This window comes from Cavia porcellus, unplaced genomic scaffold, assembly GCF_034190915.1.
Source record: "Cavia porcellus strain 051 isolate PalLab524CR breed Dunkin Hartley unplaced genomic scaffold, mCavPor4.1 scaffold_5, whole genome shotgun sequence".
In the NCBI taxonomy this organism is placed as follows: Eukaryota; Metazoa; Chordata; class Mammalia; order Rodentia; family Caviidae; genus Cavia; species Cavia porcellus.
In genome coordinates this window covers 46,242,866-46,495,425 of record NW_026947488.1, presented here as the reverse complement: position 1 = coordinate 46,495,425, position 252,560 = coordinate 46,242,866, and the positions used below count along the sequence as shown (strand labels likewise).

The following is a 252,560-nucleotide window of genomic DNA, read 5'->3' as shown; positions in this document are numbered from 1 at the left end:
GAGGAGGAAGAGTCCATCATGCCCACACCTTACCAGTGTCTTTCTGGCCCTCTGTCTCATCCATCTACTTAGGGTAGATCACATCCTTGACCCTATGCAGCAATTATAGCATCACACACTCTAGACCTAGCCACGTTTGAAAAAGCCCCACCTACGACCACATGAAGCCTTCAGGGACCACCTAAACATGAGCTGTAACGCTGACCAAGAAAAAAGAAAGAGACAGTTTACCAGAATCAATAAGGAAAGAAAATATATCAAAGCTAACCCTGAAGAAATAAAAAACTTTGTAAGGAAATATTATTTAAAAAGGCAGCAACCTGCTGCCTCCAACAAATTGGACAATTTAAGTGGAATTCACAGAAAGACAGAAGTTACAAAAAGTAATTCAAAAGGCAACAAAAGGATCCTTGGCAACCTACTCAGGACCTAGTTTTCTTTCCCCAACAAATAAATTCTGCTTTAAAAAAAAAAAACCACAAATCTGGTAAGGGTGCTAACCTGAAAATTAGCAAACATTCCTTTATTGAAAAATCCCAGGATGAAAAGACTTCACTGGTGAATTTTATCGACCATTTAAGAATTAGTTCTTGTTGACCCTTCACAAACTCTTTCAGAAAACAGGCAAGAGCACTTTAAAAATCATTCTATGAGGCTAATATTATATCAGCATAAAACCAGACAAAGATATCACAAGAAACGATATCTACAAACCAATACGCCTTGGAAATATACAGGAGATATTCTATAATATTAGCAAATCAAGTCAAAGAACATATCGGATCATAAATCACAGTGAAGTGACATTTGTCCTGGGAAGACAAGGTTGGTTTAATGCCTGAAAAACAATGTAATGTACCATTTAAGTAGCATGAAGGGGAGGAAACACTGCTAGATCATCTCGATAGACAGAAAATATTTGACAAAACTCTGATTAAACTAGGAGATCTAAGAAAGCAAGTAAACCAAAAGCCAGAACTATAGTTAATATCACACTTACAGTGATGCACAATGCTTTTTCCCTAACAGGAGCAAAGAGGATGTCAGGTTTGTGGCTGTGTCTATGCAATAGTAGACTGCAGGTTATAGTTAATGCACTAAAGTAAAATGTATGAGTGAAGGGCCAAAGAAACAAACAAGGAAAACTAAATGCACCCTGTCTGGAAGGTGTGCAAATATATTTAGAAATACGTTGTATGTAGAATAAATATCCACAAAAACACAAACCTCCCTGGACCAATAAGTACGTCCACCAAAGTGGCAGGATACAAGATCAATAAACCAAAGCAAGTCAATGTAGAATTACTTACATCACGGCAATGAATAACCCAACAGTAAGTTAAGAAAATAGCCATGTTTATACCAAATATAATAGTATCTTCAGGGACAATTTTGTTAGGAAGAATTTAAAGCATGAAATTCAATACTTGTATACTAAAATAATTTAAGAATTGATGAAAGAACAGTAAAAAGGTATAAATAAGAAGATGTACGGAATCATTTAATATGGCTAAGATAACAATCCTCACTGAATTGATCTGTAAATCAACATAATCCCTATTTTTTCTTAAAAATACAGCAAGTAAAATTGTATATGGAAGTGCATAGGACTCAAGCAAGCAGAAGAATTTTGGAAAAACAGTTGAAGAAAGCAGATTTTCTTTTCTTTTCTTTTCTTTTTCTTTCTTTCTTTTTTTTTTTTGTCTTTGTCCTTTTTATCGGTACCGGGGATCGAACTCACAACTGCCTGCTTGCAAGGCAAGGAGCTTATGCTGCTGAGCTAAATCCCCAGCCCCTAGAAAGTAGATTTTCTAAGTTGGAACTTAAAATAACAAGACTAGTTATGATTTGGACTACAGTAAGTGTAAGTAACACTTACTGTGGTTTTTTTGTGACTGAAGTACTTGACTTAGCATCATGTCCTCAAGGTCCATCTGTATGACAGTACATGTCAGAATTTCCTTGTTTAAAGGCTTACTAATGTTCCTCTGTGCATGTAGATGCCATCATACTCATGCCTTCAATTTGTGTGAGCGCTCAAGTTGCTGCCACATTTCAGCTGTTATGAAATATGCTGCTGCGAAAGAGGGGTTGAAGTATCTCTTCGAGACCCTTCTTTTAATGCTTTTGAGTATATGCCCAGCAGTGATGATACTCAAAAAATTACCAAAAAAAATGGTAATTCTGTATCATTTGGCAGTTCTGTAATTCTGTTTTTAACAAGGAACATTGTTCTGTTTTCCTCAGAAGCTGTACTGTTTCACATTCCCACCACTGGGGTACAAGGGTTCGGTTTCTCCACATCTTCACTAACGTTGGTTATTTTCCTTTCCTTTCCTATTTCTGATTCTTTTTAGGACAGTAGCCATGGTCATGGGCACAGATGATACATTTTGTATTTTCATTTCCATGAATCGTAATGTTGATCTTGTTCTCGCGTGCCTATTGGTCACTGGTGTATCATCTTGGCATAAATACCTCTTCAAGTCCCTTGGCCATGTTAAACTGAGTTGTTTGATTTCTGTTGTCAAATTCTGAAGTTTATGTTCTGAATATTAATCCCTCTCCTGATACATGATTTGCAAATATTTTCATTTCATGACTTGCTTGCTTTCTATGTTAATAGTATCTTTCAACGCACAATTCTTCAGTATTTTTATGAAGTCTGATTTCTTATTTGTTTATTTCTTTTGTTTATTTGATTGCTTTGTTTATTTCTTGTCCATGATTTTGGTGTTATATCCAAAAAATCTTGGTGTTATATCCAAACACAATGTTATAAAGCTTTTGCCCCATTTTTTTCTGAGCATTTCATACTTTTGAGTCCTGGTTTTTGGTCTTTTGTCTTCTTGAGTTAAATTTTTATACAGTGCTTGTAGGGGTCAATGTCATTTTAGTCCTGAAGACTTTTATGTGAGTGCTTATAGTGGCATTATGCAAAATAGCCCCAAGGGGAAACAATCATAGTGCCATCAACTACTGGATAGATAAACATAGTGTACTCATACAATGGAATATTATTCCGCAAAAAAATCAACTGTGGTACACACTAGGTCACAGATAAACTTTTAAAAATCATTATGCTAAACTTAAGAAGCCAGAGGCAAAAGAATATGTTTATATATATATATATATATATATACATACACACACATATGATTACATATATGTTATGATTACTACTATACACATATGATTAAGATTACTACTATATAATAATAACAGCCTAATCTATATATTACTATATATATGTGTGTGAAAACAAACACATGCATACATAAAATATGATTCTTTTGGTATGAAAGTCTCAGTAAAGGGAAATCCCTAGGAACAGAAAGCTGATTAGTGGTTGTCTATAGAGTGGCCACAGATGAGTACAAGAAATCTTTCCAGGACATGGAAATATTCTAGCAGTGGGTGGTAGCAATGACTAGACAATTCCAAAAGTGTACTAAAATTTCCTGTATGTAAATTAGGCCTCATTAAAACTATTAAAACTGTTACAAATTATATATATGATTGACTATCAAAACTGTTAAAACTATATATATGATTCTAGGGTAAATCATTCAGTAAACAGGCAAGCAAGCTAGATACAAGAAGCACACACATGACACCAAAATTTAAAATCACACACACACACACACACACACACCCCATGCATATCAGCCTTGCCTGGAACCTCAATATTGATATCATGTCACAGAAGCAAGGCTACTTTTGTTGAGTAAAAATGAACACAAGTGCCCTGTCCTTTGAAAAAGTTGGCTGAGGCCATGTACTGCGTGTTCCTGACAGTTTGTAAGCTCCTGCAGGGCCCTGCTTTCTCTAATTACTTTCTATCACCTTCTTATGCATCCCCCCTGCCCCCCAGCAATACACAAACAGTCTGAGCTCAGTCCCACACCTTGAAAGAGCCTGTTGCCCCTCCCAGTGGGGGGAGAACTGCATGTAATCCTCTCTCAATCTAAATTCTTGTGGGAGGAGAAGGAAGGCACAGAGCCATGTATCTGATCAGGTCTGAGTCTCAAGCAGGGGCCAGCAGAGACCATTCTGGTCTGTAACTACAATTGTCACACATTCTTACTCCACAAGGGGCTTTCAGAGGTCACCTGGCTGAGTTCATGCTTCCCAGCTGGTGACCACCTGTCTTAGTGACTCTAACACTTTGCACTGAAGAGAGTAAAAATGTGTGCTCTTACTTTGGCTCGAGGCAACTTTTAAAGATTTAAAGGTCCCTGGGTTCTTTGGGTAAGAATTTCTCACTGTAAATAGAAAAGACTCTTATCATTACCAAAATATTCTGAAAGCAATGCTATTCCTGCATTTGACCCCATTTCATATCTATACACAAGATAACTGTGCACTGATGCCTTCCTATCTAATGGTTTCAAGGTTTTCAAAAGACCAGAACATGGTAAATAAAGGAGAGAGTACAGATGGAATTTCTCCATAGCTCACAACGAGGCTGAGCAAAATCACCAAGTGAAAGAATCCTAGAAAATCTTCATTGTCCGCACTGTTCTCCTCCCCAGTTCCTCAAAGACCTTAGGCTTAAAGACCCCAGGGGACTGGCAGGTGTAGATTTCCATGGAAACCAACCCTAAAAGAATGAAAACTCCAAGAGAGAATTATGTGAAGTGCCCTCACTTCTGTGCAATTTCCTTGCCAACAGTTTTCGAGGTCAACCTGGCTTATTTCATGAAATTAGAGGTCCTGCTGTCAGGATTTCCCCAGGCAAAGGGTTTGCTCAGCTCCATTGCTTGGAAACCCACAGACTGGTTCATTCCTGCTTCTTGAAGAACAGCCTTTAGTATGCTGCCTGACTTTCAAACGCTTTTTATTCCAGCTTCCTCCTAATTAACCAGAGCCATGCTCCTTTTTCTTTTTTTTTCTTCCCTCATTCATATTTAGAATGTACTTACTTTCTTTAAAATGTTTAAAATTAAGATATCATTTAGTATGATATTATAAGATACTCAAATTCATTCAAAATATTTTTAAAATCATGCTTTTCTATATAGATTATCCAGTACGTGTAGTTAAAAATTCTAACAGTACAAAAAGTAAAAAAGGGAAAAATTTTACAAGTCCCTTTCCACAGAGGCAAAATAAGTAAATGTCTTAGGACTCAGGGTGTTTCTTCCGATGAATTTCCCCGACATCCCATTTATACTTGGACAAGGTAGAAAAATGGGCCTTACCTTAACCCATTGGAAGTCTCTTGCACCTTGCATTTGAAATTTTATAAAAATATGCTTAGGCCAGGGATTTAGCTCAGCAGTACAAGTACCTGCCTAGCAAGTGCAAAGTTGTGAGTTCGATCCCTGATACCAATATATATATATATATATATATATATATATATATATATATATATAACATAGAAAGTTTTCTTCTGCAGCTCACAGACTCACATCCTATAGCTGAGCAGTGCCTCTCACATTTGGGAGCCCTGCAGACTCACCCACTGGTCTCAGTACCCCTTGGGTGATCAGGCACATGATTTGTTAGGTCTGGGGTCTTAGATGTTGCCTCAGTTGCCAGTTCTAGGATGTGGCTGGTGCTACCACTACCTTATAAGCAGTGCTGTAACTGAGCTCTCCAGGAAGAAGTAGAGAGCCAGCTATGTACCTGTAATACGCCATATGAGTGCACATGCTACTTTTAACCAGTCCTACACTCGAGATTGTGAAGCTCTAGTGTAACCCTACAATAACCTTATACAGTATCGTGAGAACAGCCGCCTCTTATGTTTATTTACCATGTGCTGAGCATTCCTGACTATCCTCACAGCACGCCTGTCCTGAAAGTATTCATCTGCCTTTTAGGCAGAGGAGAAAACTGTCTCAGAGATGGAAAGCAATGTGAATGAGCCTTCCAGCCAATAGGGATGGAGGTTGGAGATCGAAGCAAATTCTTCTGATTCCAGAGCCCACGTTGTTTCCAGAGTGTTTTTCTATGCAGAACTACAGGATAGGAGGAGAACTGAGGATGACACACACCTAAAAACATGAGTAATAGCTGTGATAATTGTAATTTGGAAATCAGAGGAGAAAAATTGGGGTCCCAAAATCTGCAATCTAGTCTCACATAGGCAGCATAAAAAAACTGTTTTAAATGCACCGGTCTTTGCTTTAGTGGACATCTGACATTTTTAGGAATGTCAGCGACTTGTCATTCTTAACAGCATTTTTAACAAAGTGCAATATTTCATTTCATACTAACCACTATAAATTATGCAACTACTCATGGGAGTGCTAATCTATTCTTCAAAGTCCAGCCACCCAAAAGCCGCAGCCTCGCCTTGCCGACCCTGGATTGAGTTATCTGCACTCTTCATTCAGCTTCCTGCCTCTTCCCAGTGGTTGTCAGGAGCAGTCATTTTACAGAGCAGTTTTGCAAATTTTCCTACCCTGATTTTATTTTAATCTCCAAGTGTAGACATTCTTGTGCAGACTTTTTTCTACCGTGTATAGACTCAGAGAGACATTCACCTGTCAAGAATATGTATCATTATGAAGAATTAGCCAGAATTTTTGTTCTTATTTTTTAAGGGGAGGAGGATAGGGCAAAACCATTTGTCCTTTCCCATATCCTACTCCATGATACTGGTACACTGCTAACTATAATTTACAGCCTCTGAAATGTGTTCTTCTTATGTTAAACAAAGTTGAGATTCAGATTGTGCTACACTAGCTGACTTTCATGTCTTTCCTAAGGGGAGAGAATTATTTCCAGTTTTTTTTACACTGGAGCTAAATTCCACTGTGAACACACTGCATATCAGCCAGGCCCCAGGGAAGAGCTGCCCCCACAAACTGCATATTTCACACCATAACCATGTTATCTGATTTTATAATTAACAGTAAAGTTATACAGGAAAAGCTACCTTGTTAACCTTTCCCTGTATTTAAAGCTCGTTTCACGAGGAGCCACTTGCCTCTTCACTGCCATCCTAAGTAGGGCTGTGTGGCTGAGTGTTACCAGATCTGGCAATGAAAGATGGGGACATGGCTCCTCACATGCCCACCGTGGGGAACATTAAAGGAGCCAGGGGAGCCTTAACTCTTGTGTTTCCTGACTTCTATGGGTTTCATTTGCAATTTCAACATTCCAATAGTATTTCTCTTCCTCCACTCATTCTCTATTTGTAAAGTTCTCTTTCTCAACAACCCCACCTCTCGTCTAAACCCAGGTGATGGCTATTGAGTCATCATACCCAATCCCCCCACCCTGAGTTGTGCAATGAGTATACAGTGTACTCATGGCATCACAGATGGGCTTGAGGAGTGTGGAAAGGCTTCTGAACTGTAGCTGACTCACTGACAGAGAATCAGCAAGGGCAAGATGTGTTATAAGAAATCTCACGTGGACCTCACAGATTTTAATCATTTTCCAAAAACAGAAGCGGCTTCTGCTGGCCCATATTCATAAGTTTATATTTAAAGTAAAAATAGAAAATGATACAAGCAAACAATGAAATAATAAACCAAGCCATTGGTTGTCTCTTACACCAGCCCTAAAGAGTATAGGATGTATGTATGTATGTGTGTGTATGATGTAGTTGTGATTTTTACAAAAGATGCAAATGTAAAAATTGACTAAACCCAACCAAAACAAGCTATTTTTTTAAAAATGAGCTGGAGGGGCTGGGGATTTAGCTCAGCGGCATAAGCACCTGCCTTGCAAGCAGGTAGTCGTGAGTTCGGTCCGCGGTACCGATAGAAAGGAAAAAGACAAAAAACAAACAAAATAAAAATGAGTTGGGTCTAACATACCCATAGTGGTGAAATGGGCAGTGAGGGGGAGATCCAACACATTTGTTTTTGCCTTTCGAAGGCTTACTTATTTTAGTTTTAATATTAAGCATCTCAAATGTTAACCAACTCCTGTTTAACTGCATTCTGTGATGATTTCTCATTTTAAAAGAAAGAGTATTATGACCTCAAGTTGTATAATTTAATTATCTTTTTAAGTTGAAAATCAGTTCTGTGTGTCAAATGTAAACTCTGCAATTTAAAAGATTTTGTTCCTCGGACAAAAAAACAACTGACTGACAGACTTTATTACCTATTTAAAGGAATCACAGTATTATATGATTTATTGCCTAAAAGTCATGTGATTTCCTTTCAATATATTTTTGGGTAAAAATTGGAATTTTTAAATGATGAGAATTTTGTATAAAAAAACACTATGATCAATAATATTAGCCAGGCGAGGCATATTTATATAAATTTGAACATTCCACGAGACCTGTTATAATGGGTGGTGCTTTATTCACCTTTATTTTTTAAAACAACATCTAATATTTCACAATCATTATGTTTTTATTAGGCTCTTTAAAAACAATTGACCACATTTTGGAAATTTTAAAAATTCATATTTCTAAAATATTTACACTCATTTTCTTTTTGTCCCAGATTAATTTTCCCATCCTCTATGATAATATGGAAGATAATAGAATAAATTTCAAAGAAATTTGAAATTTAAATTAATAAACGTGATGAAATAAGCATTTCTTTCTTTGGGTGGGTGGATAGATACATACATCTATGCTTTTCCCTAACAAAAGTGCTTTGAGATTGGATTTCTCCTGTCTTCTCTTACCAGAAGAATTGGAGGCCAGGTCCCTCATGAGGGTGGGATTAACTAAGGTGTTGGAGCCCAAGTTCGGGGTGAGGCTGCTGACCAGGGTGCTGAGAAGGGAACTTCTTACAGGTGCAGCTGCCTGCCCAGTCTATGCAACCATGGAGACAGACAGAGCTTTGCACAGACCCTGCTGTTCCTCCTACTGGGGAGACTGGTAAGGGACCCAGCAGGCAGGGATCTGGGAAGTTGCCTTGCTAAATGAAACAGTAATTTAAAGAAGTTTGATTTATCGTGGTGCATTGCAAGACTTTCCTGTAGGATATATTTGTTGATATTTTGTATTTGACCATGTCAATAACAAAGATGCTTAAAATTGTACTTAGGTCAAGCCTTTCCATAATAATGAGTTGTCTTTCATGGGACTAGAGAGAAGCTCAGTGAAGTATTTTCTTTGGTCCAGTTCTTTTGCTGTAATAAACACTCCATTGATAACCATGATATATCTAGGATGCATAATTTGGCCAATGCATTTTTAATACTTTTACTTTAAAGCTAATCAGTCCCAAATCATAGTGAATGAAACCAGGTAAGACTGTTTTTCACTTAGTGTGAAGCCTGTAGGGAGGTAGTCCAAGGATGAACGGAAGTTCCCTAACCTCCCTAAGGTTGCAAGCTTGTATCTACTTTTTCTTTTATCATTATTGTCTCTCAGAATTCCATCAGAACTGAAATATGGGTGCTACAGCACCTACTGTGCCTCATCCAGTCTGTAGGTAGATATCAGAAATGAGGGGGAAAACTTTTGTGCCAGTTCAGAAGGGCCTTTAGGAGAACTCACCTAGATGTCCCACGCAACAAGTTCTCTTCCATCTTACCACTTACCACGATATTTTAGATAAGCTGATAAGTGCTGCTTGTAGCTGACCCCAATAGCACAGGGATAGTCAGAAAAGAGGAATTGGAAAATTGGGGAGGAGACTGGGAACTCTTACCACAAATATTTGGATCTGAGGGAAATGTAGCCATACAGTGTAGACTCCTAGGAAAGACCATTCCAGACGATGCTGGATGGATTGTCCTTCAGAAAATCAAAGTAGCCAGACACATTCCTTATCAGTGTTTTTCAAAACAGAAATGGAAAGAGAGAAGGAAAGAGCAAGCAACTGCTGCAGTTGTGGTGGAGTGAACACCATGGTGGCTGGGATTGTTCACGCCTTCAGTGCCCCCTTGTGCCCAACACACTGTGGCAGGGTAATGCAGGTAAGAAGCAGCTTGTGGAAAAGTTCCCTCTGCTCAGCTATAGGGAGCAATGTGTGGTCTTGGCTACTGGAAAAGCAAAATTAAGATTCTATCTATCTATCCATCTATCTGTCTATCTATCTGTCATCTATGTGTTATAGATATTAGAACAAAAATTAACACTACTGGAGCTTGTCTTTATCAAGATAAGTGATTCTTCTGTTAAAAGAATGTCTCATATATTTAAATCAGGAGTTGTTTCTTAATCTATGCACGGTATTTTTTGTTGTCTGTTGATTTCTCTTTAATCTATCAAATTATCTTTACTTATATGAACTCAAAGCAAAGAAGATGCAAGGTTCTTTTTTGTTTGCTTCGTTCTAATTTTCCATAACTGACTGAAATGCAAAAGAACCTATGTTACAAAACCAGCAGCATGGTCATCCAAGAATGGATAAATGTGTAGTTGACATAGAGCGCCCACAGCTTCCTAATGAAGAGATGCCCACCAAGCATGATGACCTGGTTTCTGCCCCAAGTGGTTCCAATGATGCAGTACGGACAGCTGCAATCATCGGTATAGACAGCCTTGCCCAGTTTTTTCAGAGGAAGACTCCGAAGTCACAGAGCAGAACTGAATCCTCTCAAAATCTCATAGGCCTGAGCAGAAATGAGAACCAAGGACTCATGTAAGCTGTACCCAGGTGCCACTACTCAAGGAGACCCTGGGAGGTGCCTGCTGGCTGGAGAGCGTGGTTCCTCCCGCTGTGCTGGGTCGGGAGCTCAGGGTCCCTGATCACACGTCTGCTGCACTCCCCAGCTCCTGCCTTGTAGCCTACTTTTCTTCTCTAACATGGAGACTTAACCAGTTGAACCCTCCTGTGGAAGAAAATAGACCATGGCTGAGCAGTGGCAACAGGGTACTGAAAATGTTTCTTCCTCTTGAAATAAACGTTTGTCCATATAAACTACAGTAGACTAGTAATTTACCACAGGGGGAGAGGAATGAGAATTTCGGGGATTTATGTTCAGTAAAAGGTCCTAAAAGTTGAAGAAAACCCTGAAACTCTAGTTTTATTGATGCCCATTAACATGTGTACTTCAAGCAAGAGTATGTGCTCTTAAAATCTACCCTTTCAATACTTTATAAAGTTATGTAGTGAAGTTATAAGGACGTAAGTTGAAAACGAACACTTTCCCTTGAAAAATGTATTTTAGCAGCACCGAGAACCTGTAAAGAGGGTAATGAGACTCAGAGCTTCACCTAACAATTTAGTAGATGAACAGAGGGGCTGCCTGGCCCAGGGCTATATTACCAAAGAAGACAGAGGAAGAGAGGTGATGAGCTGCTAAATAATGTACCCTACAAGCTGCCCGGAAATTCTTGTTTCGGATAAGAATTTTTACCTTCCCTGATAATCTGACCATGTTGAACAGTGGGATAAAATTTAAAATTAGGTAACAATTGTGGTTGTGGTTAAAAATCTAAATACAAATGAGTTATCTTTGCTTGTTCATATTTATTTTAACCAGATGAAAAGTAGGACAATCCAACCCAGCTATGTCTCCCTTCACATCTCATCTGATAGTTCTCTCAGCTGAGTTGTAATTTCATGACATTTCTGCACAATCACTGGACTGAAATCTCTACAAACTGTGAGCTAAATAAGCCTTTTCCTCCTTACCTAGTGGACATTGAGTATTTTGTCTACTCAGCAATGGGAAAAGTAACTAATGTAATCTTTGTTTCTATTTTATGTCAGCAACTATTGTGGTGAACCAGCTTGGCTCTCTGGTTGGTTGACTTACTCATCTTCAGATCTCTATTAAACTCTTTTTATGCCAAGATTACCACAAAAAATACACACTTTTCTCCTTGAGAAATTCAGATTCAATCTAGGGGAGCAAAATTAATGTTTCAAGCATCCCAAGCTGTGACATTCTTAACCCTGCAGATATTCTTAACCCTGCAGATATTCAAGTGGGTGACAAACTCCTTTGGTAGCACAAAGGTAGCAAAGGAATGGACAGTTATACTACAGTTTTATTTGCAGGAGTTTATGCCTTAAAATATTTTTTCTTGGTTTTTAATGATAACACACATTAAGTGGACAATGTGGTAAAATAAATTCAATTTTTTTTCACAATACATTTTAAAATTGTCTTCTCAGATATAAAAACTAATTAAAAGTGACAATCAGGGGACATTCTAAGTTAGAAAATGTTAATATGTTACTTCCTTAAATTAACTCTATTATTAGACTATTAAAACTTTGGAAAAACTGCTTGATTCAGTAGAACACTTTATGGATCATTACAGAATGTGGGTAATGGTTCCTTATTTATTAAACTGGGCATCACATAAGAATTATTGTGCCTACAACAGTCTTGTTGCTTTGTTTTCATTTACCTAATAGTAACAATTTATTGTATTTGAATCTTTTAATCGAGAAACTCCAATGCACTTTACAAGCACTAGTTAATGCCCCTGTCTCAGCGCAGTAGGTAAGCGTTAGCCCTATTTTGTGAATGAAGAACTTGAAGCAGAGAATAAAATGACTTTCTCAGGGCCACCCAGGCAGCTGTGGGGAGGCCTGGTGGGGCAGCCATCCTTGGCTGTGGGCCCCGTTCATCTCTTTGGTTCTCAAGCAAGAGGCAGGTGCTTGCACTACATTAGGTGGACCAAGAGGAAGGACAAGGAGAAAACCTGGAAGCCCTGTGATGTTCATTCCTTTACTTCCGAGATGCATCAACTGAGTCTCAGATAATGGTGTGATTGTCCCATCCACCTCATCCAGCCCTTCATTTAACGATACTCCTTGAGGACACAAGCATGGCAGGAATGGGCAAATTCTGAAAACACATTAGGCAAAATAGATGTCTCTGTTCTTAAGAAGCTATACCTGCCAGAGGAAGATGGTCAATAAAGAAATAGACAAATGCTTTGCATACTGTGTGTGAGGTTGTAATTAATGCTTTGGGGTTTTGTTGTTGTTTGTTTTGGTAAACCTCAAACAAAAGAGAGGCAAGGATGACAATAGAGAGGAGGGATGGTCTGCAGCTTTACAAGTGGTGGGCATCAACGTCTCACTGAAAATGTGCCCTTTGATGGAGGTGTGTGATGAGGGTCGAAGCCCAGCACAGAAGTAGCACCCACCCTAACCCTGAAGCTGAAGAGCATTTGGCTTCTTGCAAGGAGAGCAAAGAGGGAAATTTACAGAGAAAAGCCAGAAAAAAAGGAAGGGGCTGAGACCAGAGTGCAAAGGAAATGGTATTTCAGAGAACATCATTTGCCAACTATATAAGCTTCAGTGTTTACCCCAAATCACAGGCCGAGCCCTGAGAAGATCTGATGTAATGTGTCTTACATTTTAAATAGGGTCAATCTGTGGCTGTGACGTGGACAAGCATCAAGGACCACACAGTAGAATTATGAAATTAGGGCAAAGAGTTCAGGGACAACAGACTGGACGGAAATAGAATTTTCACCAAGGCCAATGGCAGGGAATAAGAAAAATTGTCACAAAATGGGTAACTGTAGCATTAAACCCCAGGTTCAAGGTATGGACCCGTTTCCCTCCCACCCTAGGTATTTAGTAAATTTTAGAAGATTTAAAAATTTTCCCTTTTGGTGAATAAATGCACTGATCCTAATTTCCTGCAATGTGTGTTGCGGTTTCTTTTCTCATGTTGTTTTTCTCACAGTTACAAGATGGCTGCTTCAGCTCCAGGCATTATGTCCTCACAGGAAATTCACTTTCAGAAAGGTCATGGCAGGAGCAAAAGATGCTCTGCTATTAGGTTTTGTCTACTTTCTTAGAAGGGCAGATCAGCAGACATACTCATCTCTCAGTGGTTGGTATAGGGCCACACAAAACTTCCAAGCTCTTTTGCTACATTGATGAAAGAGGAAGAATTACTTTGCCTGGCATGAAGCAATTATGAGTCTGCTCTTGTAAATAGGAGGAGACTTGCCTCCTCCTGAAAACAAACTCAGGATTCCTTTAGCAAGTAGCAAATATGTGGGGGCAGAGGGTGGGGTAAGAGTTGAGCAGGGAGTGTCAGATGCATGAGGGTCTGCCTTCAGATAGGGTTGCTTGGGTTGGCTTTTCTCGACTTGATGTTTAAGCCATGATCTGAATTTACCAAATGAACTCAGCTTTGCAGGTCGGAGGAACATGAATACATCCCTAGAGATAAGGCTGAGCGATGGGTGAGAATGAAGGGGGAGGATGTGGGCGATGCTTAAGTAAGGTGGGGATGTCGTTGGAGATTTTAAATATAAGAATAGTAATGTTTTATGTTTTCATATGGCGCTGAGTGGTTAGTATATGGGAAGAGGAGGGGCAGAGAGATGTATCAGGAGGCTATTGGAGGCATCTAGGCAGTAGAGGGTGAGGCTTGAGCTCAGGTGACATGGCAGCTGGCCTCCACATTTGCCCCCAGTGGCTGCCTCCTCCCAGTACTGTATTGGAATCTCTCCCTGTGGTAGGTTCTCTCTGCCTTCACCAGGGTCACCCAGTGCCACCGTGGCAGGTACAGCTCTGTTGTTTCTGAGATGAAGTTCCCCATAGCTATGACTTTCAGCGCAGGCACAGATTTTCTGGGATTTGAGATTTTAGCGGTTCATGTGGCAAAAACTGAAGCCTCCGCCCAACAGCCAGCAAGCAGCCAAGCTACCTGCCAACAACGGCTTAAGGGCCAGGTTTAGATCATGTCCCTACTCAGATGAAGATGGCCGAGATGACCGCAGCTCCAGCTGACAATGAAGTGTGACCTCCAGGTGGAACCACCCAGAAAGATCTCTTCTGAATCTTGATCCTCAGGGGCTGTGTAAGAAAAGAAGCCCCTGCTGATGAAGGCGCTGTGTTTTGGAGTAATTTATGGTGCATCCATAGATGTCGAATGCACAGTTAGCAGTTGGAGACTGGAGAACGAGAGAATTTCAGCAAATCTGATACCTATGAATTTAGTGTTCAAAGACAGTCCCCCAATTTTTCACTGGAGCATCTGTGGGCTAGCAGCACCATCTCCCAAGAAGAGGAGATTTAGTTAGGAAAGTTGATATGGTGGGGTGGGAATCATCTGAGTTTCACATCAGGCCATTTGAGGTTTCAGATGCTGGTAATTAGTGACTGGGAAATTGGCTATGAGTTTAGAATTATGAGGAGAAATCAAAAGTGGAGAAGTAGACTTAATAATTTGTGGATGCAACCTCCCAGAGGAGAGCGTACGGACAAGAGACAAGTTCCGGAGTGTGGCCTAGGGCTACTGTACGTTGCAGTTCTCTCTGTACTCATGGACCAGGGAAGGGAAAATGAGTATCTATATTAAAACACAGCTCTTACAAATCAAAACTCAAAATAGGAACGCATGTAAGTGTTAACTTGTCCATACTGGCCTTATTCAACATTAGGACATTACTGCTAGAGAAACCTTTTAAAGTTCTTTATGGTGTAGCATTTGTGCACTGTGGGTGTGTGTTAAGACTGCGACTGGGGTTCTTACCTTCTGAACTTCCTGTCGCTCAGGAGATTTTCATTTGAAACCTTCCGATTGTAGGACCATAAACTTACAAGTTCAACATGGACAGCTCTGCACAGAGGCTTCTGGCTTCCAGTGGAAACATACCGTGTTCTTGGCTGTTTATGACTCTGAAGGAATCTAAGGGAATGTATTTCCATTTCATATTCTGTAGCAAATTACAACTCGGTATGGGCCTTTTAAAAAGTGATTTGCTTTACTTCAAACAACTTGCTTACCCGCATTTTTCCAGGCCTCTTGGCCTGTGTACTTCTGAGGGCTCTTTTATAAGTGATGCAGTGTGCCCCACCTTGTCAGCCGTGGGTCCTTGAAACAGGCACAGAAGCATGCTTAGGAAAACTAAAAGCAATCTGCTATTTGAGGTCAGGCTCCATCCCACTGAAAATGCAATCTTCCAGATAGACAGTTAACTTCTAACTTCGCACCTCCCTGTAGCCCTGAGAGTGCGTGACCAACGCTCCATACAAAGATCCTGCAAAGTAATGGAATCTCTACTCTGAATCCTTTGTCTTGGCAGAATAACAGGACTGACACATGCAGAGCTTCTTGAAGTGTGAGTGAAATCCTCCCTCTTTGATTTGTGGACTGTTTGTTCCTTATCTCAGGGAAGACTGAATCTCCAGGGAACAAAGATGTGTGATGTGGATTTAAGCTCGCATCTGTGTTTCCATTAAGAATGTCACCCCGCCTCGTGCCCCGTAGGTCAATCATGAAATATTACCAGCAGATGGCAACAGTGAGTACAACAGATTGGGAAACCCTGGGCGCAGACCTGCAGATAAGCAGGAAGGGGGGAGGTGTGTGGTGTATCCAGTGTATGCAGAGGCAGATTACAGCTGTGTAGTGAAAAAGAACTGTACTTCACCGCTCTGTGCTGCTTCTTCGAAAGCTCATGTTCTTTCTCCCCCATGGGTCAACGCTATTAAGCAGAGGGTGGCCCTTATAACAGCCTGTAGGTCCTTCTTTCTATATCTAGGAAAGGGTGATTGGCTCCGTTCATTAAAAAGCTCTCAATTTTCTGACTTGCCTGCCCCTATGGGCCTTTTAAAACAACCTTGAAAGCAAGTGACAAAGGATAATTTATTACTTTGAAGACTTAGCAAGAACCAACTCCTTCGAATCCATTAAGCGGGGTGTCGGAAACCCAGGAAGGTTGTCTGTGTGACATGCGAGGCTCACGGTCCTGTGGGGGTTTCAAGCTGGCACAATAGCGGTCAGAGGGAGTCACTGGTCTGATGTCATCTGGCTAAGGAGACACTTTGCGTTGCCAATCCTGTCTCAGAGAAAGGGGACAGGTCCCTGGCAGTGGCTTTCATGTGGGTTCTGAGTCATGTCACTGCCGATGGGACACAGCAGAGTAGATGTATTAGAGCTTGTCACCTGCACAGACGGAGACTCTGGGTCTCTTTCAGGTCCAGGGCACATCTTGCCAGGGGATGCTGATCCCTGGAAAAGCAACCCACAAATAAGCAAGGAGGGTCTGCTTTGGTCTCCATGACCAGCAATTTAAGAAGTCTTTTGGGTGGCAGCTGTCCCACTGCTGCTCCAAAGGGGACTGAGTACAAAGATTTGAGGTCACACTTGCAGGCTCAGCCTTAGGGAGACGGCTCTAAAAATAATCCCTTTGGGGTTCACCAACAGAGAACACATGGGCATCTTAGAGAAACCCCCTGCTTCCTCCTGCACAGAATCAGAATTGGTCACAGTCTTCCAGCTGCGGCAGCCACCCATGGGGTCCGTGTGTACTTCACCCCTAAGACCAACAGCTCGTCACACTGTTAGACCATGGCAAACGGGGCCTATGTCACTATTAAAAAATGGGGCAGTTGAGCACCGACTGGCCTATCTATAACTGACATTGAATTCTGGCAAGTCACACAATTTTGGCATTTCCACATACTCATCTGCCAAACGGGGCAGTGGTCTTGCTTCTGAGATCCCCTTTGGAGTGTATAATAAATATAATTAGTCCCGATCTTTGCTTATGCACATACTAGTTGCCAGCCCATGTGGCTTAGCTGTTTACCCATATAAGTTTCAAGAAAATCAAGGTCTTGCTCTGCTGGTCCCTCAAGGCCCCTGTCTCCTTCACCTTACCTCTGAACTCATTTCTTCCTGTTCTCCTTTCTGGCAGTCATGTCCCCACCCTGGCCTCTCGGCTGGAGCCCGAGGTTGCAGTCGAAGTTCCACCTTCCTGTTCCCTCTGTCTCTACCTCTCCTGCTCCAGGTCTGCACTCAGTGAAATTTCCTCTCCTCTCCCAACCTTTGCCCAAATGCTAGCTTCTTGGTTGGGACACACTTTTTAAAACTGCCACTTGCCTGCCACCCAGACCCTTCACATTAGGGAGAACCCACTTCTGGTTCAACTCTTTCTGAATTTCAAGGCAGGTTCCTATTTATTGAGATTACCATTTACCTTCTCCAACTGAATGTTAATTCCTTAAATATAGGGATCTTTGTCCAATTTCAGTTTGTTTGTTTCTAATAGTGCATCCCAAATACCTTCAAGTGCCTGACATACAAAAAGGCATTTAATTAATGCTTGGTAGGTGAGTGGGAGCAATAGTCCTTTTAGGCACAAACACTCACGTCTATGCTCACCAACTTACATACCTACATGAAGGGCATAGATTTATTTTAGATCTTGATAAGGTTTGTTAACAACCTATTGTGTATTCATATAATACAAGTGACACACTTGGAAATGCTGGAATATACATTCCAGTGAATCTGCTAACATTATTTTTCTGGGACCATTTTGATAGAAGAAAATACCTTTTACTACAGAAGAGGTACACCTCATTATGCAGGCATTTGTGACAAAGCGTACTCTTTTCTAAGATAAAATAACTGAGATGCTCATTGGGGATGAAAGATCAGAGCCCGGTGATGTTTTAAGGGAAAGCTTTTGTGCTTTAGAGGCTACTAATGTATTACAAATAAACACCCTGCTAGACCTAGTGGAAAGAATAGATAAGGATCATTTATAATTAATGCTGTTTGCTTGCAGTCAGGTAGTTGTAAATGTGTTTGAAAACAATTTGTTCTCTTAAGTAAATTTAAATACCCCCCCACCTCCACCCTTGTTTACCTCACAAACTTGCTTAATCAATCTATTTTCTGTAGATAACAGAAAAGGAAACTGCAGAGACAAAGACAAAGTGGTCGTCCAATTAAATTATAAGGAATGTTAATTAGTGAGGGTTCTTCCTTGAAAAAGTTGCTCTATGATATAAATACCAGGTGATGTGCTTTGAGAGTTGCTTATTCTTCCTTAACCCTCGTGTAGCATTCAGAAAATGAGTGACAAAAATGTGCCTTTGTTCACATTGCAAAGCAATGTTGGTGATGGCCATGAGGATGACTTTCTGCTCTCTGCAGTTCACCTGAGCCTTGGTTTAGTGTTCAGCCTGGGCTGCTGTTGCATCAAGGAAAGCTCCCTGCTTTTGTGGGGTGTTTTGTACCTTCTCGTGTGGGCAGGAAGAGATATGGGTCCTTCTCACCCTCTGCAACAACCTCAGGGTGGCCTCTGCCATCCGCCAACCCCCCCTGTACGATGTGGAGGGCACTTTTTCCCCAAACAAGAAATTGCATGATTGTAGTCCTAGAAGTTAGAAAATTTGTCCTCACATGCAGCTGAAAGTTGAACCTGAGGGAGCGGCCTCCATGGTCACAGATCTGCTGCACTACATAGCGAGGTCCTGGCCACCTTGCTTCCCCTAGACATCAAGATTCTTTCTCTAAGAGGCTGTGAGTGATACTGGTATGTAGCTCTTCCTTCCTCAGGCAATTAAGACTATTTCTTGACAGATGTGAATGAAAGTGAGTATTCATACATACACACACAAGCACACAGAGAGCTCATGTCATGTGTAAGAGATGGATCACTTTTTAAATGTGATTTTGTAATTTTTGATTTTCAGGAAGAAATCTTTAATTGATAAGAAAAGCAAAGGAAAAAGAATAATTTATTTTTCTGAGGATGTTTTGACTAAGAGGTGTAAGGCATCTGAAATGAATGAGACACAATTGTTTCATGGCATAGTCTTTGCAAGGCAGCCTGTGACTACTGGAATCCTCTTTGGGGTGGGGGTTGAGTTTAGATGTTTTAATAGTCATCTGTGGCCCTCTGAACACCTGAGGTGCTGGTCTGGTCTCTTCTGTTATTCCAGGAGATATAATACTGACATGCAGATCTCTGGATAATCTGTCCAAATATTAGGCAAGTCTAATAAAGAATCAGATCTAAGTCTTTGGTGCTACATGAACAGCAGTGAGAGAAGGTAAATACACACATCTACACAGAAGAACTGCTTTGCATAATTAATGATGATTTCATACTTTTCTTGTGGTTCCTTAGCTTTTCCTATTCAATCAAAACTAAGGGAATGCTGAGGAAGTTTGCCAACCTTGGTAAGGCTTTGGATCCTAATTTGATCTCTAAATGCTGGGTTATTTTGAGAAACAGCTGAACACATAGCAGCTGTGAGTCTAAGAGTCAGTTTAAGTTTATGATAAGTGTAAGAATCATAACTAGCCAGGTTGTGTATTTTTCTCTAAATGCAGAAGCATCCAGGAAATTTAAATGGTGTATTGAGCAGGGTAAAAGATTCATGAATGAAAATTACCTTCGTCTTAGAACTAAATAAAGTGACGGCTAATATCAAAGAGATTCTTGTAGTGGGTGGAATTGTTATTTAACACAATGATAATTTTCAAAACCACATTTTTTGGCTTTCCTTCTACAATAGCTTTCGTGTACTTGGGGAAGGGATGGATGTGGGAGAAGAACCCCTGAACTTCAGGAAATATTGAACTGATTTTATAGAGCTGCTCAGGGTAGCTGGGAGGAATGGGATTGTAAACTAATGATTATTCACAGCTGTGATTTGAATTCCTGGCCCTTGAAAATTTTGACTTCCTTACTGAGCTCAGAGTTTGCATTTTGCCACCTATCCACATAACTTCAAAGTTTAGAGAGTACAAAAAGTTACTTTCAAATCTTATAAAATGTGTTGGGCCCTTTACAGGGAAAAGCAATGAGGTAGAATATGGTCACAAAGTGCTATCATTAGGAATAACTAGCACGAACAAATATTGTGCTCTGAGATGAAATTTTAATGTGCAGTGGCTTAATTATACGGCTAAATAGAAGCTGTCACTGAATTTATATTAACCTTTTTATGTTAAATATATAGAAGTATTACATCTCAAAGAGATTATGCTGCATATTGACTGAATATTTCCATATTTGCCTGGTTTAGGATCAAGAAATTGATGTTTATGAACATTGTAAAATGTGCCACACTATCACAAAAACTGTAACAATACATTTTTAAAAAATGTTTTCCATTGCTTGATGGTCTCTGATGGTTTGACCAAAGGCATTTATTAAGTGAAAGAGGAGGTACACAGGACATCTTTGGTGGGGTAATTCCCTCATTTTCCTGTTCTGTGCCATTTTAAAATAACCTGTATGATTTCCCTGCACTTTCAAATAATATATACCCTATTATGGAAAACATGTGAATTTGTAAAAAAGTATGAGAAAAGAAAAACACCAGCTTAAAAATCACTATTATTAACAATTTAATATGGTCTCCTGGTTTTACTTCTAGCACTGAATTTTACATGATCGAGAGCATTCTGTGTTTGATTTTTAACTTTGCATTGTATCACATACTATGAGCTTCACATATTATTCTGCATATTATTACTACTTCCTGAATATATTTTGTAAAATTCTAGCAGAGTGGATAATTTGTTGCATACATTACCACAGTATCAGGAATTGAACTCAGGACCTTTTCAGGCAAGTGTTGTGCTACTGAGCTATATCCCTGACCCAAAATCCATGAAACTTAAAAACCAAAGTTTCATTTATTAGTAAGCACTATTATAAGAATATTAAGTGTTCAGCAAATGCTCTTGTTTGATTTCCCAGCATTCTTGTGAAGATGGCCTAAAACTATCATTCTGCCTTCTTTTTGTACTGAGGGCTTTGTAACATTTGGATTTTCAAACTTTAATCATTTTACATAGTAGGTTGATACACAGTTTCAAATACACCTTTGTATTTTATTTTTTCTGGTACTAGAAATTGAACCAGGGCTTTTATACTGAGGTACAATCCTAGTCTTTTAAATTGTTTAAAATTTTGAGACAGGGTCTTGTTAAATTGCTAAGTTACCTAGGGTGGCCTTAAACATGTAATCCTCCTGCCTCAGACTCCCAGAGTGATGCGATCAGATGCATATACTACCATACCTGGTTTCAAATTTGCTTGTAAGAATTTACTTAACAAGAATTTAAAATGTAATGATACTATTGAGTGGCATAATAATTCAACTTCAGATTTGGAGTAACAACAACAAAAAAAGATAGCAATGCTGAGTTCCCACTTGAAAATTTTATGGTATCTTTTATGGTGAAAGCTCGACACCTTGAAAGCACTAGAGCCATCTATCTCTATCTTATTCAGACCATTTTGCAGAAGATTAAAGTCCCTATGTCTCAGTTTACCCGGCTTAGCCTGTAGTCCTGTGTAATAGCAATTTCATTATTCTCCAGATACAGATACTCTGGTTTCAATGGTAAGTTATGGTTATCCTAGCAGTGAGGGAATTGACTCCTAAGTTGAAAGGCTTACAAAGGTACTCCAGATAGTCCAAGGTAGCTCAAGGTAAAGCAAAGATGTACACGACAAACTTCCAAACCAGAGTTAAATTAGCTTTACTATTGCCAGCCATGATTATAGATTAATTGAATGAATGCAAAATCCCCTCGATTTTGACTAAGCCTTGTAAAGTTCTCAAAGGTCAGCTTGCACTGGAAGCACAGGAGGGTCTGGGCCTCCTCTCAGAATTTCTTATTTTGAAGGTCAAGGTGGGACTGAGACTGTGGATATCCAACAAGCTTCTGAGGGATGCCGGGGCTGTTTGCTTAGGGAATTTTCTATGAACTTCTGACCGGCATGCTGCTAAAGCAACCTCTGCAAGCTAGAGTGGCGGGGCCCCTTCCTCAGCTGTCAAAGTTCTTAATATATAATTTATTTCATATGCACCAGAACTTTTACACAGCAAAAAGAAAAAAAATCCCACAGGGATGGAATGGAAAATTAATTTGAAGTATAATTCACAGAAGAGGATCAGTGCTACAGGATTGGGTGGGTTAGTTTTTCACGAAGGATTCAGGGCCTATCTTTGAAAGCTACCCAGGCAGGGGGCTCTGAGAAAAGGGAGAGTTTGCTTCCATGTTTGTGTTTGAGGACCTTCTACGCAAAGAGACCCTGAACTATGGACATTGTTTGGAAGTGCTGGAAACTCACACTTGAGAAAGACCGAGAGCTTCCTACAAGCACCCTGGAGGTGCTTGCCTGCAGTGGTGATTGCAGAAGGAAGGAACTGAGCCACTGGCTTGGAGCGGGGGACGTAAAGCCTACATTTGGAGGAATAAATAACCGGAATTAAAATGGGAACTAAGCATCCTACAAGAAAACAGGTAGGCCAGCAGGTGTAGAATCCACTTGACATGTTTCTCAGGAGGACTTTGTTGCCACTATTGCTTAGTAAGTCATGGGTTAGGGGGTCTGGATGATAGGAATGAAATGCATTGAAAAGCAGCACTAAAATAAGATTCACCAGAAATTCCCAAGGCAGTTGGAGTTAATGAGGAGAATTTCCGTGGTGTGTGCTTTCAAATGAGTTTATCAAGACTGATTCTATCTCGCTGCTAAGGAAGGGGCCTTGAATTCTAATCCCCTGACCATTTTCTTGCTAAATAAATATTAAACACAGAATTTCGTAGGGGTGCATAGAACCACCTGTGCAACTGTAGCGATGGTGAGTCAGTGTTTTAAGTGACTGCAACTCTCACAGCCAGCGCTGGGCTGCTGAGAACACAGCGCCTTGCCCTGCCCGGAGCCAGCCCTGCTCTCCTGCTCTCTGGCCACTCGGTGCACCTGCAGTTTAGAGTCAACAAGAATTGCCAACCCCGGGTGATAAGCTCCATATAAATAATTAATGACATGGAACTAATTACTCCTGCATTAGGCCACCTGCACCCTCAAAGCGTGAGAGGCCCAGGTGTGAAAATTGCAGGGACAGCTCATTGTGAGCTGTGTTTCATCAAGGAAACCCTGTAGAGGAGGCCCTGGCTGCTTGCTGCTCTGTTTTCTGTTGGGGTTCAGCAAGTCCCACACGGGTGGCACTGGCTGCCTTTGTAACTATCTTACAAGGCGAGCATTCGACAAGGTAACTCTGAAACCAAGCCCTCCCTCGGAGGCCACCAGAAGGCAACAGGGATTAGGTGCAATTAGAGGAAAAAAGAGCCTGAAAGATACAGTTGGAAATTTCCCCTGGAGTGATGCGGAACCTGTTGCCTAACCACTGGTCTGAGGGCCACATTAAGGGGTGAGGGCACTTCTGGGTCATTATTCAAGTAGTTTCAAGCAGGATTTTAGTTTATACTCATGTGAAATAAGCTATTTATCTCTGTGAAGCATCATAGAGGTGCTTCTTTTGATGGGGATTTTTATTTCGTTGCCTTGGTGGCAGTGGTGTCATGTATTTGTGTGTGTGTGTTTGTGTGTGTGTGTGTGTGTGTGTGTTTGTGTGTGTGTGTGTGTGTGTGTGATAGACCAGACTGAGATCTTAAAGACTCCTTTGAAGGAAAGCCACTGCAGGGTGCTGGGGTGCACCTGACTTCCGTGGCCACAGAGATTCTCAGGCTCCCCAAGAGTCCTCAGCATTGTTTTGTGTTGGCTCTGGAAAAAAGGAGAAAGGAACAAGATGAGACCACAGAAGCCACTATCCCAGCTCCTTCAGATTCGCTCTCTGCTTTCAGTACACAAGCTCAGTCCTGCGCTGACACTCCTTCAGTGTGAGTCTGTTACCCATGAGAAGGCCGGTGTCCTGGTTTGGAGGTGAGCGGGGGAAAAAAACATTTGGCCACTGAATGAAACATTATGAAGTGATAGAATTGAGGATTGTAAGTGTTCTTGGAAAAAGCTCCACCTGGATTTGTCCAACTCACTTTTCTTCTACCATTTTCTGCTTACCGATCTCACACAATTCGTTTCCAGAGCCTCGGTTTCCTGCTCTGTAACATATGAATGATAATAATTCTTCTATATCATTGGGTTGGCTGAGTGATTAGACAGAAGAATGCACATAGTAGGCTTAACTTTGTACCTGGTCTAGAGTAACCATCCAGTCAATGATGATTTTTATTACTGTGTAAGTTGGACTATCAGACCATGTTTCTCCAACTCTACATATTTCAAGCTATTTCTGAATCCTCACCTACAACTTCTGAGGCTTAAGAACAAATTGTTCCTTAAATTCCTTAACAAAACCTGAAAGCATCTTGGTGCGTGAAAGCAATAGGCAGAGAGAGAGAGACAGAGACAGAGACAGAGACAGAGACAGAGAAGGGAGATAGAATTAAAGCAGCGATGGGTATTTAATTGACCTTTGGCACTGGAAGCATTATCTTACCGAACCTCTGAGTGACACCTGGAACCACAAATGACCTGTCTCATCCTTTCGAAGGGGATTCTTGAATGATAGATTAGCAACAGGAAGCATCCTGACAGCGGCTCCTGTTCTCATGCTGGCCAATGTCTAGTTATGACAGAAATATATTTACACTGGATAAAGACCTTGAGGAATTGTCAGGAGTTTTTCTTGTCTGTCTGGGGGACTCCTATACCACGCGGAAACAGGAAACGGGAAGTAAAATGCTGTAGTCTTCTGGTAAGCATGCTCTGCTCTATCAGACTTTATTTCTGAACCAAAGTCAGGAGATAGATTGTCTGACAAAGTCAATTTCAGTAGCTTCCATTACTAGTGTTGAAATTTCCAAGACCTTTTCACTATTTTATGGGATTTATAAGAAAGAGATTTGTAAGAGACTGATGTTAACTCAAAAAGAATCAAAAATTCAACTTCTGAATACAAAATTGAAATTTGTTACGCTTTTTAAAAGATAAATTCAGCTGACATGTAACTTCATAATCAAACATCAATGTATGATCTAGATGCCTTAACTTATTTATTTAGCAACACACACGAAATACCCAGGGGTTATAAATTAATAGTAAGAGTGGAAAGAGCTGATTGAAATCCTCTCTGAACTCACCATCCACAATGGGGCATACTTGGCGATAAGTTCACTAATTACAAAGTTCTGAGCAAGTAAGCCTACACACAAGAGTGATGGGAAGATGGTGATTTCTGCTTGCGGAGCCAGCCACAGTGCCATTTGGGTGGTAAAGAGAGCCATGCTTGGAAAAAGTCTGTGGGTTCTGACATCTTCAGTGAGAACAAAGAAACAGTGATACTCAGGCTGAGAGTGGGAAGAATATTCTAGAAAGAATGAGTACTTTGGTCTGGGGTCCAAAGTCCACTGTTAATTTAAAAAATTCCTTTAGGCTGTCTTTTCCCCAAATATGTTTGTGAATCAATAATTGTAACAAAAAAAAAAAAAAACTCCCGTGTCAGCACACATGTTTCTACTTAGGGCTCACGAAACCTGTTCACTCAAAACTAAGAAAAATGATGGACAGCAACTGTGGAATTGTGGTGAAACTGTCCTGTGGAAGGTCACTCATGATAGTTTTTAAAAAGACATTCATTCTGGAGGCCACTCCGAGTTATCAGGATGTTTTGAGGAGCCATTGTGTTGGAAATGCCAAGAGCAGGGTGTCTCAAGAGACCTTGGAGAAAAACATTTGTGAATCATTTACATGGAAGAGACAATCAAATGAGAAGGGCCAGAGAGGACCTGAATTTAAAACACTTGTGGCTGATTGCTAGGTAATCTAATGATTAAATGCTTGACCTGCAGAGGGAATGGATTAACTGGAATCCTGCTTCCCTCACTTCCTCACCTTCTAACTGGCATAACTTTCCAGTGTTCCTCCTGTTTAAAATAGAGATCTGAACAGCCCCCTTGTTATAGAGCTGCCTAAACAAATCTGGCCTCTACACGCTTTATTTATTTAATGTATATAATCAGAACATTATTGGAGGCAAGAAAGCCTAGTTATCCTCACCGAGCTGCCCTTGACTTTTGTGAGTGTCAATATATCAGGCAGAGATTAAAATTAGCACAAAATGGTGAGTAGGTTTGGGCCCTCTGTTCCCTTCTGTCATGGGTGATTTATGGACGTTCTAGTAGTGAAAGATGGAGAGATTTAAAAAAGGAAGAAAATGATAGCTGCGACATCCTGAAGCAGGTAGAAAGTATTACAGGGAGTGTGGTGTGCAGCGGGAAAGTGAGAAGCTGGCAGGAGGAGACCGGGCTGTGTGTATTCACTACACTGCTTATTTTGGAAAATATGTGGAAAATTACATGCAGAGTTTGAAAATGACTGTCCCAGCTATGATTCACTTAAGTCACTCTCGGCTGCATCGACCCTGGCATTTTTTCAGAGGTCATGTTTACACATAATTTATAAAGCTCTAACATGTGGTTGAAAGTTTCTCTGGCGTATTTAGAAATGTCTGGGAGGGCAGTTCTCACCACTTCGCTCTGCCTGCCTTCGATTTCTGCCTATGTTTTAATTCAGTAAGTATTTATTGTGGTTTGGACAAAGGAGAGCTCTGGTTTTGTGTGCTGTCAGCTGCAAAACTGGGACCCTCAGGAGAGTTTAGTCCTTGTGCCTGCCACCTGGTTCTCACCCAACTGCTTTTAAGTGATGGCAAGGTCCCTGTGCTGGGGCTGTGGCCTCTGTGCCTGTCAGTGCGTCATTCATCTGGTCTCTCACACTGGTCTGGGTTGTAGCTGGGGAGAAGATTTTACAAATTTTTTAAATGAAAATCAACAGGTGAGGTGCACGATGGATGCAGTGTGATCTGGCTTCTCCTTTTCCCTTGTGATCTAAAGGAAGGTGACTTCACCCAAAGGGCTTGTCTCATTCCTGGAGAGGTCCAGCTGCACACACTGTTGTCCTCACAGTGGGACTCTACCTAATGTGTTGCTTTTGGAGTTGATTAGAATAATTTCATTCCTCTTTGGTATCAAGAGAAATGAGTTTAGAGGATAACGCATTTTCACATCTCGCCTTTCTTTCTTGCTTATTTTTAAACAAGGTAAACCCACTCAATTCCTTCAACAGTTTCTCCTGTGACATGGTCAGCACCATTTTGAATTTCCTTTTTAATATTTGAAGACTATCCAATCAGTCATTAGTAGTGTAGTATTATGTCTACAGGATTATTTTGATAGGTAGACCAGGCTTTTGCAGAGATGTGTATGAGCTTAATTTTTACATTTTTTTTTCCTCTGAAAGTGAATCTTTTGATGTGAAAAACTGATAGTGTCAGTGGCTGGACCAGTTTCCTAAGGAAAATGCCCTTGGACCTGCCTGATTTCAACAGATTACCTCTCTGCTTTCCAGAGAGATTTCTGGTGATCACATGAGATTTGGATATGTTTCAGAGTATTAAAAAGAGTTTCTACCTCTTGGAAGGAAGCATTTTGTGTCATTATATCATCTCCAGAAATATTAAAGTGTCATCCTTTGTTTATTCACACATTTGGTCATTAAATATTTACTGAATGATATTTAAATATTACATGACTCAGGCTCCAAGCTGTAAAACAGCAGCCCTGTCTCTACATCTCTCCAGGGGCTCTCTGGGCCTCACGGGCCCTGCCCTTCCCTTCCTACAGTCCCCTCTGCTGTCAGTGCTGCATGTGTGCTGTTCCATTCAAGTCTGGAGGAACACCTAGGACAAGGGGCTCTCACTTTCCCTTGAAAACTGAGTTAACCGAAAGTCAGAGTGGCAAAATTATTTGTCCTCTGTCCCAGTCCCCTCACTAGACTCTGCACACCAAATGAGAAGTCACCAAAACCACTTTGGGATGAGCCAGCTATTCATTAGTTGGAGATCAAAGGTGACGTGAGAAGCAGGTTTACACATTGCAATTGAATTATTTTTCATATCGTTGAGTGGTGTGTTCCTTTCCATGGCTTTAGAGGCCATTTATGGGGTTTGCTGTAAAACTCTCAGAGAGGCCATTGGTAAGCTTCCTGATGCCTCTGAGATAACAGTACCTATTTTGTGATTTAGCCATAAATTTATCTGTAGGACTTTCTCTAGCTACCTCACTTTAAGAACAAAGATAAAAATCTAGTGGGAAACATCAAAAGTCCTGAGCAGCCATTGGATGGTATAAGACCTATATCTGACTTTTAATAAAAAGAATTCTGCAAATTTAAGAAATGGTTAATGCTATTTATATATTATCCTTAAGAGGGAAAGAATTTAAATAATTTTAGGAACATGGCTAACATGTAGTTTTTAATGATGCAAAACAGTGGAATTCTTCCTGTATGTGGAATCATTGCTAATATGGAAAAATATCAAATACGTAAGTTGTTATCATGATTTATTCAGCAAAGTAAAAAAAAATGCTGTATCTGAAATTGAAGGTTAATTTTGGAAAGAAACAGCTACTGCTACTGATGGCAGAGGGTGGTTTTTTTTTTTGTTATTGTTGTTATTTTTGTTATTTTAAGTGATCTTGTCAAGTAAAAATAATTTTTAAAGTGTAAGCCCCCAGGTGCTTCCTCAGCCCTTTGAAGCTGTGATTTAGGCTTGCAGCTATGTAATGCAGGTCTTTTACCTCTGTTTCATTACCACCTTAAACCCCTTCATTAAGCATATTACTTAGTGGTATAGAAATTCTCAAACAAATGCCACTAAAATGAAAAACAAATCAAAACAAAACAAAAAACAATCGAGCATTGCTAACTCTCTGCAGCCTTTCATATAACAAAATTTTAGAATTGTAAACTAGGTTAAACCTGGGCATTTATGGTAGTGAGAGAATTTGGACTGTGTCCAAGTTATCTGAAGCCTAATACTGTTATCCACCTGGGCTAGGCAGGACTCAGGTAGGGGGTCTTGAGCTAATTAGTCACTTCTTGCCAGAGGCCAGGGATTAAATCATGTTTCCTGGAAACAGTATAATTCTGTAGATCTGTTTTCAAAGTCTTGTGCCTTTCAATAGTGTCATCAATCTCCAATTGTCTGGCATATTTCTGCTAGTATCTCAGCGCCCCAGAATGAAAGGAGGAGCAGCAGAAGAGACTAGAAGTGCAGAGAAGGCTTAAGGCAAAAGGGGTTAACAGGTAAGTTAGAAGTTGAAAGGTCAAACCAGTGGGGGTGGGGACTGAGAAACATAGAAGAATATGCCTAGAGGAAAGGGTATTTGAAACTCAAAATTCACAAATGGAATGATCCTGAAATCTAAACTGTGAATGTAGATTAACAAAAAACAGCGGAAAGCTTAGTCCTTGGGTTTGGGCAAACAGAGCAGCCTAGGTATCTGATAATGGGTTGGCTGCATGGATCTTGCCAGTGGGTGAGACTCAGGTAATTTATGAAGACCGTGACCTTGGTCCCGATGTCTTCAGTGGAGGTGTTCTAGGAGCCTGTAGGTAAAAAGCCCTATGCAGAGGCAGGGAATGGTGGTGTCCGGAGTCAGGGGCTTTGTGGAATGGTGGTTTTGTAGGTTTGTGGAAGGCAGTGGACCAGAATTTCTGCACAGGTCTTGGAGCACTGGGAGGCTAAACAAGTCTTCCTTTGAGAAAGCAGGGTTGAACTTGGAGAAGCCAAGTTTCTTACTACATAAGCCACTTCAGATCTGTTTTCCAAGTGTAGACTTCTTGCTGTCCGTCCTTGTCTGCAGCAGAGTGGTCAACTGGGCAAGCTGCAAATGCAGGGATTGGATTGCTGGGTTTTAACACCCTGTTTGAGAATCAGCAGCCCGAATGGCAAGCCTCATCCTTCCCCATAAAGTCCTGCAGCTGTGAATTCCCAAGTTAATTATATGTTGGGTAATGAGGACTTGCTTTTATCTGTACTAAATTTTAGTTTTAAGCTTTATTAATGGGCTTTCATTTTGGCACTTGTGGGAAAGGGTCAGTGAAGAGGCCTATTAAATTTTCTCTTGGGTTTTTATATATCTTCCTTCCTTCCAAGGAAAATAATAAAAATTTACTTCCTGTCTTCCCTTGGCACATTCTCTTCATCTATTTCAACTCAGACATCTCCTCTTCCAAGCCCAAACACCCAAATGTGACTCCTACTACTTTTTGAGCATCTCTGTGCCTTGGTTCACTTGCATATAAAGTGATGCAAATACTGTTTTTCACCTCAGAGCATTGCTGTGAGGTTTAAGTAAGGTGACATTTGCAAAGCATTAAGAACAGTGCCTTGTAATATTGAAGTCCTGGGAAAGTGTTTGCTAAATAAAACCACTACTTTAGTAACACTTGGCCATAAAAACATGCCAGGAACTTGGCTACAGAGAAAGTAGAATAAAAGCAATTAACTGGTGTCCTCCTTGAAGAATTAACGTTTTCCTTTGCACGGAGCTCCCCATCGTGGCTCTGCAGACTTGTGTACCCACTGGAATCCTGGGAACAGTTACAGCCTCAGAGCCACGTCCTGGCTTCCTCTGCTGTCTTCACCAGAGCCGTCTGGCACTTGCACCCACTGCAGAAAATGGGAGTGAGGCGTGTGGGGAGTGTAGCTCAGTCTCTGTAGATTAGAAGCCACCTCCTGCCTGCAGAGCTGCACCAACCCTCCCAAGGCTGGTAGATGGGCCATTAGAGAGCCTTCCCCAAACTTAATTGTCAGCCCACTTCCTAACCAAACCTCTAACTCAATTAGCACTTATTTGACTGTCTAAATCTTTGGCTTGAAGCACCCTGCCAGTTAGGGTGGGATCTTTTGGTATGAAAGACACCCTTTTCCTGGGAACTCAGCCCGGACAAACCAATTCATTTCACACTTCTTTCTAACCACCTACAAATGGGAAGCCAATCTTCTTCTTTCCCCTCTTGGGAGTGCAGCCAGCAGGCGGGATAGACTTCTTCTCCTTGTCTCTCCAGTTATCTGGTCTTGTCATACATCTACTAGCTTTGCAGTAACACTTTTTCTTCCAATAAGCATTTCATTGAGAGACTTTCCTTACTTTCTGGCAGCTCCCTGGGAAAGGGGTGGGGGGCAACATTTCTGAAGATGACGTTTTTATCCCTCTTAACACCATTTTATAACTTGAGCGTTAAAGATTGTTGAGCAAACACGAACAGCCTTCGGTTCTGTACTAATGTTTTATGACTGGTGAATTCAGTGACCTTCTACTTGGGCTTTGATCTTAATTATTTTAAATATCATAGGGTCTGATTCACAAGGCAGTAACGGCAGGTCATTATTCCTGGCATGATTAGTCTAGGTTAGAAATTAGCTTTGAGGCCCCCGGCACTATGCTCTAATACTTTCTGAAATGGAACACCTGTGTAATGGCTGCACAATCGCTTGGTTAAATCAATCTCTAATTTAATGAGCTCTGACTTCACATTTTTGTTGTGATTTTTAGGAGTTAAACATATATGCCTAGTTTTGAATTTGCCATGTTGCACAATTTTATGCATACTCAACTAGTTTGTCGTAGTGTCACTAGTAAGTGTAAGAAGTGTTTGCATGGATAAGCACCTGTGAATTGAAAAAGTAGTGTTCTTTAAAACAGAAAATGTAGTCTGTAAGAAGGTCACAATAGAAACCTAACTATATAAAATCTAACTTCTATATAATCTAACTATATAGTATAGTACTCTTAACTATATATCAATGTAGGTGCCAAGATATAAATTTAGTGGTACCTCATTTATGGCTGCTTTTGTTTGCAAACAGTTTGGTTCACAGACAGAAGTGTTTGGCAAATTTTTGTTTTTGTTTACAACCCCTGCATCAGGCGACTGTCTTTCCAATGCAAACACAAAATGGTCATCTTTTCCAGAATCATGGAACAAATTAGGTTCGTGAACCAAGGTACACTGTACTTATGATTTATCCCTAGGAAATTTGCATGAAGTCACAGTGAATATGAAATTTTAGTATCCACTCCAAAGATGTAAGATTCTAACCAGCCAATTACTGCTCATTTCCTGTCTCATTCTCTGACCTTTGGACCATCAGTCATCACCCGGAGCCTAGAAATGCAGACTCTCAGCCCCACGCAGGCCTACTCACCTAGAATCTGTGTTATAGCAAAATCTTCAGGTGACTTGCAGGGAAACCAAAGTATGAGAAACAAACTTAGTTCATTCTCCTCATGTTAATGTTGAACTCGGCACCTGTTGTTGGGATTTGAGGCAAAATTCCCAGAGAGATCAAAACAAGCAATAATGACAAACATTTAATATTAGCAGAAAATCCTGATTCCTCTCATTGCTTTCCAAGCGCGCTCCACTACCGTTTCCCAACGCCTATCACTTCTTGCTTAGAGTACTGCAAAAGCTTGTTGAGTGGTCATTCTCCTTCCCTAGGGCCCCGTGCTTCACCATCTACTTGCACTACTCACTTGTAATCTGTTCTCTACACCACAGAGTGATTCCTCTAAACCTTAAGTTAGATCCATCCATTGCTCCTTAAAACCTGGGTTTGGTTCTCCATGTTACTCTTAGTACCAACACAAATAGATTGTTACACAAGGATATTGTTTGCAGAAGCAATGAGGGCCAATGATGTTCCCTCAATCATGTGAAATGTCCCCGGGGTGAGTGGATACCAGGCATCTACCAGATGAGTGCTTCCCTGGTCCTATATGAATACAGTTACCTCTCATCTTTGCAAGGCTCGGAAATGCTGAGTTGATGTTGCTGAGGTGGAGTCACTGAACAAGGGAAGGGGTCGCAACTGGCCTTTCTCTTCTTCTCAGAGTCCTGGGAAGTCAAGCTCGCAGAAAGGGGAGGGGGTTACTGAAAGACATTGGAGGGATGGTACCTGGTTTGGGGATCCCCTGGAAAGATGGGGGAAACGGTGTTCCTCTGATAAAATTAAATTCTTTCTTATGCTCCTGCTTGCTGTATATTTCTACTTTCTTTTTCTCTCCTTCATGTACCCTTGAGAACTAGAGTATTGTGTGACTTGCTTACTACAGTCAAATAACAAGTCTCTACATTCTTCTTTCTTTCTGCCCTTCCTTCCTCTCTTTCTTCTGTCTCTCTGTCTCTCTCTCTGTCTCTCTCTGTAATGAGGGCTGACCCCAGGACCTTTGCACTTTCTACATCACCAGCTCCTTTTATTTTTCTAAATTTTGATACAGGATCTTGCTAAGCCACTAATTTGGGCAAGCTGGGTTCAAATTTGTGATTCTATTGTCTCAGCCTCTAAGAATGCTGGGATTACCGATGTGTACAACCACACGAGAATATTCCATTTGCTAATTTCAAAGCTAGTTTGAGTTGTTATTGTGCATACTTTTAAAGTATATCCCTTGTCCCTAAAAATTCAATTTTTTTTTAGCAATCGATGGATCTCAAAAGAGAAATAAACAAAACAAAACAAAAACCCCCAAAAATCTCAGTCTTGAATGTTCAACTGCATTTGAACAAATTTGACTCAATTCATACAGGGAAACACTACTCTCTGACTAAAATCCTTTTGCAAACCAAAGTTTTGGCTTTCATTTGAGCAGTTTTGTGAAACTCACCTGAATGTTGTGGAGACTGTCTTGAATATTGTATTGCTATGGATGGCAACAGTAAGGTCTCCCATCCCACACCCTCTAGGATTCTACACTCCTCCATTGGCACTAGAAAGTAAAGCCTGGGTCCTCTCCCCTTGAAACAGGCTGAGCCAATGAAACTGTCTTCATAGATAAAATACAATGCAAGCAGACACTCTCTGACTCCTGAGGCCAGGTCAGAAAAATACGGTGTATTTCAAGCCGTCTCAGATGTTCGTGCCGTGGAGAAGCCCGAGCTGCCCATGGTGAGGCCACACTGACAAGAGCAATGGCCCCCAGGCTGCAGCCCAGCTCAGCTCCCAGCCAGCACCAGCACTAACTCAAACCTGCAGTGTGAGTGGGCCGCTTCCAAGACAGTTCCTCCTACGCGCACCCGGCTCCGGGAGCAGAGATGAACAGCAAAGTGCATGGATCAGCAGCAAAGTAAATATCTGTTCTTTTGAGCTCCTGCATCTCCGGATAACTTGTCATGCAAGAGCAGACAACCCAGACAGTTTTTTATATTAGAAATTCACTTCAATATTTTAGCTAGAGAAGTTGAAAATGACCTGATTATGCAACCCACTTATTTTTAAATTAAAACTACCCATAATTATGAGCTTTTGTGAGGCATTTACTTTATGTAGGACTATTATTTGAATGCAAACTTTCCATAACTCTACCTGGACTTCGGTTTCAATTTCAGACAGCTTATCCTGTGGGTAAATGGTGCGCTGCAGGTCTCAGACCTGTTTCAGAATCCTAGGAGCCTGATGGGTGACCGACATCTGGGGAAGTTTCACATCAGGAATGAGGACAGCAAGCACAGTTTCAGGGGCAGCCACAGTCACCATCAGGACACTATTAGCTTTGTCCAACAACTGCAGTGCCGTAAATGAGACATGACATAAAAGGCAGCAAGTCTCCAGAGAGGGAGAAGAAAGCCACAAGGACCGAGACCTCCTCAAGGATGGCTCCAAAGGGAAACGTAGCATAATAAGAGCCATGTGACTGACGTCAGTAGGAATCCCTGGGCATCTCAGTGACAGCCACTGCTAGCAAAGGCCACCCGTGAAGGCCTTTATCTAGTGTCTGCCATTCAGGCTCTGTGAGAGAGGCCAGCCAGAGCCACTCAGGCAGCATTCCCAACCCAGAACTGTGCTGGGGACCTGCAAAAGACACAGAACAGGCTTTCCTCCAGGGAGAGAGGCTGGAGTGTGTGTTGTTGTCATATTCATTTAATAATAGCTTTCTTCTCGGGCTTCAAAAAGCAAAAACAATAAAGCAAATAGGTGCATAGCAAGAATAGCTATCTTCTAAGCATTTTGCAAAGCCGTGACCACTAGTTTTCCTTAATGCTCTGCTAACGCAACAGCTCATCACTCAATCACTAATTTGTTTGTCCTTTGCAAACTGTGAAGTCTCATCTTCATGATAGATTCTCAGAAACTATGAAGAGGCCTTTCCTTGAGTAAACGACCTTTTGCCCTTCGCAGGGTGGAGGGAGTGGGAAGTGCAAGAGGCAGGTGAACTGCAGGCTGGGTGACTTGGTGATTGCCCAAGAAGAGCCAGGGAGAAGCTCTGCACACATTCAGGAAATGCTCGGACCTCTTCAAAACAATTTGGCACCATATTTCTCCTGTAAAAAAAAGTGAAAAAAAATTCCGTAGGTGTGTTTATTTGTTGTGTATCCAGGAGTCAGGACAATGCCCGGCATATAGTAAAGATTCAACAGTATGTATGGAAGAAATGAACACACACAAGCCCTGAAGCTTCCTTTTGTTCTGAGATTCAGCTTTTTTTTTTTTGTCTTTTTCATTTTTATCGGTACCGGGGATTGAACTCATGACCGCCTGCTTGCAAGGCAGGTGCTTATGCCACTGAGCTAAATCCCCAGCGCCTGAGATTCAGCTTTTGCAAACATTTTGCAAAGCATCTCTGGCCTCTCTTTAAATCATTAGTGAGTGCAGAAAAGTACTACAAATCTTATGAAAAGAGGGTGTCGTTTCACATGCTTGGAATCCCAGTACTTTGAGAATCAGTATTGAAAGTTTAACTCCATCCTGGGCAACTTAGCAACTTATCAAGACCCTTTCTCAAAATTACACAAAAACGTGAAAAAAGAACTGGGGATGTGACACACACACCCTCATTGATAATACTTGGGAAGAGTAAATTTTTTGGACCATTTTACATTAATTTTCTCGCCAAATGCAGTGGAATGAAGGTAAGCATCATAAGCAACACAGATTAGAAAAACTAATGGTTATTTTAGGATCCTTAGCATTCCATGGAGCAGGCTGCTGCTTCTTGCTTCAGATGTCTGAAGTGTGGAGCTCTCCTTGTTCCTTAAATAAAGAAAAACAGAAGTTAAGTCACCAGAGAAGATGTGTGGACAGGCCAGGTTACAGATTCCCAAAGGCAGGGAAACCTGACTCTCGCTTTAATAAGCACACGGTTGACCTCGGTGACATCCACTTACACTTTTACTTTCTCATCTGCGGTCCGGGAGATGAATTTCCTTTCTTCCCTAGTAGATATACCGTGAAATTCCAAGCAAGCATGCTCAGCTTCTCAGAATAACGAGCATGTATAAAATGAAGCACAGCATCCAGTGATTCTTTTGTATGCTACAAATATTTGTGAATATTTATGTCATTTTCTTACATGAAATGGTCATGGCCTTAGGGAAAAAAGTGTTTGTTTAGCAAGCCCGTTTCTTCCAGGACCAGGAAGATTCAGATGTATGGGAGCTGATCTTGTGCCTTATACTATGTTCCTTCTGAAGACTGTGGATTTCAGGTACAGCTGGTTCTACAGTTCTTTAAATTTCCCACAGGTGCAACCTGGCTCCTCATAGTGGGAATATATCAGCTTACCTTTAGTTTACTCTCCCTCATTCCTTATTTCATTTTTCCAAGATCATTTCCACATATGAGATCGCCACTTCAGCTACCACATGCAAGTCCACATCTTATGGTTTACTCTGGGGCTCAAATCAAGAAAATCTGTCATATACAAGACCACCTAGGTGAAACTTTCTTAGGAACCACAGGGGCAGTTGTGTGCCAGTTAGCTGGGTTTCCCAAAGAAAGATCCATGATGTTCCGTGTTGCCCATTCCCTCTGTGGCTAGTTTCATCTACCAACAGGCTGTCACTAAACATGGTGGGAATTCACCTGCAGTGTCAGCCATCCCCAAAGAGCATGCTCCAGCACATCCCTACCTGTGCCTGGTTGATACAATTCTCATACATAGCCGACTGCCAAGAAGTTCATAAGAGCCTGAATGCTGTTTCTGGCAGATATGCATTGTAAGGTACAGGGCTTTATTTATTTTAAATAGTACATATTTTATGAAGTTAATTTTGAATATAAGTCACTGAGATTTGAACTGCCTTTGTGCAATCATGTTGTATAAAGTAGTTGCCATATCCCCAGAGGGTGATAGGTGACACAGTCATTGAAATCACTTGAAGAGAGTTTGGTAAAAGAGCTACTTACAAACAAGGACAAGGTATAAGAGGAAACACAGACTGGAAGGGGCCTGCTATTTCTCTGTTACTGATCCTAAGCCAGGTGGGATAAAGGTGTTTATCAGACCCAAGGAAAGAGAAAACTATATGGAAAAGACATGAATTTAAGGTTTATATAAGACATAGTCCACCACCCCCCCCCAAAAAAAAGTGGAGTTTGCAAATGACACAGCCAATAGTGACTCTTCTGAAGGTTGTAAGGAAGACTCACACCCAAAAGTTCTCTCCCCCTTCCTTCCATTCTCTTACTTGGGTAACCCTTGGTAAAACCCCTCGGCCTTCCAAAAGCTTCTGTCTGATTCTCACCGAACCTGCACACTCTCGTGAGCGTCAGAGGATTCACTAAATTGTGATACACTTGTATTCTCAACCAACGGAATCATGGAAGCCATAAAGAATGACATTACAATAAAGTTACGTGGCACTCTGAGAGAGTAGTAACATTTGTGCGGTTAGGATAGCCAGAGGAAGTAGAAACCAATGTAGTGCTAATCTGTTTGCTGGGAAAGCTGGGCTTTAACTAATGAAAGTACCACAATCGGAGTTGGAAGAGCTGGCTCATCTTGAGAAAAGTGGAAAGTTATGAGACAAGTATGCCAGGGAATTTTCTGAAGGAAATCCAAAGGAAAGGTGTCTAGACAATATGAAGGAAGGGCTGGACAACACTATCGTCTGCTGGTGACACATGTAACTCTCTGTAAAGCTAGCAACTCAAAGCAGTTACCATAGACACTCCTGGAATGGAACAACCAGGATTCTTAGCAAAGCTTTCTTTCCAGTGTATTAAACTGCTTGGAGATTTCTTTGATTTTATTTTTAATTCTTGACTGCTGACCCATCCATGTGGGAAGACCTCAGTTTAAGAATATGGGCCTGGGACCAGTATTTTACCTGACCTAGATTTTGACCTCATTTTCCTTTTCAATCCTTGGGCAACAGATTTTTGGAGAAACTAGAAAGTCTGAAAATTGGATTTTGATCTTCAGCATTTCTTTCTGTTAGTAGAATTTGAGGTAGGGTCAGAGAACAGAAGAGTTGCTTTAAAGAATAATTTCTGGAAAGATATTCAAATAAATGAACAGTGTTAATGATCCTTAACTCACAGTCACTAGATTCTGGCAGTGAAATTTCCATTCAGACTTCAGTGAATGTTGCTTATAGGATTTAACAATTCTCTGCAGCTTACACGGCGTGATCCAGCCTGTCTTTCAGCAGACCTGGGATAGAGTTCGAATGAGTGGTGTTATGTAGACTGTAACTGAAGTGCACTTTTATAAAAAAAAAAGAAGAAGAAACAAAGAGGATGATGATGTGCTAAACTAAAAAGAGAAATGGAATTTAAAAGGATGCATTTTTGTTAAGATGAAGGAAAGACCAACGTAAACTGACTTCACCAATATGGGGTTGTAGTACTTGATTTCTCATCTAGAAAGTTGTGAGCTTCAAGCTTGGTTTGCAGCATTTATTGCATTGTGTTTGTACTCCTGATATAAAAAAGTGACCATTGCACCAAACCCACGCCCTACATAATCCGCAGAATAAGAATCCCTGTTTCAGAATCCTCTGGTGATTCTAATAATGTCTCATACCCTTCTTTGAGTAAGTTTTGCGGTTAGAGCAACCAAAGGGACACATCTGCATCACCCCTGAGTCTGTGCCTCCCAGAACTGTCCTAGGAAGAAAGGTGTGGCATTGATGGCAGAGAGATCATCATGGTATTCAAGAATGAGTGTGGGAGGAAGGAGGAAAAGTGCAGAGTGTGACAATAAAGAGGCCAATTCTACTCTGCAGAGTGTTTGTAGGACACTGTATAGGTCAATTTTCTCCTCCCTGGGCCAAAATACCTGACAGCTACAGTTTAAAGGAGGAGAGGGAGGCTTATGTGGCTCACTAAATTAGCGAAGAGTTTAGTCCATGCTCAGCTGACTTCAAGGCAGAAGAGCATGGTGGAGGGGCATCTGCTCAACACATGGCAAGCAGGAGAGAGAAGAGAGAGAGAGAGCCTCTCTAAAGTCGTGTACCATGGATCCACCTAGAAGCAGCCCCATCTCCTAACAGCACCCCTGTCTAAGAACTCATCAATGGGTCAATCCACTGATGCATTCAGGGCCCCTGTGTTCTAGTCACCTTTGAAAAACCTGACCTCTGAACACTTGAGGACTTGGGGGGACATTGTGGGTCTAAACTATAACAAATACCAAAAAAAAAAAAATCAGTACCAATGACATAAAGTCGTATCAAACAAGACAATTTTTAGTGCCATCACCTATGCATTCTCATATATGTTGGTTTATTTGTCTTCGTTTGTTTCAACTGTAAGATTTGAATAATAATATTAAGAAGAGTTTTACTGATGGTTACCAAAGGAAAGCAACATATCTAAAGTTCTTTTATGGAATTTGGCATAAAATAATCACAAAACAAATACTGGGATTAGTAGTCAAAATGCTAACTTATTGCTATTATTTTCAGTATATTTTATGCACTGTGAAAGTGATAGTTACTGTATTTTAGAGTTGCTTTGATAATTATAAAAGTTAGTGTCTTAAAAGGATTTTAAATAAGTAGTTAGAGAATTAATTTTAGAATTAATAATATATTTTATTTTAATATTATAGAACATATAATTAGTATCTATCTATTATATTTTATTAATTTTCCATTTCACATAATTCTAAGGTGCTAATTTGAAGAAGAGTACTCTCTTAAATATTTAAATTTGATAATTGTAGCTTATAAGGTTTGTCTTATTAGTATATGGCTTTGTACCACAGTCATTGCCAAAGACCAGTAAGTAAAAAGTGTTTTCCTAATGGTTATGATTCACTATTATTATTTGTTAACAGTTATTAATAAAAGGTTAATTCTTCATGTATATTCATTGGTTTACAATGCTGTATAGTTTCCCCCTTTTGGCATCTAGCACACAATGTGCAATGGTCTCACCTTTGAATGAACAATATCCAGGTGGCTGCAATAGGATTCAGGAATGATTGGATCCATAGTAATGCCTTGCTTGGTTTTGGTTTCAGTTGTGTACTAAAGACTTACCTTCTTCAACCTTCTTTTTATAAACCATCTTTATAAATTCATGGATCTGGGCAATGAGTGAGACAGAAACTCTACATTGTGACAGCGTTCAACATAGTTGTATTTCAAAGAGTCTTGTCTGGAAACACTAGGAACTGTGATTTATTTCCCACATTATAGTTACTTTTCCACACTCACATCTGCAATTTCACATTTGTACTTTATGATTGCTCCTCTCCAACATTTTTTGCATACTTTCTATGGCTTCATTGTTTTCTTAATTTAGAAGACTATATTATGATCAATGATTAATTTCAGTACTATGAGCCATGGGATCTTTCCTTTAATATGCATGTCTTTTTTCATGACTTATCTGTGTTCTTGTCTAAATCCTAATCACTGTAATATATCCCAAAACATGTAAACCTTTGCATAAGTTTCAAAAACACTTTACAGTGATTTGACCAAGTAAATACTTACTTAGGGTTTCAGAATTCTTAAAAATATTTTACCTGCTCAATTAACTTTCAATGAGGAGACATGATTGTGCTACTAGATAATATATAATAGTTTCTAACTTATATTTAATGATTAAGTAAATGTTAAGAAATGCATATAATTCTTATTAAATACTACTTCCTATCATCTTTACATATTGACATTTATCAGCTGACAGACTTGCTTTTTAATAAGCAATCACCACTGCTTGAACATTCTTTGCTGGCACCTTTGCAGGGTAATCACTCCTGCTCAGTCCTCGGGACACACCCACACATGCACACTTGTTCTTGTATGGTGCAGATGAGGTAAAAATGATTTTATATTTAAGACCCATGATCAAGAGCCCTAGTATTTGCTGGAATTTGTTTACCAATGCAGGAAAACTTGGACACTAGGAAGTAACTAATTGTGTTATCAAAAAGCTTAAAATTCTCTGCAAAGATTGTATTTTAGAGTGAGTCATACCTTAAAAGACATCAAAGTCCAATGATATAATGATATTGTTGCAAAAAGAAAAAAAAAAACCAACACAAAGCAAAACCAAATCAACACAGCACAAGACCAAACAGCCAGCCTAGGGCTGATGAAATGTTGGCTCCTGGGAACGCAAGGGCTTTCTCTCAAGGAAGCAATATAACCAACCACAATTATTTACAACAGGAAGAAATGGAACAATAGAAAAGACACTGCTGGAGCTCAATTATTTAGCAGGACTAGTTTTTTTCATTAAAAAGAAAAGCATCTGTGAAAAACCTCCAGAGACGCCACATTGAATATGAGGGAATCTGATGAAAAGTGCCTTTCATTCTTGATTTTATTTCAGGAAAAATAGAGCGACATAATAAAGAAAGAAAAAAGTTTTAAATAATGAAATAATTAAGATTGAAATAAAAGTGTATAGAGCAGATCATAATTACACATTACATAATACACAATTTCATATGCTTGAAACTAGAGTTGTCTCCTTTAAGAAGTGTAGATATAGTTACAAATGTCTCCTGCTTGGAGAATACCTGACTTGTCTTTACAGTGGCTGGCAGTGAGCATTTAGCACCAGGCCTCCTACACTATTGGCTCATGGGAAGATGAATCACGACTGATGAGTCTGCCCTGCTCAGTACCATTGTAGAGAAGCTAATGTGCCTTGTGGTATTTTGTATGCACAGAGTGCTATCAAATGACCAATTTATAAATACGAAGACGTTTGAGCTCTAGCATTAAGTTCTTAAAGAGTGGGTTTGTAGAAATAATATGTTCTTTGTTCCAACTGCCAATGAGCTGATCAGAAAGACCACTGGAGAGTCCCATGTGATGTGTCAGGTCCCACCGCTCAGATCACAGTTTCTTTCCTCAGTAAAATGAGGGGCTGAAGCAAAGTATCTTTAAAATGCCTTTCTATTCCAAGTTATTCATTGATAGCATATACACATATGCATATATATACATGTACATATATATTATAAGGAATACATATATACAGAGTTGGCCAAAAATATATACAGACCCCAGCAGTTTGTTGTAGTAATAAATGTCTGGAAGCTAATGGCCTTTTAGCACCTCTTGTAATTGTAGAGGCCAAAGGTAACTTGTATTAATCTTATGGTGTCTCAATAAATTTAGTATTAAATTATTTATGTTTTTCCTTTCCTGATGTATACATTTTTTGGCAGACTATATTTCTTCATATATGTTTCTCTATATATTCTTATATATATGCTATACTTTCTTACTACGTAAACTACTCTTATAGGAATTTCACTTTTGATTTTTTTCTTCTTAGAACATTTTTAAGGATTTTCCACCAAATTTTCTTCATCCTGTCTCTCAGCACACTGCCTATATGTATAATGTTTCTACTTATTTATATTTTCACTTCTTTGTGTATTTCTCCCATTAGAAAATAATTTCTAGGAGATCAGAACAGCAGCTGTCAGATCTCACACTTTCATAAGGGACATTTATAGGTACATAATTAATATCTGGTGAATAAATAAATAAAATAGTTTATTACTTGCAGTGTTCTAGAAAGATTTATTAAGGTTAATCTTATGTCTTCCCCAAATTTTGAAGTCTGAGCACATTAAATTATAATATCCTTTTTGATTAATAAAAGAAATACATATTTATAGTAAACACGAGAAATTAAACTTCCCTATAAAGTTTAGTAGGTTGAATACTTAAACATAAAAAATAAAAATACCAAAGTAATGTATTAAGTAAAAGATAAACCTAAAGATAAAATTGTAAGTAAAAGATAAACCTAATGCAAAATAATGATAGTTTGAAAAAAGAGATCAAAAAGCAACTACAAGAAAATTCTAAAATACAAATCAAACTTGTTAATACTGTCAAAATTCAAGACAAAAACACGTATAAGTTAAAACAGAATAGTAGATAATATAATTAACTGTGGATGCAATAAACAGAAACTTATTTTTAGTTAAGAATCCAGATACATGTACACAAATACATGTATGTGTATATAGACATATGTAATTAGAATGAAAAAATAGAAAACCTGCAATTGTAAGGAGACATTTGCACAGACTTCTCTCAAACCTGTCAAACATGCAAAAAATTATTATGTTTATAAAATATTAAACAATAAAAAGCTTGATCTTAACCTGACTCTCTAATTTGGCTGTTGCTTCTCTGTTATGCTTTTCCCTTAAATTAACTTTATTGAAATATTCTTACAATCAAATGCATTGGTCTCAATTTTACTGTTTAATGTACAATGACAAATACATATACCTAAAACTGCCCCAAAGAAGATTAGAGCATTTCCATATCCACAGAGTTCTCTGATGACCACTGATCTAACTTCTATTACTAAAAATTTGTTTTCCCTGTTCTTGGAGTTTATTTAAATGAAATACTATGCCATAACTTTTTTCAGTCTGTGTCCTTTCAGAAAACACAGTTTTTGAATAATGAAGGAAATACATATCTACAATAATGCAAGAAAATTATGTCACATGTATCTGTACTTCATTTCTTTTTTTTATGGCTAAGTAGAAATGTGTTGATTTACCACAGTCTGTTTCTTCTTTCACGTGTTGACCGACATTTGGATTTCTTCCAGGTCTTGAGTATTATGAGTAATTTTTCTATGAACATGTAAATACAAGCCTTTTTCTGTAGACAGATGCTTTTATCTTTTCTGGGTTAAATACTTGGGGGGGTGGCATTACTAGATCACATGGTAAGTGTAAGTTTAACATTATAAGAACCTGCCAAACTGTTTTGCAAAAGGCTTGCATTATTTTACATTCTAGCCAGGGGTATATGAGAATTCCAGTTATTCTACATTCTTGCCAACACCTTTAAAATCATTGCAGTGGATGTGAAGTGCTATTTTATTGGAGTTTTAAGTTTTATTTCACTGATGGTGGATGATTTTGGTGATGTTTTCATATGCTCACTCATTCAAGGTTTGTATCAAAAGATTTAAGTGTTTTGGCCTGTCATCTGATTGGTGTTTCTTTTTCTTATTAAAAAATGTCATGTTTTTATTCTGGATATGTCTATGGCAGGCAGAATGACCACCAAATATCTCCACAGCCTGATCTCTGGATTCTGTGTGCATGTTACAGTGTAAGGCCAAAGACATTTGCGGATATAAGGAAGTTTAGGGACTTCTGAAACAGAAAGATTATCTAGGTGGACCTAACCTGATCACTTAAGTTCTTAAAAGCAGAGAACTTTCTTTGGTTGAAAGTAGAAGAGAAGCAAAAGTCAGAAAGAGCTGAAGCATGAAAAAGATTCAATATACCATTGCTAAATTACAGATAGAGGGAACAAAGTGACAGAGAATATGGGAGTTGAAAGATGCTCCTCACTGCCAGCCAGTGTGGTAATGAAGACTTGAGCCTAAAAGCCTCAAGAAACTAAGACCTGTCAGCAACCTGAATGAGCTTGGAAACGGATTCTCTCTGAGAGTTTCCAGCTGAGAGCCCAGGGTGGCTGCCACCTTGAGTTTGGTTGGAAGAGGCACAGAGCAGAGCAACTGATCCAGCCCATGTGGACTTCCAGTCTATCGAGCTGTGAGATGGTACATTCACGCTGCTTTAAGTCACTAAACTTCTGGTATTACAGAGTACCAAAAGAAAACAAGTCAAAGGCCTTTGCCAAGTCTGTCCATTGTGAATATTTTCTCCCAACCTGTGGCTTAACTTTTCCCTCTTCTTCATATCTTTTGATGAGCGTGAAGTTTAGTATACCATTTTTTTCTTGCACTGATGATGTTCCCTGTCTGTTCTAGGGAATTTAGCTGTTATATGAGGTCTTCTCTTCCACGAGATTCAGACACTTTCAAAGTTGTTAAAGATTCTCTCTCAAAATACAGAATTTTTGAGAAAAATAAAAATGTATCAGATCATTGATAATCCTGGGACCCTAAGCATCATGCATATTTATGGGCCAAATGCTCTATTTATACACAGAATAATTATTTATTTCATTACATTTATTTCAGTTTATTTTTCTGTAATGATTTTCTTTCTTCTCTTACAATTTTATAATGGATTATTCCAATTCTACCAGAAAAACTGTCTTAAGTGTTTTTTTCTCAGTTCCTACTTACTGGATCTTACCATGGTGCACAGTAGTCTCCTGGAAGTGTGATATATCTAATCTTCAAGATAACCCTGCAAGATAGGTATTACTGACACTATTTTTAAAGATCAAAGAGAAGTGTAGCTTGGTATTTAAAGAAAAACATAAAAATCCTAAAAAATCTATTGTTTTGGGTTTTCCATCTTTAAACAATAATCTTTATTAGGATTTTAATCTCTATCCATACAATTATACTCAGAATAGAACTTTACCAGTTTTTACTCTTTCAATAATATGACACTGATTTTTAAAATTTTTGAATTCTGAGATCTTTGTTTCAATGTTAAAGCACAAAAAATTATAGGAAAAACATTCCTGAAGAGGAGAATATTGGCATGCCTCTAAGGTACATCCTTCTTGGATGTGTAGAAAAATAATAAGTGAGCAGTAGAGAAGTCAGTTAATATCTTCACACAATGATTAAAAGTCATATCATAATTATGAGACAAATGGGTATTGTTTATCCCCAGGTATAAAAGGTAATTTTTCTCATAGAAAGATTAGATATCATATTCCCCGCTGGGCAAGCATAACCCTGAATCTTAATATGGGCAAAAACATCAGACACCTGTCAATACGAACACTGAATTTTAAAAAGGACAATATTCTTTAAAAAATGTCAGTGTCGCAAAAGACAAAAAATCGGGGGGTGGAGCCAGAATAGAGCAAACCAGACTCGCAGTCAGCTCATACTAGTTTGTGAGAGCCAGTTGTGCACATCTCTTTCCAACAGTGCGCTCCATTGTATCATTTTGGTGGCTTGGAACTGGCTATGGTTGGTGTCTTTCTGATCATGGAAACAAAAAATGTTACAAAGAGAACCCTGGTGGTTCAACATGGACCAGCACACCACTGGGGATCTGACAACAAGAATAGTGTGTAATCCTGGACTGAATCCTGAGGAAGACACAAAAAAGATGCTCTCCTAGAGCAGGTGGCCCTATAGAGTTTAGATGGCGGGAAAGGAAGAAATACTGAATTTATAAAAATTGATAACACGCTATGGTTTTGGAAGAATATTTTTTTACCTTTAGTAAATTCATATGAAATGTTTAGGAGTAGTGGGCCTCAGTATATGCAATTTATACTCACATATTTACAAGTGGGACAAAATCTTTATAGTATGTAACCTGGGTAGAGATCATATGAATAGTTGTTATTGTTGTTGTTGTTGTTGGGTTTGTTGTTGTTTTGTTTTGTTTTGCTTATGCCACCAAGCCTGGCTTCAAATTTTCTACAAGCTTAAACTTATTTTTAAGTGAAAGTTTTAAAATATTCTTAAAAGATGAAAGAGAAGTCTCTGTATGAGTGCTTTTTAAAATCAAAAGGTCGGCTCTCATGTTTTATATCACGGCGTTTCAAGGGTGAAGAAATCGTTCTCTTGACACAGAAGAAACTTTGATACCTGAAACTTTTGCCTTCTTTGGTAAATTCTGTATTTTGCCAGGTTTAGGAATGCATGAGATACGTTGCCTGGTTGCTGTGGCTTTTGTAAATCTCTAACACCTGGATCAAGGATGGCGCAAGTAGCCCACCTGCCTTGGTCAAATATTGCTACATGAAACTCAATCCCCTGTAATTCATTCTCTTGAAATCTTTATAAAGAAGTTGCAAGGGAAATGCATGGATAATTACTGTTTATGCTTGAGGACCAGATTTACCCCTTCCATTGAGTATGAAGGAGATGGTAATGAGCGTCTTTTGTGGTCCTGCCAGTTAACAGAAGATAGCACTTTCAAGCCCAAGTCTGCTTCAATTTCTTCTCATTGAACAGGATTTGAACAAGGTTAGCAGGAGCATTTTATATTTGTTTTATTTTGTAAAAGCATTGTGTGCAAATGCTTAAAAAATTAAACTCCATAGATAGATACAAGATAAGAAATAACATTTCCTAACCTTCACCTCATGGTCACTATAATTTATTTCTTATATACTTCTGGGGAAGGGAAAAAATATATGTGCATATATACATGCCTATATATATGTACTCTTTAAAAGTATAAGAATAATTCTTTACATAGTAACATACTTTTCTATAATAACAGATCTTATCACTTCCCTCCCGTAATAAACTTAAGACATCTTTCTAGTAGGTGGAACCACGTACACTTACCACTTTGTCAATTTGATCTAATACCTCAGAACACAGATGTGATTTATTTTTTGGGACTTGCTATAGAGCCCTCTTACAAATATACATAGAAATCTATCTAGTTAGTTCTACATTGTTGGACATTCAGTCTGTTTAGAATTTTTGTTATATATAATGATAAACACATACATATTCTTGGGGTACTTTTGTCAATTTATTTGTATACTAAATTCTTGGTGGGAAAGTCTCTAGATTGAAGATGATATACATTTCTAATCTTGTCTTTACCAATTTAACCCTCAAAATTTCTACATGGTTCCCCAGTGATGCACTGTTGATACTTCAGTGCTGTTACAACTTTTTAATTTTTGCCAATGCAGGGGAAAATTGTATTTTATCTTATTTTATTTTATTTTATATTTGTCTGTTCCAGGGATTAAGCTTATGACCTCGTGTTTCTCGGGCAGGGTGCTGAGCTGCTGAACTATATCCTTGGCCCCAACAAATTTTATTTCTTTATTTTGATGGACATTTTAAACATAAAAGTTTTCCAGCTTCTTTTTACAAATTTATTTTCTTTCCTGTAGTTTTTCTTCTACAAAATTATCTTTTTTAATTTTTAAAAGATTTTGGATTCATCCTCATTGATTTGTGGATGTAACCGTTCAAATTTGCTCTTTGTCATGTTTTAAAGCACTGAATGAGAGTGGAGAGTTAACATGTTAAAAGTAATTTTTAACCTGTCACAGCTTGCACATAGGAGGTTCTTTTTTGTCCTTTTCTGCAATTAGATTTTGTTCACTTTTTCATTGCTATCAGATTTAACATGTTTTCGGGGCTGGGGATTTAGCTCAGCAGCACAGACACCTACCTGGTGAGCATGAGGTCATGAGTTCGATCTTTGTTATGAAAAAAAAGTTTAAGAGTTAACTTAACTTCTTAACTTCTATATTGTATCTGACCTTTCCTGGGGCAACCCGTTAGGGGACCCCTTTTATCTATCTTCAGATAGAAGCTTTCTTTCCTCAATAAATATATTCTACTCTAAAAAAGTAAAAATAAAAATAAAAGAATGAACTTTCCTACTTGCAAAACTGCTAAAAATTCATCCCTATTTTGTTTTTAATAATTCTAGGTTTCTCTATTTGCTTTCAAAGAAACACACACATCAACATTTTTCAAGGTAAGTTCTGACTATAAATATTTTGTGTTAGACCCAGACTACACCACCTGAATTTGATTTCAAAAATAGCATAACTTCAATAATTCTACTTGCTATAACATAGTTATGTCATGGTCTACATTAATTAGATATCACTCAAAATTATTTGTACATGTTCACCCAATTCCTTCCTGTTTCCTTCCTCCAAAGCAACTTTCCAATCACTTCATTTTCTAGAACATCACACTCCAGAGTGGGAAATGCTAGAATCCTCTTTGTCGATGATCATTGTGTATTCTGGTTCACAACAATGTGTTCTGAAAGCTGGGTTTCCCCTAGACATTCCAGACTTGAAGAAATGAGACCTTGCTCACCCTGGAAGCTGGCCATAAAAGTGACTTAAAATTACAGGTTAAAGAAGGGGAGAGATCCTTTTCCTAATTTAGGTTTCCATTTGAAGAACGGTCCAGGTACTGCTTTACACCCCCCCCCCCCCAAAAAAAAATCCTCAGGTAACCAGATCTTTCCTGGGAGAAGAAAAAATTAAGGCAACAAAGTAGAGGGTTTGGGTTGTTGTTTTTGTGAGTTTTCTGTTTGTTTGCTGGCTCGCTTTTTCCAGGAGTTCATTGCCCTAAGCCGGCCAGCTTTCATTTAAGGAAAGGTTCGTGGGCGTCTTGTGGCCTGCGCTCCACATGCCTCTGCACTATGTCTATGACTTGCAAAAACAACCTTGTGGGATACTAATTCAGTCTTTGGTTTCTTTTTCATATCAAATACTGCCAACTTGGCCTTAAATGTGTGCCAGATGGGCGATGGTTTTATGATGTGATACCGTTAGGAAGTCTGGGTTGAGTATAGCTGGATGTGAGCTGGCTCCTGCACTTGGAGCTGTTCCTGTCGCTGATCACTGCAGCACAAGCTTGGGCGCTGAACAGTTTTGCTGGGCACTTTGGCGAACAGTGCCTGGCGGGGGATATTGGTGAATCCCTAGTCTCAGCGGCAAGTTCCCTGGCTTGTCCTCTCTGCTACCATGGCTGTGTTTCTGAACCCTGTGAGGACTGGCAGTGCCCTCGCTGGGGGAGGGATGCACCATCCTACAGCACATACTGTCATGAGTAGCTAGGACAGTGACCTCCCCAGATGCTCAGCTAGAGCCCTTGGTGCCTTTCCAAGTAAGAGTAATTGCAATCATATTGTGAGAGAATAATGCATAATCGTTCCTCAGAAACTGAAACACTTGTCGAATTTAAGGCAAAAATACAAGGAGATACTCAGTTAAACAAATTTAAGAAGTAAGAAATTTAGGAGAAAATGAATATTTGAGCTGAAATGGGCTAGTTAGTGCCTGAAATATGGGGCTACTTTTTTCTGACTTTATACACACATTTATGAAAGGCATTGTTTAAACATTTGAAGCGCACCCTATACACACATTGCATATATGTACTTTGCTGTAGCTTGCATAAACATTTGAAACAATGGTTATTCTTTCTTTCTTTGTTAAAAATAGTTGTATACTTAGACATTTAATCAATGTTATGAATCAATGAATTCTGAATATTTTAAATCTTGAAAGATAACCTATTTGAAGGTTGTATTAGTCACTTGGGAGGCTTGAATACTTTATGTCTTAAAGCTGTTTGCTTATTCTACTAGTTCTCCTGGTGAATTAAGTTATAACAATATTTAGGAATGCTGATAGCCATAAATATGGATCTAGGAATATTTTAGAAGTTGATAATGTGTTGGACATTATTTCTTCAATTTATTCAATGCAGAGCAGTGAAAGAGGCCTCTAAGTGGAATCAAAATGGTGTCCCCAAGACCAATTTGTTTTCCAGATGTGGCAGGCAGTAACTCCCATTTCCTGTAATAGGGTCAAAACCTCAAGCTAACAGCCTATCTTCTCCCACACCTCAGTGGCTCCAAAAAGATTTATAACCTTGCTCAAAACTTTAGTAAGTGGTGTAAAGAGAGCATGCACTTATACCTTTCTTCTAGAGACAAAGGCAGTGATCCATTGTCTTCATTTCCCGCTTTGTATCTAGGAACATCTTCTACGGAAGAGCTGCCTGCTACAGATTCTCCCAGGAAGGGTGTGTGCTCTATCTGCATTAATAGGGGCTACAAGCGTACCTCACCAGGTGTGCTTACTATGGTCCCTGAAACTTAGTTGGTTTTATGAAAGAACTGAATTTAAAATTTTATTTTAATCAATTTAATTTAAATAGGTATATGTGGCTAGTAGCTGATGACAGTGACTAGACTACAGCTCAAATAATTTTCTCGGTGAAGACGAACTTGGAAAAAAAATGTCACCAGCCACATTTCCTAAGTAACAGCACAGATCTAAAAAAGAATAAATAAGTAAAACTGAGTAGATGTTTGAATTTCCCCAAATTTAATTTAGGCAAGATTTCCTAGGCCCTTACTTCCTCCTAAAAGATTTAAGGATTGTATAAAAATGGAGCATCCATAGCATATTCTAAAATGCTCACACAAAAATGCACAATTTGATCATTAAGTCTGTAATTTAGATTTCTTGGGTTTTCTTCTCTGAAATATATTTATGCGTATCTGCTGGATGTAAGTATGGAGTTTACCATAAACTCTCTTATTATATGTCTTATATGGCAAGATTTATAGGGGAGACTTTTTTTCTTTCTATGATTTAGTGCTTTGACCTCATCTTCTTCCCAATGAGGGAGTTGGGGGTAGTGCATGGAATAACTCTCAGAAAAATATTCTATGATTGGCTTTGCCTCACAGCTTTGAGAAAAGCACAGTGTTTATTTCTGTGTGATCTGTGATGACTGATGCCATCCCAACCAATAATCACCCAAAGTAAAATTTCCTATTTCCAAAGGAGTAATTTTTAAATACGTAACCTGGTAGTCACAAAGATGCAATGTCTTAATGAAGAAACACAACATCATAAAAGGGGACACAAAGGCATAGAGGGTAGGAAATATTAAACTCCTGGGATCAAGGAGAAATACAGTAAACCCAGCGTGTCTTCCTGAACACAGATTTCATTCCCAGGGTATAGGACTTATTTTGAGAAAAGGAAAAAAGAATACCACAATCTGTGGAGCAATTTCCTGAAGGTGCCCCTGGATCTTGTGATAGTGAAATAGCTAATGAGAAATCACAAAATGATTTAGGCAGAAGATTTGTAGATCTAATTTGCATTTCAGATAAATTATACCAAAGTCGAGCGTGTGCTGGATTTGTGAAGGGAAGAACAGTTGGGGCTGTGGTGGTCATTTCAGATGATAAAGATCTGGCTGGAGTGGGGGAAGGTTGGGGTGCAGTCACTAAAAAGGAGAGGAGTGAACTGAAAAATGCTTATAGGTCAAAGTCAGCAGGACCTGGAGCTGGCAGGTACAATGGGAGACAGAGGGGTGGGGAGACAAACAGGGCTCGTGTTCCTGGCTGGCTGACACACCAGACTTTGGTGCCAATAATTGCCACTGTGACCTCTGGGGGGGTAAACCAGATGGTGGGAAGGATAATGAACGTGAAGAGTCCTTGGGATGTGGCCACAGGAAACTATCCCGGAGGCATGGAGAAGTATAAACTGGGGTTGGAGGTGATGATAGGAAGGAAAGAGAGGTTTAAGAATAATCAATACTGTGCCAGGTCGGCCCTGGAGGGTGGTGACCAACTAAAGTCATAAATATATAAAAGAGGTCAAAGTAAAAAGACGCCCAGGAGGAAGAAGAGGAATGGAAGGAGGACAAGTCATGCCATGGCATGGAAAGGGAAGAGGCTGTTTCCAGGGGGTCACCCTGGTAAGCACATTGTCCCGGGGGCATATTGTTCCACATGATGGACACCTACTTCTCCGTCTGTACACCACGCTCCATGCAAAATTCCTGCATATTCTGCCACTCACCCTTCAAATCCTAGTCTGCAGGAGAAGTTCCACTGCCCACCCGGCCAAGCCTCAGGAGCTGCTTCTCCATTATTTCCTTGTTGCTCTAATTCCAGCTTCTGCCACTGCTGGGCTGTACTTCTCTTACAGTGCTGGACTGAGCTGCACTAAGGACTTCACGTTTTTGCATCTCTCTCTATCTACTTGCTTCGTAGTGGCCTCCTGTATGGGCTTCGCTATGTGTCATATTTTGACAAGTGGAATAACAGGAAGGTTGATTTCAGCAGAGGCTAGAGAGTGCTTGTGTCTTTTGATTGTTGGACTCCTGTTACTATGGGCAGACATGTCTGAGCTAACCTGTTGGAGGGAGGGAAGATATTTGCCACAGAATCAAATCATCCTAAAGTCAGACTGTAGTTTAGGCACATAGCTAATTCCTGGGCAATGCTCTGGAGCGGTTTTCTTCACATCGAGAACCGATACAACCCGTTGTCCTGCCTTACACACCTCTTCACCTCCAGAGCAGCAGCTTAGCCTTCCGAGGGTCAATGTCCCACAAATTTAACTTGAACAGAACGCAAGAAGAGACAGAATGAAATTCCCAACATACTGGTGGAACTGAAAAAAGCAAAGCAGAGATGGAATGAATGTATTGTGAAGCAGTTTTCCCCTCTGCTCTCTTTCCATCAAATATCACGAGTGCGCCCCAACTTTCCCTCGAATTCTTACCTCTGAGGCCCCGGGAGCAGGGGTGGCTGTGGGAACTCCAGCATGCGCAGTGTGGTTTGCAATCCACAGAGCAGGCAGCATGGCTTCCTCCTTGGCCGGCTGCCCCACCGGGGTGAGCAGAGCAGCCACGCCAAAGTGACAGCCGCAGTGTGGGAGCCCAGCTCTGCTGCCATAAATTACCCAAGGGCAGGAAGGAGCAGCGAGACTCAGCGGTTTCAACTACCTAGTAGTTCATTTTTGTTCTTGTTTTTCAGTTAGCAATCTGTAAAATTTATTGCAAAATTAAGCTCTCTGCTCCAGAGTCAATAATATTCCTGGTGCCAGGTGGTGTAATAATTCACAGGAAGGGCAGAAGTTGGAGGGAATGAGACTGATTTAGGAAGTAGACTTCCAAGGCCTATTTGCTGCTGCCTGCTCCCTGCTGCTAAAGGTCAGGTAAGTAGAGGGCTAAGGTTACAGCCTCATAATATCCTTGGAGGGCTAGAATTTCTGTTGGGTTTGAAATTTAAAACAAAAACTATTTCTTTTGCATGATGGATTTCTTGTATCCTTCCCACCTCTGTTTCCATTTTAGCATAAAAATAGAAACATTCAATTTCATATCTTGTTTCTGGCAGTGTAAGGAAGAGGTCCTGCAGAAAACTTGGCTTTTTGCAAGATTCCTATAGTGCTTCCTAATGTCCTAACATCAGTCTCTCTCAAGTGGAGGCCCGTGAGAGCCCTCTAAGCCAGGTTCTTCGTTTACACATTCGAATTCCCAGTCTCAGTGTACTTGAGGAAACTTTAGGTCCTGCCTGGATTCGACCTGAGTCTAAATGCATCTGAGGCCTCGGGCACGTGTCAGTTTCTCCACTTCACTTTCTGCCCCTGAAATGACTTCAACTTATCACTTTTACCACTCTCTGTTATGTATCATACCTTTAAAAAATGTGTCTCCTCACCTGCTATTATTTCTTAAGGAGTCTTAATCTTGAGTGTCTGGTTGTCTAAAAGGACCATCAGTTGCTTTTTTTTTTTCTCCCAGCTGCAAAGGATAAGTCATCACCACCAATTTACTTATGTTTAATTGTCCTTAGAAATTAACTCCTTGAAGTATGATGACTGAACTGCTGTGCTGACATGGCTATTGCCATGGTCTCTGTTTTAGAAATGCCTACAAAAATCATCATTGCAGTCCAGGTTGCAAATCTAATATTTCTTGGGGATCATTAAGCACTTGGAAATTACTCTCTACAGGTAAAGTATGTATGGATTTCTTATTCAGCATCATCAACTGTTGTCTTTAGAAAATATGTCTTAGAAAATATGGAATTCCATTTCTTATTTAAATACTTCTCAGTTTTTAAAAAAAATTCATTTTAAAGTTGTTGCTTGCAATTTGGGACTGGCGGAAAAGCTCAGATTAGAAGGAATTGCTTTGATGTTTTCAAAGTCAAGAAAGAATTTTACACCTCCCCAGTAGCCCTTGACTGCAGGTAAAGAATGTATCTCTCCAGAGAAAGGTACCAATTACAACTAATTGTTCACAATCTGATTGATGCATGGGAACTCTTAGAGTTTCTAATTGAATTTGTTATTGCCTTCATAGAATGAAAATTTAGCTTAGTTGCACGGTGTAGATTGGAGTACCTGCTTCATTCTGCATCTGACCAAAAGGCTAAAGTCAGTATGTTAACCTATAGGGGCTATGTAAATTCTCCTTGCCGCAGAATTCCTGCCCTCTTCCCTTGTAAATTCCTGGTGGCTCAGAGGAGCTGGTTCTCTGTGGGAGGAATGTAATCTTCTCTACAGACCTGATGCTTTTCCCAAGCTATTTGCGTGGGGTGGGGGGAGGAATTTAGGAACTGGAGCATTTTGAAGCTTTGTAATCTGACCTGAGACTAGGCTAGAGGAGCCCGACATCAGGCTGCACCAAGACCTTGAAACTCAGCCCAAATTGATTAAAACTCAAGAGTCTGTGAGTCTTTTCAAGTATACTAATTGTGTTAAGTTGTGGATAGAAACCACGAAGAACTGGCACTTTGAAAGTCTCCAGCTTGGTGGAATTTTACATCTGAGATAATTAAACATTTGTTCCTTCCTGAGATTGGGATCAAAACTCAAGAAAATGAAGAATTAAAAAGCAAATTATATAGGCATAGTCAATGCCTATATTGACTATAAATGGCCACACATTTTAGAGATCTTTTTTCTGATCTACTAAGAATTGGGCATCAACTTTTCAAGTCCTTCTACCAGTATGTTCAAAATATAGCTGAAAGATTATTTTTAAAAAGTTGGGAAAAGGGTCAGGCCTGGTAGCACATGGCTATAATCCTAGCACTCAGGCAGCTGAGGCAGGGGGATCTCTGCAAATTCAAGGCCAACCTGCAGTACATAGTGAAACCCTGTCTCAGAGAGAGAGAGAGAGAGAGAGAGAGAGAGAGAGAGAGAGAGAGAGAGACAGAGACAGACAGAGAGACAGACACAGAGACTCAGAAAAGGCACTGACTACGTATATCAAGGGATCTCAAAGTAAAGACTGTTTATACTCAGACTTTTTTAATTCTTCTCTCTTTGTATGTCTATAGTAAGCACTCAATGATCTTCCACTGGTAACACAACTGAATGAAACACCATCACAAATGTTACTTAAAATTTCATATTCAACCCTCTTTCTCAGTACTCAAACATAGGCACTCTTCATTCATATATCTACTACGTGCCTAGGAATCCAGTTTCAAAGGGTCTGTTTCCAGAATCCAAGAAGTATAATCAGAAGCAAAAAGCAAACCGGCAGCATTCCGTCAGCAAGCCTGGGAAGTACACAATGCATTGCCCACCACTGACTCTGCATGGAGCAGATGGAGGGCAGAACACTGTTGTGGGGAAAGGCACCCACTTTGAAACTAGGCTCAAATTCTGTCTCTCTCATTTATGAGCTATCTGATTGTAGGCAACTTATTTTGACTGTTTGAATACTACTTGGCTCATCTATAAATTTGGAAAATTATTCCACCCATCTTAGCGGTAATATTACATAGAAAACATCACATATTTCTTTTACAATTCCCTAAATGTCCAGAAATCACAAACTTGTCATCCCAAGTGGTTGATCTCAAGTAGATGACCAATCAGGCCTGCAAGATTTACCTAATTAAGTTGCTCTAATTGGAAGTTGTCTGGTATTCAAATGCTGCCTTCCCTGTGCAATCAACAGTCCCTTGCTTGTTGTCTAAAACCTTCTGGTCCTGGGGCGCACATCACAGAGCCGTCGAATGCCACTTTGGAGGTTTCACCGTGAGGTTTCTGTTGTGCTTTTAGTTTCACTCAAGTTTGTATAAACTTTATCTTCGTCACAAAGGAGAAAGAAGGCTTACTTAACTGGTGGGATACTTTTAGCTAGGGAACAAGTGACCATCAACGGATTCTCCTATCACCCATCTGCTCAGCCTTTACACACTCCTTAAAATAATAGAATGTTATTAATCCAGAATCCTTCTCAGTAGAGAAAGGTGTTAAAGATTCCCTCAAAGATGCTCAATGTGATGAGGCTGCCCCAGTTAGGGACTTGCTTCAGGTTGTGCTATCAATTAATAGGTGTACAGCTTCTCTGGGTCCTCTAGGATCCTGAGGTTGGACCCTTCTTTAAGACAATAAAGGAACGGAAAGGAAAAAAAAAAAAAAAGGGAAGAAAGTAAAGGAAAAGGAGAAAGAGAAAGGAGGGGACAAGGCAGGGAAAGAGAACTAAGCCCCGAGATTGTGTGTCTTCTACCCACCCAGAATCCAGTTCACAGCGTTTCCCCAAGATAGATCCGTTTTGATTAAGGCAGGCAATGCATTGAGTAAGTGCCTGGGTTTCTGTGTCCTGTGATTGTTATTTTGTACAATCCAAAGTGAATAGATGATGTCCTAGCTTTCTTGTTGAGATGAAAACTCAACCTTTGGCCTAAATGTTTCATTCTTGTATGGATTACTGCTCCATTTCTTGTCTACAATTTGGCATTTGCCCCTGTAAACCCAAGTATAATTGCTTTTGTCCTTATTGCAAGAGCCTTTGGTAATCTTATCAATTTAGGGGTGTAAACTTCAAAATTATTGAAGCACATGCCAAAAGAATACAACATAAGGGCCCATTAGGCTTTATTTGACATCCCTTTTATAGCTGGGTATGAGACAGTCATTACTAATAGTGGCCCTAGAACTGTTATTTATGTGGATGATAAAAAGTAAGCTGTAAGATGAAAGATTGCCTCCCTTCTCCCCTCACTGGGGACTGAACTCAGGACTTTTACACTGGGCTACATCGTCAGTCCTTTTAAAAACTTTTTTTTTGATTAGTATGTATCTGCAGCACACAGGTTTGAACTCCTTATTGGAGATGGGACACATACACAACGTAGTATCATGATTCTTTTGTTCGTTTTATTTTCCCCTCTTCTTCCCCTCCACCCATCTTTCAATCCCCATCCCATTTGAGAAAGAACCATCTCCCCACTTCCAACCTTTTACTTTGCTCTTTATTTATAACTTGGGTTTTTTCATGTAAGAGAAATTTCTGTGCCTGATTTATTTCACTTACCGTGATGGTCTCAAATTACATCCATTTTCCTACCAATGACTCATGTTTATCTTTCTTTATGTTAGAGTAGTACCTTTTCTTATTGTGGATTTAAAGACAGGGTCTTGCAAAGTCACTAAATTGCCCAGATTGGACTCAAACTTGTGATCCTCCTGTCTCAGTCTCCCTCTATGTTGGGATTACAGGTCTAAATTGCTACACCTGGCTGTGAAGTATTTTAGAAGTGTTTATACTGTTTTCTCCCAACAGATGTCCTTTCCAAAATTCCTTGCTTTGTCTCATCTGCCCTTGTCCCATGGATCATCCTTTCCCAGAAGTCAGGGAGAAATTCCCAGAGGGCACTGATTTGTCTCACTTGGAGAAATGACCAGTTATTAGAAAATATACCTTTCTACTGCTTGGGTACTGATTTCCCACAAACTACCCCACTTAGAGCTAACATAACTGAAGTGTAGAACACATTTGCAAAAATATCTCTCCCTTATTTCTTCTTACTGGTGGCATTTACCATTGAAATCAAGGCAGTTTGTAAAGAAAAGCCACTAATAACTATCCAGGGTAGCATAAACTAGGCTCACCATTTAAAAATTAGACTGAGCTAGTACAGAATAACTGTGCAATTATCAAAAATTTATTTCTTGTTTGATTTTTAAAAGGAAATAAAAAATCAATTCAGAATTATTTTGTTGCTATAGTATTTAGAAACTGCTCTGTACCTCATATCTATTAATTCACTGTAGTTTCTCTGATAGATAGGTGTCATTCCGGTCTTACAGATGAGAAATCCTCTCCTCTAGAAAACAGTGAACACTGCCCGTAGCTATAACACATTGTATGTTAGGGGTCATGTTGAATAGTTAGAAATTATTAAAATACCCGATACACCTGAGGAAATGAACACGTGGATGAGTGGGTGAATAAATGACTACAATGCAAAGAGCCCTGCACGTCTTACCCAGGAGACAGGGAATATCCTGTGCATAGGGTCACCTGGGTTTGCAGAACTCTGCCAGTCTGAAAATGTTTAGACCTAATTTACATTTTCTGTGTCTATTTTACTTTTATGACATCATAAAAATGATAACAAACCCCAGCAGATAAGAAAGCGCGGGGCTATTGCTATGGTTGGTTTCTCTAAATTGGAAAACATATACTTTCTCAGTCACATATCTGAACAGCTGAGAAGTGTGCTTGTGCTTTCATTTGGTTATTCCTCTCCTGCTGGTGTATTTTAAGGAAACAGAGCTGGGTCTTCGAGCCCTGGCCCAGAAGGGTGGTAGGAGCAGGCTCCCTTGGGGAGGAGTTGAGGCCTGTGGCTGGAGGTGTCCCTCTGTCAAGGGCAAGCCCAGACAGAGGCACCAGCACTGTCTGACCCTGAGGAGGTCACTTTATCCTCTTGATGCCCTGTTTTCCCGTATGAAAATGAGGACTAATAATTATTTCCTTATTTACAGTACATAATTATGATGAGAATCAATGCAATGCTGCTGTACCTCAGAGCACCTCACAACTATACAGAATGCTGCTGTCAGTCCTTCAGCCCTCGGGGATCCTGTGAGGACTCGTTAGTTAATTTATTAATTAATTTTTCAGAACTGGGAATGGAACCCAGGGTCTTTGCCCTGAACTATATCCCCAGCACTCCCACCCTACCCCCTTTTTAATTTTGAGACAAAGTCTCTCTAATTCCTTCAATTCTCCAAACCTGAGCTCGAAATTGGGGTTGTCTTACCTCAGTCTTCTAGAGCACTGGGATGGTAGGCATTTACCATCATGCCGGAAAAGACTTATTCTTTGAGAAAGACCTCCTTGAGGGCCACACTGCCTCTAAATGGTTCATAGTAACCATTGTTACCCTTCTCTTACCTTGTTTTGAAATTTTGTTCTTTTCTCTTTAAATAAATAAATAAATAAATAAATACATGATTCATCAAAGCAAGTCGCGTTGAATGGATTCCTTCTCTCTTTTCAGTGAGGCACTATCTGCCTGGCGAGATGCCACACACATTGAGTGTGGTGAACAGACCCAAAGATGGCCCTGATTAACCCAATTCTTGATGCTCACTGTCAATATGCAACTCTCTCCCCCTGAGTGGGAGGGAGCTGTGACCTGCTCCTAAGACAACACAGCCAAAGTGGGGGTGCATCTCTTCTACGGCTCTGTACCTTATGTTGGATAATGTTCCATCTTGCTAGTTGACTCTAGCTGCTGACTCCCTCTTTTGCAGGGCTTGATGGAGTGTAAGCTGTTACAGAACTGGAGAAGCCACATGTCAAGGAACTGGGGGAAGTTACTGGCCAGGAGCTCTAGATAGCCCACAGCTGAATTCTGCCACTCACTGTGTGTGCCTAAAAGCAGTGGGACCTCAGATGGGGATGTAGCCCCAGCCACCACCTAGACTAACCTTACAGGAGACCCAAGGGTTTCTAACCAGTGGAAATTGAGAAGCTAAGTATTTAGTTGTTTTAAGTTGTGGAACTTGTGAGAATGCGATTATACAGTGATATATAACAAGTACTCTAGCTAATCATGATAGTGATCATATATTTTAGAAGATGCATATTCATTAGTAATTTCATAGAAATGGGCATTTTATGAACTAAGTAAGTCATTTTTCACTCTCAAATTGATGAGAAGGGATCAGGGTTCTTTCTTCATAACATAATGCATGTAAAGTTCTTGGGAGAGTGGTGTTTCTCAGGAGATTCTAGTTTTTTTTTTTTTTTTTCTTTCTCTTGGAACTGAATGGAGTTTAACTGAACTTTATAGATAGATTATAGGTGAAGAATATTTATTAATGGAATTGACAAAGCAACCTACAGCAATAAATGGCATTGCTGTCATTTTATTGGGGTTAGATTAAATTGAGTTACCTAGCCGCTGTTAAATCAGTTCTCTCTAGTAAAGCCAAATCCTTACTAATGAAAGAGATAAATGAGTCGGGCATACAAATCTGGAGATCTTTCAGATTTTCAAAAGGTCTAAAGGATGCATGTTAATGATCTTAATATGAATGCTGTTCTGATAGAATAATCTTACTCATTCAGTATTTATTGAATATCTATTATATGCCTGGCACTTGTCTTTTTAAATTTTTAATTTTTTTCTCTGAATAAAAATGTCTTAATCAGAAATGTGAGATTTAAGTTTTCAGGAGTAGGCTTTCATTAACCTAGTGCTTTATGAGATAATTTTTTTAAACTCAGGATTTTTGAGATATTAATCTAGAATAGCATATTATTCAGCAAAAGGAACAAAATAGTGATACATAAAACCATTTCAATGAATCTTAGCATCTTATGTTGAATGAAAGTAGCCTGATGAAAGGGTACATTTTTATGAGCCCATTTGTATGAAATTCTACAAAATTTTAAAATAGTGATCATTTGAGAACTAGAGTAGAGAAAAAAAGATGGATTTGATGCAATTTTGGGAGGAGAGGGATTGTGGTGATGGTTAAACAAATGTATAGATACATTAAAATGTGCCAAATTATATGCTTTTATGCATAGAGTTTTATCATATGTCAATAAAACCCTAGTGCATTTATAAAAATGTTTCCCTATCACTTGGGGGATATATAATATAAGGTTTATTAAATTAACTGAGATATGTTCTATTTATAATGTAATTTATTATCATTTTAATGAGGGAAACACAACTTTTTTTTTCCCCAGGGGATCAAACCCATGCCAGACAAGCAGTCCGCCACTGAGGTACACCAGTGTTCACAACAATGTGTTTTGACTACAACCACGTAAATGATTTGCTGTGAAGAGAGAATACAAAGTTATAAAAGATTGTAAGTACCATCACTAGAGAACAGAGGTTTCCTCTGGGTATTTAAAACTCTATTGATTTTAGGAAATGAAATAAATCTCTCACTGTCAGAATTTGGCTGGTGACTTACTACAGAAGCAGATGCATGGCGATTTCATGAAATGTCTAGTAATTAAATCTTTCCATTCTACCATGATTTCTTTGGGGGGAAAAACACCCCTTTATGTATTCAGGAAAGGCTTCTTTCTCTAAACATAAAATGCTTTCATGCTTGAGATTAAATGAGTAGATGAATATCTGACTGCAATCTCATTATAACCTACCAATGACAAAGTGTGGGTCAAAACTTATTTACAATAAAATGTTTTGAAAAGTATTTTTATTTCCATTGAAGTGATCTTTCATTTTTCCTTAGAAGATACGTGAGTTTCTGTAGTGATGTTTTTTTTTGAGCAAACAAAATAATCCATCTAATGTGACTATTCGATTTGAGAAATGGAATACTCTACATGTCTGATAAATAATTGTTCATTGGATAATTATTTTTTGGATAACAATTATTGCAATGAGTTTATTATTGTATAATCTAGAACTATTGGGGTAATATTGGAATTATGGAATGATCTACATGTTTGAGAAAAAATTATTTTTCATTATTTGTGCCATTCAGAATTGACTTTCCCTCCTTCCCATAATACCATTTTTTTATCCACTTTTTGCCAAAGGAAAATATTTCAGGGTTTCTTTTAACTCAGATTGTGGGTTTTCTGCAATATCCCATCTGTCTTCACTGGTTCCAATGACTTTGATTAGATGGTTGATTTCTCATTAGTAAGAACACCCTATCATCTCAAGTGACACTTTATCATAACTACTGATTCTTATTTACAATGTAGTACTCTGACAGACACAATTAGGTTACAAATTCAAGATTCTAAGGGTTTTTCCCTTCCTTGTGCTATGTTTCATGAAGTGATATCTATTCCACACTCTTGCGTTGATCCTCTTCATTATTTTCAGTTTGTTCTATGAATATATTGCAACTTACTTCCCCATTCCACTGATGGTGGATTTTTGCATTTTTTTCCTAGTCTGGGATGATTACATTCATGTGCTCAATGCTACTATTCTTTTTAACATTTATTCTGCTTCACACAAGCTAGCTTGTCTTGGTTATATAAAGGACAGTAGAATTTCAGGGTCATGTGTATAAATATCTTCAACTTTACTAGATAATGTCCAACTGTTTTCCAAAGCAGCTGTGCCATTTTACTGTCACACCAGTGGTGTATGTCTTCAATTTGCAGACTCTGCAGCAGATGTAGTTAACACCCCACCCATATATTCTGGCACTCACCATTTTCATGCATGACCAAATCAAGGGCTTCTAACTGCAAGCACCTGCAACTCTTCGCCTGAAGGCTCTCTTTTACTCTCAGAACCCACTTAGCTCCCAAGTGGAACAGGCTTGGAATGCCCAGGAATTAACCTTTTCCTCACCTGCCACTGGAAATTGCCCTCAACAAATCCCCAACATAATGGTGCATAGTTACTCCAGCCCCTCTTCCCACTAGTGAAATAGCTCTAAGATGAAGTCTTCATCTTCTGGTGCTTTTTAGGAGTTAAAGCTGTATTTGCTCACTGTGATACCTTGTTCAATACTAACCCTTTCTTGGCTTGCTTTTCCTATCAGTGTCATTTTCTACTTTCATGTTCATGTTTTTAAGGATCATCAACTGAATAAGCTATTTGCATTTGAATCCTTTACTGCTGCTTCGTACCATTTGGGGATTCAGGTTCCACTCTGTCTTTTCACTCAGCTTTGGTGACCTTACTTTTATTATAATACTTCTCACACTATGTTTTATTGCATAAGAGGTTTAAGCTCCATGAAAGCAGGACCTTGATGTTTCTATATGATTCTATGTTTAGTGTCTAACATAGTTCCTACTATGTAAAAAGTGATCAGTATCTTTTGGAGTAATGACTAAATCCAGTAGTATCAACTGGGCTGAGGGAACCATTATGAAGAATAAGCCAGAGCGAGGTAACAGGGATGACGGGGAAGGTAAGATTACTGGAGTATATTACACAACATCACTGAGAAGACACTTTGCAGAGGAATGAGCTACGCAGATATAAGGGGACAGAACAATTCAGAAGGTGGAAATAACATGAGGAAAAGCTCAGAAATGAGAATATTCCAGGGGAGGTCAATAGATCAGTGTCACTAAAGCAGAACAAAGGGAGCATGGCAAAAAATGAGGCAAAAGTAACCAGGTAAAAACGTAAATGAGCAAATAAATACATAATAATGTATCTAAGTGAATATAGGTGTGGGAAACAGCAGAGGGCAATAAGGATGTCATAGCTTTGAGCTAGATTTAGCCTGTTTTACAACTGTGTTTTCTAATTTGTAAGATGGAAATATTAGTGCTTACTGTAGAGGGGTTGAAGACTAAAAGAGAATATATGTTACCCACTGAGTAAACTGCTGCTCGAGTTCATCTCTCCAATAGAAATTATTAGTCATAGTAGTAGCAGAAGTATTTACTGTGACGTAGTGGTCATTCTGGTAACAGAGGGAATATCAAAGCAATTAGATGTCACCCAGCTGAAACCTCAGATACTTTGAAGGCTGAGGCAAGAGGATGGCAAGTTGGAGAACAACCTGGGCGGTTTAGCTAGACTCTGTCTCAATTTCAAGTTTAATAGAAGGATGGAGATGTAGCACAGTGGTAGAGCAACTTCTCAGCATGCATGAGACCTCGGGTTCAGTATCTAGTAACACACACACGCACACACACATGCACACGCACACCCACATGCACACACACACACACACAGTATGCTGGTCATTTTGAACAGGAAAAATGGCACAGGGCGAGTGAAGGGCAACTACTGAGAGAGGCTGATATTTCAAGTTGGCCCAAAGGAATACCAAGAAATTATGAAAACATCTGCCAAAAAAGAATGGCATTCCAGAAATGAACCTGTGCTTGTCCTAAATAAATAAAGTGGTTTCATTTTCCTAGTTGGATGCCACCTGAATCACTTTGATTCCCCAAGGGCAAGACTAGCCTAGCATGTGTCAAATACATGTCCTTATTTCCTTATATTAATTGAGGATGGAGTGTATAATTTTTCTTTTTTGAGACAGAGTCTCACTCTCACACTGTAATTCAGGCTGGCCTTGAATTCATGATATAGTCCAGACAGGCCTCAAATTTGAAATGATCCTCCTGCCTCAGCCTCTCAGTCCTGGGATTACAGGAATGCCTACCCTGCCTGGCTTAGAGTCTTGTGCTTCTAACTTAACATCATAGTTAAGGCATGGAGCTTGTAATAGGCATTCAAGAATAGAAATCCATAAATAGTGTTCATCATTTTAGATAGGCCCATCTTAAGAACAAACAAACAAAAATTATCAGGAAATGTGAGAACTACTTTTGGTAACATTAGGCCCAAATGTTTCAGATGCATTGCTCAGAAGATTAGAAAGCTCTCTTCTTCCTATTCATCTTTTCTTCTGTCTGCTTATCATTTAATGTACTCCAAGCTTTTATACACATCTCATTTAATGCATTACTTTTTTATTGTAAGCAGGCTGTTAATGTTTTTAAAGAGAGAATTATCTGCTGGGTCTAGAGCGGATGTACTTGGGGACTTTATCATAAGTAATCTGACAAAAACTGTCAAAATGAAGTGATAGATATGTGAGAAAAAAACACAACCTAATGAAATTTTTATAAGATAATCTCTTAAGATCCATAATAAAAGACTTATAGCATTTGGAAGACATCATTATTCTAGAAGTTTCCAAAATCTTGCATCCATTTTTATCTGTTGCTTTCAGAATCTGAGTAGATGCATCAGTGAAAAAAATTAGTTACAGAGGTGATGGGAAAGGTGAAAAACTAAACCATGGGTGCTGAGGTACCTGAGTATTACTAGCAAGAGACTATTAGCATCCTGTTGGTTTGAAATATAATGGGAGTGAGTGGTGTGACCAGATATCAGTGATCAGAGTTCACCAAAGTCAGAAGCACTCAGGGAAGGAGCTGGAGCCATGGAAGAGATGCAGTACTGTCAAAAATATCACTCCAGGCAGCAGTGGGGCATGTGTGGGGAGGACTAGTGTGTTTTCATCACCATGCTCCTCTCCATTCTTCTACCAGTGGCTGCCATTGTTTGAACCCAAAAGAGTGTTGGCACAGAAGCCTGGGAAAGAGTCCAGCGAGGTTAGCCCACCATGATTTAGGGAAGAAAAGGTGCAAGCATGGATTTGTGGACAACACTGGGATTAGCAATGAACAACCAAAGTTCGAGGACTATACAGAAAGAGCTTTCTAGATCCCAGTGGTAAGTCCCTTTTTTCCTCAAATTCTGAGTCACTGTGCATGCCTCACTAGAATGATTTCAAGGGAGATAATCTAATTCATTGTAGGGCTCAGTCTTGATATGTAGCTCACTGTAGGAAAGAAAGGATGAGCTCAGACAAATAGTGTAATGATCTGCCGCTTAGCCCTGTGTGCCTCATCGCAGAGAAAGAGGTGCGGCAATTCCAAGAAAAGGATGTTTCAAGAGTAGACATGTGCCCCGCATTGCCTATGTCTGTTGGGTTTCAGGGTTTGTGGGCCTACATTCTTAAGTGACTAGGCCTATTTGGGGCTTTCTTTATCAGATTTGGGTAGCAGTATTCTGCTAGAATGACACTGATTGGAGTGTCTTGAATAGTTGTTATAAAATACAGAGTATCCTTTTCTATGATGATGTAATCAAACTCAGCAGTAAAATACCTTATGGGGATATTTTACAATCAAGTCTTGATAACTGCTCATACTCTCATTGTTGGTTTTACATTTCCCTAAAGTTTTTGCCTTCTCAAACATTTTTATCATACAAGTATTTTTAGATTTTTAGATTTAGATTTTAGATTTTTAGATTTAGATTTTTAGATTTTTAGATTTAGTGGTGTGCATTTTCTCTTATGTCTAAAATGTTCTTTCTCTGTTATTTCTGTGATTTCACGTGTACTTTCCCTTTTGTTTATCTTCAATCAGAATCTTCAATATTATTTAGTGATCCTTGAACTTAAAAGGAATCAATTCTATAATTTTTTTCAGCTTTCTAGCTCATTCTACAACTTACGCACTGCGTTTGTCCTTCTGGTGAGGCATTTTTTGTGACAGTTTTGTGTATTATTTTTTAAAAATTTGCCAAGATATGTCTATGTGTTAGTCTCTTTTCACAAAATTTCATAAATTTTGTGCTTGTTTTGTTCTCACACTATACACATAACAGAAATACACTTTTAATATTTTTGTGATTAAGAGTTTAAAGTTAATGTAACTTAATTGTCCCATTGAAAAATACATTTAAATTGTTGGTAGAACTTCTATCCTTTTGTATCTTATACTTTTCCTTATTTTTTATATTGGGTAATTTTTTCCTGAAATTAATTAATAGATCCTGGGACATGGAACTTCTAGTGCTAAAATTGGCAGAGTGCTGGGATGTTTTGGTTACCATAACTGCAGAGCACCAACTCAGTTTTTCACAACATCATGTCTGTATTTTACTCCTTCCCTTTTTCCAGTATGTGCTGTACTCATCTTACTTTGAAGGCAGCAATGCTTTCTTTGGCTTTTCTTGCTTTAATGCTCTTTCATTGTGTCCTGTAGACTTTGACTTTAATCAGTCTAATCTTTTTTGCTTTTTGCTCATATGTCTTTGTTTTCAGAACTAGAGACTAAACACAGGGCCTTTGCACTGAACTGTTCCCCAGATCCTTTCTTTAAAAACAAATATTTATTTTTATTTTTTATTTTGAGATAAGATGTCGATAAGTGACTAAGTTGTAGGCTGGCTTAAACTTTGAATCCTCCTGACCTAGCCTTCCAGAGTGCTAGGATTACAGGCATGCAACATCATGCTCAGATTTCTGTTCACATTTTAATTAACAATCTTTTATTCAATCCAGTAGAGATGCCAGCAATTTTATGTAAATGCCATTGTAGTTTCCATAATAAATAATTTTCAGAGATGTTACCTTGAGATTCTAGCCTGATGATCTTTCCCATTAGTATGAATCATACAAAGTATTTTAAAGATCAAAAATAGTCAAATATCCAATTTTTCATAAGATTCAACACAAATAACATGTAGTCTTTTTCTTGGACCCTACTGTATCCTTGTACTCATCCTTGATAGGTGCAGTTCCTTTTTGGTTTCACCAAAGACAAAGAATATTGATTTACTTTGACTTCACCCATTGTTCAGATGTTGCATATTCTGAGATCTAAACATAGAGACCAGGGTGAAACGTACCTGGCCTACAGATTGCTCATCATGATTCGCTATCAGTGTTTCAAATCTGTCATGTTTTCAATTGTCTACTTAAATATGTTGATGAGTTGTTAAAAGAAAATTCTCCATTAATATTTGTGACTATGAAGTTCAGTTGTGCATATGAATTGGAATCTTGCAAGGAGAATTCCACAAACAGAAATAAGGTGACACTTTTAACTGTAAATAGTAGGGGATATAGTTCCTAAGTGACCAAAGCTATGTATTTGGAGGCTGGGTATCATGTGAGCTCCATTTCTTCATGATTCTCTTTGCTTCTTCTCTCAGCTCTGTTTATGCCATGTTTGCGGTGCGATCCTTTAATATAGGCAGATTTGTGTATTAAACTCTGGTCATTAAGCTGCTAATCTGTGGCTCTTTTTAGCCACTGTCCAATGAGTCTTCATTTCCGGGGACGAGATTGCTCAGGTTTACCCTGGGACTGTATCTCTAGTCAGCACTGCCCAATCCTTGTGGCTGCTGCTAACACAAGGTGAGAGAGGCGTGGGTCCCCAGGGAGACCAGAGCACACCCTCATTCTGGGCTCTTCTCAAAAATGTGAAATACAATGGCCAGAGCTAAGCCTTCCTGTCATGAAAACTCCTGCAAGTGGTCTGCACGTGAAAGCTTTTATCAAAGGGTGGCTGGGGTGAAAATATAATAACCATTGTCATCCCAAGGTCCGTGCATTTTTTTACAAGTTCATCTTTCTTTAGTGTAGCCTGGCACTCCAGTGTGTGTAGATAACATGTTGTTCTTATTCATTCATCTACAGTGAATGAAATCAATTAGACACATAAGCTTAAATATTGTATGTTCCTCTTACATGAGAAACTCAAATGGTTCCTAAAGACTAAAATAGAAGATGGAAAAGAGGAAGTCTTGAGATATAGAATTTTCTCAAGTGGGAAGGGAATCCAGAAATGGAGGGAGTAGGAAGGGAGAGGTGAACAAGGGGATGAAGAAAGGAATTAAGGGTGGCTACATACATGGGACAACTCTACTGCAAACCCAGACTAATAAGAAGAACTATATCAACCAGTCTTTGATCTGGCAAACTCTTCCTTCCTGACTTCAAGCATCTCAGTTCCTTCTCTGGGAAGTCTCACCACTTTCAAGGTCATATTTTACCTCACCAAACCATGTAAAGAAGTAAGTCGTGTTTCCTTTATTTTCTGTATTTCTTACTTTTACACATAGGCTATATGGATCTTTCTTTGCACTGTTATTAGCTCAACAAGACATAGTATCTCTCAATGTTGTCAGATTGGAAGGTTTATGAAATATGTTTCCTATATTAACCTAATCTTATAAAATTTAAAGTGCATGGCACATAGGATATGAGTCGGGAAGGTACTTGCCTCATCTGTACACCTCTTGGGTTTTGCATACAACATATGCTAAATAAGTTCCATTATGTAAAAAACATGGGTAGGTTCCGTGGAATGGTGAAATTTGCTCCCGCACAATCACTACCTACACAAGAATCTCATATCTAGTCTCTCATCTCCATCCAAATTACATGCTCAGCCTTATCTCTTCCCTCTAATTACACCTCCTCTTGACCTGTAAATGATGGGAATACCTCGCTGACCTTTGCTGAACTGGTTTTAAGTTTCTTCCCAGTTTGCAAATCTAATGCATTTAGTGTCTTTCTTCGGTAAATTCTGGAAGGCTGGGTCAAGATCTATATCCTCCGAGTTATATTGTATATAGCACAATACTAAGCTCAATTTGATTCATAAGAATTGGTTTATGATTATATGGTTATTTATTATTTATATGGTGTGATTATATAGTGTGGCTCTGAACAGTCACATAAAATGGAACTACATAATAGAAAGGAATGCACCTTAAAAACTGCATTAATGCAAACCTCATGGAAAAGAATGGAACACAAACAGCGCTAAAAGAAGGGAAGTAAAATATATTCTAATATTTTGAAAGGAAAAAAATCTTACTTTTTTGTGTACTGTGTAAATATATACATATGTATCCTCACTGACCAAAAATAAACCAAAGATTATATTCAGATATGAATATTTTTTTATGCTCAGAAAAAGTTAATTGACTCTTAAACTTCATCCCTGAAACTAATCTCCCACTTTAAATTGGAATGACCTATGTGTTTCTATTAAGGTTTTTAAAATACTTCCTAATAATAGTATTTTTTGAGATTGATTTAATGTTTCTTTTTACTCCTAGGACAGAGAGACTGTTGATTTGCTGTCCTCATCACTTTCTCTCCTTAGCTGTCCTGAGCAGATTCTAAAAAGGCACGGTTATAAGGAAGTGTGCCGACTGCTCGTCTCCCATGTCCCCTCAGGGCAAAATCTAGGGAAAGGAAAAATAAAATTAAATCACATAAAGAAGTTAAACTAGAACTAAGTAAAAAATTACTATATTTGTCTGGATATATTAAGTTAGGTGAGAAACTCCAGTGGTTTAAACACCTGAAAGAAAGTCTTAGTATTCTCAATTTAAGAGAGTTGATTCTCTTAAATTCCAAAGTATTAACAATTAGGTTTAATCTTAACCAGAGGAAACTATTTAACAGAAGCTGGATAACTCTCAACTCTGGTACGAATGTTGAATAGAAAATTATTGTTGAAGTAATTTTACTGTAGAATCCAGTCAATGTGATTTTTTAAATAGGTTAATTTCTATAAAAGTGTCATTGAAGCAAAACTAGATTGATACCTGCCTAAAGAAAGTATATAGCTCACATCTGAATGAAACTGACAAGGTTCCCAGTGACCATGACAGTGGTTAGCACTTTAAACATGCAAAATAGATGCTTAAAATTCAGGATGGAAGTGAATACTAGCGAAGCATTAATTTTTGTGGATCTGCTCATCTATGACTCAACTAAGAAAATATTATTTTTTTATTCCACCTGCAATGATTATTAATTAGACAAAACCTAGGGCTTAGTCCAGGTATAAGTGTGGCGGTTAGTTTTACTTTATTCCCAAACCACTGAATGGATTCTCAAACTTGATCTTTGTGAATACTGATTTGAAACAATGGACTGGGTCAATCTGTTAAGAGTTTTTAAGCTTAAAGTTTACAGTATGGATAATAAGGATTCATACAGAGTTAGTTGTTTGAATATTTGGATTATTAGTCTACAAATTCACTCAGGAAATGTGAGAGCTGTGTGTTTGTGAAATGCAGGATGCTTCTTTTTAAAGAATGTTCCTTCTCAGTTGAGGAGGTTGGTTTCTCAGTTTGAGTCAAATTAGGAGAAATCTCAGCATTTCGAGGGAGAGAAGGAAGTCTGTTAACAGTGAAATAGTAGTAAAGAGGGAACCAGTAACAAGCAACAGTGTTTATTCAACATTCATTTGTTTTACACACTTTGTTTCATATCAATTTGTCTTCACATTCTTGTGCTTGCTAAAGAGTGTTTGGTGCAACATTTTGTTGAAAGCAGAAACCAGGTCATAGATTGTCCAAAGCTACAGAGCTGGTGCAAGGCAGAGACAAGCTTTCAATCTAGGATGCCTGGCTTCAGAGCATTTTCCTTCAAAATTGATGATCCATAGCAAGTGTTCCAGTAAAAGTCACTCTATTTCCAAATAATGGAATATACAGGAACTTGTACAAGGGGAGAAAGTTCTGCTGGGGTTCGTTGGAAACTAAAATTTCATTAGAAGGGGCTGGGGATTTAGCTCAGTGGCATAAGTGCCTGCCTTTCAAGTGTTTGGTCGTGAGTTCGATCCCCGGTACCGATAAAAAAAAAAAAAAAAAGACAAAAAAAATTTCATTAGGAGTCAAAGTCTCTTTCTTCATATCCGGTCTCTATGTCTAGCTCATTCTTTCCTTTTGTTTCCTTTAGTTGCTCTCTTCTGCTATCACCCAGCATTAGTGTGCAACAGCATGTTTCTTAATTAAAATCCCCAGTAGATATAACCACAGCAGGCTCAGCTCATTATTCACCAGTTGTTGGATGGACGATACATTTTCAGTTTATATTATCTAATCCTGATCTGTAAACTGGAGAAGGTTAAGAGGAGATTAGTCTAGAGCTGCTATAGCAGGTCCAAGATAGAGACCTATCAGACATCATGATCCCTTTAAGGACATTGGACATTGGCCTACAAAGTGTTCTCAGATGGCAATTAACTCCTGGATGCCTTGGTTTTCTGTAGATCAGGGGCTACTCTGTCTGCTGAGTGGAGACCATAACTAAGGGAGGAGCTATCTAACTCCCCACCCCCATCCCACTTCTCTGCGTGCCATGGGAATGTATTAAATGTTATACCACCTAGAACGGCAGTTATCTTTATTTAGTTAATCTTGCCAAGAGAGAAGTATGGTCCCATTATTTAGTTCTTGGCATTTAATTAAGGGAGCTATGCTAATAAAGTAAGAAAGAGCTGGAAAGAAATACCCTTCAGTCTTTCAGGGAGATGAGGATTTTTCTTTTGCTGGAATCACACCTTGGGATGCTAAAGAGCCCAGTTATTGTAGTAAGATCACTTCCTGAAGGAGTGACTCTGTGACATTCCTGCTTGGGGAAGCTGCTGAGCAGAGCCTCCCTTCCGGGACTCTTACCTCTCTTCCTTTTGCTCTGCCCTTCTTTGCAAAAGCCTCTTCCATTCATAAGTGGTTCTTTACCATTCCAGAATCAGTGTCTCCTCAAAAGTATCTGCCTACTTTTCATCATGGAAAGACACTAAGTGGTTGAGATTCTCCTAGATACAACATTATTGCACTATGTTTAGGAGAATTAGCCTTCATGTCTTCACTATGGTACTTGCTGGCAGAAAAATCCTGATGATGTTACAATCCTAAACATTCTTTATACATAATCAAGATAACCGGGTAAATTCTGGGCCACCTTTGGTTAGGCTTCTTAAGTTGTGCTTTGACTTGGTTGGCTTGGTCTCTGAAGAATGAAGTTTTTCATTTTCTCAGTGAGTAGTTTAAAGCCAGACTTTAGCTTCTTGCCGCTTCCCCCTCACGCCTGTATAAACCTTTGTTTTTGCAAGAAAAGGCCAACTCTTGACATAGCAAGGTTAGAACAAGGGTCCTAGGAAACATGTTTGAGTGTACACAGTTCCTCTAATTCCAAAGCAAAGCAAATCAATGGAAAGAGACAGCTTGGGGGTTGTTTTATTTCCTCTAGAGTGGACTTATGTTGTCAATGGCAGAAATCCATGAACCACGAAGATAAAATAATGCTAACCAGAGTGTGAAGTAAAGAAAACAAAGATGGCTTCACAATTAGTAGCATTCTATATGCTAGCCCTAAGTAACAGCAGATGTGTCTGTGGGCACGAAGCATTCCTTGCAATCCATCAGCAACCTAAGCCCTCTGACACCACAAGCCATTGTGGTTATCTAGGGTTTGGAGGATGATGGCTGAGTCTGTTGGGTTAGCGAAGCAGAGATGGTATGGAGGGTGTTCCAACCTACCTGTGTCATCCTTACTGGGCTGTACACTGTGCTGAGCTAACACGGCAGTGTGCGCTGTAAAATCTGGTTCTGTAAAGACATGCACTAGCCATGAGTCATTAGCAAGCATGCGGAGCTAATTGGCAAAATACTCATAAAAGATTTTGAAGGTGGGTTAATTATAATTCATTACACCGTAAACTGTCCCCAGGCTATTGTTAAAAAATGCAGGAGTTTCAGGGCCCATTATTTTATGATTCATTTTGCCATGTTGTGAAAAACAGACTCTAAATCAAACTACATTTATTATAGGTCAGACCACAAATTCTTTATTGGTTTTTCCAACATTCCACTCTTGTTATATGAATTCATATGGACTGCACATTTCTGTCAATTGGCAAGAAAGCATGAAATAAAATTTATGATATTTTCTTACCTTATTCTCAATGCAGCCTTAAAAATCACAAGATCTAATTGCTTCCCCTACTTCCCCAAGTTCATGAGAAGAATAAGTATTTCAAAATCAACCCTAAAGTTCTGATGATTGAAAGCAACTAAAGGGTAATGAAGTCTCTCCTCAAGGAAGCATTTTAAATAACCTAAGAGATGGTATCCAGTTGAAATATATTAAATACCCCATCTAGAAAAATAACTAGAATGCTCTTTACTTTTGAGGGATAATTTGAAATTTAATGGCTTCTGAAGCATTAATCATGTTCTTTTTGCCACCTTTGAGGACATTTTTTAAAAAAATCAATGGAAGCCAACAAAACAAAACCTCCAGAATTTATTTCTTAAAACACACATATGCACACACACACACACACACACACACACACACACACACCCAAAAGAAAAAAAAACCTGTGATACAATTGTGTATCTCCTATTATTATTATGGACAGACTTGGTCAGAATCATGTAAGGTTTCATAAGTAGTCATTCTGTGCCATTATGTGTAATTGTTTGTTGATTAGTGCTTTCAATTATGTCGATTTTCACTCTGTGACCCCAACTACCTTGACACAGACAGCCTGATATACTCATTACACTGATGAGCAAAAGAACAAAATGCTAGGTTCACTTCCAGCCCTCAAGAGTTCAGCAACTCATTTGAACCTTATCTGAACTATCAAAAGTTTTGACTCTGCAGAAACCTGTGTCTGGGGAAGGGGTGGGAATATGTGGTTCAGGGAAGGCTTTGGGGCAGAGTGGAAGGGGGGTGTTGTTGGAAATTGTGCAAGAACTAGTTTCCTTGTGAGCGATCCTGTGCTTCCTGATTCTGGCCAGGCCTGAAATACCACAAAAAGTCTTTCTTAAAACTTCCAGGCTCTTTGGAAGGCCTTCTCCAAGCAGCCTGTCATTACTGCTTGCCTAGGATTGGGCCAGGGCTGGAGACAGGGTATGAGCAAGGAGAAAGAGTGTAGCAGGAAGTTACCTGGATACTTGAAAGCTGTCAAAAGAGCTTCACCCCCAGAACATTAAAACTCACATGGTTATCACTGATATTAACCTCCTGCCTCCTCACCAAAAAATGGAGCTGGAAAGCAATGTTAGAAACCTTTAAATATCCCCATCCAGGGAGACAGAAGTTACCAAGAAGCCAGTAGCATGATAGTGAGTCATGGATGCCAATCAATACAGAACTAAAGGTCAAGTAGCAGTACATTGCCCTGGGATCTGGCAGATGGAGCTCCCGCTGTTGGTTTAGTAATAGTGTGATGGGCGTACAGGAGGGAGAGCCAGTAATGATGCTTCTCTCTGCCAGGTGGGAAGGTATCACACCCCCTCTTACTCCCTGGGGGTGGGAGGAATACCTAACTGAACACAGCCATGGACCTGCTGGCTTCAGAGCCAAGTGCAGGAAGCATCTGGCTCTCCACTTGTCTAAGGCAGCCAAGCAGAGCAGAGCTGGTGTCTGGCAACTGTCAAACACTGCCTCACCCTGTGCCGCTCTGCAGGGTGCTCGCTTGGAGCAGGACAAACAGAAAGCCAGCTGCTGTGTCTCCCAATATTCACTTTCCAGCAAATATCTTCATCTTTAAGCAAATTGATTGCTCTCTCTCCCTCTCCCATTCCCTCTCTCTGTCTCTCTGTCTCTGTCTCTCTCTGGCAAAAACAAAACAAGCAAACAAACAAACAAAAACCTGCCCTACAGGGAAAATGATGTTACCTCTACATTGTCTTGCAAGGAGCCTTATTAAACACAATTAAACACAGCATATCCAGTTTTGCTCTAGGAAAAAGCGGAGGCATGTGTGATTGACTGCTTGCATGAGAAAAGAGATTTGAAAATCCTGAACTCAGCTCACTTGGGCCTTTAGCAAACCTTTTCCTTTCCAGGGCATTGTCAGTGCCTCCATTTACAAAATGAGCGGCTTAGGTACTACTTCTAAAATGCTGATTTTCATAGATTTCCCCATACTTATTTCATGGAACACTCAGCCGTCACCTGAAGCCTGTGAACCAAGTCTACCTGATTCAAGTTACTTTCTTTCTTCACACGGGTGGGGGCAGCGGGGAAGAACAGTGTTGCACGGAGCCCAGGGAATAGTCTTGTTTTCACAAGAGCCAGTGAGATGACAGCACATGCGTGGCTGGCACATTCCTTTGCCATAACCACAAAGAGCCTGCATATATTTGTTGTTGTTGCTAACTGCAAACTTTTCTAACAATCTGCCCTTTGGAAATGATTGCCCCTCTCTGAGGATCAGATCACAGTCCAGCTTGTTCTCAGAGAAAATTAAACGAAGAATGCTGAGCTGGAATCTATGATTAGGATGCCTGGCTCAGTCAAGATGACCGTGTGCTTTCCCAGATGGGTCCGTCATGGCCCTGGATGTCCAGAACAGCATGGCACATGACTCACCCCGGCTCCACAGCCTCCCCTAATGCTGGATTTAGAGCTGGATTTAGGGCTAAGTATTGGAGGTAAAACGAAAGGAGCAGAAAGGGGTTGGGGAGGGCCCAGGGAGTGAAGGGAATTTCCATCCAGGATTTTGAGAAGCAGAAATCCATTCTACCTTTGTCCATGACTGTGGTTTGCTAGGATCAAGATCAAAGGCATCACCGTGGGCAGAGCCATGACAAATGCGAGGCTCAGTCTGGTGAAACCTAGCATTAGCCCCTCTCTTAGGCAGCTGTCTAGACTGCAAGTGGGTGCTCATGCCAGATCCAGCTCAGTGTGTGTTCAGGGTGCTCCTTCATGACAGGGCAGAGGAGGGCTAAAGCCCATCGAGATCCCCTATAGGGAAGTGTCTGCCGGTGGCAGCCATGTACCGTGTGACTATAACTCTGATAACTTTGTGGGAAAATGGGAGGCACAAAATGACCATGGAGCCAAGAGTTGTCAGAGAAAAAGAACCGTTTATTTTTTGGTAAAATCCAACTGCCTTGACTGGAGCATCTTCTACTAATTGCCTCTGGATGACTTTTAAGGGTAGCTTCCAAACGTTACTGAAACACCAATAGACACTAATTACACTTTTCAAGGATGAGTGCGAACTATTTAATGGGGCATTTACATCAACCTGGTGGGGGGGGCAGGGGCCATTTTCATAACATTTAGAAAGTGAAAGTAAGAAAATTAGGAGTCAGGAGATTTCAGTCCTGCTGCTGGCAGTAGCCTGTGTCATTCAAGCCAAATCTCTCTTCTTCCAGTAACTTGTCTTTATGTTGGGAGTGGTGGGTTTCTTAACCCACCCAATGATGATTTCCATCATGATATGATCATCAGACAGAGCATTTGATAGCCTTGATTGTCATAGCAATAATGCACAAATGATCAGGATGTAGTGCTAAATAGAAGGCCAAATGTAAGGCTGAATACTGACCTTACAGTTTTGCAAAATGATGTATCAGGCAAGAAAAACAGAGTAATGAAAATTATAGGTAATATTACAATACAATAGTTTTTAATATATTTTCATAGTTCATATGACTACCTGTGTTATTTTATAGACCTAAGGGTGAATGACTTTATGAATTAAAAAGATAGCCTCCTAGCTTCCAACTTCACAAAGACATTTGCCATTTACTAAAATCTTTAGGAGTTTATCAAGTCTGATCTTCAGTTGCCTTAATTGTACAAAGACTACAAGGATCTTATAAGTATTAAGAACTTATTCTGTGCCAGATAATTACCCTGGGAATATTCACTTGTACTAACACATCTAATCCTCATTATAACTTCGAAAGTGGTATTTATTATTGCTCATGTTTTGTAGATCAGGAAACTGAGGCACAGAAATGTCAAATTAGGTAACACAGCCTTATGGGCGCGGGGGGGGGGGGGTTTAAGTGTATCCCAAAGTGTAGTTCACGACCAGAAAGCTAGAGGAGTTGAAGAGTGGTTACAGATCTGAATCTTCTTTCCTGTGAAAGCCTCTGTTGCAGAGCTGGCCCAATGTAGGGCTAGCTCTTGCTTTTTCTTGGACTTACTCATTTCCAAGACTCACAGTATATCTATCAAGTGATGAGGCTGAAGCCTGCAGCATTGGGTACTGAGAATAGCAATGTGAAGCCATCATTTGGTTGTGAACTTACTGAGATTAGTCAGCTGAGGCCAGTAATCACAGAGAAGCTCTTGCGAAAACATATGACTAAATTTTAAAGATGCATGTTCGTATCTAGAGGAAAGCTATTCTAGAACATTTTGATATTGTTTAATATCCCTAATTGGTTTCACAAAGCCCTAGAGCTGCAAGGAAACTGGAACCCACCATGCCCAGGAAGATCTCCTGTCTTTCCTCCCAGCACTGGAATGGTGAGGATAGGGGGATATCATTATACCTGGAAAGCTGAATCCACTTAGCTTGCATTCTTTTCCCTACATGACATTTTGTGGGAGACAGTTGCTGCCCACAGACTATTGGGAGCCCTTTTCTGTAGCTTACGTAGGCCAGCTCCTTGCAGTAGATACTGCTTGCTTCCTGCTTAGAAGTTGCCAAGATAATGCTTATCACCAAAATTATGTTCCAATGGAATCTTTGAATCTAGAGGTTTAGGAACAGACTCAGGTTACTGGAGTTTTCTCACATCTGGCTTGCTGTCAGACAATGGAACAAGCTCTGCCATTTACTGCCTTGGGCTTCTTGATTCTCTGGCTTTGTACAGATTCCACTGTTAACTGACCTTGTGAAGTGGGGAAAGTTGCTGAGCCTCTGTCATCCTCTGGAAATGGAGTAGGTTTGGTCAGTTCCATACTGAGCTGCTCTCGGTGGAAAATCATAGGGTTAAGTGAAATTATTCTTGGTCAAATAGAAAAAAAAAACCCTATCAGTCATTTTAATCATTTTAGCATACATCTCTTATTTAAAAGGAAGTCAGAAACTCAACAACAAAATGTGGACGAGCGGAGACTGGCCGTTCACTAGCATGGCTCCCTTGTTGCATGATTCCATAATTTCTGCTTCCAGTGTGTTTCTCCACTCTCATTGACTGCTTTCAAACTAAAGAATAAGGGTTGGGTGCTCACCTAAGTACTAAACACATGTTGGAATATCATCCAGAATGCAGAACATAGGAGGCCCTCCGGAAGGATCCCAAGGGGAAGCCATGCTAGTGTAAGTCATGTTCAGTGAACACAACCCTGTGAAGCCCCTTAGTTATTTGAAAACTCCGCTTCCTCCTCTCTCCAGATTCCCTCCCTCCCATTAGATTGAACCTCCATGGATTTTACGATCCAGTTCATTTTCTATCTAAATGATTAAAGCAAGAGCTGGCATCTTCTCAAGACCAGCCTGCTAAGTGTTCATTTATTCACCATAATTTAAGGTTTCCTCTGCCAGGAGTCAAAGCTCTCTTCCTCCTTCAGACTGCTCAGAATGCAGAGCCTCCATTGCAGGCCTGGGGCAAGGGAAGGGAGGGGAGGACAAGACAGAGGGGGTATAATTGCTCCCGAGTTTGTGAATCATTTTCTGTGGAGGACTCTGACACTTGGAAAAGGTTTTTAGGGAAGGTGATCCTGGAGGAAGAAAGGGGAGATTTTGTGGTTTGGGAGGACCTCTGCCTTCAGAAATAGAAAAAGGAAAAAAAAAAAAACCCTCTTGAAAATTAGGAGCAACTTCAGGAGCGGATATATAAAAAACAGAACACCAGGGAAGAAGATGAAGAAATTGTTTTTCTTGGCTTTGACATGGCTTCTTTCACTTCTGTTTGTTAAAACTTTACACTAAATAAATGAATATTCAGTTAAAGAACCAGTGAATGAGTAAATTTTTGAATGAGCAAATGCATGCATAAATGAATGAATCATAGGTCAGTTTTTCACAAATCTGGCTCATTTTCAGAATCAAGTGGAAGCCTTTTTTATAATTCAGATGCCACAATTACCTTCTTAGAATTTCTGATCTTTTGAGCTACAGATGGCACCTAGGATCTGAAGTGCCACCTGGTGCACGGGTGATTCCGATGACCCCAGGCCTATAGCACAGCCAATAGGAAGACACAAGTCCTGTGTTTGGTTCCATGCTAAATTTATTTTTTGGATTGACATGAATCTCACCTTGATCAGAGTAGATGACTATCCTTTCATCTTTGAGGATTGCAAGTAAAACATTTAACAAGAGTTTATCTTAGCAACTTTCCATTAAAATAATCAGAAGCTTATTCACCCTATCATATCTCAACTTCTTTGGAATTGGCTAATCGCAGCCAAGTCAGTGGCCCCATTGCTTTGTTTGTGTGTTCATGTTTTATTAGAAAACAGGATGCTTCTGAAATCGATGCCTAAACTCATCTCCCTTTTCCTAGCTTAATTGCATACACTTATTAAAAGTGTATATTGAGTAGCTCCTGTTTGCTGGGAACCCTGAGGGCACAGCCATAAAAGATACCATCAGAGTGGTGAGTTAGATAAGAAAAATGATTATTCTCCAGTGAGATATGGTACAGGTGTGCATATCTGGGGTAAGTTGGAGTGTGTATTGGGTTAGAGGTAGATAAATGTTGAAGAAAGTGAAAGCCAAGAATTAAATGATGAAGAAAGACCCTGGCATCACGTTCATAGCCATAGAGATGATTTGGGAGCACTGAAAGCAAAGGTGAGCGCATGTGTATAGTACGAGCGTGGGGACAAGCAATGAGAATGGAGTATAGACACAGGTATAGACATGTATTGTGAAGTACATTGCTAAAGCTTTGGACTTTGGACTAAAGCAATTACTTTGAATGCCATCATAGTGGTGAAGCTGAGATAGATATCAATAAAACAGTTTTTAAAAAATTTTTAGTCCTGGGGATTTAGCTCAGTGGCATAAGCACCTGTCAGGCAAGCATGAGATCGTGAGTTCAATCCCCAGTACCAAAATATATATATATATATATATATATATATATATATATATATATATTAGAAATGGTCCTTCATTGTTGTGGGTGAGAGCGCCCGACTTGAAACACACCACAGTGGAGAAAGTGATAAGGACTAAATGAAGTCATAGCCAGAGTATCTAGAGAGATGGCATTCAGATAAAAACAGAAGCAGGAGTGCTTGCTGGGCCTTGGTGATTTGCTGGTGTGTTTTTGTGTGGCAGGGATGGCAGTGATAAAGGGCTCATTAGACTAATTCTTACATGTTGATCTTTGACCACCTCGTCCATGGTGGTGTGAGTCAATGAAATAACTGTCTGACTTTTAATTCATTTTCCCCTGGTAACCAAAGAAAATGCTGACAGAATTATAATGTGAGGACCTAGATCCAAACATATGAGGAACTGGCTTTTTTTTTTCTTCAAGTTTTATCAAGGCTGAAAAATCTTCTAAGCACACATGAAAGAAACTACAGGGCCAAGATTACTTTGAACTTACTGCACATGATTCCTTTCAAGTAAGATATTCTTGACAAACATTAATTAAGTCTCCCAGATTCTCTTTGAAGTAACGTAGGAAGCATGTACAGGTGGGTAAACTGAGGCCCCAGCAACTGGAAGGAGAGCCTGAGGACATACAGGGGCAGGTGCTGCATTTGCAAAGACCCTCAGAGGAGGCCCCTGTTTCTCTGATGAGGCCAGAAGTAGGTGCCCTTTTCCAGGTGGAGTTCTTCCAGCAAGTTCTCGGAACAAGGCAGACGAGGCAGACTGGTGCTTTAGTTTAATGACCAAACTAGCATATGACCTTGGACATGAAAGCCTTGAGCCTCACAGCACATCCCGTCTTCCTATGATCCCTGCCTGTCTCATGCTTGAAATCTGCAGTTGTGTTGTATCCTTTCTGAGATTTGCTTAGTTCTGATAACTTTCGGGTAATCAGGAGGACCAAAACAAGAAAGCAATGCTTGATCTCATGGCTAAAGAAGGAATTTTTGCTTTCTTTTTTCTTTACAGATTATCTTTGGTTGAGGACACAGATATTTATTTCATGGCATGAGCTGAGCCATAGTACAGGCCCATCAGCTGTTTTGGCTAAGTACCTGGGGAGCTCAGAAACTAAAACAGCCCTTCCCTGTTGTTCCTGGATGATTATTTCCATACTGATGCAACACTAACCCACAGGGAGCTTGTCCTTGAGAAGGTGATGGCTGTAGTATATGGTAAGAAGCACATCCTCCATTTGCTGAACCAGATGTACCAGAAAGATGGACCTCAGACAGTTGTATTCACTGCCTACCTCTGTATTTCTGCTACACACTCAGTAAGTCACTCAATGAGAATTCAGTAAGTATTCAACACCTATGCCAGTAGACAGTATGTTAGATTCTATAATGATACAAGGTAGGTAAACATGAGATTATGTTCAGGAAACCTTAGTCTAGTGAGAAAGAACAAAATAAATAGATGAACATGAAATAAAAATTAGTTGAGGAACAGTTAAATGCTTCAGCAATAAAAGAATCAGAGAGATAGGAAATACAAACTAAATAAAAATATGTACTCTTGTTGAGGGGGAATAAAAGATAGAAAGTACTTTTATTTTCCTTCAGTGGGACAAAATATTTTCATAAAAACCCAACAAGATATGCAAATTATTAGCAATTTAGGAGTATAGATGCTTAAGAGACATTCTTGAAACTTACAGCAAATAATTAAACATTTATTTCCATAGTGCAGTCAACTTTCTTTTCAGCAAGAAGAGTCAAGTAATAAAATGCAGTTTCTCAGGGAAAATAATGTACTTTTATGAGGGATGATATGATGCTAGTGAACCATAAATAATACAACACACCAGTAGCTATTCTTATGAATCTGTTATAATTTTACTTACTAGAAGATTTTTTTCCAGAAACTTTTCTCAAAGAAATCTTCAACTGCAAACATATCCAGTTGCCTTACTGAATGTAATAAGATCTTTGAAAATCCTATCCCTGCTAAAATTTCTAAGAAATCCATTCAGAGATGAGTGGCGTCTAAGGATTCCATTCATTAGTTTGGCTAACCATTGGTTTTTTATTTTATTTACTACTACGTTTTCCTTTTTCTCCATGATTAGCTTTCCAAAACATTCTGGCGGTTTGCATAAAAGGGCTGTATCATAAATGCTCTTAAAGTCTATATGATTTATGCATACAGCACTCATGATTCATGTCTCAAACAGCCACGCGGGTGGATTTTTTTTATTAAATTCCTGATTTATGTGAAATAGATAAATACACGGATCATTCAGAACAAGGGTGTCTGTGTTTGGGGTTGGGGAGGGACGGGATGGAGGGATTTGGATGCATGAATAACTCCCTATTGGTCCTAATGGGATTTACACAGGAAGACTCCTGTTTTCTGAGATATAATCTGCCTTCATTCTCACATGTGGTTAGTTATATGTTATTGATATCATAACTTTAATTTCCGAGCCATGTTAGGTTGATCCATGTTTCAGATGTCCCCCATAGAGAACAAAAAAATGAAAGAATGTGCCTTTTCTTGTCTACTTCTCCCCATGTTGCATTTGGCAAATTAGTGACCTTCTACAGTATCTTATCTACTCTGATTTTACATGCCAGAGAGCTATACATTGGTCTTTCTCTGCATTGTGAATAATTCCCTAGCTTTAATCAGTAGTAATAAAACATTTTCAAGTTCTCACTCAGCTGAGGAAAGGATTTTGCACTCTTTGGTGGATTTGTGTGAGGAAGTATATATGTGCATGTTTCATATAACCAAACCAATAAGTCCTAGTTCTCTCCTTATTATAATCAAGGGAACAACCATTCTAATAAAATTGTGTCCAACAGTTCCTCTATAAACCCCTTCCCTCATCTTGCCTCCACCTAGTATAATATAAAGGGTAACATAGTTTGGAGGCATTTTTAATAAAAATGTTTGCAGATGACCCTATGTGGCAACACAATTCATTTATGATTTCCCGTTAGTCCACCTTTATAGACATTTTGGTCTTTTGTATCTCATAGGGGGAAAAGTCACCCCTCCCAAAGCCATATATTTCAGTTGATTTAATCTCTTATTTCTTAATGTGTCACATTTAAGAACAAAGCCAGGGCAGGCAGCGAGTTTCCCTTAGTCATACCACTGTGACATTAAGGTTGACATTTTATGGGGATCTCAAATTGCCTCGATATATTTTTACTATAGAGCTCTGTGTTAACTCTATTATTTATGAGAGTAGAAAAGAGTAGAAGGAGCTACTTCATGATTGTTTTTTATTAAGTAACTGCAGTATCATTCTGTGTTATCATCAGGGTCACAAGGATGTCAGTTCCTCAAAGTATGCTACTCAAATGACTCCGGTATTTGAAGGACTTCTCAGGAGAAAGGGTTTGTGTGAAGTCTGACAGCATGAGGGAAATGGTCATTTAGGCAAAGAAGGGTCACTTTCAGGACCTGGCTCAACTGCTAAAGTTGTGGGGTCTACACTTTCTCTTCTTTAATGACATAATAGCCCAGGAGAGGGGAACTGTGTCCCTAGGCAAGCTTCTTAAGAGTTTCCATCTATTCTGCTACTAGTCTCATATAACAGGCCTACATTTGCATGCAGACACCACTCTATGACCTGTTTCACAGGTTTCAGTCCTGGTCTTCACTTCTTCCATTAGGGGCCTCTTGTAGAAGAGAGCTAACAAAACAGAAAACTGGATAGCAACTCAGTGCGTATTGAACCTCCACCCCATCTATGCTCCTTCCACAAGTTTGCTTGTGTAGCTTCTGCTGATCAGTGCAAAATGAAAGGGCTGGTTTCTTGTTTAAATGTCATCAAGAATTCAAAGGCGGTGACTGTAGAGCTTTTAAAAAGCTTGGAGTTCATCTCCGTGTGGGACATAATATGACTGTATAGATAGTGTACCGTGAATGGCCCTGCCCTCAGGGACCTCTAGAAATGAGGGAAAAGGTAAGTTAAAAAACAAGAGTTCTGGCTAAGAGTTTGTTACAGAAAAAGTGGACACCAGATTATCATTTCTGCTCCATATGGAGGGGCTGTGGTCCCTCTTGTCCTGAGCAGTGGCTGAAATTAATCATTCAGGATTATGGGTTTGAGTGTAGTATAAAGGGCTGGTCTGAACTTACTCCTTAAGCTCCAGATTCCAGCTTTCTAAAGTAATAGTTTAAAGTAGATTTCCAAGAAAATGGAATTGAATTCTCCTGAAAGTGTTAAAAAACAAAACAAAGAGTAATCATTGTGGGTTGAGGTGGCCTGCTGGAAAATTTTGGGCAGGAAGAGGTTCTTAGAATACCCAATCATTAACATTTTCTCAAATAATGGTTAAGAATGCAGAAGGCGGCAGGGTATTGAGGTGGAGCATGATGTGTTTTAAACTCTGAAGTGAGGCAGCTCTGAGATGGCTCAAGGCTCAGTGCTTCCTTAGCCTTGTGATCTTGAGCAAATCATTCATTTTAGTCAAGTTCCTGTGCCTCATGGTCAGTAATGGTACTTGCATCAGAGAGTTGCTATGGGATAAATCTAATTCTACACAAATGCTACTTCTCTAGATGCCTGGAGAAGCTAGTAAACACTCAATAAATGTAATTGGACTTGGAGGGAAAATAGAGAGAAGGAGTAATGGGAAGAGGAAGAAGATGAGGTGCTAATGGTGGACATTATCATTATTAAAAAGATGGGAGCTGAATTGGGACCAGTCTGTTTTTGAAGCATTTTCCTCTACTACCTATGAAAACTTGGAGGAATAACTTGTCTTCTGAGTGCGTGTGTCAATCATCTATCACCAAGTCACAGGCTACCTGAAAACCCAGTGATTTAAAACATCTAGGATACACTCCTTTTCATGTGGCTATGCACGAGTCAGCTGGACTAGATGGGCAGATATGATTCAAACTGCAGATCCAACCAGCCTGGGTCACCAGCTGGCAGGCAGTGCCAGGTCTATTTTCCATTCTGTTACCTCTCTTGCATTAGCAGTCTTGCTGGAGCATGTTTTCACAACAATGGTGAATGCATAACAGGAAAACACTCTGTGGAAATCCATTTCCCATTTTGTTAACATGGTTCTGTGCATCCCAGCAGGTCACATGGCTGAGACCAGAATAACAGGCAGGCACAAAGAAGCACCCTCCACATATAGGAAGAATTCATATGGCTTGGACATGGATATAGAGAAGTTAAAGGCTTGGGCAAATAATAGTTTCCTTACAAGTAATAAGAGATTGTTTTAGGGCTGTTACTGTTACTAAAATGAAATAATCAAGACTGGGTAACTTTATCAAGAAGAAAGGTTATTTAGCTCCTAGTTTTAGACTGTTAGGGGAAGAGCACTAGCATCAGCACAGCTGTGCTGAGGAACTACTGAGAGATGGAGGGAGTACTGGTGTTAGAAGGATCACACGGTGAGTCAGAAGCCAGAGGGGCTAGGAAGAGACCCAGCTTCTTCTTTTTCAATGTTCTCTGGAGAACTAACCAGTGTCCTATAAAAACTGTCCATCCCTTTTGAGTTCGTGTCCCCTGTGGCCTCAGCACCTATTCTAGCTATACCTCTTAGAGGTCTAACCACCTCCCCTAACATCACCATGTTGGGGTCCACACTGCTAGCACATGAGCCCCAGAAGAACCAATCACATGTAGCAGAGCTAAAGAAGTGGTCCCCCTCCTTATACTCATTGTGAGGATGAAATGAGCTAATTCATGGAAAGTGTTTAGCACATTGCGAACACATAATTCACGCTTCATTGACTGTGTTTGTAATGGTGGCTCTGGTCATCAAACGATCCCAGCATAATGAAAGATTTTAGATGCAAATATAAGGTGTGGACCGGGGGAGCTAGAAAGGGGAAGCTTTTAGCCAGATCTTAGAAGATGGACAGAATTTGGTGGGGAAAAGAGGGAGGAGATGTTTCTGAATGGAGAAGAACAAAAGTAAAAAGAACTAAAGTCAAAATAGCGTGTTTATTATTTTTTTTTTTATTTAAGAGGAAAAAGAGAAAAACACAAAACAAACCAAAGTGGCGTAAGGGTACACGCAATACAGAACTACAAAACAAAACAAAACAAAAAACCATAACAGTAAGAAATTACCTGCTAGTAGATTACACACTATTTTCTTGAAAATAGTTCCTCAAATCACAGTATCAAAGAACACAAGGTGGACATTCAAACAGGGAGACTGCAAACAGCTGTGTTCAATGTTCCAAAAACATTGATAAAGTCAGCTATTTAACACCCCCAAACACACTTGCTGTTATATCTGTTAGAGCTCTTTTTCTTTTTTTTTTTCCCCTCTCTTTTTTACAACAAAATTTACACATCTTGGATTTTATTACTCCTTAGTGCTTATTACTTTCTTTGGGGGGGGGGGGAAGAATACAGTCAAATATGGCAAAACAAAGCTGTCAGTCAATACCAAGGATAGACATAGCACATGGTGTAGAACAGAGTACAAGTTTATCAACAATGGTTATCAACGTTGTCCCTTGTTTCCTTAAAAAGAATTGTCTATCTTATTAGATATTATAAAGTTGGACAAAACAGTAGAGAACAAGACCAATAAAACTTAGGCACTGTAAACATTACAGGACTTTCAAAGAAGACAATAGTCAAACCAGAATGGGTATCTTAGTGAATCTTATTGTCTTCAAAGTAGTTGCCTATGTCTTCAAACTTGATACTATCATATAGAATGGAACAGAGTCTAATCAGTCAAAACAAGATCGTGGGAGTACTACAGGACTTCAAAACAAGTTAATAGGAAATCGAAAAGAGTTACTATTTATATATCCTAATTTTTTTGAATTTTTTCTTTAATTAAGACAAACATAAGAAATGACTAATTTTTTTTGAAACAATAAGGGGGAGATTGAGATAAAACAGGACATAACAATATAACAATAGAGGTCACAGCATGACTGTTTCAATAACCTAGTACTTCACCACCTTATAACCTGACTTAATAGTAGTTACCGTAGTGTCTTTTTCCTTGAAATATTTGGGTAAAACTTCATATACTCTAGCTTCAAATATTTTCATATCAAGAAGCCCAGAATAAAGCCTTTCTAATTAATGAGTGAAAACTTTATAAGGCTTCAAGGCCACCTAATGGGGAATCATGATTACCACATATTTTTATATATTTGAATCATTACTTACATTAGGGAAACTATTCGGTATTCACACATGCGAGATTGATTTATTTCACTTATGAGTATGGTCTCAAGCTGTGCCCATTTATTGATAAATATCTCAATGTGATCCTTCTTTATAGCTGAATAATACTCCATTGTATAGAAATACCACAACTTTTTTATCCATTCCTCAGTTGATGGGCACTTGGGTTGTTTCCAAGATCTGGCGATTACAAATTGTGCTGCTATAAACTTAGGTGCACATATATCACTGTGGTATGATGCTTTCAGTTCTTCTGGGAATATGACTAGAAGTGGAATAGCTGGAATAAATGGGATTTCCAGTCCCAACTTTTTGAGAAATCTCCAGACAGATCTCCACAAAGGCTGTACCAGTCTACACTCCCACCAGCAGTGCAGGAGAGTTCCTTTTTCCCCATAGCCTCTCCAGCATTTGTTGTCGGTTTTCTTGATTCTGGCCATTCTTTCAGGAGTGAGATGGTATCTCAGTGTGGTTTTAATTTGCATTTCTCTAATGACCAATGATGATGAGCATTTTTTCATGTATTTATTTGCCATTTGCATTTCTTCATCTGAGAATTGCATATTCATCTCAGATGCCCATTTTTGGATTGGGTCTTTGAATTTCGGAGGTATGAGTTTCTTTAATTCTTTGTATGTTTTAGATAAGAGGCCCTTGTCTGAGAGAGAGTTCACTAAAATCTTTTCCCAGTTTGTGGGTTTTCTTTTCACTATGCTGGAGATTTCTTTTGACATGCAGAAACTTTTTAATAAGAAGTGGTCCCAGTTATTGATTCTGGGAAGTATTTCCCGTGCGGTTTGAGTCCTGTTCATGAATTCTTTACCTACTCCTATGTCTCCAAGGTTTCTACCTATTTTGTCTTCCAATAGATTTAGTGTTTCTGTTTTAATATTCAGATCTTTGACCCATTTAGATTTTAATTTAGTACATGGTGATAGACATGGGTCTAGCTTTAGTTTTCGGCAAATGGAGAGCCAGTTTTTCCAGCACCATTTATTAAAGAGACTGTCGTTCTTCCAGTGAACCTGCTTGGCTCCTTTATCAAAAATAAGGTGGTTGAGTGTGTTCGTAGTTGTGGTTGTATCTTCTAATCTATTCCACTGATCTTCAGCTCTGTTTTGATTCCAATACCATGTTGATTTTACTACTGTTGCTTTGTAGTATAACTTCAAGTCAGGGATTGTGATGCCTCCTGCTTTGTCTTTGCTGCTTAGAATTGCCTTTGCGATTCTAGGTCTCTTCTGGTTCCAGATGAAATTTAGGAGTGATTTCTCTAGATCTATAAGGTATGTTGATGGTATTTCTATTGGGATTGCATTGAATCTGTATAACAGTTTTGGGAGAATGGCCATTTTCACAATGTTTGTTCTTCCTATCCATGAGCAAGGGATGTCTTTCCATTTTCTGAGATCATCTTCAATTTCCTTTTTCAGTGTATTATAATTTTCACTGTATAAGTCTTTCACTTCTTTCGTAAGAGTAATTCCTAAATATTTCATTTTTTTGCTTGCTAATGTGAATAGTCCAGTTTCTCTTATTTCCCTCTCTGTAATTTTGTTGTTTGTGTATAGGAATGCTATTGATTTCTGAGTATTGATTTTGTATCCAGCCACATTACTGAATTTATTTATTGTATCTAAGAGTATTTCAATGGAGTTTAGGGGGTCTTCTATGTAGAGTATCATGTCATGTGCAAACAATGATAATTTAACTTCTTCTTTTCCTATCTTTACCCCTTTTATTTCTCTTTCTTGCCTAATTGCTCTGGCTAGTACTTCCAGTACTATATTAAATAGGAGTGGTGATAAAGGACATCCTTGTCTTGTACCCGATTTTAAAGTAAAGGCTTTCAATTTTTGGCCATTTAGTATGATGCTGGCTGTTGGTTTGTCATAAATGGCCTTTATTATATTGAGGTAAAGACCATTTATTCCAATTTTCTGTAAAGTTCTTATCATGAATAAGTGTTGGACCTTATCGAAGGCTTTTTCTGCATCTATAGAGATGATCATGTGATTCTTATTTTTGGCTTTATTGATATGGTGGATTACATTTATTGATTTGCGTATATTGAACCATCCTTGCATTCCTGGGATGAATCCCACCTGGTCATGGTGTATAATCTTCTTGATGATTTGCTGGATCCTATTTGCCAATATTTTATTGAGGATTTTTGCATCTGTGTTCATTAGGGAGATCGGTCTATAGTTCTCTTTTATAGTTGGGTCTTTCTCAGGTTTTGGTACTAGAGTAATATTTGCTTCCAGGAATGACTTAGGAATGATTGCTTCCCTTTCAATTTCATTGAATAGTTTGAGGAGTGTCGGCATTAGGTCTTCTTTATATTTCTTGTAGAATTCTGCAGTGAATCCATCTGGGCCTGGGCTCTTCTTGGTGGGCAAGGACCCAATTACATTCTTAATTTCATTAGCAGAGATTGGGTTATTCAACAGTTTTATATCCTCTTGATCTAGCTTTGGTACTTCATATGCTTCTAAGAATCTGTCTATTTCTTCTGTGTTATCAAACTTTTGAGAGTAGAGGTTTTCGAAATAGGTGTTGATGATCCTCTGTATTTCTATTGGGTCTGTAGTGATTTCTCCTTTTTCATTTCTTATTGCATGAATTTGAGCTTTTTCTTTCCTTTTTTTAATAAGGTTGGCTAGGGGCTTATCGATTTTATTTATTCTTTCAAAGAACCATCTCTTTGATTCGTTGATTCTTTGGATTGTTTTCTTAGTCTCTATTGCATTGATTTCTGCTCTGATTTTTATAATTTCCTCTCTTCTTTTGGCTTTGGGCTTGACTTGCTCTTCTTTTTCTAGCTGTTTGAGGTGTAGCATCAAGTTATTTATTTGTATTCGTTCTGTTTTCCTGATGTGGGAACTCAGTGCAATAAATTTTCCTCTCAGAACGGCTTTCATTGCATCCCACAGATTCCGGTAAGTTGTATCTGCATTTTCATTTTCTTTTAGGTATTGTTTAATTTCTTCTTTAATTTCTTCTGTGACCCACTGATTACTCAAGAGTGTGTTATTTAGTTTCCATGTGTTTGCGTAATTTTTGCAGTATCCTTTGTCATTAATTTCTAATTTCAGAGCGCTATGATCCGATAATATGCAAGGGATGATTTCAACTCTTTTGCATTTGCTTAAATATGTTCTGTGAGCTAATATATGGTCTATTTTAGAAAATGATCCATGTACTGCTGAGAAGAATGTGTATTCTGATGTTGTTGGGTGGAACATTCTGTATATGTCTATCAAACCCATTTGTTCACAGGTGTGATTCAGTTCTGTTATTTCTTTGCTCATTTTCTGTCTGGTTGATCTGTCCCTTGGTGTCAGTGGTGTATTAAGGTCTCCTGTTACAATTGTGTTACTGATAATTTGAGTTTTCATTTCTGTTAATAATTGTTTTATATAACTGCGTGCTCTGGAGTTTGGTGCATATATATTTAAGATAGTTATCTCTTCCTCTTGGAGTTTTCCCCTTACGAGTATGTAGTGACCTTCTTTGTCCTTTATGGTCATTGTTGGTTTAAAGTTCACGTTGTCTGCAAACAGAATGGCTACTCCTGCCTTTTTTTGGATTCCTGCTGTATGAAGAATTGTTTTCCATCCTTTGACTTTCAGTCTGTGAGTATCTTTCTGGGTTAGATGGGTTTCCTGTAAACAGCATATGGTTGGATTTTGTTTCTTGATCCATTCTGCTAGTCTGTTTCTTTTGATTGGTGCATTGAGACCATTTACATTAATGGTTATTACTGTTAAATGCTGGTTAATTGTAGGAATGTTATCTCTCTGCTGTTGCATCTTTATCTTTCGGTTCTGTTTAATTATTTGCTTTGCTTAGTGGTTTTTTCCTTTGTGTATCTAAACTGTCTTTCAATATTTTTTGCAGGGTTGGTTTGGTGTTCATGAAGTTCTTCAGCTGTTCTTTGTCATGGAAGTATCGTATTGCACCATCTATTTTGAATGATAGTTTTGCAGGATATATCAGTCTTGGTTAGAAATCATTTTGCTTTAGGATCTGGAATACTTCACTCCATGCTCTTCTTGACTTTATCGTTTGTGCTGAGAAGTCTGCTGTGATTCTGATAGGTTTTCCTTTATAAGTGATTTGTCTTTTCTCTCTGACCGCTTTTAATAATCTATTCTTGTGTTGGATTTCTGGGATGGTGACTATTATATGTCTGGGTGTAGTTTTATTTTGGTTATGACTGTTTGGAGTTCTATATGCTTCACTGATCCTGATGTCAGTTTCTGATCTCATGCTTGGGAAATTTTCAGCTATTACTTCTCTAAATATCCTCCTGACATCCTTCATGTTGTCTCCCTCTCTTTCCTTAATCCCTATCATTCTTATGTTATTCTTCTTTGCATCATCTTGCAGTTGTTGAATTGTTGTTTCCTGGTTCCTTGTTATTTTCAAAAGATCTTTCCTTTCCTGTTCACTAGCTGCAATCCTGTCTTCAAGGTCTGAAATTCTATCTTCACTTTCATTAAGGCGGTTTTTACAACTTTCAGTGGAGTTTTTTATTTCCTGTATATCTCTGTGCATCTGCATTATGTATTCTGTTTGTTTCTTATATTGCTCGTCTAAGGATTCTATCTTTTTGTTTAGTTCCTCCAATTTTTTATCTGTGTTTTCTTTAGATATATTTAGAATCTCTTTCATTTCTTTTATCATTTCTTCTTTTATCTGGGAGATTATTTTGAGTTTGAATTTCTTTAAAGCTTCCTGGAGTTGCTTGTCAATTTCAGTGGCTATTGTGTCTGATATATGAGGTGGATGGGATATATTTTCTTCTATATACATCGCTCCTAGGGTTTCTTGAGATGGGCTGGAGGTTTGAGGTTGTAATTTGGTCTTTCGTTTTGTCATTTTCCTATATTTCTGTGTTTCAAGTGTTATTTGAAAGCTTCCTCAGGATCTGTTGAAAATCCCCTTCTATGTTTGGAGCTACTGGGACTCTGGCGCCGCGCTACTCCAAGCCATTAGGCCTACAGAACCAGTGGCCCTCCTCTGCCTGCTCAGAACTCCGCAGTTCCAGACAAGCTGGGCCTCAGGGACACTGTGCGCCCACCTGCCCCTTGGAAGCTCCACAGTTCTTCAATCGCAGCCGGGTTAGGGTACTCACCACAGGCCGCAGTGCTTCAGGAACCTGTGGACCCTCCCTGGTTGCAGAGATATCCACAGTCCTCCAGACACGCAGAGAGGCCAGTGAGGGCACCCCAGATCTGCCCAGCTCCTCCTCTGCAGACCTATGGCCAGGCGCAGCAGCTAAACAGGCTGGGCTAGGCTGGTAGTGTGGGCCAGCCCACCTATCGGGCGCTCAGCAGGTCTCCAAATGAAGCCGGGAATGGGGAGGCTGATGTGGAAGCCTCAAACCCACCTCTCTCCTTCACTGCACCTGGAAGCCTGAGGGAACTCCAGCAGTCTGGGCGCAGAAATTCAGAGTTCTCCAGACACTCAGAGAGGCCAGTGAGGGCACCCCAGATCTGCCCAGCTCCTCCTCTGCAGACCTGTGGCCAGGCGCGGCAGCTAAACAGGCTGGGCTAGGCTGGTAGTGTGGGCCAGCCCACCTATCGGGCGCTCAGCAGGTCTCCAAATGAAGCCGGGAATGGGGAGGCTGATGTGGAAGCCTCAAACCCACCTCTCTCCTTCACTGCACCTCGAAGCCTGAGGGAACTCCAGCAGTCTGGGCGCAGAAATCCAGAGTCCTCCAGACACGCAGAGAGGCCAGTCCAAAACAGCGTGTTTAAACTGTGAGTCAGCCACTGTCTGTGGCTGTCACCCCTCTTTTAAAATCCTGCAGGTGGGAATCCTGGGAATTGCCATTTCCAGTCATGCTGCTTGTTTGGAAAGTGAACAGAGTGCAAGTGTGTAATAAAATGACTTTAAAACTGTCTTTTCTGCTTGGAATGTCCTCCAGTATTTCTCTTCCCTAGGCAGGTGCTGCTTCTCATGGGCCCACTTCTACCCTGAATGGAAAAGTTGCCCTCATGACTCCAGGATGCCAGAAACCATGAGATTCTCCTGGAGGGCTCAGTCCCACTGTGTCCCCTTTAAGAACAGAACTTGCTAATATGCAGAGTTTCAGGGGCCCCTGAGTCACTGCCACTTCTGTTGTTTTCCATGGGCAATGAGGATTTGAGATGAGGATGATGTAAGCAATTAAAACTGTGAGCTTTTCCATCCCATCTTTTTGCACAGGTGCCACCTAGTCTTCCCAGGCCTCCACCGAGAAGGAGGAGGTTGCCTTGATTGCACCCTGGGGCACTGATAAACTACCAGGGCCAGCGAGCCTGCTGCTAACACAAGTCGGAGTTGTCCAGGCATGTTAGTGCCTCCTCAATAGCCACAGCCTGAAGAAAGCCAAGGGGCTTCCCTCCCCACCCCTTGAACATATGTGCCCTTGGAGGGTGTTCTTTAGAAAGCAAACCTTTAGACAGGTTGAACATAGAATAAAGCCAAGCTTGGAGCTGGTGCTTAGAATTCTTCCAACCTCCATGCCATCCTCACATCTCTCTTTCCTTCTCATCACTGCTTACCTGAAGATGCATGATCTGTAAGCCTACAGCTTTTTTTTTTGCATTAAACTCTGACCTCCCAAGTCGATTTTGAGAAATCCTTCTTGTTCTAACTATCCCCTTGTGTCCTGGTGCTATCCAGAGCTGTTGAGCCTTCAAATCCCTCCAAGGCATGCAAGTTAAAGGAGATGGTGGCAGCCATGGGCAGTTAGCCAACAAATTCTCAGTGCAGTGGACACTGTGGTGTAATGCTCAGAGACCCCTTTGGGACTAGAACACTAGTTTCCCCAGTTCATGGGACTCTTGACTACTGCCACTTTCCCCTCTGTGCTCTTTGATCCCTGTCTCCAGCTGTAGAACCTTACACCCTAGGTTAGACCTCCTTCCAGCAGGCGGTTCATATCCATGACTGGCATCCCAACTTCAGATCCACCTCTGGGGTTGGCTTTGGTTGTTGTTGTAGTTTATCTTTCTACTTATTTCTTCATCCTTCACCCTGAAGGGTGTGCTCAGCCAGAGAACACTCAGCAACAAAGTCTCAGTTTCCTCAAAAATTTCACCTAAGACATTAGCTACTGGCTACGGTATGCATGGGTCTCAGCTTTTTTTCAGGCCATATCCCATTGAATTCTCAGTTTTTATCTTTAGCAGTTTGGGAAACAAAGGTTGACCAGACTAAGAAACTTGTCTAAAATTCCTCTTTTGATTAATAGCAAAAATGTCTGCCTTTCTTTAAGTCCCAAACTCTACAATGCTGCCTCATAGTTTTAAAAGCACAAAATATAGATCATTTGTTGAAGGAAAGAATAAGGGGATGAGATGAGAAATCAGACAGAAGAGACACTGGCTCAGTGTGGGCAGTGACACGATGTTTGTGCTGGGTTCTCCATGCTGCTATCATTGAGTCTACACTGCAATCCAGGTGTGTCTGATGCATGAATAAATCTGCAGCCAGAGGTGAGACCAGAACTCAAAAAGAGGCTACATACTGGATCTGCCAGGTGGGGCAAGAAGAGCTGTCACATGCACATGGAGGTATCTGAGAAAGAATTGAGAGAAGGAGCTATTTTTTAACATGTGCAAAGATTTAAAAGAAGCTGGCAAAAGATGACAAAGTTTCCATGTCTGGCAACAGCAAGGAGCCATTGCCAGCCACAAGGTGGAAGGGACGAGGGAGGAAGTAGCTTGGAAGGAGGAGGTGAAGCAATGGTGAAGCTCCCCGATGGGAGTCCTCGGCACGGAAATATGCTCACATCACAGACTGTTAGGATGGCAAGAGACAGAACACTCCCGCTTCTGTCCTGTCCTATCCTCCGTATCTCACTGGCTGAGGAGGGCAAGCCAGAGAGCACAGGAGCTTGTTCATGCACTTCCTGTGAGCCAGCCCTAGGGGCAAGGAAAGGCTGGCTGCAGAGGGGGAGTCTTCTGGGGTAGATGGAAGACTGTGGCACAGCACTGAAAAGGAGCTGCAAACCAGAAACAGAGGCCAGCACACCAAGCAGCACTTGTACAGTACCCAGATGCCAGAAGAGACCTGAAGCTGGGGAGGGGTATCCTCTGCACTTCCAATGAACTGTGGTCTGAAAGTGGATAACAGAGACAGCTGCCTTGCCCCATGCCTGAAGGCTGGCAACCAGAGAGCTCCGGGGAGCATGATTCTTGGCAGGGTCACCAGGTTTAGCAGCTCTGAACAGCCTAAGTCTCCAGTGGCTTCCCAAATCACACGTATGGACACAGAATGGATAGTCAGGAAGAAGAGGGTAGGAGTATTTCTGAAAGAAGGCTAGACAGTGCCAGAAATGATGGAGAAGAACTTAAAATGGAGTCTATAATGTGCTTGGTTCCACTGTGGCAAGACAAGATACTCAAATTATTGTGATGCCTTTGTGCTCACAAACTGGGAGAAAATTTAAACATGAGAGCACGGAAACTTAGAAGTGAGGAATCCAAAGTCCAGAGAGAAGATCATTTGTCCAGAACACAGAAAGCAAGCAGCTCATTCAGCAGCGGTGGATTGCACTTTCTAGAAGCCAAGCATGCATCATTGCTAGTGCTTCTTAGCCGGGGTCCACTGAACCTCAAGTATCTGTCGTACCCTTTCTGGTGCCGGTAAGCAAGAAGCGATGCTGTTGAGTTCTTGCTCGCCTTTACACCTCTTCCATCTCTGGATTCTTGCGGCTAAGACTTTTATTGTTGGAGATCTTCGAGAATGACTCCAAAGTCATCTTCCTTCTTTAGTTCCCTATTCTTTCTTCTAGCTTATTTCATCCAGGCCTGTAGTTTCAGTAATCTTTTATACAACAGTGACTCCCAATGTTACATCTCCCGTTCACACCTGTCTTTGAGGCTTTCCCAAATGTAAGGTGTTTGGGACCAAGCAGGTGAGTCCTTTCAGAATCTTGACTCTCTATGGATGTGATTTGTCATCAGATGGCACCAATCCAGTTGAGTAACTCAGAAACCCAAGAAGCATGCTGACATCTCTGTTTCCTACCGTAATTCTAATATCTAAGTCATCTTGAAGTGTCATTGACTAGATTTGTAAACTATCTTTCCATGAATTCACCTCACTTCATCAGTCAGCTTCATGACCATCCAAGCTCCTATAAGCGCGTGCTAGGCCTTCTTCTAGAAGTTTCCATGTGACCCTAGGCACACAGATCTACAGCAACAGAATGTCACAAATGTGCCGTATGCCTTGGAGTTGTTATATAATTCCTAGTAATTAGGGCACCTGGGAAAAGCCCCAAATTCACCCTTCAGGTACCCTGTTCTACTCACCAGCTGGCTGATCTACTGAGGTTTATTCAGACCCTAGATCAACTACCGCTTTTTGAAGGGTAACTTTTGATTCCTCAGACCATATCTGAACCCATTTAACATGGAACATTTATTAAAGTGTCTCTGCTGTTAAAAAGATAATCCCCATGTAGGCAGGAAGTTGTCTCACTCACCACTTTACTTTTGGCATATAAATAGATTGAGTGGACAACTAAGATTCCTTAGTTGCTTAATGGAAAGTTAGTTGTAATCTTATTGCTTGGGGTCAGTACGCTGGACTGTCATTCTCTTCCTGGGTCAGGAAATTGGTGGGGAAATGAGTTTGATATTGTGTCATTTACACAGGATCTCAATACTGCAAACAGCGTTGCTCTGTGAATAAAACAAGAAGTTACTGGAAATGTGGCATTTTCAAAACAAACTCTCATTGTAAACCTTTACACAATTGTTATTACAGGTGTAAACTGCCCAGCTGTTCTGTCGTATTTTAAATATGTTTCAAATTATTCATCTACTATTTTAAGCAGTTCTTCCCGAATACCACTTTAAAAAAAGTTTTAGTTAACCCATTGATATACTGCAAATGTTGTTTTATAAAAAACAATGTTCCCCCAAGAGCTCTTGTCCAACTTTCTCTAAGGCTATTAACTGACCATGGTTACTGATTTCCAAAGAGTCCTCAGTCTTTTGGGGATAAACTTTGGACTGAATTGTCTCTATTTATTTGACTCAACACTATATACTAACTGTATCATTCCCAAAGTCACCCTTCCTATTTGCTTTGTGACAGTTGTTAAGCATGGATTTGACAGTTTCCATGCAAGAAAGCAAAATAAATGCTTCTGGACTTGTCTGAGACTTTTTGGTTTTTCCCATTAATTGCTCAACTAACCTTATAACTAGCTTCCCCTCTTTGATCTGATACTTTCTTATTTCATGCTTGCAGATGTTTTAAAATGTTTCAATATTTTCCCCTGAGTAAACTGAGTGCATGGTGGTAGTTGCTGACATAGTTTACTGGCAACAGTGGCTTAATTTGACATCTTCTAGCAGAAGAATCAGTAAGACTCTGGATGGAAGAGCCTCTAGGGTACATTAATCTAAATCTAAGATGCTCTTCACTGGGTGCCTGTTTACTGAATCACACACACACACACACACATACACACACACACACACATACACACACACACACACACACAATTTTGGTAGAAAAAGAATGTTATATCTGTGCTCTAAAACCACTAACTCTGCAAGTTCACAATAAATTTGAACAAGGCAAATCCACAAACAGAAATCACCTAAAAGAATCACATATTTTTAAAGGTTCAGATCTTCAGGAATATTTGAAATAATTCACACTACTGTTTAAAATGTCAACCACATAGTAAATATTCAAGAAATGTATTTAATAATTAAATTATCAAAATCTCTTTATGAGATTGATACGTCTCTGTGAGCAATGACTCACTTGAAAAACCATTTTCTTTGGCCTTACAGAGCTATTTCTCTTTAGTTAACTAATCAAAGCAAGTACCATTTAACTGTGGTTTTTAGAGACATATTTTTCTTTGCTTTCTAAGAAAATTTATAATTTATTGAGCATCAAACTTTGTTGCCACTAAGCAACAATTAAGAAACTGAATAAAATGATTCTTTTGAAAAAATGAGGAATAATCAGTTTCAGGTAACTTTAACAGAAATAATAATGATAACAGCCACATGTGCTTCCTGTTAGCAAAAGAAAATGTGAAGAAAAGACCAAATTGTATCTGAACAAAGGCCAAGCTTCCTAGGTACATGAGAAATGAAGAACGTTTCATAAACCAACTTGAATTGCTACTAAAGTGATAATAAACTGACCAGAACATTTGTGTGTGCTGGGGGAATAACAGGTGCAGTGCTTCTGAGCCTGCTACGGAAGTAGGTGTTAGTTAGCCAGGCTCCATAGAGCACTCTGTCCTAATATATATATATATATATGCTATAACACAGTGATTAAAACTAGATAAGTGACAAGGAGCTTTAGTTGGGGTCGCGGTTCTGGAGGCTGGGTAGTCCAAGGACGGCATCACATCTGCTTGGCGTCTGCTCTGGGCTTTGTGCTTCCTCAGCTATTGTGGGAAGCAGAAGGTCCAGCTGGTGGAGCAAACCTGAGCACATTTGCAGGTGCCCTTGTTTGTTAACACTGGTTCACATGGCAACAGCTTCAGTCCCAGGACTCACTCACTACACAGGAGGTCTGAATCCCCTCAGGGAGGGAGGATACCTCACAACCCAAGTGTGTCTTACAGGCCCCACAACTCTCAGCAATGTCACGAGGGAGGTAAGAGCCCAACATAATTCTGCAGGTACACATTCAGATCGTGGCAAATCCCAAAAGAATAATCACAACATTAAGGAAACTGGTGAATGGGGGTACATTCAGATATCATCTACATGCCATTATAACTTTTACCTATTGTAAAACTTTGAAGGGCTATAAAATCAAAATTGTACTTTTTGTTTATTAAAATGTACCCTCATCAATGTCTCTCGCCACACTGTTGTCCCAGTGTGTGGGACAACCCCAGTATGTGGGTGTGTGTCCTCTTATTCTGCTGTACACCTGTCGGGGTGGCCTGCTATTCAGCTTGTGGGCAGAAAACTCAGCTCTGGGACTCAGGTGCAATCCTGGCCTTTTTCACGTCACATCACCTCTCTGACGTGTAGCTTCCTCCTCTGTGAGCCATAAGGTTAACTGCACCCAGTTCTTTAGACACCTGTGTGGGTTACGTGAGCTAACGCGTGGGCATGCGTCACAAATGTTTAACACATGCTGACTTTCCATTGTTCTATTATTCACGCTCCAGGCTCTGAATAAGCTCTCTTGGGCAGTCTCAAAAGCATTTCTTGCTTTGGTTACATTATCAACCGAGAATTGTGTAGTTATCTTCCATACATCCGTATTGCTAGCCTAAGGGTCCTGGTCCCAGAGCCTTAGGGTTCTCAGAAGAAAACCAACTACCTTGGGTTTACTGCTGCGGTCAGCAGGAGCAAACTTCTTTTACTTCATTAACACAAACCCACAAATAGCTTCTCAGGTGGTAAGAGCAGTAAAAACTCCCATCAGCTTGGGGCTATTTTGCCTTATCTCTGAGGGTCACTTTCTCCCCAGAGAGACCACCTGCACCTCATAACTTGAGGGGTTCTCTGCTGAGTCCTGCAGTGTCCAGGCAGCTGCTGAGGCAGTCACACATGCCAGCATTTGGCATCACAAAGGGACCTGAAAGGCCACAGGAAGATCTTGCTGTCATTTGCCTCTTTTTGCTTGGGTTTCCCTGAGTTTTCCACTAGTTCTGAAGTTAGAGCCAGGAAGCAAAGTGCTATGATCTTTTTAAATGAAGCATTTAATTCAAAGTAATTACAGATGAATAGATAATTGAAAAAATCGATAAAGAAATTCCATATATTGCCTACCCTTCACCTAGTTCTATCAAATAGTAGCGACTTCTAAAACTGAAATATCCAAAATATCCAAAAAAGTATCCAAAATATTCACATTGGTACAGTCAGGGTGCAGGACTGCACGTCCTAACAGGATTCTGTGTGCTGACATTTTTATTCAGTTTCCCCCTTCACTTCCCCTCCTCCATTATCTCTGACCCTTCACAACCATACGTCTGTTTTTCACTTGTTATTTTTGCATCTTGTGAATGCAATATAAATGCAATCTTGTACTATGTATCTTTTCAGAATTGCTTCTTGTTCACTCAGTATGATGCCCCAGAAATCTGTTCCCAGTGTTGTGAGTATGGATAGGTTCCTTCTTCTTTAGTATTAAATAATATTCTAAGATACAAAGAATCTCAGCCTTCATAAAAGCATTTCACCACTGAGGATGTTATGATGCTTCCAGTTTTAGAATAACATGAGTACATTTTCTATGAACAGTTATGTGTAGGATTTTGTGTGAACTTACGGGTTTGTTTTCTGTAGTAAATGCCAAAATTGTAACTGATGTGCTGTGTTGTAACTGGACACTGAGTTTTATGAGAAACTACCAAAATGTTCTCTGAGTGACTGTACCATGTCTATTCCACCAGCAAACCTATAAGGAGTGTAGTCTACTCGCCAGCATTTAGCAGTGTCACTATTTTAATTTGAACTACTCTAACAGGTGTGTATGTGATGATATCTCTCTGTGGCTTTAATTTGTATTTCCTTAATGGCTGATAATGTTGAATATCTTTTACTGCAGTCTTCAATAGATGGAATAACTTAAGACCTGGAATGAACTGGAAGGAAATCCACTTCTGTAATTGAGCCAAAAATTAACTTGCTGATGAGGATCAGTTTTAGAAGGTGTGTGTGGGGGGGAGATTACTCTTTACCTTGAACCTGAATTTGAGTCCAGTGTTAATTAAACAGATCTTATCATTAATATATATCAGAAATAATTTACTTGCTCTGGTGCAGGTGGTGATATAAAGCAGTTTGATGGCTAATGAGGAATGTACTTTAACAATGTAATGACTCTGCCTGTATAGCATTAGCAATCTGATATCTACTGCAAACTCAATAAATATGGGAAAATTTTATCTATGTATCTATGTATCTATCTATCTATCTAGTTATCTGCCCATATAACAATGAGCCTATAAAGGTATAAGGGAACAGACAAATTTCTATCACCTAGTATGTTTAAGTCAATGGGTCCAGTTTTGCATCCTGTATGACTATGACTAGTTCTGTTTAGATGCATTAATATTTATCATTTTGGTACAGCTACCTGTGATATTTACTATAGCAACATGTTAGTAAGTCTGTAGTTTTGGAACAAGAGACTACACTGAGGTGTGCAGTGTGTAGGCTTTAGCATCTAGATTTGTATAAACATATTCCGTGATGTTTGCACAATGACAAAAATCACATAACAGTGTAGTTCTAGGAGGAATAACCACCTTTACATGGTGTGTATATGCAAATGTGCATGTATGTGTGACTGTGTGTGTCTCTTTTCACAACAGGTCTAAGTTAAGAAAACAGTTACTTCTCTATTTTGAACTAATCTTTAATGTTGCACAGCATTCCTTTAACAACTATCAAAAGGGGAAAAGTTACATCATGTGCCTTCTAATCAGATACACTGGGAAGCACAAAACATCACCTCTACAGAATTCCTGCCCAAAATACACAAATAAAATCCGATGTTAAGTTGTCTGATGTAAATGAATTGAGATATTTTATAGAGCAATAGATCTTTACTCTTCAGAAAAATCATGGTCACAAAGTCAAAAAAAAAAAGCAAAAAAACCCCTTCAAGATTAAAGAGAATGAGCAAGAATTCGTTTAAATTAAAGAAACCAGAAAAGATGACAAACAAGTGGCCGGTGTAACTGAGACATGTGAATTTTCAGAGCTGCTCTTTACAGTACTGCAACTCTTGAAGAAATCAGCATGTGGACAATTAACTAATTAAATTTTGTTTCCTGGCTTTCATCATTATATCGTGCCTTGATCTTTGTATCAGCTATGAATTGATACAAAGTCCTTGTTCGTAGGAAATAAATTGCTGAATTATTCAGGATATAATTCAGGGGAAGAATGCTTAAAAGGTTTAAGAAGTATGATGATTATGTGCAGAAAGATAGGAAATGATAGAACAAGTTTTAAAAATTCATTCACTGCAATACAGGACATACAGAATTTTATACTATTTTTACAACTTTCCTCTACATTTGTAATTCTTATCAAAATTTTAAAAATCTTCTTTAAAAAACTAGAACTAGAAAAACTGTTCAATCCATGGTTGAAGCCTAGTTTTCTATTTACTTGTAAGGTCATTAATGGAAGGAACCTTGCAGGTGAGCTAGCAGAGATGCACAGGGTCCTCCTGGGGGCTGGTCACAAGGGTGACAGAGGAGAAGCGGTTGGATGAGGTTTCTGATATGAGCCTGGGTCCCTGCCTGGACTTCTTCCCGGCTCAACACATGGCAGGAACGGGGAAGCAGAGGCTCTGTCTACAGTGTGGACATTATGGGGATGGAAAGAGAGGCGAGCTGAACTGGGAAACTGCAAAACCTGGTGTGGAGGTTGTTTGTATGTGTATCCCGACTCCCTGGTCCAGACAGTATAAGGGATATTGTGTTAGTCACTTTCTCTCACTCAAAGTATTCATGCGGGAGAGGTTTATTAGGCTCACAGTTCTCCTTGGCTCAGTCCATGGTCAGCTGGCTCTAAGGCAAGTAGGTACATATAGCGGAAGACCCTGAAGGAGGAGAGCTGGTCATGGTGGCCAGGAAGCAGAGAACAGAAGGGAGAGCCGGGATGAGAATACAGCTTTCCACGTCGTGTCCCCTATCAATCCACCTGCGATCAGATCCCACCTCGTGATGGCACATGTAGTTGCTGAACCCAGCAAATGATGAGGGTAGTGCTCCCACAATCTCACATCCCAGACACATGTGACTTTGGGGGTACATTTGGCACCTAAATTAGAACACATCATATCTTCTTTGACTTTGCTGGGAGAGCTACTCTGTCCACTTGAACATAAAATACATCAACAAGGGGATGACTACATCCAAAGCAAAACACAGCCCTGCCCCTGGGTTGTGCAGGCCCATGCTTAGGTCAAGTAAAAGGATTAAGAAATGTGCTTAAGAAAGAAAAGAGTGAAGAGTGAGTGTATCTAGTTTAGAAAGGAGGTAATCTTTCAGAAGTAGATGGTAACTTGGCCAGTAAAAAATATACTTACAACATAGAATGAGATGTTAAGCAAACTGCGCCCAAGGAGATGTAATCTCCAGTAAGACAGGACTTTTTTAGTTTAAGGACACAGGGAGTGGCTAGCTAAGTATTTTACAGAGAGAGAGAGACAGAGACAGAGAAAGACAGAGACAGAGAGAGAGACAGAGAGCACCCCAATAGTCCCTTCTATACGCAAATGGCCCTGAATACCTGTGTGTGAGCCTAGACACGCCAGGCAGGGGTCTGGAGGGCGGTAACACTATTTGAGATGCTTGCCTGAGGGGCAAGACCTGGTGCTAATTTACAGCCCAGCAGGACCTTCATGTGCCTCCCTCTTTGCCTTTCACAGAAAAGCCCTTTATGGACAATATTGGGAGAATCAAGGGTTTGAGCCCTATCTCCAGAACTTTTAATCAGCACTGTTTTCACCTCAACATTAGGGCAAAATTGCCAGAGAACTGTGCATAGCAGCACATTTCATTACTGAACTCATCAATAAACGCATTCATCCTAGTGCCCTACGGGGGCTGAGGGAGAATTGCATCTTCAAACCCAGTCTTAGTGACAGCGTAGCACCAGGAAGATCCTGTCTCGAAATAAAACACAACAGAGCTGGAGATGTACTCAGTTCAAAGCCCTGGGTTTAGTCTTCAGCACCCCTCCAATTCCCAGAAATGCTTCCCACAGCACCCATTGAAGGTAAAGGCCTGCAAGTTGTGTCCTTTTATAAAGATAAAGGCCAGTTGTGTTGCCACAACTGGAATACAGGACCTTGTAGACATTGGTGTCTACATCCATGCTGTTTGGGTGCAGAGACATTCTAAATCTAAATTCTTGGAAAAGTAAATGATGATTCACTTTTAGTCATTCAACTTATTATTTTGTTTGCTAGGCAAATGTTTACATGGGGACACAATCTTAACTAACACACATGTAAACGTGTGGTGTATAGGCTAGAGGAAAATAGATATTAAAAGGGTACAGTGCATATACTGGAATGGAGAAGCCCAGGTACCTGATACCAGGGAGGTTTTCTGGTGGAAGTGAAATATAAAACCGAGGTGGAGCATAGAGGAGAGAACTTCTCAGGTACAAAGAACAGCAGAAGATGTATAAGCAGGGTGTGTGGTTGCATGGCTGCGATCACAACACTTTGGGAGGCTGATGCAGGAGGGTGACAAGGAGCCACGCCTAGGAAACTTGGCAACTTACAGAGACACTCTGTCTCAAAGTAAAAAATAAATACATAAACAAACAAGTGGGTGTGGATCAGTGTGTGGGCCCTGAGTTCAATCCGATCCCCAGTATCAACAACGACAACAATGAAACAATGAGAGAAAGAGGAAACACTGCAGATGTTGATGTTAGGAGGCATCAAACCTCCTGCTCCCTTGCTCCCAAACACCACACACACACACACACACACACACACACACACACACACACACTCCCTTTGCCCATTCAAAGTCCCCAGATATCTCATTAACAGGAGTCCTTCATAATAAGTCTTGGAAGCTTTCATATTTCTGTCTTCTTAGAAGCGAGAAGAGTTCAGACCAACGGCCCTAGAACTCGGGCAGTGTCCACATGCATGCGCTTGTTCGGACGCGTCCATTCTGAGTTTAGAGTACAGTCCAGTGTGGGGCGCTAGGACTCAGAGACACTTGAAAGCACTGCTTGACCCTTGACGCTGGTAGAGATAGGAAAAGAAGCTGATCGTGGCCTGGAGAGGTGGGAGGAGATGGCAGCTGTGACCCCACTCCCGAGAGCTGTGTCAAAGACTGTGGAAGCAACAAGAACCCAGGCAACAGGAGGAATGCATGCTCAATAAGCCAAAGGGAATGCTGTCCTTGGATGTCTTTATAGGATTGCATTCATTTTTTTGTTTCATATCATCTCTCTTTTTATTTTGGTCTTTAAATTATATATATATTTAGATATTATGCATTTTGTGGGTATGAACACAGGTATGATGCAACACTGCAGTGTGATGTCTTTGACACCCAGGAAGACTCCAAGAAGAGGTATAGCTGGGTCAAATGAAATTTCTGTGTAGCGTTTCATTCCAAGTATCTGTGGCTGACCTGCAAAAGTTTGGGAGCTCAGTGCTGGAGAGCCCAGGATGGCTTTCTCAGAACTGTTGCTGGGCAGGAGGATGGGAGCAGAGGAGGAAATCTCTCTGAGCCATGGAGAATCCCACTATTTTCCTGTACGAAGCAAGTGTGCAAAGCTGGGATTCTGCAAAATTCATTCTTTGATAACAATCGTCTTTTTTATTGCGTGGCCTAAAGCAAAACTAACAGATGTAATAGCTGTTGGGGAAAAAAATGCACTGGTCTGATGACTGATTTATGACTGTGTCATAACATAAATTGTAAGAGGAGATGGAGAGAAGGCTTTTGTGAGTGCTGATTTTCTGCAGAGGTGTATAGCCTGTGCCTCTTTTCCAGCCATTGTTACATTTGTTAAACACAGCCTGTGATATATGTAAACATCACCCCGGCCCCAAAGGAGAACTAAGGATTATTCAGGTACTTAGGGCATGAGAGTCAGATGCTTACCTAAACCTGAGTTCACATCCCTGACAGACTCCTCGCTTGGCAAAACTGCTCTCCAATCACCTTGCTAATAGTATGGTGCGCTTCAGTTCCTAAACCGGTCACGTAATTAGAAGCATACTCCTCTGGCTGGGGAGAAATCTGCTGGTACACTCTAAATTAAATAAAGCCAGTTAATTGTGCCAGGTTATATAATTTAATGAAGGATCCATCGAAGAAGCCCTTTAGAATGTGATGGTGCATTCATTTTTGGTACAGTATTAAGCATTCGCGATGAACATTTCTCACGAGCTCCCAGCCAGTGCTCTTCATTGAGTAAATGAATTCAGGGTGGTCATGGAAAGGCTCATTTGTGGAACAGGTTGTAATCAACAGGGATCAGAGCACCTGGGCTCTCTTTGCACTTGCTGGCTTTGTTACGTCTCTGGTAAATTCTCCTGGATGTCCAGTGTGAGAGGGAAACAAACACTTCTTTCGTCATCATTGTAAGATATACACATGCAGGCACACAAGTTTTCTTTCCCTTTTACCTCTTCTCTATTTGTTCCTTAAAGACAACAACAAAAAAACCCAGTGGTAGATCCATCTGGCCTCCTGGAAGCCAAAACAGCATCTCCTCCTTGTTCTTCCTCTCCAGCTGATGCTCTATTTTGCTTCCCTTTTCCTCTTTCATCTGTCTTCTCCACCCAAAAAGCCAAGGGAAGTGAGGTAACAATAACTTTGTTGCATTTCACCTGGCCCACCCAGAGAAAATCTATTTCTAGGCAAATGCGGAAAACCCAAACCTCGTGGAACGCAACCAGCCCTTTAATCTAACATTCTCTGTGCGCGGCAGAGCCTAATGTTTAATTTGAAAAGCAACCTGAAAATAGCATAAAAGGAAACGTGGAATTTGCATAGCTATATATATGTTTAAGATAGTCGTTTTGGAAAACACTGTGTTTGAGAGCTGACCCGTTCCTTGAAGTTGCCCGGATTTTATGGACTCTTCCAAGATAAGGCGTGTAATTTTCAGCTGAATGATGGTTGCTTTTCTGCACAGTAGTCTTGGTATTAAGGAGATAGAGGTCAAGCCTTCTCATTTTGGAAAACTGAATGCTGATATTCAGAGTGGGTTCAGTGACCAAATCTAAAGTAACAACAAAGACGAAAAAGTGGCTTATCTCTAATAACCATTCTGTTAGCTCGCTTTCGGAAATCTTTAAAATCTTTTCTCTATCTTTTAGCTTTTTGCCATCTCCTCTTTCTCTCTGCCATTTCTCCTTTTTGAATCTATCTTTCTGCATTTTCTCTCTTTGCTAATTTCAATTGCACAGAAAGCTTACTTTTATAAGCAAGTCATGGGCTGGGTTTATTCTAACCCAGTTGTCTACAGATAGGAGAGACTATTTTCATTACAAATCCTTTGGATGTCAACTTCCATTTTCAAAGCCCTAAATTTCTTAGCTGAAGATTAACAGAAATCTATTATTTGAAGCTTCCCAATGTTTCTAGTATATTCATAGTGCCTTTTGCAAACAATGTCCTCCCTTTACTGACAGGTGCTGGGAACTTGGGTGGCAACATCAATGCTTTTTTAGCGAGGGGCATCTCACTAGGTCAAGGGGACAAGCAGAGGTGCAGAGTCCATGTAGCAAAGTGAGTTAAGGAAGATTTAAAGCAGCATAAATGTCTATAGGGCAAGAATTCTTATTTAGTGGTCAACAGAGGAGTCATAGACCGAAGCGAGGGGGTACATGAACTTCAATGGGAAGCATTGCTACTTTTTATTTCCTAAGTTTCATATATATATATATATATATATCCCTGTGGAAATAGCAATGGTCTTTCATATATCATAACACAGTTGCTGATTTTGTGAAATCCAGTCTCAAAAGCCCCATTATATGCATTACTATTTGGAAATTATGCAATTGTTAGATTTAACACTACATTTTTTTATTTAAAGCACTAAAAAAGGAACACATACATTCCTACTATAAAATTAAAACTGTTATTGTAACTATTTCCATATAAGCAGTTTCTCTAATCATTCTATACATTTGTTTAATGTGTTTAGAGTTATTGTGCTGAGAAGCAGAGAGTAGGTTCCTCCCGACAGTGAAGGGGTCTGGAACACAAAGGCGATGGATCTTGACTCAGACTAAGTGCTTTCTCCAGCTGGATGCCTGTGGGCTTTGATTTGGGAGAAGGGAAGAGATCATAAGAAAGAGGAGAGAAGGCACCACGGACTTCATCTTGAGCCTAACAAAGCTTCTGCTTGCCTCTGTTCATCTTGTGTCCAGAGCCAAACAACTGACAGCCTCGCAAATTGTGGAAGAAGAAAGCCCACATTAGCCAGCAGTATCCAGGGAAGTAGCAAAACAAAACAAGGTGACTGAAAAATCTCGTTAGCAAGAAGTTTCCTTATACTCTTTTCCCTGTCCACTTTATAATTGCTTCGTTAGCAGTTCTCAGGGTTTAGCTTTCCATGCGCTGTAGAAGAGCAGTCATCCTCTTCAATGTCAGTGGCTCAAATTATTGTAGACAAACCTGCTGTGCCATTGATTGATCCCCTTCCCCAAACACTCCCAACTTGTCCTGCTTAAGTCTTTACTAATATTTGTAGCTACACTGAGAGAAGTTGGTTTATTTGCCAGACTAAAGTCGGGAGGGACTGGAGATGTAAGTTGATAGTCATTGTATATGCTAAGTTCTCAACTTTGAACCACGGTGACTCTAGAAGTTAATAATTGAAGTAAAGTGAGCCTAATGGGACATAATATTTCCCCAGAGTTCCTGTGTAAACACTTTCATCAGGGAAATATTGGGAGGAGGAGACCTTGTCAGGAAAAGTATGTTTTTGCTTCTATGGTGTTTTCTGAGCCTACAAGGCAGTAGTGAAGAAGAAAGGCAGAAGGAAAGCGGGAAGCAGATGTGAGCAGTGAAGTTGATGGGGGTTGAGGGATAGACGCAGACTTCGTATTCAGAGAGCCAGCTTTAAATACCAGCCCTGCAACTTTCCTGACCGTGTGATCTTAAGCATGTCACTTAACTTCTCAGAACTTTATTTTGTGAAATGTACACAATAGTGCCTTCCACTTAGAAAGTTATAAGGATTTAACAAATTACAGTATGTAAAAGATTTGGCACAGTGCATGGTACCACACGATGAGAGTTTTGTAAAGGGTATGGCTTGAGAAGTTGTGCTGAGAGCAGGTAACATGGTCAGTAAGAAGGGACCAGACTACAAGTAGCTGATATTTTGGCCTGTCTGTTGGGCTTGTCATTGTGATGGACCTGCCAATCCTGTTTGGCTGGGAGGAGCTGTCCTAACATTGGTCTCCTGTAGTGTTGGTTTCCTTCCTTTACTCTTACTAATGTTGGTTCCTTTACTGTGAAACTGGCTTGGGTCCGTTTTTCTAACCAAAAACCATCAGTTGCCATCACCCTATTTCTCATGCCAGCTTGGGACTGCACATGTGAAGTCATGGTGTTTCTCCAGGTTAAGATAGCGACTCTGCTATGCCCACATGTGTGTGGGAACATGGGAGTAAATGCATGCAGGATGCCTATTGTGCCATTTTTTTTGTATATATTAATAGTTTAAATGATATCCTCTTTTAAATGACAAAGAATAAGATCATTTATGTATAAATCATTATAGGCAGCAAAGCACTACTAAAGATCCAGCTCTCTTATTATTACTGTTGTTTAAAGTAAAAAAAAAAATTGCATTTAAAAAATAATTTTGCTATTGTCAAATTACCCTTTGGCATCCTTTAGCCCACTCCCATAGAAGAGGTCAAGTCCTCTGAGGAATGAGAGGTCTCAGCCCTGCCTGATCTCTAAGGAACTGGGGATATTACTCACTCATTTAGAATCTTGTCTTCCTCTTATGTAGGACAAGACCATAGCTCAGACTTCTTGGCAATTATTCTTGGAGAATGATGCAAAAGTGTGGCTGATGGAAAGTATGGCATGGCAAGCCTTTGCTCCCTCTAATAGTTGACAATATAAGTCTCATTTATAAAATAACACCATTCTTCAATTTATTTGTTTTGTAATAAAGTCTTGTTTAAAAGTTTAGAAACCCTCCTAATGGTCTCCAGTCTTCTGCCATTTGGATGTGGAATAAGTTGAAAATGATGCCTGCCTCTTCTTTAATTACCCATTACTTACTTAAAACAATCAATCTATTGAACACAAATTATTATAGCTAGGTCAAACTGTCCCTTACTTCAATAACAAGAAAAATGCAGATCATTGGTTCCTAGACTGAGACAGTCATCTTGTTTGACGGTAGTGGTAAAAACCAGATTTTCCACGTATTTCTTGTAAGCAAAAAGTCCTAATATTTGCATACTTAGCAGGTATCTCATCTCCACAACAGAAGAGTTGGAAGCCTATTGTTTTGCCATTAGGATTAAAAGACCAGGTGCTGTCCAAATGATTGTCAGTACCAGCTCCTGCCTGTGGGGAGAAACTGACTGGCTGAAGAACATGTGATTTCATTCATCCCATCTCTCCTGGCATTAAAAGACTCACAGTGTGTAGCACCCTTGGCTCTTGTGAATAGTAATAGGCTGGTTTGCGTTGGTCATGCAGGTTCCAAGTGATATTGTGCCTACTTTCAACTTAGTTTAGGGAGATCACTTATTGGCAGCCACCCTTGGGAAATCACAAAGGTACAACTCTTTCCAAAGCAGGCTTGGTTTGAAAACCAGGCTTTTTCAGAGCCTCATTTCTTGTGTTTGGCTGCAACAGCTCAAAAATGCTGAATTATAAATTTACTACTTTTAAAACCAAGGTTTGGTTATACCTTTAGGTTAGTTTATGTACAACTGGCAGAGGTTGGTTTCTAGCTTATTTTAGTGTCTGGGTTTGATCATTTCCCTCTGGTTAGTGTGGAGATAACTAAAGCCCTGTGTTCTGACCAAACAACCACAACCCAAATAGGCCAAGAGACTAGGAAAATATCAGGGCAAGTGAAATGAGGTCTGTCGTTTTTAGGGCGGCCAAGCTGAGAGAGGCATAGAGCTTAAAATTTGTGCTATGGTTTGACTGGAGGTTCTTAAGCATTTAATAGAACTTACAGGGGGCTGCAAAATAGAAGCTGTGTAATTAAATCAGGAGACGATCCTGGTACTCCCATTTTGCTAAGTTTCTTAACTTTTCCCTGGGGATGCATTCCTCTCCTACTTCTAGCCCCTGAGGTTGGCCAGGCAGGGTACAGTATCTCCGGGAGAATGAACTCTAGCTTGGAACTTGTTTCTGATCTACCAGCCAGTTGAGAACCGTTAGTCCCAGCGATGTTGCTAGAGATTTTAAGAAAGGAGTTCTTTCTTTTAAAGCTAACATACTTACAGAATGCAAATTAACACCCCTGAAGATCATTTCTGTTTGTTTCTAATATTAATGATATTAACATTAGTTTTGAAGTGAGTAGAACATTGTATAGCCTTTTTTTTCTAAGTGATTATTTTGGTGACGTACGAAATACATTTCTACCTCTCTCGTCTGTATCTATTAAATGGCATTGTCATTCCATAATACATTGTTTAATTTGACTTTAAAATTTTTATCTCACATGGTATGCAAATATTACAAACTGTATATGGATGGAAACATAAATGAGAGCTTCTGAACTTGTAAGACTAATGCTGGCCACCTTTTGCCTGCTTTCTGTACTTTAGGTGCTGTGCTCAGTGAGCCTCAGTGATATCGTGTCATGTGACCAAACCCTTGAGTTCTTCTAGGAAGCTTAAAGCTCACAAAGAGGGTGCCTTGGCGCTCATTAATGGCAGCTGTGGCACTCACATTCTAGAAAATGCAGTTGCACCCTCCTGGCTTCACTCTTGCGCAGGTTGGACAAGGTGAAGACCCCAAATAGTGCTGATAGACATTGCGGGACGAGCTCAGTGTAGTGGTGTGGCACACAGGGCCTCAGGAGACTCACACGGGCAAGTTTCCTGCCGTGTGCTCTGAGTAAAACAATCACTCTGGCAATTTACTATGAGGGATTCATGTGACACCACGTGAAAGATCTTTTTATACCGTGTGGCTCAAGAGGCACGATTGTTGTTGTAAAATTCAATTAAAAAGAAAAGCAAACATCACTCTGTCCTGTTGATTCTAAAACAGAGGCTGAATTTGGTAATCTCTTAAAATCACTATGGCCAGTACTTCTGGAGTTGATTAGATTTGGGGACTTTTCTAACTACTTGAAAAAAATTCTGCTTTAAAAGGTGTCACAGTCTATAGTTTTGTGTGAGTTCCAACAGTTAGTGTTTAGGCTGCAAAAACTTACCATAACCAAGCAGCACAGATTCTGAAAAAGCAGGAACAGTAAGTTTTAAAATCCACCTGAGTCCATGTATCTGAAGCAAGGCGTTATAACTAAGATCCGTTGAAAGAAAGTATGATTTTTCTGAACCTGTACTTTGACTCAAGCTAACACTTGGTTGAAAGATGAATATGAAGGAGGTGGAGGCAGTAATGAAGTCCACCCCCACTCACCAAAAGGAAACAAGTGAAAAATGTCTTCTCCGAATTTGTCATGTCTCTGGTTTACTATATAACAATTTACGAGTGATCATGTGGATGATAGCTATGATCATATCTATAATACTGTTAATATAAAAATATAACCTGTTTACAAAGCACTTTCAAATCAGGTAAGCACAACCTGAAAATAATTGCAGGAGAGATTATTCCAGACACGTGGAGGCTTGACTCTTGACTCTAATTTGGGCATGGAGACAATTAGCTTCCAAGCATGTGCCCACTCTTTCTGGGCTGTAAAGGGGAAGGAAAACTTTATATATTTTTTGAACTAGCCTGTTCCTCACCTATTTTTAGGGTGACTGGGTTGCTTCAGTGCTGGGTGAAGATATTGAGCAAACTCACGACGAGGAGTCATAAAAATCCCAGAACACTGAGTCATCCATCTGACTCTGGCAAAACCCTGAGTGAATACCAGGTGCCCTGGGTGGCAGCAGGCAAGTGAGTTGTCGGAACATGAAAGGAGAGGAATTCAAAAGCTCTGGCCTTGCCCAGGGAAGATCCTACCTGCCTTATCTCAGAACCCCAACTGTTTTGTATCTTATAGGTAGAGTGGCATGAAGCAGCCATGTGATTGCTTCTGTGACTTTTGCAACTCACTTGGTACGCATCAGTGGTTTTCGTGTTTGAGCCTGGGAGCACTGGTGTTCTTTAGAAGATCTCAGCTGCCCCGTGGCCCTCCACAGGTTTGGAATGTATTGGGAGGGGGGAGACAGCACTCTCCACTTTGCTTCACTTAGAATTTCTCTCCTTTTGGGTGTACAGCTCTGCACACCTTCCCTCCTTAGCCTTCCTGGAAGCCAATGCCCTTACCCCACAATCTTGAAGCACCCCTGTAACACCACCATCCTCGGTGATTCTGAGGCCCAGCCCAGGTTCAGAGTTTATTTATTCTGAGAACAAACAGACTCCAGCATTATAAGGATCTTATTAGGCCCTAGGGATATAAAGAACACAAAGATATGATCCCTGCCCTCCAGGATTTTACGGTTGAATGAAGAAAAGACAGGCAAACCTATCATTATCCTACAACAAGGTGATTGATTAAATGGAGGTTTATGCCAAGAAGAGAGAGGATGTGGAGGGTGGATTGCTCAAGTCTAGCTGAGAGTGCAAGAGGAGGCTTCAAAGAGAAGGAGGCCCCTGAGCTGGGCCTTGATGGTTTAAGGGGAGATGTACAGACAGGTGTGTGATTTTAAAATAGAGTTCATGGTGTCAGTGCTCAGCTCAGCTTCTCTGAGGATTTTCCTGCTGGGTGCAGAGTGAAGCAGAGCTCCTCAGAGCCATGACAAGGCTGTTGTGGTGTGGTCCTCTGCCTTTCTCGGCTACCTACTCACCCCTCTTTCAGGCTTGTTTATCTGTTATCTTCATCCCCCAACTCTCTGTGCCCCTTCCAACTGTGGCTTTTACCTTGCCTGTTCCATCTGGCTGAAATGCTTGTTTTTTAGCATCTTTATTAAAGCCTGTTCTTATCGCTCTGTGTCAAAATAAATGTAGTATCCACTGCTCAGTATGTTCATCCGTTTGGATACCAGGGAGGGGCTGCTACTTGCTGGCCCCCTGTGTTTAGGGAAAGTGAAGTAACTTAGTTTATCCAGTGAAATGTGACTGGAAGTTGCATGTGTGATTTCTGGGTGGAATCCTGTACCCAGGATGAGTTCTTCCCCATTGGGACCCTAGACAAATGTGCTAAACAATGGACCAATAAAAAATTCTACCAGAAGCCAGGTGTGGTGGCACATGTCTGTAATCCCAGCATTCAGGAGGCTGAGGCAGGAGGATCCTTGTGAGTTCAAGACTAGCCTGGGCTATGAAGTGAGTGCAAGGTGAGCTTGGACTGTATAGTGGGACCCTGTCTCAAAAAGACAAACAAACAAACACATAAAAAATTCCATTAGAATGAGACAATGTGTTTATAGAATGTATATTTGAAATGTTGAGTGTGTCTGCTGTTTTAGTATCAGCTGATGGATCTTGACTGATGAACCTGTCTCATTACTGGTCTTAATGTAGACATCCAACCCTATTTTCCTTTTGCTACAAATTATTTGTTACTTACTTTTCCATTGTACCTACTTAAAATTATGCATTTTGTATATATATATATATATATATATATATATATGTCACCAATCTCCCTGCATGAAAATATAAACTTGATTTTTCTCCATAAATTTTCAAAATAATTTTATTTATTCATTTTCATTAGTACATGTGTGCAGTACATACAGTTTATATTCTTTGGGTGGAATTGGAACATGACTGTAACACATGTTAATTCCTCATCTCATCCCTTTCCCTCCCCTTCTTCCCCCCATGTCTTGACCCCTTCCCACTTGAGACAGACCTACTTTCTAATATCTGTCTTTTATTTTGTTCTTTATAATTTATAATTTGGGTTTCTCATATAAGAGAAATTGTGTAATGTTTATCCTTCTGTGTCTGATTATACATGTGATGAGAAGTATTTTATCTGTCTTGTTCCATATCACAGAGTGTCTGGCCCAAAGTAGGCATCTAAGAATCACTGGGCAAATGCGGAGCACAAAGTACTTCTGCTGCACAGGATGTTGTGGCCAAACAGAGAAAGCAAACACAAGGGAAGCCTGAGAATGCTGGAATCAGTGGGCCCCAACTTACGACAACTAGGATAATGAAAATAAGTCATTTAGGCAGTGCTTGTCAATCTCAGTTTTCTAGGTTCTTAGACTCTATGACTTACCCTAAAATCATTTTAAAATCAATCATATTTACCGATAAAAAGTCATAAATTTTGTGCTGAGTTTGCAATACAGATTTTTCATGTTGTCATGGACATCAGCACTTCTGTCATTTGTTTAAAAGTGGGTTTTACTGATCCAAAATGTACAAAAGATATTGTGAAGTGGGAAGAAACTGCAAAAAAGACAGAGAAACTGGGATGAGAGAAAGGGGGAAAGAAGGGAAAGAGAAAAAAAAAAATATATATATATATACAAAAAACAGTTAAAATAGTTATATTACTAATTGCTGTTAGTTCATTGTAAAGAAAGATTTGGCCTATATTCTTTGATCAACTTTTCATGCATAAATCTTGTAATATGAGCAACTACTTTGAAGATGACAATATGCAATGTACTAACCATTGATGCTCCCTGAAATCTCACTTTGATATTTTGTACCATTATTTTTATTGCTTTTCTTTCTCTAAAATGAGAAAACAGTGAGTTTTATTAAAATTTTCATCTGTAGTATAGCAGAAAAACTGTAATGGTGCCAACCGCCTCATGACTTTTCTTTAGGAGCTGAGAATGAAGCTGAGTCTCATTTGTTTTATTCATTGTGGCACTGTTTGCATCCAACATATTCCTTGAGAAATGAATTTTTGGAAACCAAAACAGCAGAGTGCCTGAGTATTTCGGCTGAATAAATTATTGATTATAAAAATTTCAAATCGTCTGAATTATCTGTAGATATGGGAGAAAATTTACTTTCATGAAGTATTAAATTTATTATGCAAGATGAAACAGATTTCAGAGAAATGAAAAGTATTTTGAAATAAAGCATTTTATTCAAATAGTATTGAATTGCTACTCTTCCTGAAAAGTCTAATGGTACTTTGAAGCTTATGGAGTCTAAGAACATTAATGTAGCTCAAATCACTCTGAGAAGGCTTTTGTTTATTTCTTAACAGTAAGTTTTGGTTTAAGAGTTTAAGGATGAGATGGTAGAAGGCAGACCATGATCAAAGGATGACATACACATGGATAGAAATGTCCCAGTCATAGTGAAGCCCATTAATTTGTATAATTAACATTCATTAATTATTATAATACAAATAAGGATACCATGAAGACAAATACACCTGGTAATATAAACTAAAATAAGGAAAAAGAACAGATGCTGTTCCTCTGAGATGGGCATGCAAGGTTGTTAGCTTGGGACTTCCCTAACTTTACAAGCTGAATTCCTATAGTAGATAATCATTCTCCTTTTGAGAGCTTGCCACCTAAAGCACTACTATTACCACCTGTATTAGGAAACTGTGAAATGACTTGAGCCTTTTGGAATTGACAAAATTAAGTAATTTCCCTGGGAAACCTCAACATTATCCAGATTATTCTCCTAACGGGAAATCTTAGCATGGAACCTATGGTCAAGAGATAAGTTGCTTTCCATATCAACAAGGTATCCCTTAGGAAATTCCTTTATTTCAAAACAAACTTAAGACATCTTTGATGTGAGTTTTCTTAAGTCATGATGGATTGTGCAATGTGATGCTGCTGTTAATACTCTGTTGATAGCCAGACCTGGTTGTCTTTGTCCCCATATCAGAGAGGAAGTGTGGAAACCATCTCCACTTTATTTGTCTGATCTGAACAAGTGGAGCTTCCAGTCTTTTTTCCCACCAGATGTGCAAAACACTACTGAATGGGTGAAATTTCCCTCAGGCACTGTGAGATATACAGGGGCCAGGGAACTCCACATACACACTTGAGCAGGAATGGACTCAGGGTTTGGCTCATGTCAGAAGTCAAATTGTTATTGTTCTTTCTTTTATGGGATTCCTTATGTGAAGGGGTTGGGTTTTTTTATAAGATGATCTTTCCAGCAAGTATTAGTGAAAGCAAAATCCTACCCAAGGGAACTTAGGCTATGAGAACTTCACAAGAGTATGCACTGATGCCTGTGGGTAATTATAGAGGCTGGCAGAGTGTCGGCAGATCATTTCATGAGAATGTTGCCTTGTTTTTGAAGGCAAGAATGGATGTGCATTCTGGTAACCTGGCAACCACAGAGATAAAGTAACGGGATAGACTGGTTATGACAGCAGAATATGCTGGAATTTTAGACACATTTACAAGTTTTACCAGGTCTTCGGAGGTGCCCCAAAGTTACAGCCAAAAGAGTGAGCCTAGGTGGACATTCTTGTACCCCAGGGCCAGTACTCAGTGCTAACCTTATTAGTCCAATACCCAAAAATCAATATGAGTCATACTACAGGCTGTGAGTGTTAGATGCTCTTATGTCATATCGAGCTCCATGGGACTGCAGCACTCTAAAACACTGTGGATATATTTCTCAAAGCTTGAGTATTTTCTCTGATAGTCAAGGACATCTTTGTCAATGATTACAGCAGGTCAGAAGTGCCAGGCAATGAATGCTCCCATAAAGAGCTCTTAACCAATGACTTACTGAAGTTAGTATGTAAATGCCCACCTCCTATGCTCATTGGCTAGGTTAACTGAGGCATATTCTCCACACTGATTTTTATCGTTTCTTAGAAAAAATAAGTTCTAATTACTCACTCTCCACCAGTAACAATGGGGTAAACTATATATATGTATGTAATTGTCTTTTCTTCTGTATCTTACTTCTTCACATCTGGGTTAGTATTTCTTAGAATAATTTTTCAAATAAAACACACTCACATTCTTATTCCACAGTCAACTTTTAAGGAAACCTAAAAGACCAAAGAGTAAGGGGAGATGACCAAGCTTACAATGAAAAGGAGAGATCCAGATAACTGAGCTTACCATGACAAAGAGAGATCCAGATAGACAGACAAAGATAAAAGTTTAACATTGCAGTTTTGTGGAATTATAAATGCCTTCTTTTCCTGTGATAGCAGGACTTTGTACTAGTTTGTTGTCATCACAAAATCTTTAATCAAGCAAAGGTCAAGAATCAACTAAGCTGAAAGGTTGTAATAGCTGTTTGTAAGAAAATTCTAGTATGGATGGGAAAAATGCACAAAACACCAATAAAGAGTAAAGAAAGTTTAACAGAGAAGAACCAAGGACCTGAAGAAACTTGTATAGAAGGTGAGAAAATTAAGCAGCAGATAGGAAGAAAACTGGCATGCTTATCAGCTTGGGACAATTAAGGCCTGAGTGGAGAAGGTGGCTCAAAAGTGTTGTTCTCAGGACGCACATTGGAAATAGACATAAAGAAGCACAAGCCCTCAGACCACGTGGCAAATTCTATGCAATGCCTTCCTACTCCGTTTTTCTGATTCTGCAACGAGCAGGGTTGTACAGCCTTCTGAGTTCTTGTTTCTTTTCTTCCTTCCTTCTTTTTTACGCTCACACATTCAGCCTAAGGTGAGGGGAAATGTAGAAGCTGGAGACAGGACCGGCTGGGAAAAATGGACCCTCAGCAAGCCCTTGTGGCGTGGTAGCAATTCTGAGTGCTAAGTGGAAGATATCAACTCACTGAAGGTCGGGAATGATTGCGCAGTAATGATTACAGATGCTAGATTGTGCCTTTTCCATATGCATTGCAGGGAGAGATTTAGGACAAGCCTGGATGTCTACATGGAGCTAAACAATACTTGAATCAAACAAAACGAAAAGAAAGGACATCTGGGAACAAGAAAGGGAAAATGACAAAGACATGGAAATAGCAGAAAAAATGAAAGGTAAACTTTTCTCTTAAATCTTTCCCCAAACTATATGACTGTGACAGATTTTCTCCTTGTGGATGGTTCTCCTAGTGCTTTGGCCAGTCCTTCACCCTCCCACTCTCATACCCATAGAGGATAGAAAAACTGAGAGAATACACAAAGGAACTTTTTAAAATTTAACATTGACCATGTTGTAAATATTGATGTTTGATATGGCTTCTCGTTTACAATTTCTCTAGCCTTCCGTAATTTCTTATGATAGCATATTAAAACCTTCCCTATGGTTATATAGGTCATGGAACAGTGACATCATGTTTAATAGTCTTGTTTTATAGATTTGTTGTTGCAACAAACATTTCTGAGCTCCTTCATGAGACAGGAAAGAGTATGATCAGTAGGTACATAGATAGTAGATAAGCCCCCAACCACCACATAGGTTTCAGTTATTTGGAGGAATCTGGCAATAAATGCGGAAGCAAAATCACAGATATGCATTTAAAATAGGCACAAATATGAAGTTAATGAGCAGTGAGTTGGATAATAAATAGGGAAAGACACAGTGATGCAAAGCTGGGACTTGAAGAATGAGGGGGTTTAGTTGTACAAATTGATGGGGCTAAGTGTTCAGGGAAGAGGAATGTGGGCATGTAAAGGCTCTAAAATAGGTCAGGTAAGGGACTGAGTGTGCAGAGAGTAGCTAGGATAAGGGACAAAGAGTGAGCAGGGCCTTAGAATGACATTCAGTTAACAAATCCCTCTAAATCCCCATGGTATTTTTAGTTAATAACAATTACAGGCAATGCTAGAGTAAATATTATTATGCATGTATTACATACATATTGTCTACTTAACTGATTTCTTTAGAATGAATTAGCTGAAGTTAAATTAATGGGCCAGAGTTTGTACTTTTTAAGGTTTTGATACACACGATTCTCTAGAACTTTTATGGAAAATTAACTTCAACTTGTCTGCCTCCTTTCCTTGGTTCTTCTTTCTCACTTTTGGTACACTTCTATTTCATTGTGTTCATCTTCACTGAATCTTCTTTATTAGAAGAAATTTTAATGCATTAAATTTAATAATAAATGTAACTGGAGGAAATGACCTTTGGTTTACTGACATGACAATATCGGTGGCTCTTAATTTTTCTTTAACATACCAGTCCCAAAAATAACGTATATGGAACTTATCTACCAATGTCCTTTGTCCTGCTTTTCTTATGTTTGTCCTCATTTTTGTACCTGCTGGTTTATTTTTTGTTGACAAAGCAGTGAGTGTTTTTTTGAGTACAGTATCTGGGAGACTTTGGTGACTTCAAGTTCTCAAGGCCACACCCAGGGCTTAGGTCCTTCTCTCTCAACAATTTCCAGAGGCCAGGCCTTCTGTAGGCCACAAACACTGTTCCTGAAGAATCAATGGACAATTCTGCCTGTGTACAGACAGGCAAATGCATCCTACAGACTCCACAAAATCATCTGCTAAAACTGAAGTACTTTGAGGAAAGGAGAGTGAGCAATAGATTTTGGAATCACAAGTGACCTGTGGCCACGTTTGCAAAATTATCTGCTATCTCCCTAAGCTTTTCCTTAAACAAATAACTGCATCACCACAATGAATGAGATAAACATTTTCAGCTGGAAATGTTTGCAGGTGAAACAAACAATAGTTGGAAGGGAGCAAACAAAGACTATTTGCAGAAATGTTCAGGAAGTGGTTTTGTTATTGTTTGCAAATTAGGTATCTGACCCTCATTACTGATTCTTGTGAGCAAATAATGCAGTAGCAGAAAGCTTTAAAGGAAATCAAAGATAAAAAATGAGGGATATATTGTTCCCTGGGCACTGCGACATGATATGGAGTGCTCCAAAATCAATTAATTCTGAGTGATTTAAAAAATAAATGTAGAAATGATATTAGTGTGAAGACTTATCACTTCTTATGATTATAGGATGGAATTTATAAACAGTATTTTCATTTGTCAAAAAATAGACTGCATTGTTAATACAGGAATGAAAAATCTTATCCTCTGTTCTTCCTTAAAAGTTAGGGAAGCATGGTCCCATGCCAAATTCTTGATTAGAAATTGGAATCCTTTCTTCAAGGCGCTTTATTGACATCTGCCAGAAAACCATCAAAGTGAAAATAAAAGTCGATGATCATTCATGGAAGGCTCCCCCTATGGTTGCGCAAAGCATCATTTGAGGGATCACACACTCTAGTCCCCTAGGACACATGATCAAGCTTAATTAAACCATTCAGTAGAGGCAGACATTCAAGAAATAGTGACCTTGAAGTTGTAGCGACAGAATGAAGTTTGAACTGGGTGTACTGGACTTCCTGAGATCCAGGTTGTAGATAATATAAAGTTATTTGGTGTTGTGTTGATGGCTGGAAATGACTTACTCTCACTTTTTCTGTATTCAGATACTGACTTCTATGAAAGTTTCCCTGAGAATGAGAAAAAGAGTGCTGAGGGTCGGGCTGGGAGTCGTGTTTGTCACTTCCCCGGCAGAAGCCTGGGGTTAAGCTGGCCCACATCTGTGCTAGTAATATATAAGCGGCAGTTGTTGGCAGCAAGATGGGAAGTCTCCAGGAAGACAGCCTCTGCTAACCATTTCTTTTTTCCCTTTATTAAAAGCTGAGCTGGAGGTAACTGTGGAGATCTGAAAATGGAGTCTGCATTAATTAGGTAGAATTTTAAGGAAGCCAAGTAACAAATGACAATTTAATTAAATATAATTAAAACACTTTCGACCTTTTTGAGGCCGCTTTCAACAGGGCAATGATTGCAGCATGAGAGAAGGCCGTGGAAAGGGAGGTAAGGTGCTTTCATTTTTCTTTTTTCTTACTTTTGGGTCTCAGCTCTTTTTTTTTTCTTTCTGCTATTAGAAATGCAGCTGGATCCTATTTTTAATCCATTTTCACATTTGTTTGAATTAAAATCCCAGATTGTTGTGCTTTCAAGGTTGAATGTGCGTGGCAGCCAACGTTTATCCAGCTTTCAGGAGTTACTGGGTAACTGGGTTCCTGGAAGGGAGATTCTGCCACCCGCTGGAGCCACAGGCAAGAGAGAGAGAAAACAGACCCAAGCCCAAAACCTCTGACATCACTGTTGTTTGGGGAGGGATTGTTTGACTGTGAACATGTGCTGGCTACTTAAGACTCTAATTATTCTGAATTACTTAAATTGGCTCTAATGCTTATGTTTTATTATTTGATATTAAGGAACAAACCATTTTAAGAAGAAATTCATAATGCAATCAAAATATTGGCAACCAGTTCTCTCTGTAGAGAGAACTGGGCTTAGAAATACCTATCCACTCTATCCTACCACCTGAATTCTAATCTGAGAGCTGCCATGTACTCTCCCCAACCTTTTCCAGTATCCTGTTTATGTCTAAATCCAATAGTGAAGCCACGCCAGCTTGTTACCACATGGAAAACTCCACTGCTTGGAGAAAGTTATGAATCCTTATATTCTTTATGCTTTAAGATCCACTATGACATCTCAAAGCAATTGCTAGGTAAACCCACCAGATGGTTTTTGGGGGACATGGAATAGACTAATAATTTCCATTAGCTGAAGATTGTTATTATAAAAATTTAATGACCTCACTGATGTGATGTCCTATTCTGGTGGAAAGTTAGTGAACCAGAAATAAAATAATACTTATGAGTACCTATGAGGACATTTGAGAGAAGTACTAGAGAGGTTAATGGCATCTCAGTTGTCCCAGGCTTCTAAAAGAACACTCTGATTTGAACTGAGCCAAGTGATCTGGGAGGTGACATGTTGAATGCAAGACTTGTCAAAAGAGGCAGGGGACCCTAGGACCCAGACACCTTTGCTATTACACTCCAAGTTAGAATCATAATATAATAATAGTCCCATCAGTAGATCAGTGACTATCATGAGGAATGAAGCTATCTTCATAAAAGTGCTCATGATGGTAGCAGAGACACAGCTAACATGCACAAATATGCACCATTATTATTATTATTATTATTATTAATGGTATTCTAGGACTTTAAGCAAAGCATCAGGCTATGATGGACCTCAGCTTCCTTACTGACCTAGTGAAAGAGTTAGTCCAATGTGGAAATTCTGAAATTCTATGAGCTAGAACCCCAATCTCATTAAAAATGTTTGAATTTAAACAAGGATTTTGTTCTTTGAGACTGACCACCAGACTTTGGCAACTAGATGTGCTTAACAACAGACACCAACTCTTGGAGCAAGTATTCAGAGAAAGGATCACTGGGAGAGAAAGAGGGTTCCTTGTAGGGGACAGAAAAAATGGTATGTGAGTCTCTCTCTGCCCTATATAAGGCGCTTTGGAGGTCATAAAATCTTCCTTGTCCCAGGGACATAGAGAGGAGAAGAGGTGGTTAATTTTTATAGATATTTAAAAACTGTTTAGTTTAGTCATCTTCAGTTATCAGATGAAAGAACACATCCTTCCCCTCTAATACAGGAGCAGTTTTCTCCACTTTTGCCCTTTTTTTTTTTTTTTCCTGCAGGAAAGGCAACAATCCTCTGGATATCCAGGACCCTGAATCAGACAGTAGCTGTTACTGAGCTGGCTCTTTCCAGCAATGCCAGTTGCCTGTGCCTTACAGTGTGTCACATATGCCCCCTCTTTTTTTATTTTACAAGATTATTTTGCTTTCTAGTTATCTGTACTTCATTGGTTCATGCAGTTGATTTTGCTCTAGGGAAAAAACTGAATAATTCATAAAGGCCTTGATTTCTCTGTCTTCTACCTGCAGAGCAATTGTTCTTTTCACTCTGAGGAAAAGAAAGTGTCTTCGCCCTTCCCTTGAGAATCTCCAATACACAACTTTTTAATTCTGTTATCTGTTATGCTGCAAAGCATACAAATGCTCATTGCTTTGCATTAAGATGAACACTTCAAGGACAACTGTCAAAAACACATCACACTTTTTGGATGAATGGAGATAAGCTACTTTTGCAAAATATTCTTTTGTCCTGATTCAAAAACACAGTTGATAGCTCTGCCCTTTACCCAAAATGTCCTTTTCCTTTTGCCAAGTGACTTGAATCTATAACAATTTGGAGGACCATAGATATCACTGAAAGAACTTCCCTCCCAACTCAAATTCTTAGGAAAGGAGTACATTAATAAATGAAGGCAAAGGTCATCAAGGTTTCTTTTTGAGCATGTAGCCTGATTTCCTTAAAGAAAAATGTTGACTTTTAAAAAAAATTATTTAAAAGTCATGTGTAATTCAAGTGGATAACTTATCATGTGAAATTAACCTGCCGACTTGGTATAAGTAACATTTCTGTCTTTAGCTACAAGGGCAACACTCAAACATTCCCCATTTCCAGTCACCGTCAATGAGCATTTCAGTATTTGCCATTAGTCCATGGGGTTCCATTCAGGTTAAACACTCAGCCTCATGAAATTCCAGCAGTTCATTTCCTATTCAAACACGTTAAAGGCAAGAGACAAAATGAAGATAAATTCCTCAATGGACCAAGATAAGCTGGTTAGCTAAGGGGAAAGATAATTAGTCAGTCTTAAGCCACCTCTGATTCTTCCAGGATTTATCTTTACAGCTTTTGGTGATGAACCATCTGTCTCCAAGGCTGAGTGACTTCTATCTTATGCTCACACCTGAGTCATCTGACCAACCAGGTTGAAGGTAACTGGAAGCTACCCCCAGGAATCCTCTCATTGTGTGCACACCCCTGGGTATATGGGGAGGCAGTGGTCACGAGGTATAGCAGAGAAGGCCTTAGAAAGGAGCAGAGGTGGGTGGGGATGTTCTCTGACTTCAAGCAGTGTTTCTTACTGAAATGCTCATGCAGACATGACTTAAAATCAGTGCCTCTATTATGACTCACACTAAGTGACTAGCAATTAGTTTTGGAGGGTGATAGAAAAATGACCCTTCTTTTTAACTGTGTAACTGTTTCCTTAGACATGAAACTTGTATGCTTCAGTGTTCATTTTTGTGTTCCCTGAGTGCCCTGCTCCATTTATTTCTCACTCTCCCTTCTCATCTGAAATACCACTCCCATCTTGGGGGATAATAACTAGTAAACTGTACCTGTTTATTTTGTCTGTAGACCTCCCTGAAATACCATCTCTCTTTACTAATCAAAGTGTTTGCAGAGCACCCTCCACCCTGGAAGCTTCTTAAAAATGTAAACTCTCAGGATCTTCTTTCCCAGCCCTCCAGAATCAGAACCCGTGTTTTACAAGATTCCCAGATGATTTCTATGCACATGGAAGTCTTGCCCTTTTTCAGTCATTATTGGCTGATGGTCACAATATTTAAAATATTTGAAGTTTGATAATCCTTAGACTCTTGATGTTAAAAATCTGTCATATGAAGACCTGGTAGACAGAAGCAAATAGATGAGTATAAAACAATATTGAATGTAGAATTGTGAAAGGTAGATTTTACCCCCTATCTGTTTCTAGTAGCCAGATGGACCTGAAGAAGTCATTTGATTTTTCTAGATCTCAGAGTATTAGTACTGACGACTGTCACTGCAGCTGTGACACTTGATGGCTGTCCTTGGATACTGTTTAATATATAGTCCAAGAACAACTTGGTCAGACATCTGGAACAGGAATTATAATCATACTCATGCCATATGCAAAAGTAAATCCAAGTGGGTTACATATCAAAATGCAAAATAATGAAATCATACAGGTGCTAAAAAAATACGGATAGATTTCCTCTGAAACTCTTTTTATGAAAAGCCTTTATAACCTGGAATTTTAAAAAAGATTGGCTAAATTTGCTACATAAAATATATATAAAATAAGTCAAATACAAGTAAAAATATGGAAGAAAAGTACTTGTAATGAATATCACCAATAAAGCCAACATCACAGCTAAATAAGATTCATGAATTCTGGGTCAATTGGTTTAAAATCTGATAGAAAAATGAGAACTATATACAAACAGATAATTCACAAGAAATGAATATAAAACATTTCTTAAACATGAAAAATATTTATGTTAATTTATAATTACAAGAGCAAAAGTGAAATAATGCTATTTCTTACCTTTAGTTTGGTGAAAATGTAGAAATAAATACATTCTGTTGGTAAGTCTACAGGGAAGTAAGAACTCTATTACATTGTTAGTAGAAATGGAAGCTAGAATAACTTCTAGAAAAAACTTGGTGATATTTAAGAAAACTGCATATGCCTTCATTTCTGGACCCAGAAATTCCTCCAACAGAAAGAAACATCCTCGAGATGTACCTTCCGGGTATGCAAACTTCATTACCAACAGTTACTCCTGGCTGGGAAACCTACCAACCAAGTGACTTAGTGAAACTTTGTCTCAAAATAAAAACATTTTGAAAAGGGCTGGCAGTGTAGCTCCCAGTGAAAGCCCTGACTTCCATCCTCAGAACTAAAGAAAACAGAAAAAAAAAAAAGAAAAAAAAATAAGGACAGCTGCTAAAAACTGACATAGGGTGATATCCACAACACCATTAAAGGAAAATGGCACGACATCATCCATCTGTCATGTGCTACCCCCCACCCCCCTTTATTTTTTCAGAACAGAACAATTTAAGCAACACAGTGTTTCAGCACAGGATAACCCGACATAACAGTAGTTACTATAGTGTCTCTTTCCTTGAAATATTTGAGTATGCCTTCGTATACTATCAAACATAACAAGACAGTATAAAACCATTCAAGAGGGTAAAAGTATTACAGGGTATTTAGAACCAACTAACAGAAAACGAACAACGGTTTCTATATTATCTCCTTGACTATAAAAATTTTGTTTATACTATCACATATAATAAAATCCAAGAAGATACAACATGACAAAACCGATGGAGACAGAAGAACAAAAGCTTGATGGGGCTTCAAAACAAGCTGATATTAAAACAGCACTAGCTATTATAATGTCTTGTTTTCTTCAAAATAACTGTTCAGACCATCACAGACAATAAAGTAAAACACCCCAGAATAAACGTAAGAAGGGAGAAGATATTAGACATGACTATCCACTCAGCTGATTGAAGAGAGACAGTGATCCTGGAAGGATAAACTAGAAAATAAGAGTCAGTTAACTATGTGCAATGTGTTTGTATGTGTGGGTAAGAGAGAGATTTGGAGAGAATAGGTGGACAGGATGATGAATTAATGACACTGTACTGAGTTTATCTTTTTTGATATGGTTATGGTGCTTATGCAACCAAAAATAAATTAATAGCTGAAATCGTCAGATGCGTGCCTATGTGTATGTAGGTATTTTCACTGGATTTACAAACAGTAATCAATGAACTTAACTGCATTCCAATAGAAGAACATAATCATGCAGACATTATGAAGAAAAAGAAATCAAACAAATTTAAAAAGATAATATTTTGTCTGTATACATAAGGCAAAAGACAAGAAGAACTACTTACAAATATTGTTCCTTAAACAGTTTACTTCTGACTTATATATAGGTTAGCAGCTCAGGAGCTACTTTTATGTTTTTACAACAATGGGACAAATCAGAAAAAATATTGTAAATATTAAAAGTCAGATTAAAAGGAGTTGTGAAATCTAAATGCAATGTGGAATCTGGGATTGGATTTTGTACCAAAAAGGAACTTAGTCAAAAATGGTGAAATTTGCATAAATTCTAGATTAGTCAATAGTATTAATATTATCTTATTTTGATAATTATACCATTTATGTAACATAAATTGTTCAGGTTTGGGGAAGTTGTGTGAAGGCTGTACAAGAACCATCTGTACTATTTTTGCAAACTGTTAAAATAGCTAAAATTATCTCAGCATAAAAAGCGGTAAGCCACTTTTAAATTAACCAGACCCTCAGAAATTGGTTTCTTAGAGAAAGTTTTATACATTTATGGCAAGAATTACTGAAGCAAAATAATAATACAAAATCAGAAACTTATACAGTTTTTTAAATGTATGAACTGAAAGGCTCTTGGAATCATGAAGGAAATAACTGATATATTTAAATAAAAACAGGTGGAGGAGAGGAGAACAAGAGAAAAGACTAGACTACTAAGCTTTCCAGTTGAAAAAGGATAAAAAAAATTGGTGCAAGTGGACTGATTTGAAAGATTTATTTTGAAAGATCAAGTTCAAATACACTGATGAAATTGGCTTCTATATTTTCCAAAATGCTGTTCGGTCATCTTTCTTATTGAACTAGACAGAAAACTAACTAAAAATAAGACCACTATTGGAAAAAATTCCACAAGGTTGCTAGAGCCCAGAAACCATGCGACATGTTAAAGATGTCAGAGTTTGACCTTTATGCACGGCAGTCGGCTGTGAGAGTTCACCTCTAACCCTCCAGATGTAATTAGACCACAGTTAGGTTTTATTGTCTCAATTTTTTTTCATTTTATTCATCATTCTGCTGCTGCCAAATTGCATGGCTAAAGCAGGTTTCATCACACTTTGCAAGTTCATCACATTTTAATTCTATTTCTACCATGCAAGACTAGATTTAAGGGTCACTGAAGTCAGGAGCCATGGACCTTTGCCCTCTTAATGGTTCTCACCATTAATGCTTGACCCTAAAAGCTATGTATACAATAAACTATATTTATAGGTGCACAGGGAATGAAAGAGGAGAAACAAAGTGAGTCAAGTGATTATTTGTTTTGCCATGCTGTTCAGAGATTAGGAATGTTCACACAGTCCACCTTCCAGCTGATGAACTTGGACTGATTCTCTTTTACTGTGGGCCAACTGAACACCAGCATGGAATTACAGCTGAGACTGGGATTTAAACTGACACCCTTGCTAATCTCAGTCTCTTGGGACTGCTGGTATGTTTCCCTCACCTGAGAACTCTCTTTCTGGTTTTCTTTGGGTATAGAAGAAACAAAATAAATGACATAGATTTAAGTAGGGGAAAATAATCAAACAATTTGTGTTCAGAGATTAGATTTATGAAAGGTTTTATAAAACTATTTTTGAAACTTTGGGTGTCTCCTCTGATTGGGAAAGAGCAACATGAAATCATTAAGATTTGAAGTCTCCAGCACTCGGTTCCCATAAATTTGGACATTTGCCCCCTCTGTGGTTTCCAAGGTTAATTTTCCCCTCTTAAAATCTGGGCAGATGAGGATGGGGTCGCAGCTCAGTGCTAGGGCACTTGACTGGCATGTGGGAGGCCTTGGGTTTGATCTATAGGAGAATAAAAATGAAACAAATTGAGGTAAATGAAGAGTTTGTTTACTATGTTTATTTTCTGTCCTTTCAGAAACATCTAGTTTCTATGACCTTTCACTATTTGCACCATTAATTAAAATTAGTAGCACAGATTTGCAGCTGGACAAAGAAATTAATTTCCCGGGAACAGAGTTTCCAGAGAATCTCAGAAGCCCATCAGTTTTTAGATTTATGTAAATCTTTGTAACCGGTGCCCCTTGTGTGTGCTTGGGTTTGCACCCACACAAACAAAGTAGTGCATACTGCTTACACACACACAAATACGGGAAAAAGAGAATTAAATTCCTTATTAATCTATTCCCAGGAACAACCACTATAACTTTTTGGGAGTGACTAGACAAAACGTTTTCTGAAGCTGAGGATAATTATTCTGGCAATATACGAGCAATCCTAAAGGAATGCGCAGTGATTAAGGCAAAGAATTTCTCTTGGTCAGAGATCGACTGAGAGTTCTGGTCTTATAAAATACTCTATTTCCTCCATTAATTGTGTCCTTGTGGAGTTGTAACCAAGTAGCTGAAACAAATAAAACTTAAGTAATATTGTTTCCTTTTAAAATATTTCACTTAATTTGTGGAAGAAGTTTGAACTCATTAAACATAAACGGTTCCCTCTTAACCCCTACCCCATGCCCAAAAGCGCACCTCTGCCCATGCCTGAACCTCCTGAAACATTCTGACCATGGCTGGTATTCTACCCTTCTTCCTAGGGAGGGGCAGGAGGGAGTGGGCTGAGAGGGTGGGGTGTGGGGTTCATGGTAAGGGAGGAGCACCTACCTGCCTGATCCGCTAGTTTGGTAGAAAGTAAAGCATAGCGTGCCATATAAACCTAGTCTTAATTCTTAAATATCAGTATCCTTATTTTCAAAATATCATCATAATGATGGATTCACTCATCTTCTCTTCGGTTGCTAGGTGGAAGAGTGAGATTATTTCCTTAGTATTCCCATCTTCCAGGGATCAACAGATCAGGGGTTGGCTCCAGATACCTTGTGCAGAGAGTTGGGGATCTGAATTTAATGACTCAGGGTTTTCCTGTTAGGCTGAGTCAAACTTTATTTTTGTCTGTCATCACTAGGAAGTGTAGAACTATCATACAGTCTGTGGAGTCTAGCTCTTCAAATTTAAAGAGGCATGGAAAATAAGAAAAGCTACTAAATTTCAGTGTGATTCATTTCAAAATGTCCCCCACCTCATGGTACAATGAAGGAAAAGTGCAACTATATATGTATCAGACAGTGCATGCTGAATGAAGCTATTCTTAGGGTATAGTGTTCCTTCTTCATGGTAACATTATAATTTAAATGCACAGAGAACAAACAAGTAGATATGAGAGGTAGGTCAAAATCTCTTCATTCAGAGTGTGAATTGGAAATGTTCTGGCCTCTTGTATACAGGCCAGAATTCAAAGAATAAGATCATGAAGGAGAAAATGCTATCTTTATCATTTTGAAAGTAACTTTTAAGAGCATCCACCACTGATTCATTTATTAGTTTGTATTGTAATGAATCTTACCATCTCTAAATATATAACAGCAGCATTAAAGTGCAGTGACAATGTTATAAAACTATCACTACTATCTATTTCCAGAACTTTTTCATCATTTCCAAACATAAACTCTGTATCCATTGAGCAATAATTCCTTTTTATTTTTCCCCAGCCCTTGGTAACCACTATTAGAATTTTCACAGTTATGAATTTGACTATTTTAATTTCTTCATAAAATTTTAGTAAAGTCATGTGATATTTGCCCTTTTATATCTGGCGTATATCACTAGCATTATGTTTTCCTGGTTTGTGGAAGTTGTAACATGTGTCTGAATTCTTTCCTTTTTGCGCCTCAGTAATATCCTATTGAAAAGTATTCTCTTTTTAAAAATCCACTTATTTCTTGATGGGCAGTTGAATTTATTTTTACTTTTTGACTATGGTGCATGATGTGGCTGTGAAAATTAATGTGCAGATGTCTGTTTGAATGTTCCTTTGCACTTTTTTGGCATAGAAATCCACAGCAGAACTGCTATGTCCGAGGGAAGTTTACCTTTAAAATTTTAAGGTATTCCAGGGCTGCATCATTTTATATCCCAACGAGCAGCTAAAGAGTGTTGCAGTTCTTCTACACTCCTGCTAACACTTGTTACTTTATGCCCTTATGTGTGTGTGTATGTGTATGTTACTAGGGATTCAATGTAGGACATACGAGCTATACCAAAAACCTTTTTTAAATTTTTTGTTTCAAGTAGGATCTTTTAAATCATTAGTTGCACAGGGTGGGCTTGAATTTACTACCCTCCTGGCTCAGCATCCCAGAGCTCTGGGATTACAGGCATGTGCCTGTCATGGTTGCCTAGTTGTGCTTTTTTATAGTCATGCTAATGGGTTTGGAGGGTATTTCATCATGGTTTTGATTTGCATACCTATCATAATTAATGATGGTAAGCATCTTTTCACATATTTATTGACCATTTGTACATTTTAAGTGGAGAAATCAATATTTACGTCATTTGCCCATTTTGAACTGGATAATTTTTGTTCATATTATTGAACTATAGGAATTCTTAATATATGACCAATGCTTCTTTATTATCAGATGTTTCCATGCTATAGCTAAATGAATTTCCTTAAATAAATAATTTTAATATGTTACATATGTATATGCATTCATGTAGATGAATTTCAGGTGTGGGTGTGCTCATGAATTGTTGAAAATTGAGTTTAGATTTAGTTTTTGTTGCATTATGCCACCCTCAGTTAGGAGGACTAAAAGAAAAGTACATGAACAACTAAAGGAAAATTGCTGTTCTCCTGAGTCATTTAATTCTTGGATATGCCCAATATTTTCCAGGATGAAACAGCAGTGATTGGTATTGACATCTACAAAAACTGACCCTGAACACTGAAGCTCTTGTTCACTGGATGGGAATGACTTTCTGCCACTCAGTCACATGTGAGTTTTGATTTTATTTAATCTCTGTAAGCCTCTCTTTCATCATGTTAAACTGGGGTGGTAACAGTAATTGTTCCATATGACTGTTGTGAAGAGTAAATGAAAAGACCTATGAAATGACTGGGTGTCCTGGAAGTTGGTGTTGGATGATGGTCTAATTAGCAGAGGAAGTTCACACCGCTCGGGATGCTCTTCTAGTCTTGCTTGGATTTTACCAGTGTATTGCTGGGTAATGATAAAAATATCCATAGAGATCAAAAACGGGCAAGTAATTCCTATGTTTTAGGATCTGTTGCATATTTAAAAATAAAGAAAAACACCTCAGGGTTATAAAAATGGTGGGATATTTTAAATGTTTTTGTTTAACAAATTAACATAGCACACATCTACGAGGATGCACACAGAATCAATGACTACATATGATTCCACTTGGTGATAACATCAAATGTCTAAATTTACATACACTAATAAGTGGGAGACCTGGGTCAAGAACCGCTCTTGGAAGCTTCCTCTGTCCTCTGCCTTCTAAGAGGCTTGTACGACACAAAGTAACTCACGGCTCTATAGAGTAAGGGTAGGAACCACCATCTTAGTCATCTTATTTTACATACATTTTCCTCCATCCTATAATCTAGAGATTAGAAATTGCAAAGAAGTAGTGCAAAAGATGGAAGATGTTAATTAACAAAAAAATACAATATTTAGCTTTGGAGAAATAAATTGCAATTAACACAAAGAGTGATCAGATCTGTGGTCCTTTGTAAAACAACAGAAAGACACCTCTAAAATCAAGTATGTCTCAAAGAATTGCACACAGTTGTGCAGAAATACAATTAGGCCTAGAGAATACAATTATTTTAAATTGTTTGCTCTTTTCTATTTGCTTCTCTTTCTTTTCCTCTTTTTTAGCCCTCTTCTTACATTTTTTCTCTTCCCTCTTTGTTAAGTATTCTTTTACAACCATGCAGATGAGGTCAACTTTTATTACCTTTAGCCAAAAGTGGCTGTGAGAATAAAGGGACTTCCCCTTATCTTCATGCTGTTTAACAGCTCATGTAAACATTCAGCGTATCACATGAAATTATACAGATGGAGTTATCATAGTAGTGAAAAACTACCTAGATTATGTTGTCCTTATGGCATTTATGCATTTTCATATGATGAATGGATGCAAGCAGTCATCATTAGAGAACATAATGGTCTCTGATGATGTATTTATGACATGGAAAGATGTCATGTGATGAAGTGTTTACAACATGTAATGAGGTTGTGTAACAATCTCTTTACAGCCTGCAATTACATTGACTAATTCCTTATAAAAACACTCAACAATGTGCTCTCCATGTGCACGTGCTTGATATCGCGGCACTTTAATAACCAGCACCTCTGAACTGCAAAATCAAGCAGCTTGGGTGACTCAAAATCCTGTTTCCCAGCCAAGGCATATAAAAGATGCTGGGTGTTTAGTCAGTAAACTCCAAGAATTGCCTCTTATTGCAAGTAACTGGGCTAATAGAAGGCATATGTGTCAATAGCCTCATGAAGCAGTGAACTTGGCGAGGAGGCTTTACACCTGAAATCCCATCTGCATATATATTTCCTTCTGTTGTGGAAAGGGGAGAAGTATGCACACCTGTTCTCTGACATCCAGGGTAACTAACATCTGTACCTGGGCCTCTACTTCAACCCTTTCATCATCTAGAATTTATGTCCCCCCTTATTTTACCAATTAGTGAGTAACTGACTCAAAGGAGACCACCAAAAACTTAAATTATGGGCAGAAAACTTTCTCTGTGAAACTGTGACTATGAAGGTGGATTAGACAGAAAGCAGGATCTGCTAAACAACTAAAGAATTGAGGTACAGGAACTGTAATAAGACCCAAACCTTTAGTAAGGAAGTGGACTCCAAGATGTAGGTGAGGAAGGGCTACACTCATCCTAAAAAAGCATGATGGGAAATGAGGAAACCGGGAGGTGAAGAGGTAGAGGAAGATAAGTGGGGCATAGAAATACTATTTACCGAACAGTTATCATAACATGAATGAGCAGTTGAAAGGCATTCTAAACTGAAGGAAATAAATAGGTTCTTAGACTATTAGTAATATTAGCTGAAATTTTCTCATGCTGAAAAAGGCTTGCTCCTTTCAGATGGAGAAACATACCATGAGGTTCTCACACAAGATATAGTATATGGTGAATCCTTTGTAATATGGCTGAATAATTTACTGTATGGACAAGAAGGAATAGTGACTATGACATGGTGGTGCAATCATAACTTGTATTTATAATATCCCAAATTCAATCAAACTTTAGCAATGTAGCACAATGTAGCACATGGGCCAGAAGAAACATGCTTACTTTTAAGATAGAAAGTAAAAAAGTAAAAATAAAATACAAACAATTACTCCCAGGTCTTGGAATAAGTTGATGGGGAATTCATGGACTGTCCTTATCTAAAGTTATTTTGAGCCAAATAATATTTCCTCAGGTGGTGGAGATATAAAGTGACTTTGGGCTAATCTAACACATCCCCTTGAGTCACTAAATGGAGTGGAGTCCGACATGTGCAAACATGCCACCACGTGGAGTGTGATGGTGTCCACTTCTTTCTGCCTGTGTGGAAGCAATACGGTAGAAGTGAAGACCTGCCGCCAAAATTGCATCAGGAACCGGAACTGCCAGCATTGTATGTTCTTTACATGGTTTCGCAGAGCAGAAACGCTTTGCTAGCACCATCGGGTCTGACACATGGTTTTCAATATCATTGCCTCAAAGGAATTTATTTCAACCATGTCAGAGATGTAATTGGTTTTCAGAGAGTAGTTATTCTGTTTGTGTACTTCTGGGTTCTTCTGGTCCTGGACCTCCAAAGAACTTCAAAAACAATATGTAAAAAGAACAACTGGATTTGAACAGATACATTGGATATGGAAATTAGCAAAGTTCCAGGATGATAGTATATAGCAGGGCAGTTTAGCAGAGGAACTCTGTCCATTATCTTGTTGGATTTCACCATGAAGGTTTCATTAAGTCATTTTACTTTTGTTAATTTCAAGAAGAGAGTGACAAGAATTAGAAAGAAGAGACCATTTAGTGACTACTGATGGCTTCATGACTGAGTCGCTGTAATATATTTTAGTCTTGTTAGCATGGTACTTATTTCTGAGTTTTGTGTTTCATAATATGTGAGTAGACCATTTTAATGGCATATTATGTAAAGCAGACAATGATTTAGGTAGGGCTCAGAACGGTTCAGACTCAGTTTTGGAGTTTTTAATCCTTGTGACAAGAATAGGAACATTCATTGCTTTGCTGAAAGAGAATGGGAATTTTAAAAATTAGTTTATTTTATTGATGAGCAACACATACCAGTGGAATTTGCTGCACTGACCAATTATCCAAGCAGTAGAATAACTTGTGGTAAAGGAGAGTAGACAATTAATATAGTGGTAATAGTTATCTGTGATTAGCAATTGAGGAGAAAGACTTACTGGTAAAGATATTGATAAAGCCACAGTATACACTCTCTCTCTTCTTTCCTCCCATTTTATCTCAACACAAGATCATACTGAAAATTCTTGTAATCCCTACACACTAAAATTTTTGCCACATTCACTTCTGGTCAACACACTATAAAACAAAACTATGAAGAAACTTTTGTCTTTATAACTCATAATTCAACATAGCTTTCTGGATATGTCACAGTCTTAATAAAACATTTTGCAGTTGTCAGAACTGGATGTTAGTTTTGAATGAGAAATAAATATGTCTCTCTGACATTTATGATGACATGACAATCAAAATCAACATCAAGGGGATTTATATTCTATAATAAGTGAAATAAAGAGAAAATATGGTCTCTTTTGGTATTCAAATGAAGAATAAAATACTAAAAATGGCATTGAAAATCAAGAAGAAACTTCTCTAGTCTTTCCTGGAAATTATTTTTTATATTGTGGGCAAGATATGAGCGATAGGAAGGGAAGAGGAGGGGAAAATGGTCGAGTTGTGTATGAATGTGCATCAGCGCCCAAATATGATATGTTTATTATGCATCTCAAACATACTAACAAAAAATTTTAAACACGAATCTTTTCACATGTCAGGTGATGGGTGACAAGTAAAAACAGTATTTGAGAACTAAAGTTTATGTTGCCATTTAGTTTTCTTTTAATGAGAACAAGATCTGTTCCTTTATTTCTAAGATCTAAACCGAAAGTAAACATTGAATGGCTTTATCATTTCTTTGTGAAACCTCATTCATCAGTGAGTATATTTATGATTGACATAAGAAGACTGTTTTGCACTGACATTGGAGAGTAAAGAATGCTTCCGTGTGCTTAGTTCTTTTCAATGGACCGCACCATGCCTTGCAACTCCAGTGAATAACATGTTGCACCTGCTTTACAATGTGTCAAAAGATTTTGCATTTGTAAATTCTACACTAACTTGTGTAAAATCCTTTCCTACAGATGAGTAAACTGAGTTTTGGAAGAGCTAAGTAGCTTCCTTTCCCAGGGTTCACAATTAATAACCACTAAACGAGAGAATGGAGTCTATTTATGCTTGGAGTTTTTATTATATCTCATTGCATGTAAATAAAAATATTACTTTCTGCCTCATATTTGCCTTGGTTTACTTCCTTTCAAAAATGATGGGTTTTGTTGTATTTAATTTTTTTTGTATTTTTAAGAAACAGATAAAAGCAACACCATGTGGGTGAAAGCTTGAACAATGAAAGCATAATGAGACTTCATACAGTAGAGTGTACTAAATCCCTAACACCTGAGGCGAAGGGTCTCTGGTGGGCCTCACTTGGCAGCCTTATTTCCCAGTCTCACGGCCTGACCTGTTGAAGATGAGGGATAAGGCAGGCAGACCAGTCAGGGGACAGAGAGCTCACACACCAGCCAGTTCCAGGATAAGAAGTGAAATTTAACCTTCTACATCCACGTTCTGCCTTTTTACAGATCACCGATCCCAGGGTAAGCGCCACAAAGAAAGTAAGATCTCCACCAGGCAGTATCTAACTACTTCAGTTGTCTAAAAGTCAGTAAAATAATAAAAGGCCAGAATCCAGAATTGTAAGAAGCAGCAAGTGCATAATTTGCTTTTCTGTTAGCTTAAAATATTTATGCATTATGTTTAAATTTTAATATGTATTTAAAGGAGTTCATTAAAGTGTTGCTATCTTATTTAGTGTCCATAAGTTACTGAAAAGAGTTAAAAATCTGTCAGGATTTTTGTGACACAACTGAGGCAAACTTAGTTCACAATGGTTCCCTGTTTGATTTATTACTTTTGAGAAAGTATATTATAATCAGGCAGGTATTACCGTAAGAGAAAAAATAGCTTATATAACACTGGAGCATCAAAGGGATAATTTTTTGGCTTCAATGCAATAATTAGATTTATCATAATCAATAAAATGTGTGAGCAGAGTTTATTGAAGTGTCAATTTCCCATTGCATAATGCCCTCTGGGAATCTTAATTTTTAATTCAAAAAGAAAGTAGAAGATTTGTAGTACAGATGCCAATAAATGTGTGAGGTTAAAGAAAGCACACGACTTCTTATAGAAATCAAAGTGGGGCTTAGAACAGTTCCCTTTCCACTCCTTTCCCTGTCCCATGGGTCACCATTAACTTTCCAGGAGAATGAGATCTTGAAATAGTTAAGATACAGATTATTCTGCCTATGTTGCAGAAACGAACATGGGACAGTAATGTTTGGTGATTCTTCCTTCATTGTCTTGAAGAGTGCACTCAGGGGTGGGAAATATTACTATTTGCTTATAAATATATGGTAAAAAGAAGTATATTCTCATACTTTATAACTACACATATGCCAATTTGGAATGGAATGTGAGTCCTCACAGATTTAAAAACTTAGACTGTACACCAACTATCAAAGATAAAGTTATTTATTAGCAGTATGAAGTTGTTTTGTTTTGTTTGGTGTGGTTTGGATTGGTAATAGTATATGATGCATGCATTAGTTTGATTGCAATAAATCTCTGATTCCCTACTACTTTCAGTATCTAAGCCCTTTGCAATATTGCTCTCTTCGAGAAAGGAGTCTTTTACTCTACCTCTTCAGTATGACTGAGTTGGCCATGTGACTTGTTAGGGCCCCCTACTCAATATGGCTGCCACATTTAAATTCAATCTCACACAAAAATTTTAGTATATAGGTACAATGTAAGACCAGTTCCTTGCCCGAGAGCAATGCACATGATCTGTATTTCAGTTCCCAGTGGAATATTTATTCCCAACTCAACCTTATTAGTCTGTCCTTTACTGTGTGCATTCTTAGCAGCATTTTGACCTCCTAAACTCTGACCAGAATTGTCCCCAGGCTTTGCTTACAGCATTCTAGGGCTTTCCAAGCCTGGATCTCCAAACCTTCCCAAACTTCTTCTGCAAACTAGTTTCAAAAGGCTACTGAACCACATGGTTAGGTAGTTTTTCAATGACTTTGTTTTCTGGTATTGATTTTCTATATTGGTTAATTTTCCCATTACTGGGATGAAATATGTGACAGCTACAATTTAAAGGAGGGAAAGGTTTAATTTGGCTCATGTTTTCAAAAGCAGTCCATGGTTGGCTGGCTCCAAGGCAATATGATTATGACAGAAAGGGATCACAGAGCAAAGCTGTGTACTTTATGGTGGCCCTGCCCAGCACTTGATGCAAACAGGAAAACAGGTCCAGAGTGAGAGAGAGAGGCCAGGGAAGAGATATTATATCCAAGGTCAAATCATCATGACCCGTGCATGTGCACCTAGAAGTCTGCCTTACTGGTACCTAGATAGCAACCAAGCAAATCAAGTTGACAATTAAACTTAACCATTACTCAGCTGACCTTGGACTCGTAGGCAATAATAAATACTAGTGGGTTTTAACTACTGAGTGTGGTAAGTGGTTTGTTTTGCAGAAATAACTATTCGATACAAAGCATAAATTGTGGATTCAGGAAATAACAGTAAAACTCCTTTCTAAATTCTAGATACCAAAACTCATGAATATAATACCCACCATTTGTTTATTAAGCACTAAGTAAGCGTGAGGCACTGAGCAAAACACATTTCCTACTCTGTTTAATGCCATCCTTCTGTAAGTGCATTTGGTGAATTGAGATATTTTATGAGTTAAAATTTTGATATGTTGAAATTCTCTCAGTATCTCATAATGTGGCCATATTTGAACATAAACTCTTACAGAGATAATCAAGTTACAATGATGTTCATAAGGCAGATCCTACTAAATATGGCCAGTGATCTTATGCAAAGCAGAATTTGGGAAACAGAGACAAACACTTAATGAGAAAAGTCAACATGAAAGTACAACAGGAGAAACAGCCAGGTGACCTGAGTAGTAAAGTTACAAGGGAAAGGCTATCAAAGATTGCAAAAAGACACTAGAAGTTAGAGGAGGTAAGGAAACACACAACAGAAAGTATGTCACTGTCAATTTCTTGCCTTTGGACTTCTGGTCTTCAGAACTCAGACGCAGTAGGTTTTTGTTGTTTTAAACTATTTAATTTAGGTACTTTGCTTTGGCAGCCCAGGCAGCACGAGTGAGATAGAATGTCAAGTGTAAAGCAATCTTTTTTATTTGAAGGTAGTAAAACACAACAAAACAAGACAGAGCAAAGCCAATTGAGACAATGCAGTAAAATTGGTACAGAACTGCACAGCATAGTACCATAGTGCATCTTGTTATCTTTTTTTTTTTTTTTTTGTCATTTTCCTTTTTATCGGTACCAGGGATCGAACTCATGACTGCCTGCTTGCAAGGCAGGCGCTTATGCTGCTGAGCTAAATCCCCAGCCCCTACATCTTGTTATCTTCACAATAGTAGTCCATTCAATCAGATACAGCAAAATCAAACCAAAAATGCAACATTATAACACCTATCAAAACAGAATATTGAATAGAGCAGAACAATATCAGAACAAAGCAAAATAGTAAAAATAATATTTGCCTTCAAAGAGAAGACAGAAGGAAATCCCAGAACTTTATGGTTAAATTATAAAAATAATTTATCCGAATTTAAATGATCTGATTATGTATCATATAACATGGATAATTTTCTATGCATACCTTTTATCAGATTAGTCAATATGAGCTGTCAGACATGATCTTTAGAATTGTTAGTGCTTATATACAACATACATTTTTAAATCATCTGATTTCACTTGAACTACCAGAGATCTCCATTTGTTTGCTTTTAAAATAAGATGCAGATGCAGGATAACAAAACAAGAAACTGCTAAAACAAAGACTACTTAGCCAAGCGAGGTCATGCTGTTGGTAGAAATAACAAAATTACCTTGTGAATTGTGGTGGAACTGTGTCGTTACCGCATCGGACTAAACCAGTGTTCATGGATGTACGGAAGGCTATAAATAAATATGATAAAAAGGGTCAAAGCTTGTCAATAAAGAAGATTTGTCCTGAGGAGTAGTTGAATGTTTTTGTCCTAGGACCAACAAACTGATGTCAACATATATTCTATTTCATCCAGAGAAAGCCAGCTCGCTGACTTCAAGCAAACAGAGAACACCCTCACCTCAAGATTTTAAAATTATGATTATCTCAATCTAGAATGTTTTCCCTTAAGCATTGGCCCAGTTGGGTCCTGCATGTCACCTTATCAGAGTGAACTTTCATCTTCATCCTATTTCTACATGTTTTTCCTGTTACACACACACACACACACACACACACACACAGAGACAGAGACAGAGACAGAGACAGACAGACAGACAGACAGACAGACACAGACAGGTACAAAATGTAATGCACTTGATTCTATTTTAGGAAGGAAGAAAGAAATTAAAAAATCAAAGAAGAGCAGATATCTGATTTCTGGCTGATCATGTTTCTCCTTTGAGTATTCTTAAACATGAGCTTCCTGATAATGAATTATATCCAGAATGGAATATGTTTGTGTGTTTAGATCCACATGATTCTAGGGAAAAATTCCATTATTTTAACCAGATTTTCATTGGAATCCATATGGCTATAATTCTCTTGGTCAAATGTGATGCTTCCTAAGACCCCTCAAGTGGTCTTTTATGCTTTTGAATTGAAAATTTGTTGATCACAACAGAGACATAGAGAAAGATGTTTGATTTTCAAGATTACTAAGACTTGAAGTATTTTTGTTACATATGAAAACATTTACAAAATGAAGTTATGAAATGCAGTATTCACTGAGTCCAAGGGCCAGGAGGATGTTGAAATAGATCCATGTTGACCTTTCTTGGGGCTCACGAAATTCTAGGTTTAATAGCCACATCCATTTTTCCCTCATGTTCCCTTTCTGTTCTTAGGTCACAGAATTGATATATTATTAGAACTACAGCATATCATAGAGCTGATCTCGTCTAGCACAACACCCTCTTTTTACAGATGAGGAAGTAGATGGTGAGCATTGTTAAACGTTCCTTGTATTCACGTGGAAAGTGTTTTATTTTGGTTATGTTGGTGCAAGTGTGTGTTGGTGCAAGTGTGTGTTGGTGCAAGTGTGTGTGTGTGTGTTGAGTGAGTAATGTGAAGTACTGCTAGATTAAAACAAATACAAAACAATTCCAATATTCAGGGTTGACCTGAATTCTACTGAATAATGAAAGATATTTAGAAAGACAAGCATTAGCTACTGAATCCCATCTCTTTCTTAGGCAAAAACGCAAATGGAGAGTTAGACGCAGGGGCACCCAAGTTGCTAATGCCACAGCTCTGTGGTGCTCCTGGGAAGGAATATGGAACCTGTGCACTGCCCATTCACAGAAGATGCTAGGCTTAGCAGCTCCGGTTTCCCTTCACTTGCATTGTGATACAATGTGTTTAGTTTTTAATGCTGTTCTCAACTTACTCTTCCAAAGGAATATCATCATTACTAGTCAATTTAGCTCTTCTCCACCTAAAACAGATTAAAATGTTCATGTTTTTCTTTCTTCTTTGACATCACATTTGGGTAATATCACTCTAATATTGATCTTGGTTAGAATTAGAAAGTATTAGGTAAAAGTGTGAAAATATCAAATACACTTGAATACTGTCCCAGAATTTTCATGTATACATTGTAATATGCTGTTTCTTTTTAAAGAGCAGAATCATGACTGACATACATCCCACTCATAAGATTTTTTTAAAAATTATGCTTAAAATATCACTCTACGAACCTGTGAGTTGACACAATTTAAGACATCTTTTAAATCTGTGTGTAGAATTTCTTTCTTCATCCTTTTCAAGTAGTTCTTTTCTCATACCGCTGAACATCTTATTAATGGTTAAAATTAAAATGTACGCACTTTTTAATGTCTGACAACCAGTCTGGACTTAATTTAAAAGTCATCTCAAATTTTATTCTTCATACAGGTATTTTTACCACAGCAAAGAACTGTAAGCAAAGCAATGTCACTATAACAATAACAGATCTATCAAGTCACTTTATTTTATTTTATTTTATTTATTTATTTTTTTGTCTTTTTCCTTTTTATCGGTACCGGGGATTGAACTCATGACTGTCTGCTTGCAATGCAGGCGCTTATGCCGCTGATCTAAATCCCCAGCCCCAGGTCACTTTATTTTTCATGTTCTGGATACAGGTTGTGTGTAGTTGCACCATCTTTGTGTAGCTGTTTTCATTCAAAACCCGAAAAAAATCAGGGGTGTTTCACCATGATGGTAACTGGGTAATGGGGATCTCAGGCTAGCATCCACTGAGTATCTAATGTTCTCAAGTGAAGGCAGGAGGAGGCTTCTCCTTACCTACTCTCTCCATCATTTTAGGATCTAACATTTGGTACAAGCTAAGTGTTATGGTTTTTCTCTAGCTGTCCCCCAAAACCTTCAGGCACTTACAGGTGGGATTTTGGACATGGACAGAACCATGGGGGCACTATTGCTGACCTGTTATCAGGAGGTGGAATCCAGTCAGAAGAGGCAGGTTACTGGGCGTGTGACCCCAAAGGGTACATCTTTTTCCCTGGCTACTTTCTTTACTCTAACTATGAGCCCAAATAGACCTCTTTTCTTTTAAGCTGTATTTGGTATTGTGTTTCATGAAGGAAGTGACTAAGACAGATTTTGGTACCAGGAGAGGGGTCATCACTGTGACAAAACCAGATCCTCAGGTCTCATTCCAGATCTACTGAACCGAAATCAGCACTTTAACAAGATTCTCAAGAGATTTGTGTGCATTCAATTTAAGATGTTTGAGATGCCTTCAATCAGAGCATCCTTAAAATTCAACAATTTTGGAAACTCAACTCTTTCAGCATTTCTCTGAGGAATGTGTTATGGGCCCTCGGTGGAATCTAAGATTGAATTTTATTAGTGTGGCTAATCCAGAAGTAGCTGTCAGAGATTTTTCATTCAGCTGGATAATCATCCCTTCCTTTAGACGATTTCCTCAAATGTATCATCTTAGGCAAGGGCTTATGTATTGAACAATAATTGTTTTTCACACCAAAATGACTCTGCTTAACATTTTTAAGGAACTAAACATGGGAATACCTGGCAGGAGCATGAGTGTGTGCAGAAAATCATTGATCCTGCAGCACAGAAGTAGGGTAGGCCCAAGATTCTTCTTGAAAAGTGTTCTTCAGACTTTGGGTGGGAAACTATGGATGGTTCATAAATTAATATAGTCATAACCATCATAGAAAACTAAAACAGAATAATCAGTAACAGAGAAATGAAGTGGACTAGAAAACACAAGGTCATCACTCATAGGGGAAATTTGGGTTTGTTAAACAATGTCCCAGTATATGCAAGCCCCCCCAAATCTGAAAGTAAAATGTGGGGTTCCCGCATTGGTTGGTTACCAGTCAAAAATTTAAAAATCACTATGTTGCATTATATTGAATATACCCTCATGGAGAGACATCTAAAGGAGCTTCACTCACTAAAATATAAATGGAAAAAACTCAGTCTCCAGTCATATGAAGACATGCTTTATTTTTAAAATTCTGAGGTGAAAATCTATAACATTACATGTTGTAGTTTCTATAGGAAGGCCAATGTTCATAGATTATATAAGAATAATAAGGAAATGTACCATTAGTCCAAAATTTTCTCAGATACATGGGGGCTTGGTTTAAGTTTTGGAAATACGTTTTGAGTATGAAATAGAACTTTAGAAAGTTTGAGTCTCACAGTTCCTGAATTGCAATAGCCTTCCATTATTTGGATATTCTTCTAACAAAAGTATCATATCTGATTTCCAAGGTGAAATTACATTTAAGATTCTCCTTGTAAAACAAAGTGGACATGAAATATTTTCTAAGAATCAACATTTTATCAATTGAGTATAAAAATAGTGGAAACATGATTATTTGATTTACCACCAAGTTCACAATAGGTAATTTAATGGCAAGAAGTATTTAAACTTTTTCAAACCATTTGTTTAGGACAGTGCAGAGAATTCCATTTTTTAATTGTGAAATTCTTTCTTAAAAAAGGAAATTCTTCCTGAATGAAAGTGAAAATTCCTCCCCAAAGGGGAGCCTTTTATACATTCAGTTTTAAATTAATTTATCAATATACTCAGTTCACTGAGATTTTCACTCAGTTCTTTTTAGAAGTGTTTTACAAAATTACATGGGCTGAAAGACAATAAGGCATCATACGGATAAGTTATGCATAAAAACTTGACTTCAAAACAAAACTTGATTTAAACACAAAAAAAATGAAGTAGTATCAAAATTATTCAGTGTGCTCTGGTTTAAGCAAATTGGGGCTCCTTGACTGTTCCATAAATTAAAGTTTTTGGAGGAGTCATTTTTCTTTCCTTTTCCAGTAGCTCAATACGTTATTTTTGGTGAAAATTTTGTATTAGTACACATGTGTGCATTTTACTTAGATTCCCATCCTATGTATTTCTACTATGATTTCTAAAATAATCTTTACTTGGTGTTAATTGTGAAAAATTGGTAAGAATGTTTGCCACACTTGCTTTTTAAAATAGCTAGTGACTTTGGAACCACTTTGAGAGAATAGATGATAATGTGGTAAAGATATTTTTGAATTCTGTGTATCAAAGTGCTATCTGAGAGTTTCTTTGGAAGATGCATGCAAATGATATTATAAGGGTTTCATTCAGGTTGGCTGGTTAAAGAACATGCTTCCAGAATTTTCCTTATGGTCCATGTGGTGAGCGCTCTAGCTAAACTATTAACAGCATAGAAACACAACCTGTAAAGAGCATTGAAATATACTGATTGATTAAGTTTGGCACAATAGAAAGACTCTCAAGAGAACTAAAATGCACCAGCACACTCTGAAGTAGAGGAGGTCTTCTTATTGGCCATTAGTTAAAATAATTTAAGCTACTTAATAAAAATCATGACTCATAACTTTAGCATTTTGGCAAAGAACATACAAACACTTCTGTTCCTTGGCAAGGTCAGAAAAATTATGGTAGTACACAACTCTGTGAAGTAAGAGGCCTAAAATAGCAAGCTGTAATCCTTGCTGGTAGATTTGAAAATAAATTATATTTACTATATTAGAAGAAAGATTGCCTTTCTAAGTAGAAGTGAAAGGAGTGTTATGCAATAAATATGAAGAGTTGACTCTTAAAAGCCAGTTGTTCTTTAATATGGTGTGTGCGTGTGTGTGTGTGTGTGTGTGTGTGTGTGCGCGCGCGTGAGTGCGTACATGTGCATGCATGAACACTTTTTAGGGGATCATGTGAATTTCTGGGTTTCCCTAAAGAGTAGTTTAATTTGTTAAGTGTCTAAGTTAAACTGGGCTGCCTGTACTTTGTGGGGCTGTAGAGACATAATTGTGATTGGTCCATGATGGGTAATTTTCAGGTTTAATTCTCCTTTGAGTGTTTGGGTGCATTGGTGATTGTAATTGCTGCTCATGGCTGAAAGGTTGAAAAGTCGCGATGAACAATCCATTCATTGTCTTATTCACATCTGGGTTAATTTTTCGTTCTTGGAGAACTCTGTACCACTCTGTTCTTTGCTTCTTGCCACAAGATAGCAATGCCAATTTCCCTCTGTTTACTTGGAAGTCTTGAGGCTGATGTATCGGTGCTAGCCACAAATTAATGGAATTCTTTCCAGCTGCAATGTTTTTGGATCGTCAAACAATAAGCCAAAAACATTGAACTGCTTTGGCTGTTTTTCTCTTAATTATGTGTCATTCTCCAAGATGATGTAAACACAATTACTAGTTGAAATGACCATAACATTTAAAATATTTCAAAGAAATAGATGAAACTATTATGGAAAGCTGTGGGTCAACAAAATAATAAAGTTCTTTGTATTTGAAGCCAGAGGGGATATCATCTCATAAGAGAAAGCATTTAAGAAGGAAAAATACTTAGGCTAAACTGTGTTTATGCTAAACAGAGTAGTATAGAGTTCAAGATCGGAGGTAAGGAATCTAGTGTCCCCCATTGGGAAAGAATACTGGGCAGAGGAAGAGCGGTGGCAGATTCCCAAGGGTCTATTTTGACGTGGTTGCAGATTCCTATACCAGATCACCTCGATAAGAGCAGAGTATCTGATGAATTCCGACCATTTTGTTCTGAATGTAAGAAGAGCCATGTGATACACAGACAACTGAGACTGTCTGCACATCATGGCTGTAAACTAAAAGAACAAGAAGACTATTTTTAGGGTAGACTCTTATTAAAAGCCTGACATTTGATTCTTGTCTCTTAAAATCTGTACTGATTCACTTTGCACTTTTGTATCTCATTAGCACTCTCAGTATCTGTGGGATTGAGATGATCTTGAAATTAATTTGACTATCCCTTCAGTTTCTCTGAATCAGTCAAAATGTTGTTCACTCTTGGAAAATTTAAGTCAAACTATGACTTTGATTCAAATAGTGGTCCTCTTCCTGGCTTGGTCTTTAGAGCTGCATGAGGACATGTGTGTTAAATTACATCAATTTAACTTCTCTTTTTATCTCTCTGTTGCCAGTATACTTTATTTAATTTTAGCACTTTTTACATCTTTTATCAAAAAACCTCTCTGTTAAAAATGAAGTCTAGGTGCAAAGGAGAAGGCAAAATTATTTTTTCTTCACTAATGTATTCTAAAAATCGTAATACGAAGCTTAAAATGCAAGATATGAACATATGCCTATGTTCAAAGAGAAAGCAGAGTACAGTTCATGTGAATTTCTCTAAACTCATCCATTTTCCCAATTTACACAACAATGTTCTATGTGTCTGTTCATGGGGGAAAGGAGCTGTATATAACCACAAAAGAAGTATGTATTCCAGTTGCTGCATTGAATAAAGTTATTAAAGTTTTGCAAGGGGGAGATAAGATATATACATGAAATAATTGAATAGAAGTAAAACTAAATAATACAGAATAGAATGAACTTATGTGAGTATTTACATTTCTAAAACTCACATTTTTTCCATAAATGTTATTGATCAAGGAGAAAAATGAAATACAATATGCTGACTATATAAAAACCCAAATATTTGAAAAGTTCAGATTTATTATTTGCTTTTAACAAAAGAAAATAATCACCATATAATAGCTCTTGGAAAAGAGAAAAGCATAATCAAGGCATGGATGAATAAAATAGTTGTTGGAAAATGTAAGAGTCCTGAAATTTGATGATATCAGGCAATCCTGTACTGTCTAAAATAACTGCCAGGAGAAATTCTCCTCTTAGCCTGAATTTGATGAAATCATATGGTTATAAATCAAGTCCAGAAATGGAAATCAGTAAGTGGACCACATCCTTCCGATGGTTTTGAAAAATCTCTAGTCTGCCTTTCTTGGGAAGAATTGTTTTGATTATGAGTTATCTATCATTTTTAATCCTGCAATGTTATTCAAATCAGTGGTCTTTTTTAGTAGCTACCTAAATCTTTTAATGTTCATTCAAAACTAACTGGTACCATGAGAAGGTGGACACTTGATTTACAATTTTCTTTAACAGCATAAATCTAAGATATTCTTTGTCTACTTAATGAAATATTCTACCATTTACTTCAATTTGCCCCCTCAATTAAGAAAATATATCGGTTACTGAGTTTGGTAGTGAGAATTCATGAATTTATCGAAGCCTATCTTGATTCTTCACTCCCATTCAAAGTTTCTGGATAATACTGTAAATGTAGGTGGGCCTCCATTCTACAGATAGTCTTAACTGTTGTCTCTATAAACAACTTAGGGACACACCACATTCTGATAGCCATTTCTGCCCTGGAAAATTCCCGCACACTCTTCAGGATTTGGACCTCATGGAATCTCCTCTGTGATGTTTCTCTGGCACTTATCCAACCCTGGCAGAGTTAATTTCTTTGTACTTGGTTAGAGGAAGCTCTTATGAAATGAATTACATTGTATTTTTAATTAGCTGTTTATGTGTCAGCTGAAAACCGTAATTTTTCCTGAAGTATTTTAAATCAAACTATGATTTCAGGTTCTAATTAGTTATTTTAAATTTAGTTTGTTTTGACCTCAGGAACCCCTGTTCATTATAAACACTAAGTAGAAGCAAAAAGAAAAGTATCACATGCAATACCCCAGCCACTAGAGAAAACTGCAGTTGACTCTGCATCCCTGAGTTCCACTTCTGCAGACTTAATTAACTGTGGATCAAAAATTTTGAGAAAAAAAAGTGTATCTGGGGGCTGGGGATGTAGCTTAATGGTAGAATGCCTGCTTTGCATGCATAGAGCCCCCTCTTTGAATCCTAGAAGCTGGAAAAGAATCGCATCTTCATTGAATATGTGCAGACTTTTCTTGTCATTATTTGCTAAGCAATATGGTACTACTATTTATGTAACATTTGCATTATATTACTAAGTATAAGTAATCTAGAGATAATTCAAAGTGTGTGGGAGGATGTATATAGATCACATGCAAATTCTGAACCATTTTGTATAATAGACTTGAGCACCTAGAGATTTTGGAATGCATGGTGGTGGCATTGAAATCAGTCCCCTGTAGATACTGAGAGACAATTGTACTTGTAATGCTTGTTTTATTTCCTTCCTGAAATAAATTTATTCTATTGTATTAAGACTATTTTCAGATATTTGTTCTCTTAATATTTGGTCATCCTTATATGCAAGCAGCCATGGTTGGCTATGTGTTTCTTCTATATGGGAAGGTAAAAAATTGTTAAATCAAATGATAGGACTCGAAACAAAACAAAACAAAACAAAACAAACCATTGTGAGGGGCTGGGGGTTAGGGTTAGTGGCATAAGCACCTGTCTTGCAAGCAGGCGGTCGTGAGTTCGATCCCCAGTACCGATAAAAATGAAAAAGACAAAAACAAAAAACAAAAACAAAAACATTGTGATTCCAAAATAACATCCAAAGTGAAATCCTGAAAGTTGTTCCTGTAGCTTATATGGAAATTCTTATATGCCTTGGAGACTTTTTTTATGTTTCTGTCTTACTTTGAGGGCAGAGAAGGCTGTTTATGCATTTCACATTTCAGTGTCTGGGGCACTGTCTGGCACACTGGCCATCCTGTTCGGTTAGAAAAGTTGGATGAATGCAAGGATGGCTGGAGGAAAAAAGAGGCAAATTTGTTTTCACTTTCAACATAAAGCACCTAATCTCAGCTTTGGAAGTCACGTATTGCTCAGAAAGCAGATTGGAAAGCTGTTTCTCTTTCTTTACATCCTCTTTTGTATCCTTATTTTGTAGTTGTCTCAGTGACGGTGTATGTATTCCCTCCTTTTAGTTTATGACTGACCTTTGGTTTTATCCAAAGTACACAGGTGAAATGATGACCTGCTTTTTCTAGTCAGTGCTCAGGGGTTTTTAACCTTCCTTGTTAGGTGTCTGCCATCATCAGGAGAAGTACATGCCCCAAATCACAGATGCCTTTCAAATTGAGCTACAGCAATTAAACACGGGAGGGGATTTAAGTATACAGTATGTCCAGCTTCCTGCTGAACAGTCTCAGCTAAGCTGCACTTGTGTCAGAATGTTCCTTGATATCACAAGCATGAAGCATTTCTGTCCCAATCAAGCCATGCCTAGATCAGCAAACCCCACCTATTCTACAATAGGTGTGAGCTAGTTATTACTGCTGTAAGGTATTGTTTTGGGGTGATTTGTTACATAGGATTATTGTAGTTTTCCAGATGAATTGCTCTCACAGACATAGACATCTCTCAAGATATATTTTCTTTCCAAGATTCCCAAATATGAAAGAATGCAGAAAACCTCAGAGGCCAAATTTCTGCTTTGTCTTTTGGATTCATGTATAGAGGATATTATAGGACTCATACAATGTAGTCAGTGAGCTTTATGAAAAATACTAATTCACAGAACAGCCTTATCCATTGTAATTAGTGCTGTGACATAATTTATGTGCCAACATTTTAACTTTTTTACTTAAGAGAAAAAAAGACACAGAAAAGAAAAACAAACTATTAATGTTTTTGGTTGGATCACTGAACACAACTGTTTGCAGTCTCTCTGTTTGAGTGTATGCTTTGATACTGTGACTGGAGCAACTATCTCTAAGATGATAATGTGTAATCTATTAACTGGTGATTTCTTACTGTTTTCTTTTTTCTTTTTTCTTTTTTTTTTTTTTTGTAGTTTTGTATTACTTGTACCCTTACACCGCTTTGTTTTGTTTTGTTTTGTTCTCTTTTTCCTTTTAAATAAAAATTTTTAAAAACCTACTGTAAGAGGTACTCTTACTGCTGTAAGAGTATAGGTTTTCAAAACATGATAGGAATTTGATAATGGTTGTAATATTGCATATTGTTACTTTCCAAAGCATTGCTTAGGGGCTGGTGATTTAGCTCAGTGGTGTAAGTGCCTGCTTTGCAAGCATGCAGTCGTGAGTTTGATCCCTGGTACAAAAAAAAAAAAAAAGTGTTGCTTATATTACCAGATAAAGACATGCAAAATTGATCTAATCATATGAGTACTGACTATTCTTTTCCAAGAACTAATACAATTTGTAGTACAGTCTTTTAGCTATGTTTTATATATATATATACAAATCTATGTCTTTTTCTTTTTCCCTTCCTTCTTTCCTCCTTTCCTCTTTCCCAGTTACTTTTTCTTTTTCAGCAATTTCTTATGCTTATACAATATTTATTGTAGGTTTTAGATCACATTTTCTCTTTCATTTCCTTACAATAGGGAGATAATATAGTATTTACACATGTGAGCTTGATTTCACTTAAGAGTATGGTCTCAAGTCATGTCCATTTACTCATAAAAGCCTCAATGCAATCTTTCTTTATAGCCGAGTAATACTCCATTGTACAAAAATATCACATCTTTTTTACCCATTCCTTGATTGATGGGCATTTGGTTTGTTTCCAAGATTTGGCTCTTACAAAGTGTGCTGCTATAAACACAGGTGCACATGTATCACTGTAGTATGATGTTTTCAATTGTTCTGGGGTTTATTTCTTTTTTAAAGTGAAGATACTAGGAGCTTCATCCCATAATACAAAGGTTAAATTGAAATACATGGTACAAAAAAGCATTCTTATATGATAGTAAATTAATTTAAATATGCTTTTATTAAATTTAGTATTTAAGAATATGCACATATTACATTTACACATTTGCATAACCAGATGAAATATTTCTCACTCATTTTTCTTTTTCAAAATTAATTTCATGACTCTTAGGGATATTCAAGGTTTCACTCTATAATATTAATTTCTTAAGTTACTGGTCAAATATTGGTTATCCTTAGTGGAACTGCTTCTGGTGAAAAAGGCTAGTAAAAGATTATAAAATATTGTAATTCTTACAGTCTCAACCTTGTTGTGACTTAACCTTGATACTCTGAGTGGTGTGCACTGGTTATTTAAAAAGTTCCTTTACATATTGAATGTTATTGAAGTGTTCGAACTTAAATGGCAAAATATTTGAAAATGTGAAACCTCATCTTTCATAAAATTATGCAACTTAATGATCATTAGAAATGTAAAATTAATTCATGTATATATAATAAGGCTAGATGGGGGGAATCTTTCAGTATGAAACACTGCTTGAAAAGAGTAAGATGTATACAAACATGTCTAAACATACCGTTATTTAGCTAAGCTGGTATCACGAAGGGTGCTATTGAGAAAACTCAGCAGCCAGAGTTAGACATGCTTCCTGTATAGCTTGTGGCAGAGAGTACCTTCCAGTATAGCTTGTGGCAGGGCAGCACCTTTGTGGAGATCTGGAAATACCCCAACAAGGGTTGAACCTAGAGATGATTGGGTTGAAGAGGCCAGGAAGTGAGTTTTAAGAGGGCAGGTTAAGAAATGGTACTTATCTTGTGGGAAGTAGTAGCAAACCCCTGAAGAACTTTAGGCACACAGATGGCCAAGATAATTATGACAGTGTTGTGGATTAAATGGAAGAAGCAGAGGGAGGAACTGACTACTGGCTTTTGTAATGGATGTGGCCAGTTCTCTGATGAAGGAGGTGGGCCAAAGGAGCCCATTCTGGCTGAAATAGGACCTTCATTAACTGTCTAAGAAACCTATTAAGAAAGAAGATCCCATCAGAAACAGGACCTCAGCTAGTACACAGAGCAGAGGCCCAACCCTAAGTAACTGGGGCTCCAAAGAGCCAGATGGGATAATCATTGTCTTCAGTCAGGTTGAAAGATCCAAGAACCAGGGAAGACATCCTCATCTAGTTTGAGGTCAGACAAAAGGCTGCAGGTTGATTTACTTGTCTGAGGTGACCAAGGGCTCACCTTAGATTCACCAGAGATGAACTTAAAGGTGTGCTCACGGGTCGGGCAAAGGACTCTTTGTGCACCATGAGTTCAGTGGGTTCTTCTTGACTTGAGGTGAGAGGACTTAGCCAGACAAGTGGCAGTCTTTGAGGTCTCAAGCTGGGACAGACACACATGAAGGAAAATGTGATTTTATCTTCTCTGTCACTTGGTAAGGGCAAGAGGTAGGGGTTGGTATATGGTTTTGGTAATATGCTAGAACAATCAAAATCCACCCATACTAAAAAAAATAATCATTTCTGCTGTAAAACTACCTCCTTTATAATTTGAAAACATTCCTCTTCTCTTTGTTTGTTGATTTAGTTTTAGGTATTTTTTTCTTAATATTTTTTCCCGAAGCTGCAATTCAGAGCTTAATAACAGACCATATTTTCCAAAAATCTCATCTGTATTCTGGTTTGTGCAAACAGTTGATTAATTTTGAATCCAATGCTTTTTAGCCAACTGTGGAATTTATAGTATAGTCTTATACCCAACAAATTATTCTTTGGATTTGAATAATCAGAATTGTAAGTGTTCTTTAAAATAAGCACAAATTTAAATGGCATATGTCCTGGTCTCTTTCTTGTTAATATGTAGCCAAGCTTATTTTCCCAAGCAATGTTATAATTTCAAAGAGTTTAAACATATAACACTTAAACTATTAGATATTTGTATAATTAAATTTGCACCAATTAATATTTACTTAGTGTATAGGGTAGCAAGCATAGTTAGGAGGAAACAGACAAATTTTATATTTACATGTTTGATATAATTTGAAGCATATCTTGGAGTTTTAAACCCATCATGAAGAATATACTTCATGAAAGATCATGTGGTTGATAGGCCAAAGTAAGCCCAATTAATAACCTTTTAATTCTCCCTGTTTTTTCTGCAAACAATTTTTGAAAACATACTTCATTATCTCATACCTCAGTTTGCTCATTCAAAAAATAAAATGATTGCACAGTGGTATTCTGAGAGCTAATTATATATCTATGAAGTAATTAAAGCAACCGTCAAAACTATTTAATAAGATGAAATATAGTTTAATTGCTTCCATTTTATTACTGACACTGCGGGGCTTTTAATTTGCCTGCTAAGACTTTCAAAGCAATGGATAAAATGCATAATTGTGATTAGATGGAAATGAGGACTGTTGTTATTAAGTTTATCCCAGAAACTTGTACTCAAGCCAATTGAAGCCTTGCTTGGTGAATTGAAATAGACTGAGAATCCCTATGGTGATTTCCCATTAGGCGCTGCTAGCAGTTTAAAATGCCAAGGCAAAAATAGATGCAATCAGTTGAACAAGTGACTGGTAGCTCCACTATCTGGCAGTCTCTTTTTTTACTTTGCTTTCTCTAAAACTGTCTTTAGCAGTGTTTCATTATTCTTCCTATTTTTAACCGTATATAAAAATTGCTTATCCTCAAAGTAAAGTAACTGACATAATTTAAAAAGTGTGGGAGATAAGAGATACTTTAGAGCAATGAGAAAATTCGTCTTAAGAGAGGGAGGGGCAAGCCTATCTTCACAGAAGGAGAAAATCAAGAGTACCATTTTAAAGAACTGAGAAATAACTGTGTGTCTAATAAGAGGAGACAAAAGCCTTCATTTACCCATAGGACATTAGTTCGTTTTTGTAGAGAGCTAACTGGTCAGAATGAAGACCTACAGAAACATTTTATCAGGCTACCACATGATTGGCCATGTATTCATTTAGTCTATGTATGAACCACACAAATGAAAAGATGGCTTCTAGTCAATTACTGTATGTTTTTTATTGTTAAATATAAATGAAAAATCAACAACTTCAGCTATTTTAGGAAGCCCTGTTATAGGAAAGATAGAGCCCAAAGCAAATAAGAGAAAAAGAAATCAGAGCAAGAAGAGGTAATATAGACAAAAGAAGACCACTCTACAGAAATTATTATTAATTACCTCAGAAAAATATACAGAAATGTCAAACCATTCCACTTTAAAATGTCACCAAATGTGATAAGCAAAGAACTAAAAGAAGTCTTATAAGTTAATAATAAGATAATCTGAATGAAAACTATAGATGTGTTGGAAAATAAAGTTGAGGGAAGTGATCAGAATACAGATATAAAAATAAAAGGATATGAGTGTTAGGGCAGAGCTCATAGGTATTATTTGATTATTCCAATTGATCTAATATCCAATCAGGAAATATTTGAGCAAATTAGAACAGAAATATTAAGTAGGATATTATAACTAAGTAATATAAGAAAACTGCTCAGTGCTGTGGTAATTAAAATATACCATCTGGTATTCAATATAATGAATGAAGATTAACATCAAGGCAATATTTTTATTTTATTTTTAAAAAAAGGTCTCACGAGATCACTGTGCAATCTTCCAGTACAGGAAAAGTAAGACTGTAATAAATGAACTAGGTATAGAAGCCTTACCAGACAGCAACAATGGAAACTGGAATTCAGTGGAAAAGGTCTTCACGATGGTGAGTGAGAATGGTTTTCAAGCTATAATTGCATATCTATCGTAACCATCATTCCAGGGCTACGGTAGAATGGAATCATTTTTAGGCCTACAATGTTTCAAAATAATCCCCTCTCCCTACCCTACTAAATACTCAATCTAAGGATGGACTGGAAAAATGTGTTTCAGTAGAATACATGAGACAAAAGATGATTTGGATTCAGATCAAAATGTAAGAGAGGCAAATACAATTTGGAGAATGAAGGATAAGGGAAATTTTGGATGGCAGATGTTTTAACCTAGAGTACAAACAGTCCAGTGTGGAACAGAATGTCGGAAGAGTTCCCCAAATTATCTCTGAGACAAAAAGTCTCATGAGTAGTGATCAGACAGGATCACCCTTGAAAAAGTCAGGGGTGTGTTTCCAAAACCACTAGAGGATATAAAAAGTATTAAGAAGGTAGGCATGGTGGCACAGGCCTATAATCTCAGCATTCAGGAAGCTGAGGCAGGAGGATTGCTGTGAGTTTGAGGCCAACCTGGACCACAAACTAAGTTCAAGGCCTGGCTAAATTACGTAGATTGACCCTGCCTCAAAAGTGACCCTTAACCAAATGTAAAATCTCTAGCCAATAAGTAACAAGTACGTGTACTGACTGGCTTCAAATTTCTTTTCCCAGATTTGTCATATCTCATTAAGACTGCACACTGGCCTAGGACTTTTCCAGTTGACTGCTGTCCACTGCTTTTCCTCCAAGGTCAGGCCTGTTTCGTGGTCACTGGCTCACCCCTTCATGGTCACATAGCTTCCTCCCTGCTTTCTTTCACACAGCCACTTTTCTGTAAGTTGTTATATGCATTGAATCCTTGAATCTTAGCTTGGTGTCTGACCTCTGAAGGGCTCAACAAGCATACCTAGCATCTGCTGTAGATACATTTTGTTGGACAGAACTGTAATAGGTATCAACTTTTCTCTTAATTACAATATGAATTACATGGTGATTTTTCACATAAAATGTTCACATACAATTCTTTATACCCTACAAGACAGGTGCTGTTATTATTTTCCTTAATTTGCAGTCAGAACATTGGATGAAGCAGTTGCAAATGGCACAGTGGATGGAATCTATGCCATCTGCCCGGGGAATCTGTTCTTAAACATTGCACAAGCTGCCTTTCAGCACTCTGCTAAGGTTCGTCTATAAAGTGTGTGTGTGGCCTCAATGGTTAAAATCCCCAATTTAACCAACAGACCTGTAAACACTTATATTCTGATCATTTTCCTTGAGAGACACTGAAAGTGATGGTATTACTGCCAGCTGCCAGTTGCTCCAGTCTGTGTAGGTGAACTGCTAGTGATCAGAAGCCAACAGAGGAAGAAACTACTAAGTAGATGTAGTTCAGTGTAGTTCAAATGCCATTCTCCTAGCATAGTGGCCCCTAAAAGGATATGCCCTAGTGCCTGGAGCCTACAGATGTGGTCACATATACCAAGAGAATGTCCATTACCTTATAAGTTAAAATATGATTGTTAAGGATCTAGAGAAGAGGTATTTATCATAGATTTTCTTGATGAGATCTAGATACAGTCATTTGTGTGTTTCTAAGAGCAAGGCATAGGGAATTTAGAGCCATAGAGAGAAGTCACTGTGAACACAGACACAACAAAGAGAGTCAGAGCTTTAAGAGCTGTAAGATGAGGAGTGATACTAGTCACTAGAAGATAGAATCAGAAACTAAACTCTTCTGAACAGCATTCAGAAGTTTGGGTTTGATGATATCTTAACTTTGAATTTCTGAGAGAATGACTTTCTGTTTTTCCAAGCAATTTAAGGATGATGTAATTTGTAAAAGGTGTCCTAGGAAATTAGTACATAAGACATGCATAATATATTTCTATTCAACTCCAAATAAGGGTTGAGCAATTTTATAAGAACCAGGTATAGAGACTCATGAAATACTGTTTGTTTTTTGAGACAGGGTCTCACTATGTAGTTGAGGAAGAGGCCTCAGTTGCTGCCCTAAATCCATCGATGACCTTGGCTGATAGGAAATTGACTCCCTGGGTCAGGAGTGAGTGATGACATGTAATTAGGTAGAGTTCTGTGGGGGCAGCACTAGGAACTAGGAGCTGGAGAAGAGAATTTTGCAATAGTTTTGCAAAAGAAAAGAGGGGATGAGCCAAGGCTGTTGAAAAGACTCAGGGTAGGAGACTTTGGTCAGATGTGGCTGGTAAAGATGAGAGAGAAGTCATTCTGGACTTAGAGAGAGAGAGAGAGAGAGAGAGAGAGAGAGAGAGAGAGAGAGAGAGGCAGAGAGGAAAGAGAATGCATATACTGGAAAGGAAAGCATATTTGAAGGAATGTACACACTTCCCTATAACACTGTGGGCTGAATGTGAGCTTTTGGATGCAATTTATCAGCTCAGTGACCTTGACCCCTGTATTTCACTCAACCTCCACTTTCCTGTCTGTCTGCAAAGTGGGGAGCAAATGAAGTGCAATATTATTTATTTCCTAAAGATGATATCAACATGAAAACAGATGATATAGGAGAAAGCACTTTCTAAAGATTAAAAACTATATGAAGGTGAGGTAACTTTGATGGCTCCCATATGGAGAATGCTTGCTTCCTGAACACATAGATGGTCAGTATCACCCAGGTCTGGAACCCTGAAAGGTAGCAGGGTTGCAGGTCCAGCTTTGGGAGTCCATATGCAGTAAGGTGAGAATAAAGCAGTAATCGTAAGTCCTGCACAATAAAGGAGAGAAAAGGGCCAGTGTAACGCCTCTGGGAACCGCCAAGTCCTGGAGTTCAGTCAAAAAATAGGAGGAAATGAAGGCTGTGCAATGTGTGGACAGTATCAGAGAGTACAGGAAAGAGCTTCAAGAAGGGACCAAGTAGTCACTGAGTCTCTACATATTTCTGTTAATAGCTATAAGTGCTGCAGTTCTAATGAAAAGTGGACAATTTCAATTCATGATAGCAGGCAAGAAGTCATTAGAATCCATGTGTTTCTTTCAGAAGCTATGAACTGAGGTTGGTTTTTAGGGTGGTTTGGTATCAGTTGTAGGTTTATGCTAAACACTCACCTAACCCATGCTGAAGAGCTATTTTTCACATAATATAAAATTAATCATTAAAAATGTACAATTCATTTTCCTGTACCTTCACAATATTATGCAACAAACCCTGATGTCCGGTTCCAAAATATTTCATTACCCAATAGCAACCTTGTCCCCATCAGGGAGTCATTCCCATCCTTCCCTGTCCCTAGGACCTGGAAATTCCCAGTTGTTTTCTGTCTCTACAGGTGTATATAGATATTGGTTCCAAAGGGTTCAGATCAGGTAACCAAACAGGTGCTCATATGTGAATAAAGTTTCAGCCTTGTGTGAGCAACCGTGGACAAGGCTAAGTTTGGAGCCAGTTAACTTTAGAAAATGCAACCTGTGACGACAAAGCCATAAAGGCCATACTGGAATGAACATGGGTTTTGATTTTCTGCTTTAATCCAAACTGCTGTCAGTTCCAAAAGCAAAAGCAGAATCAGAGGACAATGATGGTTTCTATAAATTAGTGGAATGAATGTTAACAGTGGAGCCTGGCTGCAGCACATAATCTAAATTTCATTGTTTTCAGGGCATTTTTTAAAAAAAAACTGTTTTATAATCGGGGAAATTTTGCCCTTAAGTGAATACTATTTGTAAATAATCCTCTCTAATTGAAGGCTTAAAATGTCTGGGCAAAACCAAAAATGACTCCCTCCCCGAGGTTTAGTAACAGTTTAGGTATTCAAACAGCAGCAGCTGAGGAGTCCTGCTGGGGTTTGATCTTAGTAAACCTGCTATTACTCATCTTCCCAGCTAGACTTTCCCTGGGCAAAGCAAAGGGTAACCAAAGTGCATTAATTGCTCATGGATGACTCAAGATAAACAAAAACCTTATAACTTATAATCTCTGTTTCAAATAGTGTGTTTTGCAGATAGAAAAGTCCCTCTTTGGTGGGGAATTGCAATTTGAGCATCAGATCTTCTCCAAGTTCTACTGCGTATGTCAAGCTTTTGAAAATGGCACATAAAAAGGCTTTATAAATTTAGTGGAATATTATGAAATACTAATTTTACAGGTGCATACGAGAAAAGTGCAGTTCCAAGTATCAGAATGCCACTAACCATAATGTACTCCGTATGCGGGGGCAGTTAATTTCATATTAAACCAATAAAACATTTACCAATGCCAGCAAAGGTTTTGGTTGTTGACAGCTAGCTAGGTGTCCCACAGTCATGCCGTCTTTCTGATTGCAGGCCAATTTTACACAGCTGCTTTCTCCTGGAAATCATGGCTCATTTGAAGCCTTCACAAGTATGACAAATAGCTTCTGTAAGCCTTAGCGACGGTGGGGAAGCTTGGAAATATTTAGCAGCACTTATTAGTTTCAATATGAAACAAGATTTCACTTTGTTCAACTACAGCCTCTGACTATGTGGAGGTCTGGTTATTGTACGAAGTGCAAGCTGTTCAGGTGTGTGCATCTCTTGCAGGGCACTGCATAAAAGGATCACCCACAGGTCAATGCTAATTTCAAACTGCATAAAAGTTGTATCGTTGATCATTAAAATGGGAAAAGATAAACTGAAGTCTTTCCTTTTATACTCAGTTATCTGGAAGTACTGGCCACTAGTTTTCATTTTAAAAGGATGTAAAATAGAGCATTTCATACAGGACAGAGAATGTCAAATATAAGCAGTTATTCAAGAGAGGTAGGAAAACGATATATGAGAACTAGATGTTCCTTAAATCACACCAAAAATAAAACATAGAAAGCCTGAGTTAAGCACAGTGTACCAGAGTTGAAGTAGTCAGGACAGTCCACCCAGGTGCAAGAGTTTGGAGGGACAAGGGAAGAGCATGTGACACAGGTGTCTGACAGCATGGAGGACTGGAGTGGAGGTCTTCATGCACACAGGATGATGTATTTGGAGAAAAATGGGACCCAGATGGTTGAAGTGAAGAGTTCTGAAGAAGAGCCTGTAGGCAGGCAGAAGTTTGGGTAGACTGAATTACCTCATTTCAGAGGTTCTGGAGTTCCAGAATAGTTTTACAGTTTTTATTTTCTCTCTCTGTCCTGTGGGAAGTAGGTGTGTACATGTGATAAAGGCTTTGGGAATGTGATTGTGTCTTAAGAAAGTTTTGGGAAATTCCATTGTAGTACTTCTTGAATTAATCAACACAGAGAAAATTGAGAAAGGTACAGTGTGGTCAGAAGACTAAGTAATGAGGTACCTGTACTAGGTAGGAACTGGCAGGGATAAAAACGCATAGAATGTTTTGAAGAGTCATTTGAAAAAGAAAAACATTCTAGGGAAGTATTTATAGGACCTGAGAAGTCACTGGGTGTAGAGAGTGACATGTAGGCAGATTCAGGTCGATTCAGGGTCTTTGAGCTTAAGCAATTTGAAGAACAAAATAAGAAAACCTGAAGACGCAACTGATATAGAGGAGGAAAAGGTGAGAGAAAACTTTTGGATTCCCAGTAGGCTTTGGGGAAATCATGGAAAAAAATTAAAAGAGAAATAGATTTGGGTGTCATCACCCACAAAGAGGTGTCTGCTGAAATTGTGAAAGTTTGGGAGGGGAGAGAGAAAGGGAAAGAGGTGGGAGGGGAAGGGGGAAGTGGGGAGAGAGAGATCTTCCTTTTAGCTTGCAAATGTTAGGCACAGAACTGCAGCCATCAGAAAATTGAATCTTTTGTTTCAAAGCATCTAGTCAATAAAAATGACTGTGCTGATGGTTGAGAAAATGCGATTGAATTTCCTAAGACCCATGAAACACTGTTGCTTGGGCAGTGGAGACAGAAAGCAGTTTCCAGAGCCTAAGGAATTAGTGGCCTCTTGGAACATGAAGCCATGCTTATAGACTCTACTTTTAAGGAAATGAAAGTCTAAACAGAACTGAAATAAATATGGATTAATAGCATAAAGGGTCTGTGTTTTTTATGAGACATATTCTGATGTTATATGAGAGAAAAAATTTAAAGAAAATATTAAAGATATTAAATAGAATGTGTCCTACATTAAAAAGGTTAAAAAAATCTAATGTTAATTAAAAAATATGGCTTCTACCAAGATGTGGTAAGTAGTGATAATGGCTGAAAACTGCAGGGAGAAACAGATATCCCAACACTAACAAGGATATTTACAAGTTGGAACTTAGTAGTTTTATGAACGAAGCACTCTCAGGCATATGGAAAGCATGATTATGTATTGACATTAGATGTGGGAAAAATTTAATGTTGTGGTCCCATAGTGCCGTTTTGTAGTATGTTTCGATCAGGAGCACTGACTTCCTGCTCTACTGGGACTTCTCCCAGGAACATGTAGCACGTTTTCTTTGGAAGAGTTTTCAGAGTGTCTCTCATCTTGTCACTCTCCACGATGATCTCCAACAGTGGCTTTTTTAAAGCATGGCATTGGGAAGCAACAGCCCGAAAGCCAGCTCACAGGACTCCCTGGCAAGCGCATGAAGGAGCCCAGTTTCCTAGTTGGCTTTAGAGAGTCTTTCTTAGAATGCCGAGGTTACAGAAAGGCATTTGGACACTGTGAACCTGCTGTGCCCTAGTTTCTTCAGTCTCACTGGGACAATTTTAGAAACATGGATTCTCATGGTCCATTCCAGATCCACTGATGCCCACTCTTCATTTGAACAATATCCCAATTAACTCATGTGTAGATCACATTTTTAAAAGGCTTTTCTGGAATCTACAATGAAATGACCATCATCGGGTTCAGTGAGAGGGAGGGAGAAGTCCCAGAAATCAAAAAGTATACTTAAGATTTAGGTTGGTGGGTCTCAAACAGTTGTTCCAGATATGCTACATCTTCAGTTCCCAAGAACTTATTAAAAATCCAAAATCCCATCCCAGACTCAGTGGATTAGACACACTGGGAGTGGGACCCAGGACTGCATTTTTAACAGGCTCCCCTGATGATTCTCATGTGCTCTAAAATTTGAGAATCACGTTGTAGATAATTCTGGTTTAGTATGCTTACATAGGTCATGAACAGGTATAAGTGAGTAAAAGTACTCTGAAAGGCTAGCATCAGATGTTACAACTTCAGAAAGCAAAAGTGAACAAGTTATCTACAATAATATATACCACCATGAGCTTATCAAAATTACCCAACAGATGATGGCTGGTTGACACTGGAGACATAGCCAGCAGTCTTATGGCTGAGCTTTTGGTAATCAGCAAGCAAAGCCTTTACTGCAGGGAGGGCAGAGTCAAAGAGAAACTAGGTGATGAGAAGGTAAAAGTGCAACAAAACACCATTTCCAAATGGACAATGAAACCACAAAGTAAGCAAGCCAGGTCCAGGTTGCGGTGTTTAAAGGCTAATTACAGATAATAAGTAGTCTTGTTACCTTTGTGGCTATAATCACACATATCTGAAAGTCATATGATTGTATTGTTCTAGCAAACCTTTGTAATTCTCACTTATCTTTCAGGTAATACTAAAGAGCTCTTTCACACTGACCCAAAGGGGAGCTAATGGGTGCTGGAGCTTTGGGAGTTGGCATCAAAAGGAGAGCTGGCAAGTGTCCCATAGATTGCTCCACATAGACCCTAGCCTTCTGAACTACTTACATTTCAATTAATAATAACTAAGTGACATTTATTCCTCAGAAAGAGCAGCATGTTCCATATACTCCATGGTGCCTATGCCAAGTGGCTGCCATATTGGTTAAGTAGGTTGGTTTATGGAATATTGTACCATCACAGAGCCTTCTGTTAGATGAGACTTGAGCTTTAGATTCAAGAGTATTTTTAAAATTTTTTTTATTCAAGAGTATTTTTTTCCCACTACTTGAGATTAAACCCAGGACCTTCATACTCAAACTGCATTTCTTGCCCTTTTTAAATTTTTAAATTTTGGGTCAGGGTCTTTCATATGTGCTAATTTGCCCAGGCTAAGTTGAATTTTCCATCCTCTTGCCTCAGCTCCCCAGAGTGCTGGATGATAGGCATGTGCCACCAAGAATCTTAATATAGGATCAATCACCATTAGGCTCACCAAGCAGAGGCCTTTCAGCAGCACCAAGCGCAAGTCACATTTGTGAAAGGGGTTAAGTTGAGAGCTCAAACTCCAGCAGTCTCCACCTTCTCCAAATACACAAATTATTTTCCTACTTCTGCCTCACTCTAATGGGGAGCTTGTGCAAGGAGGTCAGGAGATGACAGCCACTGTCTTGGTCTTTGCTGTGGCCGATGGAGGGCATAAAAATGACCAAGAAAGTACAAGGAAACTCTGGATAATATTTTGAGACTCTATTTATAATTTTATTTGCATTTCTCTTTTGTTTTTGCTAAGGTCTGTCATCAAGAAAGTTGGTGTACTTAGGTTTTGTTTACTTATTCATATTTTTTTCTTTGCTGGAAACTACACAAGACAACCACATTACAATGACACAGGTGAGCAGGCAACAGAGTTCAGTGCCCAGGTGAGACTGACTTTTTGGGTTTGGTTTAAAGTTTGTGTAAATGTTCATAAATGCAGGCTAGAAAAAGGTAATCTTTCCAGTTCTGGTGAAAGAAATAATGAAAGGAAGCCAAGTAAAGGAAGAAAAGAAACAAAACAGAAAACAAATTATTGATTTGAAGCTCAAATCTGAATCCACCCTAAGAAAAAGTGGTCAGATTAACAACACTTTAGTTATTAGGATGGCCTTGGGAAATTTTTAAGTCTCATAATATGACAGTTATAGACCCCGAAGTTCCAATTTGCAGCTCAGCTCATTTTTTTTTATTTAAAGAAAAGGAAACAAAAGAATACATGGAGATAAAAAAGGGTAGAAATAATACAAACTTACAGAAAAACAAACGGTAAGAAATTGCTGGTTGATAAGTTACACATTGTCATCTTAGAAATAGCAGCTCAGCTCATTTTGTGAGAATTCAGTTGATATGTACTCAAATAAATTTATCTGGCAAAATAATGCCAATTTATCACATATACATATAAATCCTCTAGTGATCTGAAACTAGCCATGATTTTCACCTGTGTGTGAACGTGTGTGTGTGCACGTGTGCATGAAGGTGATCTAAGATTAGAAAGAGGACATTGCCTTTGAGGGCACTAAGCTGATCCTGCAATTTAAGATATGGTTTATAGCAGTGACCCTTGCTTGTCATTTGGTGGCATTCCCTTGAGAAAACATAGATACTTGTGTGTCCCATCTCTCTTGTGTTTTCTGGCTTATTTTTTCTGTCACTCTCGTCCTGGGAAAACGAATGCTATAACCCTTTCTGATGAGGCTTCTAATTTCTTTCCCTATGAATTTTTGCGACAATCTGAGAGGCCTTTACTGGGCAATTAGCCCCATGTAATTTTCCTAATTATATATTTGGTTCTGACATGTTTCTCTCCAAAGTTGGTGTGCTATTTGTTTGTTTGGTTCTGCAACTAGGGGAGGAAAGAGTTTTCTCTGCTGCAGGTGACCCCAGGGAGCCCAGAGGAGAGTCCTGCCAAAACATTCTCAAATCTTTATGTAACACGGAAATCTAACTTTCTTCTTTTCCCCTTCATGCTCATTCTCATTCCATTTTAAGAAAATAAATACAAAATAACACAAGCAACTGTTTTATGCTTTTAATGGTGCTTTCTACAGCTTAGGACTTTTACTAATACGGTTGGCCTCAGATCAAAACCAGTGAAAGGTTACTTCTGGGCAGAGTCCTTTTGATGATGTAACATGTTTATTCTCAGAACTTCTGGTCTCCACTTGGAGAATTCTTAGATAAAACATAATCCTACCACATAGCAACATCTATTTAGAATTTAGGAGGCCCTTCAAACTTCTTTCGCTTTCCACTAAATCAAACATTTACTGTTTTCTTTTCCAGTGTTCTGATCCTCCTAGTGACAATGGATTCACCAAGGATTAATTAGATAAATGTATTGTTGCTAACATGGCAGCTAATCTATTGCTCCTTCTTTGTAAATCCTTGCTTGGTTCACATGTTCAGGTCTGTGGCAGAATACAAGAATGACTGGCAAGAGCAAAGTTCTACCCAGCAGCCATGGACAGAGGCAAGTGTGGCCACATAGGGTTTTCCTCACTCATGCCAGGTGCCACCCTGTTGATGGTTGTCATCCCTCCCAAGATGACCATGGTCATCAGGGGGAGTTCATTTGTTTCTGATGACTAACAAATGACGTGGAGGAATAATATAGGGATTGCTAGGTTTTTAAAAGCAAATTCAAGATAATCTAGGGATTTACAAAATACACTCATTTGTTCTAAATTTGATCTCCACTTCAGGGTTCTTCAATCACAACTCTGGGATTCCTTTAATCCGAGCAAATGATATCCCTGTTTTACACTACCCTAAAGGTTAAGCTCCCTCAAGATTTAGGTGACGACACTCAGATAACAAGCTGAAGACATTTTGTGGTTTTTAATGAATATTTTTACATGGCTCTATGTTTTTGGTACACATGGGCAGTCTACCATCAGGCCACCATCTCTGTTACTGATTTTCCTCAGGAACTTACAGACTCAATGACTTATTCTTTTCCATGTTGAAAAGATATAGAGGAACTGTTCACATAGACGGTTCTAATTTTCTGAATTATCAAGTACACACTTTATCAAACATTGTAACCTGTAGCTTCTTTCATTCTCATTTGCAGAACAAATCATTTTAATGTGTACTAGTCCAATTATATTTTTCTTTTATGCGAATTGAGCTCTTTATATTATATAAATACTGTGCCTACATTCCCAAAAAATTTCTGCTTTTCTATAAGTTTTGTTTTATATATAACCTCATGTCCATTTTAGTTCACTTTTAAGCCAGCTGTGAAGTTCGCATTGAAGTTCATTTGTTGACGAATGTTCAGTTGTACCACTGTCATGCTATGATTATCTTTCTTTGTCTTTGCACATATTTTCAAAATTAAGTTAGGTTTACTCACGTGGATGTACTCCCAGGGTTTCTATTTTGTTTCACTGAATTATTCTTCTAACAATTATTGCATTATTTTATTATTGCGTCAACAGGGTAGGCCTGAGTATTGAGTCTAGTGATTCCTCATATTTTACTATGCTTTATTAAGATAATTTCAGACATTCTAGAATTAACATCTGTGAATTTTTAAAACATCTGAAAAGTTATTGAAACAATCAACTATGCAGAAAAGAAAGAAAATCCTCATTTACAAAAAAGACACACATGAATAAATGCAAGCAAGGTGAAACATATGCATACCAAAAACTATAAAAACACTGATTAAAGAACGTGAAGACAACTGAAATAAATGGAAAGATATCCCATGCTCATAGATTATAAGAATATTTTTAAAATATTGATAGTAGTCATACTTACTAAATGTCATGCATCATCAAAGACCTCAAATAGCCAAAGACACCTGAGGAAAACAACAAAGGTGGGATAGCATACTAAATGATTTTGAAATATAGTAAAATCCGGGGCCAGAAAGGCAAATACTGAACGATCTCACATGTGGAATCTGAAAAATTGAACTCATAGGAATAGAGAGAGGTGGTTATAAGAATCAGGTGGGGGCAGGATGGGGGAGGGAGCACCATTGGCCATTGAATAGAAAGTCTGAGGCCTCTAGAGAAGGTGTATATATTTCAGTAGTCTGATGCACAGCATGGTGACTGTAGTTAATCATGCATTGTGTATTTCAAGATTACTAAAAGAGCAAGCACTAAATATTTTCACCACAAAGAAATGACAAGTATGTGAGGTGCTAGATGTGAATTAGTTTAATTGTTCCATAATGCAGACAGTTATCATAAGGTCTCCCTGTAAACCATAAATGTATATTATTATTTGCCAATTAAAAAATTGGAATTTTGATAAAAGTTGCTTTCACCCTATAGGTCAACTGGGGAACTGACATCTTTACTGTGTGGAATCATAAAGTCAGTGAACATGCCAGGTGCGATGGTACATACTTGTAATCCCAGCATGCTAGGAGGCTGAGCCAGGAGGATTGCAAGATGCAGTCCAGTTTGAACAATCCAACAGCTTAGTGAAATCCTGCCTCAAAATTAAAGAGAGGGAGAGGGAGAGGGAGAGGGAAAGAAAAATCTGGGGGTGTAGCTCAGTGGAGGCTCTGATTTCAATTCCCAATACTGGTTCTAAAAAAAAAAAAAGCCTGTGAATATTTAGTCTTTTTCCCCTTTTATCAGTGTTTTTATTTTTATCCTTCTTGTCCAGTATATTTTTTTGTTAACTCTTTACCTAAGCATTTACATTTCTTTATAATGTTTGCAAATAGTATTTTTAAAATCTGTGTTCAGCCTATTTTTTTCTAGTATACAGAAATAAGACTGACATTTACACAGTGATCTTGTATCTGGTGATCTTATTAACATCACACAGAAGAATATTTATAGATTCTGATTTTCTTTGTAGATAACCCTGCCATTTTCCACTTGGAAATAAGGAAGAGTTTTGTTTCTTCTTTTGTAGTTTGTATGCTTTTAGCCCCTTTTCAACTTTTTTGGCATTACTACATTGACCAGAACTTTCAGTAGAAATAAGAACAAGAGCAACGTTGGGTAGGAACACTGAGCATTGTCACCTTTGCCTGTTGTTGATGTAAAGGGAAAGCATATGTTTGTGTCATAATTTTACCATTTTTGTCAAATGCATTTTCTTTGTCCAGTGATAAGATCTCATATAATTTTCTTAGTTCAGTCTGTACACATGGTGGACTCCCCTGATTTCTGAATAAATATTGAAACAGTCTTGTACACCTAGAATAAATACCTGTTGATCAATATACATAATTCTTTTTATATACTTTTCAGTTAAACCTAATAATATTCTGTGGAAAACTGTTTTTGCATTTTACTTTGCTATAGCTTTTGCTTGGTTTTCATATCAAATGACATAGTACTGATCTCATAAAATGACTTTAGAAATATTTTCCCTCTATCATGTTTGAGAAAAAGTTGTACAAATTGGTATTTTTTAAAAAATGTTAGTATTTCCCAGTGAAGCCTCCTAGGCATACACTTTTTGTTCAGGTCATTTTAAATACAATTTTACATTTCTTTAATCTCTACAATACTATCAAAATGATTTACTTACCATCAACTAAGTTTTGGTTCTTTGTGGTTTTTGAAAAATTGACTTAGTTTCATATTTATGATGGTAAACACTTGTTTCTTAAATTAATAACCATTATGATCACCAGAAGATCTAAACTCATATATCTTATTTCATCCCGATATTAGTAGTTTGTGTTTTCTCTGATTTATTTTTGCCATTTAACAAGGGTTTTATCAACTTTAATTTTCAATAATTTCTGTTTTATTGTTTTCCCTTATAGGTTAGCTCTAAAACACCCCTCAAAGTCTCATGCATTGAGATAAGACTTTTGGAAGGTCACTGGATCATGGGGATGCTGTACTCATAGGGCACTAGTCCACTGAGCAGTTCACAACTGACTCACTGTAAGGAGCTGGGGGGCTAGGGTAAGGCATGTCTCTGGGGCTTTACCTACAAAGACGTATCTCACCCCAAGCTTTGCCTTTCCCTCTGTTCTCAGCTGCTGTGAAATGAATAACTGTTGTCTACCACTCCTTTCTGCCAGGCAGTTACTGCCTTGAAACCACTAACAATGGACTGAATCATCTGAAACTGTGAGCCAAGGTAAACCCATCCTCCTTTCAACTATGGGTATCAGTCATTTTGTCCCCCAATCTGGGAAAGCTGACATATTCTCTTGTTTATACATTAATTGGTTTGTTTTTATCTTCGTTACTTATTTATGCTTTGATACATTCTTAAAATGTTTCTCGAATTTTTTGACATAGAAACTTAAGATTAATGACTTGCAATATTTTCTTTTGTTAATATAAGCATTTAGAGCTACATATTTGCTGCACAGTACTGTATTAGCAAAATCTAAAATTTTAATGTTTTATTTTCATATTAATTTTTTCCTGTACACTTTAAAATTCCTTTGAGATTTACTCTCTGACTCATGGACTATTTAAAAGGATACTGACTTTCTAACTGGTCCAAAACATTATATCATTTCATTTTCTTGAGGTACAATTTATGGCTCAACATATGAACTCTCTTAATGAATATTCTATGTGTGTTCTAAAAGGCGCATTCTGCTGGTCGAATTAGTCCCTACATAGCAATTAGATCCTGTTGGTAAATTATAATGTTCATTTCCTCTCTATATTCACTGATCTTCTTGTCTATTAGTTCTACCACTTTCTGGAGGTGAAGTATTTACATCCCTGACCACAATACTTGTATATTTTTTATTTTTCATCTAAATCAGTTTTTAATTCATGTATTTTGGAACTGTATTTGGTAGAATCACATTTAGAATTGTTTTTCTTCCTACTACATGGATCCTCTTATAACACAATACCTCTATTGTTAGTAATTTTTTTCTAAAGCATAGTTTACCTGATACTGAGATAGCTACCACTACTTTAAAATAATTACTATTTCGTGGTGTTTATTTTTCATTATTTTACTTTCCATCTATCCATGTAGGTTTTTAAAATTAAATTTATGTCACCATTTAAATACATATAAGATCACATTTGGCATAGGGAAATTGTACCTGTATATATTTTGATTTCTTTTTCCCCATTCCCCTCACCTCCTATCAATTCCTTTTCTCCTCCTTACTGACAAAGCTTTGTTTCCATTTTATCTTCCTTTTTTCATTTTATCCTTTTCCCTTCCTTTTCACCTCACTCTCCCTAGCTTACCTTTCTTTTTGAACAATGTTTTCCTATTTCACTATATTAATATATACTTCGTTCTTATTTGCACTTTCAGTTTCTCACACAAGGGAGACAATGCAATATTTACATATTTGTGTAATTTATTTCACTTACAAATATGGTATCAAGGTCCATCCAAGTACCTAGAAATGTCTAAAGTTTATTCTTTATGACTGAATATTATACTTTTTAAAAATCCACCTTTTTATCTATTTACCAGTTGATGGGAATTTTTTTCCAAGATTCAGCTATTACAAAGTATATTGCTGTAAACATGGGTGGGCATATATTGCTGTGGTATGATGCTTTTCATCCTTTTGGGAAGATTATAAGAAGGGAAATAGCTGGGTCAAATGAAATTTCTAATCCTAGTGTGTTTTTTTTTTTTTTTTTTGGAATCTCCATACTAATTTCCACAGTGGTCACACCAGTCTACATACCTTCAAAAAGTAGAGAAGGGTCACTTTTTTCCTACATCCCAGTTAACACTTGTCATTGGATGATTTCTTGGTAATAGCCATTCTTATGGGAGTGAGATGGAATTTTTAGCATTGTTTTAATTTGTATCTCTTGAATGACTAGTGATAGCATTTCTCATACATTTATTTGCCATGTCTATTTCTTCATCTGAGAAGTGTGTATTGAGCTCAGATGCCCATTTTTGGATCGGCTTTTTAAATTTGTGGGGTCTGCTTTTTTCAATTCTTTATATGTTCTAGATATTAGTCCTTTGCGTGAGGAACAAAAAAATAGAAGAATATAAGAAAATAATAGAAGCCACAAATAGTCAACACAGGAAAGAAATGGAATCCATGGAATAAATTTAAACAGCTATTCAGAAAACTAAAATTTCTATTTATAAAAAGTGAAAATGAAGACAGAATATCAGACTTAGAAGACATAATTGCAGTTAGCAATTATGAAAGGAAAGATCTCTTAAAAATAATGAAGGACCAAAGAAAAACAATCCAGTAGCTGTAAGACAATGCAAAGAATGACAACAGAAGATTGACCAGAGTCAATGAAAAATTAGGAGGCAGCACAAATGACAAAACAAAACAACAACAAAAAAAAAACCTGTTTATAGAAGTAATGGTTGAAAACTCCCCAAGCAGGTAAAAAGAATTAGACAAACAGGGAAGTGAGGCCTATAGAACTCCAATTATTCATGACCAAAATAAATCTACACTAATGCATATAATAAACAAGATTTCAAAATTCAGCTTAAGTACACAACATTAAAAATTGTTAGAGAAAAAAAATCACATATAAAGGAAAGTCCATCATAATCACAGCAGATTTCTCAATATAAATCTTTAAGTCAAGAAGAGCTTGAGTGAAGTATTTCAAGTCCTGAAATAAAACAAATTCCAACTCAAATTGGTGTACTCTGCAAAACTATCATTCAAAATCAATGGAAAGATTAGATACTTCCCTGGCAAAAAACTGAAGAAAATCATGACCACCAAACCAGCCCTCCCAAATGTTTTAAGTATACTTCAGAAAGAGATAAGGAACACTACAACCCCAAAAATGCCAATAGAAAAACTCTACCAGGCAAGACAGGGAAAAGACAGGGAACTAACAACAGGAAGCCATAATGACAAGGATAAATCAATACATATGAGTTATAACCACTATAGTAAATGGTCTCAATTCACCAATCAAAAGAAATAGATTGACAGAATGGATCAAGAAAGAGAATTAAACAATATACGGCATGCCAGAAACACATTTAACTCAAAAAGAAATTCATAGACTGAAAGTCAAAAAATGTAAAACAATACTTTCTGTGATAGGACCATGGACAAAAGCAGGGGTAGCTATTCTATTTGCAGACACAGTGAACTTTAAGACAAAGTAAATCACTACATCCTTGTTAAGGGAAAACTCCAACACGTAGTTGTTCGGAAGTGAGTTTTTGGTGGATGATAGTTGGATCATAACTGTTTTTAATACTCTCTGAGTAATTCTGACTTTTAATTGATGCATAGCTTATTTACATTTAAGCTAAATATTTATTTGTTTAGGCTCAATACTTATGACTACTGCTTCATTATTTGTTTTATGTTTATTTCTTCTGTTCTTGTTTCTCTGCCATTCAACTTTTGCTAACTCTTGTTTATTTACACATTTTCAAGATTTCGTTTTGATTATCGTGTTTTCAGTTTGATTTCATGTCTGCATATTTTACTGGTTTCTCAGGTAATTACAATGTATATATATATATAACCTACTACAGGCTACGTTTATTTTGCAGTACTAGGGATCAAACTGGGTACTTAATAATGCTAGGCAAGTGCTTTATCATGGAGCTATGCCCACACCTCAGTTAAAAAATATTTTGAGACAGAATCTCTCTAAGTTGCCCAGGCTTGCCTTGAACTTGTCATCCTCCTGTCTTACTCTTCTGAGTAGCTGGGATTACTGATACACAACACTGCACCTGGTTTGGTATCAACATTTTATCACTTTGAATGAGGTGTGAGACACCTTGAATCTACTCCGTTTTATTTCTCTTCTTCAAATATATGAGTATCAAATGACATAAATTTTGACTTAATCATCAAATACAATCTGAATGTCATAAGCAGAAATGTATGCCTGTCTGTTTCTATTCTTTCTGGTACAGTTTCTTCTTGGGGGACCTTCTATTATCTCATCTTTAAAGACTTATCTACCAGTGACAGATTCGTTTAGTTTTCCTTACCTGGGAATGTTTTATTTCCCATTCATTTTTGAAAAGTAATTTCATGGGTATGAAAGTTGTGGTTCATATTAAATTGCTTTCAGCATGTAAAAGTGTCACTACACTTCCTTCTGGAGCCATGATTTCTTATGAGAAATAAACTCCCATTCATATAGGAGTTTCTGTATCTAATGTTATTATATGTATGTCTTCAAGATGTTTTCTTTCTCTTAATTTTCAGCAGTTTAAATTACATCATCTTCCCATGTTTATAGCAGCACAATTTGTAATATAAGTTTTGGAAACAACACAAATGCCCATCAACTGCAGAATGAATAAAAAAGATGTGATATTTTTATGCAATGGACTACTACTCAGCTATAAAAAGGATAATCTTGGAACTTATAGGTAAATAGAGGCAACCTGAGACGATACTTATAAGTGAAATAAATCAAACCCACATTTATGAATATCCATATTCTCTCCTTGGTATAATAAAAAATAAAAGGCTGAAACAGTAATAAGATCCAAAATGTACAACAGATATTTTAATAATGAAAGGGAAAGAAATGATACAAAGAAAAGAACAACTGGGATGGGGAAAGGAGAAAAAGAAGAATGAAAAACATTATATGCATTTTGGTAAACATATATATAAAAGTATGTATGTATTTGTATGCAAGATAGGTAACTATTCTGTCAATCTGTTAGTTCATCCAAAAGAACAGTTTGTGCTGTCCTTGTTTATTTTTGTGCCTAGATCTTATAACCTGAACAACTACTTCTGTGATAACAATATGTAATATATTAACTAGTATTACATTTCTTTTTGAAATTCTGTATAATTTCCATCCTTTTTTCTGTTATGCATTTTAAAATAAAAAATTATGGCATCTTTAGGGTTTATCTTCTTTGGTGGTTCATTTCTTTAATCAAAGTTGTAAGTTTTCAGCTATTATTTCATCTAAATACTCCTGTAGTTCCACACTTTCCTCACTCTGAAGCTCTGTTATATGACTCTTGTTTTGTTACACCATGAGTTCTTGACTCTGGGCTTTTTGGGTATACATTTTTCTATTTATATTGTGTAAATTTTAGTGATCTGTTTTTAATTTGGCTGATTCCTTCATGTCCTCTCTTATACTGAACAAATCAATCATTGTTTAAACAATTTAAGTTGTATCTTTCAGTCTTCTGGTCCCACATTTAGCTGTTTTTGGTGACATTTTCTCTTTTTCAAGTCATTTTGTAGTTTATTAATGTCTCTTTATGATGACTGCTTTAAAATCCTTGTCAGATGTGATTCATTTCAACTTTGGCATCAGTTCTTGTCTTTTCTCATTTATGATGTCATTAGTCTGATTTTTGATCTGGTGGATGGAATTTTTATTATTTTCTGGACATCTGGGATATTATGCTTAGAGACCCTGCATCCCATTCACAGTTTTTATTGTATAGGCAGTCACCTTGTTTAAGTTTAGCATCTAGGTCCTGTTCTACTTTTCTTACTATTGCTACATCAGAAATTTCATTTTCCGGAGCTTTTTTCAGTGCTGTTTGGATTGGCTTGGTTTATCTCATTCTTATGGGCTTCCCCATCCACTCTAGGAAGATGTCTAGAAGTGCAGAAAGATTATTCCCAGCCCAGATCATCTGGTATCTTTAGGTTAAAGGAAACTTGAGCTCTTTGTTCTTTGTGAGGATAAGTAGGTTTTCCAATCAGGTATATGCTCTGTAATTCCCGTTTTTTAATTTTAAAGAGACTAAAACCCAACAAAACAAAAACAGAATAAAACCAATCAAAACAAAGCAGTGAAAATGGTACAGAATTTCAAAGCAGGAAAACAGGAAAATAACAATGGCTACCATAGTATATCTTGCTGTCTTCAGAACAGTTGTAAGTAGGGGTCAAACTTTTGATGACTTTTCTAGAGTGGAAAATTTACAAATGGTCTTCAAACACTATACTTTCCATAGAGCTACATGGTCTTTGCCCGACAAATATTTACTGTGTTCCTATTAAGTGTAAAACATTGTGGGAGGGGAGAGTTTCAAAGCTGAGTGAATGAGATAGGATCTAATTTTACAATCTGCTTAAAGACAAGGGGTGATAAAGAGCATTCACAAGCAAACATAGGGAGGTCTGCAATACTTCTATAAGAAAGATAAAATACTAGCAGTTTTGAGAAGGGAGGCCAGGTTGGGGCATCAGAGCAGAGCTCCATGGGGCAGGGGATACTACAAATGGGCTTCACAGGATCATCTGGATTTCATGAAGCAGAGATGGTGACAGATGTATTCCAGGCAGCGGTGGGGGTAGCTCTTTAGCTGGTACAGGGGTGGGAACACACAAGCTTTGGTTGGAAAGTGTCAGCTGTCTTGACTAGAGAATTGTGAAAGAAAAGGCTGACAATAGGGAATTAGGTAGAAAAGCTCTGAAGTTTTGTTTATAGGCAATGGAGAACTACTGCCCTTGATCACAAGAGTTACATGTCTCAAATGATTTGCTAAGAGAATCTTAGAGAGGACAGGTGCTGGAGAGATTAAGTCCAGGAGACCAGTGAAGTGAACAGTGATAACAGAGTGATGGCATGCAGGACAGGATATAAAGAACCAATAAAAGAAACAAAACAAGAGAAGCACAGATAGTACTTGGTAGAATATTTGACTTTCTGTGTGCTCATGGTAATTATGGAAGGACAGACCTAGCAAGGAAAAATGGCAGTGTTCTTTACAGAAGTGTGAGCGTGTCAGAGGTGGGCTGGTTATGGAGATGGAAGGTGTGACTAAGATACTACTTGTGCTGAATTTGAACTGATTGGAAATAGGGATGTTGAGAGACTATCCTTATGGAATGGGAGCTGGGAAGCTGAGTTGGGTTGGAATGGGGCTGCTTTAGTTCTCAGATGACTTTTCCAATTTAAGCACATTTCTCAGGGCTCAGACTGTATTTCACGGCCTACATACAGAAAGAGCACTCATGCGGCTCTTGGACTTAGAGATCAATGACTATAATTTGCATTATGGTGTGAAGGAAACTCCAAATTACAGAACCATATTGGATCATCAAAGACCCCCAAAGACCTTGTGTTCCCATTCCTAATATGCATAAATTTATATGTACGTATGTATATATATGTGTGTGTGTGTGTGTAGAAAAAGATAAAAATGGTACAGAATTGCAAAACAAAATAGATTGACAATAGTTAATATATTGCATATTGTTGTCTTCAAAGTAGTTGTTCAGATTACGAGATATAGGCATAAAAAGTGATCAAAGCAAAAACCATTCTTTTAGATGAACTAATAGATTAGTAGTATAGTAATCGTATATATCTCTATTTATCTATCTATATATACCCTATTATCTTCTTTTTTTCTTCTTTCCCAGTTGTTCTTTACTTTTGAGCAGTTTTTTCTCTTTCACTTTCACAATATTTATTGTACATTTTGGATCTTATTTACTCTTTTGGTTTTTATTTGGCTCTGAAAATCTAGTTTGTTTCTTCATGGACTAAAACAAAGTGTTCACTATTAAAATTTATTTCTCATTTGTTCCCATTCTTTTAATTTATTCACATAGGAAGGTAACAACAATGTGTTTGAATTCTAGTCCAGATCACTCTTGATCCTAAGGTTATTTATTCATGCTTGTTTTATACTATAAATAACTTTTATGCCAGGGTTAGTCAAATGTCACCATGGAGACAAAAATTTTGGATTTAAATGTAAATTGTTGTAAAAACTTGCCATACCAGCACAAATTTTTAATACTATTTCCTAATTTTTACACAGACAAAATTAATTGTATATTTGAAGTGAAAATGTCTTACAAAGGAATTTGGCAATTTCAGTTAAACCATGATATGCAGACCTTTTAAGGTTAGATCTGTCAGTTTGTTCTCATATGGATAAAGATTTATCTCTTTTTAGAACTAGATTTGAGTATTTCTATCCCTTCCTCTCAGGGTTAGCTTGTGTCATTTCCTCTTATTTCCTTCCCATTATATTAAGTTTCCATTTTGTGATCTGTGTACCCATGATTGTTTAGAAAAGAAGCCCAGATTTCTAGCTCATAAACATCACTTCCTCTGTCCCCTGAATTTATTTAAATGGCTGATACTTGAGCTCAGGGGATTGTTTATATTAACACCATGGAGTCAAGAGCACTCCTTACCCCCACTCTGAGCTATCCATAGGTCAACAACATGAGGCAAGACCCCTCATCTGTTATTACTGCTGTCCAGTTTTCTTAATCCTTCACTTCCCAAGCCTTATGCTTCAAGTTCTCACTCACCTCATTTTGTTGTTGAGTCCAGAGAAATGTATGTTTATGGCTGAGTCAAAAGTATATTTTCTTTTTCCTCTAATTTCCTATTTATATTCTGTACATGTTTTCTGTCATCAGAGAGATCACCAATTGGCATTGATTTATTTTTTAACCAACTTTTGAAGGTTGCACGCTTTCTCACTGCAAAAAGATCCCTCAATTGTTCAAGACTTTAACAGATAGAAAAGCTCCTTGAGAACAAGTTGGATGGAGCAATTTTTCAAATACAAAGAAAAATAACATGTTTTGAAAAAAATTTCTAAGTTAATTTGAAAGCAAACTAACAGTCTCCACACCATATTATTTCTTGAGGATACTACCCATGTGACAGATAATTTTATTAAAGCTTAAAAAATGACATTAAACTGTATTTCATCTAGGTAAGTGACAAATTTTCCCTGAGTCATTTATCTTCAACAGAATGTCTTCTCTTCCTAGTCAGCAAAACATCCGTTATGATTTATTTTGTCTTTAGAAATGTTTCCCTACAATTTCATCAGTTTCAAATCAAAGAGATACTGAATTACAGAGGTCTTTTGGTGGAAACTATTAATAGTACTACAGAATAGAAGTTGTATTCCTTTACCCTTGGTATGCTTTGCCCTTAGGGTAAAAATATGCTTAATGGGTAGAGTTCTTCACTTAACAAGTACAAAAAAACCTAAGTCCTTCTTGAAGGTTGTTTCCATCAACAGGGATGTTACTCCTTCCATTGAAAGAGCTATCAGTGACCCTGATAACACAACCTTGGACACTAATAGTTTTTCCTAATTACTATTTCTCTGGCAGGGACATCCTCATCTTTTATTCTCTATTCCAATGCCTCAGGTAGAATTAAGACTGATAACTTTTCAGAGATTAAGGTTTAGGAGAAATCAGGTCTCTGAACTGACTCTTTCACTTAGGGGAGGCCAAGTGGAAAGCCAACTCCCAGTAAGTTCTTAGAAGAGCTTGCCCTCTTGGTCTCCTGTCTCATTTATGAGTCAAAATAAATAATAAAACAGTGGTTTCTAGCTCACTCATTCCCACAAATAGCTCCATTTGGGTGAATGGTAAGCTAGAAATGAAAGAGTGAATGCCACTGGGAATGTACAGTTCCAGATGTTTCATAGGCAGCTCCTGTTTTTTTAATGACATGGTTAATTCAGAACATTTAGAGCCACTTTTGTTCAATTCCTGAAGTAATATATGTACTTGGCATTCTATAGATAGGGCTCACCTGTCTGCACGTGGTGCTACACCACACACATGCAGGCACACACATACTCCTTTTATGTAAGTATTTAATCTTTTTATAACCCCTTGTCTGACTGATACCAGGAGCATGGAAAGTAGTTTGCAAACATGCATTGAGTAAGTAAATATATGAATTTATAGCACTGTAGGCATTTCTCTGATACTTTTAGGTTGATTAGCTTTCAGAATCACACAGAAGCATCAAAGTGGAAGACTTACAAACTAGGACCAAAGAACCGAATACTCCGTATGTTTACTTCTGCTTCTGGCATCAGGCTCTCCTGCTCTATTTTGAAAATGTAACCAACCTCATGGATTCAAGATTTTCATTTTGAATGTCTTACTGGGCTTTGAGTGTTTTTAAATAACCAAGACCTAAGAAGCAACACCAAAGAGAGATCAGGTTTTTTCCTCTCTGTTTCTAATATCTAATAAGATATAAGCTACCCTTTAACTTTTGTTTTTAATTCAATTAATGAGTAAACTTGAATGCAAGGGTTAATGAAACAAGAAAAAAAAGACAAACTTCTTTTTAAGCACATTCATGTACTGCAAAGCAGATTTATATGAATTGGTGAGTTTGGGACCAAATACAGAGCACAGCAGGCCATCTTACACATGGTACCATCCTTAGGCTTCTGTGGAACTCAGGGGCTAAGGCTGTTTTAAACTCTTGTGCCTTGGGCTCAGGATTGATATAAACAAAATTATTGCTGCCACTTCTTAAGGTCATGTTTCTGAATCTCAAATCTCAATTTTTTTTGTTTAATATTTTTTGTATTTTTATTTTAAAAAGAAAAATTAAAACAAAATTTCAAAACAAGATAATTAGAAGGCAACAATGGTTAACCCTGGGTATTATTATCTCTAAATTAGTTACCCACAGTACAAGATATCTTTATTTAACTGACAAACATTATCATCACAAATCTTTCTTTTCAATTAACTAACAGAAATTAGTAGTATAACTATCTTAACTATGTTCTATATATATTTCTATATATATTATAGAATTATATTCTATTATAGAAATATAATTATATAATGTACTATTTATATAATTGCATAGTCATATTTTTATAATATAAAATATATATAATTTGACTACCTAATCCCTTTGATATAACACCTATCCAGAAAACGTGCATTGGTCCTTGCAAATACATGTGGGGAAAATGTGTAAAAAGATCTTAGATAAGCAAATTATGGTTTACATATTTTTATTATACCTGAAATTATTCATTTGTAAACTTTTCAGGTGCTAGAGAATCATGACTATTTGTATATGACAGTCTTTTGGAGTAGAGCTGTTCTCTGGATGCAAGTTTGTTGGTATAATATATATTATATGTATTATTTCTTTCAGCTTCTCACACTAGGGAGACAATACAACACTAATACATGCGCGTCTGATCTTTTCTATTTTTTTTTTACAACATCTCTGCCGGGCTCCTGATGCTCCATTTGCACTCCACGTGAGTCCCCGTCTTTGTCAGCAGCAGCAGCCTAAGTGCCCCTTACTTTTTCCTCTGAGCATTAGGAACCCCACTTCTCTGTAGCTTAGAAAGCCCCCCACACTGTCTAATATCCCCATTGCACTCTGTCTTCCCGAGACCTGACACCCCATCAGCGTTCTGAGCATCAACCCCTCCGCTGTTCCCTTCCACTGTGCCCGCCTTCCTCCCACCACCTTTTGAGCCTCAGCTCTGTCTTCCGCAGCCTGAGCAGGCTCCAGGCCTGCGCCTGTCTCACCAGCTTGGCAGCCGCCAGTTACTTCCTGTGCTGGAGTGCCTCCGATGCATAGTGAGGGTCCTGCCCGCCCCTCTGGCCTTCCTCTATTGCTCCTCCTCCCGGGATGCCTCTTCAGAAAGGATAGCAGTTTCGGCTGCCGTTTGTTGCTCCAGGAACCTGAACTAGAAATCTGTTGCCCCCCTCCCAGGCTCCACCCCTACGTACTGGCTGTGTGCGACCCCACTGGAGGGGTTGGCACCCAAGTGCTCGGTGAGTTTGATGTATTTCACTTGAGTATGGTCTCTAGTTGCATCTATTTACCTATAAAATTCTCAAGTTTATCTTTCTTTATCGCTGAATAGTACTCCATTGTGTAAAACACCACATCTTTTTTATCCATTCCTCAGTTGGTGGGCATTTAGATTGTTTCTAAGATCTCACTATTGAAAATTGTGCAGCTGTAAACATGGGTGTGCATGTATCACTGTGATATGATGTTTTTAATTTTTCTGGGAAGATACTCAGAAGGTGAATAGCTGGGTCAAATGGAACCTCCAATCCTAGTTTTTTGAGGAATCTCCACTCTGATTTCCACATTGGTTGCACTGGTCTACACTTCTGCCAACAGTGGAAAGGGTTCCTTTTATCCCCAAAGCCCCTCTGGCATTTATTATTGGTTGATTTCTTGATAGCAGCAATTCTTTCTGGGGTAAGGTGAAATCTCAGTGTTGTCTTAATTTGTAGCCCTCGAATGACCAGTGATGTTGAACTCAACTCTCAGCTCTTGTTTTGACTACATTCATAATTATCATACTCATTTTCAGATTTGACCACCTAATCCCTTTGATAAAACACCTACCCAGAGAACATGCATTTGCCCTCACAAATATGTGTGGGGGCAATGTGTTAAAAGATCTTAGGTAAACAATTTATGGTTTACTTATTTGACTTGAAATTATTCATTTGCAAACATTTCAGATGCTAGAGAATCATAACTGTCTATGAGAGTCTTTCGGAGCAGAGCTGTTCTTTGGTTGCAAGTTTCTGTTGGTATAAAGTCTTTCACATTAGTGTGATGAGCACTACACTGAACTCAGTGAAAATGTGAGAGTCAAATCACCCTTATCTTCCCACGGGAAAGATTGAGAAGGGCCACTAACCCCATAAGCTTGGAGGTGCAAAGTAATAGCTTCTGTTTTTAGAGTTCCTAATTCCACTGCCTTAGGAGTGCCACTAATTTTCTGGTTTGTGTGAATCCTATTTAAAGCACCCTGAAAGTTCAAGTAGATTTTGGAAAATGCTAGTTTAACATGTGGAACACCAAACTGATTCAAAATATCATTGGAAGGATTATCATGTTTATTAATTGTCGTCTTAGAAAGGTGAATAAATGGTATTTCTGAAGTTGTAATGTACAGAAATGCATGGGAAAATTAAGAGCTTGCATATAAATTATATGTATCATTTGAAATATTTTAAATAGAAATAAATTTTTGCATAAAATTATATATACTATATATGAAAGAATTTAGAAGGCACAAATTATAGGCATAAATTTATAACAGCTCATGTTGTAGTCAGGGGTTGTACACAGAGAACAATTAGGGTTAGGACATGTAGTTTATAATATTTTTTTATAATGGTCACTGGGAGTTAACATAGGAAAATACACAAAATCTATCTGCAACACTAAGACATAGATTATTTAGTCAAGAGCCTAAACCCCACAGCAGTGTCGTACATGAGTCCAGATAAGAACCCAGAGCTCAGGACAATGCCTCCACAAGTCCAACTGGAGGTCCAGAGACCACAAGAAGGACTCACACTAGTCTCTTTTACGGATCTGTGCCGGGAAGACCCAAAGGTCAGCGGTGGAAGCCAGAAAGTCTATGCCAGCAGGATGAAGGAGCTGTGCTAGTGGGATGAGGGTTCTATGCTGGAGCCGAGAAGTCACACTCACAACAAAGACCGGGTCTGTCCTGAAAGGCACCACAGCTGTCCCTCAGCGACACAGAGGCCCCGAGCTCCTCCGACAACAAGCACAGTCGGGTACGTGCCAGGAAGCAGCGTGACAAGTTCATCCTGGAGACCAAGCAGTGCATGTCTTCCCTTCTGGAGCCAGGAAGCAATGCACGATGTGAGGACCAAAGCTTCTCCAGGAGAACCAACAGCTCAGACAGCAACTCGTAGGAGAACCCACAATGCCTCCTTAACGCCTCAACCCTCAGCACCTCCCTTCTTCTCCAGCTATTTATCCTGGCAACTTTCCTCAGGTGGAGCATCTTTGCTCAGTGCCATGCTGATGTAATCCAGCTGGCATTAAGTTGACCACCAGTTCTTAATCCATAACAGCTCAAAAAACTGCCAAATCATAAATATGGGAGCCAAAGTCGCTAAAAAGAATGAACACAATGCTGGGAACCAGATCCACCTTGTAATACTTTCGAGTATTACATTTCCATCTAAATATAGAAATATTTCCATCTAAAACTCTGAGTGTAAATTTTGATTCACAGGTTGTATTTTCTTGTCATATTAGGTGCAATCACAAAATATGGTGAATGTTTAAATTTTTATTTAAAAAGGCTATTGGAATAAAAAAACACACTACCATTTAATCCCCTTCAAAATACAGCCCTTGCTTTAGACCCTTGTGTACCATCATCCTTGCCACTTCTAAAAGTGGCTAGAAAGCCCTCCAGCTTTGTCATGGCTACCTAAATATCCTGAGTTGACTAGATATGTTTCCTTTTTGTGGATGTTTTGAATATGGGGCAGAACCAGAAGTCACATAGTGGCAGATACAGTGAATAACGTAGATGAGGACAAGCCTTACTGGCTCTAAAACCTGCCTTTCATTGGATGGCACTTCGTGGCAATATTCACTGTGATTTTGATCACACCTCCCACACTCATAAAGACAATTTTCAGAACTCCATTAGAAAGTGGCAAGTACTATAAAATAAATGCGTTTGAAGTGAAAGAGAATATTTTGAGGGGAATTAATGGCAATGCATCGTTTTAGTATAATGAATATTTTTAATTTAAAAATTCATCATATTTTGATCACATTTTATATTTGAAGAACTGTTAAAATGGAAGATATGTTGCATTATGCAAAATAACCTTTTGTCCTGTGGATACAGGTAAGCAGTGTTTAGAAGATAATTACAATGCAAATAATAAAAATACCACACAAATAATTTGACATCTTAAAAAGAGTTTCACCCTTTTAAAAGTACTTACTGTTATAATCGTACAATTATTATAATTATTCATATTTGAGATTCTTTCCTCTGAAATTTCTATGAAAGCTTTATCACTCTTATCTTTTTTGTGTTTCTTTCTTGAAAATATCTCCATTGTCCTATTATTGGAATATTATTTGTGTTATTTCAGTTCCTTTTTCTTTTTTTCTTGAAGTTTTCTGGGATTTTTTTCCTATTTCATCTTAGTTAATGCACATAAAGGCCCCAGACACATTCACAGTTTAATTGTTGTCTTTTTAATCGTGTATTAAATTGTGCACAAACTCTGCCTGTTGGGTGAAATGGATTCATTCATCTGGACAAGTTCCTGCATATCCTTCTGCAGAAGTTTCTGCCACTTGCCAAGCTCTCCCATTTAATTAATTGTTTCCTTAACATCTTTTAGGTAATGATGTATTTTAGTGAACAGTTTAACTTATTTGAACTATATGTTAATGTATGACCCTGGACATGAAAATAAATGTTGTGTGAGGCCGTATTAGAGAATTTCTGATTAAAGATGGTATTGGCAAGGCTCTTTGAAAAGCACATGTTCAGAAGAATGCATTGCAGGACATAACTATAACAGCTTTTATTAATACACATTATTAGAAGATAGTTGTTAGAACTCAAGCGATAGCTATTTTATTTATATTTCTTGCTTTGTGTTTAATTTAGGACAGAGGTATTTTCAAAAAATTCTCCAAAGTTGAGCAGATTTTGTAGTCCTTATATAAACATTGTTAAAAAAGTAACAACTAAACTTTTCCTGTGTCCAAGAAAGTTATATACTTGGCAGCTGACAAGATCTGTAGACTGGTTCACAAATTAGTAGTTTTTGGAGTAAAGTAAAAGAAAGATAGCAAATGATTTGAGTCAATAGTGAAAGGATAGGAATCATATCAGATGCTCATCAGTCTAAATCTGTACTTTCCAGCCAAACTATTACAGTTCTTATAAAGAAATCAAAAATGCCATCTTTTAATCGAAGAATGGTATACACTGATGAAAATGGTCAGGCCCCTGCAAATAGAGTATTTTCCCCAGCCTATTATTTTCTTTGTCATATAAAAATAGTAGTATACATTACGGCCATACTTTTAGTGTATGTGCTGCCAACGCGAACTCTGCTCATGCTTTGAGAAGCCACAAGCATTACAACTTTTCAGAGACAAATTAAGCTGCATTGAAAACAGGACTCAATTTGCTACTTGTTTCTACAAGGAAGCACTCAATCTTCTAGTGTTTGTATGGCATGTGCTCCTTGACTTAGCATTTTGAGAGTACTTAGAAGGGGAAGAAACCCGCGTTCCAAATGGAACTTGGAGAACCTGCAAGATAGCACAACAGACTTAACTCAGGAATGTCCACTTTGGGCTTCCTGCTAGCTTCTCCTGCTCTGTGTGTGGGAGGGGGAGGGGGGAAGGATGGGTAGGATGTATAATCAGCTGTTATCAATCAACTTTGGAAACTCCCTTGTGGTTTGGCATTTTCTAAGACAGGCCTGGTCTTCCTGTTGGAGAGCATCCAATCCCTTGTGGATGGCTCTTGTTCTCAATAGCAGATCCTGATAAATAGAAATTCACATGGTATTTTTATCTTTCTTATTTTTGAATGAGTTTAATTAGTTGTTTATGCATTTATATCAACTGGGTCCTCTCCTAAAGAGTATAAGGACAGCAGTAGTTACTAATATTTATTAGGCTTTGTTTTGTACAGCCAATTTCTAATGAGTGGAGCACAATGAGAGGACATTTATATCATCACTAAATCCCTACATTGAGTTTAAGAATAATCTTCTTGATTTAAAAGAAGGATTTGAGACATGGTTTACAACCAGTTGAGAGTCTTGTGGTTGAAGTTTTGTCTGAGTTTAAAAGAAAATGCCATTTTTGTGGGAATTCCTATATAAAAAACTTGAGTAGGCATCATTTCCGTGCCTCATAATCTGCTAGATTTTTTGTATGCTATATATGATTTAATTCTCATTCCTCTTATGATCCACTGTTCTCATCTATACCATTTTATAGATGGGATAACTTTAATTAACTAGCCAAATTTTACCCACCTAGAAATGGGAAGCGTTGGAATTTAAACCCAGAATTTCTTGACCCTATGTTTCTGTCTCTTGAAACATAGTCAACCTCCCTATTTTTACCTATCATCATGGCAGTAATGATCATTAATTATCATTTCCCTTCTCATCAGGTTATGAAAGAAAAAGTCAGTTATTAGTGTAGGTCTAGAACCTAATAGTATCTGTGAAACAGAAGACATAAAGGAATCAAAAAGAACTGTTGAATATTTAGAACAGAGGTCATCAGATAGACCTCCATGAGACTCTTGGTAAAAGACACAATAATATTGCTAAGCATCACTCTTAGCATTTCGTCTGAGTCAATTTAAACAAAGCTGACACATGCCAGCAGTTGCCTATGGACAGAGTTTATAACATGGGAAGTTTGCCAGAATCCTATTACAGCTCTTCTTCCTTTTTCCCTGTGTGTGTGTGTGTGTGTGTGTGTGTGTGTGTGTGTGTGTGTCTGATATTTACTACGAAGCACAACTTTCAGGGATTAGATTTTAAGAGGACCAGGTGCAGGACTTTCAGAATGTGATAACTCTGGAGAAAATTATGAGAGGAAGATTTTATTCCTCCCCTCCACTTCTCCCCTTTAGGTTTTGACTAGAGACATTTCCCTTTATTGGTTTTTCCTCCATCATGATCAAGAAACTAATTTATGCCAAAGTCAGAATGAGTCAGACAATGAGAAACCAAAGTGTGTTTGGACCAGGGCGCATGGATGCATTGAAACGAGTCCCAGCAAACTCTCCTTCTGGATGTTTAACCACATACAAACAGGATGGAATGGTGGCTTCACAATGGGTGTGGTTCTTCCACCTCTCCTCCCACAAACTCCCCTTCCTCTCTTTCCCGCATGTGTTTCAAATTGGAGCAATGGTGGGTGGGAGAAGCGAGAGTTGCCCTGTGAACTATAAATAGCAGAGCCAAGAATTCTGAATGTTTGAGGAGGGGAGGTCCAGGGAGATAGCAGGACAGGGAGGTGGGAAGCTTCCCAAATGTAATCATTCGTGTTACTTCCAAGCAAACCTACTTCTGTAGCGTATTAAAAGTTTTGAGTAAATATGTGGCCAGCCTCAAACCCGACCTGAAAAAAAAAGAAGCTATAATAGAGATGGTCCCTGATAGATAGTCACCTCCCTTAGCTTTTTGGAAAAATACAGTTATAGTCAGACTAAAGTGGACCAAAACCCATGGAAAGATTGATGGAAATTCATTTTAAAAAGCCACACACATGAAAATAATTTACACAGGAGGCTTTCTGCACCACAGCTGTGCTGCTTATTTGTTTTGGACCAGTTTTTGCAAAAATTGGTACCAAAAACGTTCTGAATTCTTGCTTGATAACCTTACAAATGTCAAATTAGGCCTCTGAACTCTACACCCCCTTTCCTGAGTAACTTGGTGTTTAAAGGCAGATGGTGTTAGGGGTCTTCCAGTACTCAATTGTAAGCATTTAGTTTGAGATCCAATCCCTGGTTCTCATCGTTTCCAATGTATGTAACACTTGGTCCCGTTTCTCCTGTAACTCCACGCAGAAAGAGCTAAGTGAAAGACAGGAGACTAAACAGGATGACTGCGTAGTGTGTAAATCTGCTTTTGCCTTGAGGTGGGAAAAGTGCTTGTAAAGAAGACTCCCAGACTCATAAAAGGTGCTCAGATGAGTTCTGTAGCACATTGTTTCCCCACCCTAAACCATAGACATCGGAGGCTAGAGTGGCACCTGCTTTGATGCTTGCTGATTTTCCTCTAAGTCTCTGGGCCAGAATGAGGCAAGCGGTTTATGGGAGTTCCAGTGCACCTTGCAGGGCGGGATCTCCAGTCCGTCTTGAAATTTAGTAGAGCTTTCTGTCTTGCAGCCAGCCAACACATGTGCGTGGGTGTGGCTCTCTTTTAAGGGATTTGGAGAGCAAGGCGTCATCCACATGCAATCAGTACCTTCTGGTGTCCCTATTCATTGAATTATCCTCTGACAAAGAAGAAGACAGCGACAGATAGATCAAAACTTGGCCTTTGCAAAAGGGGGTATGTTTGCATAGTTATGATCTGGATCATAATCTTGTTCATTATTTGGATTTATTCACTGGCTTTCTTCTAAGTATAAGTGTTCTTGATCAGTCAGGAATTACAGTGAACTAATTCTTTCAGGCAAATGCAAAGTTCACCATTAGATTGCCTTTCAAGGGAATCAGTGTATTTGAAAGAAGAACTTATTCCTTGAAGAGAAGCTTTTGTCATTTATTATAAGAGTCTTTGAAGGGACGACAGCCACTGAATTTGTTTCCTGGTATCTAACAAAGAACTGAAGACACAGTAGATTTCAGGCAGAGGTACTTATTTATAGTTAAAATGTATTATGACAAAAGGCATCAAATTATGCCTACACAGTCTGTCTGGAATAAACCTTAAAATCACGATAAGTCCATTTCATTACACTCTTTCCTGAAAATGCTTCTTGTGGCTGAAAATCAGTTTTGGCAGGCAACAAAACTCTCATTGACCTAAACTATATATTTATCTCAGCCAGGTTATTTCCTATACCTTTTTTTTTACATTCTTTTTTCCCCCACATTTATATTAAAATGACAGGATGCCATACAAATCAAAATCTTTGGAAGTAAGAATTTTTTTCCCACAGTAACTTATCAACGTATACATTGTCAAGTTCCACTTCATGAACAGAATCTCTGACAGTAGAGACCTAGAGTCAGTTTTGTCCCGAGAGGCCTTTTACTTACGTCTAATATCTGATAGGCTCAGCTCTATTACATTTGTCTTTAGTTTTTCCAACTCATTAAGACATTTCTTACAGAAAGAGAGCAGAATTGCCCTAATGAGATCTGTGAAGTAGAGTCCTGTCTGTTTGCACTAGCACATTTTAATTTTAACCATTGTAAATTAAAACGTAGACATTAGACCTTTATCTTATCTTGCTTCAGAAGACACAAATGTCAAACTGTCAGCTTTCTCATGGAGAAAACTGATGTAAGTCATTCACCAAAAGAAATGATGTATCTTATGCTGGCCCAACATTTGTCTTGAGAGAAAAAACACATGACATCCTCCTGCTGGCTCTGAGAGGCGATGTGTGAATGAATGTAAGCCCCAGCACTTAACTAGGAGCCCAAAATACAGTAGCAGCAGAACGAAATGGTCTTATCCCGCCACCAGGGGGCAATCGATCCCCCACTCCAGATTTAGGCAGAGGAAATGATGGGGCGCTCGGGGGCTTCTATTCTTTCTCTTGTTGTCCATGGGACATTTTGCAGCCACTGGAGAGCGCTGTGCATCCTCATGAAATAGCACTGGAAAGGACAATCAATAAATATAGGAAAAAATATTTCAGGGCCCAAAGGGATGAAAAAAGAAGCTGGGTCACACAAGTGAGAGAGGAATATCCTGTCTTGTTCCAACATGAAGAAAAAGTTGGCCTTCAAGATAGAATTAGTGACAAGGGTGCCCCATATCAGGAAATAGGTGTTGTATTGAGAAAACATGAAGGCAAAATATCAGAAATACAGTCAGTAAAACTGGAAAGAAAAGGAGAAAAGATAAAATTTCACAGGCAGACAGATGTACCAGCTTTCAAAACCAAAAAGGCAACTTCTGAGACCTCTTGAAAAGGGGAGTGGTATGAGGGAGCCAGCCAGCAGGATGAGAGAGTTGATAAGGTTGATAGACTTTGGTCTTGTCTTCCCTTTCTGTGTCTAAAGGAGCAGACATAGTCAATGCGATTCCAGTGAGCCTTCGTTGTTTATGGCTTAGGTAGAATGGATGGTCACTTAGGGCAAATAAATAAAACTTGAGTGATGAATGGTTGATTGTACCTGGAACAGCAGTGTCCTTTCCTAGTTACAGGACTTTGTAGTTGGTCTTTTCTTATCTAATGACTGATCCAGTCTTAGGTAAAGACTAATCAAATGGCAAGGCGCAGATCAAAATGATTATTACAGTGTAAGAAGATAGGCCAGTGATGATGAGATGAATTCTAGTGTTGGTCCCTGTGGTTAGCATCATAGGAAAAGATTAGAGGAGATGGGGTTAAGATTAGATGGGAGCAAGTTTATATGAAAATTATTTCAGTAATTTAATGGACTATAACTTCCTATTGAACCAAGATAACCTAAATGATTTTTCTTCGTGTTAATGGAGACAGTGTGTTCAGAATGTGGTATTTGTGCTGATGAATTTGAAATGGGATTAGCTCAGCCCACACTGTAGGGGACGTGTATCTACTATATTATACCATCAGCAGCCCTGAAAGACTGGAGCATTCAAGACAGATTGACTAGGATGGAAGGGCTGGAGGGCATGGGACCAGCAATTGGAAATGCTGGAAAAAGAGAGATGGGGAAGTAAAATGAATGTCTCACAATACATAACGTACTATTGTGTAGGTGTTTTATGGAGCTTTAAAGCAAATTTGAAACTCAGTTATAAACTAGAAATACAATTTGGTCCTTGAGGTCCTCTTATCACTTGAAGCTAAACAATTAAGTGTTGTTATTTTTAAAGGTTATTCAACTATCAGTAGCACTCTGCCTTCTCATTTAAGGTGTGGTGTTTGTTTTATTTTGATCATTTATATTAGGTATAAACCTCACTACTTTTAGGCTGATATGACTATGTTAATTAATTTAATTATGAAGCACTTTAAAATTTCCTAAAATAATGTTTTCTAAATACATGTCATGTTTGGGGAGGATCCCTTTGTAGTTCACATCTAAAACTTCATGAGGAAAAAGAAAAAGAAAAAATTTAAAAGAGGAGTAACAATTTATAGTGTGCTATATTATTTCTTGGAGACTTCTAATGCATATTAGCATATTAGAAGCTTTCAAAAGAACTGTAGTTCAACTGGGCATGAAGGTGCAACCTGCAATCCCAGCACTCTGGGTGGCTGAGGCAGATGGTTTGCAAATTCCAGTTCCACCTAGGTAACTTTACCACTTACAAAAACCTTATTTCAAAATTTACAAAAGATGGCAAGCATATCTCACTGTTAAGGCTTTGGGTTCAAATTCCAGTACCACACACAACAATAACAAAAAAATACTTTCAGTTAAGAACATTTTTTTAAATCTTAAATTCTTCAGTGGACCACTTAGTCCTCCACTGTATTTCTCCTGATTCTTCAGATTCAGTGTCCATAATTCTTCTTATGGACATTTCATTTTAGCCACCCAGTTCATTCTCCCCAAGCTTTTGTACTCTGACTGTGGTCATTTCAAAGACTGTAGTTCCAGAGTCTGGCCATAGGGGTTGTTACTCCTCCTGAATGCAAAGCTGAACAATCGCTCTCAGTTTTGCACCTTATAGGTAAAAAATAGTATTATCTGTTAGCTTCTGGTAATATACTGCAACATACTGTATTCTGATGTGCCTTACAATCCCTGTCTGGTATGGTACTTCTCACTGAGTAGATGCATGATAATTTTTTTCTGGAATAATTATAGGAACCATAAGTCAATTGGCACTCAGTAGACTCAGGTCATTGCAACTATGTTCAATTTTAAGGGCAGAACATTTTATAAGTCTGAAAAGCAATTAGAAAATAATGCTGTCAAACACTGACAGGGTTTTAAAAGATGAACCATGGATATAATCCATATTAATTTTTTTAAAAATCAAGATTGCTTTATGGTAATCACAAGATCCAAGTGAAAAAAATCATTTTTTTCTGTTGTATGTTTTAACATATTGTGTTCATTGGCAACATTTAGCTAAGCTGAGTACAGTAGCAAATGTCTCTGATCACAGCAACTAAGGAAACTGAGGCAAGAGAAACACAAGTTCAAAGTCAACATGGGCAATTTAGCAATACTCTGTTTCAAAGTAAAGAGTACAAAGTGTCTGCCATTGTAGCTCAGGAGTAGTGCTTGAATAGCATGTGCGTGGTGCCCTGGCTTTGGCTATCTTTTTTACTTTTCTCTGCTGTTGGAGATTTAAGTTAACGGGTAAGATGGGGGGCGGGGGGGGGGGAGAAAGGAATAAAGAAAGAAAAAAAAATAACCCTAGCAAACTTAGGTAGGAAGTCCCTTCGAATGAAAATTGAAAGAGATATCATAGAAAGGAATTAGTTATTTTCAAAAATGGGCAATTAAAGTGTCAAATAAGACCTATGCTTAACAACAATCCCCTCCTTTTTAGACATTTTTATCTGTTAACCTTTGTGAATATTTCATACATTACACCTCAATCCCAGTAACTAAAGAGATTATAATTTTCTAAAACTAATGATTATGATTGAAAAATCATTCTAAAGCTTAGGTTAAGAGAATAATGAAATCATTTGTCTAGAGCATATTTGGATTATCTGCAGAAAGTTTTTCTGATTGAAATAAAATTAGAAAGTAACTGGACTTAAAAATTACTCAAGTGGTTTGTGCATACAGAATAGCATATTGTGCCCTTTATTAAGAAACAATTCATTAAACAATTATCTAGTTAAATCTTATTTATCCACCTGTCTTTTTACCTATAACATTAATACCAGGATTAAGGGATAAACCATAATTAGTCAACCATTTGTGAGTCCTTTTAGTGTTTAATATTTCTGACATGATTGCTGTGATTGAGTATCCAAGGATGACTAGTTACATGTCAAATGAATTGAAAGAAAATTAACTTCTTTTCATTTCACAATGAAATAAATCTACAAAGATGTGCAAAAGAAGAAAGTCTCATGCTCAGTTCTAGTTCTTTTGAAAGACTTTATTATCTGTTCCCTCCCTGATCATTTTTTCTCCAGATTCCTCACTGAGAAGTTCATGTATCTTCCAGATAAGGTATAGGAATCTGCTGTGCCTTACTAAATGATCAAGGATCATAGATAAATAATGCCCATACTTCTGGAAAAAGTGGGGGGACTGTGGAGGACCCCCAGGATTGCTCTCCTTGGAAGCAAACCATTTGTCTCCTTGTTGGCTAAAGCTTGCCCTAGTTCCGTGTATTGATATGTACAGACCTGGCTAGGATAATACTTTACTCCCTCAACTGGCATTAAGCAATGTAAATGGGGGCTGGGGATTTAGCTCAGTGGCATAAGCGCCTGCCTTGCAAGCAGGCAGTCGTGAGTTCGATCCCTGGTACCGATAAAAACAAAAAAGACAAAAAAAAAAAAAAAAAAAAAAGAAAGAAAGAAAGCAATGTAAATGGGTCTAGCTGAGGCACTCATTTATAGCCTCTAAAGCAGTGTGCCAGGTCAGTGATGCCTGCTTATATCTCCCTACTAATCACCATGAATTAGGATGAGAGACACCATCCTGTCTGATGGGATTGAGCCTCCAGAAACATTCCTGTGACTTTCATGGAAGCCAGCTATCAAAACTGAGATAACCAACCCAAAACACAAGATGCTTCCTCAAACTATACTATGCAGATTCCTTCAACTTAGAGGCTACCTATTACCTGAGTCCCTGGTACTCTTTCTGCATTTTGCAGAAGTGCTATTGTGTCTCCTAACTAGCCCAGCTCATAGTACTCATGTACTTCCCGCCATTCTTACTGTCAATCTCAAGCCACTCCCCTCTTCACAAATTAATGGAACCATGGTTTCTCCCTGGGTCATGGCCTCTATTGTAGTTAGTTAGGCTGGACTTAGGGCCCTCTTGGTTCCCCACAACTCTCTGTTTTCTCTCTTTATTCATACTGTGGGTTACATTGGAGGTGGTAGATTGGAATTTACTTATTGAAACTGCAATAATTTTCCCCTGGGATTACAAATATAAACTTCTCTGGACCATGATGAGACTGGAGCAGGCTTCCTACTGGGGACTCTCACCTAGGTATCTCACTTTGCAAATGTACAAAAACTAATGCAATTGATACCCCAGGCAGTTAGGGTTTATGGTGGTCAATCTTGGTTGTCAACTTAATTGAACTGCATGATAACTAGGTGATTAGTGAAGCACCCTTTGGAGTGTATCGGCGTGGATCATGGGGGACTGACTTTTGTGGTTGTATCTGGTCCCTGACCCCTTCTTCTAGGGTTTTCTTCTCTATTCTTCCTATATATCATGAGTTGCATAGCCTTCCTATGTAATACCTTTCTGCCATCCTATTTTGCATTAGAGCTGGATGACCGTGGACTGAAACTGTGAGCCAAAGTAAACCTCTCATTATTTAACTTATGATTTGGTACCAACAATGGAAAGCTGACCAATGGAGGACTTTTCCTTTTGGCTTCAACTAGGTGGTTGGTTATTTGTCATTAGCATTCTCTTACTCCTTCTGAGGAACTACCATCAGAATCTTTCCATTATTTTTGTGGTTTCTTTTTTAGAAACTTTTATCAAATTTCCTTTAAGATATTTATCAAATGTGAGTCATAAGGAGTCCATTTTATTCTTTTCCTTGAATTCTAAGTTTTCCTGAGGAGTCTTTTTGAGCTACATTTACATCTCAACATTCACATCTGACCTAGTGCAGGGTTAAAGAAAATCCAAACCTGGGGTAGGCAGAACTTTCAACTTCCTTCTAACAATGAAAGATCGTGCTTACTTTCACTGAATACTCGTCTTTCTCTCTTCCACCCACTAGGTCTTACTCCCTGATGCAAGTTTCCACTGACTGCCCTGAGGACACCCCTAGTGTCCCTTTCAGCCTTCTGTTCCCTTTAACTATCCTGGACATCCTCATCTCTTCTGCTGGATTTTCTAACAGTCACCGATAGCTTGTTGTCTTAATCTGTTTCTTTCATATTTCTTTCTCTTTAGCTGTTCTTCTTTCTGTTTTTATCTCAATATGTTTATCATCTTTCAAAATGAAAACATCGACTTTCATTTTGATACTGGGAATCAAACTCAGGGCCTCATGCTTGCCTGGTGGGCACTGTACCCACTGGCCCAAAATTGAGTTTCTAACATACAACCTTTTCCTCTAGAGAGCTTCGAGAAACACTTTTTTGGAAATAAAAAATATTAAATACTAACTTTCTCTTTGTAGCTATGACAATTCTATGGTTGCTGATATATGACTTAGAGTTTTATGTATAAGGATGTTCAAAGTAGAAAAGCAGGAAGATATATACTAATTTTCAAATGCTTCACTCAGCAAATAAAATTCACTGAATAGATGCTTGCCCCTTCTTGCCAGCTCCATCAAACTCACAACCTTCCCTGTACCTGTTTTGTTGTCTTTCTTCTCATGAATATATTGAAAAAATTGCCCAGGTTCTATTAAAGTTAGTTTTTGCCTTTCCGCTTTTCTTTAGTCAAAGACTTAGTTCTTTAGCTGAGTTCTTCCCTTTCCCATACTGCCAGTCAAAGTTTCCTCCTTTACTGGGGTTCTCCCATTTGTATGCAAGCTTGATTCCACCCTACAAATGAATAAGAAATTAAGCCTTTCCCTTAAATTCTTTTCCTCCGTAGTCCACCTGTCTCACTTTCTCCATTCCTATTCCCTGTTTCCCTTTCCATGATTATTGCTGTAGAGTGGATGCTGGCCACTTGGACTCAACTCTTTCACCACCCTTTTAGTCCCCATTCCACTTTGACCTGGGCACCATTTTTAGGTGCAAGGTAAATGAACTCCAGTAGCCAAATCAAAGAATGCATTTCTGCTATTCAGTGACTTTATTCCATAGCAGTAGTTGATCTAGTTGCTCATCCCTACCTTCCTTTAATGTATTATTCCATGATATCATTGTTCAAGCCTTAGACTGACCCTTTGTTAGCTCTTCCTTATTTCCTTAGTAATTAAACTAGAGCTTTGACGTTTTCTGAGGCTTTCTTTTCTTTTTTCTTCTTCTCTCTTCATTTTCTCTGCTGTCTCCTTTCTTTTTTCCTCTCTCTAATCTCTTCTCTTCTGTCTCTAAATTTCCTTGTAGATGACCCCATCCACATTCACCACTTCACATAGCATTCCTTGTACATTCTAGGACAGTTAAGAACTTGTTTTGCTTAACGTTATTAGCAGTAAGATAGGCTTCTCTCCAATCCCTAGTCTCTTGGTCTATAAGCAGCTGCCAACTTCCTGAGAGCTCATGTGACTTCCCCTTTCTCCATGCACAGAAGAGAGAAATCTTTCTAATGTCCCTTTATTTAAAGGCAGTAATGGCATCAAGCTGAGATCTGCTCTCATGATCCCAACTATCGTCTCCTAAAAGTTGTTTCCAAGTGCCACCACACTGGGGGTTAGAGCTCCAATATATGACTTTTGTTAGCACCTCCCCCTTCCAAACTCAGTTCTCAACAAATACTTTTGAATAAACTATTGCTTATTTAAATTATAATTAATTAAATTCAAATTTCAAAGTCAGTCTTCCAGTTGCACAGGGCATGCTATAAGTGTTCTGTGGCTAGTAAGCACAGTATTGAACATTACAGACACAGAATATTTCCATCATCACTGGAAGTTCTGATTTGTATGTAGACATTGAAGCTTTATATATATATATATATATATATATATATATACCCAGAACACCATTGAGGTATAGGTTCATTACCCAGCATACCCTTCAGCATTCCTAGTTCTTAGATTATCTCATTGACCTCCCTCATTTTATTAATATATACATCTATCAATATATACATATCTAAAATTATGAATCTTATTCTGTATTTACATTTCCTCTATCCTTGTTTAAACTACCACTATTTTCTCTTGGACTACTGCAAGTATTTCGTATCAGTCTACTTGATTTCATTTTTCCCTACTCCAAGTAACATTTTTCATGTAGAATCCAGTATTTTTTGAAAGATGCAAATCAGTTTACAACTTTTTTTGCTGAAATATTTCTCAATTATACTTAATGGAAAAATCCAAACCATCAGTGTGGCCTCTGCCTACATCTTCATCTTACCACATACCCTTCATCTCCTTGATTACTACCTCTAATCCCATCTCTGTTGCTTCTGTCTAGAAGATTCCCTCTTTACATTCCTCAGCTGTCTCATCCATTTGGTTTCATTTAACTGTTACCTCATCAAGACACTTGCTTTGACCTTGGTTGCTAGTGGATTCTTCCCCTTTGCTCTAAGTCTAAGACTTCTATTTGTTGCTACTTTGGGATATTTTATGGATGTGTGGCTGCATGGATGTATTTATATCTTTGTTTAGTTTCTCTCTTCTGGAAATATATAATCTTTGAGGTTAGGCATCTTGTCTCTCTTATTTCTACCACCGAATGCAGTGCCTGATAAGTAGTAAGTTTTCATCATGAATTATTTGTTTTGACCTGTGAGTGAAGTAATGAATAAACATAAGTGCTTTATATGCCAATCAGACGATCTCAAGAATGTGTTTTTGTCAGTGTGAGACACAGCCAATCAAAGAGTTACAATGTACTATGATGGCAACATGGAAGACTATCCTATTGAATATTGGATGCATCCAGTGGCTTCTTTCCATGGAACCAAATAACTGTGAGATATTTTTTGTTTTCTCACAAGCATAACAATGTGAATTTTAGAGATCCCCCCTCCAAATCCCTACAGTAATACTGCAAGGGTTTAAGACATTCAAGTAGTATTACCAAACGCTAGTAAATAAAGGTCAAATGCCTTAATTTAGCTCGGATTGCTAGCACATTCCTGTAATTCTGTCATTTGGTAAGCAAGGAGACAGGAGGATTGCTACAAATTCAAGACCAGTCTCACCTACATAGTTAATTCAAAGCCAGCCTGAACTACATAGTGAGACCCTATCTCAAAATAAATAAATGAACAAATAGCCTTAATTTATTTCTAAATCACTTGACCATTTGCCAATTACATGGGTAGCCTCAATAGCACTCTGGCCAGGTCTTTCAGGTTAATTCACATTTGTGAGTGAGCAACCTGTTAGAAAAATTCTCACACCACTGACTAAAGTTCTACCCAGGAATAAATTTGACTTCATCACAACTCTTTACCATAAGATTTTAACATAAATGTCATTAAGATTATAGTCTTTACAATTAAAATGTTGTGGGTTTATAACCAAGTTCTGCTACAGCTTGGCAATGGAATAATTATTTAATTTCTTTAAATCTTCAGTTTATTATCTATAAAGATGGAGATAAAGTGGAGGTAATAACAGTAGTGTCCATTTTACAGAAATTTAAAACTGTGTGTATGTAAAGAAGAACCTGACTATAAGGCACAGAACTAGACATACAGTAAATGCTTAACAAACTTTAGCTTTAAAAATAAGAAGAAATAAAACCAACTGATCTGTCCAAGTCAGTATAAGATAATTTTAAGGTTGATAAAAAATGATTTGTTTTTGACAAAAAAAAAAAATTCTTCAACCAGTGACTAAATCTGTGCATAGAAAACTTTAGGCAACTTATTCTAGTGGTGGAATATTAATATTGGAAAGACATAATTTCTGTTATTTAGAATTTTTGAGTAGACAGAATGTAAAATTCTGCTTAATTTTCTTTATCCCTCTAAAATGAATGGTGATAGGATTTTCTATTAAAATGCTGTTTTGGGGTGGAGAGAACAAAAGCAACTTCTCTCTGAGTAAATGAATTTCAGTTCATAGTATCAGAATTGTTTAAATATGAATTCTGAGTAATTAATTTGGATTGTAATAGTAATAAAAAAGTCTATTATTTGTTTTACCAGCAACCTTTGAGAAATGTGACTTTTGTGTTGACAGGTCCCATCCTCACTTTGGCTCTCTTTGGAGCATATTTCAGCATGCAATTAGAGACATGGTGGTTTGAGTTAAGTGCAGTTTCTGAGATTAGTGCCTCTTTTTCAAAAATTTGTTTAAATCTGCTCTTTAAAAGCCTTAAATAATATTTTGATCTTTCCTTCCTATTGAGGTTCATGGGCAATTTAGCTGTAAAACCCAGTGTCGCTAAGATTATGGTAAAATTGTTCGGAAGAATCTTAACCAGTGTTTTGCACCTGTTGATACTGTGACCCTGATAACGGTGTGTTATGTGTGAGAGGGTGGAAATGAAGCAAGATCCATTGTCTTCAGAAATGGGAGATGGTTAGAATCTAAACATCTGACTTGTACCATTTGGTGAGCACTCTCCAATTTTGACAATTAAGAGTATCCTCGCACAATGTCAACATCCTCAGTATGGAGGGGTAGCAATGGGGTGACAAATTACACCACACTTAGAATTGTGGTCCTTCAGGATGTTATTTTGAGAGACAATGGCCTGTGAATCAAGTTCTTTTACTCTGTCAGAGCCTAGCTAAAAACTTGACTTTCTCCCAAAAGACTTTTCTAAGAACGCTAAAGTCATCATTCCTTTATTGCTTACTTAGTATTTTATTTGTTCTTATTTTACAATTACACAAATACTTCTTAGGTTTTTATCATGGCTGTTTTTTTCTTTTCTTTTTTCTTCTTCTTTTTTTTTTTTTTTGTCTTTTTCTTTTTTATCGGTACCGGGGGTTGAACTCTCGACCACACACTTGTAAGGCAGGTGCTTATGCCACTGAGATAAATACCCAGCTCCTATCATTGCTGTTTTAATATGCATTGATTATTTTCCTTAATGACCTAACTTGAAAAGTCAGGAACTATCAAATATTTATTTTATTTAATTTTATGAAGACTGTCAAGTACAAAAGCACTTCTTTAACTAGTAGACAGATGTAAAAATGTCCACAAAAGTGTTTTTATTATTAAATAGGAATTTATAATTCAGTGCATGAAAAATATTATCTTACCTGGTTGCTTTTATTTTTTTCCTCTTTAATTATGGAAATTGGTTAATGCTATTAGGCTGGTCTGATTGATTTTAACTACTCTAGTGTGCTTCGTTTTGGAAAAGTTTAATATTAGTATGGTCCACTTGTGTCATTCCAGTAAAGAAAAATAGATGTGTTAGTGTTGTTTTCAGTTCAGGTACAATAGATTGTGTCTGAGAGTGAGCAGAGGTTATTGGTTTGTAACCTGGTCTTAATTTGGGAAGTTAAATTATACAGCTCTAAAAGTAGGAGTAGGTAATGGAAAGTCAAGCACACTTAAAATATGAAAGACCTTGGACGTGTTCCTTTCCTGTCTTGCCCTGGGAAGTCCCTCTGAAGTCACGGGGAGGTCCCTGAATGCAGCTGGGGCAGGAGCAGCCTGAGACTTCCATGAAGACATCCATTTGGAGGGCCGTTATGTGGGGCTAGTGAACTCATTCCTAATAACCAGTCAACTCCTTTTAGTTCATTTTCCAGGGCAAGATTAGATCATGTTGGAAAACCTCACCAAATAACCTTATAAAAAGAGATGAACTCACTCTCAATTTTCATCAGGTTTTGAAGCAAAACCATAAAAACCACTATCCCACCTCAGGCTACTGGAAGCAAATTTGCATTTCATTCTCAGGCACAGAAATATCTCAAGGCAAATATTTCAGTGAGAGGAGCTCCTGTGTTTTTCCTTTCTTTTGAAACCCACTGTTTGTGGGGCACTTGTTCTGGAGACCATTCAGCCCATGGCCACACAGCCTAGAGGATATTTCAAACCAACTCCAGGGATTTGTGTTCCCAGTGGTGGAAAGGGTCACAGCCCATCCAACCTTGCCCTCCAACAAAACAAATCTGCCACTGGTTACACTGCAGTCAGCTCTTTACTTACTCATGTGCTATTGGGCAAAATAATGGGTCCCACAGATACATACAACTGAATATCCTATACCTGGGAACATGATAAAACAATTTTCCTCTAGATCTTCTAGGAAGGACAATAGCCTTGTCAATGCCTTCATTTTAACCCAGTGAAAAATGACTTACACCAAACTGTCAGTTAATAAAGTTATCTTGGTTTCAGACACTTAAGTTTGTGATGATTTCTTAGCATAGCAATAGAAGACTGACAGATACACTGTGTACGTACATGGCCTATGGTCTAACTACACAAAATATTTTATTCATTTTTATTACTACTTTTTAAACTTTGTCTCTCATTCTCTACATCTTTCTACCTCCTTTTTGCCTTCCCTCGTATAATATATTCTACTTACGAAGTTGAGTAACCTAAACTTGCAGCATAGCCAATAAATGCATATTAGCAACAAACAATTTTTGAATTTCAAAAGGTGAACTCCTATTTTGTTGTTGTTGTTGTTGTGTGTGTATGCATTGCTTCCTTATAGGAAACAGCTAAATTTTTTTTGACTTTCATATTGCATAGTGTCTTCTAAGAGTTACTTTGCCAAGCCACACACAACATGCTAATATTTTTCTCAAAATGCTTTAATATAACAATCAGTCTTCTTTAAAAATAGCATGTTTTCTCTATTATAAAAACATCTCGGGGGCTGGGGATTTAGCTCAGCAGCATAAGCGCCTGCCTTGCAAGCAGGCAGTCATGAGTTCGATCCCCAGTACTGATAAAAAGAAAAAGAAAAAAAAAAAAAAAAAAACCCCGTCTCTATTGAAAAACCTTTTGGTAAATATAATCAAAAAGAATGGAAAAGGTTGAAATTCTTATTGACATGGTAGGCATAAGCCAGTATTTCCATTTCTCAATGAGATTAGCTGGTTGGGCTGGTATCTTGAACTTTGGATAAATTGCCATCTTCTGGAGCAGTTGTGGTTAAATTGTATTTTCATAAATCAAAACATGTTTTGCAGTGATGACTAGAATCTTCTGTAGAAGAAATCATGTGGTGAATTGTTTGTTAATCATCAGTTCTTAATGTGTTTGTATGTGTGTGTTTTTCTTTATAGAGAAATGAGGGCTGTCATTATTAGGTTGATTTAAAATACAGTAAAATTGTATCCTAGGAGTTTTTAAAAGATGTTATTTTCAATGATCTTTTTAAGTATTAAACAGATGTTAAGAACAGAAAGTTCAAATTTATCTTTTAATTTAATAGAATGCATGTGGTCGTCAGTTTTAACTTCCAAATGCTCTTTTAAAAGCTTTCTATAAATTTCAAGTCATAGCAAAACTAAAAATTAAATAAATAGACCTTATTATACTCCACTTTCAGATTTCTTGCCTAGTTAGTCTTCTGTTGTGCCTGACGTTACATGAATTTGCCAAGCCACTTTTGATGTGTTACTACAACAGTTCACAGAGCTGTTCATGCAATGTTGATACTATTTTAAGCTGTTTTCTTTTTGGAAGGTTTTTATTCTTTGGTTATTTATTGTGGTATACTTCATATTAAAAATTATTTTGTATTGGATTTTATTCTATGTGATAGTACAAATGAAAATTTTTATAGATAAGGAGATAATATAGAAACCATTGTTCGTTTTCTGTTAGTTGCTTCTAAATACTGTGTAATACTTTTATTCTCTTGAATGGTTTTACACTGTCTTGATGTGTTTGATGCTATAGTAAATGAAGTTATGCTAAAATATTTCAAGGAAAGAGACACTATGGTAATTCTGTTATGTCGGGGTATCTTGTGGTGAAACACTATGTTGCTTAAATTGTTCTGTTCTGACCTATGCTGTTGTGTTATGTCCTCTTTTATCTCACTTTCCTTATTTATTTATTTATTTATTTATTTATTTATTTATTTATTTAAGGGGCAAAATGAATAAAAAATAGCAGGATATATTGTAGTAACCATTTGATTTCCTATTAACTTGATTTGAAGACCTGTATTGCTCTCACCATCTTGTTTTGACTGATTTTACTCTATTCTGTTTTGCTTGATAGTATCAGTTTTGAGGCAACCACTTTGAAGACAATAAGATTCACTATGATGCCCATTCTGGTTTGACTATTATCTTCTTTTGAAGTCCTGTACTGTCTCCAATGTTTTGTTTTTATTGGTTTTGTTCTGTACTGTGTTGTTCAATTTTATTATAACTGATGATATAGGCAATTCTTTTTAAGATAGCAAGAGGCATTATAGTAACCATTGTTGATCACCTTATATTCTGTTTTTACATCATGTACTATGTCCATCTTTTTGATTTGACTGACTCTGTTTTGTTTGTAATATTTGGTTTTGTTCTCTTCAAAAAAAAGTAACAAGAACTGTGGGAGTAATAAAACCCAAAATGTGTGTAATTCTGTATGGTAGTATCAAGTTTGAGGGTAGAGGCAATTACTTTGAAGGCAATAAGATTCACTATGATGCCCATTCTGGTTTGACTATTATCTTCTTTGGAAGTCCTGTAGTGTTTACAAGGTTTAGGTTTTATTGATCTTGTTCTCTACTGTTTTGTTCAACTTTATAATACCTTATGAGATAGACAATTCTTTTTAAGGAAGCAAGAGGCATTATGGTAACCACTGTTGATAACTTCGTACTCTGTTTTTACATCATGTGCTATGTCTACCCTTGGTTTTGACTGACAGCTTTGTTTTGCCATATTTGACTTTATTCTCTTCCAAAAAAATGTAATAAGAACTAAGGAGTAATAAAACCCAAAATGTATAAATTTTGTTGTAAAAAAGAGAGGGAAAATGCTCTAAAATATACAACTGCAGGTGTGTATAGGGGTGTTAAATAGATGCCCATATTAAAGTTTTTGGTTGGATCATTGAATACAACTGTTTGCAGCCTCACTGTTTGAATGTCCACTTTGTATGTTTTGATACTGTGACTTGAGCAACTGTATCTAAGATGATAATTGTAATCTATTAACTGGTGATTTCTTACTGTTTTTTTGTTCCTCTGTATTAATTGTACCCTTATACTGCTTTGTTTTGTTTTGTTTTTTCTCTTTTTCCTTTTAAATAAAATTAAAAAAAGAGAGGAAAAGAAAGTGCTCTAAAGGATAAAACTGCATGTATATTTAAGTGTATAAGATAGATAATCATATTATTGAGTTTTTGTTGGATCATTGAACAGAACTGTTTGCAGTCTCACTGTTTGAATGTCCACTTTGTATGCTTTAATTTTGTAACCTGAACAACTATTTCTAAGATGACAATATGTAATCTATTAACTAGTGATTTCTTACTGTTTATTTTTTTGAAATTCGGTATTACTTGTACCCTTTTCCTGCTTTTTTCTTTTCTTTTTCTCTTTAAATAAAATTTTAAAAATTATTTTGAGTGAGAAAATTGTGGGCATTGAGTCCCTTAGGTGTTCAAACTTCAAAGTTGCTTAGACAGTGAACTTATTGGTAGAACTTTACAAGTGAAATTATTCTGTAATAAAATGAGAACAAAATTTAGCCTATGGAAGAGAAAATTATCCCTAGGAGACAGCACTAAAGATGAGGCTTCAAGTAGGTAAGTTTTACCTGGTGGTAAGGAAAAGATGGAAAGAATGGGAGAAGAAATGGCAAGTGCTGAGGTAGAAATGAGTGAGAGATAGTATCACTTTTGTAAGCGCTTAAGGCCGTGACCTCAGGGCTCTCTGTGCAGATGGAGAAAAGGTAAGTTAAGCATTCTGCTTTTTTTTTTTTCCTGAACAGTCCATATAGACCCTGCCACTAGCTTCTTCATCGCGTTCTCTATCCCATTTAGTACTGTACTCATTCCATTTCTCAGTCTGTCTGATCCTAGGAAACAAGAACACAATATATTTTAGTTTATTTTAGACAAAACCTGCAGCAGTAAGCCTGAGTTCTCTTCCTGTACTTATCCATTGGCAGGAGGGTTGACTGGGAATTTATGTGCAATGTAAGTTGAGCTTAGACTTCAGTGTTATAGCTTGGCTGCCTTACAACACCAAGGACAATAAACCATAGGCTCTTCTTCTCCTTGGTTTGATTTACTGCTCTTGATAGCATCTTATTCTTTCACAATCCTATGCTTTGTTACACATTTTATCCTATGCTAACACATTTTATATCAAAGCGTTTGAATTAAAAGTGAACTACGGAGGCTTAATGCATACCAGTGAAATTTTAGTTTTTATAGCACCTAAAGCCTTTAATGGACATTTTGGGTCAAGGGATTTACTAATGTGCAGAGTTAGAGAAGAGAATCTAAGGATGGTTAGGGGTGAAATGGGCTTTTGAATTACATCTATTAGGTCATTTCTAACAGTTATTTCTGGGCTCAGCTGGGATAGTATCCTGAAAGTGGGTTTTCAACAACTACATAAGCACATCCGGGCCCTGTAATTTTGAGGGGACTTGTATATAACAAAATCAGCAGTACCCCTAGTGACTACATATTCTTTTGTTCAGTTTCTGACTACTAGCCACATTCCAACTAATGCTGCTTTTATTGAGCACACTTCAAAGCATCGTCCAAAGCTGGCACAAAAGGATTTCGGATAGTTAGAAGATCAGGACAGACATGTTGAGGATTGAAAGGACTAGTACCTAGTAGGAACAAGGATATTTTCAGTGAATTGCCTTGAGCAATAGAACACAGAGAAAGTAGCCCAAAATGTGCTTGAAGGGATTGGTGGGAATACTATGCACAGCCTGATAGATCAGCCTAAGGAGTTTGGGTTTAATTTTAAGTACAGTCAGAGGTTATTCTAGATAACATGGGTTATTTAAAAATAAGAAACCAGATGACTGCTTATTTATTTATTTATTTTTTTTAGAAATTATGGTGGTTTGGAATTGGGTGATGATAGAGACAACAGAGAAGTGACATATTTGAGAGGCAGAAGAGACAGGAGTTGAAGAAAGAGCCATCCTTACTTATTAATTTATTTACTCAATCCACGAATATAAGCATATTAGTTGCTCACTTTATGTTAAGCCTTGTGTAAGTATATGACAATGAATCTTTAAATATTAAATTAATAATTACATAGGCAATCTTATCATTAATATGGTTTTGTCCCTATGAAAGAAAAGCAAGAGTCTTGAGAGGTTTTGTAGCAGGAAGTTCAAACCAGCATGAGCACTTAGAGGTGTCTTCATTGGCCAGTCATACTGTGTGCCCTAAGATGAGACTTGAAGGGTTACCACGTGCGAGAAAACAGCAAGAGTGTCTAAATTTGTTTTTCACTCAAAGCATTCTCCAAGACAAGGATTTTTGTGTGAATAGTTTTTGTGGCAGTAGGAGGTGCCTCAAAACATAAAAATGGGGTGAGAGACTAAGACAGGAAAGGGAAACACCTAATTTAGAGTGCACTATCAGGATCCACCTCTGTATCTAACTGGGACTGAACACCATAGGAGAAATGTGTACATTTTGTAGAGCATGGCTTTCAGAATCATTCCCCTGTGAATAAGACAGAGGTTTATGCATCAACTCCTGTAGTAATTGGTGGAGGCTCATTTCTGGGATATTAACTCTCAAAACCAAAGGGTCAGAGGAATTCTGTAGTGACCAAGAAAGGTTTCAGGTAGAAATGCACATTGTGGCAGATAGAAGTCATATTGATTACAATGACTAAAGCCAGAGGAATATAGGTAAGTCATCAATAGCAGCTGCTATGGATTGAAAGAGAATCACAAGTATAGTTGTGGAGCAATAATGCTGTATTTTGACAGGAAAAGAATAGAGCCTGAAGAGGAATAGAATGGACATCATTTAATATTTGAGAGCAAAAAATATGTTTAACTATGTATAACAAGGTTCTAAAATGCTAATAACCAAATTTGGCTCTTCTTTTTCACATAAAACAAGTATGAGAAAGGGACTTAGAAGTTTTATGTGAATTTCTAATGCTACTCAGGACCCAAGTCCATTTTTCCTTTCTGATTTTCCTTTCTATGTTATACTTTTGAGAGTTATCTTACTAATTTTACTGTGACTGTTGGGTGAGGTTGTGGGGTGCCCAGATTTTTGGTCAAATATTGTTCGGGATGTGTCTGAGAGGGTGTTCCTGCATGAAATTAGCATGTGAACAGGTAGATTTGGGGCAGGAAGCTACCTTTCGGTAGTCAACTGGGTGAGCTTCATGCAGTTGACTAAAGGAAGTAATAGAACAAAAATTGTAAATTTCGTGTACTGCAAACATGTCCAAAAAAATCCTGGAAAATGATATTTAAGTAAGGGAAGATATATTTTGCCTGATTGGCTTTGAGCAAGGACCTTCTTTCGGTCTGTTTTGTTTTTTTCCTGTCTTTTTATTCAAACTGAAACATTGGTTTTTCCTGAGATTTGAACCTATTGATGTTCAGCCTGGAACCTCATTGACTGTCCTGGTTTTTAGGCCTTCATGTTTGGACTACAATTAACATTGGAAGCTCTGGGTTTCGAGATTGTTGCAGGTCTTAGTATTTGTTGGCCTCAATAATTGCATAAGACAGTTCTTAGAATAAGTAAATACATATTTATTTATTTTTATTTTTTATGTTAAAGAGATTAAGACAAAAGAGGACAGAACAAAGCAGATCAGAACAGGAAAAGGTAAGCCGCACAGCACTTCCAACAGGACAGCTAGATATTAACAGTAACTACCATAATGACTCTTTCTTTGAACTAGTTGAGCATACCTTCACATACAATAGTATTAAACATAACCAAATAGTGTAAAACCATGCAAGAGAATGAAAGTATTACAGGGCATTCAGAAGCAAATAACAGAAAATGAACAATGGCTACTATATTACTTCATTTTCCATAGAAAATTTGTTTATACTATGACACATATTAATATCTAATAAGATGCAGCATGATAGTACCAATGGAAACCAAAGAACAAAAGCATGGTAACTTCAAAGCAAGATGATATGAAGTCAGCAATGGCTGCCATAATGTCTTGTTTTCTTCAAAATAGCTATTCATACAATCATACATAATAAAATAAAAAAAAACAGAATAAAACCATTCCATCTAATGAATGAAAACATTATAAGGCTTCAAAGCAATGTAATGGGGAATCATGATTACCATAAAATCTTATGTACTCTTACCATTTTTTACACTAGGGAAACTATATCTATACGTGTGAGTTTGATTTATTTTGCTTATGAGTATGGTCTCAAGTTGCAACCACATATTTATAAATATCTCAATGTGATCATTCTTTATAGCTGAGAAGTACTCCACTGTATAAAAATACCACAACTTTTTAAATCACTCTTCAGTTGATGGACACTTAAGTTGTTTCCAACATCTGGCTATTACAAATTGTACTGCTATAAACATGGCTGCACATATGTCACTGTGGTATGATATCTACAGTTCTTCTGGGAATATGCCTAGCAGAGGAATAGCTGGGTCAAATGGGACTTCCAAATGGGACTTCTCTTGCATGATTTTATAATATTTTGTTATGTTTGATACTATTGTATGTGAAGGTATGCTCAACTAGTTCCAGCTTTTTGAGAAATCTCCAGACTGACTTCCATAATGGTTGCACCAGTCTACACTCCCACCAACAGTGCAGGAGAGTTCCTTTTCCCCCATAGCATTTGTTGTTGGTAGTTTTCTTGATCCTGGCCATTCTTTCTGGAGTGAGATGGAATCTCAACTGTTGTTTTAGTGAACATTTTTTCATTTTTTATTTTCCGTTTGTATTTCTTCATCAGACAACTGTGTATTCATCTCTGATGCCCATTTTTGGACTGGGCCTTTGAATTTTGGGGGTCTGATTTTTAAAAATTCTTTGTATGTTTTAGATAGAAGTCCTTTGTCTGAGGGAGAGTTCACTAAGATTGTTTCCCAATTTGTGGGTTTTCTTTTCACCATGCTGGAGATTTCTTTCAACATGCAGAAACTCTTTAATAAGACATGGTCCCAGTTATTGATTCCAGGAAGTATTTCAATCAAACCATGTGGTTTGATTCCTGTTTATGCATTCTCTATCTACCCCTATGTCTTCACGATTTTTACCTAATTTGTCTTCCAATAGATTTAGGGTTTCTATTTTAATATTCAGATTTTTGACCCATGTAGATTTTAATTTAGTACATGGTTATAAGCATGGGTCTAGTTTTAGTTTTTGGCAAATAGAGCACCAGTTTTTCCAGCACCACTTATTAAAGAGACTATTGTTCTTCCAGTGAACATGTTTGGCCCCTTTCTCAAAGATAAGGTGTTTGAGTGTGTTTGTAGTTTTGGTTGTGTCTTCTAATCTATTCTGTTGATCTTCAGATCTGTTTTTATTCTAGTACCGTGTTGATTTTATTACAGTAGCTTTGTACTACAAGTCAAGGATTGTGTTGCCTCCTGCCTTGCCTTTGCTGCTTAGAATTGCCTTTGCTATTCTAGATCTCTTATGCTTCCAGATGAATTTTAGGAGTGATTTCTCTAGATCTATGAGGATCTCAGTGATACTTTAATTGGGATTGCATTGAATCTGTCTAACAATTTTGGGAGAATGGCCATTTTCGCAATATTTATTCTTCTTATCCATGAACAAGGGATGGGTTTGCATTTTCTGAGGTCCTCTTCAATTTCCTTTTCAGGGTATTATAATTTTCCCTGTATAGACATTTTGCTTCTTTTATGAGATTAATTCCTAATTATTTCAGTTTTTTGGATGCTAGTGTTAAGCATGTAGCTTCTCTTATTTCTCTCTCAGTGATTTTGTTGTTAGTGTATAGGGATGCTATTGATTTTTGAGTATTGATTTTATATCCAGCTACATTTTTGAATTTATTTATTATATCTATGACTCTTTCAAAGTAGTTTTGGGTGTCTTCTATGTAGAATATCATGTCCTCTGCAAATAATGATAATTTAAATTCCTCTTTTCCTATCTTTACTCCTTTTATTTATCTCTCTTGTCTAATTGCTCTGGCTAGTATTTCCAGTATTATGTTGAATAAGAGCAGTGATAATGGTATCCTTGTCTTGTTCCTGATTTTAGGGTAGAGGCTTCTAGTTTTTGGCCATTTAATATGATGCTGGCTGTTGGTTTGTCATAGATGGCCTTTATCATATTGAGGTAAAGACCTTCTATTCCAATTTTCTGTAAGGTTCTTATCATGAGTGAATGTTGGACATTATCAAAAGCTTTTTCTGTATCTATAGAAATGATCATGTGGTTCTTACTTTTGGCTCTATTGATATGGTGGGTTACATTTATTGATTTATGTAAGTTTAATCATCCCTGCATGCCTGGAATGAATCCCATTTGGTTGTGGTGTGATTTGCTGCATCTTGTTTGCCAATATTTTATTGATAATTTTTGCATATATGTTTTACATATATGAGATTGGCTTGGCCTGTAGTTCTTTTTTTTTTTTTTTCTTTTTTATTAGTACCAGGGATCGAACTCATGACTGCCTGCTTGCAAGGCAGGTGCTTATACCACTGAGCTGAATCCCCAGCCCCCATGTAGTTCTCTTTTTTAGTTCAGTCTTTCTCAGGTTTGGTACTAGAGTAATATTTGCTTTCAGGAATGACTTAGGAAGGATTGCTTCCCTTTTGATTTTATTGAAGAGTTTAAGGATTGGCGGCATTAAGTCTTCTTTATATTTGTTGTAAAATTCTGCAGTGAATCTGTCTGGGCCTGGACTCTCCTTTGTAGGTAAGGACTTAATTACATTTCCAATTTCTTTAATAGAAATTGGGTTAGTCAGCACTTTTACATCTTCTTGATCCAGTTTTGGTAGTTCATATGTTTCTCGGAATCTGTTGATTTCTTGTGTATTATTGAACCTATGAGAGTAGAGGTTTTTGAAATGCTGTTGATGATCTTCTGAATTTTCACAGAGTCTGTATTGATTTCACCTTTTTCATTCCTTATTGCATGAATTTGAGCTTCTTCTTTCCTTTTTAAAATAAGCTTGGTTAGGGGCCTATCAATTTTATTTATTCTTTCAAAGAACCAACTCTTTGATTCATTGATTCTTTGAATTGTTTTCTTAGTCCCTGTTGCATTAATTTCTGCTTTGATTTTTATAATTTCCTCCCTCCTTTTGACTTACTTTTCTTTTTCTAGATTTTTTGTAGTGTAGCATCAATTTATTTATTTGTATTTGTTCTGTTTTCCTGATCTGGGAACTCAGTGCAATAAATTTTTCTCTGAGGACTGCTTTCATTGCATCCCACAGATTCCAGTAAGTTGTATTTGTATTTTCATTTGCTTGTAGGTATTGTTTAATTTCTTCTTTAATTTCCTCTGTAACCCACTGATTGCTCAAGAGTATATTGTTCAACTTCCATGTGTTTGTGGGGGTTTTGTAGTTTTTTTTATCATTAATTTCTAGTTTCATGGTGCTATGATCTGATAACATGCATGGGATAATTTCAATTCTTTTGCATTTACTTAAATATATTCTGTGGGCTAGTATATGGTCTATTTTAGAGAATGTCCCATGTACTGCTGAGAAGAATGCATATTCTGATGTTGTTGGATGGAACACTCTTATATATATATATATATATATATATATATATATATATATATATCAGATCCACAGGTGTTGTTCACAGGTGTGATTTAGTTCTGTTGTTTCTTTGCTGAATTTCTGTCTGGTTGATCTGGCCCTTTGTGTCAATGGTGTGTTAAGGTCTCCTGTTATAATTGTGGGGTTGCTTATTTGATTTTTCATTTATTTTAATATTTGTTTTGTGTAGCTGGGTGATCCCAAATTTGGTGCATATATATTTAAGATTGTTATTTCTTCCTCTTGAAGTTTTCCCATAACTAGTATGTAGTGACTTTCTTTATCTCTTTGGATCATTCTTGATTTGAAGTTCACCTTGTCTGAAAACAGAATAGCTATCCCTGCTTTTTTTGGGTTCCTGTTCCATGAAGTATTGTTTTCCATCCTTTGCCTTTCAGTCTGTGAGTTTCTTTTTGGGTTAGATGGGTTTCTTGTAGACAGCATATGGTTGGATGCTGTTTCTTGATCCATTCTGCCAGTCTGTTTCTTTTAATTGTTGAATTGAGTGCATTTACATTAATGGTTATAACTGTTACATATTTTGTATTCTTGACATGTTATCTTTCTGCTGTTGTATCTTTACTTTTCTATTCTGTTTAATTGTCTGCCTTGCTTAGTGATTTTTTCCTATTTGTATCAAGAGTGTCTTTCAGTGTTCTTTGCAGGATTGGTTTGATGATAATGAAGTTCTTCAGCTATTCTTTGTCATGGAAGTACTTATTTCTCCATCCATTTTTAATGACAGTTTTGCAGGGTGCATCAGTCTAGCTTAGAAGTCATTTTCCTTTAGGATCTGAAATACTTCCATCCATGCTCTTCTTGACTTCATTGTTTGTGCTGAGAAATCCTCTATGATTCTGATAGGTTTTACTTTATAGGTGATCTGTCTTTTCTTTCTTAATAGCTTTTAATATTCTTTTCTTATGTTGAATTTCTGAGATGGTGATTTTTAAAGAAAATTTTACTATAAAGGAGGAAAAATTAAACACAACAAAATAGACCAAAAATAGGACATAAGACCCAACAAAATGAGGAAGGTATTTTTTAAAAATTTATTTAAAGAACGACAAAACCAAACAGAAAATGGGCAGAAACAGTACATACTTTCAAAGAAAAAAATAAACAGTAATGAATCACTAGTCAATGTTTACATATTTTCCCCCCAGAAATAATTGTTCAAGATACAAATGTGGAGCATATAGATGGGAATTCAATCAGGGAGATGGCAAATGGTTCTGTTCAACTATCCAACAAAAACTAAGTAATATGGCTATCAATCCTATACACTTAGACATGTACGCATTTATCCATACCTTCATTTATGTTGGGACCAAACAAAACATAGCAGATTAAAATCCTTCTGAGCAAAGCTTAATAATATTGCTGGATTTCACATCATGACACTTCAGAATCAGAACTGAGTACTGCAGTGCCCCTTTTTTTCCTTTAAAGTATTTGTTCATTTCATCATGTGTCATAAGATCAGTTCTTATAAACTGTTTATAGGTTTTATGCAAGCATGATTCTTAACATGTATTTCTATTCTTTCTATATTGGAGAAACAGAACAGAACAGGACAGAACAAAACATATTCCTATAGACACATAAAACTAAAAAGACATGTAAAACTGCTATACAAGGAGTTCTATCATAGCTACTGTGCTATCTCTTGTTATCATCAACAGAATTGGCTATATTATCAGATAAAGTATAATTGAATATATCAGTTCATTACAGAATTAATAGAAATACAACTTTGTAGATAGTGTAGAGCTAGAAAAACAGGTAGTAGTCAAATCAAAATGGGTATTGTAGTGAATTATTGTCATTTTCAGTATAGTCGTCTGTACTCTCCAACTTGATACCATGAACCAATCAGTTTTGGGTAAAATCTGTCATTAATAAGCAGCAATCAAACAAATCAGATTTAACTAAAATCAGTCAAGATACAACAGTATAAGTCATACAGGGATCCAGATTAAGTTAATAGGAAATTAAAGATGACCACTGTGCTATATCCTGATATCCCCAGGACAGCTGTCTGTGCCCTCAGATCCAGTGCTTATATACAAACTGGGACAGAACAAGTTCCATCCAAGCAGAGCGGTGCAAGTAATATGGGTTTTACTTCCTGGTACACTATTAGCAATATCTTCTGCTTTCTTTTTAAAAGACTGTTCCTCCCGTTTCACTCCCCCAGGATGTACTTGTATTTTTGGGTCTCCCCAACACTCTCAGTTTTATTTTAGGGGTGCAACCTGCTATTTACCTAAGTGTTTTCGAACTTTCTCACTCTTGGACTTGATCTCTAGTTGTATTTCTTCACTTATTAAAGCCTGTCTTTTCAACCTGCCCATAAGTACTGGTCTGTTTGCCCCTATTACTCTCTGGTTCTCTATCACATTGAGCTCTGTTTTATCATATTTGATTTTGGTCCATATACCCTTCTTCAGGTTAATTATATTCCCTATAAAGAGCATCTTGGTGGACCCTACCTCTTGATCCACTCTGCCTGTGATTCTCTCTTTCTTCCCTTAAGTTAGTGTATGTAGGCCATCTATATTAGAAATTATACCCAACTTTCTCTACTTCATTTCTGTTGTGCTCTTTTGCCATCATTAGTTGTCTGTTTGTCTTCTTCATTTCGCTTTTTGTTCCATTCGTTCGGACCTCCCTGCCACTGTACCTGAAATCTTGGTGCTTTTCTCTCTCTTTAGAATGTCCTGTAGTCTCTATGATGAGTTTGATAGGTGGTTGCGAATTCCTCCAGTTCCTCTTTACCTTGAAAGCATCTTGTATCTTCATTAATTTCTAGGGACAATTGTGCAGGATAGATCAACCCTGGCTGAAGGTTATTTTCTTTCAAGGCTTGGATTACTTCGCCCCACACTCTTCTTGCTTTGATGATTTGTGCTGAGAAGTTTGACGTAATTCTGATGGGCTTTCCTTTGTAAGTGATCTGTTTCTTGTTTCTGACAGTTTTTAATATTCTGTTCTTATATTGGATTTCTGGAATCTTGATTATTATATGCCTGGGTTTAGTTCTGTTTTGGTTGTAGGTGGCTGGAGTTCTGTATGCCTCATACATCTGAATATCATTTCATTTTCCTATGTTTGGGAAGTTTTCCTTAAGTATTTCTGTGAATAGCCTTTGCAGTTCCTTTGTTTGTACCCCTGCTTCTTATTCTTAAGTTATAGATCCTCTTGTCATTTTGTATCCTTTGTATTGTTACTGCTTGTTTCTTTGTTATTTTTAAGAAATTTTTCCTTTCATGTTCCCACATTGCAAACCTGTCCTCCAGTTCGTATAGTCTATCCCTAGTTTCTTTCAAGCAGTTTTGCCAGCCTTCAATGGAGTTTTTAATTTTCTGGTAATCTCTTTGAACCTGCTTCATGTATTCTGTTTTCACTATTTTCTCCATCAAACAATTCTCTCCCCCACTTTTTTTTTTTTGTTCTTCCATTCTTCCATCTGTTTTTTTCTTGGGAGGTGCTTAGCATTTTTTTAAACTGTTCTACTTATATCTTGCTTTACTTGGTTAAATACTTCACTTTTGAACTCATCTATGAGGTCCTGAAAATATCGTTTTATGTCTATTGGTGCCTTGTCTGATATTGCATGTTTGCTGTCCTCATTCTCCTTTGCATTTCCCTTTCCTGGATCAGTGTTCTCAGGATTGGGGACTGAGGACCCTTTCTTGTTGCTCCCTCTTTCCATACTTTTTGTTCCTTCCATACAAGGGTATATAGGAGGCCCAGTTTCTTTGTTGGTTACAGTTTGTTTGAATCGTGCAGGCTAGGTGTTCCTGCCCACTGCAGTGAGGAAGGTTTATTAGGTCTTCAAAACCAGACAATAGGGAAGTTACTAATGACTGTCTTAGAGTCTCTTGTTCTCTTCAAAATAGCTGTCCATACTTTCATGTATATTGAAGTTCATCAAAACAAAGCAGACTAAAATAGCACCATTAATTAGGACAAAGCAAAACAGCGATAGAAAGTATTTGCCTTCACAGAGATGGTAAAAGGAAATTCCCCCTATTTTCTACATTGCCTATGGTCATCCTCTCAAGGGATGTCCAGATAACTGGCTCCCATTTGCTAATGGGGGGAGGATGTGATGTTTGATTCTCACCCAGTGTGCCAGCAGGCTTACAGCCCCTCACCAGGGAGGGGAGAAATTACTTGGTTTCTCAGTGCTCCAGGTCCCAGCTTGGCACAGGTACCAGTAAATGCCGGAGGCTCCCATTCTGGGCAGTCATTGCCTGCCATGCTTATGGCGCCTCACCAGGCCAATGGTGATTATTATATGTCTGGGTGCAGTTTTATTTTGGTTATGGCTATTTGGAATCCTATATGTTTCACTAATCCATATGTCAGTTTCCATTCTCATGTTTGGGAAATTTTCAGCTATTACTTCTGTAAATACCCTCTTGTTATTATTTGTGTTGCCCCCTTCTTTTTCATTTATCCCTATCAATCTTATGTTGTTTTTCTTTGCATCATCTTGAAGCTGTTGAATTGTTATTTGCTGATTCCTTGTTATTTTTAAAGGATCTTTCCTTTCCTGTTCACTAGCTGCAATCTTGTCTTCGCGGTCTGAAATTCTATCTTCACTTTTGTTGGGGTGGTTTTGACAATTTCAATGGAATTTTTGATTTCCTATATAACTCTTTGAAACTGCTTCATGTATTCTGTTTATTTCTTATTTTGTTCATCCAGGGATTCTATATTTTTGTTTTGCTCTTCTAATTTTTTAACTATGTCTTCTTTGCTGAGCCTAGTCTAATGTGGCTGGAAGCTGGGCAGGCAGTTACCCACTGGGAGAGATGATCTTAAACTCTTTTAAATACATATATTTACATTATTTCCATATATATTTGTTGTGTTCCTCTGGATAACTCTGACAATTGCTCTTTCCATCCACAAAAGGAATATTAATGGCCATAAACTGTTAAAAAGGAGAGAAAGTGAAGGGGTCAAAAATCCAATTGTATCACTCCTACTTTCTTTAAATATAGCAGTGACTAAGAAGCCATGCACCTCTTTTCTTTTGACTTCCAAGAGGTTGTTTTGTGGTTTATTTTCACTTCAGGACAGGCATCTTGCCCACCTCTTTTCTCTTCTGACCTTGTTGAAGGAGAAACATTGTACTTGGTTTTATCTGCCCTTTAATGAGATTCTGGAGACAGATTTTGTGCTCTACTGTGGACCATGACAAAGTAAAACTTGACTTATGCCATTTCAGGTTGCTCCAGTGAAGCTCAGGAGTCGTCTCAGGAAACTGTAAGCATCTTGGAGGCTTAAGAGTCACTAAGGGTTCCTTTCTTGCTTTTTATGTAACTTTAATATTTTTACGTTGTCCATATAGCTTTTCCCTATCTGAAGTGGCAGGTACAAATAGCTCAATGAGGCTATAAAGTAGTCTGTGAATCCTGTGACAGTCCCTGTAGCCATCAGAGAAGGCATAAGCCTTCAACTTTTTTCTTCTGTGCTAAAGAATAAAATGAATGCTTTTCCAACCAGCACCTCTAACAGGGTTATTGAGAAAGAATTTCAGGACAGCCCTTGTTATGATTTGCGCCTGGATGTCTCTCTATTGCCTCATGCAGTCATGGAGGGGTAAGCTTTTCCAAGGCAGCCTAATCTAGAATTTGTGATTGGTTCATTGTCTAGTGCTGGGATTGGCAGTGTGAGTGCTACACCCACCCTAGGGCAGGTAGCCTGCATACAATATAAGGAGGGAAAGATGTTTGCTCCTCCTCTTTTGCTTCATTTTATTCGTGTTGCTTTTGTCATCTTCCACTGTCTTGAAATATTGACCCTCTGCCATGCCACCTTGCCTTGGAGCCCAAAGATTATGGAGCGAAACCTCTAAATACAGTGAGCTAAATAAACCTTTCCTCTTTAACTTGAGATTTTTGGTATTTTTGTTTCAGCAAAGATAGAAAAGTAATTAAGACAGCCCTCATTGTATCTTCTCGATTGCTATGTTCCTGGCAGAAGCTTCCTGAATCTTAATACTCAAACCCCATGAAGGATGTATCCTACAGAATTGTAAAGAGAGGATTATGTAGAAAGGAAAAAGACACATACTCTTTTCACCATTATGAAAATTATTCTTCTATTCAGGAATTTATATATAGAGAGATAACACTGAAGTAATTGTTGTCATTATTCTTATAGATGTTTTGTTTTCACTATCATCCATCCATTCATTCATTCATTCATTCATTCATTCATTGATTCTGTGCTTGAATCTAGAGACTTCTGTATGCTAAGCACTGTTACCTTAGTAACCTCTTCATTATTATTTTAGTTGTTGGAATAAGATGCCCCCAGTGATTCTCAACCACAGTGGTCCTGCTTTCATGTGTGTGTATATATGTGTATAGATACAGGTATGTGTGATTTACACAGACTTGTATTTCGCTCCTTTTTGTTTTACCAGAGCTGGATATATATGCAGCTAGTAGAAAATTCTGTTGGAAGTTTACCCACAGATGAAAATGTTTCCCAAACTGAAATTATTTTGACACTATCTATGTCTAAGGTAATTAAATCTCAAGTGATAACAGTTATTGCTAGCATCTGTTACTTTGCCAGTTCTTAGAAGTTGGTGGGAAACTCCAGTCCCCCAAAAATGCTGATATTAATTGCTGTAAAACATCTAGAACAATTGATGCTGTTGCATGAGCCAGAGCCAATAAGTTCCCAGCATAAAAAGCAGATCAGAATAGGGAAGGAAGCACAAATCCCATATAAAGGAAAGTTGATGGAATGTTTCCTATTTTATTCTGGGAGAGTCCAAAGAAATACGATCATAAGGGCATCAGAGCCTACTTTTAAATAGGAAGGCCTGACATTTATTTTCCTCACTCTTCACACTTATATATTATGAATTTCTCATTGCAGATGACCTTAAGTATGCCAAGCATGGAGCCAGTTCCCCTGTCCAGCATACTGTTCCTCAGTGTGACCTGCAACATTAAAAAAAAAATTACCTCATGTTGTTAGGCCACGAAGATAATGATAGAGAATGAATCCAATCAGTGTTGTTTACAGAGCCTAATTTGTGAAAATGTATGCAAAGACATCATATCGTCTATATACACAAATGCATTCCAACTCAACTCACAATTTACCTACCATGCTTCTAATGATAGGTATTCTCTGTCTAGTCAAAGTTGATTTTCAAACAGTGAGCTTTAATTTTATAGATTTTGTTAACTAACTGCACTGCTCAACCCATGTCCCTGATTCTTTGTGTAACATAATGAGTAACTTGATACCTACCTCATATTTTATGGGAACATAATTCATCTCAACTTCAGATGCAGGAGAGTCATTCCTGTTTGCTTTCCCTGTGTCCCCTCTATGGTCTCAATTAGATGATTATTTAACAGCCAGTTGAATTGCCAGACAAAGCCATCAAGGGCTACATCTTTAATTGCCTGAACTATTTGTTCTAATGTGGCTTTCAGACATCCTGCTGGGTCTAGTTTAATTGAAAAAGGATGGCTATCGCATCCTGAGAGGACTTTGGAGGACAGATTATAAGCAGTGGGTCTATGAGGTAACAGCTATTTCTAAAATATATATATATATATATATATATATATATATATATATGACTTACTAAATACATATGACTTACTTTTGTCATATACTCATATAACAGAATTAGGTTTTTGTGTGTCTGTTGTTAAAAAGTTTGGGAGTTTTGCATTCTTCCATGTACAAATCTACCTTAATTGTAACTTAAAAGCATGATGATACAAATTAATTCTATGATACTTTAAAATATTTTTAACACTTTCTGATAGTAATCACCAAGCTCAATTTAATGCTGTTTCAGAATTTTCATAAGCTCCACTAATGGCCCTATTATCTCAAAGGTGAATGTTGACGTACTTTCGGCAGAGTCTCATGGGCTTACAATTGATAGTGGGTCAAACAGACTTGTTATATTTTTCTTTCTTTTTTTTTTTTATTGGCACCAGGGATCAAACTCACAACCGCCTGCTTGCAAGGCAGGTGCTTATGCCACTGAGCTAAATCCCCAGCCCAACTTGTTATATTTTTCATTTTTTATTTGGAAATAATACACTGAAAGTATTGTGACAAGGTCTGTCTTAGGTAATATCAACTGAAGAACAAAACAAAGTTTTATTTTGCTACCAATTCATCGTGATAGTGTCTTACACTAGCTCGTAATAGTCAAGATGGGCAGTTTTAGGGTTTTTAAGTGTCTTGTGAAGCTTTGGAGTTGGAATTCATCAGAAGCTGCCTCAGAGTCCCCTGATTTTCACTAAACAGTCCCAAGGGATTTAAGAAAAGAGGTCTATGGTTGGATTTCCCTTCCTTTCACTCTGTGAAACCTAAAATCATAAATGAAGTTCAAGGCCTGTCTACTCTTCAAATCTTTTTCAAAAATTACCTATAAAGGAAACAGTTTTCTATGATACATCCAGGATCTGCCTTATCCATCTTTTCTCCTCTCAAAAGTTTATAATTCTTTAATTATATATTCTTAGTCAAAGATTTTAGAAGGATTTTAAAAAATTATTAGGAAACATGAAAACAAAAAATATATTTGGTATGTGAAAAGGAAACAATTTGAAAGTATTTTCATATTGATACTGAAGAATAAACTGGTTCACAAAATGTCTCTTTGTCTTAGTTACTTTTTACTTTCTGCTGAGACAAAATATCTGATTTATTTCTTACAGTTTTTGGAGGTTTCAGTCCTTACTCAGTTGGCTCCAAGGCAGGGTGACATGGCAGGGCCGCAGTTCATGGTTGCAGCTACAAACAAACAGCAAAGTAGAAAACAGCAAAAGAGCAAGACACACCTTCTTCCTGACATTACATTGTATACTGGCTCCACCCCTAGCTGGTTGTCGCACTGCCACCGTCAATCCAAGCACTTAGACAATGAACCAATCACAAATGCGTAATGTAAAGGCATGAGGCCTGGGCCCACTGACATAAAGCATGACATTTAAACCATTAGGTGAAATAAGTCAGACACCCAAGTTTAAATATTGCATGGTTTCATTTATATGAGAAACTCAAAGTATGAATAAAGAGAAAATAAAAATAACAGGGAATTGGGAGATAGACCTTTTTCATATGGGAAGGGGATAAAAAATGGAGGGAGGTCAGAAGGAAGGGAGAGTAAGGGGATAAAATAAAGAAGACATGTTATGTATATGTGCTAATTCCACACAAGGAGTGTAAACGATTTGTACTATAAACATGTATACTAATAAAATAAAAGACCTTCATCCAAAAAATTCCCAAATGAAACAAGAACCATAATATCTCTCATGTAGTACTAGATAAAAATAAATTAAAAGTAATGAAAGCTAGCAAATATATAGAAATTAAAATTGCAAAGGAGTAACATCCAATGTTTGGAAAAGAGAAAACTTTAGAAAGGGAGAAAGGTAACAGGCTAAAAGTCAGACACACTGCTATGGTTTGGATAAGTGTCCCTCAAGTATCCATGTGTCAAGGGCTTGTTCACCACCTTGTGGCATTACTGGAGAGCGGTAAAATCTTTAACATTTGAAGCCAAGTGGACAAGAAACTAGGTCAGTGGGAGCATCTTCTTGAAGGGGAGATTGGGATTTTGGCCTTTCTTTTTCTCCTTTGCCTCCTGGCCACCGTGAGGAGTATGCCTTCCTGCCATGTACACCCACCTTGATGCACAACCTTGCCACAGGCCCAAAGCAACAGGCCAACCAGCTATAGAAGGGAGGATGGAGGGAAAAGTGAAGAAACAGCAATTCTCGTTCATTTGTGTAACATTTTATTTAAACTAATTTGTTATAATGACATTTACAGCGTAATCTTTTATATTAAATTTTATACCAATTGATAAGAGAAAATAATTTGAGATGATGCCTGTCTAATATTCATGATGTTAATACTAGGGGAGGAAAACTTGCGTGTGTCTATGCATGCATGTGTATGTTTTCCTTTATTTTTGGATTTCTTTTTTCTACTTTTACTTTTTGCTTGAATTGATTATATATCATTTATAAAAGTGGTAAAAGTCATAGTATTATAAGTAAAATAGAGCCTCATCAATGTGATAGTATTACTTATTTGGAAATTTTTCTTTTTTTATAGGTTCTATACATGAATTAGAAAATATAATGACATTGAATAGTTGAAGTATAAGAAAATATTTTTATTTTTATAAATGTTCCAGTTTTCCTCACAATCTATGTTACCTTCTTTGATAGTATTTCCATAGCTTCTTATTATTCTGTAGTTCAAAGAATTTTAACTATGCTTTATTGGGGGGTAGGATGCCATAAAAGGAACCAGTTTATAGTAAAGAAATGCTCATAGATAGTAGTTCAAATATCATACAGGTTATGTATGACCACAATTTTTATTTTTTTTTTATTGGTACCAGGGATTGAACTCAGAACTGCGCACTTGGAAGACAGGTGCTTATGCCGCTAAGCTAAATCTCCAGCCCCATATTTTTAAAGGAAATAAAGTATCCTTAATTATTCCATTACCCTATATCTCTTTCAAGTGTTGTCAGATTTCATTATTACCATCCATGTGTAGAAATGCAAAACATACATGATAAGATACATATTTGTATGTTTTCTAAGTTAAATTGCATGGGTTTACTTATAAAATAAAAGTAAAAATTGAAGCTTTATTTATTTGGTATGGGGTTGTTATGTCTGTTTTAGAATAGATGGTTAAACTACTTTGGGAAATGACAGTGTCTAGATTGGGTATGATAAATCTAAGGGAACGTCATCTAGTTATAAGGTCTTGGTGGCATTGTTATGAAAGAGCTGAAGAACTTTCAAAAAGACGTTGGGAAAAGTTAAAGGAAGGACTTTAATAATTTCCATTGACTGACTACCTGGAATGAAAGCCAAATACAAGCAGTTTATTTTGAAATTAGTAAGAATATTTTGAAGTTAAACCATTTCAAAGTCATTTGAACTACAATCTCAAGAACATACACAGGGAATTGTAGTCCTTTTCCTGACGAGACAGACTTCCTTTGCTATTTGAATAAGACCTATTGTCTTTTATTCCTCCAGTTTTAGAAATGAGAAAGATTGGGGTTTTTTTCCTCTTAAGTCCTTGAAATGATTAATTGCATAATGCTTCTAAAACCTTTGAAAGCCAAGGGCTGACATATATTAATGCTGGTTCCCCCTTGATCATGCCTTTGCTGTTATTTTCTCTGTAGCTCAATTTATAAACTAGTTCATCCTACTTATTTTTCCAAATACCAATTATTATCATGAGGTATGTTTTCCTGAGAAAGGAATCAAATACACCACTACTGATCAGAACTTTGGATGGGATCTAGTTTCATATTAATTTCTAAAACATGACATTGAGTTCTCTTTTCTTATTATTTTTTCTCCTTTATTTTTAAAAAATCCTTTCTTCTTACCCTCTTAATGAGATGTTTTTAACATAAAGAAAAATGTCAAGTACAATATAAAACTTGCAGTGCGTATGTCAAAAAAGATAATGTTCAGCTAGATTTGCTTCAGATGTATTTGAATATATATAAAATTTTAGATATATAAGAGGATGATGCAAATGGGCCTCTCCCTAAATCCTTTGCTTTTTTCTACAGGTTAACTACTGCCTTCACACTGTATGCATCCAACACAAGCAGGCTTTAAATTTGATTTAATATCTTGAGGAAAGCAAATGTTCATAAAAGGTATGGTACAAGTGTAATCATCTCTAAATTTCTTGCTTTTAATTCGATAGTAATTTTAAATAATCAAATTAATTCACAGGTGAGTTTAGTTACTTGATTCAGGTGTGTAGTATTATATTAGATGGACTGTAATTTTTTTCACCTAGGTACTTATTTTTTCAAAATTGTAATGAATAACGGCGGTAAGCATGTATAAGTGACAATAAAATGTACCATGTTAGAGAATTTGTTGAAGTTCTTAAAGTCCTTGAAAGTGATTAATTGCATAATATTTCTAAAAACCTTCGAAAGCCAAGGACTGACATATATTATGCTGTTTTCCCCTTGATCATGCCATTACTGTTATTTTCTGTAACTCAGTTTATAAATTAGTTCATCCTAGTTTGTTTTTTTTCAAATGCCAATTATTTTTTTTTTCAAATGCCAATTATTTTCATGAGGTATATTCTCCTGAGAAAGTAACCAAATATACCACTACTGATCAGAACTTTTGATGGGGCCTAGTTTCAAATTAATTTTTAAACATTACATTGAGTTCTTTTCTCATTCTTTTTTTTCTTTGTAAAAAATCCTTTTTTATTCTCCTCCTCTTAATGAGATAGTAAGTAACCAAATATAACACCTAGATAATCATATATGCAACTAACTCAAATAGTTTTTCAGCAGTTAATGCCACTATCTTACGGCAGTCATTGTGTCCTTGTATCTTCTCTAATTCTTGGAGATTGTCAGTTTTTTTAAATCACTACTCATCCTACTTTAAATGATATAGTATGTTTTGTGTATGCTTTCTGAAATACAATTCACATATAGTAAAGATTTTTTTGAGTCCCTGCTTACAAATTTTAAAAAATTGATACACTTGCATAGCCATCATACAATAAAGATACAGAGCATTTATATTATTCTGGAAAGTTCTCTTGTGTCCCGTTATAAATAAATTCGTTATGTACCCCAACCTTAAAACCATTTATTGTATTTTTTCTCTTATTTTTTACATATGATGTGTGATAAAACAATACAGTGAATGTTAAATTTTAAAAATGTGTTAGTGAGACATACTGTTACTAATCCACAAATACTCCCACATACTTTGAACACACTTATGCTGTCATCTTTAGCACTTTTTGAAGCTGTTCTAGAAATTCCTTCATGAGCACCTTAGGAGCACAAAGATACAGTGACTGCTGCTGCCAAGTGCCATTCAGTGGAGAGGCAGGCTTACAAAAATATTATTGTCTGTTCTCATCTTCTTTGTTCATGACTTATAGCCACCATGCTAATTCTGGTTCTTTCCCAAAGTTGAAATTACTATGAAAGGTAAATATTTTGAATTTATTCAGGACATTGAGGCAACCATGACAGTGCAACTAAAGACACTCACAAAAAAAGACCTGCAGAACTGCTTTGGGTAGTGTTAAGAACGATGGGATAAGTGTGTTGGAAGTGAGAGGAGTATTTTGAGAATTAATGGCAATGTGTTTTTTTTTACTGTAATAAAAATGTTTAAATGTGTACACTCACTGTGTGTGTTGATGATACCACATAGACTAATAGATGGGACTAAGAAACAGGTTCTAGTTCTCCACATTTGAGATACCAGTGAGAAAGTATCATATGGGTCCTCTAGAAGGGAGAAGATGTGTTAGAGTTATAAGTGAAACAAATTTATGGAGGAATAGCACTTATAAATGGAAAATGAAGGAACAGATTGAGAGAAGAGAGGGAGCCCTGGGATTCTGATACAGGTCTATTACAGCTTCTTCCAAGGAAGCAGAGAGCTCCAGGACAGAGATAGTTCCTACATGGGTGTTAGTGTTCTACCGAAATGCAAGGCTGGTTCAGTCAGTGGCTGGATGAATCCCTAGACTATGAGTCTGATAGACGTAACACCAACTGCTGCCAGCTAATGACCCTCCTCATGGTTGAGCAATAATCTCTTTCTTGTGACTGGACACAACAACTGACACCCAGAGTTTAAAGGAGGAGAGGATTAATTCGGCTCACGGTTTCTGGGAATTCAGTCTGTAGTCAGCTGGCTTCAAAATAGGAACATCATAGGGTGGAGAGTGTGGCATATCAAAGCTGCTTAGTTCATGGCAGCTGGCAAGCAGAGCAGGGACAGTATCAGAGGACTCATTCATGCCTCTGTGACCCACTCAGACACACACCAAGGAACATGTTTTACCTACCTGGTAAGCATTTCTTACATCAATGAGGTTGACATATCAAGATTAATGGCCACGGGTATCTTGACAGTCCACTGTGTGTCTGCCAGAACTCACTTGTTTTGTCACTAACTGTGTGTAAAAATCTCCTGTTTCTGGCACCAGGGCCTAACTGTGCTCTACTACATTTCTTAGGATTCCCTCTATGTGCATCTCTAGTTTCCTCTTCATCCTAGGTACATGATCACGGTCTCTTCTTTCTTCCTATCTTGGCTGTATTATCCAGAATTTCTAAGCATTACCAGTAGGATAACAGTTATGTCAGGCCATGTAAGTGACTCAGTGTGTTTATGTCCCAAGATATCACTTCATAGATTAACTAGAGTCAAATAACACATCTGGGTCCAATTACGATTGTACCACTGAGACACAAGTGAAAGTGAAAGTGACCCTCCATCACCACAAATTCACTGTAAGATGTCAAAGTTGCTATAACGGGTGACCAAAGCCCTGTTTCCTTTTTTAAAAGATTTTTCCTTATTTTAAAGGGAATAAAACAGAACAATAAAATGGAACCAAACCAAAAAGTGAGAACAACGTTGGATTTCAGAAACAAGAAAAAGGAAATCCCCCATAATTGCTCTCTTGCATATTGTTATGCTCTAAATAGATGCTCATGCTATGGGTGTTATGCCTGAAAAGTCAATCAAACAATACAAGCATTAAGTTGTTTATTTACTTCAGTAGCTATCATCTCAGCCCTGTTCCTCCAAATCAGCTAGTTGCTTATGAGTTGGGGGTGGGGCTGGCTCTCCTTGTGTTTTGCCCCTTGGGTCATCTGGCTCATGGGAGGGGGTTGGCTTCTTGGTTTTACCCCTGCCCTGCATGGCTCCTGCTGGCTCACAGGAGGGGCTGGGCTTCTTGGTTCTCCTTCTGGCCTATGACTGCCAAACCCTGTTTCTTGCCAACAAATTCTCCTTTTCATTGACAGTGATAATGATCACAGAGCAAAGAGATGGAGGCAAATAAAAAAAATGGAAAAAAAGTCATTTTTGTAATCCAGAGACTGAATATAGTTGGTAATTTGCAGAGCAGATTGTTACAAAACAATGCCATGTGAACATATATGGCTTGAGTGTTTTATACCCAAAGTATGGATCATGTATTACCAACATCAGTTGTGCCACAAAATCATAAAAGCAGAGTGTTATGGTCTACTTCAACTTGCTCAATTATAATATATACTTTCATAAGATATACTGGTGGCCCAGAAGGTTTGAGAAGCACTAACTAGCGTACACAGAAATGTCTGAGCTGCTGGACTTTGGACAAAGAAACTGTATAGGAACAAAGAGACAAGGGAAGCATATATAATGGTAGAAGTCATAAGGAAAGAGCATGCATTCTATCCAACAAATTGTGGTAATTAATTTAAAAATCTACTAGAGAATTCTTCAGTATTAACCCAAGAATCCACCATACTGTTTTTATTAGTGCATTTTTATAGCTCATCTAATGAAAGACATTATCACACTTCCAATCCCACCTACTTAGGAGAATGAGGCATAAAGATTGCAAATTCAGAGTCAGCCTGGGCAACTTCCCAAGATGTTGTCTCAATAAAATCAGAAGCACTGGGGATGTAGCTCAGCACTTCCTTGGATTAATCCACAATGTAGAAAAAGAAAAGATTTTAATTTGATAATATATGTAAGTAGTCATTTCTATTGGTGGAATTTTAGTGGCTCACATGAAATTATTTTGGTGTCGTTAACTAGACCTAATGAGTATATGATCAATTTCACTCTGAAGTGAAACTTTCTGTTGTACATTGCTTTAAGGCTAAAATGCATAAATGGAGACTTTTGTTATAAAACTAAAATACTCTTTTTTTAAAAAAAATTTCTGCTCACATTAAGTGATATTTTCATGGAATGCTTCCACACTCAAACATCTCTACTAATACATCATGTGATTTATGTGGGTCTCACTGTAGTTACTACCCTAATATATCTAATTCCAGATCAGAGCAACAGGATAAGCAAATCTTGAGCTGATTTTATTACCAGTAAAAGTCTCCATCCTGGAGAAGAGTAAAAAATTTCTACCTATGATGTTGAGGTAGCTACCTTCAATGTTATGCTTAGGAAATCTTACTTTTATAACTGGAGATAGAAGACAGAGTTTTATTCCATCTGCAGTGAGAAAGATTGACATTTTCCCTTTTGTATCTGGAGGGCTTATATTTTTCATGATTAATTTCCTTGACTTCCAGACCCAGAACAGTGTTAAATAGAAGTGATGTCTTGTTTTCATGCTCTTAGAGTTAAGCATTCAATTTTCCTGATATTTTGAGTAAAACCTGTAATCTCTCCATGTTAGTTACACTAATAGGTGTAAATTGTAATAGAATGCCCTTTTTCAGATTGAACTGCAAATTTGTTAAGTGTTCTTACGTGAAAAATGTTTTATTTGGTCAAACTTTTTTTGTTTTTCAGTCTGTAAATGATCTTGTGTTTTGTAGTTTATTTTATGCTGTTGAATATGGCATAATATATGATTTAATTTTGGATGTTTAACTAACCTTGAATTCCTGAGATAGATCTCATTTGTCATGATATATAACTCTTTATATTTGTTAGGTTTAGTTTGCTAGTATCTGTTGATTATACTTGCATCTGTATTTAGAAATTTATTTGAAATTTCTCGTTATGTCTTTTTCTTATTTTGGATACTCAATGAATTAGGAAGTCATTTTTCTTTTCTACTTCTTTTGGAAGAATTTGTTACATACTGGTATTTTTTTTTCTAAAAATATTTCTTAAAGATCACCATGAAAGCCATTCAGGCATGGGAGTTAGTGTGACAGTTCTGTATCATTAATTTGATCTTGTTATGTGATGATTTAGGCTTGATATTTTGTTTGCTTGATTCAGTTTCAGTAGTTTGTATCTTTCAACAAATCTACTCATTTCATTTAAGTTGCTTATAATTCGGGTTGTATTTTCATTCATTTCTAAGTAATTTGTAATATTCCTGTAATTTCTTCTTTGATTCGGTAGTCATTTAGAGGTACATTTATTGATTGCTGTGTTTGTAAATTTCCCAATTTTTCTTCTATTTTTGATTTCTAGTTCATCCATTGTAGTTCAAGATTAATTTCTGTACATTTTTAATACTTTCAGATTTATTGAGTGGTACTTATGTTCTAACAATATAATCCATGCTAAAGGAAGTTGTAGTGTTGAAAAAGTATTCTGTTATGGGATTTTCAATAGACTTTTTTATCTTTTACATATTCTGAGTTTTTCTTAATTTTCTATTTATTTTTTGTCCATTTTTGAAAGTTACATATTGGAATCTCCAACTGTGACTATTGAGTTACCTCTGGTTACCTTCAATTCTATCAGTTTGCTTTTATTTATATCAGGAAAATGTTTATAAATATTCCTGTGTTCATTGTTTGATCTTTTTCTGAAGGATTAACTCTTCTTTATTATAAAATGCATATTTTTCTCTGTTAATAATTTTTATCATTAAGTTTATTATGTTTGTTACTAGTACAGCCGCTCAACTTTCTTGGACTACTCTTGCTTATCATAACCTTTTCCATCAAAGGGAACCAGTTGCGTCTCAACCAGTTGGGTCTTTAAATTTCAAATATACCTCTTGTAAGTAGAATATGATTAAATAAAGTTTTCTTATGTAAATCTTTTTATTGAAGTGTATAATCATTTATATTTAATTTCTGATAAGACAGAATTTATGTCTGTCATTTTGCTACTTATTTTATTTATGAATGCATATTTTTGTTCTCCTTTACTGCTTACATTTGAAGTCAGATATATTTTGGTAAATATGTTAATTCCTTTGTTAAACCACGTTTGATTTTGTTAAACCAAGGTGTGGTTTTGTTTAATCACATTTTTTGAGGAAATTTGCTGCTGATTACTTGCAATTAGCTCATCTTGTTAATTTCAAGTCAATTTCAACAATATACAAAACTATATATCTATATAGTTACATTCTTCACCTTTCATATTATAATTGAAATCACAGAATTATAAATTTTGCAATAATAAATTTTTATTATTGTTTAATGTGCTTGCCTTTTAATTTGAGTGAAAAACTCAACAAAATTCATCTTGTCTCATATATTCACCTGTCTAGTTTTCTTTCTTTCTTTTTTATTTTTTTTGTGTGTGTTTTTCATTTTTATCGGTACCAGGGATCGAACTCACGACTGACTGCTTGCAAGGCAGGCGCTTATGCTGCTGAGCTAAATCCCCAGCCCCCAACCTGTGTAGTTTTCTTGACTGACATTTTTCTCACTCTGTAGACTGTGGATTCACTTTAGCCTGGAAGATTTATTTTAGTGTTTCTTCTGTACGAGGTATACGAGAAGCAAATTCATTCAGCTTTTATCTAGGAGTGTCTTAATTTTGCCAATTTTTAGAACACATTTCCAAAAATGTGAAAAAAGCACCAGGAGTTTTCTGTATTTAAACTCACATTTTTATACTATTAACATCATACATTTGTTAAAGTTAATGTGCCAGGACTGATATTCATTAAAGCTCGTGGTTTATGTACATTTCCTTAGTGCTTCTGCTGTTTTCCTCCGGTGTGTCACACTGGATCTCATGGTTTCCCTATGCTGGTCTTCAAATTCTTTCTTTTACATGACTTTTGACAGTTCTGAGTAATACTAATCATCCATAATTTGAAAGATTGACTTGCATTCAGATTTATGGAATATACTTTCTCATTATTAGACTAAAGTTACCGTTTTTATGATGAAAGTCAGACATAAAATGTCTTTTTTTTTTTTTTTTTTTTTTTTTGTACTGAGGATCAAACTGATGACCTGGCGCTTGCCAGGCAGGCCCTTGTGCCAGTGAGCTAAACCCTTGGCCCTTGTCATTGTTTAACATTAAGAAAATATGCTCTCGGCATGGTCTCACTTTTGCTGTTTCTCTGATCACTAAGACGGTGTGTGTCAGGTTTCACCACCTAATGTTACCTTTTCCCTCTTCTGTTCTGGGTTCTCTAGAGAGAAACCACCACTGTGCACAGCGTGGGAATAGTGCAGCGCCCTTGGGAGAGGTATACATACACAGCAGTTTAAAATTCTTTGTACAGGTTTTTCTATTCTGTTCTATTTATTAGCTTAATCACTTTTGTTGTGCACGTTTGTTCAAGCTTTGAACACTAGGAACTTTTTCAGTTGGCTCTATTTCCCTTTGACCTGACCTTCATCATTGTAAGTCCTTTAATTTTTCTTTTCCCTTTCACCACTTCCTTTTTTGGGAGCATTACAGATGCTTCATACTCATGGTATATTCTGTGCCTCAAACTTAGAATCATCTATTTCCTCAAAAATACCTAATAACTTTAACTGGAGAGTCATATTTGAAACTGATATCGAAGTGCATGCATAGTAACTCAATGTACATAGGAGTATCTCTAAATAATTTTATATGTGGCCATCTCGATCTATATTAAACTAAATACAAATTTCTAATGAGGGCTGCAACTCTAACCCATTAAACGGGGAGCAGTCTAGCTTCTTTTCCTTGGTTATCTGTGATCTCATATTCCCATATGTGAGAACTCTGTCTTCCAATTAAGGTCAGTTTTCTTAATTGTAAATCCTCACCAACTTAATTATTTAATTCCAATGTTCAAATATAGAAGAATCAGAATTAATAACTTACATCCTCGTGGTAAGTGACTTTATTTCCATTTGCCTGTAGTTTCACAGATTCTACTCTTTTCAGAGTTACTTAGCTTAACGAAATCCTCACTGTTTTCAGTGATGTTGTTTTATATATTTCTACTGCAGTTAGGCAGTGATTTTTATTCAAATGAACATAGTAAGAGAGGCAAAGAGAATAAAATCTGAAAAAACTGTTATGAGATTAGAATTCTCCTCAATCTTTTGTTAGATCTACCTTTTAATGGCTTCTCAGTCACTCTACATTTGTTTATATGTTTGTCAGTATATTGATTTAAACGTGTTACTGTTATTTGAAAGAATTTTTATGTCTTTTTTGTGTTTGTTTTCCCTCTTCCATAACCCTGGAAGTTTCTCCAGGGGACTTGGCTGTCCCCTTGGTTGAGAGAACCAGTGCTATTTTGAGTTAGTGGTGTGATTGCTGACAAGCAGATTGTTTAAAAGGAAGAACTCCAGAAGTGTTAAGCGAAGGTGTCATCTTCATAGCTATTCTGTCTCCAAATCTTTTATCTCTGCTATTCTTTGATAAGAACAGCAAAAAGGGGTCACACACTGAGTAATTTCTGGAAGAGTGAGAATGGATCACTTAAGGGATACTGTGCCCGTTGTTTTGGGTGAGAAAAGGATTTTGACTAATGAAAACAGGAGAAAGGAACTGATGTCACTTTGAGAGCAAAGATCTAGACTCTTGTCCTGGTCTAAACATAGTATTTCTTTGTAATCTTTGGAAACTTGTAACATAATAGATAGGTCTTCACATAAAGCTGTATCATGTTAGTGATGTATTGCATGGATTTTTACTTTCCCAAGCTTCTTGTTAAGGCAATACAAACATGATTCTTGGGGCCAGGAATTTAGCTCAGCGGCATAAGCACCTACCTGGCAAGTGCTAGGTTGAGTTTGATCCCCAGCCCCACAAAACAAAACCACCACCACAGCAACAAATATGATTCTTGTCTAACAAATGTCTGTTAAGAATCATGAAGTAGGGGTAAGTACACTGAAAATAGGGATGATTCTTAAAGATAACTCGGGGACAATGGAATCTACCCTATTTGAAAAAGTTCAGTTCTTTTTTTATACTAATGCAAAGAACAATCTATTCTAAATTTTAAGGTGTGTTTTTATTCTGGGAAAATTTTATCTTCCCTCTGCCAAATCCTCACTTACTTCCTTGTTCTTGTCTTTCCTAGAACATTCATATTTTATAGTAAGTAAAATATGCAAATCTATTAATCCAGTGGCTTAGTTCCAGCAAACAGCATTTCTAGAAAGAGTTAGAAGCAGAAAAAAATGAGCAAAAACTTAGACTAGTCAAGTAATTTTTTTCTATGCCTGCTGGAAGCAACACATATTCAATTTACAGAATTTCAAAGTTTGGGTTTTAGAGGACTCTCTCATCCATTAGTGAGCTGTGAGATTGGCAGTCTTATAACCCTAAAGTGTTTATGTGTGTCAGTCTCAAAGGTAACACTCTATGTACTGAGAACTTTTGTCAACACAATATAAAAAATGCGATTGTTACATCTTAAGTTACTTCCCCTGAATTGGAAATAGCTACTATGCTGCTTGGTTAAGTTCATCTCAAAAAATATAGAGTAGAGTCTGGGACAGTTGTGATAGGCAATCTTTCAAGTCAGTGATAATGACAACTTTTTTGAAAGTGTGTGAATCAAGTTACCAAAAAAAATTGGAAATAAGTAATTAATCAACTTAATTATGGCATCTAATTATCTTTATTGCAGAATAAATAATACAAAGTTACCATATTAACTATATTAAATGACTATGTACATTCAAATTATTGTACAATCAGCACTCCATCTCCAGAACTTTTGATATCTTCTAGAAATGAATGAAATTCTGCATCCACTAACAACAATTCCATATTGTCCTCTTTCTTCAGTCCCTGGCAGTATTTTCCCACTTTGAATTTCTGTGAATTTGATAATTGTAAGTACTTCATATAAGGAAGATAATATGGTGTTTGTCTTTTGGTGACATGCTTATTCAACTTACCACTACGTTTCTATGTTGTAATATGTGGAGGTATTCCTTCATTTTAAGCCTGAACGACATTCTATTGGATGTGTCACATTTTCTATATCCATTCATCTGTCTGGGGATGCTGTGTCCATCTTTCGTTCATTGTGAATGGTGCTATATTAACTTCATTTAAAAGGAAAAGGTCTGCAGCCAAAGAGATGGTTTCATCACAGTGTCTCATGGTAAATTTGTGATAGAAAATTCCATTGAGGAAATGAGACACAGGTGCAACGTGTTGAAACCATGTGTATTATTTACTTTTTGCTTTATAAAAATATTTCTGAAAATCTTTAAATCCTGTAAGATTTTAAGACTTCCAGGTGCCTGCTTATGTTTGCTTCTTTGTAAATTTTTTTATTATTAAAAACCCCTACATTTTCCATGCAAGTTTTATTTCTTTTTGCTCAGAATTTTGGGATCTACTCACTGCGTGTTTGCAAGGGAAAGACGACTGTCTTATCTTGTGAAATGGAGTGATATGCAGTTCATTTGCCTGTGATATTTACGGGGAGGCGCTATGATCCAGGGACTTGAGGTTTTACGAGATCCTCCTCAGTTGGATGCCTTTTAATTGCTTGAGTTATATTCGTCTTTGAGGCACAGTCCTTTTCTCATGTGTCCAGCCTAGTCCCTGCTCAACTCTCCTCAAAGCCACAGTAAAATTGGTGTGCTTAAATAGGGCAGGAATGCTAACATCCAAGATTCGAGAGAGGTAATTTTGTCCAAAATGTACTCTGGTAATGTTTACGTTTCGGATAAAGTGCTTACAACACTACTGCTGCCCTTTTGACCCCCATTTCCTTGTTCATGTGCTTCTAGGAGAAAGTGATACCTAATTAAAAATCATTAATGTTATTAGCTCCCTGAGTGAACTAGGTCTTTGGGTCCACCTTACCTCTGGTGTGAACATCCTGTTATATACATATCTTGAAGATATCTTGGGGGAAATGGTTAAATATATTTTGTCATTGGAGAAAACTGGAAGGTTTATCATCTCTTCCTTTATTCCTCTTTCATTCTACCTTCCTTCCCTTCCTTTTATCCTTTCTACTCTTTATTTTATCTTTTTCTTTTTTCCTTCCTCACCTTCTGTTCTTTCTCGGGTCCTTCTCTCCTTCTCTATCATCCTTCTTTCCTTTTTATTTCACTCCTTCTTTCCTTTCCTGTTTTTTCCCTCATTTATTCCTGTTCTCTTTCTCGGTTTCTTGTTTTTTAAATTTATGAATATGTATGTTTCAAACCCAAGACAATGCATTTTCATAATTTGGAGTACGATGGATTACACTCTTCTGTGATGACATCTGGTTTTACCACAGTGTAAGCAAAAACTACACCCTTCAGAGTTTCTAATATAAGCAAGGGATGAAATATCCTCTGTGGGGCAGTTAATGTTTGGGCTTTATAAATGTCAAGCAAATATTTAGAATACAACTGTGTTCCCTGCTAGTGTCCCTTTTCTGAATTTTCAGTGTTTTCGGTATGGAACTCAATTGCCCCTTGAAGTTTGCAGATGCTCCATGTTTTAAAAGCTTCTGCTAATGACATATCTTATTCCTAGAATGCTCTCTCTCTCTCTCTCTCTCTCTCTCTCTCTCTCTCTCTCTCTCTCTCTTTGTTTTTACCTTTACATGGCTAATATCTACCATTCTTACTTTTAATTTTAGAAACCATACCCTAAGGAAATTCTAACTTAAATGCATGTTCTGTGCACAGGAGTCTCTATTGTCCTTTAGGGCAGTGCTTATGCACTGGTAGTGATCTTTTCACACTGCTGTAGTTTACATGTTTCTTACCCCAGGGCCCTGTGTTGGAACCTCCATACCTATTGGAGGTAATAGAAATTTTCAGAGGTGGATCTAGTACGAAGTTCTTGATCACTTACTGGAGGCATCCCCTCAAAAGGGACTTGTGGGATCTTTATTAGTTCTTGTAAAAAAAATTGTTCTGAAAGTTTGAAAATAGCTCCATTGACTTTCTCTGGTTTCTTGTGCTGAAATGTGATGACTCTTGCACAGGCTCCCATCACTGCCCTAGAGGCAGCTGAGAAGGCTCTCACCAGAGCTCAACTCATGCAAATGTCATCCTCCTCAGCCTCACACACCATGAGCTAAGTAAACCTCTTTCATTTAGACAGGTGTCTGCCTTAGGTACCTTTATAAATTGGACTAACATACACACTTTGCCCTTCTTCTTGTGAGTATGGCACTTGCATGTTTACTTGACTTTTTTGTCATTAGGCTGCAGAGCACTTTGGGACAGGGGTTGTATGTTGTTCCTTAGTGTGTCTTTCATATTTAGCCAGGTGTATGGCATCCAGGAAGGTGGTAAATAAGTTTGTATTGAGTAGCTCAGGAAGAACAGAAACCATATAAATCATAAAAGCTCTCTGACATTATTTCCTAAAGGGAAGTACTTCTAGAACCTGGAAGTACAAAAAAAAAAAAAGGAGGGGGTTAAAAACTAGCATTACAGGACAAAGTCTCTGTGTTGGTTGGCTTCGTTCCCTCTGGAGACTGAAAGAGAAGCTGTTTCTTACTTCTTGCACCTTCTGGTGGCTTTTAGCATTTTCTGTCTAGTAGCCTCTTCACTTCAGTCTTGAAAGTCTTGAAATTTGTCTCCATGTGGCTTCCTTTTCTATGTGAATCAATTTACTTTCTTCTCTTTCCATATATATGTGAAATATGTATCTATATTTGGATTCTACCTATATCATTGGTAGTGAACCTATGCCACATGTAGAGTTGCTTTTTCTAAACTAAAACCTCAGTATCCAAGTTTAATCATAGTGCTAGCACTTTGCGATAACTAAGTGGGTTTTGGTTTGCAGTTTGGCACTCAGTTTCTAAAAGGTTCACCGTCACTTACCCATATGATCTGAAATAATCTCCTTATCTCAAGATCCCTAATTTAATTTCCTTCTTTACTCTTTCTTCTTTTTGCTACAAACAGTAAGCTCCAGAGATTAGGATGTGAGATGTGAATATCTTTCAGAGGACTATATTTTAGTCTACCACAGATGGAATTTGGGGACTGACTTAGTGGTACCCTTGGGTTTGAGCACAGACTTTGCTAGTGCAAATGAGATACTGTAACCAACAGCATGCAATGTCATCATAGTCAGTTGAGATGTTATGTGCAATTGAATTAATCAAAATAGCACCTGTAGTTGACCTAATTCTGTTGGTGAAAATAGTCGTGGACATTCAGGTGACTGCTATGGCAGAAATGATGCCTCCAAGGGATGTGGTGTGGAGGGTTTATATTTCTGAGTGTGTTTGTGTGCTTGCAAGAGAAATTGGAAAACTACAATCCAGTAACTCCAACTTCAGTTTATGGTCTGAGAATCAGATAACTTACATGACAGCCTTAGAACAACTGTTTTCTTGTAGGTACAGGGCTTCTACGACCAAAAATATACATGTATTTTCCACTACTATAACACACTACCACACCATTGTAACTGTTAAAGAACGAAGGATTTCTTATAGCGCCAAAGGTTTCGATTTCCAGTATCTTGGCATTGAGTAAGGCCCTTCTTTGTACCTCATACATGAAGGAGGGCATCACATGTGACAGAATGTACACATATGACAAGAGTGAGCCAAAGGGTGGAAAGAGGAGGTCAGAGCTCATTAGAATTAGAATTAGAACAAGCAACTATGATAAAGGCATTAATCCAGTCATGAAAGAGGATCTAGAATAACCTAAACACCTCTAAAAGGTCCCACCTCCAAATACTACCACAGAGGCAATGGAGTTTCAGTGTAATTTTTGGAAGAGATATTCAAACCATACCAGTGAGAGATGTTGAATTACAATGGAAATTGTAATAGAATTCAGCCTCTCTGGGTTTAATTATTAACTGAAAAACAAAGAGATTCTAATGGAATGGAGGAAAAAGTGACAATCCTGAATCTAACTCAATCTAAGGTTCTATTTTCCAGGGGAAATATTTTGCCATGTAGTAATTGAGGAGACTAATTTTATTGTGAAAAATCTGTGATACACTTAGTTGGCTTCAATGCCTTAAAAACTGACTCTTATTCTCTTCAGAACTCATCACACTATATTCTTACTCAAACTGTGTCTCGGGTTAAATCTCAATGTGCTCCAGAGATATTGTTGGCCATTATAATCTAGGATGAAATAGTAAGATGACACTAGTATGTCTTAGCAGAAACCTGTCAAATATGAGGGAAATTTGCAAAAGGAATTAGTCCATAAAGGAAGGAATACAATACTAGATTGAGCTGAATTCATCGATACAGGGATAAAATCCCTTTCAGGGGTGATTCTGAAGGACAGTGATAAAGGCAAATCTATACAGAAGTCAGAATATTATAATTACACAATTGTCATCCACTCTGACTAGAGTCATAGGTGCCCAGACTATGTATCTGTACTGATATATGGGCAATTACTCATGGCCTGACAGAATGGCTACTTTGAAGGAATAATTTTGAAGATTGATAACAAATATTTTTATGAAAGCAATAGATGTTTGGCCTGCTGGCATCATTAAAAATCATAAAAGTTTTTATCCCATATGCTGCCCCTCAAACATGATCCATCGCATTTAATAATAATGTGTTATTTAATCTATTAAATTTGCTAAGAGTACTAATATTTCTAGCTGTATGCAAAAGAATTATATGAGGTGGTGGATATGTTAATTAGCCTGATTGCTGTTATGGGTTGTATCTAAATGCCCCACCCAAAGGTTCAGGTGGCCATAAGTGGGGAATTTCAAATATGGCTAGAATAATGTGTGCTAATGTGGATTAAAGGTGTGATCCTAGGTTAGTGGATAACCACAAGGATAAGGATAGTAGGGTAATGGATAAGGAACGCCCCACTCTAGGTTTAGGTGGCACCAATCAATAGGTTCTTGGCTTGGATTGAAAATAAAGAAGAGAAAGAAAGTACCGGCTGCTGCTGCTGTTGATTGCTGCTCACTGCCTTCTGTCTGCTCTGCCATGAACTGTTTCTCCTCTGCCAGACTGCCCTGCCTTGGAGTCAAGTGACTATAAACTGAACCCCCTACAAACTGTGAATTGAAATAAACATTTCCTCCTTTAATTTGGGAGTGTCAGTTATTTTGTCTCAGCAATGAGAAAAGTAAGAGAACTTATATTAATCTATATCTATATATCTGTATATACCTTTAAAAAATACACTTTTTAGTGGTAAATTGTACCTCAATAAAACTGGGAAATAAATAGGTAAATGAAGTAACACCTCCTTGGATGTTAGTCATCCTCCTCTCCAGCCACGCCAGTTACTACTCAAAGAACTCAAGAGTGTGATGTCTACAACAGCAAGACATAGGCATGCCTGGTGCAACATGAAGCTCCTCTTAACAAGACTGACCTGTTACTGGTAGATCTACCAGCTTTGGAGACCAGCACTGAGTTCCTAGTATGGAACCATTCCCTGAAACTACCCTGGGGACCGTCTCATGGCAAGCTGATTACTTTGAACTATTTTCATTTCAGAAGTAACAGATTGGCTTGAAGTAAAAGAACATAGGCTACTGTATGCCATTATGAGCTCTGATGGATCATTGTGTTTGAGTCCAGACTCAGCTTCTTGATGACTCTGTGAATTTAGGCTACTTATCACATTCTTAAATACTTGGGTAGTAATTGAACCTCACCAATTTTTTTGTAAGGATTAAAACATTTGTAAGCCTCCACAGTATTCATTTCATTTATATCACTGAAGTGCTTGCTAATTTTTGGTAAGCTGTGTTGAAAATATAGTTTTTGGAATTGTACTTTTATGGTCTTACCTATGTAGCTTTTAATATTGTTCTACTTAAAAGATTCATAAGAGATCAGTTTCAAAGTAATTCATTTTGTCTTTTGATTACTACTTACAATGATCATTCTGGGAACTGATTAGCTTCTATGAAGGCTGTCATTACTACACTCAACATGATTCGTGTAATCTGCTAGGAAATTAAAAGCTTATTATACTAAAATATAAACTGCCCTACAGCAGAAACCTCAGTGTACCGTGTTAGCCACTTTGCACATCATGCAGCATCCAGTAAAAATCTAAAACAGTCAATATTTAGTGCACTAATAAATCAATTCTTTGCTAAAAAAAAGCCATCTCTGGGTCTGTACTATGCTCAAATTCTCCCTTTAGGAAAGTTAAGAAGGCTGCAATTTTAAAGATTTGGTATATATATACCAATATATATATATATATATATATATATATATATATATATATATATATATAAATATACATATATATATATATATAAATATATATATACACACACACACACATACCAATAATTTCTATAATGGGTGTTCAACATTAGATGAAATTTGCATTATAAAAGGATTTTATAGCTGGGTCAGAAATGCTTTTTTTTCTTTTCATTTTTTTTGTACCAGGGATCAAACTCATGACCTTGCGCTTGCCAGGCAGGTGCTTAAGCCACTGAGCTAAATTCCCAGCCCTAGAAATACTTTTCTTTGAATGTGTGAATGTCAACTTTGGACTTGAGTTGGCATGTATAGAGGAGACTGGAGAGATGCAAGTACTGTCTAAGAATTTTTTTTAAACCATTACAAGGTGGCATCAAGCCAAAGAAGATGTTGGATAAACATTTGTGCCTCTAAAGTTTCTGTGACATTTGTCACATTGCATTGCAGTTGCTTAAATGGTGCTCAAAATCTAAACTGCCCATTTACGTTTCTACTGCTCTTGCTTTTCTTTACTTCTTACCCTTTTTTGATGCTAATGGAATTTTATCCAGTACTTAACTTCCATATCAGATGACAAAATCCAGACTTAAAATCTAGCCACAGATTAATCTGAAAGAGTTCTGGATTAAATATGTGTCAAAACACATAATTGAAATGTTAATATAGAAATACTGGACCAAAGAAAATAGACTGATTTCAGAGCTATGGTAAAATAAGAAAAATGTTTATTTTCATAGAATGAAAACTAGAATAGGGAGGAAAGGTCATGCAAAGTAGTTTGAAGAAGCAAATATTTGTGGAATTTGTTTATATACTATAAGTAGAAAGAAACAATTATGAAATCAAGTTGTGTCTATATCTCTCTGTCCAGGCGTTGATTTTAGGAAGGTATTGGCTGTCTACCCATAGTATCAACAGTGAATGTGTGAGGGAATTTGTTTTTTACTAAACAGAATGAGGAAGGAAACACAACTGAAATTCATAGTAAAAAGGTACAATATAATATATAATATATTTAATATGTTAATATGCTATATGATATATAACTTTTGGAAATGCTAATGCATTTCTGAAGAAACATAGTGTAACGGAAAAGTGTTATACATAGCTTTGACAATGCTATTGTGCATCACCACAAGAAATCTAGTAGTGAAAACTACATTAAGGATCATCGTACGGAACAACTATTTCTTACTCTTTCAGGGATAACAATTTGACGAAAGACAAGAAAAGTTAAGGATTGCTGCAAATTAAAGGAGAGTAAGAAACATAGCATAAAATGTATGATCCTGGTTTGGATTCTGTGCCTTTGGGAAAAGAAAACACAGTATTGGGAAAATTGGCAAAAATTGAATTTACACTTTACATTTTAATATTATAATAAGTGTCACATTACTTATGTTTGATCAGTGTTGCGATTACATAAGAAAATGTTTGTTAATGAAAAATGCATACTAAGTATTTGAAGGTGGGGTGGCATGGTGAATGCGAATCCCTCTTAAGTGGTTTAATACATGAAACAGGAGACATAGGTACCTAAACTGGCTCTAATGCTCGTGGCCCTATCTATCTCTGAGAAGGAATGAATAAAACGTAAAAACAAAATGCAATTGTAAAGCAAGTGCAGAGTATATGGCAATTTATTCTTGAAAGTTTTCTGTAAGTTTAGATATTTTAATAAATTTTATAAAAGAATAAAATTGAAAGAGTTTTATTTAAGGGCTGCAGGCATAGCTATAGAAAAAACCTGCCTAATAAGTAGGAAAATCAAGGTAGGATTTGTTCATAAGATGGTGTCACTAAACAATCTTGGAATGGACTACTAACTTAAAGCAGTGACATTGCCTCAAACTCAGCAAAGTAACTCAGTGTCAACATTTTAAAAAATACTCCTGAAATACAGGTCTATATGATCCTTAAGTATGTTAAAGTTCAATTTAAAAATACTAGAAGTACCTGTCTTCTACCTTAACAGACTTATCAACAGCTAGATTTAAGTTTTCAATTTCTAAAACATGGCTAGGACTTACAGGGTTTTTCAGTCAAATTAAACTGTTGAGTAAGGTTTAACTTAGCTTGGAGTTTGCTTAGTAGTGCTCACTTGCCTAGTTTCACACATTTCCACTTGTTGCTTCGTGATCAAGGTATTATTCTTTTATAGCTAAATATGAGAAAAGATTCCTAGAAACTACCTTTCATGACAGTGTTCCTTTTCCCTTTCCCTGTCCCTTCCCAGTTCCCTGGGCACTGCTCTCCTGTTCTTATGCTCCTGGGAGCCCATGCTATTTGATTTTATATGCAGATAAAAGTACATTTGAAGTTTGATTGTCGTTTTGTGCCTTTTATCCCCTTGTTTCTTGGGGGAATGTGTGTATACTGCTTGTGAGCCTTGGCTGTGTCCCTGAGATGTTGTAGCCTTTGCAGTTAAGAGTAATCGACAGCAGAATACACTTTGTTCTGTACAGTTAAAAAATGGGCCCCTTTGTTTAGCCAACCTTCATGAACTTCCGTTTATTTCAATGGCAAATGAAACATTTATGTAAGAAAGAAATATTGTCTTCAATGGAAAATGCATTCCATGTGTGGTATATTTCACATTATGGCAGATTTTTCTTGAGCCCATACTACTTTTTTTCACAGCGTGGATAAATGACTTTTTTTCCAGGGGCTTGTATTTGAAGATAATCTTTATTTACATTTATAGAAAGAGATGATAACTGATAAAAGTTAAATATTTTTACAGGCAAATATCATTTTAAATTCTAGTTTCCAATAAAACACTTCCAACATTTTTATATGATTTATCTTTCAAGTTAAAAAAGAAAACAAGCTCTGATTGCACAAATATTATGGGCAGAGCTTAAGAATAGAAGACAGAGGTCACCACAATGACTATATGTTGTCATAATGAATCTTCTCACGTCATCTCTGCTCTGTCTTTCTAATTTAATTTTCCCTTATTCAGCAAGCGACTACAGTGGCCCAAGTTCAAGAAGGGCACGCTTGCTGATGTCTCAAAGTGGTCTAATATGCTTATTCAGGATATTTCTGAGTTGTAGGATGGCATCTTGGAGAATGACATTTATAGCAAGAATACGCATCTTGTACTTCCGGGAGAACATGGTGGACAGATAGCAGCAGCTACAGAGGCTCTCTGAAAGACCCAGCTTAGTATCCAGGAATGGTGCAGAGTGAGGAATCCTAAGCAAGAGAGGAGATATGCCCTGCTGACCCAAGAATGAAGTGGGCTGAGAGAAACCAACTGGGAATGCAATCCTGGTGCTATAACAGGAACGGATAAAGCCTCAGCATGGAAGCTAGAGCCCGCACCATTGGAAACTGCGATTTGGGTTTCCTGCCGCCACAGCTGTGTCTGAATTGGCTCGGCAGGGAGACAGACGCGCGAAAGCTCTGAGAACGGGAATCGGTGAACAGAGTTGAGAGCAGGACAGGCGGGGAGCCGTGCATCAACCTGCAGTGAGTGAGAGAAACTGGGACTCTTCCATGATCTAGGAGGCTCCAACAGAGGACATTCTGGGACCGGGCAGACTTGCCAAAACAGGGCGCTGTAGTGACTTCAGTCACATATCCCCCTCTCAAGCGGGACTGGTGAGCAGTGCTTAGCCTACGGGACGCTGCTGGCTGAGACCCAGTAGGCTAGCACAGCCCAGGTCCCAGCGCCTGAAGGTGACCTGGAGGGGCAGGCTGCATGGGCTGCCTGGTCTGCAACTTCCTGGTACACTGCGGTGGGCGGGAACACCTAGCCAGCACAATTCAATCAGACTGTGGCCAACAGGGAAGGAAGCTGGGCCTCCTATATATGCTTGCATATATAAGGAACAAAGAATATGGGAAGAGGGAGCAACAAGAAAGGCCCCTCGGCCCCCAATCCTGAGAAACAGGCAATAGCGCACACCACACCAATAGACATAAAGTGCTATCTCCAGAGCCTCATAGACAAGTTCAGGAATGAAGTTATTAATGACCTGAAGCTAGAAATAAGCAGAATAGTTAGAGAAATGCTAAGCACCACCCAAGAAAAAACAGATGGTGGAATGGAAGAACAGAAAAAGAGGGGAGAATTGTTTGATGGAGAAAATAGGGAAAGCATAGAATACATGAAGCAGGTTCAAAGAGTTTACCAGGAAACTAAAAAATCTATCAAAAACTGGCATAACAGCTTGAAAGAAACAGGATAGATTATCTGAACTGGAGGCCAGATTTGTAATATCGGAGCATGAAATGAAAAACTTCTTAAAAATAACAAAGAAACAAACAGCAATAATACAAAGACTGGAAGATGATAAGAGGATCTATAACTTAAGAATTAAGAACATAAAAGAAGAAGTAGGGACACAAACAAATGAACACAAAAGCTACTTGCAGAAATAATCCAGGAGAATTTTCCTAATTTAGCAAAAGATAAAGATACTCAGATGTATGAAGCATTCAGGACCCCAGCCACCTACAACCCAAACAGAGTTACACCCAGGCATATAATAATCAAAATACCAGAAATCCAATAAAAGAACAGAATATTAAAAGCCATCAGAGACAAGAAACAGGTCACTTACAAGGGAACACCCATCAGAATTACAGCAGACTTCTTGGCACAAACCATCAAATCACGAAGAGCGTGGGAGGAAATAATTCAGCTTTGAAAGATAATAACCTCCAGCCAAGATTGATTTATCCTACACAACTATCCCTGGAAATCGATGGAAAAACAAGGTGCTTCCAGGATAAAGAGGAACTAGGGGAATATGCAACCACCAGTTCAACTCTACAGAGAATATTGCAGGATATTCTAAAAAAGAAAAATACAAAGGATCCAGAAATAGTGGCAGAGAGGCCACAATGAATGGAGCAGAAAACAAAATGAAGAAGACAAACTGACAACTAATGACAGAAAAAGAGCTCAATAGGAATGAGGCAGAGAAGACAGGATGATAGGAACAGCTTTTTTTGGAGAAAATTACATCATAATAGGTAATGCTGATTAAGTATCATCTTGTTTTGAAGTCTCATCAAGCTTTTGCTCTTCTGTCTCCATTGGTCTTAGCATGTTGTATATTGGATTTTATTATATGTGATAGTATAAACAAAAACTTTTATAGACAAGGAAATTATACAGAAACCATTGTTCATTTTCTGTTAGTTGATTCTAAATACTCTGTAATACTGTCATTCTCTTGAATGGTTTTACATTGTTTTGATATATTTGATGCTACAGTATACGAAGTTATACTCAAAGATTTCAAGAAAAGAGACAATATGGTAACTGCTTTTATGTCGGGATTATCTTGTGGTAAAACACTATTTTGCTTAAATGGTTATGTTTTTTTCTGCTCTGTTTTGCTGTTATGCCCTCTTTTATCTCAATCTCCATTTTATTATTTACTTTTCTATTTTTATCCTTTTAATTAAGGGAAAATAAATTTTAAAAATAGCAGGATATATTATAGTAACCCACTTTGATTTACTATTAACTTGATTTGAAGCCCTGTATTGCTCTCACCATCTTGTTTTGACTGATGTTCCTCTATTCTGTTTTGCTTGATAGTACCAGGTTCGAAAGTACAGGCAACAGCTGTGAAGATAGTGGGATTCATTATGATGCCCATTCTGGTTGACTATTATCTACTTTTGAAGACCTGTAATGTCTCCAATGTTTTGGTTTTGTTGGTTTCATTCTTTACTGTTTTGTTCAATTTTATTATAACTGATGATATAGGCTATTCTATTAGAGATAGTGGGAGGCATTATGGTAACCATTGTTGATCACCTTGTATTATATTTTTACATTATCTATTATGTCCATCCTTTTGATTTGACTGACTCTGTTCTGTTATGTCACATTTGGTTTTACTCTCTTCCAAAAAAGGTAATAAGAACTGTGGGAGCAATAAAACCCAAAATGTGTAATAGTCATTGTACAAAAGAGAGGAAAAGAAAGTGCTCTAAATGATATAACTGCATGTATATTTAAGTGTATAAGATAGACAATGATATTACTGAGTTTTGTTGGATCATTGAACAGAACTGTTTGGTCTCACTGTTTGAATGTCCACTATACAAGCTTTAATTTTGTAACTTGAACAAATATTTCTAAGATGACAATATGTAATCCATTAACTAGTGATTTCCTATTTATTTTTTTTCTGAAATTCTGTATAACTTGTACCCTTTTTCTGCTTTTTTTTCTTTTTCTCTTTAAATAAAATTAAAAAAAAAAGAAGATGCATCTTGCATCTGTATGTGTTGCTGGAGAGATGGGGTGATAGGAACTTAAATAACATTATTCATTTAGCTGTGATTATAGTAAGTTCCCAATTTAGAGATGGAGTTCCACTTCCAGAGAACATTTGTAAGTGGACCCTTTGCCTAGGTCCTGTGCTGGAGACAGTACACTGAGTAGGTTTACAGAAGCCTCTGGCCTTTCCTCTTCGACTCTTTTCTCCCTTATGAAGCACTGATGTCTTTCTGGTCACTTTAAGAAGTCAACCTCTAGTACCTTGGGCCTTAATCAGTACTGTAACTCCGTTTATCTCAACACCCACCTTTGACATGTACCCTGACAGAAATACATGCTTTCAGGGCTTGGGGATCTGAGCAGTCACAGCACATTTTCATTATCAAGGCCTGGGCTTCCTCTTGCATGGAGCTTTAAATATTGACCAGATCCCTTAAAGTCAGCCATTTAACAAAGACTTCTTTGCAATCCTAGTTGTCTTGTATTTAATATCTGCCCTTCTCCTTCTAATTGCTTCACTCCCACTAATCCTGCATTCTGATGTGGAAAGTAGAAGTCCAACACCCAAAGGCATCTCTAACCTGCTGAATTTGAGTCTGTGCTGTTGCGAATTCCATGGACGATTCTGATACATTTTGAACTTTTGGGAACTCTGGTGGGAAAGGCTTTTACTGATGCATCTGAATTATTTTGCCTGTGAAGTAGAGATCTAACTCACAATTTTTCCATCATATAATCACATTATGCAACATACGAGTAATTGTCCTAAAATGGATCTTTTGCCTGCTAAATTTGAATTCACTTGGGAAACTGTCTTTTACATTATTCTATTATCCATATGTTTAAAAATGGAGCATCTTGTGATCCAAGGAGAGTATTTGGTCCCAAGGATAGGGATGGGAGCTCACCCTTTCTGGGCGCCTTTTCAAGAGGAGCCTGGCTGTCTGTGTTTTTAATATGCAAGTGGGAGGCTTAGTGAGGCTGCAGAGCTCATCCCTAGAACAGGGCTCCTTTCATAGTGAATTGCCTTGCTTTCTGTTATTCCTCACAGGAGATAATTTTTAAAAAAACAAGAAGACTTTAGCTGAAAACCACTGTGCAGCACAGAGCTTCTCAACCTCATCACTGGGTTGTTCTTTATTGTGAGGGGCAGACTCCCCACTAAATGCCTGTAGCACAGAGCCACTCTCTCAGCACAATTCACTGTAACTTCCTCACCAATTCTGACAATCACAATGTCTCTTTAGCTGCATTCTAGGCACTGGCTGTAGGATGATGAAGCGATGCCCAGATCATGGAAGTGGTTTTAGTGTTGGAGTGAATGATGCAGGGTCTTGAGCTCACGTTCCACTCCATCACTCCCTAACGGTGTGATCTTAGGGAGGTTGCCTCTACTGTGCTTTCCCTGTAAAGGAGAATTCTACATGCCAAGGCCATTGTGAGAACCAAGTGACATGTTGTGTTTGTATTACTAGAATCACATCTAACACAGAGATGATCGATAATTGTTTATTACTGTTACCCTTTGGGTCTTATCATCCCTCTGGATCACATGAGAAGCAGAAAGGGCCCATCTTCCTATCATAAACTGGGAATATATCCTATTTCTGTCATGAAATGTTTTCTGTCCAGAACATGGGAATACCTGTCAAAATCAGCTATCCTTCATTTAATTTATAAAATGATTCAAAAATGGGCAAAATTAATTAGTATAAGACAAGGATGTTTCGGAGTAAGTTGAAGGGATACCAGTGAGACACGAACTGTTCATCTTTCTTTCTTTCTTTCTTTCTTTTTTTTTTTCCTTCTTTTTGACCTGGGAGCTGGTTACATACAAGTGGTGATTTGGGGGAAATTCTACAGGTGTTTACTTGTGGTGTAAGAATTTTATTTTTATCTTAGTAAAAGTTCAAACATTTTTACAGATCAATTGCAGAAAAGTAGTCATTTTCCTATACAATTGCAGAAAAGTGAAGTCATTTTTCTATACCTAACCACGTTGTTCTGAGAACAGCAGAGACTCTAAGAGTGTGGTGGCACACCTAGGACACATGAGCACAATGAGTTGTTTGTTGTCGCTGAAAAGTCTAAAAGTTTGCCATCACTGCCTAAGACATAATCCGTTTTGGGCAATTTGTTGGGTTATGACCACTGTATTATTCATAGGGTTTTCTAGAGAAGCCTTTTTTCATAAACCCTGTCTGCACTTTGGTTATAAATATAGAAAGGAGCGTGAAACAATGTTATAGAGTTGTTTATATTACATAGCCAAAGATAAACTTGATTTTTTAAAACACAAACATTCTGTTGAGAGGTGCTTGTTGAATGACTTAACTATATTTTCAACTACTCATGCTATTGTTAATGTGAAAATTATAAAACTAAATTATAGGTTCCCCATTTTCGTTATGAGACAATCTTATAGGTGTCAAAAACTTGTATTTCACATTTCTCACATTCACCAGAGTACATGAATAGTAAAACTTATGTTTTTCACTTTGTGTTTTCCTTAGTAGCTGGAAAGTCAAGAAAGTAATGATTTTTTTTGCTGCACAGCTCTCAAAATAAATACAGCAACAATTGAAAACAGGGAGATTTAAATCCCAGAAAAAGAGATAAAGTTTTTATGACTACATCCTGTGAAAAAAAGAACTGGAGATCACATATGATGGGCAAACTTCTTTCAAGCCAGGAGTTTCAGTCTTTATTGAATTTCACATCCCAGAACTGCTACAGAGGAGTCAGCTTGACTCATCAGGTGCTAAGTTCTGTAGTGCTTCTGTCTCATATAGAAATACTAAAAGGAGCAGAAGACCAAGGAAAGGGTCAAGGGCATCAGACAAGTAGAGAGACAATTGCAGAGGATGCATAGTTGTGGTTAAAATCTTCAGTAAGACAAATGGCCCATAAAATGCCTCAGAATATACTGCCTGTGAGAACATAGCAGACAAGCTTTTTAGGGGAATACAATTCTGTAGAATGATATAGAAAAATATAGCGTGATTTATAACATACTACCATGGCATGAGAACAATTATGTCAACATTTCAGAAAAGAAGATATTCTTAAAATGAGTCTTTATGTATAAGCACTATCAACTTCCTTGTAGAAACACATCACGTAAACTACTAAGTTTATAGAGGTTGAGACTCAGGTCAAGTGGGAAATCATTGTAAATGAACTTCCTCTTTTAAAGCTGAGTCATGTTTGTTTCTCCAAGTAGCATAGTGGCTTGGCACAAATAGTTCTTGTTCTAGTCCAGTGATGGTGAACCTTTTAGAGACCAAACCCCCAAACTGCAACACAAAATGTACTTATTTATCACATGGCACCAGCATTGCAATTAAACCTGGTCTTGGTGGCTGTGGTGATGCTGGGTCAATCTGGCTCATGTGCCCTCAGAGAAGGCTCTGCATGCCCACTTGGGCAGGCAATCTGTAGGTATGCCAGCACTGGCTTAATCAATAGAATTGACTTTTTCATATTCAAGTACTAAGCCAGGATTCTCCAACACCTTTCCATCATGGTTAGCAAAATTTAACCTGGTTTGCCTTGGCATCAGTGACTACATATTAGCCTCATTCCTGGAGTGGAAGGTGGAATTCTGGTGATAGCATGTCTTTTGTTTCCCGTCTCCATCCTGTCTTTGAAAGATTTTCATTAAATGCCTTTCACATGCATTGATACAAACTTCCAAAGATACTCAGACAACAGAATCAACATAGAGGAAAACGATAATCCATCAAAATACTAAAGTCAGATGTCCTTAGCTAAATGAAACTGCCAATGGCAAGGTACATCTTGGCGGGCAGGAAGATTGTTTCTGATTTTGACATAATAGCTGTAGAAGGATTGGGATCACAATATATCCCGATTGTGAAATTTGCACACCAGGCAGATGTGTGTGTATATTCAAAACAAATGATTTGCATTTCCAAAGATCTAAAACTAGCGACTACAATTAAAAACTTGAAGACAGATAACTGAAAGCAGTCTTGTAAAACATGAGATTCGGCAAGGGGCATCATTAATAACTCAACTTGATGACCATTTGCCACTGGTGAAATTATGCCATTTGTGGTTTACCATGTAGGATGATTCTGTAGGGGATTCCTAAGAACATATTCTTCTGTGTTCTTTGGTCCTCTTGATTCTTGCACCTCAGTCCAGAGCTTTCTAATCCCTCATATTTGTATTGCCCATGTCTATAAAGTATTTATGAGTCTGTTACACATTTAAATTTATTCTCTAAAAATGAAATCCAAGGTAAAACAAACAAAGTAGGTGTGAGACTAACTTTCTCCCCCAAATCAAACTGATGGTTCAGTGCCTTGCTCACCACTTTGGGGTAACTCCTGGCTCTGCAGCCTGTCAGCCAGCAGTGCTGTCCTGATGGAGCTGGATAGCGTCTGCCTGGGCCTGCCCCACAGTTTCTCAGCTCAAGGATGACTGAGCTCTTGAATGACACTCTGTCATTATGCTATATTTAGACTGTGAAAGTTGTAATTAGCTTTGTTCTGCTGCAAACTTATCCAGCCTCACACACATTATAAAAGATAATAAAATAGGTAGGCAGATAGAAAAAGACGAGGAAGCCTCATATACAGGAAAATTTCATGATTTCCAGACTGAAGGAAGAACAAAAGAAAGGGAGCTTCTATAGTTTCAAAAGCTGAGAAAGAAGGTTGTCAGTGAAAATCATCAAAGAAGCCACATGTAGGTGTGGCCTGCTCACTACAGAAGTTTTGTTCAACCCCCTCCCATAATTTCACAACATTGTACTTTTTTCCTCACCCACGAAAGAGCTGTTTCTGTAATTAGATATTTTGTGGAAGCTGCTTTTCTAATATAGCATTGCACATTCCTTTGAGGAGCCAGCTTTCCGTGACAGCAGGTGGACTTTTCGAATTCCGTTACTTAGCACCACCGCATTGTCCTTTCTGTGTATTGTATAGGGTCTGAGCCATCTCTTCTGACTCACAGTCTTATACATTTGTAGAAACAGTGCTGCTCATGAGAAAAGAGCCAGTAGAAATGTACTAAACCATGAAATCCATGATGGAAAGATCGTGACAATGTTTGATGCACCCACTTTTGTTCTCCAGCGTGGTTGTAGGTTCCTTGAAGTAAGCCCTGCTGTTGCATCTGTCATAGGTTATAGTTAAAAATAGGCCACTGTATGCTATTAACAAGTGGTCACTATGCTGTCAAGGGGATGCATTTAGGAAAAACATCTGCTTCCTCTAGACTCATCGTAAAAATTTTTATTTACTTTTTCTCCTTGTCAACTGTTAATGATCATTTTCATTTTTGACATCACATATGACATTAAGGAAGCCTTTATGTTTATCAGTGTTACTCAATTCATAATAACTGTGATGAAAAGAATAGGTGGCATAACACCCAGAAAGATTTTCAAAGCAAGATTCAAAGCAAGGCATTTAATGAGAATCTATATATCCAGAATTAGAAATAGGGAGAAAAAAGGTTTAAAATAAAGCAGTGCCAAGTACTTTGGTAAATTGGGTATTATTTGGAGCAGTGATCCTAATGTCTTGATGAGAGTAAATGCTGTCTGCCATATTGTCTTGTTGTCATCAGAAATGGGTCCCATCTCCCGTCTCCTCCCTCCTCTGCTTTTTTCCTTCCCCTCTTCCCTTTTGAGCTGCTTCTCCTTCTCTTCCTCCTCCTGTCCTCCTCTTCCTTTTCTCCTCTTCCTCCTCCTCCTTCTCTCTCCTCTTCTTTTTTCTTCTTCTCCTCCTTTTTCCTCTCTCCCTCTCTTTTTTCCTCCCTGCACTTTAATAGCTATCCCAGCTTGACATAGATTTATTTTATCCACTCTCAAAATCTCTGAAACTGTCTTAACTGTTGTGATAGCACCTGAGATGGAGGGTTTAAGACTGAGAGGAATTCTCGTCAGGGAAATGTGGACGATGTGAGTGGAAGGAGGGGGGGTTGGAAGAGCGAGTGTACTCACTGTGCTGTTCTCGTGACAGGACGTCAGCTCAGCAAATTGTATACTCTTCTCTGAAAAAGTCAGTCTATTTTGTATCATCCCAACTCAGATGTTAGAGTAATTGCACAAAAGGAGTCTAAACTCTGTTTAAAGGAACACTTTGTCACACACATGAACCACTGATAAACACGTCCCGCCAGAATCCAGGAAAAATCAAATTTTAAAGTGTCACAGCTGCCTGGAAAGTCTTATTATCAGGTTTACAACAATTAAAATGAACCTTGAAATTGATTCTTGCTATAATCATGAATATTAGCTTATTTTCTCTCCTTTTGACACAAAATTCTCACAGGTGGTTCTAATTAGATGTAAGTAGTGACAGCGGCCATTTCGACTAAATCCAGATCCCAGCCAAGAGTAATGGAAAAAAGTCTCAGCTTGCCTTCTTAAAAAATAGACTATGTATTGAAACAGTTGGAAATGACACCTGTGGTGAGATGTGAAAACCATAGCTTGAGCACTTTTGGTTTTCTTTATGGAGTCAAAAACAGTGTAAAACACTTAATGCCATGTTTCTTGCTCTTCATGTTAAATTGGGAGTTTCTTGAAGCTTTTATTCTATCTCAGCTAAACTCTATCCACTTTGTAGCTAGGAGGAAGAAAAACAAAACAAAACAGCAAACAACACAAAACAAAAATGCATGCATGCAAAACATATTGTCCATAATTTTTTTTATCATTTTATTACAATAGTTGAATAGCTATTTGAAAATCTTCTCAGGTCTATTCCTAAATAACTTTCTGATCTCATAAAAATTTACTTCTCCTTTATTTGGAGGAATCTAGAAAAGGAAAAACCGTTTCTGTTTTTCAAGTAAGTTTCCAAAAATCAATAGGTTAGTGAAGCTTTTATTACTCAGCTTATATGCTATAATGACATGTTTTCTTAGTCATGTTTCTTTTTTTAATTTTAGTAGTATTCTGTGATGTAAACTTAGTCTTCCTTGACTAAGAAATGTCTAAATATATCCATGTAGGTAGTCAGTGGACACTCTGAGTAATTTTGTGCCTTTTTTCAGCGTCACTGGAACTGGTAGGTGTATCTCTGTTCTAGGACCCACGTCTAATGGGTTAACTAATATTTGAGGTTCAGTCCACAGGTCTCTCACCAAGCTTTACCCGCTTTCTAGCAAGAACAAAGGGGAAAGTTTTGTAACCTGAAGAAGTGTGTTGCTATATACAACTCATAAATCTGTTTTCACAAGCTCAGCTGGAAAGGAAAAAGAAAAGTAAAGGATTATTCATGTAATCATTTTCTTCATTTTGCTAATCTTGAAATACCTGAATGTAGTATTATCAAGG

At 37.9% G+C, this 252,560-nt stretch overlaps 1 long non-coding RNA gene across 2 annotated transcripts; it reads left to right on the top strand.

Moving 5' to 3' along the window:
• Positions 1-53,626: 53,626 nt before the first annotated feature.
• Positions 53,627-222,886, top strand: LOC134476059 (uncharacterized). Of its 2 annotated transcripts, XR_010047504.1 has the most exons (6): positions 53,627-53,881; positions 61,686-61,810; positions 119,454-119,588; positions 132,629-132,730; positions 169,502-169,605; positions 222,725-222,886. It is a non-coding gene; the product is annotated as an uncharacterized LOC134476059 (long non-coding RNA). The 2 variants fall into 2 exon arrangements; XR_010047503.1 differs by lacking the exons at positions 169,502-169,605; positions 222,725-222,886 and adding an exon at positions 135,221-137,354.
• Positions 222,887-252,560: the final 29,674 nt, after the last annotated feature.